Here is a 288358-nt window from a genome sequence, read left to right as displayed (position 1 = left end):
AGTTGGCAGCCCCATAAGCGAGTGTGGTGAAATTAGAATGCGTGCTGTGCAACTTCCCCTGTTCCCAGACCTGGTGAAGAGGGAGGGCCCAGGTCTCCCTTCCTTCTTTCCAGCATTAGGGACTGAGACTATGCAATGAAGCAAGGAGTTGGAAGTGAAACACTCTAACCATTAGACCCTCCATCCTTTATTTTATTTATTATTTATGACTTTGATTCGCAATCTGCTTTTCAGGCTGTTTCCTAGTTCAAAACCCTAGACTTGGGCTCATGACAAAGCCAATATTTAGAGTCCTGCACAGATACAAAATTGGTATCCAGATGTGGATGCAGATACCCTTGGATATAAAGCAGATATCTTCAAAGGTGAAGGGGTCTGGATACAAAATTTGTAGCTGCATCCACATCTGGATCTGCAAAAATGAGCCACGGCTAGCCCCATCAACATCCACGGATGTGGATACATGCAATATCTGCAGAAATACAGGTCTCTACCAATATTTAGCCTCAAGTTACTTGTAAAAGAAATACTTTTAACTAAACAGCTCTCTGTTTGCTCCCACATATTATTTACATTGTCTATGTGCTTTTGAGCCATTCAGGCTGGATGTAACATCAGGCTAACTGCTGCTTTATTAACTGTACTCTTCTCCCCACTGACTCAGTTCTTAATAAAACCATTTTGTCCAACATATCACAACTACTGATCATGATAATTAACTTAAATATGTTCCAGAAAATTTCTTTGGATGTAAAAGGTACTAAAGCATAAATCAATCAGGCGCATAATGATGATTTATTAGCCTTACCATAACCCCATTTATTTGGACTCTTTTTTTTTTGTCATGGATTATATGCTGCTGTCGTGCCTGGATGAAAATCTGCCCAGTTCTCTACATTATTCAGAAACCAAATATCTATTGCTGTTGCCTGCCAGGATTGTTAGTAAATCATAGTGAACATGGGTCGAATTGTGAATTTGTGTTTGGGGGTGGTGTTAAAAATTAAAAGCATGATTTCTATGATTGCTAGTTTTATTGGGAATGTTTTTGCATTTACCCAATAATAAGCCTGCCATCATAAATTTAGGAACAAAGAAGGGATTCTATACCACTTGATAGGGGCCTGTAATCTGAAAAGTTGTAACTTAGAAAAGGATTTATGGGTCATTGCAAGCTCCCAAGTAAATGCAAGCTTCCCCTGTGAAGCTATAACAACAACAACAACAACAAAAAGTAATGCAATTCTTGGGTGTATAATCATGCAAATACCAAATAACAAATAAGGGGGTAATATCTCATCTATGGCATTGGTCTGACCACTTCTGAAATACTGACTCCACATCTTTAATAGTAGATTGAAAAATAAGAGTGTCCAAAGATGAACTACAAAAATGATTGGTGTGTTTACCAGAGGAGTTTTAGTACATAGCTGTGGCTGTGTAAGAGGTCCAGCATTCAAGGCTTCTGAGGAAATACTGATTCAATACACCTCTTGGCTGTTTTGGCCCTTGAAGATAGGATGGAGGCCCCAAAGTAGTATAGGGATTGTGATCATGTTGTGCTATTACTATCTCTTGGGGTGCCTTGTCACTGGAATAAACCAGGCAGTATCTTATAATGCAACGTGAACCAAACTAGAAAGCTACTGATATAAATCTATCTATAACACCTTGTTGTACCATTGGGGATTCTGAAACTGATCAAGGCTAACACAGACACAGGGCCAAGCCTGATTTGGCCTTATGTATGAGTCTCAAAGAGATAGAGAGTTCAAATAGCTCCCTTTCACCTGCTGCCTGTGCTCCTAGGCAGGGACTTGGAACAGTTTCAAACATGCAGAAGTGTATGTGACTGTCTCTCATTAATGAGGATGATAGAAATCCTACTACTACTACTACTAATGGAGATTGCCTTTAGCTGAAGTAAAATGTCTCATAGAATCATAGAGCTGGAAGAGACATTAGAAGGCCATCAAGTCCAGCCCCCTGCCCAAGGTAGGACCAATCCCAACTAAATCAACCCAGCCAGGGCTTTATCAACCCGAGACTTAAACACCTCTAGGGATGGAGACTCCACTACTTCCCCAGGTAACCCATTCCAGAGTATCACCACCCTCCTAGTAAAATAGTTTTTCCTAATATCCAACCTGGACCTCTCCCACCACAACTTGAGACCATTGCTCCTTGTTCTGCCATCTGTCACTAGTGAGAACAGCCTCTCTCCATCCTCTCTAGAACCTCCCTTAAGGAAGTTGAAGGCTGCTATCAAATCCACCTTCACACTTCACTTCTGCAGACTAAATAGAACTAACTCCCTCAGCCTCTCCTCATAGGTCATATGTTCCAGCCCCCTAATAATTTTGGTTGCCCTCCACAGGACCCTTTCCAATGCATCCACATCCTTCCTGTAATTGGGGGCCCAGAACTGTACACAATACTCCAGATATGGCCTCACCAGAGCCGAGTAAAGAGGAATAATCACATCTCTGGATCGAATGGCAATACTCCTCTTAATACAACCTAAATATGTCATTAGCCTTCTTGTCTACAAGGGCACACTGTTGACTCATGTCCAGCTTTTCGTCCCCTGTAATCCCAGGTCCTTTTCTGCAGAACTGCTACTAAGGTCCCTAGCTTGTAACAATGCTTGGGATTCTTCCATCCCAATTGCAGGATTCTACACTTGTCCTTTTTGAACCTCATCAGATTTCTTGTGACCCAATCCCCCAATTTGTCCAAGTCACTCTGGACTCTATCCCTGCCCTCCAGTGTATCTACCTCTCCCGCTAGCTGTTGATCACTACCCGCTGGGCCTGACCTTCCAGCCATCTTTCTATCCATCTTACCGTCCATTTATCCAATCCACATTCCCTTAACTTGCCTGCAAGAATATTGTGGGAGACTGTATGAAAAGCCTTGCTAAAGTCAAGGTATAGCATATCCACTGTGGATATAACTTCCCCATCTCCACAGAGCCAGCTACCTCATCATAGAAGCTAATCAGATTGGTCAGGCATGACTTGCCCTTCATGAATCCATGCTGACTATTCCTGATCACCTTCCTCTCTTCCAAGTGCTTCAAAATGGATTCTTTGAGGATCCCCTCCATGATTTTTCCAGGGACTGTGGTAAGGCTGACCGGCTTATAGTTCCCTGGATCATCCTTCTTCCCTTTCTTAAAGATGGGCACTACATTTGCCTTTTTCCAGTCATCCGGGATCTTTCCTGATCTCCACGACTTTTCAAAGATAATGGCCAAAGGCTCCTCAATGACATTTGCCAACTCCTTCAGTACCTCGGATGTATTAAGTCCAGACCCATGGACTTATGTATGTTAAGCTTTTCTAAATAGTTCCTAACCTGTTCTTTCCCCACCAAGGGCTGTCCACCTTCATCCCATATTGCGTCACTTAGCATATTAGTCTGGGATCTGACCTTGTCAGAACTAGCGGGGTAATGTAGGCATACCGTAATTGCAAATGAAGCCCGGGATTTGAATTTCCCGGGCTTCATTTGCATAAGCGGGGCGCCGCCATTTTTAAATCCCCGCTCGTTCGAACCCCATGCTACGCAGCACGAACTAGGTAGTTCGAACTAGACTTCCTAGTTCGAACTACCCATTACTCCTCATTCCACAAGGAGTAACGGTAGTTCGAACTAGGAAGCCTAGTTCGAACTACGTAGTTCGTTCTGCGTGTAGCCGTGCGGCACGGGGTTCGAACGAGCGGGGATTTAAAAATGGCAGCGCCCCGCTTATGCAAATGAAGCCCAGGAAATTCAAATCCCGGGCTTCATTTGCAATTGCGGTATGCCTACATTACCCCGCTAGTTCGAACTAGCGGGGTAGTGTAGACATACCCTAGGTTACTGCCCTCATCCAGTAGGGGCCCCACACCCTCTCTGATCACTTTCTTCTTGCTAACTTGCCTGTAGAAACCTTTCTTGTTATCCTTCACATCCCTTGTGAGTTGTAATTCCAATTGTGCTTTTGCCTTCCTGATAACTCACCTGCATTCTTGACCTATACATTTATACCCCTTCCTAGTCATCTGTCCAAGTTTCCACTTTTTGTAAGCTCCCTTTCTGTGCTTAAGTTCACCAAGGATTTCCCCGGTAAGCCAATCTGGTCTCCTACCATATTTGCTTCTCTTGATATGCATTGGAATGGTTTCTTTCTGTGCCTTCAATAAGGCTTCTTTAAAATACTGCCAGCTCTCCTGGACTCCTTTCCCCTTCATATTAGCATCCCAGTGGATTCTCTAGTTTTAGTCCAGACTACAGTGACTTATGACCCACTGACAACTATGAATCATTTTGCTTTGTATGTTCTGCCAGAAAACACCGTAGGTGGAAAAGTAACAATATTTGTCCTGCTTTTACATAGTAAGTCCACCTGCTCTATTCTGTATTGTCATTTGAAACAGTGAAGAGAGATAATTAACTGTCATGAATATCTCCAGGATGTCAGTCCCGTTGTTGTTTACTATATCAAATCCTGCCTTCTTCTGTTTCTTTTTGCTATCTTGACCTGTCCCAAGTGTTCCTTGTATGCAGAATATTGTGAAGAAAAAGAGCAAGCCGTGTGCTCTTTTTGAAAGAGAGCCTTTTATTTTTGTACAATCTACCATGTAATCTCACTTTCATGGCTACTCTGCTCATTATTACTTGTAATTTGCAATGGTGAACAAAATGTTCTCTCAGAAAACCAGCTCTAGGAGATGAAAGAAAACAACTGGCCTTAAATTGCAGCATGTATCTTCCTTTTCAGATGATAGCGCTTGGCTAATATTCTTTAGTGAGGTGGTATCATTATCTTTAGAATGATGAGGAAAACAACTAATACAGTTATGAAATATCCAGATTTAGAATTAATCTTTGCCACATACAAGAATTTAGCAAATTGAAAACTAATCCAATTCCCAAGGTCATAGAGTAAACAAGTCTAAATTAATGCTGGAGTGTGGTTTATTTTATTTTACTGTAATATTTTTAGAAAAATAGATAATGGAAACAAGAAGTAACTATAGAATAAGAATAAAATATTATAGCTATAATTAGTTAATTTAAATCCCCTGTGATTACATTCTATTTTTAGTTTCACTAACTTCATTTGGAGTTTCAAGTGCTCACCATATCTTCCCCCTATCAGAATGTTTCATAGATTTATATTTTTTGCTGTAATTAATATACCTTTAGCCTTGTCTGTATTAAATATGTCTTCAGAGTTGGCTGGAATGATTTTGAAAGCTCTTTCCGCTTGAACTTCCACTGAACTCATTGACAGCTCTTTACATGATAGTTGTAAGATAAAGAACTGATGAAAACAGTTGTATGGTAGTATATATAACTCTTCCATCAGGTGTCATCTGCAACAACAAGGATCAGGTTCAAAGAGTGAGATGGGTCCCCTCTTAAAACTTACAAACACTTAACAGTTTAAGCCTCCATCCAAAATCTGTGGAATCTTTCAGTACATTTCTGGATGTCCCAAGAAGTGATACCTCTCCACTTGCAGGTACTGAGTCCATGTGTGGAAAAGAGGAAAACTTTATTAGGTAGAAAGGGTGATCAGCAGCAACCTGGAAAGACACCATAACTAAAGAAAACAGTCCATAATTTTTGGCAGTAGTCTCATTAGCTCATTTTCCCACCTGCTCGTGCAACCTCCAATACGCAAATTGTGTCCCCTTCCCAGCTTCTGCATGACACCTCTGTACTTCCTGCTTGGCTTTGCTTAAAGCAGAGGAATTTTTAGCCCTAAATTAGTGAGGACACAGATATGAATATCTGTATAAATTGCCTAAAGAAAGAGATGTGACCTAGTTAAACAATTTTTATGTAAGAATTGCTTAAAAGGAAAATAAATAGCATAGCCAGAGCACAGTATTAATCTTGGAGAGATTAGAAAGGCCTGATCTAATACACAAAGCAGTTAATGAAAGGCACCCACAGACATAATAGGAATTGAATCAAATCCTTAGGTGGTTGGGATAGTATCTGTAGCATTTTGCACTATCTAACAAATCTTTGATTTCTTTGTTGATTTGAGTATGATTATATTTAAATTATGGTAGATTTCCTTATAATACCAACAGGGCTAATAGTCAAACTAATTGTTTTCAGAAACTAGTTTTAGATTCCAGGATTAATAACTCAGAGCAACAAATCTAAAATTGTAGAAACTGAGCCTGCAAAGACTTATGCATCTGTTTTATTTTGGATAGGTATGTAGTTCCATTAAACTCAACAGGGCCACTCACCTGTTTATAAACAAGCATTTCTTATTAGGGACTTACTCTGTGGAGTGACATATTCTGTTTATTTGGGTGCTGTGTAGAAATCACTTGGTAGCCATTGAGACCATTCATTCGTTAAACATTAGGGTTTTGAGGCTGGTAGTTTGCAGGCAGATCTCATGCAACTTTGCACGCTTGCTATGTTACCAGTAGGTTCTGAGATTTTGAACTGAGTATGTATGTGAATTAAAAAAATATAGACTTTGGATTAATTGCCATGATGTAATAGAGTAAAAAGATTAAACATGTGCAAAACTGTTTGAGTTGATTATTGATCTAGTAGAAGGAAAAGGCTAGCTGTGGCCTCTCAGGTACCGCATATAATCTGTAATCAAACTTATAATAACTTGTATAGGAAGACATTTAAATATTATTAATAGAGATGCTGATTATTCTACCTTATGAAATATACAACAAGTGGTCTGATAGCACTTTATAGACTAACAAAACATGTAGATGGTATCATGAACTTTCGTGGGCACAGCCCTCTTCTTCAGATGCTCGGAGTTTGGGCTGTGTCCATGAAAGCTCATGATATCATCCTCATGTTTTGTTAGTCTATAAAGTGCTATCAGACCATTTTTTTTCTTTACAGACTAACTCGGCTATCCCCTGAAGCTTATGAAATATAGTTGGTTTTAGCAAGTGTAGTGCAGTTCTGAACATACTGCAGCTGCACTGCTATGGGAACATGCAGAATCCTGAGCAGCTCTGGTGGATGGAATATAAAGATGAAATCATACTGACAATCAATGTGAGGCAAGCAAGAAAAATGCAAAGGCTGTCATTGTTTGGCAGCAGAGTCTTTCAGAGCAGACTGCTGGGGCTTGAGGTGGTGCTATAACTTAAAAACAGATCAGGTATTTCTGCTATCAATCAGTGCAGGAGTCCAGGAAGATGTGTGGAAGAGAACTCAGTCCTTAACCTATATGTAAAAGATTCTTGTGGTGTACATGATTTAGGTAGGGTTTGAATGAGTTTTCCTCTGACAGCTTGCTGGGAGGGGGAGACACTTCAAGAACAAACTATATTGACACGAACACACCTACTCTGCCTAAATATCCAGCAGATAGAACAGTATTGCTCAAAAAAGTCACCGTTGGCTGGTGTTGGGTTACACATTTAGTACTGAATGTAGGGGTAGTGATGTTACATTTATTGTATGAATAAAGGGAAACAGAATTGTCCTTAGCCTAGCTCAAAGGAGGGGGTTAATCTTATCTAAATGGACCTCATTAAAACTGGAGTTCAAATGCCAGACCCCTGTGAAAGTAAGAGAGTTGGAGACAGGTTTTCCAGCCAGGAGGAGTGGACTCTCCCTATTGGTCCCTGGTCTAGTATCGCCTGTTTCTCCCCATTGTTCAAAGACAGAACTAAATAGGATCCATTAGCAGTCTTTTGTTCTTTTAAGTGCTCAAAAGAATAATTTGTGCTGGGACATTTTTTCTGCCCAGACAAAGAGCTGAAATTCATTAAGAGTTGGGTGAAAATTAAGAGTGACCTGCAGAGGTCACTGCAGATAGACAGGTGGCAGAATGTGGCTGTGTGGAACACTGGCTGGCAAGGTGGTGAACGGAATGAACAATGAATAAGCCGCGTGGCTGGCAGCACAGCCAACAGAGAGGAACTAGAGCTAGTGAAGTTGCCAGACATAGAAAGTGCTCAGATGGTGATGCAAGCACAATGCCTCCTTTTCTGGGTGGAAGGTGACCTCACACAGATTCACCTTTCAACCCTAGGTACTCACCAAGCAAGGACAATGACTGTGAGTGGGATATGGTGAGGGAGCCAAGGAGGAAGAAAAGGAACTTTTGGTTGTAGAACTCAGGAGCATGAGGCAGAAGGCACAGCCCCATGCTCTCTGGGGTGAATGTCCTACTCGCAGTTTTATTAAAACAAATCCTGTTTCATTTTTCCTAATTAATGTTGGGTGACTTCTCTCCTTTCATTAAAAGTTTCTGTTCTACACTCAGATTCTGTGTTTGTGAATGGGGAAGTGTTGCCTCTGAAGTGCCCACAGAAGGGGTGTGTCTAGACTACATGCCTCCTTCGACGGAGGCATGTAGATTAGCCAGATCGGAAGAGGGAAATGAAGCCGCGATTAAAATAATCGCGGCTTCATTTAAATTTAAATGGCTGCCCCGATCTGCCGATCAGCTGTTTGTCGGCAGATCGGGGGAGTCTGGACGCGATGCCCCGACAAAGAAGCCTTTCTTCATCGACACAGGTAAGCCTCGTGAAACCAGGTTTACCTGTGTCGATGAAGAAAGGCTTCTTTGTCGGGGCATCGCGTCCAGACTCCCCCGATCTGCCGACAAACAGCTGATCGGCAGATCGGGGCAGCCATTTAAATTTAAATGAAGCCGCGATTATTTTAATCGCGGCTTCATTTCCCTCTTCCGATCTGGCTAATCTACATGCCTCCGTCGAAGGAGGCATGTAGTCTAGACACACCCAAGGAGTGTAATTTTCAGCTTACTGAGTGGGGCTCAAGCCAGTTTTGTGTTGTATTGTTGAAGAGGAACTCCTAGATATTAACCCCGACCCTGGTTGTTGCCAGCTCCACCTGACAAAAGAGTTGCATTGATAATACATTAGAAATATGGTATAAAATCTTAGACTGGGAATTTTGATCATACAGATACTGTTACAAAATGAAAACAACAGGTAGTCATGTGGCACCTCAGAGACTAACAAAAATTATATGATCATGGGCCTTCATGGACAAAACCCACTTTTATCAGACATAAAGTTACAGACTAACATAGCTACCCCTTTGAGACTTGTTACACAGTAGTTATACTTGTTACAAAATTACATTTTAATAGGTAACTTAACTTTTATTTGATAAAGATATCATTGAGACAGCAAAAAACTAATAATAGAATAGAAACTGTAATTCTGTTTGTATTTTTCTGGGTGCTTTCATGAAAATTCACTAATACAGAAAGAATAATACAGGTTGGACCTTCCTGGTCCAGCACCCTCAGGACTTGACCAGTCCCAAAGGAGGGAGTTTGCTGGACCAGGGAAGTTCGGCCCTTCTGCCAGTCTCCCCTGCCCCTGGGCCACTGGGTTCCCAGCTCCATGGCCAGCCCCAGAGCTGCTGGGGCTCCACTGCCCCAAGGCTGCCAGACTTTGCTGGAGTAGCTGGGGCTCCGCTGCTCCGGAGCCACCGGGGCTCCATGGCCATCCCCGGGGCTGCTGGCACTCCAGAGCCCTGAGGCTGCCTCCAGGTGCCAGCACTCCACTACCCTGAGCCGGGGATCTCTCATCCAGGGGCTGTCTGGTTCAGCAACATCTATGGTGCTACCAGACTACAGATGTTGCCAAACCAGAGAATCCCAGACCAGTGAGTTTCAACCAGTAGTTTTAAAACTCCATTGTTTTAAAACTACTAGTTAGTCTCACTTTCTTTATTTCTCCTTTGCAAGGAAGCTAACTACTCCAGGAACCATTCCTTGCTTACACTGTTACTGCCCATGTGCTGATTCCAAATACATAGCAATTATGTGTCAGTAGTGTTTGTCAAAACAACATTTTGTAACTGTTTAGTCATAATGGAAAACATGTGCCAACCTCAACCAGCCAAGTTTTAATTTGACTGCAGATGTACCATGCCATGACCTTTTGGAAGGGCAGAGAAAGAAGGAAACAGACAGAGACTCTCCTACTAAATAATGTGTTAACTTAGAAGATATTTCCCAGAGTTGCCAGAAAACACAAGTACAAATACCATCTCTTCTAAGTGCTCTTGAAATTCCTAGCCAATTTACTATCCTCTTTATTGATCGCAGCTATGAACCACAAGCCAGGTGAGATCTTCTGAATACTCCTCTCTCCCTTTATGTTTTAATGAAATAAGCAGAGATCTTATGCAAGATCATAGTAGACCTGTCGTATTAATTTGGATAGAAGAAATGGGCCCAAAGAATAAAATATTTTACTGCCCATTCCTCATAACCTTTCAGTAAAGACACAGAAAAGAAGAGAAAGCAGTTAACACATTTGAAAAGTAAAGTATTAAACAGCACTTTCATTTTAGCAACATTTCTTATTGACTTTTCCTTTAGCTGTACAGAGATTTGTATCAGGAAAATCCCTTGTTCAACATTATTTAGATATATTTACAAATAATAATAACTGTCCTTTTGGGTGGAAAATCAAACAGGTTAGTTGAGATATTCTGAACCTGTTGTTACTGTTGTGAGGATCCAATATTGCTTCCTGGAAAATAAACGAGACAAACACAGATGAAAGATAAACTTAAAAAACAACAAATAGCCTGGTAGCACTTTAAAGACTAACAAAACATGTAGACGGTATCATGAGCTTTCGTGGGCACAGCCCACTTCTTCTTCTGTGTCCACGAAAGCTCATGATACCATCCACATGTTTTGTTAGTCTTTAAAGTGCTACCAAGCTATTCGTTCTTTTTTAAGTTTATCCTATACAGACTAACTTGGCTACCCCCTCAAGCTTCTGAACATTCAAGGCATTCTATTCAGCCGAATGGAGTGGAAATCGATCAGTTTCACAAAGAAACTCGCACAGATCCATACTGACATCATCTTTCTTTCCAAGTGCAAACAAGTGCAGACATCATACCTAAGGGTGTAGGAGTGAAAAACCCACTGAAGCTACAGATAAAAGAGGAGAGAAAAGAACAGCAAGATAAGTAATGCAGATTCTTTTTGGTGCCAACTCTTACAACCTCATTATTCCAGACAGAGTCATTATTAAGACTGTGCTGTGTCTGAGATCTAACAAACTTGTACAAGCTTGGGCCATTTTAAGTATTGTTTTAAGCTACCTTTATGATCATGGGCTTACAGCAAAAGAGCCAGTCTGGTGAATACAAGCACAAGAAAGCAAAAAGAGAAAGCTGGGAAAGAAAAATGGTTGAAGGTGGCAAAGGACACTGATGGTGGGGACATCAGGAACCAAAGTTTCACATGCCAGCTGTTATTCAGAATTTAATAAATCAGTGGAAATGGTGATAGCAATGGTTCCCTTCCTCTGGCCTGGGTCTGGTCAAGATATTTTTCAGGGTAAGATTGAAGAAGGTCTAAGAATGTCCTGCTAGAGCCTAGTGAGATGATGGAGATGGCAGCTATGATAGTGAAGCCCTCTCATTCCACACCATCCATCTTGCCCTGACATCTTTAGTTACCTCCAAAGGACCCCATATTTTGTCTGTAATTTAGGCCAAATTTCTGACATACCAGCTTTGCTTTCCATTGCTTTCCTGTCTATTCTCTTATTTAATTGTTGTGCTCTTAAACCAGCCCTTAGGTGGTATAGTAGATCTTTTTATTTGGACCTAGAGTACCTTTTTCTAAAAAATTTTATATAGCAGTTTGAGCTGGGCCTTTATTACATTGGACAACTTAGATGGCAGGTCCAGAAACCAGGTCTCTAACTTCACAAACAGCAAAATTTTCTACTGCTCAGCATTGCCTTTCAGAATGACTTAAACTAATGTCGGTTATCCTGTCTTTAAGAATAGCTTTTAAACAGGGACAAATGTTGCAGACACAAAGACTTGACCGAGGCTCATCACAGTCTCTCATACTTCTCAGCATTACACGCAGCTTTGGCAGTACAGTTTCTTCTTTTGATTGTGCAGCTCCCATTCCCTCTCACTTTGAGGAGCAGATCAGACAGGTAAACCAGAGCTGTATAGAAAACTCTGTGAAACTAGCAAACAACAACCACAGTTAATGGCAATTATGATTGTGGCAGAATATGCTCCCTCCACCCAAACCTGAAAAAAAATGGAGATAGAAATTGAAGGGTAAAACTTGCAGCTTCCTTTCCAGATTCATATTCCCTTCTACACCTATGATTTTAAATAACTAGGATCATGCCTAATAATATCCTACTTTCTCAATTTAGTTGGATTTATCTTTCTTTTGATTATTCAACATACCATGCTGCTATGCGCATCTAGATTAGGTGTACAAAGTAAAAGGATTATAAGTAGCCATACCTTTCAATTTCTACCACATTATATCTAAGGTCTATAATATTCACCCTTAGTATCTTAGGTTGGATCTACAGGCAGTACCCGAGTTACGCGGATCCAACTTATGTCCCACTGCAGGCGTGCTCCAAGGCTTTGCTCCCCGTCTCCCTGCAGACCAGGGAGATGCAGAGCAAAGCCGCGGAGCACGCCCGCAGCGGGACAGCCCGGGCGCGCCTGGGCTGTCCCCCTGCGGGCGTGCTCCGCGGCTTTGCTCCCCGTCTCCCTGGTCAGCAGACCAGGGAGACGGAGCAAAGCCGTGGAGGACGCGGGCGGTCCCACCACCCGCGTCTCCCTGGTCTGCTGGGGGGGTGCAGCTAGTGCCCCCCTTCACCACCCAGCAGACCAGGCTTTTCTTGCCTACGCCTGGGGTAGAGCAGCTGGGGCGCTGCCGGGTTGGTCCCGCAGTGCCGCTGCTGAAACTGACCAGGGGCTGACTACAGGAAGCCCGAGGCAGAGTTGCTCTGCCCCGGCTTCCTGGAATCAGCCGCTGATCAGTTTCAGCAGCAGCTGACTTGGGGACGCCTGGGTTTCTTAAGTTGAATCTGTATGTAAGTCAGAACTCGCGCCCAGATTCAGCCGCTGTTGAAACTGATCAGTTTCAGCAGCGGCTGACGCCAGGTCCGACTTACATACAGATTCAACTTAAGAACAAACCTACAGTCCCTATCTTGTACGTAACCCGGGGACTGCCTGTAATTAATTGTGCCTCATTATTGTTTCCAGAATGCTAACTGTTGTATGGCACCGTCCTTGGAAATCCACAGGTAGCCTCACCTCTCAGCAGGAAGAAGTCCAGTTCCTAACACTTGTATGGAGCTTAGCTACACGTCAGGGTTTCCTGCCCTTTCCTTACTAGAAGTGAAGTTTAGGTCACTTCTGCAGTAAGGGCAGTTTGTAGGAGATCCCAGGCCTTCCCAATATTCTAAGCTCCAACCCAGATCCCGGTGATGCTAACAATGCCTACCTTAAGGTTTCTTAAGGTACATTAAGAAAAAAAAACTAAACCTTGAACTGGGCTCGTCAGGCAGTCTTCTTCCTCACAGGGACACTTGTTTTAACATCCTTGTTCAAGAGCCCTCAGAACAAGTTTGTCATTCTCACTCCCTCTTGCCCCCCCTCCCCCCGGGCTAAGTTGCTCCTTTTTTAATATTCTCTGCATTTGGAGCATGCTTTGCAGGTCTGGAGAGCAGGACTACCAGGGGCCAGCATTGTCTTTTAACTCCTTTGGGTCCAGAGCACATTTTGTACAAAGACATTTCCTTGTAATAAGATGGATTCACAATTTCACAGAAGATACTGAGTCAGGAATATTCAAGGGAACCTAATGGGACCGGCACAGATAACTCCCGCAGGAGCTTCTGAAAAACTCAATCTGATACAGGCTATTTATTGCTATTATGTTCACAGCACACACACAGAGAAATTAGATTAAAACAAAAATATACTTGCTGGAAGGGAGCAATATGATATTCAGAAAAATTACACACAACTCAAAGCCAGAGAGAAAAGACAAAGGCTGCTCCTTAATGCAGAAAGAGAGAAATCACCCTACCTTGGGTTACTCTGCATCTGTCCAGAGTGACTGCTGCTACCAAACACTTCACTACACAGGCTCCTAGCCTGCAAACAGGACCAGGAGTCATCTCCCTGCTCCCTCGCATGTGCACCCACCCATCCACATACTTAAAAAGATAGCTTGTAATTCCAACATGGGCCTTACTACTCCACAATTACTATACAGCACATACAACTAAGGGATGGGCTACACTATTGTGGGAGCATGATCTAAGTTACACTACTTCTGCTATGTGAATAATGTAGCTCAGCTAGACATACTTTCAGATCTATTGTCTGCAGTGTCATCACTGTGGTATATCAACTGCAGATGCTCTCCCATCAACTCCCCTTGCACTTTTTATTAAGGTGAAGAACCAGAGTCAATGGGAGAGTTATCGATGGCCAATTTATTGCATCAATAGATGCAGTAAATTGACCCTTGCTGGATCAATTGCTGCCCTGGTGAGTCAGCCCTAAGTGTCAGTGTAGCTTAATCCATGTATCCAGGGCTGAATTTGTTTGTGTATTGTTCAGAGAAGAGGTGCAGCAGGACAGCCAGTAGCAGTGCAAACTTCTCTACACACAGTATGCCAACAATATACCTCAGTCTTGCTCTTGAGGGATCACCTCTGAGTCTAGAAAGTAGTTCCTTCTACATTACCATGTAGTGTCTGGTTTATTTAAGATGGCTAACAAGTTGTCCATTACAACTACTTAAAAAGCAGGATACACATGCTAAATTTAAACTATTTTTGAATATGTGAGTGTCGAAAATAAGCATCCTATTACTACTTTCTCCCCAAATAATTTTTAGAGATACTTATTATGAATATGATCCAATACCCATTGAAGTCAATAGAAATCTTTACATTCAGAGGGCAATTTACTCAGGCTCTTTCTTCAGAAAAATGCTAACTTCAAGGACAATTTGTGGATTTTCCATCTTTTGAGCATGTGGCTTCATTACACAATTTGAAACTCAGCCTTCTGAATATTTTGACTATTTAAAGTAATTTAGTATGTTCATTGAATAAATTAGCTTGTCAATAGCTCAAAGTATACAAAATATAAAGATTAGAAAACACAATTCATATTATTTGTTTTACTTAGTATTAGCTTATACAGCTTCAATAAAGAAAGCTAATGAACAATTTGTATCCTTTGAATCAACTTGACTTGCATTAGGTATGGAGTGATTTGAAGTAATTTGATGCTGTGAAGAGAAAAGACACAGGAAGCCGAAGACTGAAATAAACCTGATGAATTTTTGATGATTGATAGGGAAGCTCTAATTTCTTGCTGTGACACTGCATTATCTCCAAATCCAATACCTGCATTTTAAATGTGCTTAATGATACCTATCGCAATATGACACTACTGAGAGCTCTCTCTCTCTCTCTCTCTCAGAAGTTACTTTTTAAGGTTAGTTTGAAACTTTTTAAAACAACAGTTATATTTATTTCTTGTTCAAACTTCAGAAAAGACCAATCTCACCTCTTTTCTGAGCTAGAGAGTTTTCAGAGAAATCTCAGTGACCCATATACAATATTCTTGTCAGTTGCCTCCTTTGTCAGTATCCTGACAAGTTCATCATGCATCATGTGTTCAGAACTGAAGCATCCTTAATCTGATTCCCCCTCAAGGAAAGTAACTCCTACAGGTCCAAGCTCTGGAGTTTCAAAATATTTCAATGCTTTGTAGCTTACATATTAAGCATTCCTCATTGTGGAGTAACAGAACTAACACACAAGAAGAAATTATTTGATGAATTCAAATATTAAGTTCTCAGTTGTCCCCAGGTCTTTGAAAGAAGAGTTGGGGTAGTGAAGACAAAAAGAGGTTTCTACCTATTTTTGCCCTTTTCCAGGCCTGAGAACATCCCCGAATCTTGTGTTCCACTGATAACAAGGCTAAGGACAACAATGGTGCCATGATCTTTACCCATTTACTCACCATTAGCCAAATGAGTTACACCAGCATGGGTGATGGGTGGCAGCAGAAGAACATCTGGCATTCTTACAAAGGTTGAGGTAGAAGCTGCCTTTCTTCTGTGCTTCACAAACCTCAAATAAGTTTTGGGCCAACGAAGATGTAAATCTGCATAGTGACTTTAATGCAACTCTCTATTTACACTAGCTGAAATTTAACTGGCCCAAATTCTGTAAAAGTCGGGAATAAGATCTCTAGGGAAAAGGAGGCAGTTGGTGTAGGATAGAACAGGGGTGAGAAACCTGCAAACAGTTCATCAGGATTAGCTGCTATTGGGCCATCAGATGCTTTGTTTTTTTGAGCATCCACAGGAATGGCTGCTCATAGTTCCTGGTCAATGGGAGCTCCAGGAAGCAGTGGCCCTGCCCGCTCCACTTCCTGAAGCTCCCATTGGCCAGGAATGGTAAACTGTGGCCAATGGAAGCTGCAGGACTCCATGCCTATAAACACTCAGATAAACAAACCAGCTGGTGTCCTGCTAGCAGTTAACCCTGGTGGCTGCACACAGCTCACACACCAGACGTTTCCTACCACTGGGATAGAGGATAAGGCATTCTGAGTTATAAACAAGGTTGGTTTGGGAGTGCATAGAGGAATAAAAAGGAATGAATGGAGAAGAGGTGGATATTATATGAAATAAGCATATAACATGGAATTAGCAAGACAAATGTGAAACACCAGCTTGGTCAAGTTGGACCAGATTAAAAAGGGTATTTGGCAGTTAAAGTTGCAAATGGGTACTTACCAATGTTGTGAGTGTTAGGTGCCTACTGAAGACAATGGAATTTAGGTAACTGTTTTAGTTGTGGTAAATCCCTTTCAATACCTACCTGAATCTTGAAGTGCCTGAATACTTTTGCAGATCTGACCATTTACCCTATTATTACTTTCCTTTTCCTCTGTCCTTAATTGATTTATATATACACATCAACTTGTATATGAACAGCTGAAGAGCTTTTCAATATACCAAAAAATATTTGTTCACTAACTTGTTTAGTGAATATGGCTTACTCTGCAAATAAAATAATTAAAGGAAAATAATGAAAGCAAAACAGCTTCTTAAGCCTCCTTCCCCTTCCCCGCAAAAAAAGAAAACCCACACAGAAACATCTACCTATTTTTTATTTTATTTTATTTTATTTTACACCCTAACTTCTAAGCCCTCATGACAAGAGGCAGGGAAAACAGTCAAAGTTAAAGCAGACAGCTTGAAAGTGCTTTGCTATGCTTGGCTCTCTATCCTTGATTTGAATCCAATAGATAGATGAGTCTGGCAAGAATGAATTTTAAGATATTAGAATGGCAGCTTCAGGCTAAATCTGTGATTCCTTTATAGGCACTTGAATTGTCTCCTGAAAGTCATAAAACATTAAAGTATGAAATATAGGACTCTAGCATGTCCCATGACTATAGTATAATGACTGAAGGTTTTCTCTGGCATGTTTTTTGCCTGTCTTTACAGTTGAGCTTTTGTCTTACCTAGGTCTAGTAGAACAACATGAAAATAACAAATGAAAAAGAATGGCTTCAGAAGGAAAAAATGCATTTTTGCCAATGCTATGAATTTAGGTTCAACTTGCAAACAATGGTAACTGTTGAGTTTAACCACACATCTGACATGGCACAAAGCAATCTTTAAATAGTTAGAATTTCCTGCTAACTGTCAATCAGGTGCAGAGCGTTACTAATGCCCTTTCTGAACTTAATTCAGTATTTTATATCACTATGTCTTTCAAAAATGCCAGTGCTCATGGACTGTATAATCTTTTATTTACATTATTTAAAGGTTAACTATATTGTTTTTGGGGGAAAGGAATAATACACAGCCCTTGTAAAAACAATAAAACAATAAAACACAGGTTGGACCTCTCTGGTCCAGCACCCTCGGGACCTGACTGGTCCCAAACGAGGGGATTTGCCAGACCAGAGAAGGTCCCTCTCCTCATGGCCCATGCTGCAACTTGGCTAGGGCTCCAGCCTGCCTCCCCTGCTGCCCTAGCCCCCCAGAACTCTCTAGATACCACCAGCTCCACTGCTGCTGGGACCAGAGAGTCATGACCAGAGTTCCACAGCCAGAGTAGAGCTCCACAGCCTCCTGTCTATGTGTCCGGGGCTTGAGTACTGTGGCCAGGGATGGAGCTTCCTGAATGCTGCTGGGGCTGGAGCTCCTGGGCTGCTGAAACCAGAATGGGGCCAGAGCCAGAGCTCGCTGGCTGCCACTGGGATCGGAGCTCCCTGGCTGGGGCCAGAGCTCCACAGCTGCTGCCGGGTTGGAGCTCCACAGCTGCTGCCGGGGTCAAGCAGCTCCCCTAAGGCCAGAATTCCCTTCCATGCTGCCTATCCACAACCCCCCCACCCCAGCACTGGGCTCTTGGCTGATTCACTGGTGTCCCCTAAAAGCTCCTGCCCCACCACTAGACCTCCCTGAGGCTGGGCTCTGTGATCCAGGAACATCCATAATCCATGCCGGACCACAGATGTTGCTGGACCATAGAGTCCCAGTTAAGGGAGGTACAACCTGTATTAGCATACTAGAATATGTATTTTAAAGAGTAGCACTAATTGGAATTGGAATTTACATCCTTCTAGTGTGAGCAGTGCACAGCATAGACCTTCAGTCACAACGGTAATGTTCAGAAGCTTCAGGAGGTAGCCAAGTTAGTCTGTTACAGGAAAAAAAAACCACAAATGGTCTGGTAGCATTTCATAGACTAGATTATTATACAAGTACTGTGTGGTAACCTACATAGGTTGTTAAATACATCATTTGGTTGGTGAGGTTATTTTTGTCATTTTTAAATCAAATAATTTCCTGTACAAATAACATTGAGGGTTTTTTTGTTTATTTTATAGATGTTTATATGTTATAAGTTAAATAATTCACTCAACTAATAATAGAAATTCTGGGCAAATAATCTAGTCTGGCATTTGACTAGCTTTAGCTGTAAGATTTAAGAACAAAACCAGGATTGTTTCTGGCAAGTATGCATAACAAGAGATTGTCCACATTAAGGCCAAAAATCTAAAAAGTGATTGATTTTCAGGAACTCTATTTTCAAGTACCTAAAATGAGAGATTTTGGGGATACTGCTACATGCATTGATAATAAAGTGTTTTGAAATCTATTGTCTCAGATCTATTGTCTATTGTGTTAGTCTGTAATTTAAAAAAAAAAACCTTAAAAAAGGAATGGTCTTGACTCGAGTAGCACCTTAGAGACTAACAAAAAATGTCAATGGTATCATGAACTTTCGTGGGCACATCCCATCTATTGGTCAAATGTGATACATGAGAATGAGTTAGTGATACTATCTACATGTTTTGTATATTTAAGGTGTTGCAAGACTATTTGTTGTTTTTAAAATTTTTAAGTTATAGACTAACTTGGCTACTTCTCCGAAGCTTTTAGTTATTAAAGTAACCTGATTTTAAGAAAATGTTCAGCCACTATTGACTTCTGTTTTCTGCTTCATTCCTAAGCGTGAAGGATGGAATGTTCAGAGGCTAACCATCTTTCAAGATCTTAAGTTGACATTTTCTCTGTAACTAATATTCTTCCTGCTAATACTGATACACAAATCTAGTAAATACTGTAGTAACATTTGTTATTATCTGTGTCTCTTGGATCCTATTGAAATCACTCCTAAAAGCTGAAGAAAATCTGTACACTATTATGTTGGTTTTTCAAAGTCTCTTATCTTATAGCTTTGAAGTTACTGAAAAAAGTTCTCCCTTTTATCGACTAACTATCTCACGGTTGACAAAAATCTATCACCCCTTAACAGGCACAAAATCTACTTTAGCAAGCTTTGCTTCTCAAAATACTAGCCTGACCTTTCCATATAGTCCTTCTTTGATGTTTTTAATGTCTTTGTTTTCCTTCCTGAAGATACTTCCATATATTCTAGTCAATATTTTTATACTGAATTTGAATTCCAAAATTCTATTCAGTATTTTAAAAAAACTAACCCTCAAAATAAAGGTTACAATATAATCTTTTGCTTTTGAAAAGACTCTGAAATAATTTGTAGAGTTTGTAAAGGTTTTCTTTTACGGTTTTTGAATTACTTTTTAAAGCCCATAACGAATTTTCTGTTTTCTCCAGCTGCACTGTGATAGATATGTGGAGAAAGGTGGCATGTTAATGTGCGAAGGGTGAAAAGACAATTTGAAGAGGGATTCAAATTCAGATCTACACTAATTTCCAGGGCAGGCTCATGACAATTATTTAATGGAGTTTAATACATTGCAAAGAAAATAACAAGAAAATGGATAAACAGATTGACTGTAAACAAGTTGAAATTCTAGCTGAGATCTTTTTTTCATCTACAGACTCAGATGGTTCATAAAAGTCAACTTAAATCCTATATTTTCAGTGAGACTTTTGCTTAAGTTTTTGTTTCATCTTCTCCCTCTGTTACCTTAGCTGCAGTGCATCCTGGGACAGATTGGGTCACAAAGAGCCCATTGGAGCTATCACTCAGTGTGCTGATCATACCAGTGAGCCTGCAGGACATACCACCACCCTATCCTATTGTGCCAGAAGCTCTGGTCTCCCTCAGCCAAGGCACAAATTTGGGGGTAACAGTCTCTCAGCAGAGTCATAGCTTAGCTCTGGGAGGGCTCAGTTCTAGGACACTGACAGTATCCACCAACACAACCTACCTAAAGGATCAAAATCCCAAATAAATCAATTTTGCTCTGCATAAAAGTTTAACACAGAGAACATTCATAAAATGTTTGCTCTCTTTATCAATGACAAAGAGATGTGCGTATTTGAGGCTCCCTCCTCTTCCCTTCTCCTAGTAAAAATTATTTACACCGGACTCGATAAAAAATAACAATATTTTATTATGTTTAAAAAGAAGGATTTAAGTAACTGCAAGAGAAAACAAACAGATCAATGTGAGTTACTAAACCAAAATAAACAAAACACATCAATTAAGCTCAACACACTAAGAAACTTGGTACATGCAAATTCTTACCCTAACGATTGTTTTAATCATCTTTTCCACAAGGTAGTTGGCTTCCTATTTTGGGCCCAATACTTCTCTCTTTCAGTCTGTTTCCTGCAGGCATCTTGAGTGGCAAACAGGGATCTATAGGCATGTGTATACTCCAGAGTTTGATCTTCTAGCATTCAGTTTAGCAGGTTTAGTATAGACCCATAAATTGAACACTGAAGGTGGATGCCACCGCCATCTGGTACTTCTCCTGAGAGAAGTGTAGATATTGCCACATCTCAGCTAAAGGTAAGCTGACTACTGCTAAGCATTTTGTGTAGTTGGAGTTGAGCACCTTAAGCTGACATGCTTGGTCTAGTACACACCAGAATAGAATGTCTGGCAACTCCATATTGTTTGGTTTTCCAGATTTATATTTCCTTTCCCCAAGGTGGGAATAACTCTTTGTGCTCAGTTTACGTCCCCCCCCCCCCTTGAGTGGAAAAATACAAAACCCATAATGAATTCCAGATCAGGTGGCCTGGCCATATATCCTGGAAGGAGCAACCAAAATACAGGTTTATAGAAAAAGCAAAGCCATTCCCAGATCATTTGTTTGAGTACCAAGCCATTATGTTTCCTGACTATGACTCATGGCTCTCATTAACACATTTACAATTATAAACTGTTTCACACTTCATATATCTAACTTCACATACAAGAATGATACATGCACAGAAATAGAATATACACATTCAGCAGACTATAACTTTAAAAATGATATGTCACATAATGCATTTTGCCCAAAGGGACTTTGAGTTTTGTATATTCAAATTCATAAGCCTATTTTCATAAAGTATGGGGGAAAGGGCTTCTGTCATACTCTAATGCATGTGTATGAGTAAATGAGAAAGAGATTGTCATTCATACACATACACACATACTACTACTGCTACATATATTTACGGAACTTGTTTTAAAAAATCTTTGATTCATTCAGATTAAGGATTGACTTTGGTCATTAATTATACTTAAATGAAATAGCAATAATAATTAGCAGTTATATACTGCTTTTTATTCACAAAATGCTTTATAAACAGATCATTCCTTCAAAATATATATGAAGAAACCTAAGACACTGGGCTTGAGATTGAAATAATTCACAGTGATCCGAACCTGGAATAGCTCCACGCTTTTCTATGCAGTTGTTCCAGATTTACATTGGTATGTGCCTCAAGGAGCAGTTAGTTTATTGTCCCAGGTTACAGATGGAGACACTGTCAGAAGTGGGATGGAACTCAGCAGTACAGGCTTTCAGTCAGTCCAGTGCTCAAATGACTAGACACTCATTCAGCTGTTCATGGTGAGAAGCCATTTCTAACAGTAGAAATGTGTAAAACAACAATAATAACATGAAACTATACTGGAACTACAAGGGTTTTCTGTATTTCATTCTAAATTCAATTCTTGTGAGAAATTTGAATAAGTTTTTTTTCAAGCAAAATTTGTGCTTTCCAAAGAAAATGTGAAAAAAGCAATATTTGAAATGAAGATGATTTTAAAAAGCTTATTTTTTGCACATGTTTTCATGGAAAACACAAATAAAACTAGTCAGTTGTGACATTTTTCAAAACAATGAAGAGTTTCAGATGAAGTTTTGTGTAGCAAATTGCAAAATTTGATAATTGCTTTCTGGCAGTAACATATCCAGTACATCATCTTGTCAGAAATAGTATTTCAGTATGCAAGCTTGGCTATTTAGATCTTAAAGGATAAACAAATAAGCCCCAGCCCTACAAATACTTATACAAATGAGTGCATGTACATCATTAAATTAAAATTATCACTAACACAAAGAAATGCTTTCAGGGAACTACTGTGTATGCCACACTCAGTATAATTTAACTCAGTGTCATGTGGTTCTATTTTTAGATAAAAGAGGAGTCAGTAAACACCTCAGATAAATGCTATTTAGACTTATTGTGCACAGAATAGTAAAGGAAAGCAATGCACGGTTACACAGATCTATTCCAATACACAGAATAGTTAGCATAGACAATATAAAGCACCTACACCTAGAACAATACACAAGATACTCGATTTTAAGAATATGAATATATATGTTCTTATTTCTATAAATCACATTCAGTTCCAGTGCTACTACACTTATGATTGTCAGAGGAGATGTCATAGACTCTCTCCTTCCCCACATGCAGAAGCATCCACAATGCACCAGGCGATAGGAACTGGTTCACCTTCTTGTTGCAGTGAATAAGGTAGTGGGGATACCTTGGCTTAGCCAATCCCTCCCACTGATTAGGTTTTCTACCCCTATATTTATACTTGACTTGGTCATTCTAATAATATCTACTAATCAACTACATATTGTTTAAGATATCTATTATGCCAATATTTATGGTGCATTTTGCTGCTCAGGGTATTGCAAAAGTGCTTAATTAACAAGGTTTTCTTTGCCTGTATCTGGAATTTTTTTCTTATCAAAAATAGGATATACCAGTACAAGGTTGTTCCTGATCTTCTTGGCCTGGTCTCACAGTACTATACAGTTTTTGCATGATTGTGCAAGCATTCCTGCCTCTCAATGCTTTCCCCCACCTTGTCTGCATGCTTACGTGCACCAGACTTGAGACAGGCCTAGGGTTTGTTTTGTTAGAGATCCATACTTTGGACAAGGCCGGATAAGGCCTGACAATGCAGACATTGTTGTTCTGGTAACGGGAAGGCCATTAAGGCTCCCCTACACTCAATAGATCTTGTGAAAATACCCTACTACAAAATGAACTAGATACAGATTGTTCAAAGCAAAGAAAGTTGTTCAACACTTTGAATTCTGTATGGCCTTACTTTACTAAACTAAATTCAATCTGAGTCTCCTTGAGTGCTCCTCACTCAAAAGTTCATGGGACATTTATGTTCTTATAAACAAGGTTGTTTGGTAATCACAGCACAAAGGAACTGCCCCAAGAGGATAGCCTTATGGCTTGGTGGAAAACAATTCCAATTTTGTGAAAAATATCAAGGTTTCAAAATTTGTTTTCATTCTGATGTGAAACAAAAGTGAGACATATGAATGTGAAAAATAAGAGATTGTTGATGGTTAAAATAGCTGTTTGAGAGGCTATGAAAGACTCACATTTAAGTTTTTGCCCTGAATCTAGATTATTTGCTCCTGTTGGAGCTGCTCTGCTTTGAACAAATTGTTAAATATTAAGTAAACTAGAATTGCAGACTCTGTAATCCAATGGTTAGGACACATGACTGGCTACAGGAGTCCATTTATGCCTGAACAAGGACTTGAACATAAGTCCCACAGCCCAGCAAAAGATCCCTAATCTGTGAACCCAAGGACTGTGTCTAGACTGCATCCCTTTTCTGTAAAAAGGATGCAAATTAAAATAAGGAATAAGGGATCTTTCAGAAAAGGCTTTATTTTCCGAAAGATCCGCATCTAGACAGGCGCTTTTTTCTGGCAAAGCTCCGAGCCAGAAAAAAGCGGCAGCCATTTTTATGCAAATGAAGTGGGGGGGATTTAAATCCCCGCTTCATTTGCAATTGCGATGTGTCTAATTTGCATCCCTTTTACGGAAAAGGGATGCAGTCTAGACACAGCCAAGAAGTTTTCCTGACCATTTTTATTGAAAAGTATACATTGCCATGGTGCATTTGATAAAACACTTTTTTTCAGGTTAAACTTTTCTCCAAATGAAACTTTTTCACCAGTTCTAGAGAACATAAACACTTTGCTAAAGGAAAATATAGAGCTGTGCATCTAACTGTTCATGGCTGAACATCTGTGCAGTGAAAAGGATTTTTTTAACTTTAAAAATGATTACTCAAGCCAATCATTCCTAGTACATTTAGATTTATAAATTCTGTATTTTATGCCATCTCTCCTTTATACCGCTAAAAATATAACATTTGTAGAGTACCTGTTTTTGTCCCACTATGATCAGATACAACCCCAAAAGAACCACCAAAGTCAAAATTAATGAATTAAATGATAATAAAACACACCAATAAGAAAACGCTACTTCACGCATATGCAGAAAACTAAAGAAGCAGTAATATGTAGGTGTTTAGCTTATTCTCACATGTCATTTATGCCTGGGAATTTGTGAGAAGTGGAGGCTGATGACAAATCAAGAAAGCTGTGGCTATTTTAAGCTTCTACTAGAAGCAGGTCTCAACATGTGTAATCAGTACAAGTACTTGTTCATAGGATAGCAGCTTTGGCCTGACCTTCAATCTGCCCATTCTGGGGAATTGTGGTCTCGAGGATGGCAGTTCAACAATTTGTATGTTGTGCAGAGGACAGATAAAGGGTGTTAACTTTGGGGATCATTGAGCAGCTTCCCAGGGTTTAAAATGGCAATGACCTTTGATCATGTCAAGCTGGTGGTGATAACTTCTGTGAACAGTACTGACCTCTCTTTCTGAGATAAAGAAAGCCCAGAAAGATACTGTCAGTGCCAGCTGCCTTTCCTGCTTTGGTTGCAGAGAGCACAGTGTTGTTCTTGGCTCTTGTGAAGCACTGAAATAGATTTGACAAAGAGGAACTTTGACCACATGATTCCTTAAGAGCAGTTTTCATGACTCTTTATTTGCCAGCTTACATTCATCTTTGATTTTCTCAGTAGGAAGCTAACAATGTTACTAGTGACTTATGGTGTACACAAAGGTGCCCTCCCACCCACCAAGTCACTGCAGAAATGCCCAAACTTTACATCTTGAGAGCGTGATGCCTGTGTTTCTTCAATCTCTGTCCATCATTGTCATCTTGTAGAGTCCAGTAGTTCCAGGAGAGCATGGCTAAGTCACCAGTATATGCATACTCCCTTAGGAGTATTTCACTCTCTGGGCTCCAGTATGGAGTAAAGAAGTTCCTGTAATACTTGGTAGACTAGCTTCCACAGGTTGTATATTGTCTCTTCACCAGTACAGGTATTCATTGCAAAATCAGGATATTTTTCTGGCAGTACTTTGACCATGTCTTTTAATTTTAACTTGAAGTAGCTGTCCATTCCATGTTTTGGATGGTACTGGTTCATGAGAAAGACATACTGTTGTATCTTCAGGCTCACTGAGTCTTCTTCTGCAATGTGTTTTTTCTTGCAATGCCAGGACATTGATGCTATTGTCCATCAGCAGCCTTTTGATGACATGAGCCTTCAGTTCAGATAGGCCCTCCACATTAAGCTGGTATAAATGAATCAAAAGGCCTATTAGTCAATTAGTGTGGGACAGAAAAAGAGTATTTCTTTTAAAAGGTTGCAGTTTTGACCATGAGGTTGACTAACAGTTTTCAGTCTCCAAAGAAGTGGTTTTCTCTCACCTAATGGCAATGAGACCCAAGCAACCTTAAGTAAGGAGATTTTAGTAAAACATAAATGAGTATGTTTTCCCTGGTCCTTAACTGAATACCAATTAATACTACATACAAAGATCTTTGAAAAGTACATGGTGAAAAATAGCATATTCCACATGCTGTAATGGATACAACAATGGTGATTAAAAATGACATTTATAGTGAAATATTTAAGCATAGATCATGATCAGATTTCATGATTAACAATAGACAAGACAATGATTAACAATAGAAGGCCAGATTTCCAAAAGTTTGCATGCCCTTTTGCACACGCACAGTGCTGATTTGTTTATTGATTTATGTGTTACCAAAGGAGTTTTTTATGCTTTTAAGTTAGAGTCACATACTTTTTAAATTATGGACCAAATAAGCAGTTTATTCCAGGATAATTAATCACTAAGGGTACATCTACACGGCACCCGAAACTCGAAATATGATACACAATTTTCGCTATGCAAATTGCATACCTTATTTTGAAATAGCTTATTTTGTTATTTGGCACTGTCTACACATTTTGAAATACAGCGCTATTTCAAGCATCCCTTACACTTATACAATGAGGTTTACAGGGATGGTGAAATAGCATGTCCGCTACATTTCGAAAGACGTGGGGTAGCTATTTCAGGATACTTCTGGTATCCCAAAATAACTTTGCTGTGTAGACATACCCTATGTATTTTCAAACCAGTTTAGATTCAGTAAGATAAACATTTTCCTAGCCCTCAAAATAAACATCCTTGAAGTTTCAAATGTTTCAAAGAACATGAGTCTGATTTACCCTGAAGAAAAGGAGACGTTCTGGCTGCCAAGCTGTGCTCTGAGGAAGAAACCCTCTTCCTATTCTTTTATTCTCCTACTTGGCCCATAAAAAAAAGAACATATGAGATGATTGGTCAACAACCAATCCTCTCCCAACAGGGCAATGCAGCTGATGGGCATGAGATTGCTCGCAAAGTTTGCATATTTAAATAAGACACAGAGGCGAAACTGTGTTAGACTAAAAGAAAAAACTTAAAAAACAACAAATGGTCCTCCAGCACCTTAGAGATTAACAAAAAATGTAGAGAGTATCATGAGCTTTCATAAGCACAACCCACTTCTTCAGAAGAATAATATTTGGAAGTAAGCTTCACTAGTCACTAGCATTTACATGTCGTAAAAATAGAAGTTTAACCTGAGTTAAAAGAAGAAGAGAGGCCAAGTCTTTAGTTTTAGGTGGAAAACTCAATGTTTGCCCCCTGGAGTTCATGTTTTGACTTGAGCAAAGCTTTTGATATGGTTTACCACAGTATTCTTGCTGGCAATTTAAAGAGGCATGGATTGGATGAATGACCTATAAGGTGGATAGAAAGATGGTCTCAACAACTGGGCTCAATGTCTCAAAGTCTAGTTGGGAGCTGGTATCAAGTAGAGTGCACCAGTCCTGAAGCTGATTTTGTTCAACATCTTCATTAATGATCTGGATAATGGAATGGATTGTACCCTCCTCAAATTTGTGGATGACACTAAACTGGAGGAAGAGATAGAGATGATGGAGTGTAGGGACAGAGTGCAGAGTATCCTAGGCAAATTAGAGGATCGGGCCAATAGAAATCTGATGAGGTTCAACAAGGACAAATGTAGACCTGCACTTAGAATGGAAGACTCCCATGCATTGCTACAGGCTGGGGACCGATTGGCTAAGTGGCAATCTGCCGAAAAGGATCTGAGAATTACAGTAAATGAAAAACTGAATATGAGTCAAGAACATGCCCTTATTGCCAAGAAGGCTAACAGCATATTGGGCTGCATTAGTAGGAGCATTGCCAGCAGATTAAGGGAAGTGATTATTCTCTTCTATTCAGTGCTAGTGCGACTACATCAGGAGTACTGTGTCTAGTTTTGGGCCCCCCACTACATGAAGGATATGGATAAATTGGAGAAAGTCCAGAGGAGGTCAATAAAAAAGTTTAGAGGCTGGATCACATGACTTATGAGGCGAGGCTGAAGAAACTGTGTTTATTTAGTCTGTAGAAGAGAAGAGTAAGGAAGTATTTGATAGCAGTCATCAATTACCTTATGTGGGATTTCAAAGATGATAAAGCTACTCTATTCTCAGTGGTGGCAGATTGACAGAACAAGGAACATGATTCTATTCTTCTCTGCTTCTAAACCAGGTTAAACAAACACTTGTCAGGAATGGTCTAGATAATATTTAGTCTTGCCATGAATACAGGGGACAGGACTAGATGACCTCTCAAAATCCTTCCAATCCTATGACTATAGGATTCTACATGGCATCCTACTATTAGAAGTGGGCCACCAATTTTAGTGTCATACTCATTGTGCGGGGTGCGGTAACAGATGACCGGTTGGGGGTGCATCCCAGGGAGCTGTCACAGCCACTGCCATTCGCCTTCCTGCTCTCTGGGGCTCCTCACCGCCTGGTCCTGCTGGGCCAGCTCCCTTGTCTCCCCCAGCCAAAGTCCCAAGCTGAGGTCCCAGCTCCCATGGAGAAGCAGTACAGACACTGAACCTCTTCAGGTCCAGGGAGAGTGCAGTTTAGGGCCCAGCCTTCTGGGATATCACTCCCAAGATGGGATCAGACTCCAAAGAATTAGGTAAGCCCCCTTTAACAATGAAAGGGGGAATGTGAACAGTGGTTGCCCCCCAGGTAACAATCGCTCACACTGGGTTTGATAGAAAATAAAAATGGTTTTATTAAGTTGAAGCAGTAGGATTTAAGTAGTAATAAGTGAAAATAAAGTAGGTTACCAATCAAAAGAAACAAACCACTTGGCTAATTCTACACTGAACCCTCAGTACAAACTTAATTAAACTCACCCTAAAACCTCTTTTCCAGCTGCCCCTCTAAACCAAGGCTCTCTTCCACACCCTGGGGTCCCTGGTCTCTTCCTTCAGGTGCATCCCAGCCAAAAGACCCCGGCCTCTGCTTTCCTATTCCTTTTGTTAAGGAGTTGAGGCTGCTCTCTACCAATCACTGCTCAGACTTAAGGACAAAAGATTGTTTAACAATGGCTCATCTAGAAGTTGCAGGTAACAATCTCTATGTCTCCCATTCACACATTTGAAACTCACAAAGTATTCTCCACTCCATGGCTACGTCTACACTGGCCCCATAAAACGGAAGAGGCATGCAAAGCAGGTAAGTCAGAATAGGGAAAACTGCGGGGGATTTAAATATCCCCCGCGGATTTAAATAAACATGTCCGCCGCTTTTTTTCCGGCTTGGAGAAAAGCCGGAAAAAAGCGTCTAGACTGGCACGATCCTCCGGAATAAAGCCCTTTTCCGGAGGATCTCTTATTCCTACTTCCTTCCTTATTCAAGTAGGAATAAGAGATCCCCCGGAAAAGGGCTTTATTCCGGAGGATTGTGCCAGTCTAGATGCTTTTTTCCGGCTTGTCCCCAAGCCGGAAAAAAAGCGGCGGACATGTTTATTTAAATCCGTGGGGGATATTTAAATCCCCCACGGTTTTCCCTATTCTGACTTACCTGCTTTGCATGCCTCTTCCGTTTTATGGGGCCAGTGTAGACGTAGCCCATGTGTTTAACTTTACACACACAAATGACACATACAAGAGAGTAAGACAAACAGAACCACAGATCATGACATGAAAATTGATGGGTTACATGAAATAATTCACTCAAGCCGCCTTTGAGTTATGAATATTCATGTCCATGAGTCCATTTCATAAAGCATGGGGGAGGGGAGGTGTCCGTCACAATCATATCTCCTAAAATGTCAAAAAGATAAGGATTATTAGGACCTGAAACTTCCATTAAGATTTTGGATCTAAGTAGATCCAAAACCAGACAAGTTTTAGACAGTGTGATCTTAGAATCAACCTATTGGTTAATACATACTCATTTTACAAATATTTAAAAAGGCATATTACATATTCTTAAAGCATTATATTTCATAGAATCCTAATCATATAATGTTAGGATAGGAAGAGATCTAAAATATACTACATCAGCTTCATCCTTTAAGAAAACAGATCAGTCTTGCAAAAAGTCCTGAAGGTTATCAAATCTAGGTTTTCTTGTGATGAGACAAATTAGTTCCAGAATCAGGTAACATTCCATGAGAAAATCTTACTGTTAGCCCCCATTGGCTAGGCATTTAAACAAGGCAGCTGTCTTTATAGAAATAATTTATTATCCCAATTAGTGAAGTACTATCTTATTATTATAAATGAAAGAGGAAAGAGCATTGTTACAACGTAGAGAAAATCATGGGCTGTGTCTACACTGCACCCCTTTTCTGGAAAAGGGATGCAGATTAGACACTTTGGAATAGGCAAATCTGTGGGGGATTTAAATATCCCCGCGGTATTTGCATTAACATGGCTGCTGCTTTTTTCCGGCTTGGGCATAAGCCGGAGAAAAGCGCCAGTCTAGACGTGATTCTCCGGAAAATAAGCCCTTTTCCGGAGGATCTCTTATTTCATAGATGTATTAAGTAGCCATGATGTATTAAGTAGCAAAGAGGAAATCCAATGGAATTATAAAGATTGTTTTTTGATAGGGATGCTGGACATCTTAGAGTGAAAGATGATATCATTATCTTTAATTCTTATATGTCAGCAGTCTGTTGACTATCCTTAGTACAAGTGTTAAGAAAGATGTGGGTCGTTCTTCTGGCTTAAAATTTTATCAAGTGTTGAAAAGAGGGAGGCTGGATCTTCCTTGCTTTCACTACAACATTTGAAAAATCTTCTGTGAGATAACAAAGGAAGGGCCAAATTGTTACTGTCCTTATGTAGGGTCCAGAAATGATTTTAACATGTCCCATGTCACCATATGGACTTTCTTTCAAATGCTTGTAAAAGATACCAGCACAGACATATAGACACTGCTTAGTCCCAGTGCTTAGACACAGTTGCTTCTCTAGGGGAGGAAAACATGGAGCTGCACCAACCCATATTCAGAGCCATGCCAAAAAATTATAACCTACCCTTAAACAGGTGCAGTTGCATAAAGTATGAGATACCCACATCAAATTAATCACTTCCTTTCATATTTAATTTAATGTATTATAACCCCCCCCCCAAAAGCATATACTTTCCCAAGTCTCAGAGGGGCAGCCATGTTAGTCTGTAACTAAAAAAAAAAAAAAACGTAGAAAACAACCAATGGTTCTGTATCACCTTAGGCTATGTCTATACAACAAGGTTTTTGTGCAAAAACAACTGTTTTTGCACAAAAGCCCACACAGTGTCCACACCTCAAGTGTACTTTTGCTCTAGAAAATCTACAGTCAATCAACAGAACAGAGGGCTTTTTGTGGTATAGGTATACGTCCTTCTACGAGGCATAACTCCTTTTTGCTCTACTGTTCTTGCACAAAAAGGCACATGTGGACACTCCGGAGGGGTTTCTTGCACAAAAAGAGCCTATCCAAAAAAGCACAGGGGTTTATTGAGCAAGAGTGTCCACGCAGTGTGGGCACTTTCTTGCGCAAAAGCACATCACTTTTTCTATGCTCTTTGAGATCTGGACGTGCTTTTGTGCAAGAACTCTTCCGCAAAAGGCTTCCTGCGCAAAAAGCCTGCAGTATAGACAACGCCTTAGAGACTAACCAAAAACATAGATAGTATCATGAGCTTTTGTGGGCACAACCTACTTCTTCAGATAATAGAGCAAGAAGTCCAGGGGTACAATATATATAGTATAAAAAGAGCCCATGCGTGTTTGCGGAAGCAATCAATGTAGAAGTCAAGACTCTCGTTATGACTGTTAGGAGGGGTCCACACAGAGACCTTTCTTTTGTGAAGCTGGCAGGGGGACACGAGGGTCAGTGCATTGTTCAGTAGTGTGCCTCAGAGTATCCATATTACCACTGAAAAGTGAAATTTCAAAAATCTACTACTGTGGTTGAATAATCTGGAAATGTAGATTGTGGTATATAAAATGCACTTCATGCCCACTTCCTCTTTACGCTTTTCTGGAACATTTCTGAAGTAATGGAATGGTGTATAACAAGTTCCCAGGAGATTAATAATAGTTTAGATAATAGTATATGAAGTGAAGTATATGAAGAAACAAGAGCAGTCTCTCATAGAAATAATGGTTATTAGGGCAACACAAGCTCTATGGGATGAGGAGACCCACTTACTGTATTTAGTGAAAAAATAGTGACACAGAGGGGATTCATAATATGCATGATGTGCACTCATTTGTCACTCATTGGCAAGATGATCACTGATTCAATGAGTGCTGGGTTGAGTGTCATAGCCTCCAAACATTGTATTCATGGCTCCAGACTTCAAAGTGGAGCTGAAAAACCCCTAACAGATAAAAGACGTTTCAATGTCCTATGCTGGTTTTAGAAATATCTGAAATATTAGTGTGTAACATGGGTTACCAAAGGAGAGATGACCAAAAAAAAAAAAAACCCAGAAAAGATAGACACACTATTTAAGAAAGTAAAAATAGCTTTATTCCTTTTAGAATCACATGCAGAAAAAGTTCCCAGAAAGTCATTATAAATTAGGAACACAGAACATAAAGGTTCCCAGGGGTCTTAATCATAATGCAGCAAAAAAGTTGCCCTCTAATTTAGATCTACCTGGACTTTTCTTCATTAGAATAGCTAATGAACTTCAATATCTAATAGATCCCTGTACAGAAGGAATTTCAATCAGAGATGAGATTTCAAAAACTCCACTCTTAGTCATTAGAGGGGCTATAAATGGTGTGGAGGCTATTCCAAGTATTGTATTTTATTGCCCAGTCCCTTATCCACTTAACACTCATAGAATTAGCAGGCTTACCATTCCCAAAGGAAATGTACACTGCAGCTTACTAATTATACCTCAGAATACTTCTCTGCAGAAAACACTTCACTTAGACATATTTATAGTGAAAACAAGAATAAATTTACTATAAAAGAAAACAAAGATTCAAATAATGGTAAGAATCTTGGCAAAAATGGTTACATATAAAAGAAAATCAACATGCTTTTTAGAGTTCAAACAAGTCAATACCCTAACTCGGACAAGAAAGCTTGCCCCAATTTCTTTCTCCGGTATTTTCAAATAGATTGATTGAGATATCTTCTCATAGGACCAAGTCAGCTGACAATTATCTTTACAGACTAAAGGAATTCCTAGGGGTTTTTCTGACCCCCGATAAAATGTTTCAAACATTCATTATCTTACCCCTAAACAGATAATTCCTGTTTTTTACTGCTTCTTGCTAATTTCCTCACTTTGAAGATTTCACTATCCAACACCAGCTCTCAGCTCAGACTTGTACGTGGAGGCCCTTTGTGAACCATACAATACTTGATAAACAACAATGGTCCTGTAGCACCTTAGGCTGTGTCTAGACTACATCTCTCTGTTAACAGAGAGATGTAGATTAGCACATCGAAATTGCTAATGAAGCAGGGATTTAAATATCCTGCACTTCATTAGCATTAACATGGCTGCCACTTTTTTCGAAATGGAGCTTTTTAAAAAAAAATGGCAGTCTAGATGCAGATCTGTTGAAAATAAACCCTTTTTTGACAGATCCTGTATTCCTCAAAAAATGAGGTTTATAGGATCTGTTGAAAAAGGGTTTATTTTCGACAGATCTGGATCTAGACTGCCAGGTTTTTTTCAAAAAAGCTCCGTTTCAAAAAAAAGCATCGGCCATGTTTATGCTAATGAAGTGTGGGATATTTAAATCCCTGCTTCATTAGCAATTTTGACGTGCCTAATCTATATCTCTCTGTCGACAGAGAGGTGTAGTCTAGACGTAGCCTTAGAGACTAACAAAAATATATAAATAGTATAAATGAGCTTTCATAGGCACAATGCACTTCTTCAGATGACAAATATGGTACAAGGGTTGCAAAGAGTTTGAAATATAAAACAAAAAGAGGAGAGAGAAGGAGGAGAAAGAAAGGAAAAATCCCTGTCAATTAAAGTGTCCATGCTAAATGAGGCTAATAGAGTAGGCTGTGCCTGATACTTATCTTTTGATGTCATTTGGGTGTTAAATATAATGGCCCATTCAAGACATGTCTTTGTTCAGGATGTGCGAGATAGTATCAGATTTGCATATGAAGGCTAGTTCCACAGATTCTCTCTCTATTTGATTCTTGAAATTGTTTTGTAAGAGAATAGTCACCTTTAAATCCATTAGTGAGTACCCAGGCAAATTAAAAAGTTTCCCAACACATTTTTGTGTGTTACCATTTTGAATATTTGATTTGTGTCCATTAATCCTTTGTTGTAGAGACTGCTTAGTGTGGCCAATATACATGGCAGAGAGGCATTGGTGCCATTTGATGGCATATATCACATTGGTGGATGTGCAGGTGTATGAGCCTCTGATGTGGTGGCTTATATGGGTTAGGTTCTGTGATGATGTTGTTTGTGTAGTTGTGTGGACAGAGTTGGCACTGGGGTTTATTGCAGGGGTGGGTTCCTGGGTGAGTGTGATGTATGGTTGCTGGACAGAATTTGTTTCAGATCTGGGAATTGTCTGTAGGCGGGGATTGGCCTGTCTCCAAAGGCCTGTGAGAGTGAGGGATCATTTTCCAGGATAGGCTGTAAATTGTTAATGGTGTGCTGGAGGGTTTTTAGCTTGGGGTTGTAGGTGGTGACTAGTGGTGTTCCATTATTTTGTTTATTGGGCATATCTTGAAGAAGCGGATTCCTGGGTACTCATCTGGCTCTGTCAATCTGATTTTTTTCACTTCCCCAGATGGGTATTTTAGTTTTAAAAATGCCTGAAAGAGATCTTGAACGTATTTGTCTGTGGGATTGGAGCAAATCTAATTGTATTTTAGGGCCTAGCTGTAAACAATTGATTAGAAAATGTGTCCTAGATGAAAGCTAGAGGCATCATCATATATACAGTGGCCCAATGTCTTTGACTCTGTAACGTTAAAACGCTGGCTGTTCTCTCTGGGTGGCGATGTTGCCTCCCGCCATGGCACTTTGCTGACTTCTGCACTGCTCAGCCAGGCTGCCGTGGGGGAACAAGCAGCCACTTGCGCTGCTTACTCCCCCGTGGAGGCTCGTCTGAGCGGCACAGAAGTCAGCTGAGCGCCAAAGCGGGGGGGGAGGGTGGTGATGTACATGGCCAGTGGGCGGGGCCTGGCCATGTATGTCATTGCCCCACCCCCGTTCGCCTCCCGCCATGATGTGTAGTGTGTGTTTGTAACTCCTTATATAACATTTGTATGTGCATTTCCCAATTACATGGATCTCCACGGTAATACAAACTTTTATTAGAAACCTCACATGATACCCTTTGGTAAACTAGAATGTACATACCAAATGCAAGAGATTCCTATAGCCTCGTACAAGTTGGCATGAAGAGGTCCCTGGATCACAATAGCATTAAATATAATAATCTAAAGACAGGCTTGTGTTCATCACATCTGTCACCTATATGTCCTTTGGTGGATGTTAAAACAAATGTATAAAAATTACAATATAAAAGAAAAGAGGGCATATGAATGCTTTACAAAGTAAAGCTATTTTAGCTGGGCTCCATTTTTTCCAGATTTAAATTAATTAACTGAAGCACGTGGGACTTTAAAATTCCACAAGATTTTTCTTTAGAAAGTAGCCATGTGAAGCTTGTTCATCTGCAGATTTCTTGCCTACTATTTTTAAATGATCTCCTATGTTTTTTAACCTGACACTAGGAAAATATTGTACATCCTTCAGATATAATTCTACTCATTAATCCACACTGCAAATTCTATGTTTGCAGTATGGATGGCTGATGCATATTCTGTGCATGGAACTCCCATTGATGTCAAAGAAAGTTTTATGCATGGAAGGAAAGCAGAATACATGAGTGTGAGTGCCTCTCCGGATTACAGGATAGAAATTTGCCCTTGTTCTCAAATGAAATTGCTACTACTCTCTCCACCCAACTTAAAAAAAAAAAGTATAATCTATTGTGGCCACCAAAGAAGGAAAGACAGTTCTGATAAAGATGAAAAGATTCTGTCACTTAAGATAACTGTGCTCTACTTAAAATGCATCTATTGTTTAGTTTTCTGAAAAAATGAAAAATGCATCCTTTGTCATATATATTATTTGAATTTAAAATTGAATTTGCCATTGAGAAGAAATACATGTATATAGTTTGATTTCTGACTCCAAAACCTACTCTATATTTTTTTAAAGTAAAACAAGATGGTACAAAATTAAGAGAAGATCATTTATAAAATCATCACGTCCTTTGTGGTTAATCTAAATGAGAATTAAGTCTAGCCTTCAGATTTAGTGTGTGCTTTTTTGACACATTTACAATGAACATTATTAGATGTTCAGGCCTATTTAAAACATGATGAGAATATTTCTATCTTGAGATAAACCTATATGAAGAGATTATCAAATATTAGGTGCCTCTGAATATACTAATGACCCTGCAATATAACAATCGGATTCTACCTATACCCCCCATACTCACTTCAAAGTCTTTCTGCTTCTTGTGTGCAGGAAAAAATCAGGATTTTGTGTGTATGTGTATGCACCTAAGGAATATTAAGTTGGCACACTAGGCTGCTGAACAATGATTTTAGCTGAGCTCTGTGGTTCATACAAATTAATTTATCTCTGGAGAATGTTTGACAGCCAGTCAATGCTCCCTAATTCCAACAGGCTTCTCAATTATGGAATGAGAATTTAGGGTGCCCATGTTCTGTTGAGATAATGCTGTGCCTTGAAGCCATTACATTTGATAATCTTTTACATTTTAGTAGTAAAATTTAATGTTTGTGGGGAATTTTGGGAATCGTCTCCATTTTCTCTTGTTATATTGTCTAGCCATGCAAATGAGTGAAATACAAGACCCTTCTTGTTGATCTAATTCATTTCCTATTTCAAGATTTCTCCCTGTAGTATTATTATGGGTTGAACATGACTGCTTTCTTTCATTGAAGATAAATATAAAGAAGCCATTGTAAAGAACTGGTAGATATAAAAACAATAGCACCAAAAACACAGACGTGAAAAAACTTGAGTAGAAACTGAACCTTTTGGTCATAGGGATTTCATGGAATAGAGTTTGCATGAAAGAGTGAGCGAGCTTGAGAGAGAGAGAGAGAGAGAGAGAGAGAGCACACAGAAGAATTGGTGCACAGACATATAAGCACAGATAGAAACATAGCCTGGAAACATGGTGTGTGGCCCTGGGAAAGAGGACTATTTGGGGGCTATCTGAAAGTCACATGAATCTGAAGCAGGGACACTGTCTCTCACTGTTTACACCTTTTGTGTTCCGAGAAACAGGATATTGTACAGTCTTTATAAATAAACAAAAGTCTATCCGAGAAATACCCAACTCTCTGTCAGCCGACGGTCAGGGCAGTGTGTGTGTGTATGTTTCCGAGAAAAGGTTTAACGTCCGTGCCTTTACTGCTAGGACCGGGGTCCCATCGCAGAGGGTGGCCAGCAGGCCAACAGACGCCCCGTTATATAGGAAGAGCTTATTACATCTTAGATTTCAGCTGCTAGAATTTCATAATTCCTTCGCAGCGGGCAGCCTTGAGGAAAGACAGGGCTATTAAGCGGTTTAGTCCCATGACTGTAAACAACCCTGTTGCCACTGGGGTTGAGTAAGTAAAACCAATTCCTGAAACAATTTCCACTCCAGTTAAAACATACTTCCACCCTTGCTTACTGGTGGGTAGTGTACCAATATAATCTACTTGCCAGGTTGCCCATAGTGCTTTTCCATCTTTTAGTTTGGCAAACCATTGTCCTTCTGTTATATGTTTCCTGAGTTCAGCACATAGGGTGCAAGCTTGTACCAGATCTCTGGCTTGTTTGTGGGTGATAGGCCACCCCCTGGCATGTGCCTGCCGCACCAGCTCATCGCTTTCTGTGTATCCCAAGGTTTCATGTGGCCAAATGTACAGGCATTCCCAATCCACCTGGGCAGCAAAAATTTGTACTGCTGCATCTGCTAGGTTATTTAACTGTGCAGCTAGAGTATTATTCTTTTGGACACATGACTTATGCTTAAGGCATGTGGGGTTGCATGCTGGTATATCCATTTCCAATATTCCAATCTATGGTACTGGCCCTTGCCTCACAAGCTAATTGATTGCTGCCAGCTCTGCAAGTTGAGCTGTTCCTTCTATGTTTGTGGTCAGGGGTGCAGTGGATATGTCTGCTGAGACAGCAACAGCCTTCCCTGTCCACTTTCCTTTGAAATAGCCAGGCAGCCTGTATTCACATATAATGTTGAATTTAAAAGCAAGCCAAAAGTGTTATCAACTCAGCCTTGAAAGAGACAGTTAAGTTTCAAAGCTTGAGTTTCTAAACTAATAATTTGGTTTCTAGAAAGTTAAATGTCCTTTGAGTGCCCAACACAAGCACTAACTAATTGTGCCTTGTCTGTTTGCAATTTTAAGCAAGAGGACATTATCCAAAACAAAATAAAACTAGTTAATTTGAAATCCACAAAATAGAGTTACAATATAGAGCTCATTCTTTATGCAGTTAACCAATTAAGTTTCAGTAGAATCCCTAATTTTCCTTTGTAGATTTAACAAAAGTGTCCATAGACAAAATGTTTACATTTGATTGTTTCTTTGCATAGATCGTTTGCACAGTGCTTAAGGAAGAGGCTGCAAAGAAACAAGGTGTCATTTTTAAAACAAGATTTCCCTTCACATATTACAACCATCACTTAATTCCTTCCACACTCCCATGGAGTCCACCTTTTATCTTCACATTCCCTCAAATCACTTGCTTTGTCCTTTCAAAGAAAATGTTTCTCATTCCTAGTAACTTTCCAATGTCTGCTCTACTTTCCTTATTCCTGCTAAATGACTTTTCCCAATGAGACAGGTTTGTCTACTATTAATTTGGTAAGGAGGGTGAGCTTGTTCACTAAACCTCATACCTCCTGGTCCTTTTCTTAAACATAATTCCTGAGGGAGGAAAAACAAAAAATAAATCTGAGTTGCTTTAACTCTCAGCACCCATCCTTAAAGGAATCTAGCTTTGTCTGGGTACTGAGGGACATGCATTTCTACCTCTCTAAGTCTGCAGCAGAGGTATCAGCCAATTTTGAAGAACACCTCTTTACAGGTTTTCCACAGAAGACAAAAGCTGCAGCTGTTTCCCTCTCCTTTGAAGTTGAGGGTTTACATATACACAAGTAAGTTAGTCAATTTGTCTTCTAGGTCTGAAATTGTATGGACAGCAATTAACACTTGATCAGACCAAGGGCTATGCCCGAACCTTTGCAAGATTTTGTTCAAAAGGGGTAACATCTTTTACAAATGCCAATTTTCTCAGTCTTCTCTCTGCCTTCTCAAAAGACTGCTTACATTTAAACTTTTCCTAGTATACCCAACCTCCTATTGGGACTAAAACAGCAATACCAATACCTCCTTTTTTTTTTTTTTCTGGAGGGTTACAATTTGAACTTTCTGTTCTCTATTACCTGCAAAGCTTCTTTGTGCTGCCAGCTAGGTCATTTACATCACAAAGGAAATCACAACCTGTTGTGGCTCTTGGAGCTTTCACAGCATTTTAGTCTGTTTGCAGTTTTTACTCATTCTATAGTTTACAGGAAAATGTGCAATCTTTGTCTACAACACTACTTAGCCACATTAAACTTTGCATATAGTGTAACTCTTTCTTACACTATTTCTACATAGCTGTACAACAATTACATTCCCTTTTTATTCATTGGGGTAGTTCAGTTCCAATAGAACCCCCTCTCTTTAGAGTTCTTTTAGCAGTCTCTCTAATCAAATGTACAGATTTGAGTCAAATTTGCCTGGATTATTTACAGACATTCCTTTGGAAAAAGGGCCCATTTTTCCTTCAGAATGACTGTAAAGAAACCACAGTTTCCTATCTACACCATTTTAGCATTTGCACAACTGCATTTGCTCTCCATTCTCTGCAGAGTTTAAATTCTCTGTTTCTCTTTTCTTTTCTTAAAACACTTTCTTATCTCTAAAATAAAAACTGGCCTTGTTTCAGATATTACTCTTGTAAGTATGCTTAAGGATTTAGATTTCCAGTACTTACTGCCTTTTTCTCAGTTCTACCACAAGGCTTTCAATCTTATCTGTTACCTGCCTGCTTGTCTGGGCCTGATCCTGTTTTCCTTTTTCTGCCTGCTTGCCTGGGCCTGATCCTGTTTTCCTTGCTAAATGGAAAGTGGCTCCTTTCCACAGACTCAGGATTTGTCCCATTCTTTAGCTTGCAGGCAGTTCTATACTTACAGAACTGCACCCACAACTCCTCAGGATTTCCCCAATCCTTTTCTAACATTTCTCTATCCCATTTTGGGTTGCCCCAACCTTCTTGGGCAAACCCTTTCTCTATACCACTAAAATCCATGTCTATCATGACAGGCTTCATGTTGCTGTATGTGAACCAATAGCACAATCCTGCCGACTACGCCAATTCTGTCAGCCGACGGTCAGGGCAGTGTGTGTGTGTATGTTTCCGAGAAAAGGTTTAACGTCCGTGCCTTTACTGCTAGGACCGGGGTCCCATCGCAGAGGGTGGCCAGCAGGCCAACAGACGCCCCGTTATATAGGAAGAGCTTATTACATCTTAGATTTCAGCTGCTAGAATTTCATAATTCCTTCGCAGCGGGCAGCCTTGAGGAAAGACTGAAAGATGCCCCAGTGGGTCCTGTCACCTGGGAGTGACACAGATCCAAACGCCCAAGCTCTTCCTATAACTGTCCCTTTAGACCGGCTGAAGTTCTTTTAAATTGTGCTTGGTTCTGTTACAGCAACTGAAGGAGTCAGGTTAAAGCTTAAACAGTTACAGGTTTATTAAAGAAGCTTATAAATCATATGGTTACAATGGCTATTGCTCTATTTCTTAACTATTAGCAAAATATAGGTCTTAAAAATGGTTACAAAGAAGATAAAGATAGAAAAATAGAAATAATGGTACCAAGTAACAGCTTACTCTTTCTATGTGTACACTTAAGACAGAGGACCACATCCAGGTACCATTTTTACCCCCTTCTGTGCCTCTCGACTCCAGCATGTCAGGCCAGGGCCGGTCCCTCAATTCCTAGGAAAGACGAAAATACGAGGTGGGCGTCCCCATAGAACCTCGGGAGGTCAAACACCTAACCCGACCAGCAGGTAGAGGGTAGAATGACACTCAAAGTGAGTGTGTGCTGGGCCCATCTTTTATAATCATGGGGTCACGTATTTCTCTTTCTTATCTTAATTGCCAATTGATGCTGGTCTGTCTGCTGTGAGACCAGTTCTTACAAGGGAGTTGTGAACTTAATTTACACTTGTAAGAGATTTGAGGTGATTAAATTTTGAAGTACAGGACATTGTTTTCTCAGTGGGAAATTCCTCTTCCTGGGACTGTGTGTTCGAATCAACATAGGTGCCAGCCGGTGGCAGTCTCACATATCCTGATCTCTCCTCATATCTATGTTTCAGCTTCTCAGGATCAGATGAGCCAGCATAGACTATGCTGATATTATTGCTCCTTCTCTGCCCTGTGCTTCAGAGAGGCAAATAAGATGGATAATATGGAGGCAGGCTGTCTGGCCACACTCTCTCAGGATTTTCTTTTTAACTCCCAAGTTGAACAATCTACAAGATGCTAAAGTTTGCTAGCATTAGAATTACAGGCAGTCCCCGGGTTACGTACAAGATAGGGACTGTAGGTTTGTTCTTAAGTTGAATCTGTATGTAAGTCGGAACTGGCGTCCAGATTCAGCCACTGCTGAAACTGATCAGTTTCAACAGCGGCTGAATCTGGATGCCAGTTCTGACTTACATACAGATTCAACTTAAGAACCCCAGGCATCCCCAAGTCAGCTGCTGCTGAAACTGATCAGCGGCTGATTCCAGGAAGCCCGGGGTAGGGGCTTCCTATAGTCAGCCGCTGGTCAGTTTCAGCAGCGGCTGACTTGGGGACGCCTGGGGCAGAGCAGCAGGGGTGCTGCTGGGTTGATCAAGTAGCGCCGCCGCTCCTCGGCGCTACTGGACCAACCCAGCAGCACCCAAGCTGCTCTGCCCCAGGCGTCCTGATTCAGCTGCTGCTGAAACTGACCAGCAGTGGCTGAATCAGGATGCCTGGGGCAGAGCAGCTGGGGTGCTGCCGGGTTGGTCCAGTAGCACCCAGAGCGGCGCTACGGGACCAACCGGCAGCACCCCAGCTGCTGTACCACAGGCGTCCGGAGCAAAGCCGCGTAGCATGGGGGCAGCGGGATAGCCCAGATGTGCCGTGGCTGTCCTGCTGCCCTCGGGCTCCGCGGCTTTGCTCTGCTTTGCTCTGCTTTGCTCCCCCTCTCCCTAGTCTGCAGACCAGGGGGACTGGGAGCAAAGCGGCGGAATAACTGCTGTTATTTTGAATTAACTTTGTCGTGTAGACATACCCAAAGAGAATTGGCATGACCATATATAACAAAGGAATACAATGAAGAAAGTGAATACATTATAAACTAACAAATCAGATTTTAGAACAGAAGGTGGGGTGAGGGTATAGCTGGGGAGGGATGCATGTCCTCTGGCTGGAGGACAGACAGACGCACAAACAGACAAACTCTCTCAAATAAATAGATAGCCATCCCTTTCTCCACTCCAGACCATTGCTGCCCCAATGGGATTATACCTGTCCCTGGCCCCATTCCTGGCCCCATGCTGCCCTCCTGTCATCATTATACAGTATAACTAACCCTGCTTTCAATCTCTGCCCCCAGGTGGCCATTATATGGCAGAGCCCGCCCTTTCCATGTTGTGAAAAACAATCTAATTCCAGGCTCATCTTATTTTCCTGACAAAACCAAAGCCTTCCCTTGCTTCACATTATAATAAGAGGAAGCTGTAGACCAAATTTGGTGATTCTAACTCTTACCATATAGGAGGAGTTCTTAAACAGACAGACAGACACACACTCTCAAATATATAGTAGACACCAGTTTGAGTCTCCTCTGATGTAAGCATTTGTGGTTGTGCAACAGCTTGTCAACTAGAATAATCTTCAAGACACGGAATATTGCTAGTGTGAGAGTCAGAAGGGGTAACAGTATATTGATGAATAATTTGTTTTGTCTAACTAATTTAGCTGTGAAGCACTTCCCTAGTATTCTACTAGACCTTGCCTCTGTGAGTGTGCAGGCACGCACGTGCATGAAGACGCTACATATAGGCTTTTCTAGAGTATTCATCACCACAGTATTTGAGTTTGTCATAAGCTTTAATAAAAGTATCTAATCAACCAGCAGACACAGATATGTACAAATGCAGGGCTAGACATAAAATAGTTATTCTTTAAATAGGATGCAGTTATCTCCTTATGCATAGAGTAGGATGAATACAATATGAGAAGCATTCATTTTTTATATTGTTCAGTGTATATATTTAAAGAGCCTTTATTCCTTTAAAAAGTCAAATGTCCCTCATAAAATCAGCATTGCTCTGAGACATATTACATGAAAAATGAGTTATTTTTTCTAATTGGCTTATTTCCTAAAAATTATTCTAAATTGAGTTCAATTAAAGCCTTAATCCTGTAAACACTGAAACCTATGATTGGCTTTAAATATGCAACTGGTCGCATTGCCTAGAATGGAAGTAGTCAAATGCTTAAAGTTAAACACCTCATCAGTGTTTGAAGCATTTGGGCCTTCTTCATAAGAGGTGGGGGAAAAAACTGGGTTTTGCTTTCTGCTAAATTACCATCCATTTACAAAGAAAACCCTTGTTACATTCCACATCAAACTGCTATCTTCCTAATTCAGGAGCTCTTCTTTTTAACATAGTGCCTCAAATTAGCTTTAAATCAATTAACACCAATTATAAAAGTCCTCACCACAATTAGTGAAATATATTGCAGCCATTTAGTACTCAAAGAAAGTTCAATCAATTATATTTTAGTATTTTACTTCTGTCATAATTAAAATTCAAACATTCATAAATCCCCAAAGCACACAGAAAAACCGCCCCTTACCAAAACCAACTGTAATTATGAACATCTAAATAAAGGCAATCATACCTCATAGTATACCATAAGAAATGCCTTATTAATGAACTAACTCAATGAGCTAGAAACAAATGAATTCATACGAGAGGTAGAAAAACAGATTTTGAAGGGCCTGATTCTGGATTCACTCAATATCATGAAGAATCAAGCCCATAGAGACAGTAGAACTTACTACTTACTCAGTAGTATAATTGTATCTTTAACCCAACAGCGCAATGCAGGGAAAGAAAAGTAGCCATCATTAATATATAAATGAAGCCGGGATTTAAATATCTCGTGTTTCATTTGCATAATCACGTAATGGCACTGTTTCAAAAAAGCACTATTTTGAAATTGAAACTGCAGTCTAGACACAGTTTACAGGATCCATGAGGTTTATAAGATCTTTTGAAAAAGTGCCCTGTTTTTAAAAGAACTGTGTTTACACTGTGGTTTCAATTTTGAAATAGCACTTTTTCAAAAGAGCGCCATTATGTGATTATGCAAATGAAGAACAAGATAGTTAAATCCCGACTTAATTTGCACATTCAAAGTGCTTCATTTACATCCCTCTGCCAACAGAGAGATGTAGTCTAGACACAAGACTACAGGGTTTTTTCAAAAAAAGTGGCCTTTTTTCGAAAAAAACTTCCCCTGCGTCTACATTGCTTCTGCGTTCTTTTGAAAGTAAATCAAAAGAACGTGGCAGTTTTTTTGTGTGTGGAAAAACCTCGTTTTACAAGGAAGAATGCTCTTTTGAAAAAAGGCGCTATGTAATGCAAACTGTGCTTTTTCGAAAGAGAGCATCCAGACTGCCTAGATGCTCTCTTTTGAAAAAGTGGCTTGCTTTTTTGAAAGTACTGGTTTTAGTCTAGATGCTCTTTTTTGAAAGAGGATTGCAGTCTAGACATAGCCCAAGAGAGGAAGGAGTATCTCCGCGGGCAGGCTTGCAAACCTAGTGAGGAGGGCCTTAAACTAGGTTCGTTGGGGGCTGGTGACCAAAGCCCTGAGGTAAGTGAGGAAGTTAGACACCAGGAAGAATCACAAGGAGGAACCATCCTTCTTTGGATGGAGAAGATAGGGTGCTCAACTGGTTATCTAGGGTTTTTGTGCACAAATGCAAGAAGCCTGGGAAACAAACAGGAAGAATTAGAAGCCCTGGCCCAGTCATAGAAATATGATTTGATTGGAATAACGGAGACTTGGTGGGATGATTCGCATGACCGGAACACTATCATGAAGGGTATAAACTGTTCAGGAAGAACAGGCCGGGGAGAAAATGAGGAAGAGTTGCATTGTATATAAGAGAGCCTTAAGATTGCTCGGAGCTACAGTATTTAGAGGGAGAAAAGCCTGTTGAGAGTCTATGGGTTAAGTTTAGAGGTGGAAGCAACAGGGTTATGTTGTGGTTGGGGTCTGCTATAGACCACCGGATCATGTGGATGAGGTAGACGAGGCTTTCTTTGGACAACTGAAAGAAGCTTTCAGATCGCAGGCCCCAGTTCTCATGGGTGACTTAAATCAACCTGACATCTGTTGGGAGTCCAATGCAGCAGTATACAGTAATCCAGGAAGTTTTTGGAGAATGTTGGGGATAACTTCTTGGTACAAGTGCTCAATGAACCGACCGGGGGCCATATGCAGCTTGACATGCTGCTCACAAACAGGGAGGAACTAGTAGGGGAAGTAGAGGTGGGTGACAACATGGGAAGCAGTGATCATGAAATGGTAGATTTCAGGATCCTGACCAAAGGAACAAAGGAGAATAGCAAAATACATACCCTGGACTTCAGAAGAGCAGACTTTGACTCCCTCAGAGAACTGAAGGGCAGGAGTATCTGGGATGCTTACATGACAAGGAAAGGAGACTAGGAGAGCTGGAAGTATTTTAAAGAAGTGTTATTAAAGGCACAGAAAGAAACCATCCTGATGCATAGCAAGAAAAGCAAACATGTTTGGCTACATGATTGGCTTACCGGGGACATCCTTGGTGAGCTTAAACACAAAAAGGAAGCTTACAAGAAGTGGAAACTTGGACAGGTGACTAGGGAGGAGTATAAATATATTGCTCGAGAATGCAGGGGAATTTTCAGGAAGGCAAAAGCACAATTGGAACTGTAGCTAGCAAGGGATGTGAAGGATAACAAGAAAGGTTTCTACAGGCATGTTATCAACAAGAGGTTGATCAAGGAGGGTGTGGGGCCCTTACTGGATGAGGGAGGTAACCTAATGATAGATGATGTGGGAAAAGCTGAAGTACTCATTGCTTTCTTTGCCTCTGTTTTCATGGACAAGGTCAGCTCCCAGACAAATACACTAGGCAACATAGTATGGGAAGGAGGTAGACAGCCCTTGGTGGGGAAAGAACAAGTTAGGAACTATTTAGAAAAGCTAAACATAGACAAATCCATGGGCCCGGATTTAATGCATCCAAGGATACTGAGGGAATTGGCAAGTGTCATTGTGGAGCCTTTGGCCAGTATCTTCGAAAACCCGTGGAGATCAGGAGAGATCCTAGAAGATTGGAAAGAGGCAAATGTAGTGCCCATCTTTAAGAAAGGGAAGAAGGACAATCCAGGGAACTACAGTATTTACTGTAGCCTTACCTCAGTCAGCCTTACCTCAGTCCCTGGAAAAATCATGGAGGGGATCCTCAAGGAATCCATTTTGAAGCACTTGGAAGAGGGCAAAGTGATCAGGAATAATCAACATGGATTCACGAAGGGCAAGTCATGCCTCACCAATCTGATTAGCTTCTATGATGAGGTAACTGGCTCTGTGGATACGGGAAAGTCAGTGAATGTGATATACCTTGACTTTAGCAAAGCTTTTGATATAGTCTCCCAAAATGTTTTTGCAAGCAAGTTAAGGGAATATGGATTAGATAAATGGACTGTAAGATGGATAGGAAGCTGGCTAGACTGTTGGCCCCAACGGGTAGTGATCAATGGCTTGAAGTCAGGTTGGCTGTCGATTTCTAGCAAAGTGTCCCAAGGATCTGTTCTTGGACTGGTTTTGTTCAACATCTTTATTAATGACCTTGGTGAGGGGATGGATTGCACCCTCAGCAAGTTTGCAAATGACACTAAACTAGGGGGAGAGGTAGATGCACTGGAGGGCAGGGATAGGGTCCAGAGTGACCTGGAGATTAGGGGATTGGGCCAAAAGAAATCTGATGAGGTTCAAAAAGGACAAGTGTAGAGTCCTGCACTTGGGACAGAAGAATCCCAAGCATTGTTACAGGCTGGGGACCAAATGGCTTAGTAGCAGTTCTGTAGAAAAGGACCTGGGGATTACAGTGGGTGAGAAGTTGGATATGAGTCAACAGTGTGCCCTTGTAGCCAAGAAGGCTAATGGCATTTTGGGGTTCATTAGGAGAAGCATTGCCAGCAGATCCAGAGAAGTGATTATTCCCCTTTATTCGGCTCTGGTGAGGCCACATCTAAAATATTGTGTCCAGTTCTGGGCCTCCCACTATAGAAAGGATGAGGATTGGATTGGAGAGGGTCCAGCGGAGGGCAACCAAAATGATTAGGGGGCTGGAGCGCATGACCTATGAGGAGAGACTGCAGAAGAGAAGAGTGAGGGGGGATTTGATACCAGCCTTCAACTTCCTGAAGGGAGGTTCCAAAGAGGAGGGAGAAAGGCTGTTCACAGTAGTGACGGATGGCAGAATAAGTAGCAATGATCTCAAGTTACAGTGGGAGAGGTCTAGGTTGGATATTAGGAAAAACTATTTCACTAGGAGGGTGGTGAAGCACTGGAATGGGTTACCTAGGGAGGTGGTGGAATCTCCATCTCTAGAGGTTTTTAAGTCTTGGCTTGACAAAGCCCTGGCTGGGTTGATTTAGTTGGGACTGGTCCTGCTTTGGGCAGGGGGCTGGACTTGATGACCTCCTGAGGTCTCTTCCAGTTCTATGATTCTATGATTCTATAATGGTGTTCTGCTTTCAGTTTGAATCCTGTGTTAAAGACTCCAGGTCTGATCACCATTTCATTATACTTGTTTTATGCTGGAGTAATTCTATTGATTTCAAAGGACTAATAGCAGCATAAACTAGAGCAGGCTACAGTGAATTAGATCAATATGTTGTCAACTAATCTATTATATTTTAGTACAAACCGATACTTCTTCAACCAGATCAATTCAGCTCCTGAAACATTATTGGATTTTTTGCTCTATAGCTCATCTTGTCTACAGTTGAAGTATGAGTTGATCATTCCATTTTAAGTACAGTGATTCTTGTTCTAATGTCTTGTGGTTTCACTTGCTGTACATGATTTATTTATTCCTGTCATTTTTCAGAAACTCACAGAAACTAAATTTTAGAGAGATGGTCAGACAAACTTCAGTGGAACCATATTCATCTTGAATAAGGAAACAAAACATTGTTATCTATCCAAAATGATTTACTCCCTTTTGTAAAAGATTTCAAAACGTTCAGTTTTCAACTCTAGTCTTGGACAAAGCCAGATATCAAAATCCTTCATGAAATTGAACTTTTGCCCTTTACTTAGCTTTACTAAATATGATGATTTCATGTAGTTTTGACTTTGAGGTAGTATTGAATATATATATATATATATATATATATTCAATATACAAGATTATTAATTCAAGATTATTTCAATTTTTGAAAATAACAAAGAGATAGTGAAAACTTCTGCTAGTAATCACAGTTTCTGGTATATTTATTGACAGCACAATTAAAAGGGGCATAAACACAATGACACTTTTAAACATCTGATTGTAATTATATAAAAAATACGCTGGCGTATTTATCTGGTATTAATAGCAGGGGGGTTGGCCATTATTTTCCTTACCGGATTATACAGACTACAATTTTACCTCATTGGATTTCTTGTAATGAGAATGTGTTTCCTTTTTTAAGTGCTTAATTCTAATTTATAACAAACTTTCTATTGACCACAGCACAGTACAATTGGGCCCAAAATTCAAGCTTGCAAGGCATAGAACACCTCCTGAGATTTGCTAAGTGCCAACAACATCAATTTTCTTCATTACAAGTTGAAAATGCAGTGCAAAGCTCAGGGTCAGGCCTTAAGAATGTGTTACCTAGAAAAATCCTTGGAAAGTAGCACCTTTCCCCTTCCAAGGGCTTTATGAAACTTGACTATGACTTTACCATTTCCTAAATGTTGTGTCCGTTTGACACCCTTTCCTTAGATATGTTAACTTCACCATGTTTTTCCCCAGAGCAACATGACATAGATTTGGTTTTGAATACATTATTCATAGCATTTCTTCCAAAGGAAAAATGAAGCAAGTGCCTGATAATCACACCTCGATGGTCTTATGCAAATTCCATAAGGATTATCCTTAAGAGCACAGTTCAGAGAATTCCATTTTTTTTCTGTCAAGCACATGAAACAATTCCCTCAAAACAACCACATCTTGTAATTGTTCTTTCTTATGCTGGCCCATCCAGTAATTCTCTCTAATTTTCTGTTAACTACTCATAGTTTCACCTGACTATAACTGTTTGCAACTCTACTGAATGGACTTACCTGTTCCATGTTGCTTTCTTGCTGTGTATGAAACCTCATCGGTGCCCTCTGAGTTCATGGGAAGCTCCAGGCAATAACAATAGTGACTAGTACTCAAAACAGTGGAATTAAAAAATAAGGAATAATAAAGATCTCTCCAGCTTGACCTCAATAAATCACAGCTTGCTTTGTTTATATCCATTCAAAACATTGTAGCAAAGAACACTTTCTTTGATTTGATCATATCATATCACTTGCACTCTGAGTCCCTCTTCTGACTCCTTCCTCGCAGCAAAAGCCACAAAATACTTGTCTTCATTTTAAAGGCCCTCCACAGCTTATCCTTACCCTGTCAACTGTCTAAAGACATCAGCCATTGCTGTGGTTCTGAAAATGATGCCTCTCTTAACTGTCTATTTATTAAAAAAAAATAATCTGCAAGCCAAATCATGCTATTTCCCATGCTTTGTATGATTGGACAGACTTAATTATCTGCAAACTCACTTTCTCATCCTTATTAAGATGCTATTCCACCATGTCCTGATCTACAGTAGGGAATTATTTCAAAATAACCCCCCTTATTTTGAAATAATAAGCAGAGTGTCCACGCTAGCGAGCCTGTTATTTCAAAATAACAGGTTGGTTATTTTGAAATCTGTACTCCCGGTTTCCTCAGGGAATATGCTTATTTCAAAATAGTTATTTTGAAACAGCGTTAGTGTGGACACTCCACTGCTGCTATTTGAAAGTAACTCCTCACCAGAGTAATTCAAAGTAATTACTCCCCAGGGCTTCCTGGGCTCTAAGTCAAGATAGCATGTCCACAATAATGGGGCCTGCCTCGTACTAATTTTGAAGCTCTCCTGTAGTGGAGACATGCTATTTTGATTTTGTTATTTTGGAAGTTATTATTTTGCATTTCATTATTTTAAAATAATTTCCTAGAATAGACATGCCCTATGATAACTACAAAAACATGATAATGTGAAGGCAGCTGGTTTGACATGAGAACATGCACGTATTCCCCTTTCTATTATACTTAATTTGTGAAGTCTTCTTTGCTAAGGCCATCTCTTATGTTTGCACAGGGCCTAGGATAAAGAGGCCATGGACTCTCCTCACTAGTGCAATGGAAATAATAAATGTAAGTTGCAAAGCCAAATGCTCAGTAGTTAAGAAATGCACAGACTTTAATTCTGGTTACCTTAATTCAGCCTCCTTGTGCATATGCATTAGGGTTACATGCCTCACCAGGCTTAAAGTTCTTTTAGAGCAATTTTTTAATGCAATTTTATGCAGTGTTTTAAACTTAAATATTGAAAAAAAAAATCTATCATGTGGAACCATATTAATTCCCACTTGATAATAAGCAGGGTTTGACTCTTAAGCTGACTGTTAATAGAGTTGAAATTACCAGTAGAGGGGACAAAGACAAACACTTGCCACTGAGTTTCACAGCCATTTGCTGGACAGCAAAGATGCTGAAGTGTGGGTCAGTGACACATTCTTGAGAAGAACGTGGGATAGTGGATTATAAACACTTCTGCCTCATCTTTCCTCCATCCTTTTGTCACCTCCAGCAAATACCCCAATGGCTCTCGCCCTTCCCCATTCTTCTGTCCTCTCCCTCAGTTTCTCTGCCTTTGTTCCTTACATCTTACCTTCCTTCTGGTTTCTTATCCCCCTGGATTCATATTAGGCTGAGTCTTGTTGATATAGCTGGGCAGCAGCAAGGAGAACACTGAGGCTGTGTCTAGACTACATGCCTCTGTTGGCAGAGGCATGTAGATTAGACACATAGGCAAAGGCAAATGAAGCCGCGATTTAAATGATCGCGGCTTCATTTAAATTTACATGGCTGCTGCGCTGAGCCGACAAACAGCTGATCAGCTGTTTGTCCGCTCAGCGCGCTAGTCTGGACTCTCCCCTGCCGACATCAAAGCCCTTTGTCGGCAGCCCCGTTATTCCGTCGACGGAGCCATGTAGTCTAGACGTACCCAGAGATCCCACTCTCAATTCTGGTATCTATCTCCGCAGAGGATCTCAGCAGCCTGGGAAAGCATTTGCTCAAGAAAAGTCATACTCAGTTCCTAGGCTTGGGATGGAGCATGCACATTCACCCTATGGCAGTGGTGGCCAACTTGCAGTCCATCAAGGGTCTACGTGTGGCCTTTTGTTTACCATTGCCCATGCACAGGGTTGCTAGTTTCCACGTGTTTCCATACATGTAGTTTTTTTTCCTACCAGTATTATTAAAGTGGTATACATGTAAAGCAAGAGCACATGAAGTGAGGTACATGCTGACTGCAGGTACCTTTGCATCCAATCAAAGTGCTGCTATGATTCAATCAGCAAATTATAGGTACACAAACACAGTTAGCAAAACTATACTATCTTGGGAGACTGTCTTGATTTTGACAAACTTGAAGCCCACTGACGTGAAGGAGGACCACTCATGCAGTCCACTTAGGGCACGTCTACACAGCAGGGCTAAAGCTGAAATAAGCCACACAACTTGAACTACATCAATTGCGTATCTTAAGTCGAAATAGCTTATTTTGGCTTTTGGCACTGTCTACAAAGCAGGAAATCCGAGAAAAGCACTCTTCCTCCAACTTTGCTTACTCCTCATAAAATGGGGCTTACAGGAGTTGGAATAGGAAGTCCTCCAGCTTGACATCATTTCAACATTATATCGAAATAACTGCTTGTCTTGTAGATGCACACGATGTTACTTTGGAATAATATCAGTTATTGGGATATAATGCTGCTGTATAGACATAGTCCCTCTAGCCTAGTTTGGCCATCACTGCTCTATGAGGATAGCACATGAACAGCACATAGGAGCTGTGAGAAGTTGAAGCATTCTCAGCGCTGATAGAATCTCCACAGAATTTAGCTGCCAAACTCTAAATATTTGACCACTGTGAAATAAGATTTTTTAAAGGCTTACAATTCGGCCAGATGTTAGCAGATTTTTACAGGGAGTACAAAAGACACATTCCTGTAACTAAGGCAATTCCTCTCATATTTCAAGTCATTGAACCAAAGTATATAGGTGCTCAACAAAACAGCTGCATGGATTTTTTAACCTGATCTAGCTAATATTTTTCCTTTTCTTATTCTCAGAAATGGGTGAACCCTCTCAGTTGAAATTTTCCAGCTGAAATTCAACCCGAGAGACATACCCAACATAAATAAATATCAGCTCAAAACAAAAAGCAACTTCAAGCAAGGTGTTATAATGATAGACATTTCTAGGCATTTTTAATTATAGGCATCACAATCTGTGCCACCCACCCATACAAATAATAATAAGAGAAAAGGTCCAGAATCACTAATCTGGGGTAGAAAGGCTGAATGAATAGGATGATGAGACTGGAAGCAATCTTGGGCACGTTTCTTAAAATAATCAGGGATGTTCTGAGGGAATCTGGCTTTTGGGAAGAGCAGATTTTTTTATATGGTAATATCTATAAGAGAGTCATTTTCTTGTAGTGAACACTAGAAGACTTACTCAGTGTTGCCTTGGTCCTTCAGGGCATGAGGCCAGGATCATAGGAGTGGTGCTTCCCCCTCACCTGCCCCTTCTTCTCCTGGGGTAGCATCCACCAGGGCTTTCTGCCTCCCCCAGCCCCCATCATGGAGTGGGGCTGGAGGGAGTTGTTTGCTGAGAAGGGAGGCCCTATTTACCCAGTGTGGTGGCAGGCAAGATGGCAAGTAGCAGCCCTAGCTTGCCACTCTCTTGGTGGCCCAGCTGCCTGCAGTGGTCACTGTGCAGTATAGTTCTCCTATTCGCTCACTGCCCCCAGTGATGACTGTGAATATCATGCCCCTCCTTTTTCTTCCCTCTGCCTTTCCATGTTCTAGAAACCAGTCCCATTCCTGCACTTCCCATTTTCCTGGCACAACCACACCCTGACTTTGCTTTAATTTAGGAGAAGAAGCTACATGCCAAATTTGGTGGCTAGGATGGATGTAGAAGCCGTCTATACCAACATTCTACCCAAAGATGGATTACAGGCCATCAGGAGCACCATTCCCAACAACAACACTGCACACCTGATTACAGAGCTCTGTGACTTCATCCTCACCCACAACTACTTCCAATTCAGAAACAATTTCTATCTCCAAATCAGCGGCACAGCCATGGGCACTCTCATGGCAACACAATATGCCAACATCTTTATGGCTGACCTTGAACAAAGTTTCCTCAGCTCTCGCCCCCTAACATTCCTACTTGACTTACGCGACATCAATGACATCTTCATCATATGGTCCCATGGTAAAGAGTATCTTGAAGAATTCCACAAGGATTTCAACAAGTTCTACCCTACTATCAACCTCATCCTGGACCAGTCCACAAGGGAAATCCACTTCCTAGACACTACAGTACAATTAAATAATGGACAAATTTCTACCACCCTATATTGGAAACCTACCGACTGCTACAGCTTCCAGCTTTCATCCCAGACAAATTTTTCAGTCAACTGTATATAGCTGAGCCCTACTATACAACCGGATTTGCTCCGACCCCACAAACAGAGACAGGTACCTACAGGATCTTTACACAACATTCTTAAAACTGAATATCCACCTGGGGAAGTGAAAAAACAAATTGACAGAGCCAAAAAAATACCCAGACATGAATTACTTCAAGACAGACCCAGAAGAGAAAATAACAGAATTCCTCTTGTTGATACCTACAGTCCACAACTCAGACCCTTCCAACGCATTATATACAATCTACAACCCATCTTGGAAAATGATCCCTCACTCTCAGAGGCCTTAGGAGAAAAAACCTATTCTTGCTTACAGACAACCCCCTTACCTGAAACGTATTCTTTCTGATAACCATGCCACACACCACATCATAAACCACCAGGAACCCAGCCCTGCAACCAAAAAAGATGCCAACTCTGCCCACATATCTACACTGGCGAATTAATCACTGGAGCAAACAACATAAGCCACAAAATCAAAAGATCATTTGACTGCACATCCAGTAATTTGATCTATGCCATCAAATGCCAGTAATGCTCCACTGCTATATATATTGGACAAACTGGATGATCTCTGCAGGAAAGAATCAATAGACACAAATCAGATATATGTAAAGGGAATATACAGAAGCCTGTTGGTGAGCATTTCAACCTGACAAACCACAGTCTGACAGACCTGCAAGCAGCTGTCTTGTCACAAACCAGCTCTAAAAGCCAAATACACAGAGAAGACCTAGAATCACAGTTAGTCCACAAATTCAATTCACATTCTAATGGACTGAATTGTGATATGGGCTGGGGGGGACTCTACCTACTTAATAACCACTGAAGCTCCCTGAGGGGTATCCTTCCTGTTTTAGGAATCTATCTATTGACTTTGATTTTTAGCTGCTTAGGTTTAAGTACCCATTCTCCAGATACTTAATGATGCTCTGTCTCTCCCCCACCCACTTCCTTTTTCTTTCTCTCCCTCTCCCTCTCCCTCTTCCTCTTCTCCTCTCCTATTTATTTTGAGTTTTAATACTCATAATTATGGTCATCTGAAGAAGTGGGCTGTGCCCACTAAAGCTCATGATACCATCTTCATGTTTCAGTAGTCTATAAAGTGCTACCAGATCATATGTTGTTTTTTTCTAGGTGTTACAGTTTAGGAGGAGTTCTTGAACAAACAGACTCACAGAGGGTATGTCTACACTACATGCCTCTGTTGGCAGAGGCATGTAGATTTGTTTGTTCAGCAAAGGTAAATGAAGCCGCGATTTAAATGATCGCGGCTTCATTTACATTTACATGGCTGCCGCACTGAGCCGACAAACAGCTGATCAGCTGTTTGTCGGCTCGCCGCTAGTCTGGATGTTTCCCCTGTCGACATCAAAGCCCTTTGTCGGCAGCCCCGGTAAACCTCATTCCACGAGGAATAATGGGGCTGCCGACAAAGGGCTTTGATGTCGACAGGGGGAACGTCCAGACTAGCAGTGAGCCGACAAACAGCTGATCAGCTGTTTGTCGGCTCAGCGCGGCAGCCATGTAAATGTAAATGAAGCCGCGATCATTTAAATCGTGGCTTCATTTGCCTTTGCTGATCTGTCTAATCTACATGCCTCTGCCGACAGGCATGTAGTCTAGACACAGCCAGACAGACAAACAGATTCATAAAGTTTGAATTGAATGGGAGAGAAAAACATAATGTATTGTTCTATGCATATGCAAACCAGTCAAACTTTGGAATATTGGGCTTCAGTTCTTTCATGGTCATTTGAAAGATATTCTTAGAAGTACATTTGAGATTACTTCTGTGTTTCTTTTCCCTTTCCTTAATTCTGTCAATAATAAGTGACAAGGAGGATGCGTTGACCTTAAGATTCACCTTCATTATAACATAATGAACAGCTATAGTTTGTAGAAGCAAAAGGCAGATTTTTTCAGTGAAAAAAATGTTTGCTTTGATTCAGATAAAAGTAGGTTATATAGCCAGTCCTGAAAATAATGATTAAGCACATCACTCTCATTTTGGACATAATGATATTTTTCCTTCCATACAATTCTACTGGTCACTGGCAGTTTTATTTAGACTTGTGTGTAAAAAGTTATCATGTACATGTTTAGTTTTTTTCTAGGAGTACTGGTAGAATATTTGTTCAGAAGAAAGATATTCCACCTATACAGAAAATGTTTGAAACTGTACTAAAATAATTATACAAAAATTATATATAGGAAAAGACTTTTTACAACGTTAGTGAAATAAAGCCTCTCTTAGTTTACTTTCCTATGAACAAACAGATAAGTTATTTCAAAATGCACTCTTTTAATGGGAGAAATACATATTTTAATGAGTAATATTCCATGTGGAAATAACTCACTAACTGCCCACATGTTCAGAATAACAGGATTTTTACAACATGTCCTTATTAACAGACAAGTGTAAATCTTAGTGGTTGTAGTAATGGCATGATAAACACAAAATGGTGAAGCATGGAAACCCCATGGGAAATAAGGGAAAATTATAAAATCCTAGAAATATAGCATTTAAAGGGTCCTTAAGAATTCATCAAGTCCAGCCCGCTGTGCTGAGGAATATCTAAACTAAATCATCCTTGCTGCAGATTACGTCCATTATTTCTTATCCTACCTTCAATGGATATAAAAATAACTGTGTAACATCCCTTATTATATATGAAGACTTGTCAGGTTTTGCCTCAGTCTTTTATTCTCAAGACTAAACATGCCCAGTTTTTATAGCTATTCCTTATAGGTCAGGTTTTGCAAACCTATTATCATTTTTGTTGCTCTCTTCTGGACTCCTTCTAATTTGTACACATCTTTCCCAAAGCACAGTGCCTGAGACAATACAGAGTATGGCAGCGCAGACCTCACTAGTGGTGAGTTGAGAGTTACCTCCCTTGTCTTACATGTGACACTCTGTTACTACACACCAGAATATTAGCCTTCTTTGCAATTTTATCTTATTGTAGACTCATATTCTATTTGTGATCCACTGCAAACCCCAGCTCCTTTTCAATGGTATTACCACCCATTTTCTAGACACCCATTTGATTTTTCCTTCTCATGTGCAAAGTACTTCACGTAATTTTTATTGAATTTCACCTAACTGAATTCATACCAGTTCTCTGATTTGTTGTGGTCATTTTGAATGCTAATCTCCTCCTCAAAAGCATTTGCAACCCCTCCCATCTTGGTGAGAGCTGAAGTATAGTCCTGAAACCAAAGTGGCAGTCACAGTAGATACATATAAATCAGTGTAGGGGCACCATGGTGGTTTCTGTAATTTTTCACCTTTCTCTACTGCCAGCTCATATTCACTGCACCTTCACCCGTATGTATATTGAATTGGATTTGGCAGCACCGCAACAACTATTCACACTATACACACCAGGAAGGCAATATAGAACAAGGAAGAAAACTGGCAGCATGTAACTTCCAGGAGAAGGAAGCCAACTCAGGTATCCCCAATTATAGTAGAAGTAACTAACTACTTTCAGGTTCCCTGCACAGGCACTACTGTGAAGAACGCTTTGGCAGAGACCTTTCAGATCTCAGAAGGAGACATCATCTGCTGGAAGGAATGGGATGCATAGTCTATGGATGAGGACTCCATGACCACCACCCCCAAGAGAAGAAGACGGGTGGTGGTGGTTGGGGACTCCCTCCTAAGAGGGATGGAGTTATCTCAAGAAGTGTGCTGCTTACCAGGAGCTAGAATTCAGGATGTGACCTAGATTCTTTCAAAACTGATCAGACCTTCATATCATAACCCTTTCCTGCCTCTCCATGTAGGAATTAACGATATGGCCAGGAATGACATTGAGCAGGTCATTACAGGTTATATAGCACTGGAGAGAAGGATCAAGAAATTTGAAGTGAAAGTGGTGTTCTCGTCCATCCTCCCTGTTGAAGGAAAAGGTCCAGGTAGGGATCATCGAATTGAGGAAGTAAATTAGTTGTTGTTCAGGTGGTGTTGGAGAGAGGGCTTTAGTTTCTTCGACTATGGGACTCTGTTTTGGGCACAAGGATTGATAGGAAGAGATGGGATCCACCTAACCAATAGAGGAAAGAGCATCTTCACGGACCGGCTTGCAAACCTAGTGAGGAGGGCTTTAAACTAGGTTCATTGGGGGATGGTGACCTAAGCCCTGAAGTAAGTAGGGAAGTGGGATACCAGGAAGAAACATGAAGAAGAAGCAGCAAAGAAGGACCTCTGATTCGAATGGAGAAGATAGGGCAATCAAATAGTTATCTAAGGTGTTTGTACACAAATGCAAAAAGCCTGGGACACAAACAGGAAGAATTAGAAGCCCTGACACAGTCAAACAACTGTGATTTGATTGGAATAATAAAGACTTGGTGGGATGACTCGCATGACTAGAGCACTGTCATGGAAGGGTATAAACTGTTCAGGAAGAACAGATGGAGAGAAAAGGAGGAGTTGCACTGTATGTAGAAAACAGTATGGGTATGTCTACACTAGCTCGTTAGTTCGAGGTAGGTAGGGTAATTAGGGCAGGCAGAGTTGCAAATGAAGCCTGGGATTTAAATATCCTGGGCTTCATTTGCATATTCCTGGGAGCCGCCATTTTTAAATCCCCCTTAGTCTGAACTCCGTGCCCACAGCTACACGTGGCGCGGAGTAGGTAGTTCGAATTAAAGATCCTAATTCGAACTACTGTTACTCCTCATTCCACGAGGACTAAGGGGGATTTAAAAATGGTGGCGCCCGGGAACATTCAAATGAAACCCGGGATATTTAAACCCCATCTTCATTTGCAACTCCACTTGCCCTAATTACCCTACCTAGCTCGAACTAATGAGCTAGTGTAGACATACCCCCCCAATTGTTCAGAGCTCCAATATATGGAGGGAGAAAAGCCTGTTGAGAGTCTATGGGTTAAGTTTAAAGGCGGGAGCAAAACCCTTGTAGTGTAGACATAGCCCAGGAGGGTGGTGAAGTATTGGAATGGGTTACCTAGGCAGGTGGTGGAATCTCCATCCCTAGAGGTTTACATCTCATCTTGACAAAGCCCTGGCTGGGATGATTGAGTTGGGGTTGATCCTCCTTTGTCCAGGGGGCTGGATTTGATGACCTTCTGAGGTGTCTTCCAGCCCTGTGATTCTATTCAGCCATACAGGGCCAATTAATTATCATGGTTTGGGGGGCTTTGTAGCCAGATTAAATGTTTGAGTGCACTTATCCAGTATTTGCTTTATTTACATCCTTGTTACTCAGAATTGTGACCACGTGGCAGTTGTGTTATATACGGCTTCATTCCGGAGTACTCAAGCATAATGGCCTACCCTACCAGATGGGAACTTTGCTCATTGCTATAATGCTTGCAACAATAAGTTGCAACATGTAGTTTACTATCAAGGTTTGTGAGTCATGGAAACTGAGTCAAAGGATTGTGAGTAGTGAAGAGAAACAGACACAAAACATAGAAAGAGAAAGGAACAAAAATATTTAGAAGATGCAAAGCAGAACAAGTAGAAACAGCAAACATGAATGAAAATGCATCAAATTAATTAAAAAAAGAGCAAAAAGAGTGAACAAGTGCAGGGGTTTTAATGCAAAGGAAGGGAACAGAATCTAGTAAAACTCAGATGAAACAGAAAGCCAAGAATGATGGAGTAAAGCTAAGGGCAGAGCATTACTAGGAATGGCAGTTTACAGTGAAATTTCCTAAAGTATTCACGTGTTTAGGCACACAAATCCCCAGAATATCAGAGGGATTTGTGCTCCTAAGTAGAGCTGATTAGGAGTTTTCCATCAGAAAATGCCACTTTGTCAAAACCACAGCTATTTGCATGTATGTTCCAGTTTCTCAGGTCTGCGGTGGAATTTCTGGTCCAATCAAGAAAGAGAGAGAAATAAAAACAACCACAGAGCAGACCTGAACTTGTGTGACCCACATTTCAGGTGAGTAGCTTAATTTCCAGGCGGTTGGCTTTTCTACTGTGATGGAGAGGCGTAGCTTCATAGGGTATGTCTACACTACAGTGTTATTTCAAAATATCTTATTTCAAAATAGTTATTTTGAAATAGCTTATTTCAAAATGACACGTCTACACACAAAATGCATTTTGAAATAGCATTTTGTAATTTTGAAATAGCGCGTCCACACTGAGTGGACTCTGAATCGCATTTAAGGCCGGCTGGAACCAGTTCCAGCAAGGCACCAGGTCAGGACTTACTGTGTGAGGCTGCTGCTTGAGGCTATCTGAGGTCTGTGCTGAAAGGGATCCTGCCGGACATCCAGTTCTCAGCTTTCCCTGCTTGCTTGTCTACCTTGATGAGGGACAGCAAAGCATTTTGTTTCTGCGTGCTCTGATTGCCCTAACTTGGGACACCACACCACTCTGCTGCCCCTGGGCACTCTGGAGCTTCTCTTGGACGCATTGCTGTGAGCCTGGCTGCACTTTCTGCAGTGACTTTCTGCCATCCGGGAGGTCCATCGGGGGGTTGTCAGTATTCAGGAGGCCCTGCAGGAGAGCTTTTACCCTGAGGAGCACTAAGAGCCTCCCTGGTCTGCGCCATTGGGGGCTTGTGCCTCATTTCTCCTTCATGTTCTTCCACTTTCCCTCCCTAGCCCTCCTTCCTGATGTCAAATAAAATACATGTATTTTCATGAACACAAACTCTCTTTAACAAAACTGGGGGAAAGGGAATCAAACACTGGTGAGACCAAGGAAAGGAGGTGGGAGAGGTGAGAAGAGTAGGTGGGAGAGGGGAGGGGGAAACCTGGGAGAAGGGAGCTGGAAGAGGGAAGTAAGGGGAAGAAGGGAAAGGGGAAGCTCAGGGCTCAGGGTTGGGGGTCTTGCCAGAACAACTTGATTGGTGATGCAAACCTGCTCCTGGGTTTACATGTGGCCTTTGGTGACCAGACTGGCAGCTATCCTGCCATAGATGGCCACGTTCCTCCATCTAGTGCAGAGATCATGGACGTTGGGGGCATAAGGTCCATGATCTCCATCCTGGACCAGGGAGGCACCCACCTTCACCAGGCTCTGGCAGGCTCCAGGGAGCTAGCAGACTGCTTCTGTGGAGCGGTGGAGGGCTGACTGCCAGTGGCTTGCTGGCTCATGTTTTGGGCCATTGGATCAGGGGCAGTGACTGCTACCTCTGGGCTGGCAGGCTTGGAGCTGGCACAGGCACTGTGGCCAGAGTCTACCCCTTTAAGGTCTCCGGGGAGGGGGAGAGGGAGAGAATGTTCTTGATTGAGGCCAGGGCACTCTGGGGAGGCTGGAGGCCCCTATTTTGAAATAAGTGTCTACACAGCACTTATTTCGAAATAGCTATTTCGAATTTGGCATTATTCCTCATAGAATGAGGTTTACCAAATTTGAAAGAAGTGCTCCACTATTTTGAATTAAATTTGAAATAGCGGTTTGGCTGTGTAGACGCTAGGAAAGTTATTTCGAAATAAGGGCTAATTTCAAAAGAACTTTGCTGCGTAGACTTACCCTGACTTACTTGTATTTGTGAAAAATATTGAAAGGCTCCAGTTTCTTTCTGTAGCAGAGCAGGATACTTTAAAAAAGATCTTTAAAATTTACACTGGATGGGCAGACCATTTTCTGGTCAGCTCTACTCCAAAAGTTTTGAAAATCCCATCTGAAGTCTAATAATACTGTTCCTATAGAGTTGACTATGCCAACTCTTCCATTAATCCTTTCATCATAATTTCACTTGACCTACATATCTGCTTGTTATATCTTGTACATAACTTATCCCCAACCTAAATCTCTTATCGCATCATTGTTCTTTCCACTATGTTGATAATATCAGGATGGATACACTTTTATCTCCTTGTCCCACCTCTGTCTTTTTGCATCCACACAAGGAATATCTTGTTCACCAATCTGTCATTTTTTCTTTATTCAGATCTTTTCTGAAAGCTCTCTTCTGCATTACCATCAAGATATCTTAAAATAAGCATGGTTCAGTTTATTCCTCTTGTGGACTTCTCAATGTGTATCCATGATATCTCTGTTTGTCCTTAAGAATGTAAACCCTCTGGGGGCAGGCACTATTCTTATTCTGTTTCTTATACAGTGCTGAGCAGATTGTTAACACTTCAAAATTAAGGAATAATAATACATAGTATGAAGAATGCTGGTTTCCTTTCTCACATAAAGCACATCCAGATAAGAAAGGGGATCTTATGCGCAAGTATAAGTTATGTTCTCAGTTGTGATTGGCTAACAGTACTGTATGGTGATTTGTAAAACTGATTATAGGTAGTGATTGATAATGCTTAATTTATTTCCCAAGAGAATACAGCACCAAGAGTCAAGGAAGAATCAGCCAACAAAAACATCACTTCATCATGCAGATAATTCACATCCAGCTTTCTCTTTCTTTCAGTTGTATTGAAACATTTTAAAAATAACGTCCTTGAATAAGAACATCAGGGCACTGATTCAAGGCTCTATTTAGCTGAAAATTATTCATGCCCAATAGAAATGACATTTTAGTTTTAGACTGCCAAAGTGAACTTTATTAGTATGTCATTAATCATTGTCTTGGAGGTGACACCTGAGGAAAATGATTTAGTGGAGATTAGAGCACTCGAATGTAACACTGAAAATATCACATTTATTTCCAGCATCAATCAGTCAATGAAATACATTTTAGCAAAAAATGACATTTATATACATTTAAATTTTCTGGTAAAGTAATGCTTTGCTATCTATTCAGAAACATTATCTTGTTTTATTATTTTTGCATGTTATATTCAGTTTGTGGTTTAAATCAAAACTAAGAATTGTGCCCAATTTGGAAAATGCAAAATCTGTGCTAATAAAACAGATGTTTGAAAAAGAGATAAAGATAAGAAGGTAGAGATAAAGATAAGCATTTATCAGGAACACAGGTATTTTAAAAATATCCTTTTCTCTTAGATTTTCATCTATGCCTACTGCATAGCTTTTCTTATAGCTCAAACGATTTTAAAGGCCTCACTTCCTTAAAGGTTGCCTTTGCTTACCTTGTATGCAGAAAAAAGGAGGCTTTTATTTGAGAGAAAAACACAACTTAGTAATAGGCCTTAGAGTTTGGGGATATGGATTCCTACCATGTGATAAAGATATAAATAGTGTTGCATTCCTAACTCACACAAGATCTATACCAAGCATGCTTGGAACTACAATACCCACGTGAGGAATTGAGGAAACAGATCAACAGAGCCAGACATATAGCCAGAAGCCTCCTGCTACAAGACAGGCCCAATAAAGACAATAACAGAACACCACTGGCCATCACCTACAGTCCCCAGATAAAACCTCTCCAATGTTTCATCAGCAATCTACAACCCATCCTGGACAATGATCCTCCACTCTCACAGATCTTGGGAGGTAGTCCAGTTCTTGCCCACAGATAACCCGCCAACCTGAAGCAAATTCTCACCAGCAACTATACACCACGCCACAGTAACTCCCACTCTGGAACCGATCCCTGCAATAAATCTCGGTGCCAACTCTGCCCACATATCTACATCAGCGACACCATCACAGGACCTAACCACATCAGCCACACCATCTCGGGCTCATTCACCTGCACATCTACCAATGTAATATATGCAATCATGTGCCAGCAATGCTCCTCTGCCATATACACCAGCCAATCTGGACAGTCCCTACATAAAAGAACAAATGGACACAAATCAGATATCAGGAATGGCAATACACAAAAACCTGTAGGAGAACACTTTAATCTCCCTGGACACAGAGTAGCAGATTTAAAAGTAGCAATCCTGCAACAAAAAAATTCAAGAACAGACTTCAAAGAGAAACTGCAGAGCTACAGTTCATCTGCAAATTTGATACTATCAGTTTAGAATTAAACAAAGACTGTGAATGGCTAGCTAACTACAAAAGCAGTTTCTCCTCTCTTGGGCTACGTCTAGACTGGCATGATTTTCCGCAAATTATTTTAACGGAAAAGTTTTCCATTAAAAGCATTTGTGGAAAAGAGCGTCTAGATTGGCATGAAACAAAATACAGGACTATGTAGCACTTTAAAGAGTAACAAGATGGTTTATTAGATGATGAGCTTTTGTGGGCCAGACCCACTTCCTCATATCAAATAGTGGAAGAAAATAGTCACAACCATATATACCAAAGGATACAATTACGGTAAAAAAAATGAACACATATGAAAAGGACAAATCACATTTCAGAACAGAAGCAGGATGCAGGGGGGTGGGGGAAAGGAAGGTAAATGCCTGTGAGTTAATGATATTAGAGGTGGGGAAGGGTAAATGTCTGTGAGTTAATGGTATTAGAGGTGATAATTGGGGAAGCTATCTTTGTAATGGGTAAGGTAGTTGGGGTCTTTTCCTTTTCATATGTGTTCATTTTTTTTAATTGTATCCTTTGGTATATATGGTTGTGACTATTTTCTTCCACTATTTGATATGAGGAAGTGGGTCTGGCCCACGAAAGCTCATCATCTAATAAACCATCTTGTTAGTCTTTAAAGTGCTACATAGTCCTGTATTTTGTTTTAGCTACACCAGACTAACACGGCTACATTTCTATCACTATTCTAGATTGGCTTGGACACTTTTTCGCAAAAGCTCTTTTTGCGGAAAAGCATCCGTGGCCAATCTAGACGTGCTTTTGCGCAAAAAAGCCCAGATCGCCATTTTCGCAATCGGGGCTTTTTTGTGCAAAACAAATCTCAGCTGTCTACACTGGCCCTTTTGCACAAAAGTTTTGCGCAAAAGGGACTTTTGCCCGAACAGGAGCGGCATAGTATTTCCGCAAAAAGCACTGATTTCTTACAGTAGGAAGTCAGTGCTTTTGCAGAAATTCAAGTGGCCAGTGTAGACAGCAGGCAAGTTTTTCCGGAAAAGTGGCTGATTTTTCGGAAAAACTGGCCAGTCTAGACACAGCCTTGGTGTTCACCTCTCCACATCAGCTGCTAGAAGTGGGCCTCATCGTCCCTGCCTGAATTGACCTCATTATCTCTGGCCTTACTCTTGATTGGTACTCTTTTCTTATGCGTGTATATTTATACCTGCCTCTGGAATTTCTACTACATGCATCTGATGAAGTGTGTCTTTGCCCATGAAAGCTTATGCTCCAATAAATTTCTTAGTCTATAAGGTGCCACAGGACTTCTCATTGTTCTTGCAGATTCAGACTAACAGGCTACCCCTCTGATACTAACTCATGTCATGTACCTGGAATTAAAGAATATGTCTCTTTAGGCTAAATTCATGAAGAACCTTAGGTGTGGCAAGTGCTCTAGTTTCTTTTTCCCCATCTAAGGGGGGCAGAGATATGAACAAAACTCTCCCATTTCTTCTGGGCTACAGGCTATTCTATTATGCAGACTCTTCAATATCTCCTGGTGAAGATATTTCACCATACATTAAATAATTAGGGAATTTTGGGGCCAGAGAGAGACTGAGTGAGAAAGTAAGAAAATTTCTTCTGTAGTTTGGTGGTTAGCATACTTATGTGGGAGACTGTCAGCCGACGGTCAGGGCAGTGTGTGTGTGTGTGTATGTTACCGAGAAAAGGTTTAACGTCTGTGCCTTTACCGCTGGGACCGGGGTCCCATCGCGGAGGGCAGCCAACAGGCTAACAGAGGCCCCAGAGTTTATAGGAGGAGCTTATTACATCTCAGATTTCAGCTGCTAGGATACAGGATCCCTTTGCAGCGGGCAGTCTAGGGAAGACTGAGAGATACCCCAATGGATCTATCACCTGGGAGTGACACAATCCAAAACGCCCAAGCTCTTCCTATATCTGTCCCTTATGACCGGCTGAAGTTCTTTTAAATTGTGCTTGGTTCTGTTACAGCAACTGAAGGAGTCAGGTTAAAGCTTAAACAGTTACAGGTTTAATAAAAAAGCTTATAAAGCATATGGTTACAATGGCTATAGCTCTATTTCTTAACTGCTAGCAAATATAGATCTTAAAAAATGGTTACAAAGAAAATAAATATAGAAAATAGAAATAATGGTACCAAGTGACAGCTTAATCTTTAAAGAGCTCTAAGTCTATGTGCACACTTAAGACAAAGGACCACATCCAGGTACAATTTTTACCCCCTTCTGTGCCTCTCAACTCCAGCAGGTCAAGCCAGGGCCGGTCCCTCAATTCCTAGGAAAGACGAATACGAGGTGGGCGTCCCCGTGGAACCTCAGGAAGCCAATCACCTAACCCAACCAGCAGATAGATGGTAGATTGACACTCAGAGTAAATGTGCTGCTGGACCCATCTTTATACCCATAGGGGCCCGTATCCTCTTTCTTATCTAAGACGCCAAATTGTACTGGTCCGTTTTTTTTTTTGGCGTCAGTTCTTACAAGCAAGTTTCAACTTAATTTACACTGATAAGAGAGATAACTAAATTATGAGTACTGGACATTTTTTTACTGGGTGAGAGATTCCTCCCCCCACAGAGGCTGTGTGTTCGTATCAATATAGGTTTCAGTCAAGGGCACTCCTTGGCAGCCTCTTGGTCAGCAATTGGCGTATCTCTGTTTACAGCCATTCAGGGTCACAGCAGCCTGCATATCCAGGCCTTCTGTTCAAGGCTTTTACTGCTCTGTGTGCCCTGCATGCTCCAGGCAAGCAAAAATGGATGATACAGGGGGGTTCCTGTCTGGCTACAGAGACCAGACATCCAGTCCCCCTTATCTAATTACATTCAGGTGTGTACCAGAAATAGCGGGCTAAAAGTTATGAAGGAAATCCTCCACCTTCCTGAGGCCACCTTGTAGAAGCTAGTCTATATATGAGCTCTGAGCACACTTTCTGGATTGGGATCTTCAGGTGAGTTAGGTTGAAGAAAATGTTACTTTCCCCAGTTTGTGCATTACTATGGAGTTTACATGTCTAGAGGCCCGCTGTGAGGCTATAGAGCTCATGTCCAGAGGCAGAAACATAGAAACCAAGGAAACTTTAACTGCAAATTTTAGGTGCTGAGCAAGTACAGATGCTGATAGCATTTGGATGCAGCTGTGTGGAGGTTTTGTGAATCCCAGTGGGGACTGATTCTGGGATTTAGGTGCCTAAAGTAGCATGTTGTGACTTATGTCTTTTACCAGCCCTTCTGTATATCACACATTTACTTATATCTGTTTATCATAATCTTAGAATCCCATGAATGTGATCCTGAATCCCCTGAAGTTGCCTGCTAATTTTATTACTAATACAGGTGGGAGCAGATTTGAGACACTGCAGAATAAAATACCCATTTTATTTGTTTGTTTGTTTGTTTGTTTGTTTATAGTAAAGCAGGGAAGAGAAGCTGGTATTGCATAGTATTTGCCATTAGAAACGTAAGAGTTCCCAGGTTTAAAATCTAAATTCACCCTTATTAAAGTCTATAATTTAAGACAAGTATAATATATGATTTTCAGAAGTGTTGTGCATCCACCACTCCAGATACAATGAATGCTTATTAGTATCATCATATCAGTACCCTTTTGGTATGTTGTTCTTATGCAACTGTTGCTGTTATTTAAAATATTGGTAATTTACATTAAGGAAAATGTTCCTAGGGGATAAGGTGTGTTTGCTCTTACAAGGTTTTGCTGAAAACAAGCATCTACTATATAATCAAACAGATACTCAGACTTCTGTAGGTCAGTTCTTAAATATACAGGCTTAGGTCATATGATAACACAATGAGGTATATTTGACCCCTGCAGCTCCCTGTGGTCCTGCTACATCTTTCTCCAGAAAGCAGTGAGCTGAGAGGAAAAGAGCAGCAAAGGTGGGTCCTTCAAGCTTACCTAGATAGGACTCTTCAGAATAGATGATGAGAAAGTCACAGAGACCTGGTCCTCCAAGAGCTAGAAGGGCTATCAACAGCTAATCAGGACCCTTATGGTCCAAATAAAAGGAAATGTCTGGGACCAGAGAGGCAAGGAAGAGTGCTCCTTTCTACTGAAAGCAAATTGAGAGTTATTCAGAATTTGTTTTCTGGTTTCATTTGCATAGTTTGTTTAACAGGAAGAGAGAGCCCCTAAGAACATTAGTCCTAACCAAAGGATATGGTTAAATGGGCCTGGTAAGAAGATGCTCTGAAAAGAAGAAGCAATTAACTGAAATGTAAATTGTAAGGGCCCAGGTTCTTCTATTGTCCACAACTAGAATGACATATTTCAAGTAGGGAACAGAGGTAATCTGGGAGCTGAGCAAAAGGCTGAATTTAAAGGGTAAGAAACCCAACTGAAGGCAGCTACATTATTTATCCACTGGAATTCATGGCTTTGCTCTCTGAAGACACAACAAAGTCAGCTGAGAGACACCACATCAAGAGGTGCTTTGGAAGTGCACTTGAGTTGAGGGTACCATTTTAGATTCATTTTAAAGAGTCTAATTTTTCATAGTAACAGAGGGTATGTAAATATCCCGGGCTTTATTTGCATGTTCCTGGACCCCGCTATTTTTAAATGCCCCGTAGTTTGAACTACTTGCCCATGGCTACACGCAGCACGGGCTAGGTAGTTCGAATTAAAGCTCCTAATTCGAACTACCATTACTCCTCCTGCAATGAGGTGGCAGCGTAGACTTACCCAAAGGTTGTTTTGCCTGATCCTTAATGGAAAAGTCTCAATATTTTTTTTTTTTTTTTTTTGGTCAGAATCATTTGACTGGAAATTACTTGTAGACACTGAAACATTTCATTCAATTATTACAGTGGTAGGAAGCTAAATACATTTTAAGTTTTTAAAAGTATTTGAGTTGTCTATCTATTTTACAACTATTTACAGGTCACTCTAGGAACTCATAATTTGAGATGTCAATGAGAGAACAACAATTTAAGATTAGTGTTGTGCAAACTTTATGTATGTGTGGTCATGTGTGTGCATCTAGTCAAATATGAGGACAGTATCCAGAGTAAAGAGTGGAAGACTTTTAAAGAAAATAATAATCACAAGGAAATTGGACCCTTCTGTTTTGAAAGTAAGAGCTGTTATTGAATATATAAAACATAAATGAATATGAGTCAGCTCTTTTTAATATACAGGGAAAGTGAGAATGGGTTGACACCTATGACATAAGTTTAAAAGGTACAGGGCAAAAAAAAACCAACTAAAGAAAGAACAACCACAGCCAATTTTTCTAGTCAATAAAATATGAGTACATTACAATCAAGGTATTTTTGCTTTACTCAAATAAACAATAAAAATCTCACCATAAAGTGTCATACATCAGTAAACCACAATTTGGTGTGGATTGAATAACTATGGTATTGATGAAAAAGCATTAGGAGAAAGAATATTTTTCATATTGAGGGTGGCTGAACAACACCTGTGAATCTACTTCTCCTGGTGTTAAGAGCAGTGATTGCCAGAAGTAAATATTTGCATCTGTATGCTTTGGAGCTACATCTAGACTTCAGGTTTCTTTTGGAAGAAACTTTTCCAGAAGAGATCTTCTGAAAAAACGTCTTCTGAATGGGAGCATCTACACAGCAAAAGCTCATAAAAAAAGTGACCTGCTTTCTTGAAAGATAATGTCCACACTGAATGGATGTTATCTCGCATTTAAGCTGCTATTACTATGTATGGAGCAGCCCCCAGGGCACCTTTGTTTTTTCCTCTTTCCTCTTCTTTCAAAAGAACTTCCTCTTCCCAGTTCACACACTCCTTTTTCCAAAAGAGCTCTTTTAGAAAAAGGCTTCTTCCTCATAGAAAGAGGTTTACCAATGTCAGAAAAACTCCTCTGTTCTTTCCATTTTCTTTCCAGGGAAGACGATTGCAGTGTGGACGTAAGTGATTTTTTTTCAGAAAAAGGGCCGTTTTTCTGAAAAACTCTGCAATAGAGATGTACCCTTTGGGAGTGGAGGGATCTCTCAGCCAAACACAATGTGAGATGATATTGGGAACTAAAGGGATTTTATAGTTTCAACTGACAGAGCTAGGCATCACAAGTCTTGAATTTTATTTTCACCTTTGCAACAATTCTTCCAAAATGGCTGATAACACACAACTTTCAGCTAAATTGTGGTAGGAAACACACAGATATTTATGTGGTCTTTAGAGAGGCATCACACTACGATGGATGTATATAGTGGCATGATGCTATTTTTACTATTATCACCTATTGGTTCCTAACATTGTTAGATTTTTTGACTGCTGGCGTATAGTGAGCACATATTTTCAGAGAACTATCTACAATAACTCCAAAGTTTCTTTCTTGAGTGGCAGCAGCTAATTTAGCCCCCTTCCTTTCACATGTATAGTTGGTATTATGTTTTCTAATGTGTATTACCTTGCACTTATCAACATGAATAATTTTGTATCCCCTGAAACTTTTCCATCTCACTCATCTCCTTCATTACCAAATTATATACGAATATATTGAACAGCACAATTTCCAGTACAAACCATAGAAGCACCTGCTATTTACCTGTGTCCACTGTGAAATCTGATAATTTATTCCTACCCTTTGTTTCCTATCTTGTAACCAGTGACTTATGGATGAGAAGACCTTCCTTCTTAATCTATGACTACAAAAAATAGTGATGTCTCCTGATGATAGCACACAATGAATCAACTGCTCCTGTTGACTCACTGCTCCCATTCAAGAATTTCAGATGTTTCCAAAACATTTTGGTTTTAGAAAGGGATTGTTTGAAAGAATGGGTGAACTGCACTGTGAATATTGCTCCAACATAATTGTTTCCATGGCTTGAAAGACTGATTTTTGAAAATATGTCTTTTCAGTGTTAGCTGTCCTGTATAAAAAGATTATCCTTATCTCCTGGACTAATGTAGCTAATCACTGCCAGTTGGTTTAGTATTGTAACTTTTGAAGAATCCTATTGCTGCTGTTTAGAATACAGCGATTGGCTTCAGTCACTCCTCAAAAAGAATATCATGAAAACAGAAAAGGGCCAGAGGACAGCATTAAAAATGATTTATCTGTATGAAATCCATATGAAGAATGATGGAATACATTATGACTATTCCATTTAGACATAAGGGCTGTGTCTATACTGGCCACCTATTATGGAATAGGCATGCAAATGTAGCACTTTGGAAGAGGCAAATCCGCGGGGGATTTAAATATCCCCCGCGGCATTTGCATTTTCATGGCCGCCGCTTTTTTCCGGCTTGGAGATAAGCCGGAGAAAAGCGTCCAGACTGGCGCGATCCTCTGGAATAAAGCCCTATTCCGGAGGATCTCTTATTCCTACTTGCAAGTAAAATGCAAATGCCGCGGGGGATATTTAAATCCCCCGCGGATTTGCCTCTTCCAAAGTGCTACATTTGCATGCCTATTCCGTAATAGGCGGCCAGTGTAGACGTAGACGATATGTATAAGAGGTGCCATGAAAGAGATATAAAATAAATAAAAAGTATAAATACTATCATTTAATGGTGTTTAGAGACCTTTTGACAGGCTCTAAATCTTATTGTTTTAGTACATCACCAGCCTCTTAAACTACTTCCTTTACTACCCAAAGATAGTGCCTGCATTTCTCCTTTCACTCAACTTTTCCCTGACATCCATAGCCATCTTACCAATACGCTACAGATTGGACCTTGCTGGTGTGGTACCCTCAAGACCTGACTGGTCCCGAATGAGGGAATTTGCTGGACCAGGGAAGGTCCCTCCCCTTGTGGCCATGCTGCCACTGGGCTAAGACTTCAGCCTGCCCCCGCGGATGCCTCAGCCCCCCCAGGTTTCCCCAATCCCAGTGCTGCCAGGGCTGGAGCTCCGTGGCCTGGGCCAGAGCTCCCTGGCTGCCACTGGGGCTGGAGTTTCTTGTCCGCTGGAGCCAGAACGTGGCTGGAGCTCTTTGGCCGGGACACAGACAGAGTTCCCTGGCTGCTGATGCTGGGATTGGAACTCCCTGGCCAGAGTCAGAGGTCCATGGACACAATCAAACTAGAGCTCCCCTGCCCCTGGGGCCAGGAAGCACTGCTGGGGCCAGAGCTCCCCGCATGCCATCCATCCATCTCCCATCCAGGCTGTGCTCCCGGCTGAGTCACTGGTGCCCCTTACAGCACTCCTGCCCCACCTCCAGAACTCCTTCTTCCTGGGCTCTATGGTCCAGGAACATCCATGGTCCATGCCAGACCACAGATGTTGCCTGACCGCAGAATCTTGGTTAAGGGAGGTACAACCTGTAATAGGAATATTTATTCAGGTACTACAGAAAACATCTTGTTTTCAAGACTTACTACAAGGACCTATGAAGGATAATTCAGTTGCTGTATCCTATGCATCAGCTATTTTAATAATGCTAATCATGCCTTCCTGTGTCCTTAATTTCATTGATGAAAATTTGCTAAACTGACAAGAAGTTCTCTGTGTAGTTATAGAAAATGGTCCAATAAAAGATATTTTCTTGCCCACCTTTTTTTCTCTAAAAATCCTTTTATCATTAATCAAACTTCCTTTAGAACTTTCCTAGCAGAACTGGAAAAGGAAAAGTTAAAATAGCTGTCTTTCAGGCACTTTTATACTGTTCTCACTACCTTCCTTTAAACTAGTCATTTGTGCTGTCTTTTGCTCCCAAAGGTTTGAAATCTTGTTTACTGACAGGTTTCACTACCAACCACATTCATCTCTTCTTTTGAATTTCCAAGTTATAGAACTTTACCTTTGAAAAGCAACATCCGCAAATGAAGAGGTAGTGGTGATTTATTATTGGTTTTCTACTTTTTATCTTGTGTAATAGCTACAGCTAGCCCAGATTGTCTCTTTATGGCAAATATCTTATGGCAGGTATTAGAAATGATCTTACCTAGTGTTAAAGCCTTGTATACATTTTATTTTTGTTTTTTTAACATCATTGCTTTGCAGTGTAAAAGCATTGTCAAGCTGCTCTGGCCTATTGTTAAATCTATATTAATACATACTTCTGGATGGACCATAATATTGATGATTGGTATTAATTTTATAATAATTTAGAAACAAAACATTGCACTGTTGATGACTGTGTAATTTATTAATTAACTTTGCAACCAATTAAGAGTTAAAAAAAACACATTATAAGTATGAATATTATAGTATCAGTTTTTACAAAAACTTTATTAAAATTAGCTTCTGTTTGCATTCTGGTGCTACTAAATTCAGTTGCTTTACTTTAAAAATTATAAATGCAAAATAAAATGGCTCATATGATATGAATACTATGCCAACATTTTCTCAGAAGGGTGTTTTTAATCAATAAATTAAACACTCTTATGACTACATTAGGTCAGTTCCTGTATAATTGTGCTATAAGATTCTTGTAATAATTTTATTTGTATTACTATTCTAGTATGCAAAAGCCACCATTAAAATAGCTTCCATAGTTTTGTACAAGCATAGTGAAAGACATGAGCCATGCCTATCAATCTAATAAGAAAGGAGGAATTGGAGGAGGAGGGGGAGGAAATTAAAGGAGAGTGAAAGTGATTATTGAGATGATAGCCACAAGGATTGTTAATTCCTGCTTTTTTAATTTATTATCTATATCTATCTCTTGTCTATTTGGTGCTCGTGTATTTTAAACCTTGGGACAAATGTATCGCTTAGACAACACATCACAAAAGAAAATCAAAGCCGGCTTAAACAGTTACTTGTGGAATCCCTTGATTTATCATCTTCTATAATGTTGCTGGTTCCTTCAGTCGGGCCAGGCTGCCTGCTGGCCAGCCCCAGCCCTAGCTCTGCTACCTGCTCGTTGGTACATGACCAAACACACTGCTTCCATCAGGCTGCTACGGCCATGGCCAGGTTTCCCCTCCTGGGCTGATGCATCCACAATCCCAACCCCACTGCCAGGCAACAGCTGTGCTGCTTCTGTCAGGCTGCCGTGGCCCAGCCTGGCCTGGTTTCCCCATCCCAGGCTGCTGTGGCTGCGGCCCCAGCCCTGCTGCTGGGAGGCAGGCAGCCCCAATCATATTGCCACCAGTGCCTGGGCAGCTGTGGACCTGCTGTCACTGCCCAGGATATTATAGCCCTGCTGCTGCCTGGTCTGATGCAGCCCCAGTCAGGCTTCCCCTGCCATGGTTCTGGTCCTGCTGTTGAGCAGCAGGCAGCCCAGATAGTATTACACCACTGCTCAGGCTGCCCCAGCACTGCTGCTGCCCTGGCTGCTGTGGCCCAGCTACCACCAGATTCACAGGGCTCTCAGCTGCTGGCCTTGCTGCTCCTGGGTTCTCTCATCTGTGGTCATGCCAGACCATGGATGTTGCTGGACGAAAGCATCCCAGTTAAGGTAGGTGCAACCTGTATAACTTCCTACATTTGCTAACATCTATCTGTAGTACTGATTCTTTAAGTAGTGTCATATCATTTGTAAGCAGGCACACATGCACCGAGAGTTTCATGGAAATTAATTTCTTTACACAGCTTGCACCTTTCATCTCTCTCTCTCACATATGTTAAAGAGCTAGTGGAAGTTAAAGTAGGGCATTTTCCCCCCAGAGTAAGCAAACTAATAAAGTATACTGAGGGAGAGAAAAAAAGAACACCTGTGCAGTAATCAGATAATAGCAGATCTTTCAAATGAATATAGAAAGGGAACATCTTGCCTAACTAACCTTCTTATCATTTTGGAGGAGATAACAGATGATGGCCATGGTTGCCTTATGAAAGAATTGGTGGGATGGGGGGAATTTTCCTAATCCTATAGTAAATTACAAGACAAGATTCTGCTTTGGCAATCAGAATGAAAAATGACAGTGGAGAAAAAGCAAGTTTTAAAATATCACAGAAAGAGGAGCTATTAGAATCAGAAAGAAAAGCTTCACACATCAGAGGGGAGCTATAAGAGGATAGGAGGTGTAAACTGAGTTAGGTGATAGAGGGTCTGTGCTCAGGTGCTCATTCTTTCTAATTTTATATAATCACCTTGCCAGGAAACCCAATTATCAACTTGTTGAATTTTCTAATAAAACTGAAATTTGAAAAAGTAGTTAACATAGCAGCGTATGCATCAAAAGGAATTCAGACAGTTCAGGCTTCACTTTGTAATTGGCTTGACACATGGCAAATGAAATCTAATACTGAGGAATAAAAGGCATCACACATATGATTGCAAGAATGTGATTGGTAAAAAAAACTAAATGGGACTGAACTAAAAGCAGCTGGCTTTGAAAATATCCTTTAAATTCAAATGATTGCCAAGACTGAGCTGGGCTATAACTGACATATATCATCCTTGTGCACAACGTCATTGAGAACATTGTCTGCCGTGTTTAATACTTTCAAAAATATTTGGAATAGAGAACAAAAAGCTGGTCCCAGGACTGAAATATAAGGCTTATGTTTGTCCTTCACTTCACTGTAGCCTAGATTTCATTCCCATTGTTTAAAAAACAAAAATCAGACCATGAGTTGTTATACAAGTATGTGCTGTTTTAAAGTGCTTTTTTAAATAGTCAAATAGCATCATAACCCCCCCTTCTGCTCATGTCCTCTATTTTATATAAAGATGAGTCCATATAATTAAAAATATGCTTTTTTAAAATTTGAGATATTAATCTCTTCACTATGTCAAAATATTGTACAATATTTGGATGATCCAAATAACAATGCATGCAATGAATGTAATCTCATTCATTCCTTCCCACACAAAGAACTGTGGGACTGTAGTATATTGGGCCACCTTGTTAGAAGATTTAATGAGGCAAGTGATGGCTCTTGGGGCCTGAAGAAAGTTGTGGCCTTGCAGGATTGAAGAGAAGGGACGATGTTTGTTGGTTTTATGTGATACCACTTGTTTTGACTTTTGGGTGTCTGGGAAGGAATGTAATTCCTCACTGAAACCATGTGAAATGAAATGAGCAGGTTATAGTTTGCTTACAAAACAATTTCTCCATTTATTCAGGGTCTTCTAATGAGCTGAATTACAGAAACTGAATCAGTCAGTAGGAATAGTTTAGTTTTCATATTTGTGAGCCATATGGGAAGTCATTCTGCAGTATAATTATTAATAAATGAATATCTAATGATTTATAAACAAGATAACAAGCTTACTGTTGTTTTATAGTCCACATGTCTAGTTACAGTTCCATTACATTGATTTTTCGTGTGCTAGCAAAAACATTATGGTGAATACTTTTAGAGTATGATGTTCTAATTATGAATATTTATAACATAATTAAAATTCATATGTATATGTCTAAATTTTCTCCCTAAAATAGTTATTAAAATTCAGTTTGTGAAGAACAATGTAAAGTTTCTGAAATAAACAATCATTTCTCATAAGAAAATCTTAAAACTAAATTGCATGTGTTCACTGTCTATAATGTTGTGCATTAAAACCACAAGCAATGTGTAACCTTCACATTTAACATTATAATGAAATGGATTGTGGAAATATTGCAACATTTTTTGAGACTTTCTTCATTCAGAAGAAAGCTGAGATGATGCATTGCTATATTACTGCAGTTGTACCACGGCACATCATAAATTAAATCATCTCAGGATAAAAATAAAGCATCTCCCCAAAATAAAAAAAAATCCTTACACTTCTTCATAGCCTCCACTGTCAGCATGTTAAAACATTAATTATTCAAGTCTTAAATGAGTTTTGGAGCAAATAAAGAACAGAAAGAAATGAAATATGAATGGAAGTGTCTTTCTTGAGGCATTGGGTCCTCTGTTGCAGTAACATTCTGCAAATAAGGAGTTAAAGAGATTTTTTTTAAAGTGAGAAACTTGTGGCAGTGCATTCTGTCCAAAGTACTGAAATCAAATCATGCATCCATTTTGCTAACAGTGTATTTAGCTTTATTTAGGTAGTGTCTTATTAGGGCAATGTGAAAAGTTTTACTATAATCCCAAATCCACAGGCAATCCTAGTCAGTTCAAGCATTAATATACTATGTAAAATCAGCACCAGATTTTCAAAGCTATTTTGGTGTCTATTTGTAGCTTTAGGTACCTAAATAGCTCTGAAAATGTGCCTCTGTGTTCAAATGTTCTTAAATTGAGTTAGATGCTAAAGGTCCTTCAGGCACTCACAACTGCCCCAACCTTTCCCAGAATTCACTATCTTTACTTTAGTTGCTTTTTGGATGTGCTCAGACAGGTAATGTGAGGATTAACCTTAAATCAGGCTCTTTGGAAGGCCACTGTCCAGTTCTATATAAGGATTTCACAGCTGTAGGATAGTTGAATATTTCTGTCTTGTCTCCATCATCCTTTTATATATTGATATAGTTTGGACCTCTTTAGTCCAGCACTCACTGGTAGGGTGACATCCATGGTCCAACATGATTTTAGATAGCCAGATGTCTCCTTATCGTGGGTGTGCCCAAGTTTCCTGCAGTCCCATAAAGTTTGTTTACAGCCACCAATCCTGGCTCTCAGTGTTCTGTGCTGTTGTTTAGCTCTATTTTACTCCAAAAGGCCTTCTAAGAGCCCAGTCAGTAGTGGAAGTGCTGATAATGCTGCTAGACAATATTGACCTCCCTTGGTTCAGCAAATTCTCTGGTTCCGCACCAGTCAGCTCCAGAGGATGCTGGACTAGAGAGCTTCAAACTGTACAAACAAGTTACATATCACAGTCCTGATGTAGATAATTACCAACTCTACACTTTTTACCTGTTGGATCAAATGAAACATCTCCATTCATTATTCTGTCATCCTGTTCTTATCTTTCTTAAGATTAATACTTTTTTGTACCTCATCCTAGAAATGTGTTTTTGCCATTGCTTGAAAACTTTAGCTGTTCCTGCAGTCCTCTAGAAATAGGTTTACATGAGTGCTCAGTACTTAGTACTTCTTAGGAATGCTTGTATTTTAGTAATGTGAGCTGCATCTTTGCCAACTTCATGTGCCAAATAATGAACTTGTAAGCAAGCATCTGCTTTTTGACAGGACCTGACTTTTGCTTACAGCGAGGTCAGCTTTGCTCATTGTGTTTCAGGTCTTTGGTATTTCATGAGGTTCCATTCTTTCTCTTTCTCTTTCTCTATTCAACAGGAGTTAGGTTTTACAGAGCATTATCTTCAATAGAACACTATCTGCAGACTATCACCTCTCTTGCTGCTTTTGTAAGCAGCAAGCACTTACTACCATCCCAAAGTGCATAAGGAATGTGGTCTTTACCTACAATTATTTCTAATGACTTCCTATTCCTTACCTCTCATCTCTCTAATGATCTGAGGGAAGATGTTCCCAGAAGGCAGCAGATGAACATCAGGACACAACTTTTCAACTGTGAAAAGACATCTGAGACAAATAAGAATTTGCAATTCTGGGACTGAGATTAAAAAGGGAGTAGCTGTAATGGAGTTTGATCCTCCAAATGAACCAACAGCGCATGAAAATGACAATCTATAACAGACTCCACTTCATCCTACAACTGAAACACCAAGAAAATCAAACCTAGAAATGAATGGCCATAGTGGAAAATGTTAGAGAGAGGAAGCAACACTGGAATTAGCATAGGGGAAGTGGAAAAAGTTCTGAGTAGTGCTGGTCAAAAAGTGGCGCATTAAACCTGTGATTATGCATTTGTTTTGGTTTGGGGAATTTTTGGTTGAAAATTGGCTTTGATGAAGAGATACTTTCCACTTAACAATTTAACCTTTCTTCAAAAAAGCTAATGAACTCAAAGTCTTCTTTTTCTGACTGAAAAAAAATTAACAAAAAGTCTAAATAAATGTTCTATGGAGAATATACATTTTCTGAAATTTCAATCATGAGAAAAACATTTCCTACCCAGTTCTAGTGCTGAGTCCTAAATTCAGCTTTGCACTAATTCACTGTGTGGCTCTAAGGCAGTCACATCTCTCTGTCCCAGTTTCCTCTTCTGTAAAATGATGATCTTAAAACTTAGGTGTCTCACTAGAGTGTTGTGATGATTAACTAGTTAGTGTCCACAAAACTATCTTGCCCTAGAACACTTCTTTCCATTGTCCATCTCTATCCAAAGCCAAAATTCATTCAAGGACTTGCTGGTAATCACACAGGGAAATAGAGGATTTCTCATGGGTTCACCATGACACTTCCATAAAAACTGGGTTTAGGACTGCTGGTGTTCAGTGGAAGATGGTAAAGTTCAATAAATTATGTAAAACTTTTAAATAGTGCTAAAGAACAGAAACTTTGAGATGTGGCACCAAATAAATTCATGCGATAACTGAAGCAGAATGACATTAAACAGGTACCTAACAAACTTTTATGTTACAATGCCAGTATTCTTCCCTTTTCTACAACACTCTTTGGTAGGCTGTAAGTTAATCATAGAGACATGCTTTCCATATATCTTTGTTTCCTGGCACAAGCCTGAAGAAATTAACAGATATAGAGGATAACTGTTGATAGAGTAATATGATGCCTACATAGTTTCCTTGTACACAGTGCAAGTGACTGCAAGCATACTTTCAATGAGACTCTCATACGCAGCAGATTATAAAAATATGGTGTTAAGAAATTGAATGGGGTCCCTTTAAATTGTTTGGGAGCCTTCTAATGGGCCTTTGCCTTGTTTGTATGTAGATATTAAACATACTTGTTTGGAACTCAACTCTGTCCATGTGATTCTCTCATGTTCTCAATGTGTAGAAAGCAAAGATGCAACAAGAGGTAATAATAGAAATGTTAATGTTAATAAAAGTATTATGTGTTGTCTGAACCTCACAATAAGTCAAGCAGAGAAGGGAGTAGCTCCCCTCAAATGGAAATTGAGGAATTTCCCCATGTTATAGGAGCTGCTGTAGTGTTATTTCTGAAAAGTATTATTTTCCATTTCCCTTTCTTCACTAATCCTGCATATTTCTCTAGTACGTATTATAACTTTTTGTCCAATTATGGGTGGGGGAAACCTAATATTCATTTGCTATTGACTCATTCTTCTTTTACTTTGAATCACACCCTTCCTCCAAAAAACTGTCTTAAAAATTGAGAGCGAAGGAAAGAAAATCAACATTTTTTGACAACTAGGTTGAGTAAGTTAACGTGATTTTGAAAGTCGGGTTCTTCTTAGCTCTTGATGCTGACTTAAATATGTGAACTTTAAATTCTCTTTTGGGTTTATGGTTTAAATGACTTCATCCTAAATTTTAAAATCTGTCCAGTCCAAATCAATTATTTAAGCATGCCCAGAAAGTATCTATCTATATCTTATAGAAATTTAAAATCTCTGTATGGGGTTCAGAGTAATCTGAACCTCTTGTTTAACTACATGGTTTTAAGAACTGTAGCTAGTAACAGTTAATCCTCTACAAACTGTGCTATGAGCAGCTGCACCATGCCTGGATGGAATACCATAAATTCAAATTAATTTATCCAAAATGACTTACAAATTATTTTTGTAAACTACACATTGATCCTAAAGGGTTATTATACCAGCTGAACTGCATGTCATTTGCCCCATCTGCTATAGCAGATGCTTTATTCCAATCTGAATATTAAATCAATTTTGCAAGCAATTTTCATAATTGTAAAAAACATTCAGAAAATGAAAGGAAGAGGATACACTTTTTTGATGACTGGATGTATTCTCATTACATATTACTAAAATGCATTACAAATATAAAATGTCACACAAGTCAGATCATTCTAAAGAACACAGTACAAATTGACTACTAAATTAATTCTTAGAAGTGATGATTTCCACTGCTGCAATTCTCCCAATAAGTCCTTGATGTTACTTTTTCAAGCAAAATGCTGTGTAATAATTCTAAGTTATGTTTTGGATTTGTATCATAGATATGTTGCCTCAGCTTGGCAGCTGCCTCCTTTTCCCCCCCTCCCCTCATCAATGGGTCTGATATGGTGCCTCCATGTCTTGAAGAATTTCTTGAGTCACTGATCACTAGCAGCCAACCATCACTCTGCAGAATGAACAGAACAAAACCCTAATTGTGCCAGTGTACCCACCCCATACAAGACTGGAAAAGGGCTTAAGATGGCCAGGTATGCCTATTAATCCACAGGACTGCATCTGGAGGATGAGCCAGGGAGCAGAGACTGAGTGTTTCTAAAGCCAGGGAGCTGGCAAACGAGAGGGGGTGCTGCTGGGAAACAAGGGCACCATTTCAGGATGGTGGTAGGAACAGCAACTGTGTGCTCCAGGATGCGGCTTGCTTTTCATCCCATTTCCGGGACTATCAGGGATTGAGGGGAAAGTGCTTGAATTCCAAGCATGCCTCTCACACCTGGCTGGTGAAGGGAACTCACCAGCCAAGTCTGAGAGGCATACGTGGAATGAAAGGACTTTTTCCTCACTCCCTCATAGTTCAGGGAATAGGATGAGACACAAGCCACTTCCCAGAGAGCATGGCTGCTGCCCCCCTACCTGCCCAAAATGATGCCCTTGCTGGGAAAGATATGAAAGCTGCTGTGTCACAGCAAGGAGGGAAACCAGGAGTTTTAGGAAGCACTGCAAGGAAGGAGAAGGAAGTCCAGCATTGCTGGGTGGAGTGTCCCTGGACTGGATCCTGGACAGTAGAGTGGGCCCAGATTCCGCTACCAGCCACACAGGGCAAAGCATAGTCCAGGAAGCCAAATTAACTAACATTTCAGATATGAAACCAGAAATTTTCACTTTAAAAACATGAAAACAAAATACATTGTATTCTTTTTCAAGTTGGACAATTTGTTGAATCTGACAATCTTTCACAAACAGTTTAGGTTTTGAAACACTGGCTTTTTACACATCCACCCCCCTCCAAAAAATCTAAAATTCTCAACCAGCTCTGCAATCCTCCACTCTGTTGATCCTATACTGTTGTTTACTAGCTTCAGAACAATGACTTTGTGTGTGAATAATTCCAGGGAACCTGAACAAGGGATGTGAAATCCCATTTAATCAATTAAATGTTATGTTTTACCACTTAAATGGGGGCTGGCAGGCTGAAGTGCCCCTGCCTCCTCCCGCCCTCAATGCATTTCTCAGGTTGGGCCAGGCCCATCATGAATGGGGGCCGCTCCAGCTAGGCTGGAATGCCCGTGGTGTGCTGCTCCAGCTGGGCCCGGCCCATTACAGCAGGGGATGTTCTGGCCCGAGTGGCGTGTCCGCCGCCCATGACAGGCCCCACTGGGCTGGAGCAGCCCCCTGCCCATGTTGGGTGAAGGTTGCTCTAGCACCTGCTACTTAACCATAACTAGTATCATCCATTAAGGGTGACACTCACCGATTTCCCAATCACATTCCTAATCTGAACAGGCTTCTCTCAAGGTCTTGGTTTGACCCTTTCAAATACTTATACACCATCATCCAGTCCCCTCTCTGTCTTGAAAAAAAAAAGAGTGAACATATTCAGCACTTGAAATCTTTTCTAATAGACCATCTAATCCCCAGATAAGCCTTTCTCTGAACCCTTTCAGTATTTGAATATTTTTCAAACTCAGTGCTCTTGACTGCGCAATATTGTAAGTGTAGTCTTAGGTTTGTAATACAGAACCATTGTATTTCTGGAATCATAACTAATCACTGTGTTTTTGTACTCTGAGATTTTGCTATGTTATTAAAATATTCCAGATATATTATGTTTCTATCATCAAATAACAGTATTGCCCTTAAGTCTGATGTCTTTGTTATTTCCTTTAGCTGAATATTGTTTTTCTTCATGTTTACCCTTTTGCAATATGTTACCTTCCACCTATGAACATTAAATCACTGCTCCATAGTGCTTAAGACTTCTTGCCATGTAAGGGAATGTTATATTATTAAATTATCTTCTAAATCAGTGTGTAAATTTTGCCCTCAAATATACATGTAATTCTCACTGAGGTCAATTGTTGTAGTATATGAATAAGACTGTGATAGTTTTTCTGTAGATCGCTACTTATAAAGGAATGATTTCATGTGTACGAAAAGCCCCCCATGGGAGAACTGCATTTTCTTTATACTGGAAATTCTTCTTGTTGGACAATACAAGACATTTGTATACATTGTATCTGAAGTTTGGGATAACCCTTACATTATTTGGGATTTGGAGCCTTAATTATGACAGTGTGGTGCGTGTAGATTGGCTTGAAAATATCCTCAGGTTAGTGTTTATATTATTTATAAATTAGAGGCCAGAGGGACCATTATGCTCCTGCATATAACATAAGCATTAGAACCCAACTCAGTAATTTTAAAGGAAACTCAGAAAAGTGCCAAAGAAAAGGTTTAGGGGGGAAATAATGAAACTCCCCTTATATATTACTATATGCTCTAGACTGATTTTACTGTTGCAACCCTCAATCCTTCACCTACTTATTACCCTCATTTCTTGTGTCACATCTAACATTTTATTTGTAAGTTGTAGGGTAGAAAATTATTGTATAACACGTTTTGGTAAAGTGTTCAACACAATCTTATATTCTCTAAAGGGCTAATTAGGTTGATTATTTATTCATCATTTTACAGCTCACATAAGGTTGGACAAATATTTCACTGAATATTTGAATGAATATTTTTGCATTAAAAAAATTGAGAGGGTGCAGAAAAGAATGGCAAAGATGATTCCAGTCTGAAAAAATGTTTTCCATTGAGATACTTAATCAAAACAGATTGAGCTCTTTATCAAAATGAAAGAATGAGAGGTGACTTGATTCGTGTCTAGTATCTTCCTGGGGAGAAAATACTGGGGGTACTAATGGGCTCTTTAATCTAGAGGAGACATGCACAACAAGAACAAATGATTGGAAGATGAAGCCAGATAAATTTAAATTGGAAATAAGAGTTTTCCGAACTGTGGTGGTGATTAACTGGAATAAAATACCATGTGAAGTAGTGGATGATCTGCCGCTTGATGGCTTCAAAAAAAGATTAGATACTTTTCTGGAAAGAGATGCTTTAACTAGACACAAAATGTTGGGCTAACTAGATGATATATAATGGTTGAATTATACAGGAGATCATACTATACTATCTAATGTTTTCTTCACACTTTAATCTCTATTAATATATTAAGCAAATGTGGGAGGATTTTGTACCAATCACATATGAAGGCAATTTTAAATTGATATGACTTAAAACCAGTTGGAATGTCAATTATTTTAGATTTTCTGAAATGTTTAACTTGATAATGTCAGTGAAGAATGGGAACAGAGGGTTCAAACCTACACAGATGGAAACTGAAGAAAATGTCTGCATGGTACTATATCAAGCAAAGCCACTGAGTTTAATGTATCCCTGACATAAAAGAAATCCATATCTTATTACTTCTACTGCACATACAAGCTTGTTTTGAAGAGAAGAAAAATATTTGTTAATTTCCTAATTTAACTAATGGCTTCCATTTTACACAACTCATGTTCTTCTGTAGGACACAGACCCTGTTCTTTTGCATAACTGGCAAAATTCCTTAGTCAGGCAGCATTTTATGCATTTTTAATACTGAATTAAAATTACAAATAGAGAAAATATATTCTCTTCTATCCATTTCTTATTTACAATTTGAATTTGAATTAAGCCATCTCAGAAATATCTTGCATTACTATACTATTTCCACAGTGTTTAATAGTTTTGTTTCTATTACCTTCTGTGAATTCCTTTTGTCAATAATACTTCTTTATACACCATTTGCAATTTCGTAAAAGAATCAGATAACTGAAACATTGGGAAATAGATTGCCAATACATAAACTGTTTTTTCTCTTTAATTGCTCTGTGACATCCCAATTTACAGAGAATGTGTATCTTCCATCTAAAGAACGGCCTTTAACCTTCTGGAGTTAAATGTGTATAAAAGTGAACTACTTCCTACATACTGAAGAAAGCTCAAAACCAAAGGGTACGTCTACACTACAACGTTAATTCGAACTAACTTAGTTCGAATTAGTTAATTCGAACTAAGCTAATTCGAACTAACACATCTAGAACTAAAAACTAGTTCGAATTAGCGTTTTGCTAATTCAAACTAGCAAGTCCACATTGAGTGGACCCTGAACAGGGCTTAAGGATGGCCAGAAGCAGTGCCGGCAGGGCATCAGAGGAGGACTTAGAGCGTGGAGATGCTGTCTCAGGCTAGCCGAGGGCTGCGCTTAAAGGGTCCCGACCCCCACCCCGGACAGACAGTTCTAAGGGGTGCCCCGCTTGCAAAGCAGTCCTGGCTTGGAGTGCCCGGAGTACCCACACTGGGCACATCACACCACTCGGCCATCAGCCCGGCTGCACTTGCCGCAGGCTGCCATCTGGGGAGAGGGGGCAATCGGGGGGCTGCAGGAGAGCTTCCACCCCCAGAAGCCCGCAGAGCCAGCCCAGTCCTCCCCATCGGGGGCTCGTACCCCATTCCTCCCTCACCTCCTTCCACTTACCCTTCCCTAGCCCCCCTTCTTATTGATGTACAAAATAAAGATAACGTTTCTTCCAACATTGACTCTGTCTTTATTGAACAAAACTGGGGGAGACTGGGAAAAGGAGGTGGGAGAGGGGAAGAGAAAGGCTGGGAGAGGGGAGGGCAACTAACATGATCAGGGGTTGGGAACAGGTCCCAGATGAAGAGAGGCTACAGAGACTGGGACTGTTCAGCTTAGAAAAGAGGAGACGGAGGGGGGACAGGATAGAGGTCTCTAAAAGCAGGGGTTGGGTGGAGAGGGTGCATTCATAAAAGTTCTTCCTGAGTTCCCATAAAGAAGGACTAGAGGACACCAAAGGAAAGGAATGGGTAGCAGGCTTGAAACTAGTAAGAGAAAGTTGTTCTTGACAAAGCAAATAGTTAACCTGTGGAACTCCTTGCTGCAGGAGGCTGTGAAGGCTACAACTAGAACAGAGTTGAAAGGGAAGTGAGATCAAGTCATGGAGGTTGGGTCCATGGAGTGATATTAGCCAGGGGGTAGGAGTGGTGTCCCTGCCCAAAGTTTGTGGAAGGCTGGAGAGGGATGGCACGAGACAAATGGCTTGGTCACTGTCTTCGGTCCATCCCCTCCAGGGTCCCTAGGGTTGGCCGCTGTCGGCAGACAGGCTACTGGGCTAGATGGACCTTTGGTCTGACCCAGGACGGCCATTGTAAGCTCAGGGCTCAGGGTCGGGGGTCTCAGTGGACCCCCTTGATTTTCATGCACACCTGCTCCTGGGTGGCCAGGCTGGCAGCTCTCCTGCCCTAGCTGGCCACTTTCCTGTGCCTAGTGCGGAGATCATGGACGAGGTCCACGATGTCCGCACTAGCCCAGGAAGGTGCCCGCCTCTTGCGGTCCAGGGCAAGCTCCCGGGAGCCGCCAGCCTGGTCCCGGGAAGAGGGGGTGGGCTGGGGGACATCGGGTGGGTGGCTCTGTGCCGTGCCAGGTGCAGGTTCTGCTGGCTGGGTGCTGGCAGGCTTGCATCTGGCACGGGCACCGTAGCCAGCCCGTGCCCCTTTAAGGGGTCCGGGGCCGGGAGGGGGGCAGACGAGTTTCCCTGGTGTTGGCCAGAGTGGCCACCAGGGAAACCTGGGGAGGGCTAGCCTCCCATTAGTTCGAATTAAGGGGCTACACACCCCTTAATTCGAACTAGTAAGTTCGAACTAGGCTTAATCCTCGTAAAATGAGGTTTTCCTAGTTCAAACTAAGCGCTCCGCTAGTTCGATTCAAATTCGAACTAGCGGAGCGCTAGTGTAGCGGCTATGAATGTTAGTTCGAACTAACGTCCGTTAGTTCGAACTAACATTGTAGTGTAGACATACCCAAAGTGTTTATCCTGAAAATAGCCATGAAGCCAACAGGTTCTGTTCCCCCAAACTGAGGTGTACTCAATTGTACAAGCTGAATTAATTTTATTTTTGCTAAGAAGCAGTGAGAGATAAAAAAAAGCATCATTTAAAAAGTGAAAGTTAAATTCCATTGAGGAAAATAGAAAGGAGCATAAACTCTGTCAAATTAAGTGTGAAAATATAACAAGAAAAGCCAAAAAGCCACTGCTGCAGCTCCCAGCCCTGCTCACAGTTTTTGACCACAATGTGTTTCTCTGCTCCTGAACCCGGGAGCCTGTTCCCAGCCCCAAGGGGACAGGGAGCCACGGACAGGGCAAAGAGGGACATGACCCTGAAAATGTGGAGACCGCTGATCAGAAATTCTTCTGCAAAGTCTGTGGGTTACTTGCTTCAGGTACCATTCTACCCTAAAGGGCTACCTATAAACTAAAGTACTCATGAGGCTGGAGCCCTGGGAAAGCATTTGAACCACTAGAGTGTCTTGGTGACTGGGGGTGGGGAGGGTGAGCAACATTGGGAGACCAGGTGTCAGTTCATATTAAGGCCCCTGTGTCTCAAATTAATACTGACAGATAGCTGGAAACCAGTTTGGCTCAACTGTGTGTTAGTATTGTTAAAAAAGCCTTAGGGTTTTAAAATACATGTATCAATCTCACTCATGACTCCTGAACCACTTGTTATAAGTGTTTGCATTATAATCCCACATAATTGTGTAAATCAAACAGGAAAGGAGTATTAATGAATGTAAAACTCTAGCTTCCTATGGAAGGTGTTCATTTACGCTCAGCAAGAAGACCCATTGAAACCAAATAATCTATTGCGAAACATCAAAGTAATTTGTTAATTGCATTTTTTCCTCACATCCCCCACGTACGAATGTCCATACAGGGTCAGGCCAAAGCTCCATCTTTCCTAGTATCCTCTCTTCCAACAGTAGCCAATGTCAAGTGCATCAGAGTGAATGAATAGAACAGGTAATCATCAAGTGATCCATTCCCTGTAGCCTATTCCCAGCTTCTGAGAAACAGGCTGGATCATTTCCTACCCAAGACTCTTTTTGTCTTACGGGCAAATTAAAGAACAGAAAATTAAGTTTCTGACCTTCACAACAATCACCAGTGTCTCCTTTGCAGACTTTATCAGACCTCAGGCTAAAAGAGTTGCTGTGCTTCCTCAGAGCCAAATCTGTTGTCTCATACTAGCGGCTGCTCTGTTTTCTTTTTAAATTCTTCCTCCAGTTGGTGCAGGTGTTGCATGTGCAGCAGACAGGGGACACATAGCTCCAGAGCTGCTCCTTAACCCTTTGTTCTACACTGTTCTGTCATTGTTCAGTTCAAATATACACAGGCAATAAACAGTAAAAGGAGTTTTAAATAGAACTGAACCTTAAAACAGGGAAGTACATCACATTATTCAAACCCCGAAGACATATAAATGATACATTCTCCTTTAGTGATAGAAGGAAGAAGAGCAGGTTAATCAGGGGGAAGCAAGGAGATAGATATAGGAAAAAAATGCTGAGAATGGAAACAGAAATGTATTGTCAAAATTTGGTATAACTAGATTACTATCAGAAGACCACATCCTGCATTACCTTTGTACTCAATGGCAGTTTAGCCTGTAAAAGGAATGGAGGATCAATGTATTTAAATGCAGTCCCTGTAAACTTCCACTAAATAAAATGCATACCAGTTAAATTCAGTATATGTAGCGTATAATATGCTGTACAAGTGGGATCATTCTTGCCTGTTTTTCATAGTTGCACAATCTGGTCAAGATTTCTGATTTAATTTTGCCAGTAGCTCATTTGTGCTAACTCTTCACATTAAATAAAAGCAAAGGCAATGTGATTCAGTAGAGCAAGATTAGGGCTGAAGACTAGGAATTGCTCTTAGTTGCTTAGGCAAGTCACTTTCTTTATGTCTCATTTCCCTTGCCCTTAAAAAGAGAAAAATAAAGGATGTCTGGTTGACCCTACTGAGGTGGTGTGAGGATTAGGTATTTAATGTTTGCACAGTCCTTTGAAAATGTAAGATCTTATGTGACACGTGAGACTTGTTACTATTAATAGCCATAGGGCATTGCTGGGAAAAAGGGAACAGAGCAGTCTGCAGGGAGTGTACTTTTAATAGCCTGGCAAATACTCCAAGTAAACAAACAAAACAGGTCAGCAATTCAGCTGATGTAAATTGGCACTACTCCATTTAAGTCAATGAAGTGATCTTCATTTCTGCAACATGAAGAACTGATAATTCTTTAAGCAAAGTATAAACTGTGTTTAGAATAACCTGCAAAAAATGAAGCATATGCTGCCATTTGCTCAAGCTAGCATTTTAAACAACTAAGTAGGGCCAGAATTATGGGTCTAGTTTTAGAACTTAACTTCCACTGAAGTGGCTGCAAGTTGCCACATCCACACCAACCTATCCAAGCACAAAACTCATTCAGTGCAAATATAGTGTAACCCAGCCCTGAGGTGTGGCTGCAGCCTTCTCCAACTTATCTTCAGAGGTATTGATCCTGGCTTTTCTATAAAGGCACTTGGTGCCCCATCTACAGAAAACTCTCCAAGTGCAGAGTACACAGATAACCTGTTCCTTGGGGAAATAGTCAATACCCAATCTGATATATAGGTGTCTCAGTCAGATCACACAAAAATAAAATAACTATCACAGATTCCCAAAGTAATAAATCAGTATGGGTATGTCTACACTACCACCCTAGTTCGAACTAGGGTGGTTAATGTAGTCATTCAAAGTTGCAAATGAAGCCCGGGATTTAAATACCCCGGGCTTCATTTGCATCTTGCCGGGCGCCGCCATTTTTAAATCCCCATTAGTGCGGACTCTGTGCCTGCGGCTACACGCGGCACGGAGTAGGTAGTTCGAATAAGGCTTTCTAATTCAAACTACCGGTACACCTCGTTCCATGAGGAGTAACGGTAGTTCGAATTAGAAAGCCTAATTCGAAGTAACTACTCCGTGCCGCGTGTAGCCGCGGGCACGGAGTCCGCACTAATGGGGATTTAAAAATGGTGGCGCCCGGCAAGATGCAAATGAAGCCCAGGATATTTAAATCCTGGGCTTCATTTGCAACTTTGAATGACTACATTAACCACCCTAGTTCGAACTAGGGTGGTAGTGTAGACATACCCTATCTGGGGCTTATTAGGTATGGGGAACTCAAGACAAAGTACCATGGAAAAAGGATCAGGATAATAAAAGACAAAACAACATACATAAAGTCTATCCCTCCCACATTTACTGCCAGTAGAAACCAGCCTGTGCTCCCTCCTAGCCCCCTGCTTAGGCAAATAGTGAGTTAGGCTCAGTCTTGATGGCTTGGGTAGCAGTGAAATTGATGTCTGGCTTAAAACACAGTTTTAAAATAAACACACAGGGAGTACTGGCAAAGTATTCATACCAATTATGATAAGAACATCTTTGCTGCTGTAGTCCAGGGGCAAGTCCCCTAGAGGATCAGAAGCAAACATGCTAATTTGATTATAATAAGGCCTTGTCTACACTTACCGGGAGATCAGCGCTGTGGGGATCGATCTTCTGGGGATTGATTTAGTGGGTCTGATAAAGACCAACTAAATTGACTGCTGCTCATGTTTCCGTTGACTCTGGTACTCCATTGGATCAAGACGAGTAAGGGGAGTCAATGACTCTCTACAGTGGAGATGCCATGGTAACTGGAAGTAAGGTACATTGACTCCAGCCATTCTATTCAAGTAGCTGGAGTTGTGTACCTTAGTTCATCATTGCCCGTTAGTGTAGACCTAACCTAAGAATCATTGCTGGTTAAGTTTGCAGATGACACAAAGGCCGTTAATGTGATCTTCATCCTGCTAACAGGTCACTTAGTTTTGTGCACCTGTTTCATAGCACCAATTCTGCTACCCTCATTTCCACCTAGCAGTACTTTTTTCTAGGAGTAGGTGCTGCCGTGTGGGCACTGCATGCCTTGTTGTCAGAGGTGATGGAGGTTTAATCAGCGGAAGCACTGAGAAGCTGTTTTCTCACACACACACACACACACACACACACACACACACACACACACACACACACACACACACACACACACACTCTACTAGAGCCTTTTGTATGGTACAGCTTTCTGCTCCTCACATGGCAAGCCAGCTTTTCTATTAATCCAAGATTTGGGTTCCTTTACATTCCCTGTGTGACTCAACCCTTTGTATCTTGTACTTGCACTGTTGTCTCTCCCTACATTGTGCAGGATCAGCACATGGGAACTGAATACATGGGATTTGAAAATAATTCTATATTTTCATATTATTTCTTACATTCACCACATTTATCAGTGGCAACCCAGTATTTTTTAAGCAAAGGTTAAAAGTATATGAGTTCAGAGCACCTTTGTATTATAGCCACATGAGCAAAGTCTCACAATATTGTTAATATCTGATACCATTTTCTAGTTAGCCAAGATCTTGCTCCAGACAGAGACAGTCCCTTAAATCTATTTAAAGACTGCCTAGGAACTGTGATATTTTTTTCTTCCCAAACCCTGCACTTGCACAAAAATACTGAAGTGAAAACACTGGCAAAGCACTGGCACCTTTCTAAATTCCAACACAAAGATTTGGTCTTGACTAAATAAATTGTACTTGTGATCACTAGTACTTATATTAATTACATTTAAAAATTTCAGATTTCATGTCTTTAAAATAATCACATAGCTAATTATATGGATGCGAGCCTAAGCTTGGAGAGGTGGGGTTAGTCTAATCCATTGATGCCTAGATAAAGATACATTTTAATAGTAAAATATTGTATCATCCTGTGAGAGGGCTCAAGTTGGAGGGGTAGGTCATTATTGTCATTTAAATACTCCCTCCCCCTTACGTTTCCTTCCCTTGCTATTATGAAGCAAGTTCTGAAGTGTAATTTTCAAAAGTATATAATTTATTTAGCATTACATGTCTTTAAATGATCCTAAGTAATTTAGGTACTTTTTCATATACTTTTTAGAGGACCTTCTTATTACAACCTTTGTCTATTTGTTAACAAAAGTGGAGCACCACCTATGTTATGTGCTACCAAGAAGGTTGGGGTTTGGTTTAGGAACCTCTATCCCCACAGTGAAAGGAATATTGCATTTCTTTTGGTTGCTAAGGCAAGAGAAGCCTTTGCAACAACCAAAATTGTTTAACATTTTCATAATAGTAAGCTACAATAGGCTATTCCTGCAACCTATACTTATACCAGTTGTCCTAAGGTATATAAACAGCATAATTAGAGACTGGGATCACATACTCTATGTTTCCACAGTTTCTTAATTTGTATAGTCTATGGTCAGTATTTGTATTCTCCTAGGGTACATCTACACTACAGCATTATTTCAAAATATCTTTTTGAAATAGTTAATTTGAAATAAGATATTTCGAAATAATGCATCTACACACAAAATGCATTTTGAAATAGCACTCTGCTATTTTGAAATAGCATGTCCACACTGATTGGATGCTAAATTGCATTTAAAGCCAGCTGAAACCAGTTCCAGCAGAGCATCAGGTCAGTAGTTGCTTTATGTGGCTGCTGCCTGAGGCTTGTGCTTAAAGGGACCCTCCTGGAGAGCAGTTCTCAGCTTTCCCTGCTTGCTTGCCTACCTCGCTGAGGGACAGCAAAGCATTTCTTTCTCTGCTTTCTTTGGTTGCCCTGACTCAGGATACCACAGCACTCGGCACCATGGAGCCAGAGCTGCCCCTGGGCACTCATTTTGGATGTCTTGCTGCAAGCCTGGCAGCTGCTGCTGGAGACTGCCTGGCAGCATCTGATGCAGCCCAACCCCCGGGTCTTCTTCTGGACCCTTCCCCGGGGGCCATGGAGGAACAGTAGCAGTACCCAGATGCCAGCGTGCCCTGCCACATCTGGTGTCTGGGTACCAGCAGCGACTGGTAGGACTACATTGTACTGGAGTACTGGGAGGACCAACAATGGTCCCAGAACTTCAGGATGAAGAAGGACACCTTCCTCGAGCTCTGTGAGTGGCTCGCCCCTGCTCTGCGGTGATGGGACACGTACATGAGGCCTGCCATTCCCTGCTGGAAGCTCTTCATGCCGGATAGCTACCAATCCATGGTGAACCAGTTAGGCGTGGGGAGATACACCGTTGGAGCAGTGCTCATGCAGGTATGGCAATCTCTGACCACTGTGCCAGGAGTGGGGGAGGGTGAGAGGAGGTGATGGGGTGCCCTAGGGAAAAGGGGGGAGGGGGTGCAAGTCCCCTCCATGGGAGGGTTTGGTCTGTCCCACCCGCACTATGGACTGCCCGCGGTGGACAGGATTGCGGGGGGGTTGCTCCTGGGAGTGGGGATGCGGGGCACCGGTGGGGAAGGAGCACTCTTAGCCATCCTGGCACCCCAGTGACTCTTGGTGGTTTTGTGTGTCCCTCTGCAGGTGGTCAAGGCCATCAACAGAGTGCTGATCCACAGAGTCATCTGCCTCACTGATGTGGAGGCAGTGATTAAGGGGTTTGGCACCCTGGGCTTCCCCAACTGCGGGGGGGGGGGCAATCGAAGGGATGCATATCCCCATCCATGCCGCGGACCACCAGGCTTCCCTCTACATCAACCGGAAGGGATACTTCCCGGTCATCCTGCAGGCTGTGTCTGACAACCAGGGCCAGTTCGTGGACATTAACGTGGGCTGGTCTGGCAAAGCACACGATGCGCGGGTGTACTGCAACTCCTCCATGTGTCAAAGGCTGCACACAGGGACTTTCTTCCCCGACCGCCACTTCAAGGTTGGGGATGTGGACATGCCTGTGTGCCTGGTGGGGGATGCTGCCTATCCCCTACAAACCTGGCTGATGTCCCTATATGGCGATAGTTGCGGTAAACCCTGTCCCTGCACAGGACACCTCAATCCCTCCCAACAGGGCCCGCATCGTGGTGGAGGGGGTGTTCATGCTGGCAATGTGGTGGCAGTGTGTTGTGTGCTCCATAATTTGTGTGAAAGGAAGGGGGAGGCGTTCCTGCCAGGCTGGAAGGCAGAGGCTGACCACTTGGCTGGCCTCTACATGCAGCCCCACACAGCTGCCAGTCGGGAGGCCCATTGGGGGGCTGTCCATATCTGGGAGGCAATGTGGGAGAGCTTCCACTCGGAGGAGGAACGAAGTCTCCCTGGAGTGCCCCACTGGGGCCTTGTGCCTTATTCCACCCTCATGTCCTTCCACTTTCCCCTCCCTAAACCCCCACATGTGTTGCCAAAAACAAACTCTCTTTATTGACCATAACTTGGATTAGGCGGGGAATGAGGGTGGGAGAGAGGAGGGGGAAACCTGTGAGGCGGGAGCTAGAAGGGGCAGGCAAGGGGAGGATGGGCAAGGAGAAGCTCAGAGTTGGGGGTCTTGCTGGTCCACCTGTCTCCCAGCACTGCAGGTGCGGGGACCTCGGTATCCCCAGGGGGGAATAGATATGGAGGGTAGGGTGGGTGGGGGGGAGAAAGAAGCAGGAGGGGGAGCAGGAGTGGGAGGAGGAGCGATAGCTGGGGCGGCCTCAGGGGCTGGAGTGGCAACAGGCAGCAATCTCTGCACCAGGGTCTGCAGGTAGTCGCAGATAGCTCGGCCCTGATCAAGCAGCTCCCGCAAGCTCTCCCACCGCAGCTGCAGATTTTCATGCACCCAGTGCTCCTGGCTACGGACCTGCCTTCCCAGTAACCCCAGGTGCTGCCTCTGTTACTCCTCCTGGTTCTGGGTGAGCCTGCTGGCCCGGGTGCGGGAGGATGTCCTGGGCAGGGTGGTATGCCCTGCACTCGCAGCTGGTGCAGCTTTGGAGTAACATGAGAAGTGGTCAGTTATCCCTGGGGGACACAGTGGGTGAAGTCCAGCCCCCGTCTGCAAAGCGAGGATGGCAGGTCTTCACACCATCATCCCTGGGAGTTTGCGCTGGCCCAGGAATGCATCCAGGCCCCTGTGCTGTATATAGTGTGGGTGTGGGGGGGGAGGGGAAGGGGAGATGTGCCCTGCCTCTGTGTAGAGGGGGCCTCTGGAGGGAGGACATTGTTCAGTGTCCCTCCTTGGGGTCAGGAGCATGTCATGTGCCTTCATACATACATGCATGTGGGTAACAGACCAGGGCCAATGTGTGGCAGCCAGCTGGGGCCACATGCCCCGGCTGGCATGGCACATGCACAGGTTGCTGCATGCTCTGTGGTCAGCAAGGCCCATACGCGCGGTCCCTGGATTCCCTCTCCCCGCCTCCTCCACCCCGCATAAGGGGACAGTGATGGCACTCACATGTCGAAGCCTCCCCGGCCTTGGAAGGGAGCAGTGACATGACTTCTGTGATGTCTCGGGGGTCCTGGGTGAGTGCCATGCTTCCTCCAGGCTCCTGTGACCACTAGCCATTGTCCTCCTCCTCCTCCTTTGTGTCCTGGTAAGGGTCCTCTGCTCCAGGGTCAATGACCACCTGGGGGGCACAGACTGTCCGGACCCCCAGGATGTAGTCCAGGGCATCAAAAGAGGGGAAGGGGTCTGGGTCTGCCCCTGGTTGGGAGCTGTTCCCTGTGGCCCTGGCATAGGCCTGCCTCAGCTCCTTTATTTTCATGAGCACCTGCTCCTGGTTGCGCATGTGGCCTTTGGTGGCCAGGCTGTCAGCCATCTGCCTGTAGATGGCCGTGTGCCTGCATTGCTGGCAACTGGGTCAGGGGCAGCACCTGCGGGCTCTGGGCTGGCAAGCCTGGAGTTGGCACAGGCCCTGTGGCCAAACATACTCTACCCCTTTAAGGGCTCTGGGGCCGGGGGGGGGGAGAAAAGGACTTTTCCTGGTCTGGCCCAGAGTGGCCATCAGGGCACCCTGGGAAGAGCTGGAGGCTCCCATTTCAAAATAAGCATCTACACAGTGCTTATTTCGAATTTGGCATTATTCCTTGTAGAATGAGGTTTAACAAATTCGAAATAAGTGCTTCGCTATTTTGAATTAATTTTGAAATAGCTATTTGGCTGTATAGATGCTAGGAAATTTATTTCAAAATAACGGCTGTTATTTCGAAATAACTTTGCTGTGTAGACATACCCTCAGTCTACGTCTAGACTGTGTTGCTTATTCAGGATACCAGAAGTATCCCAAAATAGTAATGCCACGTCTTTAAAAGTGCCTGCTATTTCCCGAAATAGCAAGCATGCTATTCCAGTGTCCCTGTAGCCCTTGTTACAGAAGGGTTAAGGGATTTGTTGGAATAGTGGCTTATTTTGAAATTTGATGCTGTATAGACAGTGCCAAATTTCAAAATAAGCTCTTTCAATTTATACTTGGAATAAACAACGCTATTTGCGTGGTGTAAATTCTGTAGTTTATTCCGACAGAAGGGTGCTGTCTAGACACACCCTTAGTCTCAGAATTCAGTGCTTAATGTAGCTCATACTTTATAGAGTTTATACTCTACTATGCATTAATTTGGTTTATGGCAGATAATCACAATTTTGTCTTCATTATAGAAAATGGAACATGTAATTCAAATGGATGAGTTGTATGATGGCTTTAAAATCTTTCTATCAGACACAGATGCTCTTCTGTCACAGAGGTTATGAAATAATTTTTACAAAAAATACTCATTCAACTGCAACCAGAGTATGAACAAAATGCACCATTTTCTGGCTGCTGTGCGCTAGACATGTTTTCAGGAAGAGTGGTTAAAAAAATGCAAAACAAAATTCCTCTCCAGAATTTCCTACTGACCATCTGCTCCTGTTTTTATGACCAGACCCTCAAATCCCTTGCTTCTCTGAAAAAGGAAAGAAATGCCTTTATGTGAAACTGTCCTTGGATCTTTTCTGTTTGACATAATTCATTATTAAAATAAATACATTATTAGTAATAATACTTTATTAAAGTAATAATAAAAAAAACACATTAAAGCCTACATATATTTTTAAAGATTATTGTTGACTTGATTATTTCTTTATTCTGCTGGGCAGAAAGAGGCTGATTTTTCACACCACTCTAATGTATTAATTTTCACTGAAGAAAGCAGTAATCTAAAACAGGTGCCTATCACTTTAAATTATCAGTACTTAGATGAACAAAGCTTCCAGTCCGTGAATTTCTTCATGTGGAAATACTGTGATAAATCTTTAATTGAAGTAAATGCATCCACCTAAAGTGGTTATACTGTAGTACATGAAATCCCAATTTTAAATTAGAATCTGAATTCATGACTGTGTTTAATTAAGATTTATCTACTTCAGAAATCTTCTAATGAGTCTTTCCAGTTTGTGGTATTTATAGAAAAATGGTAATTTGAAGATTAATACTGAAATTTAAAATTTTTAGAATTATCACTTTTTAAAATATGTCAGAAACTGGAAATGATCACCAGAGCTTTTAGTTCAGGCTTGAATGTGATAAAATGTGAATAAAAAATATTATTCCTAATACTGTTTTTTCTTGTCGTTCTGATGGGAACAATGCCTGCAATACTGAAAACATGTATAAGGTACAATCTTCTTATTTGGCATAGCCAAGTGAATGGCTCCTTACTCTAGTGAGGCAGCTTTCCTTTAAAATTTCCTTTAGAAAATGTTATTCACTTTATCTTTCCTTGAATCTTAGTGTTTTAATTTCTTTGAATTTGTTTTTGAAACTGCTAAATTAATAGAGAAAAATTCAAAATATTATAATCATTATTTGTGTCATACTTATTAATACCCAGCAGACCTGGACATGAACTGTGCTAGGAACTCTACATATCCAGAAACACAGTCCCTGATCCTTGGAGCAATCTAAGGGTTTGCTCCAAGTCCACTGAGGCTATGTCTACACTGCAGCGCTATTTTGGGATACCAGAGATAGCTCTGGTATCCTGAAATAGCTATCCTGTGTCTTTTGAGTGTACCTGTTACTTTGAAATATAACGGGCTTGCTATTCTGATGTCCCTGTAAACCTCATTCCACAAGAAGTAAGAGATGTTTCAGAATAGCGATTTATTTCAAAATACATGCTGCGTAGACATTGCCAAATTTCAAAATAAGCTATTTTGAAATTACCTCAAAACAAGCTACTCAATTTGCAAATTGCATAGTTTATTTTGAGCTATTTGTGCAGTGTAGATGCACCCTGAGAAAGAAAGTGAATGGGAAAGACTCCCATTGACTTCAGTAGGCTTTGGATCAGGCTTTAAGAAATAGTTGGAGAAAGAGAATCGAATGCAGGCAGTCTTTGTATACAGTTACTTGTATCACTACCACTGCCTCACCTGACCTTCAGCAATAACCATAATATATGTAACACATAGAATTGGCACTTAACTACTTACCATTAGCCAAGTGCGCACCAGTTAACGACCCCAACTGAATAGCTAGGAGTTTCCTTTGAGTCTCATGAGGCTATATCAATGAACTATGAGATAGTGCTGATCCTGAGATTTTTCTATATCTATTCAACGGCATATAACTCTTTGCTGGCAAGAGCTCTGTTTCTCTGGAAGACACCAAATATCTTGTTGTGATTGTTGGGATATGTAAAAATTAATAGGATTAATAGCTCTACATTAGTAGTTCAGGGGTCAGCCACAGAATTACCCTTTAAACATGCTTTATCCTTTTGATTTGTAGTTTGAAAATATAGATTAAGGGTCCGGTCAAAAGAAGTATTATCCTTTCTGATGTATAAACATATTCTCTCTCTTTGTTCTTGTAGCCCAAAAAACCAGATAAGTATGGAGTTGCTCTATTTTGTTATGTCTCTTGCTTATCCTCATTGGCTCTGCATAACACAACTTCAGGGTCACATTCCTTGTAATTTCTGTAACTTGTTAGTTTGTAGCATAGGAAAGTGTTGATTTAATTAGAAATTATGTAAATAGTAATTAGGGATGGGCATAATTGTATTCATTATTTTCTTATTCATATTCATTTTATGGGAGTTAACATTACTAAACAATGTTTTAGGAGAAGTAGTGATAGATGTGTGAATTAACATACTGAAATAGTATGATTGGCACCATGTTGTTGCCACTCGGACATTGTGTTGAATGTCCAGGGTTAATGTGCGTGGGCAATAACATAGTTCTGTTACCCCATCTGCTCCTGGGTCACCTGTTTCTTCTCTAACATTCCCTACAACATAGGAACTCATTTCTGTGTCACTAGTTAGTCTCCCTGCCTAGCCATGATTGTAGATTTTCTTATTTATGAAATGGACATACCAATGCTTTGTAAAGTGTTTTGAAAGCTACAGATGAAGTATTATAAGAACTAGGTGTATCATTATTGATACTGCTCTTGAAGCCCAGTCAAATAAATTACTTCTAACAGACAATAATTTTAACTGAACAGTCAAAAAATAACCATTAACAACATTTCTGCATTCTTCTGGTTCCATTTAAACCCCCAGATGTCTAGCCAAAGCCCTCTGAAATCAATGAGAGTCTGTGACCAGCCTAACCTCATATTGATTAAAAACCAGAGTTGGTTGAGAATTTTTCAACCAAACATTTTTGTCAGATACCAAAAATGGACACAGAAAAACGGTCTGTTTTGAGGAATCTCCTGATTTGAAGAAAATTTCAAAAAGTTTAAAAAATGCGAAACATTCTATTTCAACAGCCTAGAAAAGAAAAGTTTCAGTTTCTGGTTTGAAACCCTTTTTAGTTTCGAAATATTAGTGTAATAAGGATCTGAATGAACTAAACAAATTCTCCCCTGGTAGCCAGCTAAGAGCGGGAGAGACTTCAGGAACCAACTGTATTTACATGAACACATACCACTCTGCTTAAATATTCAGCAGATAGAGTGGTGTTGCTCAAAGAAATCTGATATTGGGTTACAAATTGCCATGGATGTCACAGTGCCCTTTGGAACCTGGACATTTGCCTTCCCCGATTCTCAATTTCAAAAGTTGGAGAAATACATCTCTCTAGCTGACATCTTAAAGTCATGGGGCTATGAGGTTCAAACTCAAGCTTTGATCAGTGGAGCCCTGGGTGTATGCAACCCCAGTAACAAGTGAATGCTGAGCGAACAGAGCTCAGTGAGTGCTGAGTCAGACAGTGCTATGCTTGACTGATGTGATAACACATGGTGTCAGACGTCATCAGGTGGTCAAGCGATATCTACATAGAACATAACACCAGACATCAGCAATACAAGGAGGGATGAAGAGGAGCGCGGATGAGAACTTAAGTCAGAAAAGTATCATTGGGTATGTCTACACTACCCTCCTAGTTCGAACTAGGAGGGTAATGTAGGCATACCGCACTTGCAAATGAAGCCCGGGATTTGAATTTCCCGGGCTTCATTTGCATAAGCGGGGAGCCGCCATTTTTAAAACCCCGCTGGTTCAAACCCCGTGCAGCGCGGCTACACGGGGCTCGAACTAGGTAGTTCTGACTAGGATTCCTATTCCGAACTACCAGTACACCTCGTTCCACTAGGGATTCAAATGTCAGAGCAGTTTGAAGGTAAGAGGGGTGGAGACAGGTGTCCTAGCCAAGCTGTGTGGACTTTCCCTAGGGATTCCCAAATTAGTTTAACCTGTTCCTCCACACTGTTCAAAGAAAGAGTTAAATAGGATTCATTAGGAACCTTTTTGTTATTTTAAATGATAAATAAGAGCCTCCTAGATCTAAAAATCACTGAGAGCTAAAATCACTTGAGATGGGTCAGTGTTTCTGTCCAGACTGCAAAGAGTTGAAGATTACTAAGAGACTGATACACAGATGATCACAGCAGAGAGGCAGGTGGCAAGAGAAGGTGGCTGGTGAAGCAGTGAGCAGAATGAGCAGCTGGCAAGGAAGTGAGGATATATGACTGGCAGGACAGCCAGCAGAGAGGAATCATAGAAGCAGGGTTGCCAGCCAGCAAGCAGAAGTGGCTAGTGGGATAGCAAGTCAAAGCGAGTTCTCATATGATGGAACAATCAAGGTGCCTTCTTCCCTGGAAAGGAGATGAACTCACACAGATGTGCCTCTGAAGCTTAGGTCCTCTCTAACCCAAGATAACACCTGTGAGTGGGGTATGGAGAGGAGAAAAAGAAGGGGCACAGAAAAGGTTACATTCATTTGTACTAAAAAGTTTTAGAGAGTAAACACAAAACAAAATAGTTTGAAATTATAAAAAGAAATGTTTTAATGGATCCAATTTTAATTGTGGATTTTTCCAATTAGTGGTTCTTGAAAATTTGACATTATTTACTCTTCATCCCATTCAGGATGAGATTTAAAAAAAAATCAAACTTTTAAAAGAAAAGCAAATGGTTTCCTGACCACCTCTTTTAAGAAACATTATGCCGCATCAGCATATATGTTCCTCTCTCACCCCTACACACATGGCAAGATCAGCATGCCACAACAGAGGGTGATGTCAGAGTTCCAAGAGTCAATAAAATTGAACTTGGACTTTAAATGGGTTTAGTATTATAATAGAATGAAATAGGAATGATCAGAGTACGACTTTTTCGGGGTTTTTTAACTTTCTCAAAAGTTACACTAGCATAGTGAAGTTTATTCCAGAAGGAAACATGCTGAGAAAAACTAAAAGCTCTAATTGCTCCAGCAGTTATCCTTAGTAATGCTAATAGTTATGGAGCAGAAAATCGATATCTTCACAGACATTAATTCATTTTGATCCTTTAAATTTAAAGCTAGATTCAGTTCTCAGTAAACGAGTGTTTCAGCTAAGACAAATATTAACATGGGAGTTGAAGGAATTTTAAAGAGTAAGTTTTAAACAGAATCTGATATTAGCAAAAAAGTTTTTGAAAAAGTGTGTGATAATCAGTACCAAACTCAGTTCATTCCAAGTGAACAGAGTTTCTGAAAAACTCAGCATGTCATGAAAATGTTTCATATCAGTATAAATTTCTGAACTCAATTACAATTCCATCATATCTTTATGTTGATGGCAGGATTGGGTGGATTTTATCAAGTGGTAGAAGTCAATGGCCATGCCTTTAATTATGACAAAGCTTTGTTCTTTATTTGAGTTAGCTAAATTAAGGCAAAATCCTCTTGAAGATATGGTAGTTTATCACTTCCAGGTGAGTTAGCAGGTCTAATTAAAGACTTTAACTCGATCTTCTGACTGAAGCGAAAACTCAAAACTTCTTTGGCTTCAATAGCATTTGATCTTAAATTAGCTAACATCAGTTAGGCACAAACCTCTTAGTTTGAGGATATGTTTACACATGCAGGAAAAACCTGAGGCTGGCCCACACTATCCAATTCAAGACAGACCCAAGAAAACCAACAATACAACACCACTTGTCATCACCTACAACCCCCAACTTAAACCTGTCCAACACATTATAAATAAACTACAGCCTATATTGGAACAGGATACCATATTCAAAGAGGCTCTGGGAGACAGACCCATAGTCTCCTATAGACAACCACCTAACCTCAAGATGATTCTTACCAACCACCACAGGACATACCACACTAATACCAACCCTGGTACCTTCCCTTGCAACAAACCCCGTTGCTAGCTTTGTCCACATATTCATTCTGCTGATACCATTATTGGACCTAACCAAGTGAGTTATAAGTGTTCTGGATTTGGTTTTAACAAATAGGGAGGAACTAGTTGAGAACTTGAAAGTGGAAGACAGTATAGGGGACAGTGATCACGAAATAATAGAGTTCATGATCTTAAGGAAAGGTAGAAGGGAGACCAGCACAATTGAGGTAATGGATTTCAGGAAGGCAGATTTTGATAAGCTCAGAGAACTTGTAGGTAAGGTCCCATTGGAAGCAAGACTGAAGGGAAAAACAACTGAGGAGAGTTGGAAGTATTTCAAAGGGACGTTGTTAAGGGCCCAAAAGCAAACAATTCCGCTGTGTAGGAAAGATAGAAAATATGGCAAAAGACCAGCTTGGCTTAACAAGGAGATCTTGCATGATCTCAAAATAAAAAAGGAGTCATATAAAAAATGGAAACTAGGACAATTAACAAAGGAGGAATATAGGCAAGCAACACGGGAATGCAGGGGCAAGATTAGAAAGGCAAAGGCACAAAATGAGATCAAACTAGCTACAGGCATAAAGGGAAACAAGAAGACCTTTTATAAATACATTAAAAGCAAGAGGAAGACCAAGGACAGGGTAGGCCCACTGCTTAGCGAGGAGGGAGAAGCAGTAACAGGGAACTTGGAAATGGCGGAGATGCTCAATGACTTCTTTGTTTCGGTCTTCACCGAGAAGTCTGGAGGTGTGCCTAACGTAGTGAATACAAGCAGAGAGAGGGTAAGTTTAGAAGATAGGATACACAAAGAACAAGTTAAAAATCACTTAGGAAAGTTAGATGTCAGCAAGTCACCAGGTCCTGATGAAATGCATCCCAGGATACTCAAGGAGCTGATAGAGGAGGTATCTGAGCCTTTAGCTATGATCTTTGAAAAATCATGGCAGACAGGGGAGATTCCAGAAGACTGGAAAAGGGCAAATATTGTGCCCATCTATAAAAAGGGGAATAAGAACAACCCAGGAAATTATAGGCCGGTCAGTTTAACGTCTGTCCCAGGGAAGATAATGGAGCAGGTAATTAAGGAAATCGTATGCAAACACTTGGAAAGTAATAAAGTGATAGGGAATAGCCAGCATGGGTTTGTGAAGAACAAGTCATGCCAAACTAATCTGATAGCTTTCTTTGATAAGATAACAAGCCTTGTGGATAAGGGAGAAGCGGTGGATGTCATATACCTAGACTTTAGTAAGGCATTTGATACGGTCTCGCATGATATTCTTATTGATAAACTAGGCAAATATAACTTAGATAGGGCCACGATAAGGTGGGTGCATAATTGGCTGGATAACCGTAGTCAGAGAGTTGTTGTTAACGGTTCTAAATCCTGCTGGAAAGGGATAACAAGTGGAGTTCCTCAAGGGTCTGTTTTGGGACCCGTACTATTCAATATCTTCATCAATGATGTAGATATTGGGATAGAGAGTACTCTTATTAAGTTTGCAGATGATACCAAACTGGGTGGGGTTGCAACTTCTTTGGAGGATAGGGACATAATTCAAAATGACCTTAGCAAGTTAGAGAAATGGTCAGAGGTAAACAGGATGAGGTTTAATAAGGAGAAATGCAGAGTGCTCCACTTAGGAAGGAACAATCAGTTCCATACATACAAGATGGGAAGCGACTGTCTAGGAAGGAGCATGGCGGAAAGGGATCTAGGGGTCATAGTGGACCACAAGTTGAATATGAGTCAACAGTGTGATGCTGTTGCAAAAAAAGCAAATATGATTCTAGGTTGTATCAACAGGTGTGTTGTAAGCAAAACTCGTGAAGTCATTCTGCCGCTCTATTCTGCACTAGTTAGGCCTCAGCTGGAGTACTGTGTCCAGTTCTGGGCGCCACATTTCAAGAAAGATGTGGAGAAATTGGAAAGGGTACAGAGAAGAGCGACAAGAATGATTAAAGGTTTAGAGAACATGACCTATGAAGCCAGGCTTCATGAACTGGGCTTGTTTAGTTTGGAAAAAAGAAGATTAAGGGGGGACATGATAGCGGTTTTCAAATATCTAAAAGGGTGTCACAAGGAGGAAGGCGAAAATTTGTTCCTCTTGGTTTCTGAGGACAGGACAAGGAGTAATGGGCTTAAAGTGCAGCAGGGGAGGTTTAGATTGGACATTAGGAAAAAATTCCTAACTGTCAGGGTGGTCAAATATTGGAATAAATTGCCAAGGGAGGTGGTGGAATCTCCCTCTCTGGAGATATTTAAGAACAGGTTAGATAGACATCTGTCAGGGATGGTGTAGACGGAGCTTGGTCCTGCCTTGAGGGCGGGGGGCTGGACTCGATGACCTCTCGAGGTCCCTTCCAGTCCTATTATTCTATGATTCTATGATTCTATGATTCTATGATAAGATCAAGAACACATATTCCTGTGCATCCAGAAATATAATCTATGCTATCATGTGCCGAAAGTGTCCGTCTGCTATGTACATTGGACAAACATCTCAGACACTTCGCCAAAGGATTAATGCCCACAAAACAGATATCAGACAAGATCACAAAGAGAAAACAGTTTCTTGCCATTTTAACCAGAAAGGACACTCTCTCAATGACTTAACCACCTGCATTCTGCTACAAAGACCTTTTACATCTGCACTTGAAAGGGAATCCTCTGAACTGTCATTCATGTTAAAATTCGACACTTTCCAAAAAGGACTCAACAAACATTTGAACTATCTCACCCATTACCAAGATAGTTTCCCCAATTATCACCTCTAATACCATTAACTCACAAACATCCCACTCTCCCTACCTCTAATATCATCAATTCACAGACACTTACCTTCCTTCCTGCCCCCCCCCCTGCATCCCCCTCCTGTTCTGCAATGTGATTTGTCCTTTTCATATTTGTTCATTTTTTTAAATTGTATCCTTTGGTATATATGGTTGTGACTACTTTCTTCCACTATTTGATCTGAGGAAGTGGGTCTGGCCCACGAAAGCTCATCATCTAATAAACCATCTTGTTAGTCTTTAAAGTGCTACATTGTCCTGCATTTTGCTTTATCCAATTCAGGCTGTTTTATTGCTGCCAAGACTCAGGGCTTGTTCTTGAGCCTGAGCTCTGGGACCTTCCCACATTGTGGAGACAAGGCTAAAGTGTTTCCTCTGTATCCTTAATCCATTGCATCCAAGAAGTTCAGCAGCAATCACGTTGAATTGTTTCTTCAGGTTTATGCTGGAGGAAGTGAGATGTTTTTCCCTAAAATGATGCTGCGGATGGGGACTAAGCTATTTGTGTAAGATAAAAGGTCTGATTTTAATGATGAAATTGACGTCAAAGAGGCAAGTTTTCACCTCCATTCTTTAGAACTTTATGTGTGAAAGGAAGTTTTGCCTTTTTTAAACCTGGTAGTAGTAATAAGCAGCAGGAGGGACAAGCATAAGGAGATAAATAATTAACAGACTAATACTGTGAAGTACAAATATTATGTGCACATTGGGTTGAGATATGTATGAATTTACAGCAGGTAACCTTCTTGACATCTCTTGACAAAACCCTATTTGCTAGAGTCATATTTAACAAACTTACTGGTCATAGATTAGCCACCTAAAAAACAGTAGGCATCTTAAAAAGTAGCTGGATTTTCAGATTGCTGAGCAGCTGCAGCTCCCATTGACATCACTGGGAACTTCAGCTACTCAGCAATCTGCATAGTTAAGTATCTAAATACAAATTTAGATACCTAACTTTAGGCCCTCAAGTTTGAAAATGTTGGCCTAAGTTTTTCTATTGCATTAAACAGGCTTCAGGTAAATTGGCAGATATTTAAAGTGACATGTTGCAGAGGCAATAGTTGAATCACATTAACTCAGAGTAGCTGTCCTGGTCTAGTTTTCTCATAGGTATTTCAAAAATAGCATGCTATCTATCCTGAAAACTTTATCTCAATTGATGACTAAAATGCTAAACATGGAGCTATCATCTTTCAAATATAATTTAGCTGGCTTTATCCTGGTAATCTAAAGACATTTTAAAAGGAAAAGTGGGTGGGGAACAAATGATTCAGCTTCGCTCCATACATATTTTTCTATGTACTCTGTTGAATCCACCTTGATCTTAGGTTGATACTGAAATCTCTCAAGTGATCACTGTATACCTGAGAAGTACCATTGACAGGAAAATAAACTAAAAATGATAACATGCTATTCAACCATGAAAGAAACAATAGTAGGCAAGGAGATGAAACTGCTTTGGGGTGGTTGTTGGCAGTAAATTGGTGGCTCAAACCAATTTATGCATGTTTTATGATATAACTCAATGGTTTTGCCAGGTGACACTGAGACCCAAAGGGCTAATCTGGGCTCAAGACCTCAATTTAAAATTTGGATGCTAGGTTGGCATTTGATTGCTTGAGCCAACATTTAAGGACTCGTATACTTATTTTAGGCATGTAAATATTCCTTTGGCTGCTCTGATGTTGTATAGGGCATCTTATACTAGACACTGAGGCTGTGTCTAGACTACACCTCTCTGTCGACACAGAGATGTAGATCAGACACGTCAAAATTGCTAATGAAGCAGGGATTTAAATATCCCGTGCTTCATTAGCATAAACACGGCCGCCGCTTTTTTCTAAATGGAGCTTTTTAAAAAAACCCAGCAGTCTAAATGTGGATCTGTCAAAAATAAACCCTTTTTCGACAGATCTTGTAAACCTCATTTTTTGAGGAATACAGGAGCTGTCAAAAAAGGATTTATTTTTGACAGACCCGCATCTAGACTGCCATTTTTTTTAAAAAGATCCATTTAGAAAAAAGCTGCAGCCATGTTTATGCTAATGAAGCACGGGATATTTAAATCCCTTTGGTAAAGTCCAAACCAAAATAAGTAAGAGGAGAATTACAAATGTCCAGGTTCACAGACAGAGAAAAGAGAATGCGTCCCTCTGTGATTGTCTCTGGAACTATGTCTAGACTGTTGCTTTTTTTTCGGAAAAAGGTACACAAATTGCACTGTGCAATTTGCGTAACTTTTTCCGGCTGTTTTTTCAGAAGAGGCTTTTCTGAAATTTGGCCCATTTACACAGGATCAAATTTCAGAAAAACCTCCTCTTTCAGAAGAGCCCTTATTCCTCATAAAATGAGGAATATAGGGCTTCCAAAAGAGTGTGTCTGCTCTTCCCAAAAAAATGTCGGCAGAGCAGATGCGTTCCCTGGACGTTGAAGAATTTTTCTGGTATCCCAGAAAAACTTCATAGTCTAGACATAGCCTGGGATGGGTCATCCCTTTCCTTCCCTTTTAGGCATTGTAAAATAGCCTTTAGGATTTCTATTGATAAGGCAGTGGGCTAGTGTTCTGCTCATCTCCAACTCTGCCACCCAAATGAGGTAATTCCCTGTTTTTAATTCCTCCAGCAGAAAGGTGGGGCTGGGCTGGTTGAGTCCAGAATAATCCTGTAACCCTTTGTTGCCTGGTGTGGGCTTTGTACAGCTCATGAATACTTGACCAAATTAAAAGGAGCCAGATTAGACTGGATTAGAAGTGTACTAAAACAATTCTAATTTATCTGGAACCCATATAAGACAAAACATTTCACACAGTCTGTTGTTTAAAGACAAAGACCAGTGGGAAGAGACTCAGAAAAGTTAAATATTTTCTTTTCATGAACTCTATTATTCAACAGGGGAGTTGAAGAGGGAGAGCAAAGCGACCCCACCGCCGAAGAGGCTACCCGGTAAGAGTACAAGCTGTGGTGTGAGTGTGTGTGTGTGCCTGACTGTTTGAATTTTACAGTTTGAAGTGTGAATTGAGTCTGATTCCAGGTGAGTGCTAGCAGTTTCAGTTTCAGCTTCTGTGGCAGTTGGGACTGAGAGCCTGCCATTGTTCCCTTGATTGCCTCTGATTAGCCTCAGGCTCAGCCTTCCCCTGTGTGACTCAGAAGGGGGCAGGCCTGACCTAGGCAAGCAGGCTTTAAAAAGCCAGAGCAGTGCGACCAGGGGAGCGAAGCGGACAGGGGGACTGCAGACAGGGGAGTTGAAGAGGGAGTTGAGCAGAGGGAGTGACTGATGGTGATGAAGACCCGAAGCGCTTGTGCCAATACTTCTCCTGTCTCCTCCACCTGTGCCTGTATCCAGACAGAGAACCTGAGCATGGATGCCTCTACCCAGGTCCTGGTGTGGTCTTGCTGTATTTGTGGCTTGCAATTCCCACTAAGTGATCTCCAGGCTGGGGGAGACAACCGTTGTGAAAGGTGCCTGCTGGTGGAATCTCTCAGGCAGCAGGTGGGAGAGCTACAGGAGGAGGTGGCCAGGCTGAGGAGCATTCGAAGCCATGAGGAATTCCTGGACAGTATTCCTGTGGAGTCCACGGAGGTCACTGTCCTAGGATGTGGTACTGTTGACCAGCCACTTATGGAGGAGGCGGTGCTGCAGGGTGAGAACTGGCAGCTGGTTACTTCCGGCAGCAGGCAGTGTTCCACCCCTGCTCCTAACCCTCCCACTGTGTTGTTACATAACCGTTACACTTTACTTTCAGCAGGAGACAAGGAGTCACCCCCCACAGTGGAGGAGACCAGGCCTTGCACCACCAAGGTTGAGCAGTCTCCTGCCACCACTGCGAGGAGGAAGCGTAGGGTAGTGGTGGTTGGAGACTCTCTTCTGAGGGGAACGGAGGCACCCATCTGTCGCCCTGACAGCTCATCTCGAGAGGTATGCTGTCTGCCAGGGGCCCGTATCCGAGATGTTACGGAGGCATTGTCGAGGATTATCCGGCCCTCTGACTACTACCCCATGCTACTCATCCACGTGGGCACAAATGATACTGCCAGGTGTGACACTGAGCGGATCAAGTGTGACTACAGGGCTTTGGGAGTACGGGTGAAGGAGTTTGGAGCGCAGGTGGTATTCTCTTCTATCCTTCCTGTCAAAGGTAGGGGCCCGGGCAGAGAGAGGTGCATCCTGGAGGTGAATGCCTGGCTGCGACGATGGTGTCGCCAGGAGGGATTCGGCTTCCTTGATCACGGGGTGCTCTTCCAGGAAGGACTGCTTGGCGGAGATGGAGTTCACCTTTCCAGGAGTGGGAAGGCCTTGTTTGGACACAGACTGGCTAACCTTGTGAGGAGGGCTTTAAACTAGGTTTGTTGGGGGCAGGTGAACAAAGCCCACAGGTAAGTGCTGCATGTGCGGGACTGGGAGATGGGTTGGAAATGGGGGGGACTACGGCCTATAATGGGAAGGAGAAAGGAGGGTCAGGGCACAACAGGGAGGCAAGATCAAATCAGTATCTTAGATGCCTATATACAAATGCGAGAAGTATGGGTAATAAGCAGGAAGAACTGGAATTGCTAACCAATAAATACAACTATGATATCATTGGTATTTCAGAAACCTGGTGGGATGGGACGCATGATTGGAATGTTGGTATGGAAGGGTACGGCTTGCTCAGGAAGGACAGACAGGGAAAAAAGGGAGGAGGGGTTGCCTTGTATATTAAAAATGTACACACTTGGACTGAAGTGGAGATGAATGTAGGAGATAGCTGTGTAGAGAGTCTCTGGGTTAAGCTAAAAGGGGTAAAAAACGAGGGTGATATCATGCTAGGAGTCTACTACAGGCCACCTAGCCAGGTGGAAGAGGTGGATGAGGCCTTTTTTAAACAATTAACAAAACTAGCCAAAGCCCAAGATTTGGTGGTGATGGGGGACTTCAACTATCCAGACATATGTTGGGAAACTAACACAGCGAGGCACAGGCTATCCAATAAGTTTCTGGACTGCTTTGGAGACAACTTTCTGTTTCAGAAGGTTGAAAAAGCTACCAGAGGAGAAGCTGTTCTGGATTTGGTTTTAACAAATAGGGAGGAACTAGTTGAGAACTTGAAAGTGGAAGACAGTATAGGGGACAGTGATCACGAAATAATAGAGTTCATGATCTTAAGGAAAGGTAGAAGGGAGACCAGCACAATTGAGGTAATGGATTTCAGGAAGGCAGATTTTGATAAGCTCAGAGAACTTGTAGGTAAGGTCCCATGGGAAGCAAGACTGAAGGGAAAAACAACTGAGGAGAGTTGGAAGTATTTCAAAGGGACGTTGTTAAGGGCCCAAAAGCAAACAATTCCGCTGTGTAGGAAAGATAGAAAATATGGCAAAAGACCAGCTTGGCTTAACAAGGAGATCTTGCACGATCTCAAAATAAAAAAGGAGTCATATAAAAAATGGAAACTAGGACAACTAACAAAGGAGGAATATAGGCAAGCAACACGGGAATGCAGGGGCAAGATTAGAAAGGCAAAGGCACAAAATGAGATCAAACTAGCTACAGGCATAAAGGGAAACAAGAAGACCTTTTATAAATACATTAAAAGCAAGAGGAAGACCAAGGACAGGGTAGGCCCACTGCTTAGTGAGGAGGGAGAAGCAGTAACAGGGAACTTGGAAATGGCGGAGATGCTCAATGACTTCTTTGTTTCGGTCTTCACCGAGAAGTCTGGAGGTGTGCCTAACGTAGTGAATACAAGCAGAGAGAGGGTAAGTTTAGAAGATAGGATACACAAAGAACAAGTTAAAAATCACTTAGGAAAATTAGATGTCAGCAAGTCACCAGGTCCTGATGAAATGCATCCCAGGATACTCAAGGAGCTGATAGAGGAGGTATCTGAGCCTTTAGCTATGATCTTTGAAAAATCATGGCAGACAGGGGAAATTCCAGAAGACTGGAAAAGGGCAAATATTGTGCCCATCTATAAAAAGGGGAATAAGAACAACCCAGGAAACTACAGACCGGTCAGTTTAACGTCTGTCCCAGGGAAGATAATGGAGCAGGTAATTAAGGAAATCATATGCAAACACTTGGAAGGTAATAAAGTGATAGGGAATAGCCAGCATGGGTTTGTGAAGAACAAGTCATGCCAAACTAATCTGATAGCTTTCTTTGATAAGATAACAAGCCTTGTGGATAAGGGAGAAGCGGTGGATGTCATATACCTAGACTTTAGTAAGGCATTTGATACGGTCTCGCATGATATTCTTATTGATAAACTAGGCAAATATAACTTAGATAGGGCCACGATAAGGTGGGTGCATAATTGGCTGGATAACCGTAGTCAGAGAGTTGTTGTTAACGGTTCTAAATCCTGCTGGAAAGGGATAACAAGTGGAGTTCCTCAAGGGTCTGTTTTGGGACCCGTACTGTTCAATATCTTCATCAATGATGTAGATATTGGGATAGAGAGTACGCTTATTAAGTTTGCAGATGATACCAAACTGGGTGGGGTTGCAACTTCTTTGGAGGATAGGGACATAATTCAAAATGACCTTAGCAAGTTAGAGAAATGGTCAGAGGTAAACAGGATGAGGTTTAATAAGGAGAAATGCAAAGTGCTCCACTTAGGAAGGAACAATCAGTTCCATACATACAAGATGGGAAGCGACTGTCTAGGAAGGAGCATGGCGGAAAGGGATCTAGGGGTCATAGTGGACCACAAGTTGAATATGAGCCAACAGTGTGATGCTGTTGCAAAAAAAGCAAATATGATTCTAGGTTGTATCAACAGGTGTGTTGTAAGCAAAACTCGTGAAGTCATTCTGCCGCTCTACTCTGCACTAGTTAGGCCTCAGCTGGAGTACTGTGTCCAGTTCTGGGCGCCACATTTCAAGAAAGATGTGGAGAAATTGGAAAGGGTACAGAGAAGAGCGACAAGAATGATTAAAGGTTTAGAGAACATGACCTATGAAGCCAGGCTTCATGAACTGGGCTTGTTTAGTTTGGAAAAAAGAAGATTAAGGGGGGACATGATAGCGGTTTTCAAATATCTAAAAGGGTGTCACAAGGAGGAAGGCGAAAATTTGTTCCTCTTGGTTTCTGAGGACAGGACAAGGAGTAATGGGCTTAAAGTGCAGCAGGGGAGGTTTAGATTGGACATTAGGAAAAAATTCCTAACTGTCAGGGTGGTCAAATATTGGAATAAATTGCCAAGGGAGGTGGTGGAATCTCCCTCTCTGGAGATATTTAAGAACAGGTTAGATAGACATCTGTCAGGGATGGTGTAGACGGAGCTTGATCCTGCCTTGAGGGCGGGGGGCTGGACTCGATGACCTCTCGAGGTCCCTTCCAGTCCTATTATTCTATGATTCTATGATTCTATGATTTTCATTGTGCTACAAGCTAAGTAGAGCTGGATCAATTTATTAGCTTTCAGAATTGTCTCACAATGACATTTTTTCACAAATTCTCAGTCTCATTGCCATGGTCCAGTTCACATATGTATTTCTCCCACCCCACTGCACCAGAATGACTAGGAAAATAAAGGATTAGCATCTGGAGACCTCCTCAATGGATATTCTGGCAATATTTTCCTCTCCGTGGAAGAGTTCCTGATGATTCTCCCTGTGCTCCAGCAGAATCACCAGGTACCAGATTAGTAAAGGGCAAGCTCGGTAGTAAATTTTCATATTTCTGTTGGGGATCTTTGCAGAATTTTGTATTTTCAGTAACAAACTTGTCACCAACCAGCTTTCAGCTAGGGAAAAATTGCAACCAAAAATTTTACTGCAGGATTTATAGGGAATATCTATGGAGAAAATCACAGCTAAAGATAAATATCCCTTTGAGTAGTTTGACCTCTAATCAGGCTAGCTACATAGCAGCCAGTAAATGTGTTGCCACCATTTAAAACAGTGCCTCTAAGTTGGGTATTTCTTTTCCCCTTATGCAACCAGAAGCAGAAACTGTGAAATGCCAGCTTCATCTATGTTGTGTTTCTTAGTGGAATCTTCGGGGGGAGGAGGAGGCTTTATATGGGGTAAATTTTATGGAAGTAGAAAGGGAAAGGAAAGAACAAAAGGTCTTAATTGGGGTTGTAGCAAAAAAGAGGGTGTTGGGTAGGAGTCTGAATAATCAGAAGGGAATAGAGGATTAGACACTGGAAGCTGAGAAGAGGAATATAATTGCAAATCCTGCAGGTACTGTGATCCCTTATATAACCTGACTTCATTTTTTTTTGTTTTCAAAACTGTGCCTTTGATGTGGCAGCAAAATGCCAAATGAAAATGGCAACAGTACACTAGTGAAAGTATTGAGCCTAATTCCCTCTCTCTCTGCATTTCTAAAATATAGAATGTATTATGCTAACTATATTTAAAACCTATAGGAATAATTTCCATGTAATCTATTGTTTGTCTCAAAATTATTTGATATTTGATTATGTTCACATAGATAAAATATATATTTCTGTACTACTTTGTTGCTAACTGATTTTGATCCTACATCTCTGCTTTCTTTATTTTGTGTAATTTAAATAACATTAATAAATGTTCTCTAATATCAATTGTTAGTGTAGAAAGCAGTTGAGCACATGTGATTTTTTTGAGGTTGGGCTTTAAAAAAAAAGATTTGAGTGGTGCTGCATGTTTTCTTTCTAATAACCTGACATGTAGAAGCTTGAAATATATGTTTTACCTGATCATTTTTGTCTTATTATGATACTGATTTTCTCTCCAACTTGATATTTAGAGCTAAAATTGGAACGGTTGTTTCTGAATAAAAAGTATACCTGAAGATACTGTATTTTTGACAAGTGTCCTTGGGATTTATCCATCATTCCTGTGAGTCTGCAAATGCTCCAACCTATTCAAAATTTTAGTAATGGGAACCATCTCAATGAAGTCTATGGACCGGGTTCTCAGTTCCAATAATATTGGGAATAAATTACATTTACATTTATGTTTGCATTGCCTGGGTGGTGTAAAAAGGCCTTAGAATCAGATTTTATGGGATTATTCACACAAATAAAATTATACTGAAATAAAAACACAATTGAAAACACCAAGGCTATGTCTAGACTGCAAGCCTCTTTCGAAAGAGGCTCTTTCAAAAGATACTTTCGAAAGAGCCTCTTTCGAAAGAGAGCGTCTAGACTGCACGTGGAATTTCGAAAAAGCAAGCCGCTTTTTCGAAAGAAAGCACCCAGTGAGTCTGGATGCTCTCTTTCTAAAAAGCCTGTTTGCTTTCAAGAACGCCTTCTTTCGAAAGAGCACTTTCGAAAGAAGGTGTTCTTCCTCGTGGAATTAGGTTTACCACCGTCGAAAGAAAAGCCGCATTCTTTCGATTTAATTTCGAAAGAACGCGGCTGCAGTCTAGACGCAGGTGAAGTTTTTTCGAAAAAAGGCTACTTTTTTCGAAAAAACCCCTGAGTCTGGACACAGCCCAAGGGGGCATCTGGACTGGCAAGATTTTGTGTGCTTTTGCGCAAAAACTTGCCAGCTGTCTACACTGGCCGCTTGAATTTGCTCAAGAGCACTGACTTTGTAATGTACAAAATCAGTGCTTCTTGCGCAAATACTTTCATGCTCCCACTCAGGGATAAGCCCTCTTGCACAAGAATACTTGTGTAAGAGGGCCAGTGTAGACAGGGAAGAACTGTTTTGCGCAAAAAAGCCCCGATGGCAAAAATGGCAATCGGGGCTTTCTTGTGCAAAATCGTATCTAGGCTGGCCACGGATGCTTTTGCACAAAAGCACATCTTTTGCGCAAAGGCACTTGCCAATCTAGACGTGCTTTTGTGGAAATACTTTTAGCAGAAAAACTTTTCCATTAAAAGTATTTCCGCAAAATCATGCCAGTCTAGACGCAGCCCTAGTGTTTACAAGCTCATAGATCTCTTAGGGTATGTCTACACTACAGTGTTCATTTGAGTTAATTTAATTCAAAATAGTTAATTCGAACTAAGCTCATTCGAAATAATGCATCTATACACAAAAACTATTTCGAAATAGCGTTTTGCTATTTTGAAATAGCGCATCCATACTGAGTGGACGCTGAACCGAAATTAATGCTGACCAGAACCAGTGCCGGCAGGGCATCAGGATAGGACTTAGTGTGTGGGGCTACTGCCTGAGGCTAACTGAGCTCTGTGCTTAAAGGGACCCTACTCCACCCCGGACAGACAGTTCTCAGGGTTCCCTGCTTGCTTGTCAGCCTCGATGAGGGACAGCAAAGCAGTCCTGTCTTGGCATGTCCTGAGTGCCCACACTCAGGACACCACAGCACTTGAACACATGGAGCCAGAGCTGCCCCTGAGCATGCCAGTGCATCTCGTGGGGTTGTTGCCATCAGCCCAGCTGCACTTGCTGCAGGCTGCCATCCGGGAGGTCCATCGGGAGGCAGTCAGGATCCAGGAGGCCCTGTGGGACAGCGTCCACCCCGAGGAGCCCTCAGAGCCTCCCCATTCCTCCCTCACATTCTTCCACTTACCCCTCCCTAGCCCCGCTTCCTGATGTCAAATAAAAGACACGTATGTTCAAAAATAGAAACTGGGTTTATTGAACAAAACTGGGGGCGGGGATGAACCGCTGGGGAAACTGAGGAAAGGAGGCGGGAGACGGAAGGAGAGAGTGTGCAAGAGGGGAGGAGGGAAAACTGGGAGGAGGGAGCTGGAAGGGGGAAGCAAAGGGAGGAAGGGGGAGGGGAAGATCAGCACTCAGGGCTGGGGGGTCTTGTCAGGCCACATGTCTCCCAGCCTGGCAGGTGTGGGGGCCTTGGCATCCCTGGGGGGATGGGGAGGAGGGTGTGGAGGTTGAGGTGGGGGGCTGTGGAGATTGAGGAAGAGGGTGAGGAGGTTGAGGAGGGAGATGTGGGGGGGAAGGAGTGGGAAGAGGAACAGTAATTGGGGGGGCAGCAGGCGCTGGGGTGGCACAGGGCAGCACACTGCAGCAGGGCCTGCAGGTGTGAGCACATGGCACGGTGCTGGGCAAGCTGCTCCCGGCAGAGCTGAAGGTCTTCCTACACCCAGGCCTAGACAGTGCAGTGTAGGGATCTCAGGGCCCCCAGGTGCTAGTCCCGGTACCCCTGCCATGTGCTGGTGGTCCAGAGGAGCCCTCATGTGTGGGAGCATGTCCCAGGCATGGTGGTGCGACCTGCATGTGCAGCTGGTGCAGCTGTGGAGAAAGAAGGGGAGTGGTCAGTTCTCCCTGGGGATGCAGTAGATGATGCCGAGCGCCCTCTGCGAGGTGAGGATGACTATGCCCTGCACCATTAGAGCTGACATGCTTGCACAGAGGCCAAGGTTGGGATATCTGGCTCTCCCTGGGAGTGGGAGCTGCCCCAAGACCACACCCATGCCCCTGTGCCGTATATAGTGTGGCCGAGGCGGGGAGGAGATGTCCCCTGCCTCTGTGTAGAGGGGACATGTGAAGGGAAGGTGTCCTACTGGGTCCCGCATGTCAGGAGGGTCAGGAGCATGTCATGTCTCTTCACACATGCATGTGGCTATCGGGCCACGGCCCCTGTGTGGCCGCAGCTGGAGCCACCTGCCCAAGGGTGGCACAGCACATGCCCGCACATGGACAGGTGGCTGTGTGATCCGTGGGCAGCAAGGCCCATGTGCGCGGTCCCTGGTCTCCCTCCACGCCTCTCCCCCCACGTAGTGGACAGTGATGACTCTTACCTGGTGTGACCTCCCCTGACAACCATACTAACTCCAGTGCTGGGACAGCTCGGGGATCCCACTGGCGTGGCACCCTCCATGCTAGACCCTCTGCAGTGCCTGGGTCAGATCCCTCTGGTCCCGGCTTGCTGCCCCCTGGGGTAGTGCGGATCATCCCGCCCCCCAGGATGCGGTTGAGGGTGGGGAAGTAGGGGCAGGTTTCAGCCCCTGCTGCAGCACCACGCCTGGTGGCCCTGGTGAACCCCTGCCACAACTCTTTAATTTTCAGGTGCACCAGCTCCTAGGTGCGTGTGTAGCCTTTCTGGGCCATGATGGCCACTATGCGGCCATAGACAGCTGCGTTCATCCTCCAGGTGTGGAGATCATGGACATTGGGGGCCTGTCCCCAAAACTCTATGAGGTCCATGATCTCCACACCAGTCCAGGTGAGCACACGCCGTCTATGGCCCCTGGCTGGCTCCTGAGTGCTGGGGGACTGGGCTGGCTGGCACTGGCTGCCTGGCTCATCCTGGGGCCACTGGATCAGAGACGTGTCATCTGGCCAGAGTTTACCCCTTTAAGGGCCCTTTAAGGGCTCCGGGGCTGGGGTAGAGGAGAAGATTTTTCCTGGTTTGGCCTAGAGTGACCACCAGGGGAAACTGGGAAGGGCTGGAGGCCAGCTAATTCGCAGCACTTATTTCGAATTAGCTATTTCAAATTTGGCATTACTCCTTGTAGAATGAGGTTTACCAAATTCTAATTAAGTGCTCCGCTATTTCGAATTAAATTCAAAATAGCGGTTTGCATGTATAGACGCTATTGAAGTTAATTCGAAATAACGACTGTTATTTCGAATTAACTTTGCAGTGTAGACATACCCCTACTGATTTCAGAAGGAGTTGTCTGAAGGATCTGGTGGATCAAGCCTTTTGTTTGTACACAAGTATCAGTTGATTCATGTCACAACAGCTATGTGAATAGTGTTTGCTTATTAACCACTATGGAGAAGTCAGGTGAGGAAACAGTGTATTCCTTGCAGTTGTCCCCAAAAAATAAGTAAGTATGTCTACACTACAAAGTTAATGCGAACTAACAGTCGTTAGTTCGAATTAACTTTCATAGGGGCTACACATGCAAACTGCTATTTAGAATTTAATTCGAAATAGTGGAGCACCTCTTTCTACAAGGAATAACGCCTAGTCAAATTAAGTAGTTTGAATTAAGGGCTGTGTAGCCACTTAATTTGAACTAGTTGGAGGCTAGCCCTTTCCAGCTTGCCCTGGTGGCCACTCTGGACCAAACCAGGGAAACTCTTCTGCCCCCCTTCCGGCCCCGGAGCCCTTAAAGGGGCACGGGCTGGCTACAGTGCTTGTGCCAGTTGCAAGCCTGCCAGCACCCAACCAGCAGACCCTGCACCTGGCACAGCATGAGCCAGCCACCCGCTGCCACCCAGCCCTCTGCCTCTTCCCAGGAACAGGCTGGCAGCTCCCAGGAGCCTGCCCGGGGCCGTAAGAGGCAGGCGCCCACCTGGTCTAGTGCGGAGATCGTGGATCTCATTGAGGTTTGGGGGGAGGCCTCCAACATCCACGATCTCTGCACTAGCCACAGGAACGCGGCCGTCTACAGCTGCATGACTGCCAGCCTGGCCACCAGAGGCCACATGAGGACCGAGGAGTAGGTCCACTGCAAAATCAAGGACCTGCAGCAGGCGTACTCCAGGGCCTCCCAGCCAGGGGCCAACCCAGAGGCATGCCCTCATTATGAGGCCTGGGATTCTGGGGCATGGATGGGGATGTGCGTCCCATCGATGCCCCCCCCCCCCCCACAGTTGGGGAAGCCGAGGGCGCCGAACCCTTGGATGACCGTGTCCGGGTCGGCGAGGCGGACCACCCTGCTGAGCAGCACCCAGTTGATGGCCTTGACCACCTGTAGAGAAACACAGCAAACCGCGAATCACTGCGGTGCCCGGGTGGCTGGGAGTGTTTGTTCCCTGGCACTGCCCCTGGGCCCCACTCCCAGAAGTGACCCCCACTGCGATCCAGGCCGCCACAGGTGGGGTGTAGTATGTCCGGGACAGACCGAACCCTCCCTTGCAGGGCAGTTTCGCCTCCTCCCTCCCGTTTTCCCTGGGGCAGCCCATCCCCTCCTTGCAGCCTCTTTGTCCCCCTGGCCCAGTGGCCAGTGAGTGCCGCACCTGCATGAGCACTGCTCCGACGGTGGATTTCCCCACGCTGAACTGGTTTCCGACGGATCGGTAGCTGTCCGGCGTGGAAAGCTTCCACAGGGCAATGGCCACACGCTTCTGGAGGGGATGGCGGGCCTCATACGAGTGTCCCGTCACCACAGAGCAGGAGCAAGCCACTCGCTGAGCTCCAGGAAGGTGTCCCTCTTCATCCTGAAGTTGTGGGTTCACTGTTGGTCTTCCCAGTGCTCCAAGACGATATGGTCCCACCAGTTGCTGCTGGTGTCCAGACGCCAGATGCAGCGGGGCATGCTGGCATCTGGGCACTGCTGCGGCTCCTCCACGGCCCCCAGGGAGGCCAGGGGGAGAGGCAGGGGGCTGACGTGCACCAGATGGTGCCAGGCAGCCTCCAGCCATTGCTGGCAGGCTTGCCGCAGCAAGTCCAAAAACTGGAGCAGAAAGTGAGCTCTGGCTCAATGGTGCCAACTGCAGTGGTGTCCCCAACCACTGACACAGGCAGGCGGAGAGGAAAACGCTTTGCTGTCCCTCGGCGAGGTAGGCAAACAAGCGGAAAAGCTGAGAACTGGCTGTCCAGGGGGGTTCCTTTAAGCACAAGCCTCAGATAGCCTCAGACAGCAGCCACACAAAGCAACTACTGACCTGATGCCCTGCCGGAACCATTTTCAGCTGCCCTTAAATGCGACCCCGCATCCAAATAGCGTGGACGCGCTATTTCGAATTAGCAAAACGCTAATTCGAATTAGTTTTTGGATCTAGATGAGTTATTTTGAATTAGCGCTGTAGTGTAGACATACCCTAAGATGTTACTCACACTGAAATTAATAGGAGAGAGACCTCGGAGAGAGATCAGACTCATGTTGGCTATTTTAAATACTTTTGAATGATAGGCTCATCTACTATATATTTGACAGAATTGTTTTTATCTGCATGTTTGTCTGTCTGTTGGTTCAACAACTCCTACTAAATAGTAAGAGCTAAAACCACCAAATTTGGTATATAGGTACCTCCTATCCTATCTTAAAAAAAAGTCAGGGTTTGGTTGTGTCAGAAAAAAGGGATGTGCCCAGAATGGGATTGCATCTCATAAAATGATACAGAATCACCAGGCAGGTGAAAGGGGCTATCTGGTGGTCTGCCCCCTTCTCCCCCATCTGGGACTGCCTCAGCCCTTTAAGGAGGGTATCAGGGTATGGAAGTCCCACCTTCCCTCATGATTCATATGGGAACATTTCTGGCTGTTAACCTTTGTCAGGAAATGAGGGAAAGTGCACAGCTTTGCATTCTGGCTGGGGAGCACAAAGGGCAGACAAACCTGGACCTACTCCAGCTGGAGGTATGACCCCATCCTGCAGCAGCTATGGAGAGGTGTTTCTCACCTGCCTCCAAGCTGCCTTGATGAGAGTGGGCTCGGGCAGTCCTCTCTCTGCAGCAGCCTGCATACTGAACCCCTCATCCTGAGCCCCACCTCAGAGCAATGATTTTAAATAAAGCATGTACATTTTAATCTTATTTTCCAAAAAACAAAAAATAATTGAGTTAAGGACCTAGGCAATGTCAAATAAATCTTCCAGTGTACTTATAAAAAAAGATAAACATTTTAGGTCATATTCTGTACTCGGCTAGAGACACCCAATTCTCCATGACAAACAGCAAGGAAGTGAATGCAGGGGAAGTAATTTGCTGTGAATAAGGAGACAGAAACGAGGGATGGGAAAAGGATCAAGAGGAACTGCAGGGATTCAGTGATGGAGAGAATCATAGGGTTGCAGGCTGTGAAGAGGCATTCCAGCAGTTCATAAAGATTTGTACCCTGTGTGCTCCCAGTTTCCATCAAGGTCCCTATGCCCTGTCTCCCACCCTACCCATACTGCTGGCACATAAATTCCTGCCCCAGGGCTATGTCTAGACTACATGGCTCTGTCGATGGAGCCATGTAAAATAGTTTATTCTGCATACGCAAAGAAGCGGGCATTTAAATAATCCCCGCTTCATTAAAATAAAAATGGCCGCTACGCTGGGACATATCAGCTGATCCAGCACAGCAGGGCAGTCTAGACATGCCACGGTTGACAAGGGAAGCCTTTGTCAACTGATCATCAGCACAGCATGGCGGCCATTTTTATTTTAATGAAGCGAGGATTATTTAAATCCCCGCTTCTTTGCCTATGCCGAATAAACTATTTTACATGGCTCCGTCAATGGAGCCATGTAGTCTAGACATAGCCCAGGTGTCTCTACCAAGACCCACAGTGGCAGGGAGGGAAATGGGAGCTGATACTGCCTGCTTCCCAGGGGCAGGCCTAATCTCTATACAACAATGGCTCCTCTGGATCTTGCTTCAGCTTCCATGAGGTACCATCTGGCTGGAAAACATTGTGGGGGCAGGAATATACATCAGTCCCTCCCCCAAGTATTTCCATTGCAAAATTTCCATTTCCCTCCTTGTCCACCCCACTTTCAGCTACCCTCGTATGAATTGGAGATCACAGAGTGAAATTACAAATGAGAATTGTGAGCATTTAAATTTAGAAAACAAAACTAACACAATTAGACTCAGAAGAACTCATTATATCAATCTGAAGGAAGAGTGGTGACATTCTGAGCTCGTAAAACCTTGGTATTGTCTCTTTAATACGGAAAGGGGCAGTCGCAGCACGTAAAGAGAGAGAGGCTGCCCTTCTTTCATCTGTCCTTCTTGCAACATTTTTCTTTTACTAACAATATGAAATCTATTCAAAATTTTTTCTCCTTTGAATTAATTATTTTGCCATCATCAGCTATTGTTCATAAATTGTTGAAAGCAGCAGAGAGGCACTAAAGCAGAGCAATGATTACCTTCTGAAATTGCAGACATCTACTCAGTTCAGCAGTCATTAGCACATAAGGTTATGAGCTGGAGAGAAGAGTGGGCTGGAAAAATATAGGCTGAAGAACAGAATTTACCTCTCTGAAGGGTTTCTCACATGAATCCTGATTCCTCAAGGTGCTGAGCACCTCTTGAGGAAAGCAGAATGCCCACAACCCTTAGTGAAAGGCATGTAATTTAAGGAGGCTCAAAACTCTTCAAGAGGCACTCAGCACCTCACATGTTGCAGATATAATTTCTTCATTTCACAGAACCTAAGAATGGATTTATTATTTGTGATTCTATTTTACAACTTTGGAATAAGGCCTTGCGTTACAAGCAGGTTTAATTATACTGAAGAAATGCTTTTCATCCTACATGAGATTGTTCACTCTACTTCATTTGCTTTGGGCACCATCCTAGTAGCTTCTGAATGCCCTAATCTCTGGTGTCAATGGGAATTAAGGATCAAAACCTTGTTAGGTGAAGCTGTAATCTGAACATAGTGTCCCCTTTTGAAAATGTTGACGCCCACCACCTGAAATAAAACAGGTAAGGAATTGTTTCACCAAATTATTTTTGTCCTCCCCCTTCTGCACGGACTGAAACTGTTATGAGACAGTGTTGGGTTCAAAATACCAGATTCATAAAAACTTGATAAAAAACTTTCAAAATTAATAAAATGTAAAGTTTTGCTTTCTATTTAGAATTTAGTAAATTTACGCTTTAAAAAAAAAATCGTAATTGACCTTAATGTATTTTTTTTAAAGATTCTGAATTTGCAAACTTTGTTTTGAGATTGACTTGTCCTGACTCCAGATGAGAATTTTTTTCAAAACGTCAAAAATTCCTGCAGGGCAATAAACACTAATCTAAACTCAGATTTGCAATTGATTAATGATTCTGAGTGTCCTACATGCACTGACATAAGGGCCTGAATTTCAGTGCACTGTTGGTTGCAACTTTCTGAAAATCAGGCCTCTCAGATATCTCAAGATACTTAAAATTTGAGGCATTCACAATTATGTCCTTTGGGAAAATGCTGGCCCTGATTGTAATGGTCACAGTATAGACAGAAAAATTATATAAAACATAAATACTTGTACTTGAAGGCTGCAACAGAACAATAGTGCTAAAAATGCAAAATATCACAATAGAGCCTTTCTCCCCCCCCCCCCAGAAAAAAACGGAGGGAGGGAGAGGAGGAGAGAAAGAATGAAAATAAATAATGGCAGGCTGCTTTCTAAAACAGTGAGCCACAACCTACCCAACTTGCTTTTAGCTGGTTCTTTCCAAAAGGGCTACATGCTATGTTATAAAGCTACATGCTATGTTAAAAAGCCCCTTTCCTTGCAAGCATCCTCCACATTGCTTTTAAAATATAGTGTGCAATTCTAGCACAGTCCGCAATATATCACAATCACAGTAAACTAAGAGGTCTGATGAAGAACTTTGCAGATACAGGCAGTCCCCGGGTTACGTACAAGATAGGGACTATAGGTTTGTTCTTAAGTTGAATTTATATATAAATCGGAACTGGCTCCAGATTCAGCTGCTGCCACTGAAACTGACCCAGAGTTGCTCTGCCCCCAGCTTCCTGGAATCAGCCTGATCAGTTTCAACAGCTGCTGAATCTGGAGCCTGGGACAGAACAGCTGGGGCGCTGCCTGGTAGGTTCCCACTGGTAGGACCAATCCGGCAGCACCCCAGCTGCTTTACCCGAGGCGTCCTGCAACAAAAGCCTGGTCTTCTGGGGGGGGGGGCACTAGCTGTGCCCCCTCCCCCCCGGCAGACCAGGGAGACCCGAGCAAAGCCGCACAAAGGGACCCCGCCGCCCGTGTGGCTTTGCTCCTTTGCCCCCGAGCAAAACCTCACAGGCGGCAGGATGCCACCTGTGCGGCTTTGCTCCTGTCTCCCTGGTCTACTGGGGGGGTCCAGCAAAACTGCTGGACCCCCCCCCCCCAGCAGACCAGGGACACCCGAGCAAAGCCGCCGCCTGGGCGGCTTTGCTCGTAAAGCTGCCCAGGCGGCAGCTTTGCTCGGGTGTCCCTGGTCTGCTGGGGGGACTCCCCCAGCAGACCAGGGAGACCGGGAGAAGCTTTTCTCGTCCCGGAGGACACGGGTGGCGACCCGCCGCCCGTGAGCTCCGGGGCGAGAAAAGCCCCGTTCGTAAGTGTGGATCCGACATAAGTCGGATCCGCGTAAGTCGGGGACTGCCTGTAGTTTTATATATTTCATGACTGTGTAACCCACATACCTAGGCTACATACCTACTGCAGCACTTTTCTGGGATATCAGAGATATCCCAGAAAAGCCATGTTGCGTCCAAGGAACGTGCCCGTTTTTCTAAAAAAAATTCAGAAAAGTGGAGGCACTCTTTCACCATCTCAGTAAACCTCATTCTATAAGGCACAAACGATGTGTCAGAAGAGTAGTTTTCTCCAAAATTTGGCAGCATGTAGATGCTTTTCTTTTGAAAGAAAAGCAGAAAAGATACGCAAATTGCGGTTCGCGATTACAACTGCAGATCTGTAATTTACTGTCATAAGGACCCTGAATTTTTCCCCTTTGGGTATTTCCTTTACATTGTAAACCTCAAGCAAAGTAATAGTTAAATAGCTATAAGTAATTAACAAGAACTATATTTGTACCTAGCACCTGTTTGTTCCCCAGTTGCATGATAAGAGCAACTCTCATTCACTTCAGTGGATGTTACTTGTATGCTGCATGGAAAAACAAAATTCCTGGAAAGTCTCAGACTGCTTCTACACACTTCTTGATCTTGCATCATTAAATAAGAACTACAGCCAGCCTCAAATTGCCAGTCTTTCTATGAATTTGAAGGATTTTTTTCTGAAGTGCCCAGTCAAGATTCAAGGATCAACACAATCCAATGCCTATTCTTTAAAAAAAAAATACACACAATAAGAACAGAGAAATGGGTGGGAAGAAAAACAATAGGAATGGGTGCTAATGTGCTTATTGGCAAATAAGTATTGGCAGTATGATTATTTTGATCATTACTACTATTTCTTTATTCATAGCTATTTGTGTAAATTAAGTGAGAAGACAGAGTAGGTAAAAGAGAAAATGGTCCTTCAAGAGGGGGTTCAGCAACTTCAGTAATTGGTTCAGTAACTTCAGTTGTCCTCTTTGTAGGCTTGCAGATTATGAGCTCTTCCTTTAAAAAGAGCAGCAAATAGATTTTTGCAAGGTTGTGAAACAAGAGAAATGACTAGTCCTATTATTTACTTAACAGCTTGTGTTGGGATGCTACATATAATGCAGGTTTGTTATTGCTTTCTTTCCCAGATTTCATTGTCGTTCAAATTTTTCACAGGGCATTTTACTAGTACATATTTGTTGTTGTTTCTTACTTAGGGATGATGTAGAGAAGGGAATTTTATGGAGACAGAATGACAGGTTTCCATTGTTAGCAAACAGGACAGTTGTTAGGCAGTTCTAAAACAATGTTTTTACTAAGCTGAGCTGAAGTAATGTTGCACTAGCTTACTAGACAGAGAATTTCAGACTTCTGAGCTTGAAAAACAACTTTGATATAAATATAAAATGACCAAAGGGAACTTTCCTTTGTGATTTTTTCAGAAGCACTTGTTGTACATTTTTACTGACATTCCTCATCATATCACAAACATACAAACATTTCCAGGAGGAAAACTATTTTGGCTCTCCCCTCCCCTGTTTAGGAGCAAAAGCGCAGCTGGCTGCTCGGAAAATTACAGTCCAGTATCCACTGCACAGATAATTGGCAACAACAGAGTTGACAGACATTTTCTTTGAGGAAAAACTTAAATTCAAATGATAATCAATGAGGTATTAAAGGATTTTTTTTTTAGAATATGTTGACTGTTGGGAATGGAAAAAAAGGGTTAATTTTGTAAATTAGCTCTTTATTAAGATGCAATTGATGTATTTATGCAAAATGATAAAATTGGTCATCTCTCCTATGTGGAAGGTGTTCTCTATACATAGATCTCCCCAGCCTCCCCATACACAGAGATGGTGGCTCAGTGTTCAGTGTTCCCAGACACCCTCTAGATACACAAGCCTGGAAATCCTGGACAACCTATCACCTCAAACATTGGCACACTTACAGCAGGAGTATCTGGTTATATTGACCCTCTCCTCAGACCCTATGCTACCAGCGCTCCTAGCTATCTTTGAGACCTCACCAACTTCCTGAAGAAACTACAGAACATCAGTAATCTTCCTGAAAACCATTGATATAGAAGCTCTTTACACCAACATTTCACATGATGATAGATTATTGGCTGTCCAGAACACTTTCTCTGATGATGCCACTGCACACCTGGTGACTGAGCTCTTTGAATTTGTCCTCATCCACAATTATTTCTGATTTGGAGACAATTTATATCTTCAAGTCAGTGGCACAGCTATGGACACCCACATTGTCCCAAAATATACCAATATCTTTATGGCCTACCTTGAACAATGTTTCCTCAGCTCCCACCCCCTAACAACCTTACTCTACTTACATTACTCTGATGACATTTTCATCATATGGACCCACAGGAAGGAGAGCCTTGAAGACTTCCACAGGGATTTCAACAACTTCCACCCCATCAACCTCAGCCTGGACCAGTCCACACAAGAGATCCACTTCCTTGACACTACAGTACAGTTATATGATGGACACATTTCACCACCTTATACAGGAATCCTACCAACCTATCCTTACACTTACCTACATGCCTCTGGCTTCTATCCTAGACACATTTCCCAATCATTATTTAGAGCCAGGCCCTAAGATATAACCAGATTTGCTCCAGTCCCAGAAACAGAGACAAACACCTACAGGCTCCCTATCAGGCATTCTTAAAACTAAAATACCCACCCAGAGAAGTGAAAAAACAGATTGACAGAGCTGGATGTGTACCCAGACATTAACTTTTTCAATATAGGCCAAACAAACTACTTGTCATCACCTACAGCCCCCAACTTAAACCCCTCCAATGCAATATTAACAATCTCCAACCTATCCTGAAAAATGATCTCTCAGTCTCACAGGCCTTCTGGAACAGGCCAGTCCCTACCTGCAGACAACCCCCTAATCTCAAACAAATTATTTCCAGCAGCCATACAGCACACCTCCATCATGCTTAACCAGGAACCCACCCCTGCAATCAACTCTCTAGTCAACTCTGTCCACACATCTATAAAAGCGACGTCATCACAGGACCTACCCACATAAACCACCACATCAGAGGCTCATATAACTGTGCATTCACCAATGTGACCTATTCCATCAAGTGCCAGCAATGCCCTCTGCCATGTATATTGGCCAAACTGGACGGTCTCTACGAGAAAGGATTAATGGACACACATCAGATATTTGAAAAGGTAACACACAAAAACCTGGTGGAGAACATTTTAACTTGCCCGGGAACTCATTAATGGATCTCAAAGTTTCAAAATTATTTCAAGCCAATTTCAAAAACCAGCTTGAAAGCTAAGCTGCAGACCTTAATTTCATATCATTTGTTTGATACCTACAACAGAGGTTTAAACAAAGATCTTAACTGGATTACCCACTACATTTCACATCCTAATGACTTAAAAATCCAAAGACGGGGTACTTAATAGCACTTAGTACCCACTCTATCAGCTTCATTTAGCATGGACACTCTACTTGATAATATTTTCTTCCTTTTTTTCCTTCTTTTCCTTCTCTTCTGTCTCCGTCCCCCAACCCCTCTCTTTCTCTGCTATTTGTTTGAGTTGTGCCCACAAAAGCTCATGATACCATCTACATGTTTTGTTAGTCACTAAAGTGCTGCAAGACTATTCATTTTTTGTTTTGTTTTTTCAATTACAGGCTAACATGGCTACCTATCTGAAACCCTTCTCCACAGATGACATTGGGGGAGATCCATGAGGACGGATGTGGCAGGCTGAGGGAAGAGGGATTCTTATAATCTCTCCTTGCCTTATGGCTCTTATGGAAGAAGAAATAATAGGCTTAGGTTGTAATCACATTCCAGTATCTTTACTTTGCATGAGGGATTCCCACTTTATGAGTACTTTATGTAGCCACAGGCTACAGCAGCCCTTTCATGTAAATTTTGGGACACTGTTGGGTTTGTGGACAGGCCTCACTGTCTCATTCTGTACTTTACATGAATGATACTTACCTTATGAAATTATTTGAAAAATTGGACTATTAATGTGATTATATGATTATTATGAATACCAAATTGCATGACTGTTTTGCATTACAGCGTATTTGTGGATAAATAGATAAAATTTTGATGACACTGAGTATTCAGTGGAAAAAGAAAATCACTGTCAACTCAAATAAGCAGTAGAAAAGTTATATGCTTTAGGCAAAAACAGCACAGAGAACATGGTGATGCTACAAAGGCTATAGAAATAATATGTTACTGACAGAAGCAGTAAAAACAGCAATGATTTTGTCAACAGGTCATCCATGTCAACATAGTTTCTTCTGTTGTTTGGTACAAACAGAATTTATTGAGCAAAATTATATTTAACCAGTTCAGTGTAGACTTACATTCACATTAATGAGATATTTAAATTTCCATAAAAGTTCAGTCATTTTTTCATATCTTAAGAGATTAAATGAGAAATAAATATATATAGAACATAACGTTTTAATATCTGTACTTTTTAAAGGAATATCTGTTTTGTACTCAAACCTATTTTTTTTCTCTTTAGAATTACACAATTATATTCTTCTGCTCGTAGGGTAGCTGCTCAATCAACCCTGTCATTTAATGTTGTATACATAGGGCAGGCAAAAATTCATTACTTTCAGAAATTAGACACAGCGAATAAGGAAATCAAATACAAGTCCTTTTTTAATACAGATTTTAACAAGATCTTTGGAATTACATCATGAAGATGTGCTCATCTGATGCGTGTTAGGAAAAGCTATTCAATAAGACACTCTCTGCTTTCAACACTGATTTTTATCTTTTTGATGTTCTGCTCAGGATACCCATAAACTGTAAGCCATTGTGTTCCCCTCTGCCTCAGCAAGTAAGAGCTTTGATGTTGTTAAACTGTGTGTCAGCTCCCTCATACTCCAGCCTGTTTGTCTAGCCAGCAAACTCCTCGGGTGCATCTAGACTGGCAAGATTTTGCGCTGTTTACACTGGCCGCTTGAATTTGCGCAAGAGCACTGACTTTGTAATGTACAAAATCAGTGCTTCTTGCGCAAATACTTTCACACTCCCGCTCGGGAAAAAGCCCTCTTGCGCAAGAATACTTGCGCAAGAGAGCCACTGTAGACAGAAAAGAACTGTTTTGCTCAAAAAAGCCCCGATGGCTAAAATGGCAATCGGTGATTTCTTGCACAAAATCACGTCTAGACTGGCCACGGATGCTTTTGCGCAAAAACCACTTTTTGCTCAAAAAGCATCCATGCCAATCTAGATGCGCTTTTGCAGAAATACTTTTAACGGAAAAACTTTTCCATTAAAAGTATTTCCACAAAATCATGCCAGTCTAGACGCAGCCTTTAAGACTGTCGGTCTTAATCTTCTTTTGGAACCCCAGTTCCTGAGTTTCTCAGAGACATCTCACTGCAAGGTCCAGTTCCTCTCACTGGACACTTAGGCTGTGTCTAGTCTGCATCCCTTTTCCGTAAAAGGGATGCAAATTAGACACATCGCAATTGCAAATGAAGTGGGGATTTAAATCCCCCCCGCTTCATTTGCATAAACATGGCTGCTGCTTTTTTCCAGCTCGGAGCTTTGCCGGAAAAAAGCACCAGTCTAGACGGGGATCTTTCAGAAAATAAAGCCTTTTCCGGAAGATCCCTTATTCCTCTTAAAATAATACAGAAAAGGGATGCAGTCTAGACACAGCCTTACAGAAATCATTACTTTTGCTGCCTCCTGTGACAAAGTCCTTTGTTAGCTCTCCAGGGGTTCTGTGCTTCTTCATGGTTTCTTGTGTGCTTCAGAGACGCATGGTGACCCCTTTGCTTCCTTGGGAATTCTCCAGAGGCAAGAGTCCCTGCTTATGAGTCATTCTCATCACAGGTAAGTCCTGAGTAGAGGGGAGGAGGAGACAAATCCCCTTTTCCTGGCCTTTGGTCTGTTCCTGTCTCCCCAGCAGAGTAATTCTCCAAGAGAAGGGGGGGGTGAGAGTCCATGGCTTATTGCCCCACATTAATGCATCTACCTCTTCCCTGGACCACTTCACCCACTGCTCCTTTCTGTTATCTTTGGCCCTGGCCCTGGGAGGAAACCTTTTATAGGGACAGGAAGGCCTTAACTAGCAACAGGTGCTTAATTAACTCCTAATTAGGCCTCCATTGTCTGCCCTGATTGCCAGGCTGTATTAAAGTGAGTTTAATTGGGAAACAAGAAGGCATTAACCCACCTCCCAATATAGTTGCCTTCTATAAGATATTTGTAGTTCACAGGATGTGGTCTGCCACACCGCAAAGAGACAAATCAAACACTAGTCTGTCTAATGGAAGACTCCCTCTATACTTCTATATAACAGCACTGAGATAGTTTATAGAAAAATTAAAAATACATTTATCAACAAAGAACAGAGATCTAAGTGACAGTAAACAAGATAAAAATATACAAACGGGAGGGTTACAAACAAAACAAACACACTTCCTAATGTCTAAAACTAAATTTGAGCTGGCTGCAATCTTTGCCGAAGCAGTTTTCTCACTTGCATCAAGTTATCAGAATCTCTATCCTTCCTGGCCATTGGATCCTTCTTTCATAGAAGGTGCTCATCATGTTCCCCTAAGCAATGAATAATGAAATTGTCTTTTTGCTCCCTCACATTACCCAAAGTCCAAGTTATACCTTTAGAGTCAGGAAGGATTCTTGAGGTGCAGATTCTGATATGCTTTCCAAGCTGCTCTTTCTTAGTTTTACTGTTTTTTTACCTATTGTGCAAATGTCCTCTGGCTTGAAGTATCCATACTTCTTTGTGCATGCCAAGCTGATTTATCTGCTCTCCTCTGAACATGTGTTAGGAACACAGTTCCAGCCCACATACATAATTGTTTACACACCACCTGTATATATATTACACAATGGTATTTCTGGGCAGCATTTTACCAGATTTCATAAAAGACCTTACTTGATGCACTATTGTAGTACAATAATTGTATACAATCAGTTGATTCATTTTTTATTCTTTGTAGTTCATACCCATATTCTTCACCTGAGCTGTCTGGACTCTGATTGTCAAAATATTTTAATGTCTTATTCTTCCAATTTAGATTTTTTTCAACCCCAAAATAATGAGTGAAGATTGCTTTTCCAGCTGACACTTTGGTCTCTACTGGAATCAAAGAATTATTATTGCATATTGTAAATACAAATAAACATCTGTTTCTTTTGTCCTTGTACTAGTAATTAACATGATATCAGGAAGTGGATTTCTCATAGGAGAGATTCATACAATATTCTTACAAGTGTGGAATTGAGATTTGCATTCTGAGATTGCTGAAGATTTTTTTATGTTTAAACCAACAGTCAGATGATCTAGTTGCCAGAGAGGATTAAAAACAAAACAAAACAAACCCTCCAAAATCTACAGACGCAAATTCCCACATGTCACACATTGCTATGTCTCAAACATTGTGAAAATACCATAAAATATAGTGGAAGGAGGCCGTTCTGGATATTAAAATACGTATTCTTTTGTATTCTTCCAGAACACCACTATTTGTGGTAGTCTTATAGGGGTAGCCATAGTGTGTAAGAGCACATCTAGACTTGCTTTCACATTCGAAAGAAGATATGCAAATTCGGTGTGAATTTGCATATCTTCTTCCGATCGCTTTTTCAAAAGAAGTTCTTTCGAAAAAAGAAAGTAGTCTAGATGCGGTTCTCTCAAGAAAAAAAACCTTTTTAGAAAGAACCGTTCTTCCTAAAAAAACGAGGTTTACACAGTTCACCATTCTTCCTAAAAAAATGAGGTTTACGGGGTTCTTTTGAAAAAGGTTTTTTCTCAAAAGAACCACGTCTAGACTACTTTCTTTTTTGAAAGAACCTCTTTGAAAAAAGTGATCGAAAGAAGATATGCAAATTTGTGTCAAGTTTGCATATCTTCTTTTGAAAGTAATAGCAAGTCTAAACGTGCCCTAACTGCAAAAACAAGGAGTAGTCCTGTGGCACCTTGGTCATGTCTTCACTAGAGAGTTATTTCAGCATAACTTCCCTTATTTTTAAATAACAAGATGTGTCCACACTACCAAGCCTTCTATTTCAAAATAAAGTGCTTGTTATTTTGAAATAACAACTCTTGCTTATGAAGAGGAATAGCTCTATTTTGAAATTTTATTTTGACAGTTATTATTTCAAAATAAGGTATTTTGAAATACTTTCCTAGTGTAGACATACCCTTTAGGGCAATAATTTATTTTGAAATAATAACTCCCAAAATAACTATTTTAAAATAGCATGTCCACACTCAGAGAAACCTCAAAATTAGTCCAAGGCAGGCTCCCTTAGGGTATGTATGCCCAGCAACATTATTTCAAAATAATGTCGAGATGGAGGACTTCTTACACCAACTCCTGTAACCCTCATTTCACGAGGAGTAAGAGAAGTCAAAGGAAGAGTGTTCTTCCTTCAACTTCCTGCTGTGTAGACAGCGCCAAAAGCCAAAGTAAGCTCTTTCAACTTCAACTACGCAATTGACATAGCTAAAGTTGCATATCTTACTTTGACTTTTGCCCTGCAGTGTAGATGTACCCTTAATGTGTATGCACCACCTTGAATTAGTCCCAGGAAGCACTGGGGAGTAATTACTTTGAATGACTCTGCGGAGTAATTATTTCAAAATGGCAGAAGTGGAGTGTCCACACTACTGTTATTTTGAAATAACTATTTTGAAATAAGCATTATTCCTCATGGAAAGCACAAGTTTTATTTTGAAATAATCAGCACCTTATTTTGAAGTAATGGGCTTGGTAGTGTCAGTGCTACCAAGCCCATTATTTTGAAAAAAAGGGACTCTGTAATAAATAACACCGTAATGTAAATGAGGGCTGAGAGACTGACAAATTTATTAGGTCATGAGCTTTTGTGGGTAAAACCCACTTCATCAGATGAGTTGGATTGGAAATTACAGAGTCCAGGATATATATAAGAGCAAGAGAAGTTACCTATCAATTGTAGTACCAGTTTTAATGAAGTTAATTAAGTCATGGTGTATGTGTCCCATTCACAGCATTTGATGTGGGTATGCAAATTGCCTTTGTAGTACATTAATCAGTTAAGATCTTTATTCAACTCTAACTTGATAGTGTTGAACTTGCTAATAAACTCCAGTGTAGTAATGTTATTGTAGTATTTTGGCTCCAAGGCCATTCACTTCCTGGTTACTGAGCCAAATGATTTTTTTTTCTTGCTGTCTCCACTGAGAGACTATTCCAATCAGATGCTAAGCACCTCTTGCAAGATGCTGAACACTATCAATGTCCATTAGTATCTTTGCAAGATCAGCCCAGGAGTCACCAAAATAAGGGAGAAATGTTCCTTCGTACTAACTAAGGGTATGTCTACACTACCCCGCTAGTTCGAACTAGCGGGGTAATGTATGCATACCGCACTTGCTAATGAAGCCCGGGATTTGAATTTCCCGGGCTTCATTAGCATAAGCGGGGAGCCACCATTTTTAAATCCCCGCTGCTTCGAACCCCGTGCAGCGCGGCTACACGGGGCTCGAACTAGGTAGTTCAGACTAGGTGCCTATTCCGAACTACCGTTACTCCTCGTTAAACGAGGTGTACCGGTAGTTCGGAATAGGCACCCTAGTCCGAACTACCTAGTTCGAGCCCCGTGTAGCCGCGCTGCACGGGGTTCGAAGCAGCGGGGATTTAAAAATGGCGGCTCCCCGCTTATGCTAATGAAGCCCGGGAAATTCAAATCCCAGGCTTCATTAGCAAGTGCGGTATGCATACATTACCCTCCTAGTTCGAACTAGGAGGGTAGTGTAGACATACCCCTTGTGTTTATTGACAACTTTATTAGATTTGTATCCATGCTTCTCCTGGCTTCCCTTTTCTATGTCCTATGTTTAGTGTATTGCAGTTGATCTGATTTTAGGAAAGAACAATGGAAACATATATACAACCTCTTCCAAAGCCCATGGAAGTATATATACTACAGTTGATGTGAATAGATTTTGGGACAGGCTTACTGTGCACAAAGGTATGTATTTGAAAGTTTTGAAGTCAGTTTTGAGAGGAAGAACAAAGGAAGCTACTGCAAGAGATTAGAATAGTGTGTGTTTTAAATGACCAAATTATTTCTTAAACTGGGCTGAGGAAATGCTAGCATAGCTTATTGCCCCATGTTCTCTGATATCCTAATTCACTCACTGTGACCTTTCTACTTCATCTAAGTATATTTAGCAACACATGGGCAGCTGTCAAAGCTAGAGGGAAGATGGTTGCTGTAGTAAAGATGATGAGGACCTGAGCTAGAGATTTAACACTGTGAAGAGAGGAGAGACTGGATCTTAGATATGTTGTGAGAGAAAAAGCTGCTTTCTAGACATGGGTCTAAAACACAGTTAAGTCAAAGACTACAGGCTTGGGAGGATGCTTGTGTTTTCAACAGTGTTTGAGAAGGGGAGACGATTTTTGAAGGAAAGATTAATTGTTCACTTTTGGCCATGTTGAGCTCAAGATGGTAGTTGGACATCCACAAGGAGATGTTGACAAGAGAGAGAGGCTAAGATTTTTAGTTTGGACAGAAATAGTCAAATCTAGACTGGAAAACCAAATCTGTTAGGTAACAATGTAAAGATATTTGATAAAACAATAACAGATCAGCCTTGCCTTTTGGAGCCTGAGCCCCATCTTTTGCAATACTCTCTGAGCAAAGAGCAGAGCAGCTCATCACTGATTGTATTGTTCTCCCCATGTGGGAATGGAGGAAAGAAGCCTTTCTAATTCCAAATAATTTCACACTGCCATGATAAGGAAGGAGCAGGGGGAAAGGTGAGATCTTACATCCCATGGGATTGTAGAAAATCAAATTACAGTCACATGCTTTCTTCTGACATATTGGGATAATTGAACCATGATATTGCATCAGTACATAATGACATTAATACTATCACAAAACAGTTCAAATTTAGGACACAGATATCATAATGCAGCACTGGACTCTGCTGGCTACCTTTGTGACTGTCAACTTTAGCTGATGACAAAATGGTTGTCCAGCTCTCAAAGACCTCAATAACTCTACTTGAGTTCCCATTCTTACCACACTATTTCCAAATAATAGTAGTTTGGTTTAGTTGTAGTGTTTACCTTACTTAATGTAATTTCAATCAGCTATAGCTCTTCATTGACAATGTGACTGAATATTGATCAAATACCTATGTTGAACACCTATAACTTGGGCTTTCTATGGAAGGGTGAATTTCATTCAAAGAAATCAATGATAGGGTGCTAACAGCAGGATTACAATTAAAGAATAAATTTACTTAATACTTTAAAAATATAGCAAAAGCAACCCTCTTAAAAAAACACACACAAAAAACCACCCTCACAAAACTAAAAAAAAAATCAAAACAAAAATAATTTGGGAAGGAAACTCAACATGGGGAGGAAAGGGAAACTTTTAAAATCAGGTATGGTAGACTGTTAGCATTGCACTGGAAGGATGCCATTTGTGTTAACTTTTTTTATATGTTAATCATAATTAATTTATTTTCATATGAAGTTAAAATTCCTTTATATGCAGCCTTGGTAATACTGCATTTGGAGTGTTGTACTCTGGCCTTGAATCTTCTTTTAGAAGAAAAAAAAATCTGACAAACTGTAGAAGACCCCAAAAAAGGGTAACAAAGACAACAAAAGATTAGAGGATATGACTTATGGAGAAACATTAATGAAGTGTGTAGCCTTGAGGGAAAATATGATGCAGGATGGGGAAGGATATAAGTATCTATAAATAATGGAGTGATAGAAACACAAAAGAGGGGGAGGAATTATTGAAGATGATTAAGAGTTATAAAATCAGTAGTAGAACCCTGAAATTAAAAGAGGAAAAATAATTTAGATATGAATGCAAAAAGTTTTTCTAGTAGGGTCAGTTAGACAATGGAATAATTTGTCAAGGGGGATAGGTGCAACAATGCTACCTAGAGTATGCAATGAATACAGTTTAACAAAAAATACCTCATCATTAAGTAAAAGCATCCATTTTGCAGGGAATGGATGAGATATGATTCAATTATATATCCATGGGTAATTTTATCAGAAGAATGAAATTATGGCTCCTTGCTTTCTTTCCCCCCATTTTAATGTCTCTTCATCTAGATTTATGACATTGCCACACCATTCTCTATACAGATTTTAATTGAACAGAATTCTCAGCATCCCTTCTTTGTGATTTATCATTGTCATTTCCTATGCAAATTATACCATACTCATTCCACATCATCTTATGTAATTATCGCTGCTGAGCCTAGCCTTCCTTTCACCCTTCTTTAGTTGTTTGGAAGTAAAATATACTTTTCATGCCCTTTCCTGCATGATTTTTTTCTTTATGCATTTCACAATTAAGTTCCGTGGAAGACTTTTCTTATTACTTTCACAATCTCTGTGAATGTAAGTTTAGCTGTAGACCCACATTTTATAACAATAAGCCACTTTATGCCAGCTGATTGAGCAGAGGTACCCATTGACCTCCGCTGGAAATTCTGATTAAGAATTGCAGGTACAATATTACTTCATAGTTAAACTTAGTATCAACATAGCCGTCTACACCCTCTGACCTCCATATAAATATGAATGCTAAATGCTTGCGGGGCCCAAGAAGCCATTTTGATGCTTATTTATGGCAAAAATAGCAAGGAAATAGAGTTTTAAGGTTTGTAATTGGTCATAACCACACGTCCTAGATGTGGTCAGCCTCCAGTGATCCAAGTCTGTGTTTTTTTAACATAGTTGGGGAGGGGGGGGGGAATCTATAATCTGCATATTCAAAAACAAATAAGAATACCTTGTAGTGCCAAACACACACAATATAAATTGTTTCTAACTTCTTCCTCAAGACCACAAGCTATGTCAGGCAGCCTCTGTAAGGGTATGTCTACACTGCATACTTATTTCGAAATAAACTATTCCAGAATAATTATTCCGAAATATATTATTTCAAAATAGCATGTCTACACTGCAGGGAAGCCTCAAAATTAGTCTGAGACAGGTTTCCCTAATGTGGACATGATATCTCATTTTAGAGCCCCAGGAGGCACTGGGGAGAAACAACTTAGAATAGCCCTGGTGAGGAGCTATTTCAAAATAGCAGTGGAGCATCTATACACACCTTATTTCAAAATACCTATTTCAAAACAGGTGTTATTCCTTGTAGAATGAGGTTTACAAATTTCTAAAATTATTTTGAAATAATGGAATGGCTGTGTACATGCTCACATTGTTCTTTCAAAATAATGCTAGTTATCTCAAAGTAACGGTGCAGTGCAGATGCACTGTACAGTATTGTATTACCCTCCCGCTATATAAAAGGAAACCTTCATTCACTATTGTTTTAATTCTACACATAAATCCTCAATTCATTACTTATTGCCTTTTTCCTTCATCTGTCATTGCCACTTGCATGGCATAAACATCTGACATTTAGAAGAGGGTCACATGCTGATTTGCCCCCCGCACCCAGAAGTAATTTGAGATCCTGTGGAAAGAAAGACAAAAAGAAGGAAAGAAAGAAAGAATACAAATGTAATGCTTTTATTAATGTTGTTAATAGGGAGAGTAAATGATTGAGTGAAGAAAGGGGGACACTGGAATAAATGTATGTGGTTTTCACCCCTCTCTTTTCTTCCACTTTCTCTCACCAAGAAATAAAGGAGATTGTAATAATAATTAAAAAAACAGAGAAAACATTTAAAAAATGGGAGAGGGAATTCAGTATTAATTTGGAAAAAAATACTGCAACCATGATTCAAAATAATGCAATCAATGGGGAAACACCTGGACCACAGTAATTTGCACAATAGATTTTGCCTTAGTTTCTCATCTGTGATGTGAAAGTCTAACATATGTGAATGGCCCTTTCTTGCTGCTGCACTCCACTCACCAGTGGTCGTCCAAAAACCCACAAGGTTCCAGATTTTAGTTGTGTTCTCATGGATTCACATCCCATCCCTGAAGCTGAGGTTGAGCAATCCCTCTTCTATAGCCACAGTTTGCTACTTTTGCTGTTGCTAGACACTGTTGCCATTGTTCCTTCTGCTGCTCACCACTACCATCCCTGCTGCTGCTGCCTTGCCTCTGCCTCTAGCTGTGATGCGGTGTTCTGAAGTCCCACCAGCTAGCCCAGTTCTAAGTGATTTCTGCGTTCATGTTTTCACCAGAGAGTGAGAAACCTCATGGCAACTACATATTTTCCATTGTCTTTCATTAGAACACCTACTTCTGTAAGTCTGAGGTTCAAACCCCTGCACCTGCTCATTGGTGAGTTCAGCTCCAACAATTCTGAAGTAGAAAAAAAGGACTCTAAGGGTGCGTCTACACTATACCATAACTCGAAATAAGATATGCATTTGAGCTACACAAATTGTGTCTCTTATTTCAATGCTACACAATGTCAAATTTTGAAAAAAAAGTGCTAATCTGAAATGTCCCTTACTCCTCATAAAATGAGGTTTACAGGGATGCCAGAATAGCAAGCCTGAAATAACGGGCTTGCTGTGAAGATGTGGGATAGCTATTTTGGGATACTCTGATATCCCGAAATAGCATTGCAGTATAGATGTATTTTAAATGGATTCTGGTCAGCTCTGTCTTTAAACACTAGAGAAAATGGATTAAATAGTATCTAAATCCCACCAATAGAGTCCTCACCAAGTATGAACATATTTGTTCACCTCTTCTGACTTTCAGGTGGATTAAGAAGGTCACCGATGCTTTAGCGAATGAGATTACATTTAAGATGACTTCCTCAGTTAGGGTTTATTAAGTAAAGTTCTTTTGACCAGTAGTTATACAGTGAGGATAATAACATGTCATTATACCTACTTTCAGAACTAAAGTGAATTTTAACCCACAACAGTCAAAATTAATCACCTTAACAAAGCAGATCTGTCTGCTGATCACCTAGAGAATGTAGATGAGTCTATGCAAACGTGGCCTGTTCCTGCAATTTTACTGGTTGCAGTTCATCAGAGCATGGCGAGGGTGAGTTCATTCAGATCCTGGCTTACCTCCATGTTAAGGTTTTCATGTGACTTTCTCAGCTGAATTTCATGACATATATACAATCCAGCAAGGCACAGAACTCTTAGTTTTCTCTCAGTTGGAATAAAATTAGTTCATTGTCATTTCTGTGTCAGGCAGGCCAGTGGTATGTGTAATTATATTAGTATTTCTTTTGTAGTATAGATTGTTGGTGGTACCCTGTACAGTCTATATTAAGCTACATTTAGAACGAATCATAAGAACATAGAAAGAGCCATACTGGATCATGCCAATTATCCATTAGCCCAGTATTGTGTCTCCAACAATGGCCAGTATCAGAGCTTCTGGGTGTGTGTACAGAACAGGGTAATTTGGAGAGATTCATCCCACTCTATCTTTCTCAGCTTCCATCAGTTAGAGGTTTAGGGATGCACCTTGTGTGGTGTTGTATCCCTGGCCACCTTGGCTAATACCTATTAATGAGCCTATCCAAATACATTTTCTGATATGAAATCCTATCTTCGCAACATTTACATTTGGCAGTTCAATATAGTCAGAACCGTAACCTGAATGTTCTGTTCTTTCTGACCGCTTGTGAAAAACTATAATAGTTCAATTTCTAACATTTTTTAAATGTCCATTAGAATTTGCCTTTTGATTTGTAAATATTGTGGCTACTTTTAAATTCTGAATAAAGTCTATAACAACAAAATTTATAAAATTAAACTTGGAAATACGATTGACATTTGCAAAGTGTTAAACTGAATGCCTTTTTAGCCATGTGATTCCATTCTAATATACTTTATTCCATTTTTTGTTTTTCAGAAAGATAATTGCTTAATTCTTCTAGGAAATCATTACAATATTTTTTCTAAAAGTTAAATAACCAATCTTAATAAAATATGGCAAACAATCATTTTCTTTCAGAGAAATACAGTACAATGAGAAGGTGTTTAAACAGAGATCTGGGCATTGAAATGGTCACGTTAATTAACCCAATATAAGGCATTGCCACTGATGCACTGGATAGTGATCTGGTGAGCTAAGCTAGTGAAGAGGTTCAGCAAACATGAGTTTTACCAGGGAAATTAAAAAGGGAGCAGGAGAGTCAGACACACCTAACAAAGGGTATGTCTACACTAGCCCCCTAGTTTGAACTAGGGAGGCTAATGTAGGCATTTGAAGTTGCAAATGAAGCCCGGGATTTAAATATCCCGGGCTTTATTTGCATCTTCCCATCCAGGCGCCATTTTTAAATCTCCTTAGTCCGAACTAACTGCCCGCGGCTACACGCGGCAGTCAAACGTCAACTTGAACTAAGTCCTGTGTAACTGTGGAAAGAAGTGTAACAGTTAACTTGAACTAAGGACTTAGTTCGAGTTGACGTTTGACTGCCGCGTGTAGTCATGGGCAGTTAGTTCAGACTAAGGAGATTTAAAAATGGCACCCCGACGGGACGATGCAAATAAAGCCCGGGATATTTAAATCCCGGACTTCATTTGCAACTTCAAATGCCTACATTAGCCTTCCTAGTTCGAACTAGGGGGCTAGTGTAGACATACCCAAATATACTCTAAACTTAGGCCATTAACTCCCCCCCTCCCACCACCACCACACACACACACACAAACAATAACAAAGAAACAAAAAGCCTCAACTCCTGAAACAGTAAATATAGTACAGGCATAAGTCTAGTAACAGGGTGGGAGTTATCAGTTTATTTCACTGAATGCACTTGCCTTGTGGGTAGGTGGTGTATATGCGCTTACAGTGCAAGCAGCACATGACCCCCCCAGAGACATAGTGTCATCTCTTGAGGCCAGAATAGCTGAGCTGAGGAGCTAAGGAAGACAGATCAATACATAAATACAATTTTCAGGGACATAAAAGTCCGGTTCCACCCTCAGTCTGACAGCCTCTGGGCTGTTAAGGAGAACTAAAGTCTTGGGAAGGAGAAACCCAAGACAGAGTAGAGGAAAACAATTCCATAGTTGGGACCCTCCTTTCAGGTAATCTCACAGTATCTTCTTGCACTTAAGATACCCCTCTTAAAGATTGATCCTTAGAATAAGGGCTTAATTAATGGGTGATCTGATTATTAGAAATAGAGATAGCTGGGTTTGTGATGACCAGGAGAACTATACAGGAACCTGTTGGGAATGAAGTGTGTGGAAATCCAGAATGCCTTTTGTGCAGTTATGGAAAGGAGCTATAGGTACCAATGATAAAATGAAAGATAGGAAAGAGGTCAGGGAGGCCAAATTTAGGCTGCTAGGTATGTGATTAAGCCCAGAATCAACATAGTAGCATTAGCTCTGTAGAGTTTCAGTGAGTGAATAAGACAATAGTATTTGGAAGAGGGGGTTAGGTTAATTAGAAACTGAGAAACCTTTTGGGAAAGGAGGAGCCTATACAGGAGAAATGGGCTCCACCAAAACTCAAAATGAAACAAAATGGCTGTCATATACAATTAAAATGTAGAGGCTTTTTTAAAAATAAAGTGTAGGGGAAGTTGACAGGTGCTAAGGAGCACTCCTTTTACATGGAGACAGCCTTTAGGGTAGCATTTATTAAAGATCCTCTGTATCTGAGTAATGAGGATAAGGAAGAAATTGGTAAAGTAAGGTAAGAGTTATTGAAGAACAGTCAAACATAAATGAGCCACATTGAAATACATGAAGTCTAGCAATTGAATATTGACAAAATGTACACGTGCTTATATACAGAATCTAGAAGACTAAAACTTAAGTGGGTAAACTAGAATTTCTGGAATTAAATGAGGATATTAATAAAATAGGCATCATAGACACATTGTGGATAATCAGTGGGACGCTGTAATATCAGGGTACAAGATACTTCATAATTAAGGAGTAGGTTGCATTGGAGGAGACAAAACACTATATATGGGTATGTCTACACTACCCCGCTAGTTCGAACTAGCGGGGTAATGTATGCATACCGCACTTGCAAATGAAGCCCGGGATTTGAATTTCCCGGGCTTCATTTGCATAAGCGGGGAGCCGCCATTTTTAAAACCCCACTGGTTCGAACCCCGTGCAGCGCGGCTACACAGGGCTCGAACTAGGTAGTTCGAACTAGGATTCCTATTCCGAACTACCGGTACACCTCCTAGTTCGAACTACCTAGTTCGAGCCCCGTGTAGCCGCGCTGCACGGGGTTCGAACCAGCGGGGTTTTAAAAATGGTGGCTCCCCGCTTATGCAAATGAAGCCCGGGAAATTCAAATCCCGGGCTTCATTTGCAAGTGCGGTATGCCTACATTACCCTCCTAGTTCGAACTAGGAGGGTAGTGTAGACATACTCTATGAAAGGGTACATCTACACAGCAGCATTATTTTGGAATAACATTCATTATTCCGAAATAACATAGTGTGAGTCTATCCAGCACGCCAGTTATTTCAAAATAAATTCAAAATAACAGGCTTCTTACTCCAACTTCTGTAAACTTCATTGTATGGGGAGTAAGGGAAGTCGGAGAAAGTGTGCTCTATTTTGATATAAGTGATGTGTAGACGTGCCCAAAATCAAAATGAGCTATTTTGACTTAAGCTACGCAATTAGTGTAGCTCAAGTTGCATAGCTTATTTCGAGTTTAGCTCTGCAGTGTAGACATACCCAAAGAGAGCATAGAATCAAATAGAGTGAAAATCTTATGTGAATCAAACTATACCACAGCATCTCTATCGATGGAAATTGCATGTCTGAATATTTAATTTTGTTGCTTAAATTAACTTCTCTACCAGATGCCTCAAGGGCAGTTAATATAATGATGGGTTTTTTTTAAAAGGCTCCATAGGCAATCCTGGCAGTTGCATGACAATAAGCATAGGAAATTGTCTGAAACTATACCAAAGAATAAACTTATCAGACATAAAGATAAATATTGTAATTTGAGAAAAAATGAACATGATTTTTGTAAAGGACAATCACACCTCACCAACCTATTACAATTGTTTGATGGTGTCAACAAGCATTGATATTGTATACTTGGATTTTCAGAAAGTTTTTGAGAAGATCCAGCATAAAAGACTCTTAATCTAAGTAAGAAATCATAAGATAAGAAGGAAAATCCTCTATGGATCAGTAACTGGTTAAAAGACAGGAAAGAAAGGGTAGGACTAAATGGCCACAGCTTTTTAAACAGAGAGAGGTTTAATAGTAGTGTCTATCTAGCCTCTGTATCAGGGCATGTGCTGTTCATCATACCCCTAAATGATCTGGGAAAAGGGAGGAAGTGTGAGAGTCCAAAATATGTAGAAGATATAAAAATACTCAAAATATTTAAACCAAAAGTTGATTGTAAAGACTTACAAAGATATCTCATTAAACTCAGTGACTAAGCAATGAAATGGCACATGAAATTCAATGTTCATAAATACAAGTTAAGACATATTAGAAAAAATAATTCCAACTATACACACAAGATGATGAGGTCTAATTTAGCTGTTGACACTCAAGAAAAAGATCTTGCAGTCATTGTGGATATATCTTTAAAAAATATCTGCTCAATGTACAGCAGCATTTTAAAAACAACCCCTAACCGCTGTAGTACAGAAAATATCATCATGCGACTATATAAATCCATAGTTCACTCACACCTTGTATACTGCATGTAATTCTGGTCACTCAATCTGAAAAAAAAAATTGAAAAAAAAGTGCAGAGAAGGGCAACCAAAATGGTTAGTGGAATGAAACAATTTAAAATAACTGGAACTGGTTAGTCAAAAGAGAGAAGACTAAGGAAAGATATGATGGAGTAAGTAAGTAGTGAAGATATATTCAGACCATCACATAACATGAGAATGATGGGTCACCTGATGAAATTGATAGGGAGTAGGTTTTAAACAAACAGAAGGAAATATTTCTTCACGCAATGCACAGTCAACTGTGGAATTCATTGCCAGGGGATATTGTGAAGGCTAAAAGGATAACTGGGTTTAAAAAAGTGTAAAGTCCATGAAGGATATGTCTAGCAATGACTATAACCCATGATGTTCAGGGAGACAACTCCAACCTCAGCGTGTCCCTTCCCACAAGTGAGACTCAGCAACAGGGAATGGATCCCTCAATAATTGCCCTGTTCATTCCCTCGAAAACATCTGGCTCTCGCCACCATCAGAAGATAGGATACTGGGCAAGATGACTGTTGGTCTGATCCAATATGACCAGTTTTTGCGCAAAAGCTTTTGCGCAAAAGGGCCAGTGTAGACAGCTCAGATTTGTTTTGCGCAAAAAAGCCCCAATTGCAAAAATGGCGATCGGGGCTTTTTTGCGCAAAAGCGCGTCTAGATTGGCACGGACGCTTTTCTGCAAAAAGTGCTTTTGCGGAAAAGTGTCCGTGCCAATCTAGACACTCTTTTCCGCAAATGCTTTTAAAGGAAAACTTTTCCGTTAAAAACATTTGTGGAAAATCATGCCAGTCTAGACGTAGCCTCTCAGTCCATACCTAGTTCTCATATGAAAGTCCTGTAGAATTTAATTGGAATTTAACATGTAAAGACACATAGAACTTTTCAAAAATTTTGCAAAACAGTGTTCTAAAACTGTATATAAGGCCAGATCACAGTGTCCTTTTCTGAGCTGCACAGTGAAGGGGAACACAGAAAGTTTCACATTCCCCAACCTCCAGAGCTTTGGATGCACTGCACACAACAGCCGTCTCTGGCCTGGGTGCAGGATGCCAAAAATGCAGAGCTTCATTAGCAATAAATGTAGCAATAAGTGATGTGGGCAAGCAGGAAGAGTTGTCGAACATCCGAGTGTTATAGTCAAAGAGTTTGTTTGTTAGCAGCATTGCCCCGTGTTGGACACTCAAGCCTCTGGTGCAGCATCAGACTATTCAGATCCCTCCTGAAACTGCTGGCATTTGTTCTCCAGTTCTATTTATATTAATAGGGGATTAAGGAAGAGAAGAAGTCTGGCCTCCTCCTCAGTGGCCCAAGGGGTGAGGACTCTGAAACAGAGGAAGAAATGGGCCACCACCTGAACAATTAATGTGTTTGCTTAAATAAACTATGAAACATAAGCTAATATTCACAATATTGTATTTTTACTGTAGTCATCTTTGTATTCCCATTCCCCCCTTCCATTGTACTCTGCATCCACATGCCACTTCGCGTCCCTGTTTTGGGACAGAAGCTCTCTTTTGTTTTGTTTCTGCAGAAGGCAGCATAACGGAACTCTGTAGTTTGACTGTGGCTTGTGGCACTGTTATAACATGGATCAGCTAGGATAATATACACGACTATGTCAAAGAACACACTAGAACATGAAATTTAGTAGAAAATAGACAGTGTACAGGTATCTTGACTGTGAATGGGAGTATACTAATTAAGACCACAGGAATTCCAGTCCAACTACTCAGAATATTTAAAATGGTCCTCACTGTGAACTCAACCCTGCAAATGATGCTAGGGCACCACCCAGCCTACTGCCCTCAGTGGAAGTTGAAGCACTCAGCCCCTTCCCTTAACTGTGAATGATTCTTTCTGTCAGTACTGGAGGCAAAGGCATTGACTAAAACAGTTGATCCAATCCATGACACATGAGGCCGTTTGTGCTTGGAATTATTCACAGGCTTTGCTTTCTCCTCTCTCCTCTGGTAGGAGAGAGCTCACTGATTGGGGATGCTGCAAAGAGCTCCCTTTGAGCTCTCCTTTCCCTCAGAATCTTGCTCTGATGCCGTCCATCATCTTTGTCCTCCCACGTGCTTCTTTCCATCTCTCATTGGGCTTCAAATGAAGGACTGGAGTATCAGACTGCAAGAGCAACGTTTTCAATTTCAGAGATGAGCAATGACTGTGATGCTTCTGGTCAGAGTAACGCCTATCCCAGGCAAGGCCCCCTAGGGTGATGCAGCTCTACAGTTGGGTGCATTGGCACAACTGGTGCTTGCACAGTGTATGTTTACATTGTCTCAAATTAGTCTTCTTGAATGTTTATTTTCACAACCACAAGAAAGTCATCAGCTGAGCCCAAAATAAGGAAGAAAGAATGAAAGGTAGTCTACCTTTAAAGAACTACTACTTATTAATCCTATCATTCTTGAGTTCTCTTTTGTGTCATAAATATAATATTCATAAAGAGAACAGAGCTATTAAAGAGCAAATCATCCAGATTCAGAAATGTTATAAATTATCATTTGAGACAGATGTGTTTGAATATCTCATTTCAATTTGTTTAAACCCACACTGCCAGTAAATGAATGATTAGATCCAGGAGCAAATAAAATAATGAGTGAATTTTCCTCAATAAGATCAAAATCAGCAAGTATGAAATGAAGAATATTATTCCTTGTAATAGAATTTTAGAATGTGGTCCTATTTAGATATAAAATTTCAATTACAATGAACCCTATATATTAATACGTTGTAGCAGATGTCAAGTATATGTGCAAAATTAAATCATAAAAATCTCTTTGGAAGTTGCATGTTATTTTTGGTAAAGTTGAGATGTTCTTTGAGGCAAAAAGAAGAGAGCAAATTAGTAGTTTGTCCCTTAATGTTAATCTGGGTCTTCTCGGGTTTGTAAAATTTTAACTCTCTTTGATATGGCAACAAACAACTCCCTGGAAGCTTGCCAATCTCCAAATTGATTATAATTGCTGTAATTGGATATTTTAAACTCTAGAAAGTAGGGTCTTGCTTAAGCTTCTGTTTTTGTGACTACATTAAAAAAGCTAGAAGCAGATGTCAGTTTGTGCCAAGAGTTATTTGCAAAATGGAAATGCTGAAATATGATTGTTCATCACTAGTCATTTTCTGACTGCATAATTTATCATGGACCAAATCCTAGAGTCCTTACTCTGGAAACATATTAACTAAAGAAGTAAAAATTGAGGCTATGTCTACTCTACATGCTTCTTGCACAAGAAGCCTTTTGCGCAAGAGGATTTTTTTGCACAATGTGCTTTTGCGCAAGAGAGTGTCTACACTGCATGGACGCTCTTCCACAAGGAAGCTCTGATGGCCATCCACAGAGCACAAGAAACCTCTCTAGAGCGTCCACACTTGCCTTTTTGCACAATAGCTGTAGCGCAAAAAGGAGTTATGCCTTGTAAAAGGGGGTTTACCTACACGAGCAAAAGCCCTCTCTTCTGCCATTTAACTGTTGATTTACTTGCACAAACGTGCATTTGAGATGTGGACGCTCCACAGGTTTTTGCACGAAAACAGAAACCTTACAGTGTAGACATAGCCTGAGTGTTCAGTTATGCCTTACGGCATTGTGCTACCCTAGGGTGCATCTAGACTACATTGCTCTTTCAAAAGAGGAATGTAAATGAAGGACATTGAAAATGCAAATGAAGTGCAGATTTACAAATCTTGCACTTCATTTGCATAATTGCATCCAATCATTTTTTTGAAAAAGTTTTTTTTAAAAAAAGCAGTCTAGATGTGATTCTTTCGAGAAAAAAAACCCTTTTTCGAAAGAACCCTGTAAGCCTCATTGTTTCAGGAATAAGGGTTCTTTTGAAAAAGGTTTTTTTTTTTTCCAAAAGAACCATGTCTTTTTTTTCAAAAAAAACTATTTTGAAAAAGTGATTGGATGTGATTATGCAAATGAAGCATGAGATTTGTAGAGCCATGCCAAACTCACTCTTACCACATTCTTTTATATCAGCCACAATAATTCACAATAATTTGGCACTGTCCCAACAGCTGGCAATGCTAGTTTCTCACTGTCACTACACAAGGACTGCAATTGTAGTCCATCCCTGCTTGCGGTGTCTCAAACTACTACTGGATAAGCAAGTATGTATTCTGTACCTGATATATTGTATGGTAGGTATATACCCTTCCCAAGGATAAAAGGCATCAGTCCTAGCAGTTCTGTTAGGATAGATTGTGAGCTTTAGGATATATCTGTAAAATGGAGGCTAAGGAGAGAATGTAATTTAAATGAAAATGTTGACTGGAAAGAGAAGAAGGAAAACTTACAGCACTGATTCCTCCTATACACCTGTAGATACCCCAGCCTTGAGAAGATGGAGGGGAAACAAATTGGGAAAAATCCATAGGTAGTGAGTAGCTTGATTAATAATCCAGTGTCTTTTAATCTGTTTTAAATTTGGTGTGGCCTCCATTTGGAATATCTTAATATGATATGATATATGTATAAGGTTTTGTTGTAACCAGGTGATTTTCTACTGTAAAGCTCTTTTTAACATCAATCTCCATTAATCAAACATTTCTGTGTTAATACAGATTTTCAAACAGCATGAAGAAAACTGCAGAGTGGGCGAGGAGAATATGGCTTGTTTTTTTTGCATAGACAAACAAGCACCTATTATCCTGTGATTCAGGGCAAAAGCACCCTGGACTCTCAAATAATAACTTGATGGAAAGGATCCTCTGAACTGAGTGAAGAGAGACATCAACAATTAAGGAGAAGATGGGAAATTTCGGAACAAATGCCCCGAGCAGAAGGGGAGACTACCTACAAATTAGTAAATCTACCCAACCCCAGAGTGCTCTACAACTTGGCTGCAAAAATAATAGCAGCTTCTAATCAGCCTTTGTTTTCTTTCTCTCAGCCCTTTATTTATCTGCAAGAGGGAACTCTCACTACCAAGCTAAAGTAGAATTTTCCTTATAGCTTTCCTAAATTAAAAAATAGGGAAGCATGAGGAATCAAGGAGTCGCTTGTTTATTTGTTGTGATCTCAGTAAGGTGCTCAGATTCCAGAATGGGGAGAACAATATCAACAGGCAGAGTTTATTCAGCTCCCATTTCACCTGCCAGGGGTACAAATTGCAGGCTGAAGGAGGAGCCAGCGAAAGACCCTCCAAGCAAGATTTTGCTGGAAGAAGTACAGTTAGTCCTGCTGCTGCTGGCTTTTCTTTTATGTGGGGAAGGAGGAGGCAAACACAATGCTTTTCCTTTCACCTCTCAAGGCCATAAGACTTCTTGGACAGGGAGTTAAGATGGAGGGGGCAAAAGGAGAACAAGAAAAGTGCCGAGGGCAGGGTTATCTTCTCTGCTTGTTGTAAGAAGCAGCAGAGGCAACCTGCTGAGGTCAGCTGGGGCTTGATGATATTCAAAACTACATACTCAAGGATCATCTACGTGCAAAAGGGAAGAAAATAGACTGGGCTATAAAACAAGATAAAATACAGCATATGGCTCTGTGTGCCCCCTCTGATTTACATAAACAGAAATGAAGATAAAAAAAATTAGTAGCTTAATACATTTATATGGCATCGTTATTCAGTATTAGTTAGAGCAGAGGACTGTGAGTCAGGATTCTTGTGTTCACACACCTGCCACTGAGTGTCTATTGGGCCTTTTGTAAACCACTAAGGCAAATATATTCCTGTTAGTAGGACTGAAGGTAAGCACCATATTTTTAAGCACCATCATGGTTTGTTTTTCAGAGGTGCTGAGCACACAGGAATTCCTCTGTATTTAACAAGTTCTTCAAGTCCTCTGGAAATCTGACCTCTTTAATTTAGGAATCTAAATATGGGCTTAGGTGTATAATGGGTCAGGGAGGCCCTAATCTGGCAAATAGGGGATTAATGAGACAGTTAGGGCCTATATTGCCAACAACAGAGTTCAGGAGAGCCTGTGGAACCAGCTGGCCCTGCCCTGCTACCCTTGCAGCTAATGTGGAGAGGGGATGTGAAAGGAGGAGACCTTGCCCAGGTTAGATCTCACCAGGAAGGCCCAAAAGGAGAGAAGCCCAATTGCAATTCAGAGACTGAGCTTGCTCAAATCTGGATAACACCTCGCTAGAAAGGACAGCCAGCTTTTGAGGCAGTGGAGGAAACCTGGACTGTTTGTAGACAAATTCTGAATAGAAGGTTGGAGTCCAACCAATTTCTGAATGACTCTATTTTGAATTGTGGTTGTTTTGTGTCCCTTATCTCCTCCTTTGTGACATTCAGCTCCAAAGGGAAAGACTGTATTAGTCATATGGCCAAAACACTGCTACCACAGACTTCAGTGAGAGAGTGAGCAAACACCTTCAGCAGAGTCAATTGTAGCTGACAAGCCTGAAATGTACATTGCAAATGCAACCTTGCCAGCAGGTGCTTAATTTTAAACCTTCAAGCAGGAAAATATTGGCCTGAAACTCTCTGTTCTTGAGTTATCCTTCTATAAAATGAGTCTCTTAATACTGACCTCATGGGATGCTTGGAGGCTTAGAAAAACAAAAATTGGACAAAAAAAAAAAACAACCTGAAAATGATAACCTAATACTACTTTCTCCCTTTAAATGAGGAGTGGATTTAATTTTCAACATTGAGTTCCAAGAGTAAATATTTATTCTAATTAAGCTAAAATAGTTTTTTTTCTAGTGATGGTTTAGCATTATAAGCTAAAATGTGAAGAAACGGCAAAGAAAAAGGTCAAATGGCCATTGACACAGAAGGCTGAGAAAGCAGTCTTGATCCTTGCAACTACAGTAGCACTATTTCAGGTCAACCAATTAAAACTTTTGTTTCTGAGTAAATTTCTGACACTGTTTCCCTTGAAATACTACTCTACATGTGTAATCACCTGCAGGTGGATTCACAAGCCTGTGATTTCAGGAGCTTAATGTAGGAACCTCTATAGTTTCAGCTATAAAGCCCATTGATTCTCAGCTAAGGCTGTAGAGCAAATTCATGCTTATCTCTCTTTGTAAGCAGTCTAAGGCTACGTCTAGACTGCATCCCTCTGCCAACAGAGGGATGAAAATCAAGCACTTCAGATGTGCAAATGAGCCCGTGATTTAAATATCCCGGGCTTCATTTGCATACTCACGTTCCAACGCTGTGCCTATCAGGCTCAGTTTTGAAAGTGAAAGTAAAGTGTAGCTGCGGTTCTGCCACGTTTCTTCCTACAGCGGGAGCTTTTCTGGCAGATCCTGTACTCCTCCTGCAAAAAATGAGGAGTACAGGATCTGCCGGAAAAGCCCCTGCAGTCGGCAGAAATGTAGCAGAACCGCAGCTACACTTCACTTTCATTTTTGACACTGAGCCTGATCGGCATAGTGTCGGAATGTGAGTATGCAAATGAAGCCTGGGATATTTTAAATCCCCCGCTCATTTGCACTTGCCAAGTGCTTGATTTGCATCCCTCTGTCGGAAGAGGGATGCAATCTAGACACAGCCTAAGTGTCACTACAAGGGAGAGTGAGCCATACCCCAAAGGTGTATGGGTTACATACTTCCCCTAGGCCAGAAAGCACTTTCCAAGCTTCAGAGAGTCAGTTAATATACCAGAGGAGCCCCCAACAAGCAAAACCAAAACTGGGATCTCTGGAACTTAGTGCTGGCTCTCAGCTTAGGCTGTAGAGCTCACTCATTCTTATCACTTATTGTAGGTGGTCTAAATGCCACTAAATGGGACAGTGAACCACACCCATGAGGTGTGTGGGTTACACATGCACATCATAATCTCACTAATCTGGCACTGTGTAGAAGTACTGCAGCCATAAAACGGTGCAAGATTCTTGATAGGAATGTTTTAAAGAAGAAATTATTGCTTCTGTACTGGGAATTATATAGCGACAAGATTTCATTTTTCCTAGCTTCCTGTATAATCTCCCTTCTATCAGCAAGAGATTCAAATTCAAAGTTATTCTTGTGACTTCAAAGTCTCAGACTGAAACTGAAAGATATGGTTAAGCTGTTTGTATACAAATATGCAGTAATTAAGAAGAAAAAATATTCCAGATTTCTTCTGCAGCTATGGCAACCTGCCTCCACTCTACTTCATTTAGATAAATAAATTCAAACACTAATAAGAATGAAGTTTAACAATTTTTGCATTGCAGAATCTCTGGAAAGCCAACAGTATGTAAAAGAGAATTATTACTAGTGTTACTTATCTATTAAAAGAAAATCTGTTTACCAAAAATAGTGTTAGATAGTTTTATATTCAATTAATGTTCCTGCATAAGGATATTTAAATACATTTGCCACACTGTCTGAAGTAGTTCACAAACATGAGTGCCAGCCTCAGGGCAAACTGTCAAGAAACATGGCAAAGAACCCGAATTGTTTGTGTGTTCTATAATTCCAATTCACAAACACAGTAACAAGCGTGAACTCCTGAAGCAATATACAGTCTTACCATGGAGTCATTTATAGGCCTTTGGACACCCCCAGTCTACCTTGCCACCTAGGCAAGCTGGATTTAGTGATAGTTGGTTACTTATACTAAAATCACACCAAAATTCAGGTTACCCCCAATCTCAAGGGACCAGTGACTTGCCCCAGATCAATCAGTACCTTAGGCCAAGTTTATACTTACTGGCCAATTGATGCTTCAGAGGTAAATCTTCTGGTTTTAGATTTAGCAGGTCTAGTGTAGACCTGTAAATCGAATGCTGAGGGCAGCTCCACCTAGCATTTGTACTCCTCGCAGCCATGAGGAGTAAGGGAAGATGACAGGGGCTTGTGAACAGCACAGAAACACGATTTAAGAATGTGAATTCAACAACACTGCTCGATTTGCGTATCTTTATTTGACCTTCCACTGTAGTGTAGATCAGGCCTTAGAGCTTACACCAAAGACAACTCACGTGGCCAGTTCTATTGCAATTAACTAAGGATTTATTAAATAGGGAAAAAGAAGAGAAGGAGTTATTTATAAATTGAAGCAGACAAACTTAAGTACACAAATGAGTTGTAGTTTATGGTTCTAAAAGGTGAGAGAGTTGTAGTAGTCTGTCAGCACTGCATATATCTTTTCAAGCTAATTCCTGGGGATCTCTGCTTCTGTTTTTTAGCTCCAGCCTTGTGAGACTCCAGACTGCAAAAGAGATTAAAACAATTCATGTTCATTATTCCTCCTACCCCTGAATTCAAGCTAATGGAATGAGCCATCATGCATCAAACTTCTTTATAAGTGTGAAGGGTATTTAACAGGTTTTGTATTATGATGTCATACAATAGCCCATTTAGTTTTAATAGAATTTTGATGAGCAGAGGATGTTTCCTTCTGACAATTGACAATTTCAGGGCAAATGTGGTTTTTTTACAATTTTAAAGGAAAATTTGTGATCTCATGTAGTATTTTATAGAGATATAATAAATGAAATTAAAAAATATAACACCTTGTTATAGGTTCTGTATCCATCTTAACCAGTCCAATGCACAGTTGAAATCAATGGTTTCTAGCAATGAATGTGTCAGTTGTCAGCTAAGCATTAAGCCTTGGCTACAGCTGCCACTTTTTTGCATGTGTCACAGCATCGTTTATTCATTCTTCATGGTATTTTTCAGAGAAGTTGGAGTTGGGGGTGAAATCTTGTCTATGTTGAAGTTAATAGGTGTTTTGCAGTAGATTGTTTGACCTTGGGTAAGTTACTTAACCAAATTATCAGACCTGGGTAAATACACTTGGATGTCTAAATCCATGTGGTACATCTAAATAATTGCCCAGATTTTCAGAGGTTCTCAGAAAAGGAAGCCTTGTTTGTTGAACATTTCTGAAAATTAGGACACTTAGGCCAGATCTCAAAGTTATTTAGATCCCTAATTTTCAATGATTCAGTGGGAATTAGGACTCTAAATACTTTTGAGAATCTGGATCTTAGAATTGAATCCAAAGCCCTCTAATTACAATAGACTTTGGCTTCAGAGGGGTAGCCGAGTTAGTCTGTACAGGATAAACTTAAAAAAACAACAAATAGTACATGTTTTGTTAGTCTTTAAAGTGCTACCATATTATTTGTTGTTTTTTAAGTTTATAATAGACTTTGGATCATTCATGTGCTTAAATTTAGGCTCCATGCTGCCCTGACTGTCTTGGTTTAGTTATGCACAGAAAAGCAATTACTCGCTTTCATAGGAGGGATCTTTTCACAAAGAATTTTCAAAGAACACACACACACACACACACACACACTTAATTTGTGTACATGCATATAGATATGTGTGGACAGATATCAAGGATTGTGAAATATGATATGTATACAGCAGAAATAAGATATGTCATTTTAGCAGATCTGTCCCAGAAATAGTTAAATATGTTATACGAGTCTGTAAATGATGAGATCCTCAGATAAAAGGAGTTATGAAATATAAAATGTCTGATAGTTTTGTTAAGTATAATTAAACATACAGCTGATGTCCTAAATCTTGTTAATTTTGCTGCAATGTGACCAGATATCAAGAGCATGAATGAAAAATATGTTTTGGTACATATTATTTCAGTAAAGCTATATTAAATGACTTTTGGTAAAAATGAATCATAAAATTCAGTGCAAAAAATTACATCAATTTTATTTCTGTGCTATAATCTCACAAAAAAGTAGTGTTTATTTCAAGGTTTGTCTAATGTTTCAATCACATGTCTTTACTTTAAAGCAAGATTAAATATAATACATTTCATCTGATTGCCCTTGGAAATATGGAACTGTGTATTATATTAAGAAACTGTAATAGTTTTCATTGTAACTTCACACTTTTAGTCTCTTACATTTGATAATACTCTAGAGTCTGTGCATCTCTGTCTGCCTGCAAGTCCATCCATCTGTCTGTGAGTGTTTTTGTTCAAGAACTTCCATCAGCTCTGGGACTGGGACTGCCAGTGGTCCTGTTGTCCTGGACAGTCTTCTTCCTCCTGGCACTGTGGCCCTGCCTCCTCCGTCGGGAGCTTGGAGAGGTGTCTAGCTCTTTAAATGGCTCTTAGCTCCAGACTTTATTCTTCCATTCCTGCTTCTCTGCTTCTTGGGGGGAAAAGCTGAACTCTGGCCCTACCTACCAGGGTGTCTTTCCCCTTCTGGGTCAGAGAGAGATGAAGCTTCCTCCCTGTAGCAAGTTATATTTTGAGTTGATTTTATGAGGAAGAATAGCCACCATATTGCATCATCTGGTAGGATTGGTTAGCTTTTGATTTGATTTTCCTGGGACTGGTTCACAAACACTTCAAATCATTTGAATAATGAGAAAATATAACAATATAATCCAACTCAGTATAAAGGTTCAGAAAAGTACTAAGTTAAATGCAAAAGAATTTTATAGAAATTAAATTTTAAAAATTAAGTTCTAATATTTTTTTCTGTATTGTTGCCTCCCATACAAAATTTTGACTTTAACAAAATTTTGACTTTGACTTTCAACTTGAAAGCCTAAGAGATGAAATAAGCATCAGAATATGTGCACGTTTCTTTGGTGGTTAGCTAAACTGACTTTTGGAATGCCAAATATGTTAACATTGATGTAATTTTTAAAACATTTTTAAACACATAGTAAAAAAGTATTTAAAATAATGATCAATATTTATATTTGCTTCTGTTTTTTGTTAGGACAGAATATAATTATAGTTGTTATTAACATTCATATAACTGAAATCCAATAAAGTCTTCGTATTTTCTGTCATGAAATTGTACTTTGCTTTCAGTTCAGATCACTATAATTTGAATAAACATTTTAGCATAGCAATAAAATATTCTTTTTAAACCAGTTATCAGTAAACTCAGAGAAACAAGTAGCTCCAGAATACTAATTGTTGGTCTTTCTCTGTGACAACGGTGGGCAAGATACGGCCTGTGGGCCAAATGCAGACTACCAAGCTTTTTCATCTGGCCTGTGGCCCACCCTGCCATTTCCCTCTGCCCGGGCCAATTGAGACTCGGGGCAGGGGAGCACACAAAGTCTCCTTCCCCCACCGGGGGTGCGGCATGGTCTCCTCCTCCTCGCATACAGTGTTTAGAGGAACCGCCCCTTCCGAATTCCTGCCCCTTTCATCTATGGTCCAGCCCCTTCCAGCCTGCAACCAATACCAACATTGGTAAAGTGCCCCTCCCCCCAAAAAATTATTGCCTACCCCTGTTTTAAGACCTAGAAAGAATATCAGAGTTACCATGTTAACTGTACACAAGTAAGATTAAACTGGACAAGAGTCAACTGTATGATCTGAACTCAATTTTAGGTGGTTAAAATTTGGGATTTTAGTCATTTGTAGTTTCTTGTGAATTTAAGAGAATTCTAAGAGAATGGTATTCTTAACCACTGCGGCTCCTTTTTCTAGGTTTACTGAACTATTGACCGAAATATTGTCAGTATGTACTTTCAGAATCCATTTTCCTTTGCACTTAATAGTGGCTTTCAGAATTATTTTTCTCTTTTGAGAATTGCATCATTTTGCATCATTTTTTCCTGACATTCTGTATCTTCCACAGACCAAATAATTTCCAGTCTCATTAGCTCCCTGGATTACTCATATTAATGGCATTCAATTTGCTGGTTTAAATTTATAAATCACTGAGTGGCTGGAGACCTGATTGCTCGAGTGTTTCCTCCCTAGAATACATCCCCAAAGTTGAGAGGTGGAACTAAGCTGCATTGTGGACAATCTTTTTTGTTTATATGATGATTTTTTAAAATTTATGGGGTCTATGGATGAGTACCTATGTTCTTATTTAAAATTTTTGAAGTAAAAATATTATTAATCAACTATAAAATACAACTAAAATAAGATACAACTTTTATATATTATGTATTTCCAAACATGAGCCACACTTGAATTCTAAATAGGATTGATAATAATCATGGTTATTTATGAAACATCTTAAGAATCATTTCCACTGATTGTTTGCTATTCTCATATTTACAGGAATTCTAGCTATTTTTTGTGGATAAGGGTTATTTTTATTATGCACATATGTCTGTAGAGTGAAGAGCACCTTTGCCTTTCTAATCTGAATTGGGTTTAAAAAAGAATTAGCTAAATTCATGGAAGATGTTCAAGGGAAGCAGCCCCATGCTTGGACTATTCATCTTTGTCTCTAAATTGTCGAAACTAGAAACAATTGTTCTCTGTAACCACAAGTATGTCAAATATGAATCTGAAAGCATAATCTGATTACAAGATAGTTTAATAAGAATGTTAATTTTTAATTTTTAAGTTAAAAACCACAATTAGCCACTGATATCAAAATATCAGTGGCTAATTGTGGTTTTTAACTTAAAAATTAAAGACACCTCATAATAAAAATTTACATTGAATATTACACTTGAACCTCTTTAATCCAGCAACCCTGAGAAACAGGGTCTCTGGATTAAAGATTATACTGGCAGAGGATGCTGCAGGGTCTGGGCTTGAAGGGATGGGGCATTTACCTGCTGTCCCGCTCCCAAGCACATGTGGCTTCACATTCCCCGACACTCCCAGGCACTGCCCCCTGATGCTATGGGTGTGGCGGGGAAAATCCTCAGGTGATGCAGTTAATGGATTGATATAGATTTTTCATTTAATTACACATTAAAAATCAAACTAACATGTCAGCTAAATATATAAACAAATGTTCCATGGCCCTCAGAGGCATGCATATTTCTGGGCCAGATAACTGTGGCTTTCAGTAACAGTACATGGAACAGCTTGAAGTCAGCAATGCATTACAAATCCATACAGTACCAGGAGTAGGTATGTTTTACACAGTTAGAGGGAAGCATAAATGAATTCACAATGCATAATTACAACCCGAGATTAGTAAATTCTGAATTTTAAGGTATTCAAAAGCCACTTGGTGCTGGCATTCATTATAGTTTCAATAGAACATAGGTTATTTCCTGGTAACTCATCTGTATCCTAATATAAAACAGTCATTGCCAAGGCACCAGGACTGGTGTCAGAGAATAGGCCTCTAGAGAACTGTTTTGTTGCATATCAAGCAGATTTGCACAGTGGTTATGCTGGCGACGAGTACATGGAGGGGAAGTAAAAGCGATGGCAACTCTTTATTTCTCAAGCTCTCTCACATTCTCAGCCACTCAATGGTTCTGATTCTACATACCAAGAAGGACTAGCTCAGTAATTTTTGTAGCGGTAATATGCTCAGTGGTACTGTGTGGAGGGACAGGGTAAAATAATTACACCTGACAGACCTCAAGGGAATGATCCCGGAGGCATATAGTGTTTTTTCATTGGTTCATCTTTTCAAGTGGCCAAAAGCCACAACAGGTTACTAACATCAGGACAAAATGATGTTTCTGTGTTTTCAGGACAGGTTATGAATGCCTGGAACATTTTAACAATTTGAAGAGACTCACAGCCAGTAACATTTTCCTGGGTTAGAAGTTGCCCTATACTTTTAGCCCATCAGATTTCTAGCTCTTGTAAACTACTTGCTGTATAACTCTCTCCCATTTTGGAGAGCAGATGGGAAGAGGAGAGAAAGAAGATGAAAACAGAGGAGAGAAGACAGTAACAAAACATTGTTAAGCAAAACAAACACAAGAAGCTTAGAAGTGATGGCAAGGAAACCAATAGGGGAGGAAAATCTTTAGCTCTGTGCAAAATGTCAGACTTAATTTTTTTTAAAAATTACAGTAACTTTGTGATAACTGAACATTTTAATACTTGAATAAGGTCTTAGATCCAGAAAGTGCCATATGGTGCATTGACATGTCAAGCTTTCCACTGAAGTAAAAAATAATTTTGTCCTTGATTCCAAAGTTAGAAGGGACCATTGTGGTTATCTAGTCTAACTTCCAAACATAAGCAATAGAATTTCACCAAAATATTTAAATGTTGAATTAGAGCATAACATTTTAGAAAAACACCTAATGATCAGATAAAAAATTTCAAGTGATGGAGGATCCACTGTAACCCTTTGGTAATTATTAAAAAAATGTACACCTTGTTTTAAGCCTGAGTTTCTCTAGCTTCAATGTCGAGTTTTTGGATAATGTTATTTCCTTCTGTGCTAGACTGAAGAAGCCTGAAGCAAATGATTGTTCCCAATATTAAAACTTTAAAGCTGTGTCTACACTGGCGTGATCTTGAGCAAAAGTGGCTGCCCTTGCACAAAAATTTGCTGCTTGTCTACACTGGCTGCGTGTTCTTGCGCAAGTAAACTGACATTCTACTATATGAAATCAGGACTTCTTGTGCCAGAACTCTGATGCTCCCACTCAGGAATAAGTCCTTTTGCACAACTGTTCTTGCGCAAGAGGCCAGTGCAGATAGGCAACGTGAATTTCTTGTGCAAGAAAGCCCTATGGCTAAAATGCATCTACACTGGCATGGGTGCTCTTGCACGAAAGCACATCTCTTGTGTAAAAGCACATGCCAGTGTAGATGCTCTCTTCTGGAAGAATTTTTGCAGAAGAACTCTTCCGCAAAAGAGTTTTTGCATGAGAATGCGCCATTGTAGATGTAGGCCAGGATTGTGATCAAGTCATCCTTTTGCTAAGTACATTGAGCTCCCTAAATCTATCATTAGGCATGTTTTTAATCCTTTAATCATTCTTGTGACTCTTCTCTGAATTCTTTCCAATATATTGTTACCCACACACTCTAGGGCATACCTTTCATGTGCTCAAGACATAACACAGTTAACTTAGGCACTCCCACCTGGGAGTGTAAAATCCCATTTAATTAGTTGACTGGTTAAACATAATGTTTAACCAATTGACCTGTTAAAGGGGAAGTGGGCGGGGGCTGCTCCAGCCCAGCCAGAGTAGCCCCTTCCTGTGGCTCCCTTACCATCAACTGGGGGTGCTCTGGATGGATGGAGCAGCCTGTATTCCTGGTGGGCCTCACATGCCTGGAGCATTTGCCTGCCCACAGCAGGCAGGGAGCTGTTCCCGCTCCACCGGTTAACAGGTTAACTTTTCACATCCCTATCTTCACCATTACCCAGTTCCTAGGACTCAGAGCCCCCCATACCAGTTCCCAGCGCCCAGGGTGTAACCTGTTTAACAGAAGTCCTTCCCTTCCTTTCCCAGTTCCTAGGCTGAGAACATAATCTGTGGATATGTAGGGCTTTTTACCAATGAAGGAAATTTACACAGTAACATCCTTAACCTCTATTAACAGTTATTAAAACAGAATATATACACTCAGCATACAATGCTCCACCCCCCCACCCCCCAGTAAGACAGACAAGCTTCTCCTATTGGCCAGTAGGATTAGGTCATCCAGGGCTCCAGCTTCTGCACTATATGGTTGATGAGGTACTGAGGTTCGGAAGCTATTATCTTGGTCTGTGGATTAGGTTCCAAAAAATTGCCTTTTGGACCTCCATTTATACAGTCAAACTTGAGTATTGCTTAGTTTTCCTTTAACCAATAATTTTAAACTAATGTACCACAAACCATTATTTTTCACCATGCCTAGCCCATTAAGAAACAATGATTTAACCAATTCTTTCACAGTCAGTACCTTAATTGATTTAAACCTTGCAACATTAGTTTTCCGACAAACAGAAACATTCAAAAAATCAGACAGAAGTCATTCAAATAAACAATAGAGAAGAAGAGCTTATAAAGGCAAACAATAAAAAAGCATAGATTTCACAATCAGAACTGTTGATTCCTTGCCAGAGAGAATATAATCAAAGTTTTCTTTAACCATCTTCTGGTCTGTTTCTTTCTCTGGTGATAGGAAGTATGATTAGGACAGAAACACCTCTTTAACTGTCCAATCTCATGCTGCTTTTATGTAATTTAGATGGAATTTGAGGATGTAACTCTCTGCTTCTTAGCATATGGCTGCTGCTGTCCTAATGTGGCGGCTCCTGCTTACTAAAGAAAGCCCATTCAATATCAACAGCCTTCTTGAATAGTGAACACCAGAACTGGACAAAGCATTCCGCCAGTGGTTGTACTCATGGCAACTACAGAAATAAAATAACCTCACTACTACGACTTAAGATATCCTTTGCTTATACATCCAAATATCCCATTATCCCAATTAGCAGCAGTGTCACATTGAGAGCTTAGGTTCAGCTGATTATCTTCAACCACCCTTAAATCTTTTTGGGTATGTCTACACTACAAAGTTAATTCGAACTAACAGCCGTTAGTTCGAATTAACTTTGATAGGCGCTACACATACAAACCGCTAGTTCGAACTTAATTCGAACTAGGTAAACCTCATTCCACGAGGACTAACGCTTAATTCAAATTAAGTAGTTCGAATTAAGGGCTGAGTAGCCACTTAATTCGAACTAGTGGGAGGCTAGCCCTCCCCAGCTTGCCCTGGTGGCCACTCTGGGCACCACCAGGAAAACTCGTCCGCCCCCCTCCCGGCCCCGGAGCCCTTAAAGGGGCATGGTCTGGCTACGGTGCCCGTGCCATGTGCAAGCCTGCCAGCACCCAGCCAGCAGACCCTGCACCTGGCACGGCACGAACCAGCCACCCGCTGCCACCCAGCCCTCCACCTCGTCCTGGGACCAGGCCGGAGGCTCCCGAGAGCCTGCCCGGGGCCGCAAGAGGCGGGCGCCCACCTGGTCTAGTGCGGACATTGTGGACCTCATCAAGGTTTGGGAGGAAGCCTCCAACGTCCACGACCTCCGCACTAGGCACAGGAAAGTGGCCATCTACGGCAGGATAGCTGCCAGCCTGGCCTCCCAGGAGCAGGTTTGCATGAAAATCAAGGTGTTCGAGTGAGACCCCGACCCTGAGCCCTGATCTTAGAACATAAAAACATAAGAATGGCCATACTGGGTCAGACCAAAGGTCCATCTAGCCCAGTAGCCTGTCTGCTGACAGCGGCCAACACAAGGTACCCTGGAGGGGATGGACCGAAGACAATGACCAAGCCATTTGTCTCGTGCCATCCATCTCCAGCCTTCCACAAACAGAGGCCAGGGACACCATTTCTACCCCCTGGCTAATACCACTCCATGCACCCAACCTTCATGAATTTATCTAACTTCTCTTTAAACTCTGTTCTAGTTCTAGCCTTCACAGCCTCCTGCAGCAAGGAGTTCCACAGGTTGACTATTTGCTTTGTGAAGAAGAACTTTCTGTTATTAGTCTGAAGCCTGCTACCCATTTCATTTGGTGTCCTCTAGTCCGTCTATTATGGGAACTAATGAAGAACTTTTCTTTATGCACCCTCTCCACACCACTCATGCTTTTATAGACCTCTATCATATCCCCCCTCAGTCTCCTCTTTTCTAAACTGAAAAGTCCCAGTCTCCTTAGCCTCTCTTCATATGGGACCTGTTCCAAACCTCTGATCATTTTAGTTGCCCTCCCCTCTCCCACCCTTTCTCTTCCCCTCTCCCACCTCCTTTTCCCAGTCTCCCCGAGTTTTGTTCAATAAAGAGAGATTCTATTTTTGACCACACGTGTCCTTTATTTTGTACATCAGGAAGGGGGGCTAGGGAGGGGTAAGTGGAAGGAGGTGAGGGAGGAATGGGGTACGAGCCCCCAATGGAGAGGACTGGGGTGGCTCTGCGGGCTCCTCAGGGTGGAAGCTCTCCTGCAACCCCCCGATTGCCACCCCCCCTGGATGGCAGCCTGCGGCAAGTGCAGCCGATCTGATGGCCGAGTGCTGTGATGTGCCGAGTGTGGGCATTCAGGGCACTCCAAGCCAGGACTGCTTTGCTATCCCTCATTGAGTTAGACAAGCAAGCGGGGAACCCCTGAGAACTGTCTGTCCGGGGTGGGGGTCGGGTCCCTTTAAGCACAGCCCTCGGCTAGCTTGAGACAGCAGCTCCATGCTGTCCTGATGCCCTGCCGGCACTGGTTCCGGCCAGCCTTAACTTCGGTTCAGGGTCCACTCAATGTGGACATGCTAGTTCGAATTAGCAAAACGCAAAACTAACATTAAGTTAGTTCGAATTAGTGCTGTAGTGTAGACATACCCTTACAGATTCACTTCTTCCCAGGACAGAAACCCTGATCACATAAATATGGCCGGTGATCTTTATTCATGAATATATATATTTACATTTAACTATATTAAAATACATATTGTTTGCTTGTTTTTAACTTACCAGATCATTTGGCATCAGGGGTCTGTTCTTCTGATTATTTACCACATCCCTCAATATTTGCGTTATCAGTAAACTTTATCAGTGATGATTTTCTGTTTTCTTCTAGCTCTCAGAGAAGAGTCAAGAGCTGTTCTCTGCAGTGCCCCAGTAGAACCATTCCCACTAAATGATTCCCTATTTACTTTGTTTATTAATGGAAGCTAGAGTAGGCACAAAAGAACTAATCCTACAAACCCTTACTCATCCAAGATGTCCTCTTGAATTGACAGAAACTATTTATGTGAGTAAGGATTTGTACAGTCATGGAGTGTGTGTAGTGCTTCAAAATTCAAAAGCTGCTTATGTGCTGTTATGTAATCTGATTAATTATCTCTTGCCCATCTCCTGTGATTTTAGAAGTTAAAGATTCTATGTCTTTTTTATAAAGCAGAGACTAACTCCAATCTCTCTCAGTAAAAATAACTTTGAAGATGTATGTGAGCTATTGCTGAATACATATCTACTCCCACAGTGATTGCATTGCTAGTCTCTTAGATTGTAAAATGCTTTAAGATAACCTGAATATGAAAGGTGCTATATAAATCCAAGTTCTAATCTATACTTCTATTCAAGTGAACATAAATCTAAACTCTGTGTACTGTAATTCACATATTGTAAAATGGCATTCTTCTGACTTAAATTTGCATCTGCTTTGTTCTACCATCACAATGAAATAGAAATATAATCCAGGACTTATTTTGGAAAACCAGGCAATGTCATAAAGGGGAAGGCTAGCTAGGCATTATGTGAGATGATGCATATGTAAGTCTGATGCACCTTGATTGGATGATACATCTTGATTTCCACATAAATGAATATGCCTGTCTCTGACCTTTTTGAACTGCTCTTGTGATGTGGTCAATGCTATCCCCATATGACCAAACTTGGAATCACTTTCCTGGAGTTTCCAGGATAATAGTGTCCAGTTATTAAGGTGTAGACAAGTAACCATCAATACTCTACAGCGCATGAAAGGGTGTGGGACTGAGGTGCAGGAAGCAGCCAGAGAGTGCATGTCACCAGCAGGCAAAGTATTGCAGACCACACACCTTTGATAACTTCAGAAAGGGAATGAAGAGACTGAGGCCCAGAGCCATGGAGGGGCTGCATGGTGTGAGTGTCCTTGCAAGTAATAGTCAGCCAACTGCCTTCCCTTTTCACTGGAAAACAGAGGTAAAGCTGAGGGTTGTTGGCTAAGCATGAGTTATTTCAGGACAAAGAGGAACAACTTTCAAATGGGGATGATAATGTACCTTTGGCCAATGTTAGAGAGGGATGTGCTAAATCCCTGAGGCATGGTTGTTGGTAGTGAGGGCAGCCAGTCAAGCTAATTGCTGCCACCTCCTTGTTTCAGGCAAGAATTTAGGTATTGGTTCCAGAGGAGGTATGGTCCCCTGATAGCCCAGAATTGAAAGTGTGGACTTAGGGGAAACCATCCCCTAAAGAAGCTGAGGAATGGGTATGGGGCTCCTCATGTCTGGCTCAGTGAGAAGAAAACCTCTATTAACCCTCTTAGGGTACGTCTAGACTACAGGGTTTTGTTGACAGAAGTTTTGTTGACAGATACTGTCGACAAAACTTCTGTCGACATAGAATCATAGAATCATAGAATAATAGGACTGGAAGGGACCTCGAGAGGTCATCGAGTCCAGCCCCCCGCCCTCAAGGCAGGACCAAGCTCCGTCTACACCATCCCTGACAGATGTCTATCTAACCTGTTCTTAAATATCTCCAGAGATGGAGATTCCACCATCTCCCTTGGCAATTTATTCCAATATTTGACCACCCTGACAGGAATTTTTTCCTAATGTCCAATCTAAACCTCCCCTGCTGCACTTTAAGCCCATTACTCCTTGTGCTGTCCTCAGTGACCAAGAGGAACAAATTTTCTCCTTCGTCCTTGTGACAGCCTTTTAGATATTTGAAAACGGCTATCATGTCCCCCCTTAATCTTCTTTTTTCCAAACTAAACAAGCCCAGTTCATGAAGCCTGGCTTCATAGGTCATGTTCTCTAAACCTTTAATCATTCTTGTCGCTCTTCTCTGTACCCTTTCCAATTTCTCCACATCTTTCTTGAAATGTGGCGCCCAGAACTGGACACAGTATTCCAGCTGAGGCCTAACTAGTGCAGAGTAGAGCGGCAGAATGACTTCACGAGTTTTGCTTACAACACACCTGTTGATACAACCTAGAATCATATTTGCTTTTTTTGCAACAGCATCACACTGTTGACTCATATTCAACTTGTGGTCCACTATGACCCCTAGATCCCTTTCCGCTATGCTCCTTCCTAGAGAGTCGCTTCCCATCTTGTATGTATGGAACTGATTGTTCCTTCCTAAGTGGAGCACTTTGCATTTCTCTTTATTAAACCTCATCCTGTTTACCTCTGACCATTTCTCTAACTTGCTAAGGTCATTTTGAATTATGTCCCTATCCTCCAAAGAAGTTGCAACCCCACCCAGTTTGGTATCATCTGCAAACTTAATAAGCGTACTCTCTATCCCAATATCTACATCATTGATGAAGATATTGAACAGTACGGGTCCCAAAACAGACCCTTGCGGAACTCCACTTGTTATCCCTTTCCAGCAGGATTTAGCACCGTTAACAACAACTCTCTGACTATGGTTATCCAGCCAATTATGCACCCACGTTATCGTGGCCCTATCTAAGTTATATTTGCCTAGTTTATCAATAAGAATATCATGCGAGACCGTATCAAATGCCTTACTAAAGTCTAGGTATATGACATCCACCGCTTCTCCCTTATCCACAAGGCTCGTTATCCTATCAAAGAAAGTTATCAGATTAGTTTGGCATGACTTGTTCTTCACAAACCCATGCTGGCTATTCCCTATCATTTTATTACCTTCCAAGTGTTTGCATATGATTTCCTTAATTACCTGCTCCATTATCTTCCCTGGGACAGACGTTAAACTGACCGGTCTGTAGTTTCCTGGGTTGTTCTTATTCCCCTTTTTATAGATGGGCACAATATTTGCCCTTTTCCAGTCTTCTGGAATCTCCCCTGTCTGCCATGATTTTTCAAAAATCATAGCTAAAGGCTCAGATACCTCCTCTATCAGCTCCTAGAGTATCCTGGGATGCATTTCATCAGGATCTAGTGACTTGCTGACATCTAACTTTCCTAAGTGATTTTTAACTTGTTCTTTGTGTATCCTATCTTCTAAACTTACTCTCTCTCTGCTTGTATTCACTACGTTAGGCACACCTCCAGACTTCTCAGTGAAGACCGAAACAAAGAAGTCATTGAGCATCTCTGCCATTTCCAAGTTTCCTGTTACTGCTTCTCCCTCCTCACTAAGCAGTGGGCCTACCCTGTCCTTGGTCTTCCTCTTGCTTTTAATGTATTTATAAAAGGTCTTCTTGTTTCCCTTTATGCCTGTAGCTAGTTTGATCTTATTTTGTGCCTTTGCGTTTCTAATCTTGCCCCTGCATTCCTGTGTTGCTTGCCTATATTCATCCTTTGTTATTTGTCCTAGTTTCCATTTTTTATATGACTCCTTTTTTATTTTGAGATCATGCAAGATCTCCTTGTTAAGCCAAGCTGGTCTTTAGCCATATTTTCTATCTTTCCTACACAGCGAAATTGTTTGCTTTTGGGCCCTTAACAACATCCCTTTGAAATACTTCCAACTATCCTCAGTTGTTTTTCCCTTCAGTCTTGCTTCCCATGGGACCTTACCTACAAGTTCTCTGAGCTTATCAAAATCTGCCTTCCTGAAATCCATTACCTCAATTGTGCTGGTCTCCCTTCTACCTTTCCTTAAGATCATGAACTCTATTATTTCATGATCACTGTCCCCCATACTGTCTTCCACTTTCAAGTTCTCAACTAGTTCCTCCCTATTTGTTAAAATCAAATCCAGAACAGCTTCTCCTCTGGTAGCTTTTTCAACCTTCTGAAACAGAAAGTTGTCTCCAATGCAGTCCAGAAACTTATTGGATAGCCTGTGCCCCGCTGTGTTAGTTTCCCAACATATGTCTGGATAGTTGAAGTCCCCCATGACCACCAAATCTTGGGCTTTGGATAGTTTTGTTAATTGTTTAAAAAAGGACTCATCCACCTCTTCCACCTGGCTAGGTGGCCTGTAGTAGACTCCTAGCATGATATCACCCTCGTTTTTTACCCCTTTTAGCTTAACCCAGAGACTCTCTACACAGCTATCTCCTACGTTCATCTCCACTTCAGTCCAAGTGTGTACATTTTTAATAAAGAAGGCAACATACAGCGTCTAGACTACATTCAGTTCTGTCGACAAAGCAAGCTGCTTTGTCGACAAAACCCTGTAGTCTAGACACAATCCTACATGCAATAACACCTTCTGTCGACAGAACTCTGTCGACAAAAGGCGTTATGCCTCGTAAAATGAGGTTTACCAGCGTCGACAAAACTGCTGAGTTCTGTCGATGTTATGTTGACGTTATGTCGACAGAACTCAGCGGTAGTGTAGACGCAGGTATAGTTTTGTCAATAAAAGTCCACTTTTGTTGACAAAACTCTGTAGTCTAGACACACCCTTAGAGAGAGTCCCAGCAGCAGGCTGTGGACCAAATGTAGAGGTGTAAGGGATTGACGGCTTCCCTCCACCAGGTGAAAACCATTAAGAAGGGAATGGTGACCTGCACTATATGAAGTTATTGCCAAGACATTTCCTAGAGGAGTTAAGATAATAAAAGTCGCAACCTAATTAAAGCACGTTGTTTGTGTCTTGACTTCCTCAATACAGAAGAAGCTGGCTAAACAGCTTTTAATTCCCCTCATGGGACATAGAGGGAGAAAGAAAATGACAATAGCGTTTTTTAAAAGACTGCTTTTGTCTCTTTTAGGGTGAGTAAACTGGTGTTAAGATTCATTATTTTAGTGACTAGTGTTTTACCACAGCTTCATGTAATTGTAATGTCTTGAGAAGTTCTGCCCTTATATAGTATGATAATATATCGATGTGTGATATGATGATGTATGAAGGCAAAATCATAATTAAATCTTAGAACAAAAAGTCCAACACGGAAATACTAGAATGTGTACCTGATCTGGATGCATGACTTGCTGATGGTGGCTTCTCATTTAAACTGTTAGGATTTGGTAAATTCATTTGATCACATACTTACCAGTTTTCTCTTGTGCAGTAGGTCTAACAACTGAAATACTCCTACCATGCCTCATTTATATGGAACTAGAGTGCTATCCCTAGTCATGTAGTTTTGTAATTCTTTGCTCCAGGAACTTTGGCTGAAATAATTAGTTTTAACAATATGTTATGATATTCTATTATTATCAATTGTGGTTTGGAAAAGCAGCCATTTCACCTAGGCAGCATATTAGTACTTTATTCATGGGCTATTGTAACTGAAAAGCCCCAATGACAGATAAAAAGTCTAGATTTTATTTCATTTTATTAAGTTAAAAGGCTCTGAAGCTAAAATGAGAAAAGGTCTAGTGCCAGATTACTAATTGCTGCTCAAATAGGTTAAACTGTTAATTTTATCTCCCTCTAATCAGAGATTGGCTGAAGATTGTTCTCATTTGTCATACCAGACCAAGGACCATATTAATTCAATACTGAGAATAAATGGCTAGAAACCATTTCTTCTTTTGAGGTAATTTAGCTAATAAAGTGGACCAAAAAAAAGATGTTCTCCTATGCATCACTGAAAAGCAGCAGATATAGCACCAAGTCTGTAGCTAGAGTAAATGGGAATAGCCGCACTGACTTTGAGGAGCTAAGGATCTGGCCTACCATGCATAAGTCAATCGATTACTGCAAGACCAATGTTGGTGTATTTTGCTTTTGGTACTTTCATGCACATGTGAAATTTAGTAATAATAAAATCTGCAAAATCATCACCTTAACTCTTCAGGTATCCAACTTCTGCAATCATATGCATCCAGGTCAGTCCCATGTAAGTCCGTGGTGTTGCACAGGATGCAGATGGCAGCAGATTTTTGCCAGAGGTGTCAGGATACATGCTCACACACACACACACGCACACACACACGCACACACACACACACACACACACACACAATATTACTTGGCAAATATTTGATGTTTTGATATGTAATTATTAGTACTATTATTTACAATCTATTATTTGTATGGGGGTAGCACTGAGGAGCCCAGTAGTGGACAATGACTCCAATTGTGCTAGCCATTGTACAAACATAGAGCAAAACTATATTCCCCACCCCAAAGAGCTCACAATCTAATGTACATTCCTTTCATAATATCTATTTGTCCATATAAGCATTATTTTAAAAGTGGAATTTTCCATTATATAATTAAAACATGTGAATGAAGAACTATAAAGACACAGTTTCATGACTGTGTCACTGAATTTGCTTTTGTGTAATCAGCACAGAAAAATGGAGCAACATCTATCAACAACTGCTAGAGGGATGCAAGAATATCACTTCCATTTTTTTGTCTTTTTTCATTTGTTTCTTTGGCATCCAGTTGAAAGAGAAAAAGAAAGTAGATGTCTCATATTTTGAGTACAAATATTTTATTCATGATTTTTAACTATTCAAATCTACTATGTTAACTTCTTTTAGGAGGCAAATGAATGACACTATCCATGACATCATAAATGCAATAGAACTGGATCTGTAAGACAGACATTATGCCAAATGAGATGTTTGCAATGTTATTTAGCCAGCTAATGCTTTTTCAGTGTGGCCATTTCTGGACATTAAATTTTTTCTGATACACAACAGTATATAGGGTATGTCTACACTTGCACCCTCTTTCGATAGAGGAATGCAAATGAAGACATTTGAAATTGCAAATGAAACCGGGATATAAATATCCATGCTTCATTTGCATATTTGCGTTCTGGCACTATTTTGAAATAGCGCTATTTCGAAATAACAGACTCTGTTAAGACGCAGTTATTTCAAGAGAAAACCCTTCTCTCGAAATAACTGGTAAACCTCATTGTATGAGGAATAAAGGTTATTTCAAGAGAAAGTTTTTCTCTCAAAATAACCGCGTCTTAACAGCATCCATTATTTCAAAATAATGCTATTTTGAAATAGCGCCAGAACGTGAATATGCAAATGAAGCATGGGATATTTAAATCCTGACTTCATCTGCAATTTCGAATGTCTTCATTTGCATCCCTCTATTGAAAGAGGGTGCAAGTATAGACATACCCTATGTTATGTCACTTTGCACAACATCTTTTTACTGTTTGTGCCTTGAAATATCAAGCAGTAAATGAGAGAGAGGGTGTGAGAGAGGGTGAGAGTGAGAGAGAAATACAGGCTTAATTCACAATATCTGGAGTAAATCCAAAGTAACCCAGTGTGTGCCCAGCTTTTATTACTACGGTTTTCAAAGCATTCGTTTAAAAGTGCAATTATATAAATATTCTTTCTTGCTAACTGAACATTTCCATTTATGAAATCCTGACCCAGATAATCATTTTACTGCTCAAACATCCATGATCAGATATTGCTAAGCGACAGGAAGATGATGATAGAATTTCTCTAATTATTTGTTTCCATTAATTTTTAATCTATTCTTCTCTTAATTGTATCCATAGTTTATTCATTTCACCGCACTGGTGATGCAATATAGGAAAGAGTCACTTTTCACAAATCATAGTCACACTACCATTTCACTTTTTAAAAGTTATCAGGATAACTGACAATGGTTGCATATTTTTCAAGTGTGAGTCATATCATAGAATTGACACTCCTTGTTTCATTATACTCAGGTATGTAAATCAAAGTCATTTGCAGATCCCAAAATAATCTCTTCTTGCAATTTGACTTTGTTCTTTTGTTAAAGTTTTTTTAAATAATATTCAGCTCAAACTTTTTCCCCAGAACTGCTCCTAGATTTCTCCCTTCTAACTGCCCAGTCCCTCTCTCTAGTCATAACTTTCTACCTCCCCTGATTCCCTCTGTATTATGAGCCACTTCCTTTGCTTAGGTGAAAAGAGAACCCACTATATAGGATAAGTTGTATTAGACAAAATCAACCAGCCTGATACACTCCTCTAATCTAATGTGTCACTTCCAGTCCAATAATTCTGAATGTGTTAGATGCAAGACCTTGGAAACATAGAAAATTGATAAGCTTATTATATTGAGATGTGCTTTATGCTATAGATGTGGAGATTATTCATAAATGTTTGTAACTATTAATGTTACATGTGTGGGTGTAAGACACAGATTATAAGGCCAGGCATTTTGGGATAGTCATTGGGCTAGATTCAGAAAAAATTGACGTTGAGCTCAGAAAATCACTGGGATCCAAAATCATTGGGGGGGGGGGGGGAAGGGAGGGAAGACATGGGTGCCTCAGAATGGGATTTGCAAAAGCCAGAATACTAGGTGGGGAGCTGTCTAGCCAATGAAAGATGCCAAAGTGAGGAATATGTGGTAAGCCCTGCCCCATCTTGGAAATAGGTACCTATCTCTGGTTGGGATTTTTAGTTGCAAACCTGCTTCTCCATGAGCTCCCTGGATGCCTCCAAGGAGCAGCAGGTGCTGTCCAGGGTCCTCTACTTGGTGTCCCCCACCAGCTCCCTGATTTGAACACTGTGACCCTCTCTGCCATTTCTGGTTTATCATTCATTGTCCTACACACACACTTGAGTCCTAAACCAGTGTCTTCTCCCCTCAGGCTGGAATATTAATAGGTGCAAATTAGGTGACCTCATAACCTCTATCCCATTGTTTGCCCATACTCATGAGGGAGATAGTAGACCCAGTTTAATTCTTCCCTCTGCTGTAGGGGAAAAGGGAGTTGAACAGGGATTTGCCACCTCTCAGGGGAATGCCTGGTATATTAGTGTTTCTTCTGTTGAAGCTGACACAGAGTGGATCAATAATTTTAAAAAATCAGTGGAACAGAAAGACAACATTCTGGGTCTCCTAGAGGAGTATTCTTGCCACCAGGTTACAGTGTCTTTCTCTCTCTTTCTGGTCCATTGTACTTTCATTAGTTATTCCACAGCAGAGCAGCTTCACCAGGAGAAACTGAGGCTCTGGGTATGTCTACACTACCCCGCTAGTTCGAACTAGCGGGGTAATGTATGCATACCGAACTTGCTAATGAAGCCCGGGATTTGAATTTCCCGGGCTTCATTAGCATAAAACCAGCGCCGCCATTTTTAAAAGCCGGCTAGTGCGAACCCCGTGCCGCACGGCTACACGCGGCACGGGCTAGATAGTTCGAACTACGTAGCCATTCCAAACTATCTGTACTCCTCGTTCCACATTCCACGAGGAGTACAGATAGTTTGGAATGGCTACGTAGTTCGAACTATCTAGCCCGTGCCGCGTGTAGCCGCGCGGCACGGGGTTCGCACTAGCCGGCTTTTAAAAATGGCGGCGCCGGCTTTATGCTAATGAAGCCCGGGAAATTCAAATCCCGGGCTTCATTAGCAAGTTCGGTATGCATACATTACCCCACTAGTTCGAACTAGCAGGGTAGTGTAGCCATACCCTCTGTCTAAACTACATCTGTCTTTTGAAAGAAGGATATAAATTAGACAGATTGAAATTGCAAATGAAGCTGGGATTTGAATTTCCCGGGCTTCATTTGCATAATGGCAGCTATATGTTCTTTCACATATGGGTATTTCGAAAGTGAAACCGCCATCTACACGTGGTTCTTTTGAAAAAAACCCTCTTTTTTGAAAGGTCCTGTAAACCTCATTTTTTGAGGAGTACAGGATCTTTTGAAAAAGGGTATTTTTAAAGAACTGAATCTAAACGGCAGTTTCACTTTCAAAATACCGATTTTTGAAAGAACACACAGCCGCTATTATGCAAAAATAGTGCGGGAAATTCAAATCCCAACTTCATTTGCAATTTCAATCTGTCTAATTTATATCCCTCTTCCAAAAGAAGGATGTTGTTTAGACATGCCCAGAAGCACCAGACCAGAACATCCATAGCCCAATAGATACAGTACCTACTCCCCTCTTCAAAAAGTGACAGATACACTGTTCAAATCCCTTCTTCACCTCAGGAGGAGTGGGGACTTGAATTGGAGGTTATGAGAGAGGACATCATAACTCCAGAATTGTTCGGCATAAGTTTGACTATAGGTGCCAAATCCAGTAGGTGAGTTCAAAGCATGCTTAACAGATTAAACCCTGAAGGCAGTTTAGGCTGAGAAACATCTATCTTCCCCAGTTCATGAATTGCACTGGGGCTTAGAAGTCCAGACTCTAGGCATGAGGCTGTAGTGTGCATGCCCAGAGGCAGAAACAAAGGCATTAAGGGAACATTTATTACAAAAAAAATTATGAGTAAATGGCACTGGCAACAGCTGAGTGGAAAGATTCATAAATCCCATTGGGGCCTGAATCTGTGATTTAGGCACTTAAATTATTTTGTGAATCTAGCTGAGACCTGGGCAAAATATGGCCCACGGGCCGGATGTGGCTCGCCAAGCAACTAGATCTGGCCTGCGGAGGCAGCAGGGAGCCCCCAGGCAGACTCCCCAGCTTGCTCTGCTGCCCTGAGCACCATGCAGAAATGTGGCTGCAGATTTTGGTTTCTGTTTTGAAACTGGAGGGGAGGAGGGAAGTTTTAGAATCCGCCCCACCCCCAGCACATTCCTGTTGGCTGATTTTTGGCAGAAACGAGCCAATGGGAGCTGCTCGTTAGAATAATAGGCAGCTAAGAAGAATCACGCCCCTCTCCTGGGCTCAGTTATTCATAAAGCACATTGCCAGGCAAGCAAGCAGGCTGGCTGGGAAACATTTTAAACTCTGTAGGCAGGCTAGTTTGGCATCTGGCAAGTAAGTCTCTTGGCCACAGCCTGCTTCTGGCACCTTAGCCCTTTCCTGCCCCAACTCTCATCTGCCCCCACTCAACATACCCAAACCCTCTCTCCCCCTCTTACACTCATACTCTCTCCCAGATCTGGCACCGCAATCTCCTGCTCAGGATCGCAATCCCCTCCTACCCTAGGTCACATCCCAAACCCCTGCACTCCATTCCCCAGCCTTGGTCACAACTGCCTGCTTCATCCCAACTCCCTTCCAGACTCCAGTCTCCCTCCTGCACTCCAATCCCTTACTCCAAGCTCCCTTCTGCACCCAACCTCCATTCCAGACCTCACATCTCTATTAATACCATGGAAGAGTGTGGCTCTCGACTACTTTCCAAAATCTTGGAGCGGCTCCCCATCAAAAATTATTGCCCACTCCGATGTAGCCCATAGTGAAATTCAGGGGGACTGCAAGCCTAAATCCTTGGTCTGTAGGGAGAAGGCTATGGGAACCTTCCCCAAAAGATATAATAGCTGGAGGCCTGACACATAAAGTGAGGGAGCAGAAGTGAATACTAAACTCTGCAGTTTTTATACTACTATGAGGTAATTATTCACTCAAGAGGAAGGAAAAATCCAGAAGAAGTTTCGTTATATTTCCCGCACTATTTTTTGGTCAGGTCTTGCAAACTTCAGGGTTGATGTGTATCCAGGTCCCATTTTATGAGAACTTCTAAAACGGGCAGAAGTTCGGCTATATGATGCTAAGTTAGGCTGTGTCTTATTCATTGTGCATCACTGAAATCAACCCACTGTTGGAACTCACTATTGGGAACTGCCATTTTTGAGACTTTCTCAATATAGGTAGGAGATTAGAAAAATCAATCCTTGTGGAGACTTGCTGTTAGCTACTCTGTGTACCAGTAACAGTGGTGGGCAACCTGAGCCCATTGAAATGCTGTGTGTGGCCCATGAGACATTTTGTTTACCATTGCCCATGCACAGGGCTGCCAGATTCTCCTAATTTTTGTCTGTATTATTCTTTTCCTGCCATTATTATGAAAGTTACACAAACTTAAAACAAGGGCATGTGAAGTGAGGGACACGTTGCGAGAGCCATATACCCTGCAAATTCTAGGTATGCAAGTGCAGTTAGCAAAACTACCCTATCCTGGGAGACTGCCTTGGTTATGACAATCTTGATGCCCACTGAAATAAAGGAGAGCCACTCATGCAGCCCACTCGCTAGCCTAGGTTGCCCCTCACTGATGATTGGTACTCTAACAATAAGTACACATCTTGGAAACTACACTGTTATGAAACTGTATTCACTAAACCAGCTTTTGTGGACCTCATTCTGCCCTGAGTGGCTGTATAACTTGTAAAACATCTGGACATTAGGGACAAAGTGACACTAGTTAGCTACTGAACAGCACTATGATTTGCATTTTAGCAATCTCAGAAAGATAAATAAACTCACAAAGATAGCTTGCTGCCAATGCTATGTAAACTTGGGCTGCTTTGCCCAAATAGTGTGATAATTAGCAAAACTACTGTTCAGTTCTCTGACTTTTTGAATTACCGTTTTTTTAGGGGTAGTGGGAGCAAGAGAGTGCATATAACAGGAAATCCTACTAATATAGTTTCCCTGATTATTCTGAAATTATACTAGCTGTTAGGTCACAGAAAACACTCGAATAATTAAACTTAAAAAACAACAAACAGTCTAGCAGCACCTTAAAGACTATCAAAACAAAACAACTATCGTTTTTTAAGTTTTTCCAGTTACAGACTAATCAGCTACCCCTCTGAATCTAATAATTAAGTTCAGTAAGTGTCTCATTCAAAGCCTAGTGCAGTCTGTGAAAAGACTCCTACTGATTTCAATGATCTTCCGATCAAGTTCTAAGTGTACGTAGAATCAGTGAAGCAAAATGCAGGACTATGTAGCACTTTAAAGACTAACAAGATGGTTTATTAGATGATGAGCTTTCGTGGGCCAGACCCACTTCCTCAGATCAAATAGTGAAAGAAAATAGTCACAACCATATATACCAAAGGATACAATTAAAAAAATGAACACGTATGAAAAGGACAAATCACATTTCAGAACAGAAGAGGGATGGGGGGGGAGGAAGGAAGGTAAGTGTCTGTGAGTTAATGATATTAGAGGTGGGGAACGTTAGATGTCTGTGAGCTACTGGTATTAGAGGTGATAATTGGGGAAGCTATCCTGGTAATGGGTAAGATAGTTGGGGTCTTTATTCAATCTGCCCCCCCCCCCCCCGGAGAGTGTCGAATTTCAACATGAATGACAGTTCAGAGGATTCCCTTTCAAGTGCAGATATAAAAGGTCTTTGTAGAAGAACGCAGGTGGTGAAGTCGTTGAGACAGTGTCCTTTCTGGTTGAAATGGCAAGAAATAGTTTTTTCTTTGTGATCTTGTCTGATATCTGTTTTGTGGGTATTAATCCTTTGGCTAAGTGTCTGAGACGTTTGTCCAATGTACATAGCAGACGGACACTTTCGGCACATGATAGCATAAATTATATTTCTCGATGCGCAGGAATATGTGTTCTTGATCTTATAACTCACTTGGTTAGGTCCAATAATGGTATCAGCAGAATGAATATGTGGACAAAGCTGGCAACGGGGTTTGTTGCAAGAGAAGGTACCAGGGTTGGTATTAGTGTGGTATGTCCTGTGGTTGTTGGTAAGAATCATCTTGAGGTTAGATGGTAGAATCAGTGGACCTTGTTGTGGGGCTGACAGCTAGCCAGCTCAAGGCAGGACCTCAAGGAGGTGCTAATTCACTATTTATAAGTAACAAAGGAATGTGAATAGGTTACTAGACACAAACCCATTCACTTCTAGTGATAAAAGTCAAGATTAGATGTTAATTGCATTAGTTTACATCCTGTCAAATATAAACCAGTATAACCATTTTAAACTGTAGCTGCTAAATTCCTTTCATGTCTCATAACCCTGTATTACCTTTGCATTATGTATGCAACTGTACTCAATTATCATTAGATCAAAAGGCCTGTATTTAGCATGTAGATGTGAATTTACTTAATGAAGAACTGTTTGACTATCACATTGGGTTTACAAGACTGAAACCTTAGGGCTGAAGCATTTGATCTTCAAAGTAAGTGCAAGTGGGACTTTTCACAGACTCTAGTATCTATTCTTTGTTATGTTGTGATGGGTTTTCTGGGAGGCCACCTGTTAGCTTTCTCTCTGTACCAGAGAGCTATAAATATGTATTCATGGCTTTGATCCAACATCCCTGGTCTGCTGACCGCTAAACTGGCCTACGATCACCCCAAAACCTGAGAGATTTATGGAAGGAAGCTAAGAGACTTATGGAGAATCAGCAGATATTATATCTCTTGTAACAATTAACTCCTATACTCTGATTCAACAGTAATGTATTTTTTCTGCTTTGCTCTTTTAATAATAGTAAGATCCTGAATGTCCAGTGGTGAGTGACTGGTGTTTTGTCACTGGGAGAGCTTAAGATGTGGTGGTTTTAGTTTAAATAACATTTCACTATAAAGACCAGTTTTCCTGGGTGATAAAGAAGGGTGGGAATATGAAGGGGTCTGTTGGAATTCAATGGTAAAACCAGTTTAATGATCCAGGAGTATATCTAATGACAGAATATACCACGAGTTTGGGAATGTCTGCCCTATTTTCTGACACTCTGTTGTGAATATGGGCATTCTCAGCTGTGAGTCACTCCAGACATTGCAACACTTTGCACTTAGCTAAACAGTGTCTATATCACATGATGTCTTTTCATCTGTAGTAGTCTGATTAACTCTCTTTCATGTGTGTCCCTTTCACTCATCCACACCAAACACACAGCTGGATTCTCTCACCCTTACGCTAACTGAGTCTTTTAATCCACCAGTAGTCTCATTTACTCCATGCTTGTAGAGCAAGGAAGTACTCAATATGATTACGGATTCCACATTCTGGCCCACATTCTTCTCCCAACACATACTTCTCTATGGGTACGTCTACACTAGCCCCCTAGTTCGAACTAGGGAGGCTAATGAGGGCGACCAAAATTGCAAACAAAGCACAGGATTTAAATATCCCGCGCTTCATTAGCAAGTTCCTGGCCGGTCGCCATTTTGGAAATTGACTAGCCTGGAATAACTGTCCACGTCTACATGCGGCAGAGAAGGGCGAATCTGAAATAAACCCCTTACTTCGAATTACCATGAGGTTTAACTGGTAATTCGAAGTAAGGGGTTTATTTCGGAGTCGCCCTTCTCTGCCGCGTGTAGACACAGGCAGTTATTCTGGGCTAGTCAATTTCCAAAATGGCGACCAGCCAGGAACATGCTAATGAAGCGTGGGATATTTAAATCCCATGCTTCATTTGCAATTTCGGTCGCCCTCATTAGCCTCGCTAGTTGGAACTAGGGGGCTAGTGTAGACGTACCCTATCAGACAGTTTATCCACCATGAGTCTGACTGAAAGTCCACTGAAGTCACATTAAAGATTCTTAAATATGATTTAAATTCTTAAATCCTTAAATTCAATTGATTTTGGGTTTAGCTCCTTATGCCGGAGTAAGCAGGCCAGCTTCAAGCTGCCAGCCTGTCTCCTCCTAGTTGCTAGCTCATCCCCCATTATTTGTCAATCCTTTCCAGCACTCAAGCTCTGTTTCTTTAATGATCTACCTTCTTTTTCAGCCTTCATACATTACCAGGGCCCAACCTAAGGGGAACTGTGGGAAAAGCCAGCATGGGTAGGTGTGGTACCTCCATACAGCAGAGAATCTGAAGAAGGTCCAACACCACTGAAGAAGCAAGAATGGTATTACTCAATCCTAGAATCTCAGGTTCCACAATTAGAAATCCACTCTGCTCCCACGCCTGGGATTCCCCTAGCAGCCACTCACTGCTATAGTCAGAGTTTAGTACCTACAGGGTATTTAGTTTCCTGTGGGTTAAGAGCTGTATTTTCTATAACAGTTTACATCACAATTAATTATTCAGAGTTTATCATCACTACACCAAGGAAACAATATATTTAGATAATGCTGCAAAATGCCCACCTTTAATTATTCCTAAGAAGAGTTATTTAAATGCACAACTCAATTAAAAATTGATGTAATGAATGCAATTTAACTTTTATGGATTCAGGATTATAGGTTATTTTATCTTAACACATTACTTTGCTCATGGATTTGCAATGCAATCTGTTATTCCAAGTGCAGATTGATTGAATCCGCAGTTCCTTTTAGTCACAAAATATTTCTTGGCTATGAATGTTTCCACTCCTTTCTGCTCCCCCGAATTACTAGGAATATGTTTATCTGTGTGGCAGTTAATTATGTCAGAATCTCCCCTCCTTTGTAAAGGACCTTGTAAATATATGATATAAACAACATCAACAATAACAACCACCTCTTTAACATTTACGACTCATGCTGACTACAAAAAAACTTTAAATCTACTCCATTTCATTGTGTGTCAGTTTACACTTTTGAGCAGCAGGTCAATATTCATTCCTCATTGATGAGCAAGGAAATGAGTTGTATATGAAATGAAATAGGAGATGACAGATCTGTATTTTGATAATGTGATTTTGGTTTTTTACAGTTATATTATTTTGTGATGGGGAATGCAAAACCTCACACTGCCCAGGAAAGGAGTAAGAAGCTGCTGTGCACTCAGTTATTACTTGTTGCGCACCCTCAGTACATCTCAGAATTAGTGGGAAGGACTGAAAGGGTGGACCACAGTTCAGCTGTCTGGGAAGGAGAACAGTTATCACTTTCCAAGTGAGGTATGTATGGCTGGGACCAGGAATAGTCTGAGAGACTATTGTCTGCTGCTTATAAGCGAATCTCTAAAAGATGGTAAGATTCCTCCAAAGCATTATACACAATCTACAACCCATCTTGGAAAATGACCCCTCACTCTCAGAGGCCTTAGGAGAAAAACCTGTTCTTGCTTACAGATAACCCCCTAACCTGAAACGTATTCTTTCTGATAACCATGCTACACAACCACATCATAAGCCTCCAGGAACCCAGCCCTGCAACCAAAAAAGATGCCAACACTGCCCACATATCTACACTGGCGAATTCATCACTGGAGCAAACAACATAAGCCACAAAATCAAAAGATCATTTGACTGCACACCCAGTAATTTGATCTATGCCATCAAATGCCAGTAATGCTCCACTGCTATATATATTGGACAAACTGGACGGTCTCTGTGGGAAAGAATCAATGGACACAAATTGGATATACGTAAAGAGAACATACAGAAGCCTGTTGGTGAGCATTTCAGCCTGACAAACTGCAGTCTGACAGACCTGCAAGTAGCTGTCTTGTCACAAACCAGCTCCACAAGCCAGATCCACAGGGAGGCCCTGGAATCACAGTTCATCCTCAAATTCCAGTCACATGCTAATGGACTCGATCATAATATTGGCTGGTGGGAACTCTACCTACCTAATAACCACTGAAGGTGCTAACAGCTCTGGATATGTCTACACATCAAAGTAAATTCAAAATAACAGCCGTAATTTCGAATTAACTTTAATAGAGTGTATACAGGCAAACCGCTATTTTGAAATAAATTCAAAATAGCGGAGTGCTTATTTAGAATTTGGTAAACCTCATTCGATGAGGAATAATACCAAATTTGAAATAGCTAATCTGAAATAAGCACTGTGTAGATGTTTATTTCGAAATAGGGGGCCTCCAGCTATTTCGAAATCCATTTTGTGTGTAGACACGTTATTTTGAAATAACTTATTCTGAATTAACTATTTCAAAATAAGATATTTTGAAATAACGCTGTAGTGTAGACATATCCTGTCTGAGTGGTATCCTTCATGTCTTAGGAATCTATCTATTGACTTTGATTTTTATCTGCTTAGGTTTAATTACCCATTCTTCAGATACTTAATGATGCTCTATCTCCCACCCCACTCCTATTTTCTTTCTCTCCCTTCTCCCCTTCCCCTGTCCTATTAATTTCAAGTTTTTATATCCCAAACTCATAGCTCCAGTCATCTGAAGAAGTGGGCTGTGCCCACGAAAGCTCATGATACCATCTACATGTTTTGTTAGTCTATAAAGTGCTACCAGACCATTTGTTGGATTTTTGTGTTAAGTATCATGTGAACTTGTCTTTGATTTGTCCATGGATCACTTCTGGTACTGAATAAATTTGCTGAAAATGTTGCCCTGCCTGAAGGGGATGACAGCCAAATCAAAGCTCTTCTGCCAGAAATCTGTATGATATATGGGACAGACAGGGCTGGTCTGCACTACTGCAGTTAATCAGTTACCCTACTTCAGTCAAGTAGATAACATTTCTGAAGTCAACATAGCTAGATCCACTTACTGAAGTGTGCTGTGTCAATGGGAACTGCTCTCCTGCTGACTTTCCTTACACTTCTCAGGGAAGTGGAGTATTCAAATTGATGGGAGAGTGCTTTCCCATTGATTTATCATTTATTCACCATTCCACTACATTGACACCACTTAATCAATCATAGCAGGGCTGAGTTCGCTAGTAATGTGAACATGGCCATAGTGTCTAATGTTGATATTGGTTCAGATAACCATGCCACACAACCACATTATAAGCCTCAGAAGGTTGAAGTTCAAGACCTTCAAGGAATTATATTCATTTCTGGGTTTCTGCACCTATTACCACAGGTTCATAAAGATTTTTTTTCTCATCATGCATGTGCTCATCAAGCTCCCCAAAAGGGTACCTCATCCTGCAAAATAAGAAGGTTGAACCCCCCTCATCCTCAATACTTTCACATGAGTGCATCTTTCAGAAAGCAGTGGACTGCTGAGTGCAAACAAGATTTCTGGGAAATCATTCAATATCTCACTCAGGTATCTATCTTGGTATATGCCAATCCCACCCAGCCATATGAGGTCCATGTAAATGCAAGTTACCCTGGGTTAGGAGCCCTCCTACACTAAGAGTGTGAAGGTGAACACCAACCAGTGTCTTTGTAAGTCAAAGCCTCACACCCCAAGAGAAACTATCCTGATCACCAAGTGGAGTTGCTGGCAATATAGTGGGCCATAACAGAGGTGGTTCTTCACTACCTCTATGGGGCCAAGTTCATCTTACAGGCTTATATTAACTCTCTGATGGATGTCAAGGTAACAGCAAAATTATCCATAGTCGGACACAAATAGATAGTAGCACTCTCGGTCTATGATTTTATCGTGCAGATACAGCCAGGGTTAATAAACTTAGATTCCTTGTCTCAACAGCCTCACACTAAGGATTTATCACCCAATGCTTACATGAATGTGAGGATTTCTAAACGTAGAGATTTATGGCAGTGGATATCTGTTGTGGAGAATACATCTACTGACTAACTGGTGCTAGGGGCATGACTGGAAGCCATACCTACAGTCTTCTTAAGTTTTACTAGAAGATGCTTGGCTGCCAAGGCTGAAAGGGGCAGAGCACACTTATGAGTGAATCCACAAATGAAGGCCATTCTTTGATCACTGGAAAGGGGAAAGACCCCCAAAGTTATCTGGCTGATTCACCAGAAGAAAGCCCTTTTGCTAAAGAATTGGGACTGTCTATTGGTTAGATGACAGCAACTTTACTGAGTACAGAAGCATCCCCAGAGGCCTCACCCAAAGCAATTGGTTATAACCACAGAAGTACCAGCAAGGAGTGCGGGAGGCCTGCCACAATCAAATTGATCAACTGGGAATAGAGCAGTTGGAAGCCCTGGTTAAGAAGAGATTCTTTTGGCCCAGGGTAGGGAATGACATCATCTACCATGTTCACACTGACACCAGGAGTATTTGATGAAAGACTGTCTAAGCAGGCAGTTCCTATTGTTCACATGAGGGCTATGTCTATACTGCCCTCTCTTGTGCAAAAAATATGCAAATAAGGCAAAGCATGGAATATTGCCGTGCCTCATTTGCATAATAAACTAGGCCCCTTTTTTGTGAAAGAGGCTTTTGCACAAAAGAAGCCATCTACACAGCTCCTTTTTGCACAAAACCCGCCTCTGGTGCAAGAGCCGTTCTTCCTGAAAAAAAGCGGAAGAACGGCTCTTGAGCAAGAAGGGGGTTTTGCATAAAAAGGAGCACTGTAGATGCCTCCTTTTTTGTGCAAAAGCCTCTTGTACAAAAACAGAGCCAAATTAATTATGCAAATGAGGCACAACGATATTCACCTCATTTTCATTTTTTTTTTGCACAAGAGGGGGCAGTATAGATGCATTGCAAGAGTTTAGAGCCCCTGTGGATTTCCTGTCATTATAGCTCAACCATCAGGATACTGAGAATATCTTGGTGGTGTCTAACCATTTCACTTGTTACACCCAGTTTTGCCCCTCCAATGATTAGAAAACCTCCACAGTTGCCAAGAATGCCTGGAAGAAGTTGATCATTCACTATGGGCTGCCTGGAAGCCTATACTCAGACCAGGGACAGGATTTTGAGAGCCAGTTTATAAAAGAACTGTGAAAGATCATAGGGATAAAACAGTCACACATCATCCCTTACCATCTGCAAAACTGAAAGGAAAATTCAACCACATGTTGCTCAAGCCTGAGCCTGAGCAGAAGAAACACAGGAGCTAGCAGGTGTTGTACCTGATGCATGTCTATAGCTGCACTTGGCATGATGCAAATGGGTGCACACTATATGCTGGTGTTTGGTTGCAAGTCTATTTCTGTTTCAGAGTGTCATTTAATGTTGTAGTTTCCTGAGTGAACTGAAGGAAGCCTATCCAATAGTGATACCAACTTCAGGTTATCAAAATTATCAGCGCAAAACCTGGTATGACGGGCAAGTGAGGCAAGAGGAGCTACAGACTGGCAGTCAAACTTTGACCCAGAAGCTCAGATTACAGGGAAAACATAAAATTGCTGATCACTGAAAGTTGCACTGTACATTGTAGAGAAGAAACTGAGGGACCTAGCAGTATATCAGATACACCCAATAGGGCAACCACAGTTCCACCAAAACTTACCACAAGACTCATCTGTTACCTGAAGGACAAGTATTGTTTCCTCATGAGTATGTTTCCACAGATTCAGAAACTCCCAACCCCACAAGTTAGACACAATCCCAACCATGGAGATTACTCAGTTTCTGCAGACGACCCTCTCCTCGGAAAGCAAGGCTGAAGTGAGATATGGCGGCTATCCTGTCTGTGAGGACTCCACCACATTGGATCTCACAAAGGGATAGTGAAGAGAGAAAACCCACACTGAGCATCTCAAAGGCCCCACTGGCTGAAGTAGCAGGGATCCAATAAAAGCCCAAAGAGAAAATAATAACACAAGAGGAGAATCCTGTACCCAAAATATCTACTTTAAGCCCAGCAAAGAGCCATTATCTCATTCCTCAAAGAGTCATCATCTTGCTTCCAAGTTCAGTGGTTTCACCTCAGCTAATGCCAAAACCAGCCTAGACATTCCTCCAGTAAAGGGCAGCCCACATGTGTGCTAACATATGATCATTTGGGGGAACCCAGTGTTCTGTAGATCTCTGAGGCAATGGGGGTAAATTGCCTTATTGAAACCTGTTCCACTCTCTGGGGATGTGTGGTTTGTACACAGTGGATGCTCCCAGAGTTCAGGAATCCTGGGCCGTGTTCCAGTCTGGCAGTACACTGGGATGCTCATGGTTACTTTCAGCACCAATAACTTTTCCCCAACAAACCCCTCAATCTCTCTTCTCCTGCATTGAAACCCTGGGTCTCCCACTAGAGAGCTACAGACTAGCATTGCCCACTTAGCTGTGGACATCAGAGATTATTTCTTTTGAGGCCAAGAGAGGGTCAAACTGCCTGGGAGTAGAGAGGGCATGATCCCTTTAAAACCTAACCCTGAGGCCCTGAGACAAAGGCTGATTTCTCTAGAACAAAAAATACAGGTTATTCCAGGGAGTGAAAATAAGGAGCGTGACTGATGTGTGTAGCTGCAGCTCCAGATAGTGTCACCAGAGATCGTGTGAAAAATAGGAACACTTTTTTGGGGGTGGAGGAATAATAGTTGTGTATACAAGACAAAGTCCCTAATATTGAGATGGTCCTGATAATAACAGGACTTTTTGTTACCCTAGTTCCAGCCAACAGGGTTTACAATGAATGGACCCTCAAACAGTGAAGCAGTTGAGAAACGCCCTGAACCCTGGGATGAACAGAGTGGCCAGGAGGGGTAGAGAAGTAGCCTAGAGAAGTAACATACAACAGAGGAATCACCTGAGAAGAACAAATCAGTTCTTCAGTATTGGAACCACTTCCTCTGTTGCCTAAAGCAGCATAGGCCTGCAAGCCCTGGAACTTGCGACCTTACATTGAGAATAAGGACCCAGAAGTTTGCCGAGTGGGGAGGTTGTCACTCTGTGAGGGTTTGAAGGGAGCAGAAGAAAAGAGAATGGGATGATTTTGGGGGAACAATGTATTAGTTATTGTCAAACTGAATATTACCCAAGATTCTTGAACTCTAGGTCTAGTCAGTGTTCACCCTTTTATATTGCAATACCTCTCAGCCAGTGGGTATTCATGTTGGATGGAGCCCCAATCTTCTTTCTCTGTTATTTTGCCCCATTCATGTCTCTGTAAATAAATATTTCCCTTTTATATATGCATTGTATTATTCTGGTATGTGTGTGGAACAGGTGCCCTTCGGGTGGAAAACAGTTTACCTAGTTAAAGAGGTTACCTAAATTTCAACCTATAGCTGTGTGAAATGCTCATAGCAATTCAGAAACCAAATGGAGTTTGCACGTTTCGGTATTTTATTTACAAACAACCTTTTCCATATACCAAAATGTACCCAGCTCCATAAAAAAGACTTTCCTGAAGTCTAAACTTGAGTCAAATTTCAAGCAATTAGGGCTAATTTTTTATTTCACATCAAAACTATGTGAACTTTGCTACCATGTGATACAAACCCTCAAATATTAAATGTGAAGGAAGCGATTGCAGAAAACCCCTATGAATTACATGAGAGACTAGTATAGCTGTACACTACTAAAAATTCACCAGTGAATCAAGGATCAAATTAACCCCTGATTTAAGTTCACTAGAATCAGGGCTGGCATTAGACTTGGTGGGGCCCAGGACAAAAACCAAGGAGTAAGTCCCTCTTCCTTAACTAATCACACATTTGATTTCTAAAGCAAAGCCCGAGCCTTGTAACATGGTGCAAAATGCCCTCTCCTGACAAGAATCAATAGTTTGATTCTCCAAAGGATGAAACTGGCCAGAGGCGGTCAGGGCCAGATTTCCAATTTGGCATAGTTGGTACATACCAACGTATCAGCAGCGCTGGTGGGAAATTTAAAAAATAGGGAAGTGGAAAAATCCTTCCCCGCTGGCTCCTCTCAGACCCCTGGCTTTTCTCTCCACCTCCCTCCCCACTCAGGAGCTGGAGTGGGGTAGTATATGCCAGGATCCATGCATGCTGGAGAGCAGTCTCCTCCTAGAACTGGGTGCTTGGGGGGTCCCTAGCTAGAGCAGGACACTTAGTCCTCATTGCCCCTCAGTCTGGGATGGGAGTTGGATTGGGAGCTGAATTGGGTCCATCAGTCCTGGGGGGGAGACCAAGGGTGCAGGGCAAGGGAACAGACTGCCCTCTCCATTCTGTTTCACCAGGCTCTGACCTGCTGGCTCATGCCACTTGCCACTGCTGGAAAGGGGCCTGAGAGATTCCTGTCCCAGTGACAGGAGCCAGAGTCAGAATCTCTAGAGCCAGCATTGCCGGAAGTCATGCTGGGGCAGCTCATCCCTGCTCTGCATACAAGGTAGCATCTCTGCCTGCTAACAGGACTGCAAGGCCAGGAGCAGCTTCACAGGCAGTATATCAAGCTAAGGGAGTAGTAATTTACCTGGGGGCAGGTGAAGCTGAGGGGGCTCACTTCCCTGTAACTGGGGGGCATCCCCATTGAGCCTGCCTTTGGGAGAGCTGCAGATTTCCATGGGATTGAACTTTATTTCCCCTTTCCTTTTGAAGGAGCAAAAGACGGCTTGTTTTTCCACTAACCAAAGCCACCTGGGACTAGTGCAGAAGGATCCAGCCTCAGCCAGTGGGGTGAGACAGTGGAAGGAACATAGCTGTAGTTGCGGGGCTAGAGGTTACAGTAGATGGGATGCTATGGGGCACTTAAGATGTGGTTAAGCAGCTGCTTCAGTCAGCTGCATCTATGGATTGAAAAATAAACAGTGAAGTCTAGTATAGCACAGCCATGAAACTGCTGTGTTTTAAATGTCTGTTTTAGAAAATTAAAAAAAAATACTGTAATAAAGGTTGTTTCTTGTTGGTTTGATCATCTGCTAGATTCATTTTACTCTGACCCTTAACATTCTGAATGACTTCAAAGCTACTGCATGCTGGTGACATTTTTTGGTTTATTAACCCGAAAACTGTGACCTTTGCAGAGTTCGGGTGCTGACGATTTGACAACTAATACACTAGAGAGGTTTTTGCTATGGCCTCTCACTAATCACAAAGACCTCCTTTGGCAGTTCCTCATAAGGAAGGCCTTCTTTATGCAATCTGGTCTTTGTTTTTTTTCTTTTAAAGAAATAATTTGGAAATGGATGTCTCTCTATCTGTCTGTCTCTTGGAATGTGTGAGATAAGTAATTTCATTAAATGAACTTCTTTTGCCAAAGGACACAAATAGCCCAAGGATAGCATTTTCTGAGCTATTTTAAACCTCAGAAATATTGGAAATGCAGTGCAACTACATATTCTGATTTGACCTGCTTGCTGCAAATCTCTAACCTGAAAGCAATTAACTAGTGCCAATTTTAGTTCTTTCCATTGGATAATAAGGTAAAACTATTCAATGCAACAATCTTTAAAAATATATTGTTTCCATCAACACATAATTAGCTTAGATTTATTAATAAATATGGATTGTTGTTTATATTTTTATTTCAAATACAAGGAGCATGAACCTAGGTAGGGTGACATCTGTGAATTAAGCTGCCAAGATAAACATCACACTGTGAAGACAGAATAAGGCTGCCAGACCCTATTGGAGGCTGCACATAAACCAATCTGTTGTTTCTTATTCTGAGGAAAATAAACCAGCAGCTCTCTGTTTTTTATATTTTCTCACAATTATGGACTGTATATATATATATATATATATATAACACTATAGATGGGCACACTTCTATTATAGTAACCACTGAATATAATAAAACCATATGACATTTGATTAAGAAAAATCAACTAATAGAGTTCAAACCGTGCTGTAACAGCATGTAGACCAGACCTAATTTACAGTTTGTTGGGCTACTTCAACAAGAAATAATTCCTACTGGTTTTGTCTGTTTCTCCACCATTAGCAAATCAAATTAAATGATTTTAGTTTGATTTTAATATACAGAATGGGCTGAATATTTCTGTGCTACATAGAAATAATTATAATCTAACAGGTGGCAATACAAGGGATTTCCCAGAAACTTCAGACCTATTATCAGGATAGTTCATAACTTCTAGTCTGTGCAGGAGCAGAGCAAAAGAGAATGATTACAATTTATTGTTTAATTAGTGTCATTGTTAAAAAAGATGCAGAGCCATAGTCTACTATTGTTTTAGTATGGTAAAGATAGGTAGGAAATGGCTAGTAGAAGTGGTTATATAAGTTGTGCCTCTGGTGTTTCTCACACATATACCCATCTCTAGTGCATATTCCACTGAAAAGTCTGAAGTGTCACTGGGACTTGCACCTTCTTCAATTTCTGAACCTTGCTGCAGAGACTTATCCTGGGGTGTCATTGCTCAGGGCCTAGAGAGTCACCGTCATAGTGATGCTTTTTTGTCACAAGATGTGAAAGAGCAGGTCAAGCATCTCCTTGGCTGGTATACTTTTTCAGAATTTCCTGGACTTAAGTACAGCAATAGCAATTTACACCATCTGAGGAGATGCCCAGATGTTCTGGAAAGAGCAGGCTGGTGCTCACAGTCTTGCATAGTAGGGGACACCCCAAACAAATGCACTAAACATAAAATGTGGCCTGTAATAAATGGTAAGATATAATGTTATTTTTTTCAGTAATTTTTCTTATAAGGAATGGGGTACAAAAGTGAACAGTAGATCAGATTATGTTTTCAGATGTACCTTGATGTTTAAAGAAAGAATTCAATGTAATCACCCTGTTTGAAATCTCCCTCCTTTTTATCTGCCTTCAACTTGCTTTAAAATCATAATAGGTGGACCATTACAAATAGACATAAGACATTTTTTTGGCAGCTTCTTAATTTCCCATGTAAATGCCAGAGTGTCTTTTAAACAGCTATAGCCCTGATTAATTGCTGTAAATTGTTGATTCTTCAGAAAATGCCTAATTCCCACCGTCATTCAATGAGAGGCTCTAAAGTTCCTTAGGCCTATGTAACTCTTTTGGGAGTTTGATGCCTTTTATTTACATTGTTTAATATTTATATGATATTCTGTATTTGGGAATCAACCTAATAATTCCTCAAATATGTTTCGGTACATCTAGACTACATGCCTCTGTCGCCAGAGGCATGTAGATTAGGCTACCAGGCATAGGAAAACGAAGCGGCGATTTAAATAATCGCCGCTTCATTTAAATTTACATGGCTGCCGCGCTGAGCCAACAAACAGCTTATTTATTTAAATCGCCGCTTCGTTTTCCTATGCCTGGTAGCCTAATCTACATGCCTCTGGTGACAGAGGCATGTAGTCTAGACGTACCCTTTGAGAAGAGGCTAAAGCCGTGGTCCCCAACACGGTGCCCACGGGGCATTTGAATGCGCCCGCCAGGTGCTCGGGGCTGGCCTGGCCCCAGGCACATGGCGCACGGGCGCTTGCGGGGGGAGCGCGCTTGGTGGGGGGAGCGCCGGGCGCGCGGCACTCGGCGGGGGCGGGGGAGTGCCGGCCCCGGGCGCGCGGCACTCGGCGGCGGGGGGGGGGGAAGTGCCGGCCCCGGGCGCGCGGCACTCGGCGGCGGAGGGGGGAGCCCTTGGAGGGGGCCCTGCCCCCGGGCGCGCGGCTATGGGGGGGCCCACCCCCGGGCGCGCTAGTGTCCCCGCCCCCTGGCGCCCGGCGGGCAACGGCCACGCCCCCTGGTGCCCGACAACCTCAAAAGTTTGGGGACCACTGGGCTAAAGGATTAAAGAAGTCAAAGGTGCCTTAGAGAAGAAGATAAAGATTTTCCCTTGGCATACCCCACAACTTAATCATATTTCTTTATCTTTTTAGAAAAACAATCTTGTGGCACAGGCTTCTGATACCCAGAAGAAACCACAGAGTTAAAATACTCACTGTGACATGGTGCTACACTGTGTAAAGAGAGAAGGAGTACAAAATAAAATTCCTAGCAGTTCTTATTCAGTAGTGGTCTGCATCATAATGGAGGTTCAGAACTTCAGAACATTATGTATGAGTTGGGTGAGTCCCGTCATTAGGCCTTTGGCCATGAGCCGATGGCAAATCAGCATGAGGGTTCCCCATTAACAGGTCAGTCAACTTCTGCTGTTCGTACTGGTTACTTCCTTCCAACTACTCCTGGCTAAGGACATCTCTGCTATAACTGAATCTCCTACACAACTCACAGTGCTTTCAGAATTTGACTTTGATTATGGGTCATTCTAGTGACCTTTTTTTTTTAACCAGAAACTAGATGCTTATCAGCTGTGTGCCTTTGTGGTTTTCATGGGCTGGGCACCTATTGGTGACTTTGTTCCCTGTCTTGGCTGTAGAAAGATATTTTGGAGACTTTAGTGTGCTTGAATTTTATTTTTATTGTTTTATTTTATTATCTCCTTTTATTTTCCCTTTGAAACACTAGTGACTTTAAATAATAAACTGCTACTGGTTCCCATTGCTTTGTGACAAGATTGTTTTGTACATATATCATATTTGTTTGCTATAATTTAACAGAGATGCTTTTAAAGATTACCACGTGCATAGAGATGTAAAAGCCATAATGATCATGTTCTGAGCTGTGACCAAATCTACAAAACTGCATGAAACTAGTTCTTCAAGAGAAGAAACATTTCATTTTATTGCTTTTGTAACTGTTACAGAGATTTAGAGAACTCTTCCAACTCAGGATTCAATTCCTGAAATCTAATAGATTAATTCAATACTTCAAAGCATTTTATTCAGTATATATGATCCATTTAAAGTGTGATAGTCTCTCACTAACAATGATTAATAGCAGGGCATAAAAATTGGTTTAAACATTATTCTTGTACTTTAATTTCATCTTTTTTTCATAGAAAATAGTGCTTAACTGCCTAAAGATTTACACCCACTATCCATCTTTTATAATAATAAATCTGTAAAAAGCATTTAATTTACACTGTAAAGTAATTTCCATTAAAACAGAAAATTCTGATGTTTACAACTGAAGCTTAATACCCAACTTTTGCTCCGTATCAAGGATAACAGATTATTTTTTTAAAAGTGAGGGGGAGGGCAGGCCCACTGACAGAGATGGGGGAGAAAGAAGGCAGTTGCCCTGGGGACTGGCAATTGAAAAGGGTGGCTCTGTGGGCTGGCTGTCTTTATTGCATTCACTACTCCTTCTGCCCAAGGCCCCACCCCTTAAGAGAGCACGGAGCTGGCCCCCTACTCACACTTGGCCTAGGGGTCTGGAAAGTTTGCTGGCCTCTCTGGTAGGGAGAATATAAGGAATTGCCTTAAAGGGCACTAAGCACTTTCCAAGATATGCCCAGCAGCTTGAAGTGTCAAGTAGTAATACCTACAGAAAAAAAGACAATGGCTGACTAAGACACATTTCAAACTGCCAGGTAATTTAGAAGTATGGAACACAGAGGTACTCTGTAGTACACAGAGCTTGCAGTTTAATCGCTGAACACCTAAAATGAGTTTAGTGGTACTAAATCTCAAGCTTTTATTATCCTTTGAACACACACAGTAAGCAGAAGAAGCCAAGGCCTGGAAATACAGATTATAAAAGATAGGCTTGAGGTAAAGTGAGTACCATTAAAGTCTTGATATTTACCATATTGTGACATTTACCTTTGCAAAGGTATTTATGGTATTCCATGTATTCAGAGAAGAACACAAATACCACAGTAAACTTAACCATGGAGGGTGGTAAATGTCAAGTGAACTCCAACCAGATAGCATGGGTGCTGCTATGTGAAACAACTAGTTTGTTATCTGTTATGTTCTACCTGACTCTGTTTTGTCTTTTCATTATAAGAAGCAATAATATTCATTCAAAAAGGTATACAATTCAGCATTTTATAATTGAGCATGGTCATTCTCACAGTGTGGAAATATTGTACTTCTCTAGCCCTCTTTATTGCCCAGCATGAAAATGAAGGACCCACTATTCCAAGTTAGACATGTATGCTTTCATCTGAGCATATCTAAGCCCCAAAATGCCTATTGTGTGCACACACAAGATTCCTGCTTGTTTTCTGGCCATATGCATGTGCAAATACCTGATCTATTCATGCAGATTTGTGCACATTAAACACAGCCAAATATATGCATGAATTTATGAGGCTGTAGTATTGATTATAGAATAATAGAATTGTAGGACTAGAAGGCTCCCCAAGAACTCACTTAGTCTAGTCTCCTGCACTCATGGCAGGATTAACTATTATCTAGACCAAAGGTCAGAAACATTTAGCATGCAGCCCATCAGGGTAATGAGCTGGTGTCCTGTGAGACATTTTTGTTTACATTGACCATCTGCAGGCATGGCAGAATGCCCCCGACATCTTCCAGCAGCCACTGTTTGCCATTCTAGGCCAATATTTTCATAGAGTAGGGAGTGTAATAGTAGCTTAAAGCATACTCAAGCTCAGAACGACACCCTGTTTACTAAATTATATGGGTGCTGGAAGTGCTATGGGCTACACAATGTTGCAGATTCATGGAAACAGTTTCCAGAACTCTTTCATAGTTGTTTTATTTCCATCTAGATGTTATTTTTCCATGATTTGGGACAGTAATGTGAAGGCATCAAAGGGTTCTTTTCTGTCCCCCTTACTTTTCAGAAATTATATATTTTTGTTGGGTTCAGTTATGGCAAATCTAATTTATCACTGCCATATTGATGGAACATAGATAGCTTTTCTTTTTTTTTTAAGGGCATCTGAATCATAGTCAACTAATTTCTGGTTGATTTCAATGTTCTCCAGTCTTATCTGTTGTTTTAATTAACATTTAATTTTTATTTTGCTTGGTCTTCATCACTCTCTCAAGGTTGCATCAGCTTTTCCAGTTTTCATTCTTGTGGGTGGATTTTTACATTCACACTATGTGGCAATTTTATTTCGCCATATTTGAGTCCCGTGCTCTGCCCTGTCCTCTTCCCCCCACATCTCCTCAGAAGGTTTTGTATAAAACTGGGGACAACAGGAGGTGAAGAAAGAACTACGCAGTCTGGGATGACAGTTAGTTGGTAGGGGGCTCTTCATAGCCAATGCTTACTGAAATGATTTGAGAAAGATGACACAGCCTAAAACTTTCCCACAGAATCCCTTTTGTTGTGAGGAAAACGTCTTAAAAAAGAGTTTAACATAGTTCCCAGAAGCAGCTGCAGCCAGAGGTACATATTGCTAGTGTGGTTTCATTGGACTTGAACTGCCATGGAGCAGTATTAACATTCCAAGAGGTAGGTATCCTGTACATCTCTTGGGAGCTGTAAGGTACAGAGGGAGAAACACAATCCTCTCCAGTGGAATATGGGAAGAACTTCATGAGGAGTTCCTTGCAATGTTCCTTTTCCCTCAGCCTTCTTCTGCAAGTTGTAACATAAGAGGACAACCAAGCCATTGGTAACTATTATAATAACAATACATGTACTTACAATCATCAGCAGGATCATCCATCCATGATTTCATTATCCCAAGGTACAATTATTTTAATTCACTTGTAAAGATCTTCCTAGTAATGTATTGAATGAACTACAATTTCCTCAGAATTCAGTACATCAACTCAGCATGTTTCACAGTCACTGTGGTCTCAATATTGGCTTCCAGGGAGGCTTAGAATTAAATTCAATATTATTTGTTCAAAGAGGGCTATCTAAAGCCTTGAGTTCTGTTATATCAATGATTTTGTTCACTTGCCTACTCTTTAGTGTGCATTGTCCTCTGTTGCTCAGAGGTTAATAGACACGCCTTGGCTATGTCTAGACTACATCCCTTTTTCGTAAAAGGGATGTAAATTAGACGTGTCGCAATTGCTAATAAAGTGGGGATTTAAATCTCCCCCGCTTCATTGGCATAAAAATGGCTGCCGCTTTTTTTCGGCACGGAGCTTTGCCGGAAAAAAGCACCAGTCTAGACACTGACCTTGCAGAAAATAAAGCCTTTTCTGAAAGATCCTTTATCCCTTATTTCATAGAGGGATAAGGGATCTTTCAGAAAAGGCTTTATTTTCCGCAAGATCAGCGTCTAGACTGGCGCTTTTTTCCTGCAAAGCTCCGTGACGAAAAAAAGCGGCAGCTATTTTTATGCTAATGAAGCGGGGGAGGTTTAAATCCCTGCTTCATTAGCAATTGCTATACGTCTAATTTACATTCCTTTTATGAAAAAGGGATGTAGTCTAGACGTAGCCCTTGGGTATAGCAGAAAATATTAAGAGACAAAACTTTCGTATTGTGCCACAAGTATTTTGAGCTCATTGTATCCTATAAAGTTGGATTTATTTATTTGCATTTAAAATAAAAGGCATTTTACATATCCTTCTTTTCCCCCAAAAACAGCTCTTAACTATTAATCACTAGGAAAATCATAGAATTGTAGTAATGGAAGGGACCTTGAGAGGTCATCTAGTCCAGTCCCCTGCACTCACAGCAGGAATACCCTAGCCTTTCTCATTGCAGCAGGATAGAGCTGGGTGAGAACCACCTCTCCATGGCTGCTGCAGCTCCACCAGGCACATCCAGGGAAGGAGTACATGTCCCCCATCTGGGGCAGACCCAGGTTCATTTGCCCCCAGTGTTCACCAGCCAAAGTGAGGAATGCAGCAAACGCTGCACTTCCCTTTGTCAGGGAGTAAGGGGAAACAAACAGCAATATTTCTGCTTCACACCCAGCCCCCTGTCTTCCCTAAAGGGAACCTTGGGGATGGAAAGCTCAGGGCTGGGGCAGTGCCAGATGGGAGGGAGAGGTGCACCTCAGCCAACCCCTTTCCTCTGCCTCAAGATTCTGTCTTTTCTGTATGATTTTATGAGAAGCAATCCCACTCCAGGTATATCCGATTTTCCTAGCACAAATAAACCCTTACCTTGCTTTAAGTTATGATAAGAGGAAGCTGCATATCCAATTTGGTGGTCCTCCCTATTGCTATTTAGAAGGAGTTCTTGAACAAACAGAGTTCATCTGTTTGTTTGTCTGTCTGTCCCTTACTACGAGGACATGCACCCCTCCCACAGCTGTGCCCACTGGAGCTGCAGTATCCATGAAGTGGTGCTTCTCACCTGGCCACAAGCTGCTGGTGAGAGAGGGCTGGGGTAGTCCTCTCTCTCTGGCATAGCTTGCATACTGAACCCCTCATCTCCAGGCCCACAACAGAGCAATGATTTAAATAAAGTAAAACAAAAATTAATTGAGCTAAAGACTCAAGCAACATCTGGTAAATCTTCTAGTACTCTATAAATAAATATTCATAGGAAATTGCAATTCTGATGGCTTAGTGGGAGGAGATGGTAGTGGACATGTATTAGAAATCCAGAGGTAGATTGAGGCTTTCTTTATATTCCTATTTGGTGTCACTTAATTAAAGTTATTTTTTTTTCATTTTTCCCCCCATGGCACATTTTATTTAATGCTTTTCCTTTATTCTAAGGAAATGGAATATAGTCCTATTTTTACAACATTGCATCTGTGGTCCACACAGTTTTGAGATATCTAAAAGTATATTCAGCAAACCAAGGGGTGTATAAAAAGGCCTTTGTGCTAGAACCTGAATTACTTAGGTACCAGAATGAGATTTATAATCATATGTCTTACACAAAGGTTACAGGGTGTTGTGCTGTATTTTAAATTCTAGTGGGGAGGAGATTCAATATTATTTTCCATGCAGTTTCCCAGTGGACAATCAAAAGATATTTTTCTGCCTTGTGAGCCTTGGATAAAACCTTTTTTCCCAAAAAAGCCTCATTATTTTCCTGACCAGTCTATTGATGGGATCTGAGCTCTAGTGTGATCAATGATGACTACTTTAACTCCATCCAAACTGATTCTGCAATCCATAAATGTCTATTTAGTGGTGATGCATTCCGTCATTGTCAGAGGCAGCATCTCTCTGATGCAGACAAGATTCAGTATGTATAGACTTATAAAATTCCAACCTGTTTTTGCCAGTGCACGTTAAACTTGATCCAGTGCTTCAAACCATTACATCATATTGCGCATAATAATACATTAAAATGGGAAAAATATGCTCTGAATAATTTTTCTGATAGAAAATTGAGGAGCTTTTTTTAGAGGACTGTGAAAGCAGTTCACTTCTTATGAAGACTTATCCAGAGGTTTTCCATCTCTTTTACAATGTACCACTTCTAAAACATACATCTACTGAACCAGTGTCTCTGGCAGCATGTTAACAGTGGGGTGAATAAGGTGATTCAAGAAGAGAAATATCATTGGATAAGATAATGCTCAGATTTAGTGGTCAAAAAATCTTATCTAGGATACATTTTAGGACTATAACCCAAATGTAAATAATAAGCTATTTGCCTAATAATAATTACATAGGACAGTGTGCACATCACCAAAACTGTACTAACTAGGGTCCAGTAGTAAGTGAAGGCACGTTCAGACAGCTGGGCTATTTTGGGATACCGGAGGTTATCCCGCATCTTTGAAACATGCCCATTATTTTGAAATATTTTTTGAAATATTTTTTGAAATAATGGGCATGGTATTCCAGCATACCTGTGACCCTTGTTCCATGAGGGTTAAGGGATGTCTTGAAATAGTGTGTTATTTCAAAATTTGATGCTGTGTAGATGCAGCAAATTTTGAAATAAGATATTTCAAAATAAGCATTGCGCAAATTGCGTATCTTATTTTGAGTTTAAGATGCTGTGTAGACACTCTGAGGAATTAATGTGCACAAAGATTGCTCCTGCCTGCAGGTGCTACTTCTACAAGTCAGCGTTGAGACAATGTCAGAGATAAGGCCCTGTACCTGTACCTGCTCAATTTATTGGCAGCCCAATGAACTCACCTGGGCTGCGTCAGCCAGTGTCTGTCAACAATCAGACTATGGACTGGTGGTGGTCGCTGAGATCTGCCTGACACAGTTTAGAGAGGCAACAAACTGATTTTAGAAACGCTGAGCTAGATCACCTTACTGAACATCCTATTTGATTGTCCAGGAAAGCTAGCAGTATTGGTCTTAATCCCAGCAGCAGCAGTCTGCAGGCTGCTCAAAGCATATGATCATGGCTATAATAGTGCTTGCTCTTGACTAATTCCAAGCCTTGCGCCTTGCCTTCCTTACTGCTAGGGTATCTCTAGACTACAAGCCTCTTTTGAAAGAGTCTTTTTCAAAAGATACTTTCGAAAAAGAGCGTCTAGACTACAAGCAGATTTTTTGAAAAAGCGAACCGCTTTTTTGAAAGAGAGTCTAGATGCTCTCTTTTGAAAAAACACAGTTTGCATTCAATAGCGCCTTTTTTCGAAAGAGTACTTTAAAAAAAAAGGCGTTACTCCTCGTAAAATGAGGTTTACAATGATTGAAAAAATGCCACGTTCTTTTGATTTACTTTCGAAAGAACCTGACTGCAGTCTAGACGCAGGTGAAGTTTTTTCAAAAAAAGGCCACTTTTTTCAAAAAAAACCTGTAGTCTAGACGCACCCCAAGTACCTTGGCTGTGACCTTTGATTCTGATTTTATATCTGACCTTAGGCTCTGGCATCTGGTTCCCACCCTGGGCTCCTACTCCTGGATGACTCATGTTTTAACCACTTGATATAGTTGCCCTTGTTCTGGTCTCTGATAAACACTTTGGCACTTTAGTCAATGCTTTACTGTCAATGCTTTATTCTCTGGATGAATTGCCAACTTCAGTCTATCAAACTACATAAGCACTATGTACAATTTTAGAAAACAAGAAGATAAACCAGCCACATACATTATTGCTATGAAGGTAGACACTGCACATCTAAAAACTCTGTATGTTTATGGAAACTGTACTCCAACTTCAGCTTGATCTGAACAGCAATATTATGGAAAATCTTTAAGAAACTCCAGGGTTTTGTTGACAAAAATGGACTTCTGTTGACAAAACTATATCTGTGTCTACACTGCCGCTGAGTTCTGTCTGCATAACATCAACAGAATTCAGCAGTTTTGTCGACAGCTGTAAACCTCATTTTATGAGGAATAACGCCTTTTGTCGAAAGAGTTTTGTCGACATAAGGCATTATTGCATCTACACTGTCCTTTGCATCTACATTGTCATGTCGACAAAGCAACTTGCTTTGTCGACTGAACTGGATGTAGTGTAGACACTCTTTGTCGACAGAAGCTTTGTCATATCTGTCAACAAAACTTTGGTCGACAAAACCCTGTAGCCTAGATGTAGCCTAAGAGCCTGGAACCTCTTGCTGACATTTGTATTAAGAATGTAAAGTTGAAAATTACTTCTTTCTTTCTTCTGGGAAAGTTGTGTCAAAGTCAGACAGGACTCACAGATTTGTCAGACCGCTCTGTTTATTAGCAAAGCCGCACTGCTAAATGCACCCAGAAAATATGAGCACCCCACAAGGTTCAAACTGCTTGATTTATACAGTCAAAAGAAAGCCAAGTTAACAGGATTAAAAGAGGGGCAAAACTTCACATGATTAGTGTGAAGCTAGTCAAGTATCTTCATTTCCACAGCAAGTGCACAGCAATCTCCTGTCCATATCCCCCTGGTTATCTCAATTGCTTTCTTCCTAACACCTAATGTTCCTTTTCCTATTAACTCAGGCCCACCTGGGTAGCACTCTGATCTGCATACCTACAAACAACATTAACATACTTTTCTTCTTCCTGTTCAGAGACAAACAGTATTCCTTCAATTTATTCAATTATTACAGCATAATTCATCTTTCTCTTACAGTATAATTCTTTCTACTTTCACAGATGAGACTACTAAGAGATTGGAGGAAAAGTGGCCTTGTGGATAGATCACTGGACTGGGACTTGGGAAATAAAATCACAGGGTTAGAAGGGACCAAAAGGGTCATTTAGTGACTCCCTGCCAAGATGGAAGATTTGTTTCAGTGTTGTGCTATATTTTAAATTTTAGTATGGTTGGGATTCAATATTATTTTTCTTATAGTTTCCCAGTGAGCACACACGTATATTTTTCAGTTTGTGCACTTCAGATTAAAATTTATTTTTCTGAAAAAGTCTCATTATTTTCCTGACCAGCCTATTGATGGGATCTGAGTGCTAGCATGATGATCACTGATGCCTACATTTAAGAATATGATTATCAAATGCAGATCCTTTTTCCTCGTCATCATTATTTGAGCATAAATGTTCATGTGTAACCACCACCAGGCAGATTTCAACCTGGGACCTCTAGAGCTTAGAAAAGGAGCCTCTATAGCTATAGCTGGAGCTACAAAGCCAGCTGGCTCTCAGTTTGGGCTGTACAGATCCCTTGTTCTTATCTCTCACTGTAAGTGGTCTAAGTGCCACTACGTGAGACGGTGAACCACAGTAGTTGTGTGGGTTACACATGGAACGCATTTTTGTCACTATCCCCACAGAATCTAGTTTAAAGCTCTTTTTACCAGGTTAGCCTGATGATGTCCAAAGAGTCTCTTCCCGGTAATTGACAAATGGAGCCCACTGCAGCACATAATCCTCTTTCCTGGAACTTCACCAACATCACCTGCATATCTGCACATTTATTTCTATGATTCCACTGCCCCTGTCAGATCCTTTTCCTTCAGCATGGACGATAGCTAAGATCTGGTTTCTACTCATGGCTCTGCAACTGGCTGTCTGGGTCACATTGCACAAATCCTTATAGTTTTGTGCGGTTTCCCCACTGGCAATGGGAATAGATATTAGAGAGGAAAGATGGTTCAGTGGCTAGGGCTGTACTCTAGGACTTGGGAGAAGTCTCTGCTTCAGACTTCCTTTGTGACATTGGGCTTGTCTATACCACAGTTTCCTATATGTAAAAATGGAAAAAAATAGCACTTCCCTTCCTCTCAAGGGTAATGTGAAGCACTCAGATATGGCAATTGGTGGAAGACCAATATAACTACCTTAGGCTGTGTCCAGACTCAGGGTTTTTTTCGGGAAAAGTAGCCTTTTTCCGAAAAAACTTCCCCTGCGTCCAGACTCAAGCCGCGTTCTTTCGAAATTAAATTGAAAGAACGCGGCTTTTCTTTCGATGGCGGTAAACCTCATTTCACGAGGAAGAACTCCTTCTTTCGAAAGTTCCTCTTTCGAAAGAAGGCGTTCTTCAATGTAAATAGGGCTTCTTCGAAAGAGAGCATCCAGACTCACTGGATGCTTTCTTTCGAAAAAGCAAGCCGCTTTTTCGAAAGTTCAACGTGCAGTCTAGACGCTCTCTTTCGAAAGAGGCTCTTTCGAAAGAGGCTTGCAGTCTAGACATAGCCTTAGGCAGACAGATGCAGCTACTTCATGGGTCAGGTGGCATAAAAGGAGGCAAACAATCTCTAAAGTTAGCAAAAGAAAAACAAAGTTTACAAACAAAACAGAAACACAGAGAACAGTGATGAGTTACATGGGTAACAACTACTCTCTACTCTCCATCTTTAAAGACATTTTAGACATATTTCTACTATCCTTTCCTCATCTCACCTGAAAAATGTGAGTATATGGTGACACTGTAGGCCCAACTCAGCCTGATGTAAGCAGGGTAGTTGCCAGTAGATTTCATAGGAGTTGCACATGCTAAACTTAGTATTTAAATTTGGTCATCTACTTCCACCAGAAAGACAAAGGATCCATAGTTCTCCCATTTCATTCATTTTTAAAAATGGTAAGTAACTTAATCGTAGTAAGTCTTCCATAGTGGCAATTTTTACAGCTACCACTTCTCCAGGTAGCAACCAAGGAACCAAAAGGAATACATCCCAGTCTATGTGTTATGGTTCCTTTTTCTGAGTGTGCCCTGAACAGTAAAGATTGATTCAAGTCTTCTAATAAAATATCCCAATCCCATCGTAAGTGACTGCTCATCATAAATCATCAGCAGGTATGGTGATAATTTCCCTACACTTCCAAGTGCAATTGGAAATAGCGGGTATCTGATTTTTGTTTGGAATGAAAACTACTATGTGTGGTATTATACAACAGTAAGCCAGTGAAAAATGTATAGTAAATAGTTTACTTGATTGATTTAACCTCTTCTTCTAGTCACAATTCACCATTCCGTAACTTAGTCCCTCAGCTGCCTGCCTTATTTGAAGTAATTCCAGAAATAACTGTTATCACCATTTCTTGGATCAGCAGGTTGTCAGTGAAGAGCTGCTAGCATATGCTATTTACCATTTGAATTGCATTAGTTTAACTTACACATGGATCATATCTTTTCCCACAGAGACATGGTGGGATAATACACATTACTGGAATATTGGTATAGAAGGGTACAGCTTGCTCAGGAAGGATAACAGGGGAAAAAGGAGGAGGTGTTGCCTGATATATGAGATGGCAATGAACATAGGAGACAGACCTGTTGAGAGTCTCTGGGTTAGGTTAAAAGGGGCAAAAAACAAGGGTGATGTCATGCTAGGGGCTTACTATAGACCCCCTACTGAGGTGGATGAGGCTTTTTTTAAACAACTAACAAAATCATCCAAAGTTCAGGATTTTGTGGTGATGGGGGATTTCAACTGTCCAGACATATTTTGGGAAACTAACACAGCAGGGCACAGATTATCCATTAAGTTCTTGGACTGCATCGAAGACATTTTTTTTTTTTATTTCAGAAGGTTGAGAAAGCTACTAGGGGGAAGGTGTTCTAGATTTGGTTTTAACAAACTGGCTGGATAACCATTCTCAGAGAGTAGATGTTAGTGGTTCATTGTCACGCTGGAAAGGAATAACAAGTGGAGTTCTGTAGGGGTCTGCTTTGGTACCAGTTCTGTTCAATATCTTCATCAGCGATTTAGATGATGGCATAGAAAGTATGATTATTAAGTTTGCAGATATTACCAGTCTGCATTATAAGTGCTTTGGAGGATAGGGTCATAATTCCAAATGATCTGGACAAACTAGAGAAATGGTCTGAAATAAACAGGATGAAGTTTAATAAGGACAAATACAAAGTACTGCACTTAGGAAGGAACAATCAGTTTGACACGTACAGAATGGGAAGCGACTACAGCCGCTCCCCGAGTTACGAACAAGTTATGGACCAACACTTGGTCCGTAACTCGAAGTGTTCATAACTTGGATCCCATAGAATTACATGGCAACCGTGCTGTTCATAAGCATGGATCGCCATTCGTAACTCAGATCCGTATTTATGACCGCTTTGGTCATAAGTGCGCATGGTCGTTAGTGGAGGTGGTCATAACTCGGGGAGCGGCTGTATTTAGGAAGGAGTACTGCAAAAAGGGATCTAACAGTCATAGGGGACCACAAGCTAAATATGGGTCAACAGTGTGACACCATTGCAAAACAAGCAAACATGATTTTGAGATGCATCAACAGGAGTGCTGTAAGCAAGACACGAGAAGTCATTCTTCCACTCTACTCTGCACTGATTAGGCCTCAATTGAAGTATTGTGTCCAGTTTTGGGCACCACATTTCAAGAAAGTTGTGGAGAAACTGGAGAAGATCCAGAGAAGAGCAACAAGAAGGATTAAAAGCCTAGAAAATATGAGCTATGAGGGAAGACTGAAAGAATTGAGCTTGTTTAGTTTAGAAAAGGGAAGACTGAGAGGGGACATGATAGCAATTTTTAAGTATCAAAAAGGGTGTTACAAGGAGGAGAGAGAAAATCAGTGGGCTTAAATTGCAGCAAGAGAGGTTTAGGTTGGACATTAGGAAAAAGTTCCTAACTGTCAGGGTGGTTAAACACTGGAATAAATTGCCTAGGGAGGTTGTGGAATCTCCATCAATGGAGATATTTAAGAGCAGGTTGGATAGACATCTATCAGGGATGATCTAAAAGGTGCTTGGTCCTGCCTTGAGGGCAGAAGACTGGACTTGATGATCTCTTCCTGTTCTAGTATTTTATGATTCTATGATTGTTTCTTCATCCTGATTGGATACATGTAGACTAGGGTTGAGAAGGACTAGTTGACTAGTCAACTATCCAATAAGCAAGTGCTTATCGGATATTCGACAAACTTGTCGACTAGTTGTTCCTCCCCATTTTGCTGCCTCTATCAGAAAAGGCAGCTAGGGAGGGGAAGGAGGAGGTACTTTAAAAGCGACAGCACCACGTGGAGCCTGGGGCCAGACGCTGGGGTCCACGTGGTGCTGCTGGTTTGAAATGCCGTTGACGTCTCATCCCGGCATTTCAAAGTGGCAGCACCACATGGAGCTCAGGGTCAACTCAGTATCTCCAGCTTATCCCAGGCTCCACATAGTACTGAAACTTTGAAATGCCATGGGGAACCTCACTGCGGGCTCTGCAGTGTTTTAAAGCAGCAGCGCCGCATGAAGTCCAGCGTCAGCAGGGAGTTCCTAGCTGACCCCGGGCTCCATGTGGCACTTTTGCCTTTAAAGCTGTTGCCCTAGGGCTGTTTCTACACTTCAAAGGTGGAAACATCCTATCAACTAGTTGAAAAGTTCATGCAAAATGCAAAATGCATCAACTATTCAGTTAGTCAATTACATGCAATTTAACATCCCTAGTGTAGACAACCCACTGGTTAGCAACTTCTCTTTTCAACTTCATCTCTGGAGCACAGAGACACATGTTTTCAGCTTTAGATTTACCCTACGCCATCTTAAAGGATGGCCATAACATCTCATTGTTAGAATCAAGTTTTCTGTGTGCATACATCTGTACTGGAGGGCAGGATTCATTTTCTGTGAATATCTGTAAAACTTTTTTGACTTTGCAAAGCAGTTATGGTGGATAGATTGGGGCGGGTCTCCTCTGGTCACACCTGGGGAAATCGGAGACGAATTTTTCAAATTAGGCTTGTGGAGTATGTGAGTCTCAGACTGATATTTTCAGTATGGCTGCATTTATGCCTGGAGAAAAGGGTACAATTCCATGCTTGAGGAAAACCCCCCCACAGAAAACAGTAGTGTAGCCATGGTAGCACAGACACTGGCACGGGATAGCTGTCCCGAATTTATACCTGTGGGGTCTGTGCAGGTATGTGCTTGGGGCAGCGAGGCTGGGTCTCTGCTCACCACTTCTTATGATGCCATGACCAGGTTACTATTTGTTAGCTTTCTGGCTAGCATGTGCATATCTGCTCAAGTTAGGGGTCACATCCTCTTCAAAGATGGATGGACCTTTCCCTTTTTTTTAAACTTGACTGAAAACATTAAGGAAAAATAGCAGGAATCTGGTCAGTGAATCTGTTCCTGTGATATATCTAGCCCAAGTCATTAGAGGCTAGCTAGTTTGGTAGCCTAGGTAAACATACAGAGCCTCATGCCTTGTTCAGGAACCAAGACAGAGAATGAGAGGCAGGGAGGAGAAAAGTGGCTTTATGCCATCATTTCAGCTCTCCAGTCCTGGGCACTATATAAGCCCCAAATCCAACACAGACAGAAGACAACTGAGGCCAGCCAAAGTAACACTCCTCTGGCTCTACCCTTTTCCTTGGCCATGCACCCTGTGCTGGGTCATGTGGAAAAGCTGCCATACATATGCTGCCACATCTGGAAATAGATTCTGAAACAGGAAGAGGCTATTAGAAAATCAATTAAGACACCTTTAAATTCAATTTCGACCACCGTTGTGGCCCAAAGGGCCTGAACCAGGTCAAAGATCTGGTCCCTGTACTTTTGGAAGCTTAATTCAAACCGTTTTTGAAGCTTTTGAATTTTGCCAATCATTTCCTTTATGTGAATGAACATAAGAATGGCCGTACTGGGTCAGACCAAAGGTCCATCTAGCCCAGTAGCCTGTCTGCTGACAGTGGCCAGCACAAGGTGCCCCAGAGAGGGTGGACCGAAGACAATGATCAGCGATTTGTCTCCTGCCATCCTTCTCCAGCCTCTGACAAACAGAGGCCAGAGACACCACTTCTATCCCCTGGCTAATAGCCTTTTATGGACCTAACCTCCATGAAATTATCTAGCTTCTCTTTACATGCATATTCTGAACAAAGAGCAGTGATCATAACATAATACATTAGGTACAATGTTTTGCCATCTGCACAACTGGCAATGTCAGAACAATTCTTTCATATCTTTAAATCCTTTATAATCACCATTTTTTAAATCTGTGCTGAAAAAATAAATCCTTAAATCAATTCTGCCCTCCTCCCATATATCCACCTGTTGGTGGGGAAAATGACTAAAAAGAACAAGACTTCAATCTGACACTCTCTTAGTTCAGAAATCAATGAGAATTGATTTTAATCCCCCCACCTCTCATCTCCTGTACAGCTTTGATATTTTCTTAATGTAAAATATTCCCTTCTAGCATATTCCCTCCGCTCTACTCTACTCAGGCTTAAAGTCAGACAATCTTCAGAGAGGCACTGCTTTTTGTAGAGTATGTCTGAACAGAATATGAAAAACTTCTAAGGTTCCCTCATCAATCTCACTTGCCATCACAATACCTGTCACTTGGTGGAGCAGTTCATATGCCTATCAAGAGTAAAATATATTGCTAGATAATTGGGTATCAGTTTTCTAACATGGAAATGACAGCTTGGTTTAGACCAAGCATTGTCTCAGAGGCTTTTCCAGCTACTTTCATGGTATAAAAAGAACAAACTACTAAAAGTAGGTAAAAAAAAGAGGCAAATGACAAGGTATCAGGAACACTTACTTTTACTATGTTCAACCAGAGATGGGATTCTCCATAAAGAGTTCAGGTTTGCTTAGATATATTTTTTTCACCACTCTGGACCCCCATACAAAAGGACCCTAGGTCAAGGCAACAATTGCATCCATTTGCAAAGCACTGATGTAGACATTGCAGTGAATGAAGATAAATACAAAGATAGATTTTAAGTGTCAGGCTGCAACTTTATTAAAGTTAACACAAGGGAGAGGAGATGGGCGGGATGACCTGCCATATCATCCATACTCTCATTTAGGTGGTTCCAATGTAGGGTACCTAGAGGGCTTTTACCATAAAAAAATACAACCCATAAATTAGGGCACACTCTTCTTAATCTATCCCTATGACTCAGCTCATTCTTCTGAGTCCCACCACTCACTGCATTGCAAGGGGGATAAAGGATATTAAAATAAAGGACCATGGCCCATGAAGTCCTCAAGGTCTTCACTTGTCCCATGAGCACAATGTCCATTAGTAAAATCTCAGGAATCTTTTGTTTCTGGGAATGGTTCCTTTATCTTTTTAACCAAAGTGGAAACCGGCCACAAGATGCAATGAACTAACATCCTGCCCAATTAATATCACTAGTTATTAAATCTGATTCCTGTGTAACTTAACTGCTCCCTTAAGATGCTCTAAGGCATTGGTACCCAAACTGCGGGGCTGCATGGAAAAATGTTCAGAGAAATGTTTGGGGAGCGTATTGTGAAGCCAGGCCAGACACTGGAGATAGGAGTTTGGAGAGAGAGTACCACTCAGGCTCACTTTTCCCTCCATTCACTTCTAGACCCAACAGCAGCTCCATTCTACCCTCAAACCAACTCAGGCTGCAGCTCCATTCTTCCCACTCAGATCTGCTGTACCTCCAGCCCATCTCTAGACAATCAGTGTCTAGAGACTGAAGGGCACCCCTCATCTTCTCAGAATTTATTCTCTTCTCCTTAACTGGGGCTTTCTTCCCATCAAGTCTCCTGCTGTGGAGGCAGGTGGTTGGCATTAGCTGACTGTCCTCATGATACTCACCCATAGCAATACACTCTATTACATGCCTACTTGAATCTTACCAGTACTATCCCATTCTGTATGCACACCAAAGAACTGAAAATCACATGTCTATGTGCACCTTTAATTCTGACCCTCCAATGCCTCTTTAATTAGTAGTTTTGTGACAATTAAAATCAGCTTCCAAACCAGATGGGCCTATTATGCTAATCTTTTCTGACCTCCTGAAGAACACAGGTGATAGGACTTCCCCAATATAATTCCCAGTGCATATTTTATAGAAAAACATCTAATCTTGATTGCAAAATTGTCAGTGATGGAGACTCCACCATGACCCTAGTTAATTTTTTTCCAGTGGTTAATTTCTCACCTTTAAAGTGAACACTTACATTCCAGTCTGAATTTGTCTAGATTCATGTTCCCACCAATTGGATCATGCTATACCTTTCTCTGCTAGATTGTAGAGCCCATTGTTCTATAGATTTTCCCTGTATAGATACGTACAGACTATTAAAAGGTAATCAAGTCACCTCTTAACTTTCTCTGTTAAGCTAAATAGATAGACTCAAGGCATCAATGAGTCACTCACCGTGAGGCATGTTTTCTAATCCTTTAATCATTCTCATGGTCCTTTGCCAAATCTTTCCAATTGTGGGCAGCAGAACTGAATGTTCTTTGGCACTGGTGTGACCGCAGCTAGAAATATTGAGGCAAAATAATCTTTCTGCTCATAGCGACGATTCTCCTGTTTATGCATCTGAGGATCACAGTAGGTCTTTTGAAGACCATATCATATTGGGAGTTTATATAGAGCTGATTATTCACCATGGCCACCCGGTCTTATGTCAGATATATTGCCTTCCAAGATAGAGTCCCCCATCCACTGATATAGGCCTACATTCTTTGTTCCTAAACGTATACATTTAGCCATATCAAAATGCCTATGCTTTGCTTGTGCCCAGTTTATTAAACAAGCCAAATCATTTTATATGAATGATCTGTTTTCTTCACTGTTTACCACTCCCCCACAATCTGTGCATCAGCTTCAAACTTTATCGGTGCTTTTATTCTTTCCATGTCATTGTTAAAAACCGATTAGAACTGATCCCTGCAGGACCTCATTGGAAACACCTGCCTGATATCGACTTCTCATTTACAGCTACATGTTGAAACCTACTAATTAACATGTTCTAATCCATTTAATGTCTGCCATGTTTATTTTATAAACTGCTAGTTTTCTTAAATCAAAATGTCAGGTTGAAACAAATCAAACATCTTATAGGAACTGAAGAGTATTATATCAACAGTGTTATTTTATTAGTTAAACTTGTAATCTTATTAAAAAAACAAGATTTTTGGACAGGATCTATTTTGAATACATCCATGTTGATATGTGTTAATTACATTATACGCCTTTATTAATAAAATCACATATCAGCCACTCCATTATCTTGCCTGTGATTGGTGTTGGGCTAATGGGTCTATAATTACCCAGATAATCTTGTTTACCCTTTCTATAGATTGGCCCAATTTTAACTTTTTTCTGGAACTTCCCCAGTTCTCTAGAACTTACTGAAAATCAACATTAAGATCCACTATGCTCCTCAGACCTCTCTTTTTAAAGCTCTTGGATGCAAGCTATCTAGACCTTCAGAGATACTAGTGCAATGAAAATAATAGAATGACCATATGAGGAGACTATAGCATCTGTTTTTCCTCAGATACAGGACAGAAATATATATTGAACACTCTTTTTTTGCATTATTAGTAATAATTCTACCATCTAGTAATGAACTACTAAGTTTATCAGGCAGGATTCTTTATGTTCCTAAGATAGTTTTAAAAAATCCTAATTTTCCTTAAACAGTGCTGATCATATATTTTTCCTTACCAGTTCCCTATAATTCCTAACTTCTGATTTATATTAATTACTGTCACTTCCTCTTTCTTCAATTTGTTACATGTAGTTTTCTTTGTCTAATGATTTATTTTTTCTAAACCAGCTTCTTTAAAAGAAACAAACACAACACAGACTCAGTTATGGCTTTTGCCGTCCTGGTAAGGTGCATTTAATTAATTTCCAATTGTCATTGTCATTTTTCTGATTACATTTTTCTGCCCAGCTGATCTGGCTCATAGCTGTTTATAGCTTTGTGAAACAGAACGCTTCCATTCACTCTGTGTGAGAAATATATATAAAATGTCCTGCTGGTATGGACTTTATTCTATTTCTAGAATACATGATCTAGTCATAACCACTTGTACCTGTGCTACTATTAATTTTTAGTTGTGTCATCAGCTCCTTTATCTGTTAGGAAAAGAAGAGAATTCCCCCCAAACCCTGTAGACTGCAATTCTTTTTGAATTTGAAAATTGTCCTCTATAATGTTCAAAAATTTCAATTATTATTAGCAGCATGACACCTCTAGCATATGACAATCCCTCAGGATCACCCATTCCCCCCTACAGATTATACAGTAAATAAGTAATGAGGCGGTCATCCTGTTCCCTATTGTTATTTAGTGATCTATAGCAGACACCAACTTAATACTCACCCTATGATTTATCTGTTAATATTCTTACACATCTACAAGCACTGAAGATTTTTTTGAAGTTATCAGTAACTCATAGAGGTAATGCCATTTTTGACAGACTGCCATTCCTCCTGCCCTTTTGTCCACTTGAGACTTCTTAAATAGCTTTTTACAATTGATTTTGACATTCTTTTCGTTCAACTCATCCCACCTGCTTTCTATACTACCAACTGGATGACCAGATCCAATCTCTCTTATTTGTTACCGAGGTACTTAGCATTGACGTACAGGCGACTAAGGAATTTCTCATCTTCATATCCTTTGGTTCGTTGATATATGTTTTTGTTTTGCTCATAACATCTCTCTTTTTACCTTCCCCTTTTGCTGTTAGTTTAACCTATTCTGACTACTCCAGTCAGACTGTCCCTGAGGAGATTGATCCATTTTTTCTGGAAAGAAAGCTGTATATCTTGGATGGCAATCCACCTCAGTACAAGAGGGACCAAAGTTCCACAGAAACCTCTACCTTATGCCAATTACCAAGCCAACAGTTCACTTCCAGAGTTTTTTTGGATTCTGTATGGGACAGTAAAAATCTCGGAGATAGTCTTCAGCATGCCCCTGAGTTCCATGAAGTCACTGTCGTACCTCGGTGTTTTCGTACCTCGGTACCTTCGGTGGTCTGGACTGTCAGTGTCAGCATCGTCTGGTCAGGGTTGTCCTGGCGCGCTCCTGACAGGACCTCTACTCCGTTGATAAACTTTCGGCTGCGTGCGTAACAATCGGTACTCCCTTTATCTAGAGTGTTAGACCCGTGCACTTGGGTCGACACAAGAGATCTCTGAGAGGCCCCAGAAACGACAGATGCAGGCAAGGTTTGAAATCAGTCGAGCAGGTTTATTGTCAAATGCGAAGCTCTACCAGTTGGTAACAGAGATTAGTACAATGTTACACCACTGGGCACTATGGCCCGCGTTGACAAGGTACCAACACCGGGCAGGCCTATTGCCATATATCAGATATTAACAGCAGTTAGTCAAAGTTAAGCTACTGTGCACTCTGTAAGTTTAGGCAATGACACCTGCCGTTCAGGCGCCTAGTGCACCCCCGCCCCCAAGGTTGGCCGGAGAGCACCCTCTGCGGTGTCCTTTTATAGACAGGTACAAACAACTTACATCATTTCTGTACGTACCAGGTTACCACCCTCTGTTGCCTAGTTACCACCCCTCACCTTATGGAAGGGGAGCTTACTTACTATCCTTCATGCTGTCAATCTCAACCTGGTCCCGAAACTAGGTCGATATGTGCATTAGCTTTTAGGGAGTTTTTGTACCAAGACATTTCGTATTAAGATGTTCCAATATTCCCCTTTGGCTTACAGTCTGTACCCAGTACCTCCCTGTGTCCTTCCATGCTCGACCTAACTTACACAATCACACAATTTATCAATAGGGCCTTTTTCTTGGCTCCTGTTACTGAACCAAAGTCTTGCACACTAGATTGCAGGTCTGTTGCTGTTTTCATGTTATAGGCCTTAGGCCTGCTGACTCCATGTTGCGGACCCTCAACTTACTACAGTCACCTGTCTGTATGATATCCGTTGATGCAGTGTCATTATTGGCAATATGAATGCTCACCAACAGACCCTTGACCATTGGATAGGCTTCTGAAGTCAGTTATAGTTTTGTCTCATCTCTTAGCTCCCAGAAGGCAGCCCACTTTCCTGTTGTCTGCCTGTCCCTAGCAGAATGGTCTTTTGATACTTCTGGGTACTGAAATCTTACTTAAGGATCAACTGTCTTTCTTAGGTAACTGCAAAATTCTTGGTGGACAAACTTTATTTTCTTACTGGTTGGGTCAAGCTACCATTCACATGTGTCCTGTACAGCCAGCCCTCTGCGAAGTGTCTACACAGAGGCCCTGAATCAATTAAAAATTTTTAGCTGTCTGGGATGTCTCAAGGTCATCTTCTCTGTTGGTCACAGTCTCCCATTTCTCATCCATCTCCTGCCACATAAAATGCTGGCTGTGACCTCTTGTCTGTAGTGTTTATAAGCAACTTGGCCTCCTCTCAATTCCTCTGTCTGATTGCTTTGTAACCAGCTTCATTCTTCTTTGTATATGGTGTATTGGAGTTTCCCAAACTTAATTGTCTAAGAATTCCTCCGGTTTCCTGAATCTTAGTAGCATGTCAGCTTGCTCCTCCAAACTAAAAATCTTTTCCTCCAGCACAGCCACCAACTTGCACATTAAGCACATTAAGCACATTAAATCCCTTCTGTCTTCACACAGGAAGGAAAACATGTACATAAGAACATAAGAACGGCCATACTGGATCAGACCAAAGGTCCATTTAGCCCAGTATCCTGTCTGCCGACAGTGGCCAATACCAGATGCCCCAGAGGGAGTGAACAGAACAGGAAATCATCAAGCGATCCCTCTCCTGTCACACATTTCCAGCCCCTGACAAACAGAGGCTAGGGACACCATTCCTAGTCACCATCCTGGCTAGTAAGTATTGATGGACCTAACCTCCATGAATTTATCTAGTTCTTTTTGAACCCCGTTGGTGTCCTGGTCTTCACAACATCCTCTGGCAAGGACTGTGTGCTGCATGAAAAAAAACGTCCTTTTGTTTGTTTTAAACCTGCTACATTTCTTGCTCATCACCACAGTTTTATTGCTGGCCATCTTGATATCACACACAGTTCTGGACCGGAAAGGGAAGCTCCCCACATTCTCTCTGAAGTGTCCTGGCTTGCTGGCTGTTTGTGGCTATCATGTTTACATAGCACATAGCACATAACATGTTTACTTTTTCATATCAAGTCTCCTCTACTAAACTTGGCCCCACTCAGCTTCATCGCTCACCTTCAGGAAACAGTTAATCACTCAGGCTTCAAACAGCTAGGTTGATCAAAGCTCCCAGAATTAGAACCTTTTAAAAAGGCAACCTTGTTATTTAGAAGTCCATGGTCCATCTATGCAGCTTGTACATACAGAACAAACACTCAACCAAACAACATGCCAACAAAGCAAATGCACCACTCAGCAAATCCCTCTATCTTCACACAGAGCTTGTCACTACTCCCTCTGAAGCTCCCCATTACCAGCTTCCTAATGCTGCAGTCCCGGATTCTTAATATAGCTCATACTGACAGAGAAAGAATACAAAGTTGATTACTTAATCAATATATCTTAAACTATGAACAGTTTGATCTTTCCCTGCATGGTTGCACCATTGCAACAATTTTTTATTTATAAGCTTGAGGAACATATTTTGTGAATTAATCCTCTCATGGCAGATAGACAGGCTGTTCTTGTTTCCACTTGAAAAAAATATAAATCACTTCTGGATGACAAGATTAAAAAATTGTGTTTATATTTTGGTAGTGATAAGCAAGTTATGTTATGTAATGCTGGCGCTAATAGACAAAGTGACATACTCCTGAGAGACAAACAGGAATAGGGGATTTTGGTTTTGTTTTGAAAAGGAACTTCAGAAACAAGGATTTTTGGTCCCCTTTTGCAGCAAATTATCTGAATGGCTTATGTTAATGTGCCAAACAACTTGTTCTCTTATTAAAAAAATCCTGTGAAATCTTGCAGGAATATTGAGACAGACTTGGTAGGTGATAATATCTCAAACTACGTCTATGATGAACTCACTAATAATAACATTTGCGATCCATTAGTAGCTTTTATGTAACTGGCCCCAATGTTTTGCAAACAACAGTTCTGTGGGGAGGTATTACTGATGAATAAACTGTATCACATGAATTACTTTCAAACAGAAAATGAAAAGATTTCATGGTGACTACTATGGATGATTTGCCAACAGCCAGAGTGTGAATCCATAGAAGGAGCCTGTGACTTAACCAGGCTACGTCTATGCTACAGAGTTGTTTTTTGTTTTGTTTTTTTAAAAAACAGCCATTTTTTCAAAAAAACTTCACTTACGTCCACACTACAATCACGTTCTTTCGAAAAAAAATTGAAAGAACTGAGGGGTTTTTCCGACATTGGTAAATCTCTTTCTATGAGGAAGAAGCCTTTTTCTGAAAGAGCTCCTTTGGAAAAAAGCATGTGTGGACAGGGAAGAGGGAGATCTTTCGAAAGAAGAGGAAAGAGGAAAAAGCACAGGTGTCTTGGTGGCCACTCCGTCCATAGTAATTCAGTGTGGATGCTATCTGTTGAAAAAGCAGATTGCTTTTTCAATGTGCTTTAGTAGTGTGGATGCTCTCTTTCAGAAGAATTTTTTTCAGAAAATCTCTTCCAGAAAAGCTTCTTCCAAAAGAAGCCTGCGGTTTAGATGTAGCCCCGGGAATAGAAACCAGGCTTCCTGATTCACAGCCTTCTATTCTAAACAGTAGACACCACTAACCAGCAAAAAATTGTCTAACTAGTAGACACCACCAAACCAAATCAAGATTCTGATTTAAAAAATCTTGTACAAGTGACTGCTTGAATTTAAGATTTCCTGCTGCTTAATCTTTGCTAGAATCAGTAATATGCCAGAGTTGTGAATGAGTTCGAATTGGCTCTGTATTGAATATGTAAGATTTCTAGCTGTTTTATTCTTTCAGAAATTATATGGTCTGACCCCTACATCTGCAAAAGCTTTTATTTCCATTCCATTGGCTCTGATGAGCAGATAGGGTGTAATACCAAACCATCACCGCTCATTAGCAGCTTTGCTTCTTTTTGTGGATAACATGGGCTAGATGAGGGTCAAAGGAATTATAAATAATCCTCTTCTCCTAAGGCACTAGGAAAAGCATGATTCTGATGCTCAGTAATTTGAATTGTTCCCATGTGACAGCTTCATTGTCAGGATCTTGAACTGAGCCTAAGGCGCTTCATCCACATCATGTAAAATAATTGAGTAGTAGGTACTAACAAGACTTCAATCTTAAAGACTCTGTAAATTTCCCATATTGTTTTATTATATTCTATTATGTCTGGGTGATAATGAAATCTATAATTATAACAACTTCTTTGCATTTGTGTTTAAATTGTCATTTTTTGCTGAGATAGTAACTACCGGGTTTTCAGATTTGAGGGTGGAAGTTTGAAACTAACATTACATAAAACTGGAGTTTTAAAGTTTTAAATAAACCTCACATTGTTTGTGTAACCTAAATACCTGTGCTATTTCTTCTGAAAGCTTTTACATCTATCTGTTGAAATATAGCACTTTCAGGGGAGTATAAGCAGCCTGGACATTTTTAAGGATATATTAGACATAATCATTATGTTCCCAGCCTCACTTTCGTTCCTGGCAATTCGTTAGCCTCTGACTATGTTGGGAGGAGGATGAGGAGATCCGATGACCCCGTCCATCTTCCTATATGTGTCTTGGAATCTGCTGGCCCTTTCATGGTCAAATGCTGCATTTATTCTTAATTAATAACAATAACATACTTCATAAATTGAGAATACTACATGTTAAATCTTAGTATTATTTCCGCTAACCTTCCTGTTCACACCAATCCATGTGTGATAGTCATGGCAGTCTGTTCTCTGATACACATGAAACACTGTTAGAAATCATTCCTGTCCAGCAGACTATTAAGATCTGGGTCTAAAATCAATATTTTAAATGTTTAATGTAAATTTGAGTTTCTGTCTCTTTACCTTTTAGAGGATAAAGTAGATAAATTAGGATCAGATCCTAAGATGTAGATGGGGGAAAGAAACTCCTTGAATGATTTTACTATTGAAAGTGAGGGTATGTCTACACTACAATGTTAGTTCGAACTAACGGACGTTAGTTCGAACTAACATTCATAGGCGCTACACTAGCGCTCCGCTAGTTCGAATTTGAATCGAACTAGCGGAGCGCTTAGTTCGAACTAGGAAAACCTCATTTTACGAGGATTAAGCCTAGTTCGAACTTACTAGTTCGAATTAAGGTGTGTGTAGCCCCTTAATTCGAACTAGTGGGAGGCTAGCCCTCCCCAGGTTTCCCTGGTGGCCACTCTGGCCAACACCAGGGAAACTCGTCTGCCCCCCTCCCGGCCCCGGACCCCTTAAAGGGGCACGGGCTGGCTACGGTGCCCGTGCCAGGTGCAAGCCTGCCAGCACCCAGCCAGCAGACCCTGCACCTGGCACGGCACAGAGCCACCCACCCGATGTCCCCCAGCCCATCCCCTCTTCCCGGGACCAGGCTGGCGGCTCCCAGGAGCTTGCCCGGGACCGCAAGAGGCGGGCACCTTCCTGGGCTAGTGCGGACATCGTGGACCTCGTCCACGATCTCCGCACTAGGCACAGGAAAGTGGCCGTCTAGGGCAGGAGAGCTGCCAGCCTGGCCACCCAGGAGCAGGTGTGCATGAAAATCAAGGGGGTCCACTGAGACCCCCGACCCTGAGCCCTGAGCTTACAATGGCCGTACTGGGTCAGACCAAAGGTCCATCTAGCCCAGTAGCCTGTCTGCCGACAGCGGCCAACACTAGGGACCCTGGAGGGGATGGACCGAAGACAGTGACCAAGCCATTTGTCTCGTGCCATCCCTCTCCAGTCTTCCACAAACTTTGGGCAGGGACACCACTCCTACCCCCTGGCTAAGACTACTCCATGGACCCAACCTCCATGACTTGTTCTCACTTCCCTTTAAACTCTGTTCTAGTTGTAGCCTTCACAGCCTCCTGCAGCAAGGAGTTCCACAGGTTGACTCTTTGCTTTGGGAACAACAACTTTCTCTTACTAGTTTGAAGCCTGCTACCCATTCCTTTCCTTTGGTGTCCTCTAGTCCTTCTTTATGGGAACTCAGGAAGAACTTTTCTGAATGCACCCTCTCCACCCAACCCCTGCTTTTAGAGACCTCTATCCTGTCCCCCCTCCGTCTCCTCTTTTCTAAGCTGAACAGTCCCAGTCTCTGTAGCCTCTCTTCATCTGGGACCTGTTCCCAACCCCTGATCATGTTAGTTGCCCTCCCCTCTCCCAGCCTTTCTCTTCCCCTCTCCCACCTCCTTTTCCCAGTCTCCCCCAGTTTTGTTCAATAAAGACAGAGTCAATGTTGGAAGAAACATTATCTTTATTTTGTACATCAGGAAGGGGGGCTAGGGAGGGGTAAGTGGAAGGAGGTGAGGGAGGAATGGGGTACGAGCCCCCGATGGGGAGGACTGGGCTGGCTCTGTGGGCTTCTGGGGGTGGAAGCTCTCCTGCAGCCCCCCGATTGCCCCCTCTCCCCAGATGGCATCCTGCGGCAAGTGCAGCTGGGCTGATGGCCGAGTGCTGTGATGTGCGCAGTGTGGGCCCTCCGGGCACTCCAAGCCAGGACTGGTTTTCAAGCAGGGCACCCCTGAGAACTGTCTGTCTGGGGTGGGGGTCGGGTCCCTTTAAGCGCAGCCCTCGGCTAGCCTGAGACAGCAGCTCCACGCTCTAAGTCCTCCTCTGATGCCCTGCCGGCACTGCTTCCGGCCATCCTTAAGCCCTGTTCAGGGTCCACTCAATGTGGACATGCTAGTTCGAATTAGCAAAATGCTAATTCGAACTAGTTTTTAGTTCTAGACGCGTGAGTTCGAATTAGCTTAGTTCGAATTAACTAATTCGAACTAAGTTAGTTTGAACTAACTCTGTAGTGTAGACATACCCTGAGAGACTAAGTACACAGAAAGCTAAATTCTGTACTCAGACATCAACATGAACTAAGAATTTAGCTCTTAACAAGTCCTCACTGCAAGATTTGAATACGTTAACAAACATATATAGCAATTTATGCTACATTTTGGCATCATTTCCCTCCGTGTGCACTTGATTCCTTTCTGATCTCTAGAAAAAAGATTCAAGTTCACAGTTCCTATGTCGTTTATCTAATGCAAACCCTCATATTCAGTGGTACTATCTCTTTACATTTCTATGAGGCTGATATATTAAGTATAGTCAGTGCCTGTAAGGCAGGATCAAATTCAAGGTAACAACTAAGTGACGATCATGATTCTAAGCTGGCTTTAAGAAGCTAGCATAAGCTCTGAGATGTGGCATAAATCCAAGTACATTTAGGATACTAAATAGTATGGGTTTTCAGAATGAAGAGAGTACCATGAATGGCAGGATCTCCAGGTAGCAGAAAGAAAAGCACAGAATTAATTTTTTTGTTAGATATGAAAGATTTAAAGATGCATGTGCAAAATGTATCTGGTAAATACTAAACTCTAGGATAAATCCAGCTTGTAATTTAGTGAAGCATGAAGAGGGAGAGGAGAAGGATTTGGGAGCCACTGTCTCTCCTCACACAGACCACCTACTTAAGGGAAGGACAGATTTTTGAACTAAAGCACACTACAATATTATAATCTGATTAATAGGATTAGCTTGCACACCTCAGTAGCAAGAGGGAAATATGGGCACAACCCAGCTGTTTTCACGTGAGCTGTACATACTGCCCAGGACCAAACATCAATCCTTTTTAACCATCCTTACCCCCTGAGTAAAATTTGAAAAGAAATGGGGGGAGGGTGAGAGGGAGAAAGAAAGTGAGGCTCAAATAGTAATCACTGAAAAACTACTACCTTTGTTTGTACATAATGTGAAATTATGTTTCTAGAGTAAAGGTAGCCTGTGTGACCTCATTAAAGGCATCCACAATGCAGGTGATGCATATGTTGAGCATTAATCTTTGGGAACTTTGGTTCATGCATCATCAACTCTGCTTCATAAAATTCACCTGCCCTCACAGATAAGTGTACACCTTAGGAACATAAAGGCTTAGTACAGTGAAAAGCAAAATTGTAGCACTCACTTAACTACATCCACCTCAGAAATCACCACATCCAATTTCTGGTGCCACTGTGGTAAATCATAGAGCATGGCAGAATGAGATTCTGTTACTGCAATAATTACATTTCTGAAGACCGATGAGTTCTCAGACTTTTGTACTGTGACCCTTTTCATGCATCAAGCCTATGAGTGTGACCTCCTTTATACATTAAAAATGCTATTTTATATGTTTAACACTATTTTAAATACTAGAGGCGAAGTGGGATTTGGAGATGGAGGCTGAGCTAATGACCCCCATGTAATAACCACGCGATCCCTAAGGGGTCACAAGCCCTACTTTGAGAACCCCCTGCTGTATACTCATTCCATTTAATATTAGTGGGGACACAGATACACACATGCAATTTTAAACGAAGATTCCCTTTAGATTTAGATAAACTGTTTGTTACAAAAATGGATTATTATACTTTGATATACATGATTAAACTTTGTTCTATGCTTTTAGATATAAAATTGCATTCGCACACACACATGCACACAGACACACAATATTATCACTTTCAAGAACCAAAACATAGTAAACATTAAAAATCCAGCATGTAATAGAGTCCCTTGATGTTGCATTTTATTGTGGTTTGCTCATTTTTAAAATTTTCTTTCACATAAAATAGAACTGATCAAATGAGTCACTGAGAATAAATTGTGGGCCCGGGGGTTGACATAAACAGTTTTTTATTTATTTATTGTGATATTTTATCTTTTTATCAAGATGGTTAAGAAAACGTTTATTTCAAAAAGTACTTAGGCTGTCTGGATTTGGCCCTATGGTATAAAGTGTGGCAGTGTCTCTTTAGCAGATGTGGAAAAGCAACCATTATTAGGAACATAGGACTGGAAGAGACCTTCTTTGTCATAGAAACCAGTCCTCTGCTATTGCAGATAGCCTATCAGATAATACAATTCACAAGTGTATCAAACTTCATCATACCACTTTTGCATGAGGAGAGATGAATAAGACTGGGAAATTTCAGCCTGGAGAAGAGACCAGTAAGGGGGAGATGACTGAGGTCTGTAATATCATGACTGATGTAGAAAAGCTATATGAGGAAATGCTATTTACTCCTTCCAATAACACAAGAACTATCACCACAAAATGAAAATAATAGGCAGCAGATTTAAAACTACCCAAAAGAAGTATTTCTTCACACAATGCATAGTCAACCTGTCAGACTCTTTGCTAGAATATGTTGTGAAGACCAGGTCTTTAAGAGGGTTCAAAAAAGAGTTAGATAAATTCATGGAGGATAGGTCCAACAATGGCTGTTACTCAGAATGGGCAGGGATTGTGTTCCTAGCTTCTGTTTGCCAAAACCTGGGAAAGGGTGACAGGACATGGATCACATGATGATTACCTGTTCTGTTCATTCTCTCTGGGGCACTTGGCACTGACCACTACTGGAAAACAGGATACTGGGCTTGATGAATCTTTGGTCTGACCTAGTATGGCTGTTCTTTTGTTCGTATGCAGTATAGAGAGCTGAGTGCTCAATCATACAAATACGTAAAACAGTGCGGACACAAGCTTCAGCCACATGGCTAGTGCAGTCACTAGCAAATAAATTATTAATAATACACATCCAGGGATTGTTCTTTCAATAACTTACATGGGAATAACTTTTGTCTTTTTTTATATTTTAATGCTTTTAATTTTACAATCAAGGATGAGATCCTGCTAATATATCAGCAGGTGACAAAAAAATACTTGTGATAAGGAGTAAGGATGTTAAGGACTAGTTGACTATCTGCTAAGCAAATCTTAAAGGATAGCCGAGTCGACTAGTCGCTCCCCACTCTTTGCTGCATGGCGGAGTGGGGGAGAGGGAGTACTTCAAAGCAAGAGTGCTGCACAGAGCCTGGTAAGGGTTCCATGTGATGTTTTAAAGGGCCTCCAGCCTCCCCAGAGTGCCCTGGTAGCCATTCTAGCCTCAACCAAGAACATTCTCTCCCTCTCCCCCTCCCCGGAGACCTTAAAGGGGTAGACTCTGGCCACAGTGCCTGTGTCTGTGCCAGCTCCAAGCCTGCCAGCCCAGAGGCAGCAGTCACTGCCCCTGACCCAGTGATCCCAAAACATGAGCCAGCAAGGCACTGACAGCCAGCCCTCCACTGCTCCCCAGGATCAGTCTGTCAGCTCCCAGGAGCCTGCCAGGGCGTGGAGAAGGCAGGCGCCTTCCTGGTCCAGGGTGGAGATCATGGACCTTATTCAGATTTGAGAGGGATGCCCCCAACGTCCACGATCTCCACACTAGATGGAGGAACGGGGCCATCTATAGCAGGATAGCTCCCAGCCTGGCCACCAAAGGCCACATGCGATCACCCCAGCCCTGAGCTTCCCCTCTCCCTTCTTCCCCTTGCTTCTCACTTCTAGCTCCCTCCTCCCAGTTTCCCCCTCCCCTCTCTTTTCCCCTCTCCCACCTCCTTTCCCCGGTCTCACCAGAGTTTCATTCACCCCACCCCAATTTTGTTAAATAAAGAGAGTTTGTGTTCATGAAAATACATGTATTTTATTTGACATCAGGAAGGGGGCTTAGGGAGGGTAAGTGGAAGGACGTGAGGGAAGAATGAGGAACAAGCCCCTAGTGGGGCAGACCAGGGAGGCTCTTAGTGCTCCTCAGGGTGGAAGCTTTCCCGGAGGGCCTCCTGGATACTGATAGCCCCCAGATTGACCTCCCGGATGGCAGCCTGTAGAAAGTGCAGCCAGACTCACAGCAACACGTCCAAGAGAAGCACCAGAGTGCCCAGGGGCGGCTCTGGCTCCATGTTGCAGAGTGCTGTGGTGTCCTGAGTGAGGGCAACCAGAGCATGCAGAGACAAAATGCTTTGCTGTCCCTCATTGAGGTAGGCAAGCAAACAGGGAAACCTGAGAACTGGCTGTCTGGGGGGGGGGGCGGGGTCCCTTTAAGCACAGACCCCAAATAGCCTCAGGCAGCAGCCCCACACAGTAAGTCCTGACCTGGTGCCCTGCTGGAATTTGTTTTGGCCAGCCTTAAATGCGATTCAGAGTCCACTCAGTGTGGATGCTCTATTTCAAAATAGCAAAAAGCTATTTCGAAATGCATTTTGTGTGTAGACACGTTATTTCGAAATAAACTATTTTGAAATAAATATTTCAAAATATCTTGTAAGATATTTTGAAATAACGCTGTAGTATAGACATACCCTTAGAGAGGAAGAGGCGGTGGTGATGGGTGCCTTATAACCAAATGCTTGCTAATTAGGAAATTCAGCTATACTGCAGAAGACTTGGGTTTGAATCCCTGCACTGTAGCAGTATTGGAAACCAAATCTCCATCGTAATGAGGCAAGCCAGATGCCAAGTCTGTAGGTGTCAGCTGAGCAATGACAAACTCTTACATGGAAACCAAACACCAAAAGTGTGTTACTTTTGTTCAAATATATGTTCATCTTACAGTCATGTACTTAGTGTCTAAATCAGGGCTACTCAATAGGGAAGCCTGCGGGCCACATGTGGCCCACAGCCCATCTGTTTGTGGCCCGCAGTGTGGTTTGGGTTTATGCAGAGCTCAACATGCAGCCCATGGGTGGGAACCAAATAAAAAAAGTTATCAATATAATGTTCTTCTGTTGATATACACTTTAGTAGTTAAACTCCTGGACTGTCATTGCTCATTAAAAGTGCTGTCATAACGGTAGTAATCAGGTAAATATTACATTGTATTAATATTAGCAGAACTGACTTAAATGAGGCCTATGTGTTGTATAGTCTTGCCTCAATCTTTGTATCCTTCAGTCATTGTGAAAGAAACTGTTCACATATATTTGCGTATCTATTTGCACATATATGCTAACACACTTAAGTTGCGGCCCTCGGCCTGTGCTGTGAGTATCATTGGCTTCCAAAGTTGAGCAGCCCTGGCCTAAACTCTACAAAATGCTTACAAATTACTGGATGCATTAATCTCTCTAATAATGTTTGCTTTCCATTATGTTTTGAAATTTTGAAAATATTTGCTCTGAACTTTTGAACCCGGGTATGGGAATAATTCCCATCCCCACCCATTAAGGAGACCTATCACAATTAAATGGGCCATTAAGACACATCATGATACAAAGGACTGGTGAATGGCTCCACCATAGCATTTCCAGTCTATCAGCAAGGAAGCTCCTTTTATGGACTGGAAGGCTAATCCTAAAAGAAAAGAGTCACAGACAGGGGCAGATGACCGTTTTGTGGGGCCCCAGGCAGCATAATTCTGCGGAGCCCCCCCTTTGCCACAGCACATGCAGAGTGATGCCATGCGCATGCGCAGCGGCGCCACGGCGCATGCGTGAGGCTTTCTGAAGCTCGGGGCCCGGGGTGGCCGCCCTGTTCACCCTGCCCTATATCCACCCCTGATCACAGAGAACATTTTATATCTTTGCTGTTTGGACTCTAGCAGAGATCAGCATAGTAAACCTGCATCTGCCACATTTTAGACCCACAGATTCATAGAACCATAGAGCTGGAAGAGACCTCAGAAGGTCATCAAGTCCAGCCCCCTGCTCTAGGCAGGACCAGTCCCAACTAAATCAACCCAGCCAGGGCTTTTTAAAGCCAAGACTTAAACACTTCTAGGGATGGAGACTCCACTACTTCCCCAGGTAACCCATTCCAGAGTATCACCACCCTCCTAGTGAAATAGTTTTTCCTAATATCCAACCTGGACCTCTCCCACCACAACTTGAGACCATTGCTCTTTGTTCTGCCATCTGTCACTACTGAGAACAGCCTTTCTCCATCCTCTTTGGAACCTCCCTTCAGGAAGTTGAAGGCTGCTATCAAACCCTCACTCTTCGCTTCTGCAGACTAAACAGACCCAACTCCCTCAGCCCCTCCTCATAAGTCATATGCTCCAGCCCCCTAATCATTTTGGTTGCCCTCACTGGACCCTTTCAACTCCTTTCTGCATGTGTTGCCTGCATTAACCTATACATAACAATTTTTTTTCTTGATTAATAAACCTGTACTGAGTTTATTACTATACAGGAGGTGTACTCGTTTGTGTGAGATCTAAAAATCCAAACAAGTTAGTACAAGTGACTGGTTTCTTGGGACCGAAAGTAACTTGAATATTTTGTGATTTTTTTATGTGTATTTGACCATTTGTAACTAAGTCCAATATGCCTGGCTCACAAGATAGACTGAACCAAAGGGACTGTCAGTGACTCCATGGTAGGATAGGGATCCAGTCCGTCACATTTGGGTTGGTGAAATCTTATTATAGAACATACCAACAGTTCAAAGCGTCTACCTTGCTTTTGACAGCCTGTCCTGGGGTTGGCGATCTTGGTTGTCAGCCACTCCATGCAGCATGATCTCCCCAACACAGGAGACTGCCCTAATCACTAGCATGTAACAGTTAAAATAAACCTGAAACAATGATGCATTGTTTATGATGCAATGATGCATTGTTTGGCTAAAGTTTATCATCTCTTTTAGTAAACTTTTTTATTATTTATATATAATATATAAACATTTAGGGCACACAGCAGAGCAAAAATTGAATTAAACTACACAACTTGAGGTATGTCAATTGTGTAGCTTAAGTTGAAATAGCTTAATTCGGCTTTTGGTGCTGTTCCTTTGACTTCCCTTACTCCTCATAAAATGAGGGTTACAGGAGTCAGAGTAAGAAGTCCTCTAGCTGGAGATTATTTTGAAATTATAGCTTGCTATGTAGACACGCTCTTTGTTATTTTGGAATAACATCAGTTACTGTGTAGACCAGAGCTACTCAACTTTGGATACTATGATACTAACAGTGCATGCCAAGGGCCATAACTTAAGTGTGGTTGCATATACATGCAAATATATGGCAAATAGCTTCTTTCACACTGACAGGCATGAATACAAAGATGAAGGCAAGGCTACACACACAAACAAAAATTTTCCAAGCCAGGGTGCTCCAGCCTGGAGTGGGCAAGGAGCTGGGTGAATCAGGCCGGACTCAAGAGGCAAAAAAAAGACAGGGCCTGGGAGCCCCATCCTGGATTCCAAGCAGGGCTGATGTCCCCATGCGGGAGTCCATCTCTCCGCAGGGCTGCCCAGCCACTGTGCCAGACCCAAAAATGGCCCTTAAGAGAGTACTGACTATTGCATCCCAAAACGATGCATTCTTTGACAAGTATAGAGGATGTATGGAAGACTATCATGTGACTGGCAACATATAGGGAATGTAGGGAATGCAATCTAGCCTAAAACATTCCAGTTTAAGTCTTTAGTGAGATTATTATGACACTGGCTACCTGTTTGATATCTTGTTCTGGAAGAATTGCAGTCATAATGAACTTCAAGTATCTCTCTCATTAAACCACATATGCTACCAGGTTTCTGTTGTTATAGCAAGGCTAAATTCTTTTTCTCCTGTGTTCTTTGAGACTGAGATTGAAAAAGTAATTCAAAGCATTAAGCCTTTTTGCAAATAAATATTAATGGATTTTTGTTCTAGGGGGGTTTGTTTAATTTCATTATCCTAATGAGAACAGTAAGCAGTGTGATTTTTTTTAAAAAAAGGTCAACTATAAGACTGTTGTTGCAGAATATTTTCTGTATAAAATGGGGTGATATTATCTTAAATTCAGACAGCAAAGGTCAGAAAGGGTAAAAGAGTTGCAGCCTTAAATATCAGATAGGCATGACTGGAAAATAAACAATAAAATAATTTGTCATGTAGTAATCCCCCTCTCCTTTCTGTACCTGGAACTGTTCAAATAAACAATGTTCTAGATAAGCCACTTCTTCCTTTGCAGGCCAATAAAGTATAAACCTGGCAACTGAAGCCAATGATCTCTACTCATGTGAATTGAAGTACAAGTTACAATTAAGTAACATTTGAGTTTTGTCTTCATAACAACTTGTAGTATAAAATTCTATTTTAGCTATACCTAAGTGAGAATAATGTTGTAATAGTTTTGCATTAGGCAAATTACTTGTATTTGTATCTTATGTTAAGGACAAGAACAGACCCTTATGATTATTATTTGAACTCTGATTTGAGATGAATGTTATGAAAAAGATAAGTGTCTGTTAAAACACTTGGGGCATATCTACACAGCAGCACTATTTCAAAATAATGTAACTGTCACCAGGCAGATTTAAACCTGGGACCTCTAGGGCTTAGTGTAGGCGCCTCTACCACTTGAGCTTAGGCTGCCTCATTCTTATCTCTCACTGTAAGTGGTCTAAGTGCTGATACATGGGACAATGAACTAATAACCCAGTAGGTGTGTGGGTTACAATAACTCACATAATTTCAAAATAACAGAATGTGTATCTACCAAGTAAGGCCATTATTATGAAATAATTTCAAAATAATGAGCTTCTTACTCCGACTTCTGTAACACTCATTTCACAAGGAGTAAGGGAAGTCTAAAGAAGAGTGCTCTTCCTTCAACTTCCTGCAATGCCAAAAGCTGAGTTAAGGTACTTCAACTTCAGCTACACAATTTTAATGTAGCTGAAATTACATATCTTAATCTGATTTTGTCTCACTGTAGACATACCCTAGAATCCTAGATGTCCTTGTTCAATTGCTTATATTGTTTTTATGTTAATGAAAGCATCCTGTTGTGTGAGTGAAGAATGTATGTGTTAGGAGATAAGCAGAAAGATCATCATTAGATGTTCTAGGGAGGGACCAGGACAGATGAGAAGGTGCCTGGACTATTGCAAATCCTCACCAAAATGTTAGAAAAGGGCATATTGATGACTCTGAAGGAGGAAGATAAGCATTTACAAGACAAGATAGCAATGATTAAAACCAGCATGATGGGACAATAGATAAAGGATCAGAAGAACAATTTGAGAAAACAAGCACTCATCAACTGGAGATTGACTACAGCATGACAATGCAAAACACATGGTTCCAATGCAAGAAAACTGCTATCAGAAGGGGCTGGCTGCCACACACTTCAGGTTTGTCTCCCACTTCCACTGGGATCTCAGCCCCTGCTGAAAGGAACCTGGTCTCAATCCTCATACTTCATTAGCTTAGCCGACTAGTGAATGCAAGCAACAAACTAGTAATTATAACATCAGCTGGAAAGACAGTATGTGTGAGTGTGCGTGTGTGCATATGTTAAATGCTTTTTTTTTTTACTGGATTCTCAATAAAAGGGAAGCATTAGCCTTTTCTCCTAAAAAAAAAAAAAATCCTGTGTGCCTTTGATAGGCATAACAAACAAGGACCACAGGAGTTGGACATTAATGCACGGTCTGGTTATAGCCTACACTCATAAGCTTGACTATATGCATAGGAGTTTAATATAAGTACCTACAGCCTGATTTAACATCCACTGAAGTCAATGCAAATGCTCCCATTGACTTCAGGGGGCTTTAGATCAAGTCCCTGATCTATAGTTAAGAACTTTGGTCTCTAACTCTCCTGACATACAAAGGTCCCTATTAAGAACTGTTTTAAAATAAAATATTTTTCATATTTGTTTCTGGTGAAACTCAGCCCCAGCTTCCCCACAAACTCCAGTGAAGTAGAAGTGCACCCAGAGTAGGTCATTACAAGCAAACTTACTGGCACATCTGTCACTGCAGCTTCAAAGAGCAAATAGAATGAGTTTCACCTTAGGAAATCACATCAAGATCCATTAGGCTCTCTTTTTATCAAGTCCAATAAACAACATTTTCCATTGTTCTGGTGTGACTACAGACTGCTCATGTTACTTACCACAGAGATGACTCTATATTATCCTAAGGGGGCAATATTAAAAATGCTTTCAAGCTTGGCAGAAAAATGGTGCAAATTGCAAGTAATTATACCTCGATTAGGGCTATCCCTAGAAGTTTTGGTGCCCTACCCTTTCCAAACACTTGCACGCCTTCCCACGGGGGTGGGGGAGTGCTCTGCATGAGGAAGGTAGTCACTCTACCAAGAACTGTAGGAGTTAGGCCTAAAGCTGTGGAGGGCAGCAGGGGGTTGTGCCTACACCCATACTCACTGGCAGTGGCAGGAAGCGGAACCTGGCCCCAGCCCTCTCCTCTCTTCTGGCTCCCAGTTGCTTGGGGAAAGGGATGTGGTAAGAAGGGGCAGACCCACCTCCCCCTGCCCTCACTGACACTGGAAAGTGGAGAGACATGGCTGGAGCCAGTGAAGTGGAGTGGACTGAGGTTGAGGAGCTCCACTTCTCTCCACTGCTGGTGGCGAGCCTGACTCCTGCTACTAATGCCAGGCCCCATGCTAGTCACTGGGGCCATGTTACTGAGGAGAGGGGATTTGGGGAAGCAGTGGAATGGGTGTGGGACAGCTGTGGAGCAGGGGCAAAGAAGAAGCAGGGTCTGTGTGTGTGGGGGGGAGGGTTGTCATGGGCCCCATGCCCCTTAAGGATGGAGCTGGTAGATGCATCCTGTGGGGGGACAGCTGGGAGCTGGAGCTGGCTATTGGAGCTGTTTTGCTGCATATGCAGCTGCCTGCCCTTGATAAGCTTATATTTTCCTGGTTTTGTTATGAAGCTAAGATTTGTGTGGCATGCAGTTCTCTATGCTGCATTTCGCTTACAACCAGGAACTAGAAGGGTAAATGTCAATTTATTGGAACAATCATGAGTTCCAGTATGCGCTATTGTGCTGAAGACAGTAAAAACCACCTTGTGTAAGATTAGAGGTTGTAGTATCTGTGCAGCTTAGAATGGCCTAAAAATAAAAACAGTATTGTTTGTACAAATATCATTGAAAAGGAAAAGGAAGTGGCTAAGAATACAAAAGATTCCAGGAGATGGGGTTGTCATACAAGATCACATCTATAAACACCCTTATTTGTGTGCTTTTTTTTCCAGAAGCATTTCTTTATAAAATACATATTGTCAGTTTTACAGAATATTTCATGTCCTAAAAGCCTTTGACAGATCTTGCAGCTGCAATAAATAACAATCAGCAGATGCAGCTAAAAATACCCACCTACAATTTCCACAGTTTAGCTAACAGCATACTACTTGCATACTAATACAGTACAATTACTGTGTAAGTTAAACAAACATGAACACTTCACCCAATGCTTTTGATCCTTATTTTTTAACAAGCGACAGCTAACTTTCTCGGAGTCTGAAGCAATCTGAAGGTCTTTCAAAGTCTTAGGGATGTTAATTTTCTGTACACGGATAGTCTTATTGAATTAAATGGGACTTCTTGTGTGAGAGTTTAAATAGGCATATAAGTCTTTTTGCAAGATGAGAGTTCAAGGGCTCACTCTTGCAAGATAATGAGCATGGTGGTGCTGATCCAGAAAAATTAGGCACTAGGGCTCCAAAACTTGATCAGGCCTATTCCTGGAGGCTTCATCAGATGATATTTTTAATTAAAAATTAATCTTTAATTCCTGGATACTCCCAGGCTGACCTGGAGAGTTGGCAACCCTACGCATGTGTTTCGCTTAATGTTCTTTGCTGGATCAGGACCTGAGCATGCAGCACTAAAGAATCAAGCCCTTAAAGACTAACCTGTATCTACAATGTGTTTTCAAAATTTGGAACAACTGAAATATAATCACTGCAGAAGTATACAGAAAATTGTTTTGTACTTAATTGAAATGGATTTTCATAAAATGAAAGCAGCAGCAGATATATTTCTCAGATATATTTCGCAGTAATCAGAGGGATAGCCGTGTTAGTCTGAATCTGCAAAAGTGGCGAGGAGTCCTGTGGCACCTTATAGACTAACTGAAGTGTTGGAGCATAAGCTTTTGTGGGCAAAGACCCACTTCGTCAGATGCCTGTAGTAGAAATTTACAGAGGCAGGTATAAGTATGCAGGCCAGAATCAGACTGAGGTGGATCCAATCAGAGAGGATGAGGCCCACTTCTAGTAGCTGATCTGGATGTGTGAATTCCAAGAGAGGAGAAGCTGCTTTTGTAGTTAGCAAGCCATTCACAGTCTTTGTTTAATCCAGAGTTGATTGTGTCAAACTTGAAGATGAACTGTAGCTCAGCAGTTTCTCTTTGAAGTCTGGTCCTGAAGTTTTTTTGCTGCAGGATGGCTACCTTTAGATCTGCAATTGTGTGTCCAGGGAGATTGAAGTGTTCCCCTACAGGTTTTTGTATGTTGCCATTCCTAATATCTGATTTGTGTCCATTGATTCTTTTACGTAGGGACTGTCCAGTTTGGCAGATGTATATAGCAGTGGGGCATTGTTGGCACATGATGGCATATATTACATTAGTAGCGGTGCAGGAGAATGAACCAGTGGCAGTATGGCTGATGTGGTTAGGTCCTGTGATGGTGTTGCTGGTGTATATATGTGGGCAGAGTTGGCACCGAGGTTTGTTGCATGGGTTGGTTCCTGTGTTAGAGTTATTGTGGTGTGGTGTGTAGTTGCTTGTGAGAATATGCTTCAGGTTGGCGGGTTGTCTGTGGGCAAGGACTGGCCTGCCTCCCAAGGCCTGTGAAAGCAAGGGATCGTTGTCCAGGATGGGCTGTAGATCACAAATGATGCGTTGGAGAGGTTTTAGCTGAGGACTGTAGGTGATGGCCAGTGGTGTTCTCTTGGTTTCTTTCTTGGGTTTGTCCCGTAGCAGGAGGCTTCTGGGTACACGTCTCGCTCTGTCAATCTGTCTCCTCACTTCCTCGTGAGGAACACTTCAATCTCCCTGGACACACAATTGCAGATCTAAAGGTAGCCATCCTGCAGCAAAAAAACTTTAGGACCAGACTTCAAAGAGAAACTGCTGAGCTACAGTTTATCTTCAAGTTTGACACAATCAACTCTGGATTAAACAAAGACTGTGAATGGCTTGCTAACTACAAAAGCAGCTTCTCCTCTCTTGGAATTCACACCTCCAGATCAGTTACTAGAAGTGGGCCTCATCTTCCCTGATTGGATCCATCTCAGTCTGATTCTGGCCTGCATATTTATACCTGCCTCTGGAAATTTCCACTACATGCATCTGACGAAGTGGGTCTTTGCCCACGAAAGCTTATGCTCCAACACTTCAGTTAGTCTATAAGGTGCCACAGGACTCCTCGCCGCTTTTATATTACTAATGTTTCCATTACCAGAGAGCACATATTAAAGAGGTACCTAACATGGGATAAATAAATTGGGTGATCCACATATTTTCTTTTAGCTGTCTTCTCCACAATGGTGCATTGTTACTGCAATTAGCAATAAAATGAAAGTACAGAAATGTCTGAATTTGTTAGTGCTTGTACTTTTTGAAACACATTTCCAACTTACATACAGTGAGCATGAGAAACTCAACACTTGATCAAAAATAGTTCAGGCAGAGTAGATATTCTTCATCTATTATTCTTATGGCCTCCTCCATTCTACTCTGAAAAAATAAAGTTTATACATTCCAGAGGGTTAGACACTTGCACATAGTATATAATAGAACAAAAGACATATGTGAAACCACACAACATGTCTCTTCTTCCAATTGTATTCTGAGATTCAAGTTATAAGAATTACAGAATTAAATAGTGTAAAAATCTCAAAGGGGTAGCCACATGAGTCTATATCTGCAAAAACAATGAGTAGTCCTGTGGTATCTTAGGGTATGTCTACACAGCAAAGTTATTTCGAAATAACAGCCATTATTTCGAAATAACTTTCCTAGCATCTACACAGCCAAACTGCTATTTCAAAATTAAATCAAAAAAGCGCTTATTTTGAATTTGGTAAACCTCATTCCACAAGGATGGAATTTGAATTTGGTAAACCTCATTCCACAAATTCGAAATAGCTAAATCGAAATAAGCGCTGTGTAGACACTCATTTCAAAATAGGGGGCTTCCAGCCCTTCTCAGAGTGCCCTGGTGGCCACTCTGGGCACAACCAGGAAAATTCTTCTGCTTCCCCCCCGGCCCCGGAGCCCTTAGACTCTGGCCACAGTGCCTGTGCCAGCTGCAAGCCTGCCAGCACAGAACCAGCAGTTCACCTGGCCCAGCATGAAACAGCAACCCAGTGGCACGCAGCTCTCCACTGCTCCTCAGGAGCAGCCTGGCAGCTCTAAGGAGCCTGCCAGGGGACACAAAAGGTGGGCACCTTCCTGGTCTAGTGCAGAGATCGTGGACCTCATTGAGGTTTCGGGGCAGGCCTCCAATGTCCACGATCTCTGCACTAGATGCAGAAATGCAGCCATCTACAGGGGGACGTCTGCCAGCCTTGCCACCAAAGGCCACATGTGCACCCAGGAGCAGGTGGGCATGAAGATAAAGGAGCTGCAGCAGGCCTATGCCAGGGCCTCAGGGGACAGTTCCCAACCAGGGGCTGACCCGGACCTGGACCCCTATTATGATGCCCTGGACTGTATCCTGGGGGGTCAGATGGTCCGTGCCCCCCAGGTGGTCATTGACCCCAGGACAGAGGGCCCTACCCATGACACGGAGGAGGAAGAGAAGGAGGAGGATGGCCAGGAGCCGCAGGAGCCTGGAGGGAGCGTGCCCGTATCCAGGGCCCCCGAGCTGTCCCAGCAAGCTGATTGCTGGTGTCATCCGAAGCTGGGGACGCCTTGACATGTGATTGCCACCACTGTCCCCTTATGTGGGGCTGAGGAGGGTGGGGCAGAGGGAGACCAGGGACCATGAATGTGGGCCTTGCTGACTATGGAGCACGCAGCAATCTGTGCATGTGCCATGCCACCCTGGGCATGTGTCCCTGTCTGGCTGCCACACAGGGCCACTGGCCTGTTATCCACAGGTGTGTACTTATGAAGGCACATGACGTGCTCCTGACCCCAAGGAGGGACACTGCACAATGCCCTCCCTCCACGAGCCTCCTCTATGCAGAGGCAGGGCACATCTCCCCTCCCCGCTGCCCCCATACTAGATACAGCACAGGATCATAGGGGCAGTTCTGGGCCAGCTCACACTCACAGGGATAGCAGGACATGCTGAATATGGCCTGTGTGCAAGCACATGAGCTCCAATGGTGCAGAGACCTGCCGTCCTCGCCATGCAGAGTGGGGCTGGGCTTCACCCACTGTGTCCCCAGGGAGAACTGACCACTTCTCTTGTTTCTCCACAGCTGCAGCAGCTGCAATTGTAGGGTGCACCACCCCGCCCAGGACAGCCTCTTACACCCAGGCCAGCAGGCTGATCCGGAACCAGGAGTACCACCAGCAGCAGCACCTGGGATCCTGTGAGTCCAGCAGTACACCTTAGACCACTGGGTGCATGAAGACCTGTAGCTGCAGTGGGAGAGCTGGAAGGAGCTGCTTACCCAGGGTTGTGCCATCTCTAACCACCTGCAGACCAATCAACCACCTGCAGACCCTGGTGCAGAGATTGCTGCCTCCTGTTGCTCCAGCCCCAGCTACCACTCCTCCTCCTACTCCTGCTCCCCCTCCCACTTCTTCCTCACCCCCCTTCCCACCCTCCATTCCCGCTCCCCCCCCCCCGGGGATGCCGAGGCCCCCACACTCACAGTGCTGGGAGACATGTGGACCAGCAAGACCCCCAACCTTGAGCTTCTCCGCCCCCTTCCTCCCCTCACCTCTCCCTTCCAGGTCCCTCCTCCCAGGCTTACCCCTCTCTCTCCCTCTCTCATTGCCCCCCCACTCCGCAGCCCAGTTTTGGTCAATAAACAGAGTTTGTTTTTGTCAACACGTGTCTTTATTTAATGGGAAGGGGGGTTAGGAAAGGGTCAGTGAAAGGATGTGAAATGAGGCACAAACACCAGTGGGGCACACCAGGGAGACTTTAGTCCTCCTCTGGGTGGAAGCTCTCCAGCAGGGCCTCTCGGATACAGACAGCCCCCCAATGAGTCTCCCAGTTGGCAGCCGTGCAGGGCTGCACAAACAGGCAAGCCAAGTGGTTGGCCTCTGCCATCCAGCCCGGCAGGAAAGCCTTCCCTTTCCTTTCGCACAAATTATGCAGCACACAACATGCTGCCACCATGTGCGGAATATTCCGCTCGGATAGGTCCAGGTGGCTGAGAAGGCATCTAAAACGGGCCTTTAATCGGCCGAACACCCCCTCCACAATGATGCGGGCCCTGATGAGCTTGGCATTAAAGGCCTGTCAGGAGGGTTTGAGGTGCACTATGTAGGGCTTCATCAGGCAGGGTTGATGGGGATAGGCCACATCCCCCACCAGGCACACAGGCACGTCCATGACCCCGACCCTGATGTGGCGGTTGGGGAAGAAAGTCCTGGCATGCAGCCTTTGGCACATGGAGGAGTTGTGGTAAACCCACACGTTGAGTGCTTTGACGAACCAGCCCACGTTGATGTCCATGAACTGACCCCGGTGGTCAGACACAGCCTGCAGGATGTCCAAAAAGTATCCCTTCTGATTGATGTAGAGGGAGGATTGATGGTCTGGGGCATGGATGGGGATGTGTGTCCCATCGATTTCCCCCCTGCAGTTGGGGAAGCCTAGGGTGCCAAACCCCTCGATCACCGAATCCACATGGATGAGATGGATGACTCTGCAGAGCAGCACTCTGTTGATGGCCTTGACCACCTGCAGAGGGACACACAAAACCACCGAGAGTCACTGGGGTGCCAGGGTGGCTGAGAGTGCTCCTTCCCCACCACTGCTCCTTACCCCCACTCCCAGGAGCAACCCCTCTGCAATCCTGGCCACCGCAGGCAGCCCATAGTGTGGGTAGGACAGACCATACCCTCGCTTGGAGGGGACTTGCACCCTCTCTCCCCTTTTCCTTAGGGCAGCCCATCACCTCCTTGCCCTCCCACCCCCAGGCACAGTGGCTGAAGACTGTCATACCTACATGAGCACTGCTCCGACGGTGGATCTCCACATGCTGAACTGGTTCGCCACGGATTGGTAGCTATCTGGCGTGGAGAGCTTCCATTGGGCGATGGCCACACACTTGTGGAGGGGAATGGCAGGCCTCATGTGCATGTCCAGTCACTGCAGAGCAGGGGCAAGCCACTCACAGAGCTCAAGGAAGGTGTCTTTCTTCATCCTGATATTCTGGGTCCATTGTTGGACTCCCCAGCACTCCGGTACTATGTGGTCCCACCAGTCGCTGCTGGTGTCCAGATGCCAGATGCGGCGGGGCACACTAGTGTCTGGGAACTGCAGCTGCTCCTCCCCATTCCCCAGGAGGGTCCGGAGGACAGCGTGGGGGTCGGGCTGCAGCAGATGCTGTGAGGAAGCCTGCAGAAAGCACAGCCAGGCTTGCAGAAACACGTCCAAAATGAGTACCACAGTGCCCAGGGGCAGCCTGGCTCCATGGCGCTGAGTACTGTGGTGTCCCGAGTCAGGGCAACCAAAGCAGGCAGAGACAAAAATGCTTTTCTGTCCCTCAGTGAGGTAGGCAAGCAAGCAGGGAAAACTGAGAACTGGCTGTCCAGAGAGAGGTCCCTTTAAGCACAAGCCTCAGATAGCCTCAGGCAGCAGCCACACAACGTAACTCCTGACTTGATACCCTGCTGGAACCGGTTTCAGCTGCCCTTAAATGCAATTCAGCATCCGATCAGTGTGGTTGTGCTATTTTAAAATAGCAAAACGCTATTTCGAAATGCATTTTGTATGTAGACAAGTTATTTTGAAATAACTTATTTGGAATTAACTATTTCTAAATAAGATATTTCTAAATAATGCTGTAGTGTAGACATACCCTAAGAAACTAACAGATTTATTAGGGCATAAGGTTTCACGGGTAAAACTCACTATGGGTTTTACTCATGGGAGCTTTTACCCCTAAAAGCTTATTGTACCAAAGATAGTCATCCCATGTTGGCCCAATACAATATATTACCTCACCTGAGATCAACATGGCTGCACCAACACTTCATACATTTCTAAAGACTCAAATATTTACTGCTAGATGAAATATTCACTGCCAGTTCTAATATGTGACAAAAATGTTTCTCAATTACACAGTGCAGTGGATGATTACAACATTTTAATCCATACTGTAAAATATGAAATTAACACATCTGCTCTATTTCATATTTCCATTAAGTAGGGCTGTTTTAAACACAATTAAATTTTACCTTGCCTGCCTGAGGCAAGTAGGGGTTAATGCCAATATATAAAGAATTAGGATGAACGATGAATATTTATGGAATTCAAAATCGGAGAGTATATTTCATAATAGTATAAATTGCAGTTGTGTGAAAAATTCAGATGGAACTATGAACTCACCCAAAATCAGGGTTAGTACTCATTCTAGCTGCATTCTCATCAACCAGCCCAGCTCTATCAACATTAGCAGACCTCAAATGATACAGTTTGCTTTTAAGAGAGTCTCCTTACAACTCCCTACTACACAGCCATGCTTCTTAAAGACTTTGTCCTGGATATTATATTTCAACTTAAAAAAACCTCAAAAACAAAACCAGAGAGAAACCTAGAATGTAAATTGTATTAAAATCTTCTCCATAACTAGTATTTTTCTTATACTATGTTTAGTTTTTTTTGAATACTTGGATAATTCCCCATTTCTCATTGAGGATCAATGAAGGTAAGCAGTAACCCCTTTGTTCTCTGTAATCGTTATTCAGCATCCAAATTGGAAATAAGTTTGTTTCAGTTCCATGGAAAGATCAATTTCTCAGTTGAATTCATAGTGGAACAAAAAACTCAGGAACAAAAAGCTTACTACAGAGCCTGATCCAGAAAGGTTGTTGTAACAGCACTAACAAAAACTGGGAGCTGTAAATATCTGGCATCTCTCAGATTCTACCATGAGTTGGCACATACTAAGATGACCATACGTTCCATTTTGGCTGGAACCGTTCCTTTCTAATCCTTGTCCCAGCCATCCTGACTCCTTAGGAAAAGGTGGGCACTTATCCCATTTGCTCTTGCCACCTTAATCAGGTGTCCAATTTTGTTTAAAAAAAAAGTGGGATGTGATGCGGAGGAAGTGCAGGTTTAGACAAATATCAGTCCTAGCCCCATGCAGAAAGGAGACACTGGGCTCAGACAGAGGGACAAACCAGAGGTTGGGCAAGCAGTGACACCAGAGTCAGCCCTAGGAAGGAGTCAGACAGGGCTTAGATGAGCCCAATATGGAGCCCGGGGTGGGCAGTGTTTCAGGAGAGTGTCCCAGGCCAGTCATGCAGCAGGGGGAAGGCTTTGGTGTGTCTTATGCAATGCCTGATTTTCAGTTTGGGAAATATGCTCACCTTACTACATTGATTAACAGTCTAAGCAAAGAGTCAAAAAAACTGATTTACTTCCAAGCTTAAACTATTCTTTTGGAGGTAAGGGTTGATTTGGCAAGTCATTTGTGGCCTTCTGCTTCCAAGCCAGAACTGTTCGGCTTATTGGAGAACTTCATTTTCCTAGACCCTTTCCCAAATTCTAAAAGTAAAGTAAAACATTTTGATGTGAGTGTGGGCTCATCACTACCAGACTTATTTTTTTACTTTGAATTCATTGCCATTTAACTCCAGATATTAAAATTTTTTGTATAGTCCACATTTTTTATTCAGTCTTCATGCGCCTGGGCAAAGAATTTGCAGGGCCCAAGGTGGCATGTTGTGGTTGGCTGCACTGAGTGGCCAGGCGGTTCCCAGCCAGGGCAGCGAGTAAGTAGCCAGGCAGGCAGGCTCCAGGCAGTGTGAGCCCCACACCTTCAGGGCCCCATGGCAACCGCCTTCCTCACCTTGCCCTAAGGCCGGACCTGAGTCTTCAGACGTGTGTTCTGAACCCTGAAGATCAGCCTCGATTAAAGAAAAAACATTTTCAGCCAGGAACAAAGATGGGAGGAGTGTACAACAAGTCTTTAAATCAAAATATGTAGTATTTATTATTGGCCAGCAAAGTCTAGCATAGCCATACTTTCTGGTTCTAAGGCAAGAGACATGTTCTGATCCATGTTTTCAGTTTAGTTGTGTTTCTCTCACTGTTGTCATGCTGTGAAGCCCTGCTTCACTTCAGATGGTATTTGTTCTCTTCTGTGTGAATCCTCAATGCTTTTTTATTGGTGACGGATAAATTAAACAAAAGCTGGAAAGTACATTTGGGACTAATATATTCTATTTGTAATTATAGGAATGAGTGTGTGTGATAGCAAGAGAGAATGCAATCATCTGACTGCAGGGATACAAAGAAGCAGTACTAATCCAGTGGTAACAATGAGGATTACAATAAAGTAGGAAAATAGTGAGTGACAGTATAACATGTTTTTTAAGAATTAGAGAACTAGATAATTTCTCCTCACCTAGCCTCCTCTCTAGAGCTTGTGCTGCTTCATCACTTTAAGTGCTATTAGTAATGATTGTTGTTCATATAGAATACCAGAAGGGACTACTGTAAGCCTCTAGTCCAGGGATAGGAATCCATTTTCTGCAGCTCCCATTGGCCAGGAATAGTGAACTGCAGCCCCTGGGAACTGCGGGACTCCGTGCCTGCAGATACTCTGGTAAATACAGCATCAGGCAGCCTGCCAGCATTAACCATGATGAAACGCATGTGGCCCATGCTCTAGAAGTGACTCACCCCTGTTCTAGTCTGACCACTTATATAACACAAGCAGAGCCAGCCCAAGCTATGGGCTGACCGAGCTACAGCCCGGGGCACCCCATTATAGGGGATGCCGTGTGGGGCTGCTGGACGGGGCGGGGGTGGGGCCGCGCTTGCACTGGGAGCCCAGGGGTGGGGCCTCACCGTGCGCCCAGAGTTGGGGGTGCGCATGCGCCGCACTCCCGGGGGTGACACTGCACTCCTGGGGCCCGGGGCGCATGAATGGCTAGGGCCGGCCCTGAACACAAGCCATAAGATTTTCCTGAATTAAGTGCTGCTTGAATTACAGCATAACTTCTAGAGCATCCACATTTGATTTAAAAATTCCCCAATGATGAACAGTCCCCCATAAGCCTTCATACAATTTACCAAGAGTTAATTACCCACACTATTGAATTTCTTTTCTTGTCTGAATTGGTTTGGCTTCAACTTGCAGCCATTGGGCCTTATTATTTGTCTGTCTGCTAGATAAATATAGGATAACAATAGCCCTCTTACAACATTTCTGTTCACGTTGAGGGTGCTTAGAGACCGTGCTAGGGCTACCCCATCATCTGATCTTTGCTAATGTAAACAAATTGACCTCCATGAGTCTGTCACTATGAGGTATATCTTCCAAACTTCCTGAGGCTTTTCACTGAATTTCTTCCAATTTCCCATCATCTTTCTTGAATTGTGGGCACCAGAACTGGACATAGTATTCCAGAAGCCATTGCTCCTGGGTCATATACAGAGTAATATACCTTCCCTATCCCTACTGAACATTTCCATGTTTGCACCTTCACTAATTTCATTAGGCTATTTGGTCACTGCATTCCACTGGAAAGCGGAGAATGGGGGGGGGGAGGGATGGCGGGGTTGAAATAAACTCCCTCAGTGAAACCTTGTTGAAGCTGGCAGGCATAACAACCATCCTTCCATCAGGATAAATAAATATATAAATATATCACAATGTGCACCTTTATGAAATAAGATAGATGAATCAACAGGAGCCATCATTATCTAAAGTACGGACCATGTGAAAGCCTGTTCAGGAGTCTGAGCCATCTGAGAAGGGGGATTTCACTTTAGGCAGCGTATAAATGTAAGTGTCTGGATGTTGTTTGACGGAGTTCAATGTGCATATGACAACGGGATAAGCACCAGCAACATGATCCTGAGGTAATGGTTAAAGAGAGCAAGCCCTGTGTCTGGAAAAAGAGACCTGGGATATTAAGCAAGGACACAGTCTCCTGTTTGATTCCTACTGTGTTCAGGAAAATGAGACTCTGATGCTATCTTGTGTATTTACAAAGGATGTGCACAAAGTAGCATTTGTCTCTATCAGTTTCAGCTCTTACCTCCCAAAAGAGCTCAAATACCAGTTAAGCACCCTGTTCAAAAGGGGTGATATTTTATTATTGAGTTTTTGAGCAATGCTCAGCACTGTTCAACTTAAACGAACATATGCTCCCATCTCAAAAGAATTCACAATTGAAAGACTAAAATAAAGCTATAATATATTTGACAGGCATTATAATGTCAACTTGCTTTGCGTAATTGCAGCACGTGATTATCTCCCTCTCCATTTGCTCCACCAAACACATCATTGCCAGCAGCTAGTCCTCTGCCTTCTCTCTGCTGCGTGATCTCACTCAAACACACTATCACACTTAGTTATTCATCCTAAGATGCGCACATATTTCCAGTATAAGCTTAAGGTTTTAAAAGAGTAACTCAATTTAAAAAAAAACAACCCACTTTTAAAATCAAAGATAGGCAATTTAAATTAAGTAATTCTGCCCTCGTGTACTTCTAATTAATTTATTATTATTATTATTATTTATAAAACTTAATTCATCTGAAAGGTGTGAAGTGCTCAATTCATCTCCATATGTGCTAACTCAAATGCCTATTTCACTGCCATCAAAGGATGTACAAAAGGAAAGGGAAAATATCACATTATGTCTGTATCTACATTGACAAGATTTTACGCAAAAGCAGTCACTTTTGTGCAAAATCTTGCCACCTGTCTACACTGGCCACGAGTATTTGCGCAAGAACACTTAATGTAATGTACAAAATCAGTGGTTCTTGCGCAAATACTCTGACGCTTCCACTCAGGGATAAGCCCTCTTGCACAAGTATTCTTGCGCAAGAGGGCCAGTGTAGACAGCAACGTTAATTTCTTGTGCAAGAAAGCCCGATGGCTAAAATGGCCATAGGAGTTTTCTTGCACAAGAGAGTGTCTACACTGGCATGGATGCTTTTGCACAAAAGCAAATCTTTTGTGCAAAAGCACATGCCAGTATAGATGCTCTCTTGCACAAATATTTTTAACTGAAAAACTTTTCCGTTAAAAGTATCTACGCAAAATCATGCCAGTGTAGACACAGCCTGAGAATATCTGCCCAATCTGTTGGGAGTGACAGTGCAATTTGGCACTACAGTAAGCGAATTTGAGAGATGCTGCCACTCTTTTCTTCCACTATGGATCAGGGTTCCTAGCAGAGCCCAGCAGTCATCTGAGCACTTTCCAAGGGGAGGCCACTCATGGTGCATATGGAGCATGCATGCCTCTTTGAAGGGAAGCCATGCACATGGAAGCTATAGTTACATTTGGACCACAATGAAGGGACGCCCAAGTCTAAAAAGCATGTATGAATTTATTTTGAAAATCTGCACACTCTTCTTTGAGTGATATCATGTGGATGGAGTTAATTAATGGACAGAACACAAAGACTATGACCACTTCTTTAACAATCTCACACCTTAAAAATGTTTTGGGACTATTTTTGTGTCCCACCACCGGTATGTCCAGGTGCCTTTGTTACTATGAATAACTACCCTGTACAAGATTCACAGTAAGAAAACTGAGTACCGATACTCATCTAACAGTCACTAAAAAAAGAATTTTCAGCATGTTAAATCAGAACCTGCTATAACACATGGACAGTTAGTTTTATTGTTCTTCATTACTGGAGAATCATCTTTTGTCATCAAGCAGGTGTGTTTCCCATGTGGCCCCACAGGGATTGTTTCTTGGCCTTAAACTATAAGTTTATAATTGATTTGGAAGAAAACAAAATCATCACTGATGAAGTTTTTAGGTGACAAAAACTGAGAGGAACAAATATTGAGGAGGACAGGTCACTGATTCAGAGTGATCTGGATAACTTGGTAAACTGGAGGCAAGGAAACAATACACTTTCAAAATGACAAAATGTAAAAGTATACATCTAGGAACAAAGAACATGGGCCACACTCACATGATGGAGGCTCCATACTAAGAAACATTGATTCTGAAAAATGTTTGGGGATTGAGACGGATAAACAGTTGAACTTGAGCTCTCAATGTGATTCTGTGAATTTTTAAAAAATAAGCAAATGCAAAAACACGGTAATCTCAAGTCATAGAGCTCATTTTACCTCTGTATTTGGCACTGATACATCTGCTGCTAGAATACAGTGTCCAGTTTTCATGACCTCAATTCTAGAAGCAAGTAGGTAAATTAGAGAGGGTTCAGAAAAGAGCCTCAATAATTATTATAGGATTAGAAAAGCTGCTTTAAAGTGTCAGATTGAACTCCTGGAGTCTATCAGGCTTGGAAAAAAGAAGGTGAAGGGGCAACTTGAGCACAATCCGTAAGTACAAATATGAGGAACAAATATTCCACAGTGGTCTGTTCAGTTTTACAGAGAAACTTATAACATGATTTATTGGCTGGATATTGAAGGTAAACAAATTCAGACTGGAAAATAAGATGTACATTTTAACTGAAAGGGGAATTAGCCATTGGAACAATTTACCAAGGATTGCGGTGGACTCTCCATCACTGATCATTTTTAAATCAAAATTGGATGTTTTCTAAAATACCTTCTGCAGGAATTATTCTGGAGGAGTTCTATGGCCCTTGTTGTATAGGAGGTCAGGCTAAATCATCATAATGGTCTTTTTTGGCCTTGGAATCTGTTAATCAGGTGACCGTATATGGCTCAATTAGTAAGAGAGCTAATATTAATGTAAATAAAGATTTTAGAGCAGGGGTGGGCCTGGATGTGGCCCCCAAGTTGCCTGGATCTGACCCCTAATGTTTAGGGCGTCCATCAGCACTGGTGAACCTATGCTGGTGCTCCAAGCCCCCCGCGGCTTCTCTGCAGCCTTGAGCTCTTGACTGATTTTTCTGAGAGTCAGTGGCCCCAACCCAAATAAGGTTCTCCACCCCTATTTTAGAGGTTTGACTCTTGTACAGCATCCAGTAATACATCATTTTTCTTTGATGTTTTTTTTTTTTTAATTTTCAGTGTATGTCTTTCTGGCAAGTAATGATTGGTAGGCATGACTATAGGGCACAATATAACGTTCCCCCCAGTTCTTCCAACATTGATCAGAGGCTGAATCAAATATTTTGTATAATGTATATTATAGGCCAAGTAAACTAAATTGTCTTGCATCGAGTTACCATAACATTACAGGATGTAAAACACATTTTCTATTGATTGCAGTGGGATTTGGATAGGCCCCTCAGCTTTTCCAGTAAGATGCTAAAAGTTCAAGAGCAATGTACATTTGTTGGACAAATGCAACATATTTTAGATTCAAAATTTCCTGAGCTACTGCTACAAAAGATTAGAGAAAGTAGGTAAACTATGTTCCCCCTATAAAGAAAAATAGTCAACTTGAAAAGTATTTGCCAAGTTCTGCACTGTCTTACATCTAGTGCAATTCTGTTGTCATCAGCAAGGCTGCATAGGGTTTAGGTCAGCTCATAAATTGACTCACATTTCCATCTACACATTTTGCCATCAGAAATAATACCTTAGTTTCTATGATTTACAAACAGAGGGAGAGATGTCTGTTCTTCAGTCTGTTTTCTTTGTGTATTTAATATTACTTTCTAGTTAGTTTCATTGTTTTTGTTGATGTTCTTTGGTGAAATAACCAGAACTATCTGGGTATTGGTGTATTGCCCAACAAAACTGAGTCTAATCCTGGGTTGGGTCTTTATGCTATAATATAAAGAATGGTAATGGCTATAGCATTTTTACAATTAAAAACAGTTCTGAAAAGAGTACGCAACATATACTCTTATACCCAAGCCCTGGAAGATGTTTATGAAACTGAAGAGACATCAGGCAATAAGCAGACATGCGTGTTTATAAAGAATGAAAAAAGGAGACGGATATTAGGTCCAAACATATTTGCTGTGGTTGCTAATGGACTTACCCACTTACTCCTCCCCATTTTCTGTAGCTTATTATAAACATTGACAGGGAGCAGAAAGACTTCAATACAAAGTTAAAAGGATCTTTTAAATAAGCTGTGTATGAAATTTAAAGTGTGAGCTATCAGAAACCTAACTCTTCTGAAATTAGTGAATATGTATAAAAATGGTGTCCCTTTATGTGTGCAAGGGTAATGATACGTTCATGAGAACAGCTGATCCCCCACATAACTTTTCAATTCACATTAAGAAGAGCATTGGCATGAAATCTCAGTTGATCTAATTTTCCTGAGATTTTTTTCTTTTCTGATATTCCAGAGGACATAGCTGTGGAGAGGTTGTAGTAGATGAGAAACTGTTTTTTTGAGATAGGTATGGAAAATTGGACAGACTATACATATCTATTATCTTCTAGTCTTTGATCCCAAATTAACCAACATTTTTCCTCTACAATATAGAAACCTCATGGTCACCTTTATCTTAAAAAATATGCTATCAGATCTTCAATGCCTATCTCACATATTTAGATCTCTTGAAGCCAATACTCTTACTGTTCACACCTCAATGTGCATCAGTGTGCTTCTTAAAATATCAGAATATATAAAATTTTCTTGCTGTGTCATTCACATTTCAAAGTCATTTTAACCATTGTTAAAATGGTCCCTTTTTCTCTGTGTCAATATATTCCTTTAGCTCCTCCCAGAATAGCACAACTATGTATCACTCATATTGACAGTATTGAAAAAAACCTCAATGAAGCCTTGAGTAATTTCGAACAACAAATGTGCTTGGAAAAAATCCTGGGGACAGATTTTCAGCTCAGGTAAATTCGTGTTTCAGTGAATTTTTGCCACCGAAGCGTCTGGCTCATATCACATGTACAGTAAGTAAAGTAAACATTCCCTGAATAAATAATTCATATATTCTAATGCTGATAGTCAGACCTACACTTCACCTGTGTTTTAGCTTGGCTGCAATGAGCAAGTACTATCTCCTAACAAATATTTTTTATATTGTTCCAGGTGTCAGGAACAACCCCTTGCTGGTTGGCTGCCTAGTTACTAAAAACCAATGTACATTAGATACTGCCAGAACATTTCACCAAAATATGCCCCAGTCCTCAGTCTGAGAAGCAGGCCTAAGAACTCCCTGTCCCTGCTACTATAGTTCTCATCCACACATTTAGGCTGTGTCTAGACTACATGCCTCTGTCGGCAGAGGCATGTAGATTTGTTTTTTTGGCAAAGGCAAATGAAGCCGCGATTTAAATGATCGCGGCTTCATTTACATTTACATGGCTGCCGCGCTGAGCCGACAAACAGCTGATCAGTTGTTTGTCGGCTCGCTTGCTAGTCTGGACGTTCCCCCTGTCGACAAAGCCCTTTGTCGGCAGCCCCGGAAAACCTCATTCCACGAGGAATAACGGGGCTGCCGACAAAGGGCTTTGATGTCGACAGGGGGAACATCCAGACTAGCGCGCGAGCCGACAAACAGCTGATCAGCTGTTTGTCGGCTCAGCGCAGCAGCCATGTAAATGTAAATGAAGCCGTGATCATTTAAATCGCGGCTTCATTTGCCTTTGCCAAAAAAACAAATCTACATGCCTCTGCCGACAGAGGCATGTAGTTTAAACGTACCCTTAGAGTTCACCTCATCCTGCTGCACAGACATGCAGATGGGCAAGAGACAAGCTTTATAGATGCTCAAAGATTTGCACCACATTGATTTACAGTTAGCATATGTTTCACTATTAGCAGTTTGCTGGGTACAGGTAGACAGGAAGTGGGGTCCCCCATTAGCTCACTCTTCAGGAAACTTTTCCTTAGTTGCTGTTGTAAAATGGGCAGGAGTCAGGTTATGGACCAGATTCTGTTCTAACTTTCCTTTAACTTCCCAAGCCCATTGAGTACCACAGTAATTGATAGCAGCATTTAGTCCTGTTTCTTTATCTGTATATAAATATCTGTTCCTCAGCGAGAAATCAAGATCCAGCACAAGTGCAGAGGAAAGGTGACAGGATTACAGCAGTTTGTGTGGGGTGGTACAAAACCTCAACATTCCCTTGTGATTCTTGGTGGGTAGGAATGAATAGCAGAAGAGTATAGTTTCACTAAAAAACAAAACAAAACCCTTAGCATTGATTGGATAATAGTTAAGCCACCTCAAAGAAGCTGTTTTGTTGATTTATCTTTTAGCAGCAATGCATCCTGTGCACATGAATACAACTGCACACAGGGCCGGATTAAGACCTTTAGAGGCCCTAAGCACTGAAAAGATTATGCCCCCCCCCCATATGTAATTCAAAATAAAAACAATACTATACTGTAAAATCTCATTATTATTTTTTTGGTGCCCCTGCTTTGCTGGTGCCCTAAGCACGTGCTTAGTTGCCTGTTGGGTAATCCAGCCCTGACTGCACACCAGAAAAGAATTGAATCTCAGAGTCAAACCATGCATAGAAGAAACTGAACAAGATGATGTGTGTGACTTACAGGTTCTTCCTCCCTGGATATTCTGAGAGTCCTGTGAACCAAGGGATATAATGAACAAGGGTTTCCATCAATATAGGGTGACATCCTGGCCCCATTAAAGTCAACAGAAGTGTTTCTGGTAACCTCAATGCGACCAAAATTTCAACCTGGAGTATTATATACAACTGTTTTCTATATGCAAAACTCATAGATGATCTATATTTTCAGAATGAAGACATATGGATGCTCATGTGTACACACAGTAATGTGATTGTGCATGGAAATCTGTTGTACAGCTGTGTATATACAGTCTTCTGAAAACATAGGCCATAAACTGTTCAACATTTTCCTCTAAAATATTAAAGCTGTTTTGGGGATGCAATTGTGATGATGGATTATGACATTTTCCCCTAGGTTGCTTTCAATATGTTATCCATATTTGTCAAAAAGTTCTGACAGGTATAAATAAAGACATCCATTTGGAGAAGGAGATTCACTCAAGAAATTTATAATAATATATGTGTGGTTACTAATCAAGAACTTCCAATGTGATTTTTACAAACCAGAGGTATCCCAGAAAAGCTCTGCTGTGTCCAAAGATCACATCTGCTTTTCCAAAAAAAAAATCAGAAAAGCAGATGCATTTTTTCAGCATCACCATGAACCTCATTCTACAAGGAAGAAGAGATATTCCGAAAGAGGGTTTTTTCCTAACATTTGCCCTTGTGTAGACAGGCCAAATGTCAGAAAAGTGTCTTTTGGAAGAAAAGGGGGAAAAGAATTTTCCAACTTTTCTTTGTAGTATAGATGAAGCCTGAGTGTACCCCTCAGGTCAAGCATAGTGGAATTCAGTAATTCCCACACTCTTGAACAAGCCCCAGGGTTACAGAAGCATGTGACAGCCCACCAGAGCAGAGAGTGCTGGGCTAATATAAACCCAGGAAGCTAGCAGCTGCAAAGGATCTGGAAAGAAGTTTGTGGCCACCCTTCAGTTACAAGAGAGAGGAGGAGACAACCAAGGAAAGATTAAGGCTCTTGGGGGCCTTGCTCAGAGGTAGGGTGTACCATGAAGTGAGCAGGTTGAAGAGAGAGAGCCTATGGATGTGGGGTAAGAAACAGCCCAGGGAGTAAGTAGCAAGGTTAGGGAGAAAGCAGATCAATGAGTTAAAAACATAACATAGTCTATATTTACTTTTAAATATGTATTTTGGCATTTAGGAGAAAAGATTCTTGGAGAACCCAATTTTAGATTTTGCCATTATTTTTCCTTTTCTCTGCTACTCCACACATATTTAAGCCCTAATATTTTTAGAAGCAGTTAACAGGAATTTTAATACTTACCCATCCTTGAAGCTACCATTTCATTTATAAAGGTGGTAGAAGTAACAGTGTATTAGAGAACCATATTTACCACCATCCCCACATGCTTGCACTGCTAGAACAGTAATAAGCAATGTACTATTTTTCAACAGTGATTTGCAAAAGGAAGCCCTGAAATGAAGACAATTTTAAAACTGAGTGTTTAAATCAGATCCAATCACTGATACCAATTAAAAAATATCTAATCACACAGATTTAATTAAAGTAAAGATGATGACGTCAAATGGTGTGATGAAATAGGAGATTAAGCTGAATTCTCATAGTGCACCATTTTAAAAAGAAGATACTGTATGAGGGAGAATTGAATTGCTAGTCTGAGAAGTAATCAGGGAATTAGGAATTCTCAACTGATTATCAGGGCTCTCTGGACCTCACTCACTCTTATCAAGTCACCTAAGCCTTCTAACTAGGTCCCCAATTGTAAATTGGGAATTCTAATATTTAATTTATTGGAGATGCTGATAAACTAATTAACAGTGAATTGCCAAGCCTTTGAAAAAAGGCATTATCATTTAATAGCATTATTTCCTATCTATCTTATAACACTCATTTATTTTTTAACCTTTGCCAGTCATTGAGCAGAGTATTTTATTGAGCCAAATACAATGACATGCTGGTCTTTCTGCTATCTTTTCCCCCCTGTTGTTCTAATATTACTTATAAAGTTTGTAGATGATACCAAGTTGGGAAAGATTGCAAGTGCTTGGGAGGATAGGATTATAATTCAGAATGATCTGGACAAACTGGATAAATGGTCTAAAGTAAATAGGATGAAGTTCAGTAAGGACAAATGCAAAATACTTCAATTAGGAAGGACCAGTCTGTTGCATACATACAAAAATGGGAAGTGACTGTCTAGAAAGGAGTATTGTGGAAAGGAATCTAGGGGTCATAGAAGATCAGAAGCTAAATCCAAGTCAACAGCATGACACTGCTGATAAAAAACAAAACAAAATACCGAACCTCATTCTGGGAAGTATTAACAGGAGTGTTATAAGCAAGACAGGAGAAGGAATTCTTCCACTCTACTTCGCTCTGATTAGGCCTCACCTGGAGTATTCTTTCCAGGTCCAGGTACCACATTTCAGGAAACATGCTGACAAATTAGAAAAAGTCCAGAGAAGAGCAAAAAAAACCCCCAAACCCTCAAAGATCAAAGAACTATGAAACAGGACCTATTGGTTTGTTTATTCTAGGAAAAGAGAAGACTGAGCAAAGACATGATACAAATAGCTGGCTATTATTTTTTTATTAATATGGAGTATGTTTTGTTGCAATTGTCTCCCCACATTACTAAGTATTGCACAAATACAAAGCACAATGATGGTTCTTGATTAAAAGGACTTACAGTTTGGGATTTAGACAATATGCCACAAGTAGATTAACAGACAGATAAGAAGCAGGGGGTTGTTAACAGCAGAGACTAGATTATTTGCATAAATTCATAGTTTCGGTGGTCTCATATGTCAGATAAAGAAAGCAGTCACTGGAATTAAGTCCCTCATAGGAGACCTCAAAACAAGACAAAGTTGTTTAAGCACCAAGAAGCCTAAATGCTCTTGGCTTGCAGTGAGCCGTGGAAGCTTAAATGCCTATGTTACTTTTGAAAATGCATTTATGCTCTAGGTCACTTAACGTATTTTGAAAATTGTATCCAGGATCTCTTAGTCTGCTCTGAACATTTTAAAAATAAATACAAACACTGTATAGTCCTTGTAAAACAAATATAGTAGAATTATTCTCCGGATTCTGAATTTATTTTAAAGACACATCTTTGAAAAGTAATCATTGTGCAAACATGATTTCTATTTTTCAAACTTTTATTTCATTATTTTAAATGTGACACTTAAAAAATATTTAAAAGACCACTATCTGAACTAAATTCTTGTTGAACTTATTTATTTTTAATTCATGTAAGTCTTTTGTGAACAATATGAGCTGGGGAAACGTCTCCAGGTAGTAATCACAACTTCTTCTCTACTCAATCATTCAAAAGCAGCACAGTATGTCCTCTATTTTCTATGATCCTAACTGGCTATCACTTGCCAAGAGAATCATTACTTGCTGGATTTCTAGGTATAGCAGCTATCATAAACTCAGCACTATTTGTGCTGACTCAGCTAAAAGTACACAGCTAAAAGCATTAATTTCCTTCGAAAAGTTTGTTTGAAAGCAATGCTATTTCAGAAACAGGAGCAAAGTCAGCTCAAAAACTGCAGTCAAATTCTTTAAAAGGAAATTAAAGAAATCAATTTATTGTAATTTGTCATTGTTTATGGAGTAAACACCAATACTGCAGTCATCCAGTCTTTTTTCCTGTGATAAAACAAATTTAGAATATTTTTGATGCTAACTGCCTTCTGTATGGTAATGTTTAATAGTTAACTGTTTCCTCCATTTAAATCCCTTGGACTTAATCTCTTGTCTCTGGTGATGTGACTGATGTGCTGCCACTGACCTGCTTATACTGCTAATTTTTATTGCAAGAACCAGCTAAGGAAACGAAAAAGGCAATGAGAACTGAAATGCATTGATTGCAATATCTCTTTTCTCTGAAGTTCTGTGCAGTGAGATCCATCACTGATTTACTTGAAAAAGACATTTTTAATTTTAAAAAGTTAATAGCACTTTTCCAGTGTTTAATTTTACTGTAAATCGTCACCTCAGTGTGATTACAGAATGTGATAATTACATGGCAAAATGTTGTCCTACAGTGTTCTTAGCTAGCTTTCCACAACTCCTGTGTTACTTCTAAGTCAATAAAAATTAAAATAAGTATGGATGTACCAGGAAAGTTGTTAAGAGTGGAAAAATAAATCACTGAACAAAAAGGAAATTCTGTAATGGTCTGATTCTGCCCATATTCACTGTAACAGGATTGACTCACTGCTACCCTCCTGCTGATCAGATTGGGAATTAGCTCCATCTGTAGGAAAGCACTGCCTTCTGGCCTGTGCCTCACCCATTATCACTCTGCTCCACTATCTCGAGCCAAACAGACATTGCTCCATTCTGTTCTTGCCCTCTTGATATGAGTCAACAGCATGTCCTCATACCCAAGTAGGCTAGTGGCATTTTAGGGTGCATTAGGAGGAGCATTGCCAGCAGATTTAGAGAAGTGATTATTTCCCTTAATTCAATCACTAGAGAGACCACCTCTGGAGTACTGTGTCCAATTCTGTCCCCACCCCTCCAACTCCCATAACAGAAAGGATGTGGACGCACTGGAGACAGTCCAGCAGAGGGCAACAAAATGCTTAGGGGGCTGGAGCACATGACTTATGAGGAGAGGCTGAGGGAATTGGGACTATTTAGTCTACAGAAGGGAAGAGTGAGGTGGGATTTGATAGCAGACTTCAACAATCCTGAAGGTGGGTTCAAAAGAGAATGAAGAGAGGCTGTTCTCAGTGGTGGCAGATGATGGATTAAAGAGCAATCCAGCATCTCAAATTGCAGTGTGGGAGGTATAGGTTGGATATTAGGAAAAACTATTTCATAAGAAAGGCCATACTGGGTCAGACAAAAGGTCCATGTAGCCCAGTATCCTGTCTGCTGACAGTGGGCAATATCAGATGCCCCAGAGGGAGAGATCACAACAGGTAATCCTCATGTGATCCCTCCCCGTCAAACACTTCCAAAGAAACAAATGCTAGGGATACCATTCTTACCTGGCTAATAGCCATTGATGGACCCAGCCTCCATCTAGCTCTTTTTTGAACCCTGTTAAAGTTCTAGCCTTCACCACATCCTCCGGCAAGGAGTTCCACAGGTTGACTGTGTGCTGAGTGAAAAAAAACTTACTTTTGTTTGTTTTAAATCTGCCAGCTGGTCCCGGCCAGCTGTTAAGCCATGCAGCTATACTGGGATCTCCCGATACTCCAGTATATCTGATAATCCAGCACGACCTAGGTCCCAAAGGTGCCGGATTATTGGAAGTCTACTGTAGTAGTATTTTACTCTGTGAATAATCATGCTTAAATTGGTGGGAGTACTTGAGGAGTATAGTACCTCTGAACATGACTAAACGTGTTAAAATCAGGCCCAAAATATTTGAATTAAGTTGGAGCAGACCTGTGGAGAAAACTAGTGTTTGAAGTGCACCAGCCATATTAATAACCTGCTAGCTCACTAGCATTTTACATTCTAGGAAGGAAGTTATATTTTCAAGACCACTTATAGAATGACAATTTTTAAGAGGTCAGTACCTACTAGTCCACAAGAAGAATGTAGAAAATATAAGAGTAGGAAGAATATTCTCCATGAAAGCTGTTCTGAGAGGAAATCACCATGTTTGAGTTCCTAAAATGTTTGCACAATGAAAGCAATCTTGAACAGCTATTTCTTAACAAAAATCTTGGTCTGTCACGTCTGTTTAGAGCTCAACCAGGGCTTATTTAGGTACTAAATAAATGAAAATAATAATAAAGGAGGAAGAAAAAGCCTTCTCTCTCTCAAGTAAATGCACTGCAGGACAGATGGTTACAGGTGAAAATTTCACAGGCTAAGTGGAAGTTCCTTGTTCATGTAATGTCTTCTTTCATGTTCCATCTGCTACTTGCCTTATCACACCCATTGCCATTTCCACCAGTATACCTGGTGTCCTCTAGGGATCCTGTAATTGTTGCTTATCTCTCTCTATTTGAAAAAAGGCACCTTTTCCTGTAGAATGACGGAGTGACATCATCATGTCACTCTGCATCCTACCTGCCTCCTCCCTCCTCCCCATTCCCCACTCCCCCAGCTCAAGCCTGAACTTGTTGCTTCCCCTCACCACTTGGAATTGCTACTTTAAACAAAGCCTCTACTCCCCTTCCTCCACCCCCACCCAACAGGGCTTTCAACACCAAGAAACATGGCACAGTAGCTGGCAGACCCCACATAGCAGCAATGACAGCCCAGAGGTGGGTGAGGGAGGGTACAGCAGCCCAGGGACAGGTGCTAGGAGCAGGGCTTCCAGCCAGGCTTCTGTGCCAGCAGCAGGCTCTTGAGGGCTTCCCCCCACCAGGTTCTTGGGGAGCCAGAGCATGGTGCCCGACTGCCTGGAGTCCAGCTGCCCTTGCGGAGACTCACCTCCCCACACCCCAGCGGCTGCACTTACCACGGCTGCCAGAGCACCCCCGTGCTGCCTGGGGGAGCCACCACACCAACCTGTCCGCTCCTTCTCTTCTGCTCCCAGTGGGCAGATGGGCGGCTGTGGGCTCTGTGGGCAGAGCTAGGGCAGTGAGCAGCACAGGCGGTACCACAGGGAGAGGTCAAGAGATCAGGACAATGGCTCTGTATGCTGCTGCTTTCCCCACCTCTGTAGGCTGCAGTGCCCCAGAGCACTGCGTGCACATGGCACTGCCTGCACCTCATTGCACCTCATGTGGTCCTTGGGGGACTCTGCTGTGCTAGCTACTTGTACAAATCCAGCATAACATATGGAGGGAGCATGCTAACACACACACAGGCAAACAATTATCATCACTGACACAGCAAGTGACCTGTCAGGACAGCACACTGGTGCCTTCTGACAACTACACCCCTATCTATCTCCTAAATCATAATGACTCTAAATTCTTTAGCTAAGTCATTGATTTTTGTGCCATAACCATCCTATATCCTTCAGTAAGCTGGAAAATAGCATCCTGAAATGAACAGGAAAAAATAATGAAAGTAAAATTTTATTAAAACAAATAATTTATGCAGCAATATGCAATTCAATAAAAAAGCCTAGAGTTCTAATGTTTTCCTTGGCATCTCATCCTCTCATCAAATTTCCAATTTGCTGAAGAATTCAGTATCACTCTCACTGAAATAAGGAACTCTGTCACAGAATACACAACACACTAGTATGGCATAAATTGCACGGAGTGTCAAAGTTAGACTTTGCAAAAACACATTTCTTACTTACATAAATAGAAACCTAAATGACTTTAAGGCAGGCCCATTAGTAAAGAAAACCAAACAAATCAACAAAAACAAAAGCCATTATTGAAATACTGTGACTGAGCTTAATTGAAGAAAGGTGTTTTCTATTGCTCTTGGTCAAACTAACAGCAAAGTGCAGAGCAAAGGCAAAAGATATTTGGCAAGGGACTGGATTGTAACGAAGAAAATAATATCCTGCTTATGAAAAGTATTAGCAAGTTTGGCCATATGTGTGAATCTCATCTCTTTTTAATGGCAAAAGATATAAGCTTGTTTAAGGTTTCTGTAATTTAACTTCAGGACCGGGAGATGCACATTGTCTGCCATCAGGTTCACATGGGAATCCCTTCAAATGGTAGTATAGAAAAAGTCACTGATAACGTTTGCATCATTTTCATGCAGCCTATGAGTGATCCAGGGGAGTTCCATAAGTAGCAGCCAGACAGAGTGTTAAAGAAGGAGAAGGTAAGGACCTGGAGTTTTTGCAGGCACATGGTGTCTTCCAACAGCCATGGACTCCAGCGGATCCTGGATCTACAGTATATGGAAAGCAAAATTTTGAATTCTTCTAGCTATTTATAAAAATAGTCACATTAATAACAATATACTTTTTGTATATTGAGCACCACATTTCAAGAAAGATGTGGAGGAACTGGAGAGGATCCAGAGAAGAGCAACAAAAAAAATTGTTCTGCTTGGCCTCTGAGGATAGGACAAGAAGCAATGGGCTTAAACTGCAGCAAGGGCGGTTTAGGTTGGACATTAGGAAATACTTCCTAACTGTCAGGGTGGTTAAACACTGGAATAAGTTGCCTAGAGAGGTTGTGGAATCTCCATCTCTGGAGATATTTAAGAGCAGGTTAGATAGACATCTATCAGGGATGGTCTAGAAGGTACTGGGTCCTTCCAATGCTACTGCCCTGCAACCTAAAATTTCCAGTTCTCATAAATGTAATTTCTGTCAAGTTACAATACCATCCTGTTTTCTGTATAATCCCTTAAACCTCTAAACCTCTTTATCTGCAAGCCAGGTAAAATTTTGGTCATCCATAGCTTGTATTTGTGTGAAAAATTGTTTGCTTTCTCTCTTCATTGCTTTTTAAGGTATGTTATTTATTGTTCTCATTCTCTGCAGCACAATTTGATGGATGGTATAAACTATACCAATAAGTTTCTGAGTGGCAGAACAGAAATACCCTGCTAAGACTGCTTTGATTAACCTTTACTTACAATCTTTTTATGTACAGGCAGTCCCCGGGTTACGTACAAGATAGGGACTGTAGGTTTGTTCTAAAGTTGAATTTGTGTGTAAGTCTGAACTGGTACATATTGTAGGGGAAACTCTAGCCAAACATTTCTCCAGAGCTCAGTTTTATTCTCCCACACCTCACTTCCCTCAGTCCTTTATTCTCAAGCTGAGGTGTCTGCTGAGAAAAGCTGCTCCACATCTCCCTGGTCTGCTGGGGGGAGGGGGGGCACTAGCTTCGCATCTTCCTGGTCTGCTGGGGGGAAGCAGCTAGTGCGGGGTTGCCTCATCCCGTTTGTAAGTTGGGATCTGATGTAAGTCAGATCCATGTAACCCGGGGACTGCCTGTATTATCAATTGCTCTTCCCAACTAAGTTTCAGGTATGCAAAGCAAATTGTGCCATATATGCAGAAAGCATGACAAAATGCAAGGGGTGTAATTAGGCCACAATTTAACTCATCAGGGAACTATCTGGCAATAACTCATATAGTCCTGATAATGATTCTTTCCTAACTGATCTCCAGCTCTTGGGTAAAGACTGACGCTCAGCTCCCCAAACTTCGTCCTTGTCTATTGGTGGGATCACACTGGCCTATCTTCAAATGTGGGTTAAGGGGCTGTGGAAAGGGGATGTTTCTTCTCTGTTCCAAATATTAGGAGTAGAGCTGGATGAATTTTTTGACCAAAGCTTTTTTTTCAGTAAAAAAAAATGCAGATTTCATTAATCTGTGCTGATTCAGCTTCAGTTGAAGTATTGTGTCTAGTTCTGGGCACCACATTTCAAGAAAGACAGGGAGAAACTGGAGCAGGTCCAGAGAAGAGCAACAAAAATATTAAAGGTCTAGAGAACATGACATATGAGGGAAGACTGAAAAAATTGGGCTTCTTTAGTTTAGAAAAGAGAAGACTGGGAGGGAGGGCATGATAGTGGCTTTTAAGTATCTAAGAGTGTCACTGGGAGGAGGGAGAAAAAAAATTGTTCTCCTTGGGCTCTGAGGACCGAACTAGAAGCAATGAGCTTAAATTGCAGCAAGGGAGGTTTAGGTTGGACATTAGAAAAAACTTCCTAATTGTCAGGGTGTTTAAACACTAGAATAAATTGCCTAGGGAGGTTTTGGAATCTCCATCATTGGAGATTTTTAAGAGCAGGTTAGACAGAAACCTGTCAGGGTTGATCTAGATGGTGATTGGTACTGCAGTGAGGGCAGGGGACTGGCAGTGACCTCTCAAGGACCCTTCCAGTTCTATGACTAATTTAAAAAGTGTTCTCATAGAATGTTCAGTTTCACTAAGTTGTTTCAGCTAGTCGTAGGGGGTATACACAATTTTGGGAAAAAAATAAAAACGTTTTATTTCTACATTTTTGAAATTAAACATGGTTTTTTTTTTATTCACGATGACCCTGTTTCAAAATGTGAGTGGGGGAGGGGAAGATCTGTCCATTACTGGCCCCCCAAACTCCATCTCTTACTGCCATCACCTCATCCTCTCCTACTATGGTACCCCATTCCCTAGGAGGTGGACCATTGGGGGGCATCATGCCATTGTAGTCACACCCCTTCCAGCCATATGCTCCACAGCTCCAGCTGCAAAGAGTTTAGGGGGCCCAACTGCTGTCACCATGCAGAACCATCCCCTTCAACCCCCAGAGATCCCAGAAGCCACATCCTAGTCACTGGGGTGCCATAGAGCTGAGAAGGTGGATCAATGGTGGGAAGGAGCAGGGCTTAGGAACCAGTAATAGACAGCCCTTCCCCACAAGCCTCAGATTTTGCAATCATTATAGCCATAGCTGGCCCATAGATCAGGAGTTTGAAGCCTCTGATCTAATATGTATGTAGTAATACCACTTCCAGTAAAGCTGAATCACCCTCACTCACTACGGCTCTATTTTGGAGTCTATCAGTTTAATTCAGCAAATGCATTCATAGACTACTGGCCCCAGCTCCGCAAAGTACTTTAACTTTAAATATGCAAATAGTCTTATTGACCTCAGAGGCACAGCTCAATAAGACTGACCTTGCTGAGCATTTTTATACAACTTCTTTAGATCTGGAGAAGTAAATCAGGTCATCACACTGAGAAGGAAATGAGAGATTAAATGTATGGCTGATGCTCAGACACTACTGTGAAGGGAACCATACAAACTGCTCAACATCACTCATATCCTTTGAAATCTTTCATTTTGGTTCACTGTATTTTGTTTGTAATATTTTAGGGCTTTTGATAAAATAGTTTGAGCTAACCCAGATATTTAAAGCTCATTCCCATTTATTTTCAATAGAAGTAAAGCAATAGGATTATACGATAAAACTATTTTTTTTACTAGAAGTACCAGTATGACTAACCATCTTCTTCTGACCTGGCTGTGATACGCAGAGTAAGCATTGTACTCTTACCATGCATTAGCTGTACCAGTATCTTTATAAACCAATCAGGATGAATTATTGGAGATTTTATTCTTTTGGTCCTTCTAATAAGAATTTGAGAGAACTGGTTTTCTGTAATTTGCAGTCAGAAGGATTGCTACCATGTCTGCAAAATAAGGATCCTTGGGAAAATCAAGTCCTGGCAGGAGGGATACTGAGATAAAGGCATAGTTAAATAGATTTTTCTGACTCCAGTCTATGAATACCATTTACAAATAATGTGAAGATATTATTGAGATATCTGGCCAAGCTGAGGGCTCTCATATTCTGCAGTGAAGATATTACCTCCTAGTGTGCTTCCCCAATTATCGCTGCTTCCAACCATTCTCTTATTTCTTCATTAAGTCTAGAAATGTCCAATTTCTCCAGATAATTAGTAATTTGTATAGGTCATGGGATATGTTAGTCTGAGAGAGTAATATACTGCAGAAATCTATCATCTGTTTTGAAGGAGCCGTCTGCAAGTTCTATTTCTGTTTATGTTTTTCGCTCTTTCTGACATATGGATTCTGGTTGTACAAACACTGAATTAGATGTTGGATAAGTGATGTAGTCTGTCTATCACATGAGGGGCATCCACTGATGTCAAATGAATCCATCTACCATCAAGATGACACAGAAAACAGTCCTTAACTAGGTGGCACTCTCTTTGTTCTTGAGTTTCATAATAGCAGGATGGGGAGCTCAAAGTATCCCCGTGGTAAAAATATAATTTAAACTGCTCATGACTACAATCTATCCTGTTGAGATGAAGAAGGATCTTTTGGTTGATAAATTGTTCTGAGGAGCCTGTAAGAGCTGATCCAAAGAGACAAGGGGACAAAGATCTAAGTTGTCTATCTGAATTTTCTACTAATTCCAGCATAGTCATTAAAACCAATAAATGAACACTTTTGTCCTTCTTGCTGCTACCATCTTGATCCATATTATTTTGCCCTCTTCAAAACTCTCCTAGATCTATATTTTCAAGAAATAACAGTTCTAACTTTGCTTCATCCAAGTATATTTTCTGTCTCAAAGATTTGGAGAGCGACACATCTTTGCAGTTAGATATTTCAGTCATAATTCTATCAATGGAATTCAAAACGTTCATTGACTTCAGAGAGATAAGTAACAGTCACTTCAAGAGATAATATTTTTATAGCAGGGGTGGGGAACCTCAGGCCCGGGGGCCAGATGTGGCCCCCAACTTGCCTAGATTTGGTCACTGAAGCTCACCCCGCCCCTAACACTGGGGAGCCCGCACTGGTGCTCCAGCCCCCTTGCTGCCCCACTGTGGGGCTGGAGCACACCAAATCTACTATTTTGCTTTTTTTCAATTCCTTCTAAGAGTACTACCCAGTTGAGATTATTCTTCTGTGATATGTTTTCTAAATCACCTCTCTTGAGGAAGCAGATTATTTATTGGTTCTCTTATTAACTGTTTCCAGCTGGTGAATGAACTTTTTGCTTATCATAGGGTATTCTACAGTACTCACCACTGAAATATCTAAGCATTTTCCCTAATGCAAGATTTGGCTGATGAATCTACAGACTATTCATTTGATGCACTTTTGTTGACTTGCTCAGCTAGCATGACACCAAATTTGGTTATTTTTAAAACTCTTTTTAGACAATCTTTCTATTAAGTGGACACCATTCTTATCTGTCTGTCATGGGATTTTCAACTTGCTGCTCCTGCGCATGCACCAACCCGCCTCCCCTGCCAGCTCCTGCAAGTGTGCTCAGCTGCCTGGCTCGTGCTGTGCCACGTGGCTCCCAACCCCACCCGCCAGTTCCACGCTGCGTGGCTCCACTCCTGAGGTGGTGCTGCCGCTATGTGCTACATGGCAGGCCACCCCCGCCGGCTCCTGCAGGCAACCCGCCTGGCTCCATGACACGCTGCATGGCTCTTGGCCCCCCGTCAGGCCACCCCCTGTGCTGGCCTTATCACAGGAGCTGACACTGGCCTCTTGCTACTGCCGCCCCAACCTCAGGAGCTGTTGCGGGCTTCTTGCTGCTGTCCCCGCTCTCCCACTGTAGGAGAAAGAATAGATGGCTAACAGCAGCTACCTTGAATCGTACTCAGACATCCAATCTTTCTCCCACATTGCTAACTTAAAATTTTATTTTTGCCTTTTTGGTGCACTTTGTTCTTATTTTTAGTCTTTTGGTGCATGTTTAGAAATATTGTCTTTTTAAATTTTTTTATTTTTTTATTTTTTTATTTACACTTTAATTTTTGTGTGTGTTCTACATGCTTTTCTTTTGAGTTGGCTGCCTTTTCTTCCCCCAGCTTCGCTTACATACAATTACTCTTCTGGAAGAGTTTTGAGTTGTTGCTGGTTCTTCTTCCTCATTTTAGGCAGCCTTCTTGTTCCTTGAATGATTAGTCCCATAATGGACCAGATTCTTCTCCTATTAAATTAAAAGAAATTGCCATACAGTTCAGAGGCAATGGTGATATTATATTCAAGATGCCCAATACTGCACCACTGGAGTCAATGAGAATTTTGCCAATAATTTCAATAGAAGCAAGATCAGAACCATTGGCAATCAATTATTTAAATATGATCAAACTCTTCTTGACTGATGGAAACTCTGAATATTACCACCAAATAATAGACAGCTACCTGACATATATAAAAAGACAGGATTCACAATGCTCTACTAACACTGATATCTGGTGCTCCCTACGGCTATGTCTAGACTGCAGGCTTCTTTCGAAAGAGGCTCTTTCGAAAGCATCTTTCGAAAGAGCCTTTTTCGAAAGATCGCGTCTAGACTGCAGGCGGATCTTTCGATAGAGGAAATCCACTTTTTCGAAAGAGAGCACCCAGCGAGTCTGGATGCTCTCTTTCGAAGACGGCCTCTTTACATTGTAGAACGCCTTCTTTTGAAAGAGGAACTTTCAAAAGAAGGCGTTCTTCCTCGTGAAACGAGGTTTACCGCCATCGAAAGAAAAGCCGCGTTCTTTCGAAATAATTTCGAAAGAACGCGGCTTGAGTCTGGACGCAGGGGAAGTTTTTCGGGAAAAGGCTACTTTTCCCGAAAAAACCCCTGAGTCTGGACACAGCCTAGATGTCCAACGCAGAGACATTAGCCTCAGAACTTTTAAAACAATTTGGTTTCTCCATTAATGGGTGTACATTTTAAGACATAAAGCAGGGGTGGGGAATTTTGGGGGTCACAAGCCACTGACCCTAAAACAAATCATTTGGGGGCCACAAATAAATGAGAAACAAACACACACACACACACCTCTCACTGACCTAACCCTCATATATGTGTCCCACAACTGAGAAACAGAAAAAAAGACACTTACCTCACTTCTCTCAAGCTCCAGTCCCACAGGCATGGGTGAGAGGTGCCAAGGCTTAGGGCTTATCCATAGGGCTGAATTAACTCTTCTGGGGGCCTGGGGCAAATAGATTTTGTAGGGGTCTCCTAGGCTCTGGGGTGGAATAAAAAATGAGGGGTTCAGTGTGTGGGTGGTAGTTGCTAGGGAGTGGGCTGTGGTTAGGAGAACAGGGACTTGGCAGGAGGTACAGTGCAGGAGTGAGCTGGGTTGGGGGTCTGGGCACTAAGGCATGTGCAGATGTGCACCACCAATAGAATCACACCCTGCCAGCTCTGGCTGCAGGTGGGAGGCTCAACCAATCATACAGATGTGGTTACCTCATCTCAGAAAAGATATATTGGCATTGGAAAAGGTTCAGAAAAGGGCAACAAAATGATTAGGGATTTGGAATGAGTCCCATATGAAGAGAGAGAAAAAAAGACTTGGACTTTTCTTCATAGAAAAAAGGAGACTAAGGGGGGATAGGATAGAGGTCTATAAAATCATCACTGGTGTGCAAAAAGTGAATAAGGAACAGTTATTTACTTACTCCCCCAATATAAGAACTAGGGGTCACCAAATGAAATTAATAGGCAGCAGGTTTAAAACAAACAAAAGGAAGTTTTTCTTCACTCAGCACACAGTCAGCCTGTAGAACTCCTTGCCAGAGGATGTTGTAAAGACTATAACTTTAACAGGGTTCAAAGCTAGATATTAACAGAGCTAGATAGATTCATGCAGGTTAAGTCAATCAATGGCTATTAGCCAGGATAGGTAGGAATGGTGTACCTAGCCTCTGTCAGTCTGGAAATGGATGACAGGAGAGAGATCATGCGATGATTATCTGTTGTGATTTCTCCCTCTGGGGCATCTGGTATTGCCCACTGTTGGCAGACAGGATACTGGGCTAGATGGACCTTTTATCTGACCCAGTATTACTGTTCTTATGTTCTTACGTACTAATTGAGCAGCACTTGAATCTCTCCTGGGTAGCTGCTCTGGTGTTCAGCTTATAGGGAACACTGGTGGTGGTGTGTAATCGGGGTGAGAGGGAGGGTGCAGGAGTCGGCTGTGGGTGAACAGTGCAGAGTCTGAAAGGGAAGCAAGGTGCAGGAGAGGGCAGGGGAGTGGCATTGTGGAGTATGAGTGGGAGGTAGAGTGTGGGAAGGTGCTGAGGGTGAGGGTGCCTACCTGGTGCAGCTCCCAGGGGTGCATTGGTGGCTCTGTGCCACCCTGTGCTTGCAGGTACTGCCCCCTGCCCCACTCCATTTGGTCAGAATTCCCAGCCCATGGGAGTGATGAGTGGGGGTGGCAGTGCCTGCAGGAAGCACTTCCCTGCAGTGTGCAGAGCTGCTTCCTCTTCCTACAAGCAGAAACCGCAGGCCAGAGTCAGCCCACAGCTTGCCTTGATCCAGGTTGCAAGGCTTGTGGCTTCCCCCCCACAGCTGGAACTCTAGTCATGGTGCCTCCCATGTGGCTGGACCACCAGAGCCAGCTCACCCCATTGTGTATGTGGAGGGGGAAGCCCTAAGCCTCACAAGCCAGATCAAGGCAAGCCCTGGGCCAAATTCATCCCATGGGCCATAGGTTCTCATTACTGTATTAAAAAAAAAATGATTTTCTGATAATGTATGTGCTCCACTTCAGAAAAATCAGACCCTTTTAACATGTCTTTAGTTTGTACTCCCACTAACTGAGGTGCCCAAAATGTATTAGTCACTTTTGAAAATCTCAGTGTTAGTTTTTAATCAAGTTGGTGAAAAATTCTAACATGGCCCAAAACTCCAGTAATATTTACAGAGTATTGAAGACCTCTTAGCAAATCTGGAACTTGTTCAGGGTGAACATGATATAATTCACAAAAAGGCACAATTTGGTGGGTTTGTCTGACAGCAAAATCTGAGTTCAAACAAATCCACAAATGCAATACAAAACTCAGACTACAAATCCACATGCACTAGAACTGAAAAATAGTTATTATAAATTCCTGCAAAACAAAATCCTCAACTTAATAGATAGATTATTTGCTTTCTGTTTGAACGTAGGCTGATTCTGTATGAACTGATTTCCAAAAACATTTCCTGCCTTGTAGGATCATACTACAGCTTTTCAAAATACCAGAAGAATTTTGCTACTTTGCTACTGTAATTTTAATGGGAAGTCTTTTGCCAGGAATTTGTTATTCATTTTCAATAAATGTGTGCATTTTTCCCATTAACTATCTGAATTGTTCAGTTCAAAATAGCAAAACACTAACACATGATGAAACGCTTTCAGTTTTAATCTTGGACTGCGGCATTAATGTGCTGTTAAATAATGTTGCTATGTGATGTTAGTTATGCAACACCTACACTAATTAGGCATCAACAGGAATAAACAGCAGCATTGAAAAAACAGACGAGATTCTGTAGAAAATGACCTATATAAAGCTCATGTTACAGGCATTTATATTGAACAAAGGGACATTGAAAGAAAAAATGACTGTTGTAATAATACGTGCATTTCCAGATCTGGTTATGATTTTTAAATGTAGGTCATAAGTACTTCTACATCACTATAATAATGCAAATTGGTCAATTTTACATTATTCAATAAACATTCCTATTCAATAATAAGGCTACTATCATCCTTAAAGATAGGAATTATTTGTTTTCAGTGTGAGTTGCTGATGTAATATGACTAAAATTTAGAATGAATGAATGATTCGATAATGTTTTTCATTACTTTTCTCTTGCCTTCATTTTTATGGATCATTTGAGGCTTATAAATATTTGCTTACCCATTGCTACCAAGTCATTGAATAGATGTCAGAAATGTGATCTACTCACAAATACACAGCTGATTTTCAAGTGTAAAACATTCAGGTGTTTGCACAAAACAAATAATTGTAATTATTGCTCTTATTGACAACGTATCTTTCAAGTCCAGAATGGACTGTGTGCTCAAATAAGAGAGGAAATGGAGAGGGCTCAAAGGCTACCAATGATAATTAGGAAATTATTACAAGCATGGGAAAACTTCCATAGGAGGAAAAATTGAACAGATCAGGCTTGCTTCGTTTATAGAGGAGATCAATAAATGTGAAAGAATTGTCTTGTGGGCTCAAGAAATCTGGGTTCAACTGCTGGCAGTGCAACAGACTTTCTACATAATCGTAATCATGTGTGTTTTGTCATTGTATTGTGAATCTTTAGTAGAAAGATACACCAATGGCATTTTGCTTAGTCTTTTTCTGGCTTAAACTTAAATGTTAAAAGAATAAAAGGGGAAGGAGGAAACAGGACAGTTTGACTTGCATAAAAGTTCATTTTTTGTTTCCTTCTAACTCATGTACATGTGAGATTAATTATAACATTCTTCTTTGATATGTTCTTGGCATTATTCAGAATGTTCTCTCCCTGTTGTCTGTAATTCTTTTAATCTTATTTTGGCATGAGCTAAATCATATAAAACCTTAATGCTGAAGCTAGATCAGAAAGTTTGGTTATTACTACTTCCCTATTGACACCAAAGGAAGGTCCTCTAGAGATACTAGATCCCCAAGTTACATGATCCATCTCCAGATTAGAGATACCTGAAGTGACAAGCTCCTAAATTCCACTAACAATAGTGATTTAGGCAATACAGATGAAGATAGGCAACTAGTAAGAATTTCAAAAGCACCTCCAGATAACTAAATACGTTTAGATTCTCAGGATCAGTGTTCCTTCTAAGCTGTGCAGCAGTACAGCACCACAGGTAATTAATCAGCCCCACGCAGTCGGTCAGCTCCTCCATGCACAGAGCCCTGAGCCTCTGACTGTGCCGGGCTGATTAATCACCTGTGAAGCTGTGCCCCCACGCAGCTTAGAGGGAACATTGCTTGGGATCCCAAATTTCATTTGTGCATATTTTTTCCCACAGAGACAGAGACAAAACAATGCTTGAAATAATGGGAAAATGTGATTTGAAAGCTATAGAAATTAGCAAGAGCACTGTCAGACAGCTGGAATACCTGAAACTACTCATTCAAATTGAATAGTTGTTAAACTGAAAGTGTCCTTTTAATATTCAAGCAAGTTGGGGATTAAAAACCAGTTATACCCAAAAGCTTCTCCAGCTGCAATGCCACAAATAACATAAGTAGATCTGCTTAAAATTAATCCAAATTTTGATTAAGTCCTGGTTTGACAAAGCCCTGGCTGGGATGATTCAGTTGGGATTGGTCCTGCTTTGGGCATGGGGCAGGACCCTGTGACCTCCTGAGGTCTCTTCCAGGCCCAGAATTCTATAATTCTATGATTCTATGAAAACTTCAATCCACATTCAAATTTTGAATGTTGTTGACAAATTTAACAAACTTTACTATTTTTCAATCTGTTCTAGATATAACTTTTCAGCCAGATGGCTCTCCGCACTAGAAAGCTGGGCTGTGAAAGACCATGTGATATTAATGACTATTAAAAATACATTTCTTAGTATATTCAAGAGCTTCTTATAATGTAAAATGTTCTGCTGAGCCAAATAGTTTGCATTTAACTTATGTTTAGCTAATATTGACATTTTTGTCTTATTGTTGCTTTTGTTATTATTTAACTACATTTGTAACTGCATTTAGGCTCTATTATGATAGACACTGAGATGGTGTAATAGTGATAGTTACTTTTTCAGAGGGAACATTTACAAAATGTTTTTCAAATATCTAATGAATTTCTTCTTACTTAAAGAGTATAACTGAAAATTTATAGTCATATTTCAGTAATAACTTTCAATTGGGGTACATTATTTTTCCCTTTTTCAAAAATCAAAAATCATTTTTTAACCTGGAAGAAGATTAAGGAAAAAGTTTTGGTGTCCATTTTGTCTGTTGGAAAACTGGAAACTTTCAACTAAAATGAAACATTTTGGTTCAAACACCATTTTTAAACCACAAGAATGTAGATGAAAGTTTTGCCACCTGTCACAAACATAATAAATTATAATTCGTCCCCCAAAACCTTACGGTATAGCTTATGATATATCAACGATATGATTTTAGCATGCATTAGATGTGCAGAAATACGTACACATTTCCCAAAGACCTATCTGTTATTTTGGGCATAGTGCTACTTCTCATTACACCAGTGTAAATCTAGAGTAATTCCATTTATTGTTAGATAGAAAGGCTTTTTGTGAGCATTCAGGATCTACAGCTTTTGAAGTGCTGTCCTAGAAGTATGAGGAGAGGCTCTGTTGTATTTCCCCCTACTGAACTCTAGAAGGTAAGATATGGTGCAATCCTCAGAAGTACCTGTGGGGGCTTAATACCTCACAGGACTGGGCCCTTAGACCATGACCCAATACCAACTTAATCAAATGAGTCTTTCTTTTACTTCACAGGGTTTTAAAGCAGGCCTTTAACTGAGCTGTAGAGCTTGGAGGGAGCTGCTAACAGGGAGAGGAGAGGACAATGATATAACTTGCAGGGAGGTGGGATCTAACATGAGACCTCCATGGACTGGGATGATTTTCTAGTTTGGGTAGATGAACTTCCTGACAGTTCTTCATGGGAAAAATTACACAAAACAAATAGAATATTTCTTAAAAACCTATTTTAATTAACATCCAGATTTCAAAGTCTGACTACTTTTCCTGTAAATCCTCTGGTGGACAGTGTTGCAAAAGCATAGAAAAAAGCATCTGTTGTAATAATTGTACCTTGTGTCACTAAATTTCTTAGCATACCCCTGGGGAAATTACTCTATTGATCCTCTGCTTTGTTAATGTGGAAATGTAGTTTTTGTTGTCATTTTGAGGGCTGTCCAGCAGCACCTACTTAGTGTCACTCATCCTCAAGATTTGAACAAAGAATGAATTGTACTGGAAAAGCATGGTAACTTCAGCTTCTGGTATTTTTGTATAGGGTCAATGTTGATTCCCAAATTTGGAAAAAAAAAATCAGGATGTGATGTGACTCCGTGGTGTTTTGCCCTGTTATAGAATGTATGTATGTATGTATTATATGCAATTCAGGATGCCTTTAGATAACTCAGTAAAAAATAGTGATAGAAATGTAGCCGTGTTAGTCTGGTGTACCTGGAACAAAAAACAGGACTATGTAGCACTTTAAAGACTAACAAGATGGTTTATTAGGCGATGAGCTTTCGTGGGCCAGGCCCACTTCCTCAGATCAAATAGTGGAAGAAAATTGTCACAACCATATCCTTTGCTCTATATGGTTGTGACAATTTTCTTCCACTATTTGATCTGCATGCTGAAGGCTATCTTTCTGGAGCTCTATGGTTCATCCCTGCCCTCAGGCAACAGGACACCTGACTGCAACCTGCCATCCCCCTGCAGAAGGATGATATCATCACCCTGTGGAAGCTCGCCATGCTGGACAGCAACTGGTCCACTGGGAACCACTTCAGTGTGGGGCCATGCGGCTGCAAGTAGCCAAGGCCATCAATAACATCTTACTATGGGGATCATCAGGGGACTGTACTCATCTGGGAGTCCAGGAGGGAGAGTTTCAGCCAAGGCCACCTGAAATATTCTCCCCTGGGCCTCTCCACAAGGAGCGTCTACATTGCCCATGTGTGCCTTTCCTCCCCAACTGCTCCCTTCCCCTGCCCTCCCTTCCCACCTATTCCCCACCCCTGCAGACCAAATAAAAAAGTCTTTATGTTGGAACAAACTACTCTGATTTTTTATTTGGGGGATATACAGTAGGGGAGGGACTGGGGGAAGAACCTGGAATGGTGAAGGGAGAATTGTAGGGAAGGAACGAAAGAGGGCTCAGGAATAGGGCTGAGACTGGTGTCTGCCTCGGGCACCTCGGCAGGCTTTGGCTATCTGGGCGGTCCCACTGTCACATGTTTGGGGGACCCAGTGGGCCCTAGGGGAACTAGGAGGAGAAGCCAGGAGGGTAGATGCAGGTGCGGGTGCAGGGAGTTGGAAGTGTGGCAGCAGGGAGTTGGGAGGGCAGAACCTGGGAGGTGGCTGGTGGCCCACTCCATACATACAGCCATGTGCTCCATGACTGATGTTATTGAGGAGCACATGGCCTTGTACTAGTGTGACAGCTGTTCCTACATGGCCTTCCTCTGCTTCCGGTCAGCCTGACACTCCTTGCAGTTGGCGGCCCGCTCCTGGTGCTCCTCATTGAAGCACCGGGTGAGGGACTGGAGGCAGGCTATCTGGTCATGTAGCGTGTCTTCCTGGGTGTGCTTCCTCCAGTGGATGTTGTGGAGTCGGGAAGATGGAATGGGAGGTTGTGGATGCATCATGCTCACAGCTGTGCAACTTGTGAAGAAAAGTGACAAGGGCAGTTACCTCAGGTGACAGTGTGCATGAAGCCTAGCCATAATCTCTGAGTCAACACTGAAGGTCTCAGTTCAGATGATGACAACGTGCTTCGAGCAAGGTCATCTGTTGCCTAGACAGCAAGCACTTTCCAACAGGGGCACAGATGTCCCAGGGGAGCATCACTACCCCCATGTCCCACAGACAAGCAGGCATGGGAATATGCCAGCCAGGCCAGGAGCCTGTGGGCAGGAGGGGGTATGGGACAGCTCAGCTTCCTTCTGTGTCCCACACATGTCGGGTCCAGCATGGCAGTGTGCTGCAGAGAGAACTTTTATCCCTGCCCTCTGGAGGAGAGATGGTGGGGGGTACTGGAGAAGTGTGTGTGAGCATCAGATGCTGCTTTCCAGAAAGCGTGCTATTGGGGTCCCCTCTGCTTCCTCCCCTCAGCAGGTTCCCATGCAGGGGATCGGTCTCCTCCATATCGCCGCACTTGACCAGGAGTAGATGCTGCCCAAGGCTATGTCTAGTCTGCAAGCCTCTTTCGAAAGAGGCGCTTTCGAAAGTATCTTTCGAAAGAGCCTCTTTCGAAAGAGAGCGTCTAGACTACAATACGCGGATCGGAAAATCGATCCGCTTTTTCGAAAAAGAGCGTCCTGACTGCTGGATGCTCTTTCGAAATTCAAAGCCACCTGGAACTGCTTCTGCCAGGGCATGGGGGCAGCATTTCCTTCTGGGTGCTGCTGCCTGCCTGCCCTTTGCAGAGACGCGGCGTGGTTAAAGGGACACTCCTGAACACACGTTGCTCTGCTCCTGCAGCTGCCTTTGCTGTCCCTCGAGGAGGTAAGCAAGGCATTGCAGTGCTAGTTTGGAGTGCTCAGCTTCCTGGGACACCCCAGCAGCCTTTTTCTCTGGAGGTTTTTCTGTTTGAGACCCATTTTTGTGGCATGGAGCCAGAGCTGCCCCTGGGCAGGCGATGGCCCCACACCATCATACTGCAACTGTTGCTGCATCTGCATGACACAGTCATGAGGTTACTTCCCCAGCTGGACCCAGACCAGAGATACGAAGGGCTCCTCTGTCAAGCAGCTGCACTGCCCTTGCCTCCAAACTTCTTTGTGGACAGGCGTGTTTGGAGGTTTGACACCAGCTCTGACTGGTGGGACCGGCTCGTGATGGAGATCTGGGATGACCAAGACTGGCTACGCAACTTCAGGATGCGAAAGACCACTTTCCAGGAGCTGTGTACCTGGCTCGCCCCTGCTCTGCAATGGCAAGACACCCACCTGCGGCCCGCCATTCCCCTGGAAAAGAGGGTCGCCATTGCCTTCTGGAAGCTGGCAACCCCTGACAGCTACCGCTCCGTGGGACACCAATTTGGAGTGGGCAGGTCTACTGTTGGATCCATCCTGATGGAGGTAAGTCATTGTCTGGGGACAGTCACAGTTTGGGGTGGGGGGAAGGGAGACTGTCAGGAAGGGCCAAGTGGAGTGGGAGTGGGAGGGAGCTCCTCCACTTACCCTGAATTGTTGGGGGGGGGTTCTGAGGAGGGGATTCCCGGGGTATTTGAGAGGGAAGGTGGGCGGTGGGTTCTCCTCCTAAGAGATAAGGCACCCCTTCTAACATTTTGTTGTCTGTCTCGTTCTGCAGGTGGTGAGGGCCATCAATTCGGAGCTGCTCAACAGGCTCATCTGTCTACAAGATCTGGACAGCGTCATGGCCGGCTTTGCTGCCCAAATTGTGGAGGAGCGCTCGATGGGACACACATTCCAATCCGTGCACCGCCCCATCGAGCAGCCCAATTCATCAACAGAAAGGGCTACTTTTCTATGGTCCTCCAGGCCCTGGTCGACCATCGTGGCCAGTTTTCGGACATTTGTGTTGGGTGGTCAGCGCGGGCACATGATGCCCACATCTTCAGGAACTCGTACCTCTACCGGAGGCTTCAGGCAGGAACATTTTTCCCGCATCGCGAGTTTGCGGTTGGGGATGTGCACATGCCGGTGTGCATAGTTGCTGATGCCGCCTACCCCCTGATGCCGTGGCTGATGAAGCCCTACACCAGCCACCTGGATGTGAGCAAGGAGCAGTTTAATGCTCACCTTAACCGGGCTCGCAACCAGGTGGAATGTGCATTTGGACGTTTAAAAGGCAGATTCTGGTGCTTGCTCACACGCCTAGACATGGGGGAGAGCAACATCCCTGAGGTGGTGGCCGCGTGTTGCGTTCTCCATAACCTGGTGGAGAGGAAAGGGGAGGCCTTCCTACCAGGGTGGGGTAGAGGTGCTGATGGCCAGGAGAGGCACTTTGCCCAGCCCCGGACAGCTGCCATCCGCCAGGCTCACCGGTCTGCTGTTGGCATACGGAAGGCCCTACGGGAGCAATTCTCAAGTGGAGGCCACTGACTCTACTGAGGGGTTTCTGCCTGGGGACTGGGCCCTGGCCCAATAGAAGCTTCCCTCCACAACCCATCTCCTGACCCTGTTTGGACAAATCATTAACACTAGGGTTTGTTGCAAAATAATATGTTCTGTTTAATTTTTTTACATATCTCTCAAAAAATAGTATACGTGTAGCAAACATAAAAAAACTTTTTTTATTTTTGATGTTGACAAAACTATTTACAATAAACATATTGTTGAACCCTTTCTTTGTGCTTTAACTGGGGTGATGGGGGTGCTTGAAACCTGGAGGGGGGAAGGGGACTTGAAACCTGGAGGGGGGAAGGGGACTTGAAACCTGGAGGGGGGAAGGGGATCAGGTTGCACGGTGCTTGCCTGATTTCCCTCTCCTGCCTGGGCCTCGTGTTCGGGGTGCTCCATGGCCACGGGATCGGGTGGTGCACCTGTCGGTTGGCTGGCTGGGGTGCTCTTGGGACGTGGAGGCCTGGGGGAGAGGAGGTCCAGGGGGAGAGAGGGGCTGGGGAACTGGGGGGACTGGGGGAGAGGGAGGTTCAAGGGGGGAAAGGGATGCTGTTGTGGAAGGGGGGTTTGGTGGGGTGGGGTTATGGGGTGCTGGAGGAGCAGGACCAGGCACAGGAGCAGGCAAGCCGCAGACCTCCCTGAGAGTGGCAGTCAGGGGCGTGCGCTGCAGGACCAGCTCCTCCATCAGCCCGTCATGCCAGTGATCCTCTGCCTCCGCCCTCTCTCTGAGGATGGAGTTGAGCTCCTGCACGGCCTCCACGTGCTGCCTGAGGATGTCCGCATAGACACGTCTGTGTCTGCGGCTCCCATGTCCCCGAGATGGAGATGGAGGTGGGGCTGGGGTGCTGCGGCCCTCTTGCACGGCTGGTCCGGCTGTGGAGGAAAAGAAGAAGACACAATCAGTCCTAAAAAACTGGACTCTGTAGCACTTAAAATACTAACAGGATGGTTTATTAGGGGATGAGCTTTCGTGGGCCAGACCCACTTCCTCAGATCAGAGTAACACGGCTACATTTCTATCACAATCAGTCATGTGTGCAACAGCTGTCCAAAAGGGCATGCCCTCTCCTTGAGACAGGGGAATCAGACATTCTGAAGGTAACACTGTGTGTGACCTGGGCATCAGCCTGAGCATGACTGGTTTCCCTTGTGCATCACCCACTGTGCACCCACCTACCTCCTCCCCCCCCCCCCGGGTGTTACACAACCTCACTGCACTCACCTGCTGCTTCCTCTCCTGCGCCAGATGACACCTGGGAGGCCTCTGGGGTCTGGGTGACTGGCTCCAGGGTGAGGGTCGCCGTCTCCTCACTGTCCTCCTCCTCTGGCACCATGTCCCCGTCTCCAGACTGCTCTGGGTCCTGCTCGGGAGCGTCCACCACGGGGTCTGCCAATCCTGACTGCACGAACCGCCGTGGTGTGCGTGCTTCACCACTGCCACCCAGGATCTGGTCCAGCTCGGTGTAGTAAGGGCAGTAGTAGGGGGCTGCCCCAGAACGGGAGCTCTCCTCCCTGGCCTTGACGTACCCCTGGCGCAGCTCTTTTACTTTGGAGCGCACCTGGTCCTGGGTGCGGGGGTAGTGGCCCTTCTGGGCCAGGGCTTCTGCCATGCGGCCATAAATGTCAGCATTTCGCCGCCGGCTTTTGAGGGCCTGTAAGGCCTCCTCCTCTCCCCAGAGCTCCAGAAGGCTCTTGAGCTCTGGGCCAGACCAGGATGGTGCCCGGCGTTTGGAGCCCTTGGCTGGGTCCCCAGAAGGCTCTGTGGATGGGCCAGGACGGTCTTGGGGCTGGGACATGCTGCAGCAAAGTAGCCGTGTGCTCTGGCTCCTTCTCTGCAACAAGTGGCTGTGAGGGTGCCTGTCCCTTTAAGAAATGGCTGCAGACAGGAACCACAGACATGCAACCCATGCCCCAGATTGTCCACCAGGGCTTCTTCCTGGAGGCCAATATTTTCGAAAAAAAGGCCTCCCCCCGTCCACACTCACTTATTTTCGACGGATCTCCGTCGAAAAAGGCGTTCTTCCTCATGGAATGAGGAGTACCGCCGTCGAAAGAAAAGCCGCGTTCTTTCAATTTAATTTCGAAAGAACGTGGCTTGAGTCTGGACGCAGGTGAAGTTTTTTCGAAAAAAGGCTACTTTTTTCGAAAAAAACCCTGAGTCTGGACACAGCCCAAGTGTGAGCATGAGCCTGTGCCATGTGCAAGCACTGCTGTGTGTGTTTCCATGACCCCAGCCTTCTTAGTGGTGGCTTGTTGTGGGAAGATGTCCCACTATTGTGTCCAGAATAAGGCAGGCTTGTGCAGAAACCTTGTGAGAAGGAGCGAGGGGTTCCTGCATGAGAGTGTCATGAAGCTGACTTCTTTGGTCCGGCACTTCCCAGGCTGAGAAGGCCGAGTGAGGAGCATGCAGCTTTTTGCAACCTGCCACTTGCCCCCACAGTTGTATAGGGAAAGTGATGGAACTCATCTAAAGTGCCTTCCCCAAGATTATCTGAGCCCTGGGAGACATCTTGGAGGGAGAGGGAAGTGGCTCCCGGCTGAGGATCAGCTCCTGGCTGGTAAGCATGGTGTCTGGATAGCCTGCTCCTCTTCCTCCTTCTCTTCCACAATCCTGCTCTCATGGAGGCTGACACCAAGCATGTCTTGGCCAGAGTCTTTGATGACGGCATATGGGGAGAAGGTGATTGGTCCCCCTCCCAGGATGATACCCCACTGCTCATGGAAGCAGCAGGTGTGTAGTGCCACCCCAGAGCGTGAACTTTGCTCCCTGGCCTTTGTGTAGGCCTGCTGGAGTTCTTTTCTTTTCATCTGGACCTGGTCCAGTGTCCTGGTGTGCCCTTTCTCCACCAGGTTGGCGGTCATTTGGCTGTGGACATTGACATTCTACCTCTTGGTGCAGAGATTCTGGATGTTGATCTCCTACCCTAGACCTCAATGAGAACCAGGATCTCCACAGCAATCCAGGCCAGTGCCCTCTTTCACCCCTACCCAGGGGCATCAGAGGTTGCTGCCATCATGCTGGCAGCTAAGGGGGGCATAGAGGGAGTGCTGGGTCACTCATGGCTCCAATGCAGGGTGCTGTGTGGCATGGGGCTAGCAAGGCTCTCCTGGTGCCACAAGCCCTTTCCTTTTTGCCTGCAGCTTTAAACTCTGCAGGAGAAGGAAAGCATTGGAGTTGTCATGGGTGTGGCCAGAGCAGCCACAAGTGCAGCTGTGAGAGGCCTCTGGAGGCCAATTATTTTAAAATAGCAGCACCTGAGCATCCATACTACTTGTTATTATTGGATTCAGAATCACCATCTTCTATTTTGTATGGATCTGTACTCTGGTTCTGACTAAGATTGAACCCATGATAAAAAAAATAGTTTCAAATGTGGATAAAACTTTACAAGTTCCCTTTGTCAGTGTTTGTTAACACTGACATAGTATTACACTATGATATGCATTTTCACTGCGTATTTTTTAGGCATCCCAAATAGTACATACATACACACATACATCAGATCAGGTCCCATAAGCAAGATAAGTAGGAAATACCTAGCTATAAACCCCATTAGGATGAGCTTGGAGCTGGATATCAAGACTGAGACAACTTTGTGCAGGCTCGCTGGCAGAAATGTAAATGCCTGAGGGACTTTATTAGCATAAATGTAAGTGCCATTGGAATTTAGGTGCCTACAGAAATAGGAAGTTGCTGTGCTGGAGTTGTGAGGATCTAAATTTTGGAGTTATGCACTTTAAGTGGTAGCTATGCACCCAACAGTCTTTGGAGACCATTTATTTCAATTCAGTTTAACTTGGCTGTATAGGCTGCTGATGTGCAACAAGGTTGAGAACAGGTTTTTTTTTTTAAACAATCAGAATGCATTTTCTGATTTTCGAGAGCTAACTTAGGCCATTTATTGGTAAAATACCTCATCCAGAGTAACTTCCTAATGCTTAAACCAGACTGTCAGACCCCTAAGTTGTTTTGTCAAGAAGCAATATCATGATGCTGTGACATAAAGACTACTACCTCAGGACTCTGACTGAATATCTGACAGAATTATGATGACTTCTACCCCCCATGATAAAATCTTGTGAATGTTATAGTATGCAGGTCCATGTAGTTTTAGGCCTATTCTTGTCTGAAAATTATTCTTTTGGGAAAAGGAACCATTCGATTGAAAAGGAGACACCTGCAGAAAAAACTAGATAGGAAAGTTTATATAGTGACCCTGACCATAAAATCTAACTATATGCTACTGCTGGGCTATGCAGCATGGCATGAGTTGATAGAGAGAGTTGATAGCAATTACTGGCAAAATCCCGGAAATTGCACTAATTCAGTCTCTGCAACAGAAAAATAAAGGCAGTGCCTGGGAAATCCATATAAATGAAGAAAAATGAAGTAGTAATTCTGGGCAATAGCCTTAGCAGAAACATCAGAGTTTGTTTAATATTCACTGTGCATACCCTTAAAAAGTCAATACTCTTTTAAAATTTTCATTGCCCAAATATGCATCACTGCACATTATTTTAGACCCCATGACAGAAGGACTTTGCAAGATGACAGCTTGCAACCACAATGAAGCCATAAATTATAGCTGAACATGAGTTTTTCTTTTGTTAATATAAATGTCAAACTCTGTTATTAACTCACAGTTGCCATAACAGGTTCCGGGTTTATGTAGTAGATTTCCTAAGGCCATTAAACTAGCTAGCAATGTTGATTAGACACAAATTAGTCAATTAAAACAAATTGAACACCAAAGTCATCCAGCTAAGATTAAAATATATTGTAGCCAAATGTATATTATCTTTTTATTCCCTAATAAAGTAGTGAATTAGAATTGAAAGTATAGAAAAAAATTAATTTGGTTTTACTTGTTACATTACTCCCTAGGGCCACCCTTGCCACTGATTCCCAGACTAACCTTTTACATCTCCACAGAGACCCTTAGAAGTCAGTGAGATTTCAAAAAGGTTTTGGCGGTACATCTGCACAGACCTTGCTGCAGTCTTGAGTCCTAAAACCTGCACCTTGAAAGAATGTTCTTACCTTTTGGCACTGGGTGGCCCCAGTTCAGCAAGGTATCTCTACTGAAGAAAGTACTTAAGAACAAGCATAAGGCTGTGTCCAGGTTTACCTGTGTCGATGAAGAAAGGCTTCTTTGTCGGGGCATCGCGTCCAGACTCTCCCGATCTGCCGACAAACAGCTGATCGGCAGATCGGGGCAGCCATTTAAATTTAAATGAAGCCGCGATTATTTTAATCGCGGCTTCATTTCCCTCTTCCGATCTGGCTAATCTACATGCCTCCGTCGACGGAGGCATGGAGTCTGGACACAGCCTAAGTGTTGTCCAGAAGAGCGAGAGAATTAGGAAGCATGCATTTAAAGTGTTTTCCTGAGTTGGAGTTTGGCACTCATTGCACTGAAGACTACTGTCTCCAATTCATCTGAAGAAGTGGGTCCTTGCCCACAAAAGCTCATGATTCTATATACTTATGTAGTCTGCTTACTAAAGGAGCCTCTGACTTTTACTGGGAGGATCATTTGTGCAGCAATCTAGCCCTAGAGACTACAACTCCCATAAGCCCTTCGGAAAAAGGCCAGAGGGGGGAGGGAGGGGAGAATGGTGGTTCTTCCAGACTATGTGGTGGGGAAGGGGAGGTTGGTGAGCTCCATTTTGTAGAGAGCAGCCAGGCTGCTGGTGTGAAACCTTTTCCAGGCTAGAGGCTGTTGTGTTGTGGCTAGAGGCTGTTGTGTTACAGCTAGAGCCTGTTACTATGAGTCTGCTGGGGCTTGGATCTAGCAGGCTGCTTTAGGGGCTGCTGTTGATTGTCCTGGAGGGGACAGATCCTGGTTGTGCCTGTGGCTGGGAAGAGCTTACATAAACCTGCACAGGCGATAATTGTGACTAACTCGGCTCTTTGGAAAAGTGCTGCCTGGGATGGAGAACAAAAGACAAACTGACTCTGAGTACGTCTAGACTATGCCGAGGCATGTAGTCTAGACGTACCTTCTGGGTGCAATGAGAGCCAGAGTGATCTGCCCAGGGAACCAGAGCTGCTGGCATTTGGTGGGGCCTGCCCAAGTGGCAGAGGGGTTTTGCAGCTGGCTGCTCAGCTTGGACTAACACAGAATCTGCCCAGTACTGTCTTCAGTCCACCTATAGAGCTCTACTCCACCTACAGACCTTTGGACTCTGAATCCAGAGGGGTGCATACTCAAAGGCTGGGATAAATGGTGGCAGTGCAAATGCCAGATAGATAAGTTTCCTTTCTTTCTGTGTACTTTTTAATTGATTTTGTTCACTTTTAATCTGTTAAACCCAGTTTCTTTAAGTTTTTAAATAAAGGTATGTTATATCTAATTGATTACATTAGAAATATCTTAGTTATAATTGTTGTCTTGGAGTTAGTTCCAGGTTATTACTGAATAATTTAATTCCTGGAGGCTCCCAAGACACACCATAAGGGTATGTCTACACTACCACCCTAGTTCGAACTAGGGTGGTTAATGTAGGCAACCGAAGTTGCAAATGAAGCCTGGGACTTAAATATCCCGGGCTTCATTTGCATCTTGCTGGGCGCCGCCATTTTTAAAGCCCCGGTAGTTCGGACTCCGTGCCTGCGGCTACATGCGGCATGGAGTAGGTAGTTCGGATTAGGCTCTCTAATCCGAACTACCATTACTCCTCGTGGAACAAGGTGTACCGGTAGTTCGGATTAGAGAGCCTAATCCGAACTACCTACTCCGTGCCACGTGTAGCCGCAGGCACGGAGTCCGAACTACCGGGGCTTTAAAAATGGCGGCGCCAGGCAAGATGCAAATGAAGCCAGGGATATTTAAATCCCGGGCTTCATTTGCAACTTCGGTTGCCTACATTTACCACCCTAATTCGAAGTAGGGTGGTAGTGTAGACATACCCTACGTGTGTACAGAGCCAGCCAGGTGGAAATACCACCATTATATATTCTTTAGGAGCAAGGGACTGCAGCAAGGGAGTAGATAGGGGATCCCCAACTAAACAACATCACCACTGGGGTACTCAGGATCTCCTTCTATGTTAAAAACATCAAGTGCTCAGGCACACAGGTGAGTGTAACCTGCTCCCGAGTAACCCAGGGAGGAAAAAGGGGGGTTACATTTATATTAGTTAGCCTCAAAGGTACCACAGGACCACTTATTATTTTTGAAGTTACAGACTAATACAGCTACTCCTCTGAGATATTTGAAGTCATTTGTGTATTTCCATTTTGTGTACATTTAAACATACTGGATTTTTTAAAAAATGCGCTATAGAGGACTTCATACCACTAGGGAAATATTTATATTGAAATTTGAAAATGTGAAAAGCATGAACGCCCTTTTTATTTGTGTTATGTTTTATTTTTTAAAAATGCCCTACATTTCATTTTCATATACCATGTCTACATTTTGAGCTTAAATTCCGTGGACCAAATATAGCCCCAGAATTAACTCAATTGCAAGCTTTGTTACACAGGAGAATTCACACTCTCTGCCCACTTTCCCCTTTTCATGGAGCTCTACTCTCACGAGACTCCAGAGGTTACAGAACAGATCTGGGTCAATTGTTGATACGACCATTTGTATAACCTCATCTGCTTGGTGCTTCACAGGTAATCCCAATGAACACTCCTTATCTACAAGGTTCCCATTGCTTAGTTGCGCTAGGAGATGCAGCCCACAAACATGACTACACACAGGCAATACTTGAAGAACAGCACTTATTTCTTTTAGGTAGCTTTATATAGTTCCCATTAGCATTGTATCTGCATACCCCACAATCTTTTTATGTATTTAACTCCTCTGGGTTAGGGAAATACTGTTATCCCTCATTTACAAACGGGAAGCTCCGATATAGACACTAAGGCCCTGAACCAAGTTCCCACAGGAAATCTGTGGCAGAGCTGAGAACTGAATGTGGGTTTTTGAAGTCCCAGGCTAGTTTCCTAACCATTGGACCATTCTTCCAATAAATCACCCTCAAATTTTCTGTCTTCTGTTTCACAGTAACATTTTCAGATGTAGTACAACTGATTTAGTTTTCAGCACATTGGTATAAATCTGTAGTAACTCCACTGAAGTCAATGAAGTGAGTCTAGTACACAAATAATTTAAGTGAGAAGAGAGTAAGCTCTATAATGTTTTTATTCCTTTTATGAAAAATCTTTTTCCATAATGGACTTTCCCTCCTCAGTGACATTTGTACCTTTACAAACAACCATTGAATCTTAAAGCTGGCAACTGTTAAATAGCACTGACACTTTTCTCTGACTTGAAGATTTTTTTCTTGGCATACAGGTTGATGGAAGCCAAGTCTGAGCTGTTGGCTGAGTTCAAAAACCCAACCACAATGAAACAACCAACTTATACTTAGCTAAGTATCAGTGACACTTAATGGGTAGGGACAAGGAAAACAGAATACAATGAAAAAGACAATGAAGGAAAGATCAATAGTGATAGCAAAGCAAGAGGTGAGTATGATTTGGAAAGGGAAAGAAGAAAGGAGAACCTGATTTTTGTATTGCTTTGTATGGTCATTTATGCCTGTATGAAGTGAGTCTAAAATGCTTCCCTTCAGAGATTGGCACAGGTGTGAATGCCCACAATGACCCAAAAATTATACTGGACTGATTTGCTATTTATTCATAATGGCATAAAGATGAAGCACAGAATGGAAAATATTCTCCGCATTTCACAAGCACTAAAGTTACTACAAACAAACAGAAAAACTCAAAAGTCAAAAATGCTCCTGACAGTGCATGTCACATTCCATCATCACTCACACCTACCATTATCTGAACCCTCCTATGGTGACAGCTTGGAAGCTTGCTTCTAATAGCCACCTGTCAACAGCACTAAGGAAACTTTCAAGTAATATTTTTAGGCTAACGAGACTGTTACTTTTTGTAGTAATTTAAGGTAATAGGGCTAGATTCCATTGTAGCATTTCTACCACTGCCCTTACTCAAGATGGATGGTGGTTGGGCACAATTCTCGAGAAGAAAAGAATTATTTAATCATCCTAACAAATTGTTGTTCTCAATGGAGAAAAAGCCTCACGATCTAGACACTGGGGTGCAAATCAAGCCCATCAACAGTTAATATACTCCCAATATCTCATATCCAGAGTACATGAGTAATTGGTGTCCCTCGAAAAAATCAGTTTATATAAGCCTAGTGTTTGCACCAATGGACACTGTCTCTCAGCAAGTCCAGGGTTTGATTCTGGCACATAAGGTGCCCTTTTCCCCCTGACATTGAACAGATCTAATGCACAACCCTCTCCACATGGGAAGTGGAATAAGATGCATCTATGCCAGTAACCTCACTTATTGTAGACCAGAGAGTGCTATCTGACACCCCAGGGGCAGTTTGCAGACAGAGCTGCTTTCCAAACAAATCTTATAGCATAGGAGTAAGATCTGGCCCCTTGGGGTCAACAGGACTATTCCTGTGGATGAGAGTTGTAGCACTGGGCATCCATGATGAGGTTTGTTTACTGAAGCAAGAATGTCTGCCACCAGACAGAGCAATATAGCAACAAGTTGATAGTACCTCTGCCACACAATGGGGCTCTAATCCTTTATTTCCCTCATTGTACTAAGCCCGCTTGCTGTTCTTCTGCTTGTTTAATGGTAGTTTTATGTCTCATTTAAGTTAGAAGTACCATACCACGGTAAATTAACTTAAAGTAAATTAAAGAAATGATCAGTGACAGTCTCAGGAAGTCAAACATGTTCATTACTATGTTTAGACTCAAATCTGTTCAAGTTTACCTGTTACAGTGTTTCAGTTATAACTCAACCTGTATCATTTTAAGCCAAGTGTCACAGCCTTTTCATGCAGATGGTATCAGAGTTGCTGTATGTCTTTCAATGAAAACTGGCTGCTTAGAATATTTCTTAGCCCTGAGGATTTTGTCATTGGGCTCCACAATATTTCATGAGCATACACTGCTGGGCATTCAAAACAAAGGCTATCTATAACACTCTGTCCTGTGGTACAAGCAATGAACTTCTTTCCAGTTATATTTTACTTGCCTTTTCAGCAAGTTTCTCCATACTCTTTGTTGAGATGATTTCAGCAAGTGAAGGAAAGATCCCCAAATAGTTTGTGGCACCATCCATCACACCTACCTTCCACATCCCACTGACAGAATAATGTCTCAAAAACTAATTTAGTATCTGGGCAGAGAAAATGAGGGAATGATGCTCCTTCTGAGTCAGAGCAAAGAAGCTAGAATGTATAGATTTTTGTGTTTTAAGCCACAATCTAAAATCTTATATAGAGCCTTCAGTGGTCAAGCAGCCTCATGGCTAGATTATTGGTCAAAGAGGTTAGAGGGGGACCCAAATCCTCCCCAGGGCCCTGTGTAATTTGACCACTACATAGGAGTTGATGGATCTGTCTTTTGGCTGAGGAAAGGGAAGGGCCAAGATTCATTTTCTTGATCTACTTCACATTAAAGTCTCTTTAATTTGGGGCTACTCCTACAAATTCAGTTACCCAACAGGCGGGGCTAAACTGCAAACTTCCCTTGGCAGGCAAAGTCTTATTTGCCCCCAGTGGCTGCCTTGAGTGAAGGTCACTGATCCATCCCTTCAGGCAGGCAAACAGTGAGCTCTTGCCTCCTCATCAGTCAGTCCCCAAATGAGCCAGTCTCCCTTCTTTTCTGTCCCCTCCTGGATTGGCACTGTCTGTAGGTATAATGGGTTGGGCCTAGCTGGGTGCATAGGTTTTTTTTAATCCCCTTGCTGTGCCAGGCAGCAGTGTCTCCGCTCCTTCACAAATCCAAATATACGACAAAGCAGATTTATTTAAATACACCAGAATATCTATTATTTAGAAACTCTTCAGCAAAGGATTTGGGTAAGGCTGGGAGGGGAGGGGGGAAATAGCTCATGAGTCCAGGAGTAAAACTGCATGTAGCTGTGTAGAAGCTGAAATAAAATTCTCACACAAGCCTTGATGTTTGAAGATGTTAAAAGAGAAGCAGCCTTCTGCATTGACAGTGGAGGAGAAAACACATACAGAAGTAGGGAGGACAAGATGGAGATGACAGATGAATACTTTCTCACTGTATTTAGGCAGTAAGATACACTGTTTTTAAAAAAGTTCACAGTTGCCTCATATAGACTGGAAGGTGTCATTTCAGCCCATCCCCTATGAGAACAAAAGAATGGAATGTGTGACTGTAAAAACATAGCAGTGTCTGTAAACCAATCTGGCTTGACCAGCTAGAGCAGTTTATGAGTATGGTACTGACTCTTAGCAAATAGATCTAGTCCCAACAGGTTCATGCTTTTACATCCAAAGGACCCAGATAACCTGACACAGGAAATCATTATAAGTGGCACACATCTTACAAGGTGCATGAGATCAGACGAGATGATCACAATGGCCCCTTTGGACCTTAAAGTCAACAAGTCTACAAGGTGAATACCAAGCAAGGATTTAAAACATATACAAAAACATTAACTATGTAACCAATCAAAATCCTATCCATTATGCCAGGGGTTCTCAAACTTTGTGATACTGTGATCCCCCTCTAAGTTGCTTGTGACCCCCTGGAGGGTCAGGACCCACAGTTTGAGAAATGCTGTGTTATGCAATTAAATGTTTTGCTAGGGATATAGTGTGAGGGAGGGAAGGGTTCTGGAAGGGTGACCCCATCCTGGGCTTTGGGGTGCTGCCCCTCACTGTGAACTGTACCCCTCTCCAGGGGTATGGCACCTGTCCCTCTCCTGAGGTTCTGGATGCCAGCTTTGCAGCCAACAGGATACTGGCAGCCAGCCCCACATCATGGGCTCTTGGCTTCCAGCCCCACCACTGCAAGTTCCTGGCTGCCAGTGAGGTCCAGGCAGCCAACCCCAATGCCACAACCATCCCAGCCATTGGCAGGAGCCTGTCAGCTGAGTTTAACCATTAACTGAAACCAATAGGCATCAGCTTATTGGTTAAACAGTTAACCTTTTATATCCCTAATTCCAAGCAAATGTATACAGTCAGATATCCAAAAGTCAAAGGTTTCCTTAGTGCTCCTCAGTAATATTCCTAGTGCCAGCATCATGATTATCAGGCCAAGAATAGCCAATTTTGTACACATATCCCTGCTTAAGAGCAAAACAGGACTTTACAGTTATGGTGACTGATTTTAAGTGAATTAATTAAATCAATATAATCTTTTTTTATAATGGAGATTGCCTATCTCCTAGAACTGGAAGGGACCTTGAAAGGTCATTGAGTCTAGTCCCCTGCCTTCACAGCAGGACCAAGTACCATTCCTGACAAATTTTTGCCCCAAATGGCCTCCACAAGGATTGAACTCACAACCCTGTGTTTAGCAGGCCAATGCTCAAACCACTGAGCTATCCCTCCCCCCACCCTTTCATCTAAATGAAAAGTCCATAAAAATGCCACTTACAAAGTTTCTACATGTATAAACTTGAAATGTTCAAAACTATACTTGTGTGATTAAATTACTTTTTTATTCATTGCAGGTTTTGGAAAATCAAGGGGGTGGGAATTTATTTTAGGCCATGCCATTTATTTACCCACAAACACATACACACGCATACGTACACACATAATATTATTTTCAGTTAATCAAAAAATCTAAAACAATTGTTTTGTTCTAATAACATTGTTTTCCCCAAAAAGATCACCTCCCCAATTTACTTTTCATGTTGAAGGTTTTTTTTTTTTAATTTAAAACAAAATTGAAGGAAATTTCAAAACAGAAAGTCACTTCGTGATAAAAAAATTAGACATTTCAATTTCAAAATGCTAAAATGAAATCTTTTAAACTTTTTAGAGAACTTTTCAATCCTTTTCCCCTCCTCCTGTAGAATTTCATGAAATAGATATGAATTTACAAAATGTTTCATTTGCTTCAAATAATCAGTTTTGGTTAGAAAAACAATTTTGGACAACAATATTTCATCCTACCTGAAACAAACAGTAAACCAGTAGCTGCTCATTATAGTCTTTCATTCTACCATGTCTTTGAATTATGCAGATTAGCAAGTCATTTCCATTATTACCACATTAAGTGATAAAACACATTGGCTGCTTTTGCGGAAAAACTTGCCAGCTGTCTACACTGGCCGCTTGAATTTCTGCAAGAACACTGACTTCCTACTATCTGAAATCAGTGCTTCTTGCAGAAATACTATGCTGCTCCCGTTCGGGCAAAAGTCCTTTTGTTCAGATTTGTTTTGCACAAAATGGCGATCGGGGCTTTTTTGCACAAAAGTGCGTCTAGATTGGCACGGACACTTTTTTGCAAAAAGTGCTTTTGCGGAAAATCGTCTGTGCCAAACTATACACTCTTTTCCGCAAATGCTTTTAATGGAAAACTTTTCCGTTAAAAGCATTTGCGGAAAATCATGCCAGTCTAGACGTAGTCAATGTTCTTGGTGTTAAGCAGTTATTATTCAGATATCATGGTGGCAAAAGTGGGAAAAATTAGAATAAATTAAACTCATCTTTGGATCAGAAGCAGGAGATTGCAATTTCTACCTGATTGTGATACTTTCCTCGGACTTATTTATGTAACACTTTTGGTAAAGCAGTGTACAGTGACTTAGTTTCCTTATGGTTTGAAATGAGGTGTAACCGACCTCTCAAAGCTCCCCATGCTTGTGTGTAAGCATACCTCCCATTTCCTCAGTTTCTCTGCTCAGAGTGCCTCCTGTTATCTGTTCTGCTTTTCAGGTGTGTCTTTGATGAATCAGCCCAACATCTGAGTCACACATAGCTCATGTGCAAGCAAGCAAACCCCTTCTGAGGCTTAAGTTCAAAATGTCTCATAGCTGTCTCAAGGCTTAGTCCTTCAAACAGTACAGCTGGGCCCATCTTGATACCTCTCTGATGGCAAAGTCTCCTTAGAAGGGGCACCAACAGCCTTCAGGGGCCCCTGAGCAAGGTGGAAAGGACCTGGTGTTGCACTGCTAGAAAGGCGGGGCTTTGGGCAGAAGGGGCAGGGCCTGGAAGCTAGCCCTCTGCACCACCTTTAGCATTGTGTCCCTTCCCCTAGCCCTCAGAGCCACATGGAGTATGCGGCATGGTGCTCCAGCGGGTGATTCTGACCCCTGCACTATGTCACTAGCAGTGATATCAGCTGAGAGTGAGAGCCCTTGGCCCTTTGAATCACTGGGCCCTAGACAACTGCCTCCTTTGTACCTCCTGTCAGCAGGCGGGCTCCATAGGCCTCGCTGGGCTCTGGTCCTCCATCTGACCAACTGAGCCTGTCTCTAGTTGGCCACTTTATGTGTGAAGGCTCCTGCTCTGCAATGGAGCAGCAGCCCCAGGGCTTCCTCCCTGTAAGCTCTTCATGTGCCCCTTAGCCATCTGTCCTTCAGTTCTCCAGCTATGTCTTTCTCAGGTCAACCATTATCTGGGGGTTGGCAACAAGTCCATGTACAGTCCCTTTCCTTCCCAGTCTCCTTTCTCCCAGGGTACAGACATTGCCTTAGTGGCTGTTTATGAAGGCCAGGGAAGACCTGGACCTACCCACTAGTCCAGGTTGCAAACTAAAAACCCTCTGGCTTTGTCTACACTACAAGGTTTTTGCACAAGAAGCTTTTTGCAGAAGAGATCTTCCGCAAAAACTTCTTGCGCAAAAGCACGTCCACACCTGAAAAGCGCATCGCAAAAGCAATGTGCTTTTGCACAAGAGAGCATCCACACTGCATGGATGCCGTTGCACAAGAAAACTCTGATTGCCATTAACAGAATTGCGATCAGAGCACCTGTGCTTTTTCTGGTAGGCTCTTTTTGCACAAAAAAACCCTGTGGAGCATCCACACATGCCTTTTTGAGCAAGAACTGTAGCATGGGGAGAGGAATAATTCTACTGGCAAAAGCACTCTGTCCTGTTGATTTACTGTATTTTTTGTGCAAAAACACACTTGAGGTGTGGACACACCACTGGTTTTTGCGCAAAAACCTTGTTGTGTAGACATAGCCTCTAAGTAGTAGTCATGTTCCATGTCCCTTTAACTACCTTCATGTTTCATCTTAATTGAACCCTGGTAGCCAGTAAGAAACAATTCCCTCACTTCCCTGATCCCTGTCAACAACTGCTTGCCTTAGCCCTTTCAGCCACACAAGAGCACTTCTTTAAAATGCCGCCTGTACACCTTTCAAAGAGGCAGCTGTGGAGCCTGGGGACAGCTGGGGAGTCCCTAGCTGACCTCGGACTTCAAGGCTGCCCCTTTGAAAGGCACAGAGGTGGCAGTTTCAAAGGGGAAGCCACCACACAGCTGATTAGCTGTTTGGCAGCTCCCTCTTTGAAACTGCTGTCTCCTCCCATTTTAAAGGGGCAATGGAGCATGGTGTCAGCTGGGGACTCTCCAGTTGATCCAGGGTTCTGGGGAAATGGCGCGATGAGCCTGAGGTCAGCTGGGGAGTCCCAGGCTCCACGGCTGCCCCTTTGAATCACCATAGAGGTGGCATTTTAAAGGGGGAGCTGCTGTGGAGCTCGGGGTCATCTGGGGACTCCCCAGCTGACCTTGGGCTCTCTGTAGCATTTTCCTGGAACCTGGGATCAGCTGGGGAGTCCCAAGCTTACCCTGGGCTCCAAGCTACATGCAGTGTAGCATGGAGCCCAGAGTCAGTGGGGGACTGAGAATCCCCCGCTGACCCCCGTCTCCATGGCTTTGAAATATACAGGAGCCCCCACTGGGGACTTTTGTGCATTTCAAAACAGGAATGCTGCATGCAGGACTTCTCTCTGGTCCCAGGCTGTATGCGAAGTTCCGCATTCCTCCTTTGAAATGTACAAGCTTTTGTACATTTCAAAGGAGAAATGCAGACGTGCCTATCTACTAGTCAACGAAAATTACATCAATTAGTCAACTAGTCAATTAACCGCATTTTAACATCCTTAGTAAGAACTGAAAGAAAAAGCAGGTTCACACCTAACTAGAAAGGGGGGACCTGCAAATGGTGGGTGTTGCTGTTGCCCCATTCAAAACAGAGTAATTGCAAGTATCAACCAGAGAAGTGGGTGCTCATGAGAGACAGGTGCCAACCTTGTTATAATACCAAATTCAAAACACAATCCTAAATATGGTCTGTAACTTGATACATAGATGGAGTCATAACTGTGGGTGTGTCTAGACTACAAGCTTTTGTCAACAAAAGTAGACTTTTGTCGACAAAACTATACCTGCGTCTAACACTATCACTACCATGCGGTAGTTTTATCGACAGTGGTAAACCTTATTCTGCAAGGAATAACGCCTTTTGTCGACAGAATTCTGTTGACAAAAGGTGCTATTGCAGCCACACTGTGCTTTTTCTAAAGAGAGCGTCTAGACTCTCTGTCGAAAAAGTGGCTTGCTTTGTCGACAGAACTGGCTGTAGTCTAGATGCTCTTTGTCGACAGAAGCTTTGTCGACAGTATCTGCCGACAAAGCTTCTGTCAACAAAAGCCTGTAGTCTAGATGTACCCTGTGAGCCCAAACAGCCAAATGCGGGGACATAGGCCACATTATTTGTCTATATTATAAGGAAGAATTTCTGGCACAAGAAAATGACAGCATATCATTCATGCATAGGTTAGTTGCCTGCCCACATGATTTTAGTGAGCTATGGGAGGTGAATCTAAATATCAATTATGGTGAAATCACACTCTACATTTACATAAGAGCTCTTGCCAGTGTGGTCTGTGAATTATAGTCAGAATGCTCTTCCTCGGTTAATCTTAGACAGTTCAACAGGGAAAACAACTGCAAAACTCTGTATGAAGGCAAGCCTAAATACAAACCTATTAAGGACTAATTCAAATGATATGCTATCAGGGGACAACAAATGAACACCTGCTAGACTCTGGTCCGGTAATGGGTTGGTGTGCCAGCTGGAAGAAATTTATACCAATGCTTTGGGCAGAGTAGACTTCAATCATAGTTTCCCAATAAACACTATTAAATTGAAAGATTAAGCAAATTCTTACTGTCCTCACACTGAGGAGAATATCACTCCATTGTGCCTCAAAGCCAAAGAGTAATCAGAGTTAGTTGTGGTGTTATAAAAGAAATCACAGAACCCACTAAATTCTGTGCTCCTAAGGGTACATTGCCTATGAATAATACATCAGTCATGACACATGGGCTAATTTCAAGCAACATAATAAAGCAACTCTGAGAGAACCTGTCCTTCCCATATGAATATGCCTTATTCCCCAGTTTAGCTGATGCACTAGTATTTCCAGGTTGGAGATGGAAGAATTGATGCTCACTGGCAGTATAGGTACTGCAGCTGAGATAATGACCCTCTAAAGCAGTTGATCAATTCTGCTTTTGCAGTTGCTATTTCTTAACTTACTTTCTATCAGAACTTAGTGCAATCTGGGCTTACTATTCCTGTTCCTGGCCTCTGCTGGTATCTCTGTTATCTCATCGATGTCAGGACCTCCATTCCTCCAACTCTCTGTGCTCCAGGCACAGCATGTGTAGAGATGGCATTCCTGTCATGCCCCTGAATCAGAACCAGAGACAGTCACCTTTTTTTGACAGAAACGATTCTTGTATTTTGTTATGATTTTTTTCAATTATCCTGTTGGAAAATAAAAAGAAAATTTGTTTTGAATTGACATTTTGAAATGAAACTAAAACCCTTTTCTAGTTTAAATGGTTTGTTTTGGGGGAAATGAAACATTTTAGTTTTCCATTTTTCAATGTTCTAGGCTTTTTTTCTTTTTCTCTCCCTTCGCTATTCTACTCTCCATTCTTCACTAGAAATGTGGTAATGGCATGTTTGGGAAAGTGAAGAGGGAGACTAATTTCCCCCTTTTTATTAATTTTTTGCTGTTTTGTAACTAGGAAAAATTCCTTTCCACTTTTCCAGCATTTTCTAGTTGAACCTATTAAATGCCATTCCTTTAAATGCCTGAATACCCACTATTCATACTTCTGAAAAATAGATATGTCACCTTGACATGGTAGAGAATCTTGTGTATACTTAAGACCCTATGGGCATGTCTACACAGTAGGGCAAAAATCGAATTTACATACACAGCTTCAGCTACATCAATTACGTAGCTTAATTGGGCATTTGGAATTGTCTACACAGCAGGAAGTCAAAGGGAAGTCGAAGGAAGAGTGTTCATCCTTATCCTTATGAAATGAGGGTTACAGGAGTTGGAGTAAAAAATCCTTTATCTTGACATTATTTCAAGATCATAACCTTGTAATCAAACACAATCTCCAGACAGAGTGACAGGTACAAAACAACTTGGCAAAGCCCCCGTGCTAAACAGTGGCTCATCCTACACTGTTTCATTGTAAGAACATAGGATCTAAGAGGTGTCTAAATTACCCATGTCATGGAAGGAGCTGATGATCACAGGACTTATCACAACCTGGTGAGGTCAGTCACGCCCATCAGAAACAAACTGAAATATCTAATCCAAATCACACACGTGGCAATACAACATCCAAAAACTTCAATCCTCAGTGCACCAAGAGAACTTCCAAATACTCCTCAATGAAAAAATGGTCATATGCACACCTGGAAATGACAACGCAAGTGTAAAAAACAGAGGTGCCTTAAAACAGACCATTCATGAGGTTTGTGAGGTATCCTTTCTCTTTGCTAACTACCACCCTCAGGTCTGGTTTGACAACACATTGAGATTATGGACTTTATGGACAAGAAGAGAAAAGCTTTCTGTGATCAGCATAATCAACTATTACCCAGCTTTCCATCAGCTCAAAGTTGAAGTTCAAAGGAGTATCTGAGAAGTCAAAAACAAATGGTCAGAGGACAAAGAAAAACAAATTCAAACATTCACTGACAACCATGATATATGGAGCTAAGACCTTATATGGGCCAAACTCGTGGAGTCTCACACATCTGAGATCTGAAGATGATAGAGACTTTCGTAGAGATAATGAGTCCATCAGAGAGTGTTAGAAGGAACACTACCAAAAGCTTCTAAACTGAGAGTCAACTGTGACTGATGACACTATCAATTCCATCTCTCAGCACCCAACTGGGAAATTCTTGCCAACCCAGCAATGTTTGCACAACAATTTTAAAAATGAAGAAAAATAAAGCAGCACTTGAGTATCAATGGCAAGGGAAGGAAATGCCTTCCCAAAGTGCCAGACTGGCCTTTCCCACACTCCACCCCCAGTCCTCTCTTCAGTGTGACTCCTGAGTATCCTCTCACCCTTTCTTCCAGGGCTGCTGCTTTGGTCAGATTGGTAAAGACAATATACAGCTCCTGGTGTTGTTCTTGACATTTTTCCTGGATCTATATGGCTGTGAAAATTGGTGGTGCCTCAAGATCCCCTGGGGACTACATCTGCTCCTCCTTCAGCCTCGATGCTGGGATGCCACTTTTATACTATGTTACACCATTATGTTCAATGCATATTCAGTAGGGCATTGCCCCCTCCTTTTTCCTTATTTGTATTTCCTCACCTTACTAATGTTGGAGTGTCTTTTCCTATAGGCAAGTATATCAGTTACCCCAATTTATTATCATATAGATCAATTTGTTGCCATGCTCCTTTTGTGACTAGGTCTTATGTACGTGTTCTGTATGTCAGTTTGTTGCCAGGACACATCATAGGTTGAATTATGTACCTGTGGTCAGAACTTCTCCATAAACTCTACTTTTAGCTCACCAAAAACTTGGGATTTTCTGTTGGGCTGCTTGTCTATGCAAAGTTTAAATGTTCAAGTTCATAGGCCTCAAGCCTTATGCTAATTTACTGAAAATAGTGTCTTACAGGA

This window comes from Pelodiscus sinensis, chromosome 2 (assembly GCF_052426305.1).
Source record: "Pelodiscus sinensis isolate ZL-2025 chromosome 2, ASM5242630v1, whole genome shotgun sequence".
Taxonomy (NCBI): Eukaryota; Metazoa; Chordata; order Testudines; family Trionychidae; genus Pelodiscus; species Pelodiscus sinensis.
Note: the sequence above shows the minus strand (reverse complement) of the source record.